The sequence below is a fragment of the Diabrotica undecimpunctata genome, chromosome 1 (assembly GCF_040954645.1).
Source record: "Diabrotica undecimpunctata isolate CICGRU chromosome 1, icDiaUnde3, whole genome shotgun sequence".
Taxonomy (NCBI): Eukaryota; Metazoa; Arthropoda; class Insecta; order Coleoptera; family Chrysomelidae; genus Diabrotica; species Diabrotica undecimpunctata.
In genome coordinates, this window is record NC_092803.1 from 68,360,869 (window position 1) to 68,645,405 (window position 284,537).

Here is a 284,537-nt window from a genome sequence, read left to right on the forward strand (position 1 = left end):
TAAGCATATCGTACTAATCTGGCAATATCTACCTCATATTCTTGAAGAGCCTCATCTTTCTTCTGTCTACGATTTTTAAGCTGTGACTGATATACATGCTCCAAATGTTCGTGGCCATATCGCATATTTAACCTCTTCTTCAGTTGTTCGAAATCATCGGTCTCCTCTACGGCTATGGTCTGAAGCACATCTAAGGCATCTCCTCGAAGAGCGATAGTCAGGTTTACAGCCTTTTCTTTTTCAGACCATCCATTTGCTCTTGCGGCTGATTCGAACTGTTTCATGTAGTTGTTCCATGATGATTTTCCGTCGAAAGTTGGGACTTTAACATGAATAGAACCTCCACTTCCTTCAAATTTCGGCCGTGTCTCCAACTTACATTTCGTCTCGTCTTCTTTTATCTCCACTGTAATTGGATTGTTTCCTCTCTCTGCTGTCCCGGTTTCCTCCATCTTCTTTTCCATCTCTTTCCATATCTTTTCTTCGAAGGCCAACATATCGGCAGCAACTTGGTTTTTTAACGAAGATATTCTATCGTCCAGGGCAGACATCTCAGAAGTGACTTTAGAGATTTCCGAAGAGATGTTAGCAGAGACTTTGCTTTCCAGAGAAGAAATCTCGTTAGAAACTTTGCTTTCTAAAGAAGCGATGTCGCCGGATACTTTGTTCTCCAATTTCGAAATCGACGAGATGACAGCATCATGTTTGTCTTCAAATATATAAGTCTCTGGGTCTAGTCCTTCTTCTAGCAAAGCGTTCTTTAGTCGTTGGACTAACTCAGCCTTTTTTCCGGTGGAAGATAATTCTCTGTCTTCAAGATGTCTTCTTAAATTAGTCACTGTCAGCTCATAAATCGTAGCCATTTTCACAATTTATTTTATATTCACTTGTATTATTATTATAAGTCTAATTTATGTTCGATCCCACTTCTGACACCATTTGTTGTGAATTTATTAATTGTTAAGTCTTTAATTTATAATGTCTTGTTCTTATCTTAATTCATTAAAAAGCACAATGACTGATATTTATTTATTTTCACTAAACATACATAATTTATTAAAAAGCGAACGTAACATTTTATCGCGAGCGCGTCGTCCGAATTAACTAACTGTTTTCAAAATAAAAGTTCCTCCATATTTATACGAAAACAGCTGCTCTAGAATCCCATGGATTTTGACCTCAATTGACCTGGTTTCGCCTCGAATGGACAGGCCTAATTCCGGAAGATTCGAATGGAACCAGTTTTTTTATTACTTGGAGTTTATGCCAGCTATTCGAAAGGTCTCGTATATTCTAAAACAGAACAGCATTAGTCATAATATAATACGGTTATTTTTAGGCCAGGATTTTTATCGTAACAATATGCTGGTTGTGTCATGTTCTTACTGAAGACCATATACTTGGTTTTTTTGATATTGATACCTATGCCATAATTGTTGCAGACAGTATTTATATTTGTAAGTAATCGTTGTAATTCTTCTACTGTTCTTGCAACTAGTACAGTGTCGTCTGCGTATCGAATATTATTTATAACCTCTCCATTGATTACGATTCCTTCGTTTGCTTGCAAAAGGGTTTCCTGGCAGATGCTTAAACCTAAAATTACGCAAAAGAATGATCAAATGCTATATTTGGACAGTGTTGTGACGTAGCACCGAGATCTGAACTCTGAAAGCTGATACGATTAATCGCCTAAAGTCGGTTTGAGGTGTGATTGTATAGAACAATGCTCCTAATACCCTGGACAGCGATGCAGATCAACGAAGCTGTGTGTTAAATAGAGTAAATACCAAATAAAAATACAACGTGAGTTGTTTAAAACTATTATAATAAGAAAGATTTCATACCTAGGCCATCTTCTTCGATGAGACCGCTACAGAATCCTTTAGCTTGCCGTGAAAGGTAAAATCGAGGGGCGTAGAGAAATTGGAAGGAAGATATCATTTGTTTCAAAAACATTAGGGATTGGATAGTCATACGCAGTACCAAACAACTATTTCAATTAACTGAAAACCGTGAACAATTCGTCAATATAATTTCTAACGTTAGGGGAAGCTAATATGGCACTGAAAGAAGAAGATGCTTACCTCGTGATTTTATTTTTAATCTTTGTTAAGAATACAACTTTTATTTTGAATAAATGTTTTAATTCAGTTAGGTTTCCGTTTCTAATTGTATTGCCGAATGTAGAAATTAATATGTTATTTTATTGTAAGAGTTAATTATTAAAAGAAATTAGAATTGAAGAATGCATGAGAATATTAATAAAAGATGGAATAGTGTAAAAATTGTAAGACTGGTAGAAAGTTTATTATGGCTAGGTAGAAATGCGATTAAAACAATATCAAATTCTACCCACTTTCCAGTACTTTTCGCAACATAATTGTTACTTTTAGGTAAAAATGGTCACTTGGTTGTTACTTATCGTTTAAGTATGAGGAGAAGCGTACAGAAAAATGTTACTGTGCATTATATGGGGGGGGGGATGCAAAAATCTTTAGAAGTTGCGTTTTTAATACTTAAACGCCCCCAATTATGGTGAAGTTTCGTTGCGTGGATTTTAAAAGGACCCATTTTATCGGCAATCGTTAAGTAGATAATGGCAATGAAACAATAGTAGACGCGAGTTGGTTTGAATAGTAGTTATACAACACTAATGAACACGTATCAGAAACTAATATCTCGTAGATATGCCACTGAATGAATGCCGAGATTCCAAAAATAGCACGTAAGTTTTTAAAATCTTTGATATTCAGGCAATCAAATATCTTTACAATTAAAAAAATACAAAATATGAAAATAATACTTTATTATAACAATATATATGTTAGTAGGTAAAATATGTGTTCACTATATTTAGTTTCTTTTAGAATTCTACAGAATAATCAGTAGTAGTAGCCTCAGAACCTGTTGAGCTAGTTTTCGATTGTTTACGTACAGAATATCGTTTCTGAATTTTTTTCACATCTCGTTGTCTTCCAGTAGACCAATATTCGTAAACTTGGGGGTAATACTTGACAGGTTTATCTGCTTCTTGACGATAATTATTTCGGATTAACTCCATCTCAAAAATGAAAGGATTATGTAAATAAGATCATCAGAGTAGTGGCGTAGTTGTAATTCACTATAGTATATTTTCAAAAATTGTAGGCACTAAATTCTAAAAAATGGTGATGACCATTCAGCATTATTTTTGATCTACCAATGATGTACAAGTGTAGTAGTTCTACTACTAACTACTACACATAGTTGAAGACTTCTATCAAGAACTATACACAAGCCAAAGAGAAAACCAAAAGAACGGAAGCCGCCGCATCACGCAAAATTATCAACCATGGTTCAGAGCTCATGCCAGAGATCACACTAAGCGAAATCCAGGACGCAATGAAAAAGATGAAAAACAACAAAGCGCCAGGAGAAGATGGAGTCGTAATAGAAGCTATAAAGATGGGCGGACGTGCCCTTCCCAACCAAAAATAAAAATGTTATTTAACCTTTGTCTAACAGATTGTTTCATACCAAAAACATGGAACAATGCAGTAACAATTTTACTACACAAGAAAGGAGACGAGGCGCACCTAGAAAACTATAGACCAATCAGCTTATTGAACCACGTCTATAAAATGTTTACCCGAATAATTACGACAAGACTAGAGAAAAAGTTAGATTTCTAACAGCCCCGACAACAAGCTGGCTTCCGCTCAAAATTCGGAATAAAAGATCACCTACAAACAGTAAAAACCTTAATAGAAAAGTCGCTAGAATATAACAAACCACTGGTACTTATCTTCGTAGACTTTCACAAAGCCTTCGACACTGTGGAATTAGACAGCATTATAACTGCTCTGAACAATAGTAGAATAGATTACTGGCTCCCAAAGTTAGTACAAACATTATACCAAAACGCCACAATGCGTGTAAAACTACAAGATACCACCAGAGAAATTCATATCAAGCGAGGTATGAGATAGGGCGACACTCTCTCACCTAAATTATTTATAACGCTCCTCGAATACGCCTTTAAAATGCTAAAGTGGGAAAATAGAGGAATAAAAATAGATGGAGAAATGCTCAATCATCTGCGTTTTGCCGACGACATAGTACTTATTACCGAAGATCTGGGTGAAGCACAACAAATGGTACAAGAATTAGAAAACGTATCTTCAACAATAGGTCTAAAAATAGTATCAGTAAGACCAAATTTATGACAAATTTAGTTCCCAGCGAACACCTAGTCATCCAAAATCAAGTGGTAAAATTGACAGAAAAGTACATATTATATCTTGGTCATGAAATCAGAATAGGCAAGAACAACTAGACCTGCGAATTTCAACGACGAATAATACTTGCTTGGGCGGCGTATGGTTCACTAAGAGACATCTTTAAGAGCAACATCCCGATAGCTATGAAACGGAAGATATTTGACCAATGCGTTCTTCCTATTATGACATACGGAGCAGAAACTCTCACGCTCACAAAAACAACAGCACTAAAAATGCGAGTAGCACAAAGGTGCATGGAAAGATCAATTCTCGGCGTGACAAAAAAAGACAAAATAAGAAATCAAGACTTAAGGAAAAGAACAGGTATCAGTGATGTCATCGAACGTATAGCCAAGCTGAAATGGAATTGGACAGGTCACATAGCGAGACTGAAAGACACAAGATGGACCAGAAAACTAATTGACTGGCGACCACGAGAAGACAAACGAAGCAGAGGACGACCACCAACACACTGGATGGACGACATTAGACGATTATCCAAGAAATGGCAACAACAGGCACAGAACCGTGAAAAGTGGCGAAAAATGGGAGAGACCTATGTCCAGCAGTGGACAGAAGAGATTGCATGATGATGATGATGATGATGAATGATGTACAAAAAATGTTTGTAAGCGTTCGACTTAACGCTACTTGTAATGAACAATTTTTACAAATTATATGTTTTACTACTCTCTCCCTAGCTCTAAGAAATTTCTAAACAAATATGTAGAATCGTCCACAAGGCAACTGAATAATTTAAACATCGGAATCATCGGATTAACTGAACTAATAAAAAGGCAAAATATGATACAGTATGTTAAAATTAAATAAATAATCAAATTTATCAAAATGAAAGTTATTAGATGTGTAGAAGGTGAAATTATTGCATCAATTACAAATTATGTTTTCCAAAACCGCCCCTAAGCATTCAAAGAAACTATTAACATTACAAGGAGATCTATAGCAATTTAATATACTGACTTTTTATTTACATATGCTTTAGCTGAAATACTATTTACTTCAATACGCTTTTCAGTACAATATTTGTCAGGATCATATTACTAAAGATGTAAGCATTTTTACCAAAATATGCAAAAAACATATCATTATATGTCAAAAAATTTTTCTAAAATAAAACAATTAAATTTAGTAGTAATAGTACTATATTAAAAAAATACTCCTACACTATCTAATACAAAAGAAGTTATTAAATTTACGAGTGTATCACTGATGTTATTAACTTATGATGTCACTGTTATTGAAAAAACAATAAATAATTAAATGATTTTTCAAATTGTCTACCAAAAACATGTCTTCGATCCGAGTACATATATTTGTAGGGCAGACCAAGAGAATTCCGCGCAGTGGGTAAATCCGCGCAATAAAGTGTCTAGTAAACTGTTACATATTATGATAAACTGTGCAAGCCCACCTCTATTAAGCATCACTTCCCGCTTTCTTTGTGTGGCTCGAGAGACTGCGCACAAAATTATGTATTATTGTATGTATGTTTAGACTGAAGTTATTGGACGTAAGTTACAAATTTTATAGTTAAGTGTAGTACGGTATTTTCTCTAAAATATACATAGTTCTTACATCATTTACATATAATTTCTAATGGTGTATCTTTAATAAACATCAAGTATTTAATTTGGAATGAAAAAAATACGTTTAGGGCAATTCCGCGCAATCGGAGTAGGGTGATTTCACCCAGAGCGGATTAACCCAATATGAAATGTATAGTAGTGTTGTGAAGCTGTGCATTCTAGACGAATAATAAAGCTTGCCGAAAATTTGATATACCAGAGTCGACATTACGGGATAGAATGAAAATAGCAGACTTAAAAATGGAAAGTTGGGCCGAAAGTCTGTATTTTCTGAAAAATAGAAAGCAGAATTGACGGATTTAAAATTATTCAAAATGTATTTTGGTTTATCTCCCGATTTACTTCGGAGACTTGTGTTCACCTGTGCTGAGAAAAATAATATAAAACATGTTTTTAATGCAGAAAAAACGGCAGGAAGAGATTGGTTAGCACTATTCATGAAGCGAAATCCACAAATAAGGTTACGCCAGCCTAAAGCTACAAGTCTGAATAAAATTACCGCCTTCATTTAAAAGAAGTAAAATTGTTTTTTAATAATGTTAAAACTCTAAGGAATACATATAAATTTACTCAAGACGGTATTACCGCCGTGAAAAAGCCAGTAAACATTTTGGAAGAAAAAGGCAAAAAACGAGTAGCTTCAGTAACTTCTTGGAAAAGAGGTAAAACGGTCACTATTCTTTGAGAATTCTGTACTTCAGGGTCTGATGTATCACTAATATTTATTTTCCCAAGGAACAGAATAACTAAAGAACTCCCAAAGAAATGGCCCGGCAGGTGCTTTCTTTGGATGTTCAGATAATGGCTGGATAAACGAAGCGTTATTTAGAGAGTGGCTAAAACATTTTCAACACCATACAAAGCCATCTAAAGAAGAACCGGCACTGTTGATTCTAAACAATCATTCCAGCCATATATCATTGGCATCATAGATTTGTGCAAAAACAATGGCATTGTGTTGGTGTCTATACCTGCCCATACGCTACAGTCCTTAGATTTTATGCTCCCTTACCTAAAGCCCATAATAAACAGTGTGACATATACATGAGAGCATATTTGAAAACGTCTAGAAAATGATTGAAGAATCTTCTAGGAAAAATGATGATAAATTCGAGAACGTTTCCAAAAGATTGGATAAAACGTCTCAAATTATTAAAGAAGTAGGTAGACAAAACGATGAGAAACTTGAAAACGTTTCTAGAAGATTCGACGAGAAATTTGAAGAAGTTTCTAAAACATTCGATAAAGTAGAAGAGAAGATCAAACAGTTAGAGAGCATGATAACTAATACAAAAGTGCTACCACCAGTTAATACAGTAGCCTTAGATCAGGTAGTGAAAGAAGAATCACCGAGAGACGAAACGATACATTATATGAGATTCAAATTGCCACCATTTGATGGAAAGTCTTCCTGGTCCATATACCTTAGATAATTTGAAGCTATAGCGATAGCCAATCATTGGACAGAACAAAAAAGGCTGCATCCTTGACTGCTGCTTTACGAGGTGATGCTGCAGATATCCTAAGATGGATTCCTAAGGGTCAAGAAAAATGTTACCAGACCTTGTTCACTCGACTAGACAAACGTTACGGAGATGCCCATCTACAACAAGTCTACAAGGCACAACTAAGAAGTAGAATTCAACGAGCAAGTGAAAATTTGCAAGAGTTTGAAGCAGATTGCTCGTATAGTGTGTTTGGTTTATCCGGAGGTACCAGATAACATTTTGGAAGAAATTGCTGTAGATACCTTCGTCAATGGGTTAAAAGAAAGTGAATTACAGAAAGCTTTACGACTAGCAAGACCGAATATTCTAGATGAAGCGCTCGTTATTGCCTTGGAACATGAAACAGCTAGTGAAACTTCACGGAGCCATCGAGTAAGAACCATTGGAGAAGGCGACGAACCAAACGATGAACGTCTGGAAGAAATGATACGAAAAGTAGTTCGTACCACGATGCCGAAGAGACGCAAGCCCAGATGTTGGAATTGTGGTGACGTAGGTCACATTCGCCGTAATTGCAAGAAAATGATACAACAGTCGGAAAACTAGAACGGGTCGACACCAAGGGGCAACTACCGACCTCGAGAAACACAGCTCCCATAGTAACTGTGAACATTACGTCCTCCGGTGGAATTCATAGCTTGTACATCTAGGTTCGTATCAATAATAAATGTAGATCGTTTTTGGTAGATACAGGTGCAACAAGAACTATTGCATGGCCAAAAGTAGTACGAGGCCATCTTAAATTATCGCCTGCAACAGTAAAGCTCAGAACAGCAACTGGTGAGATAATTAATACATATGGCGAGGCTAATATGTCAGTATCCATTGGCCAGACCACAGTGAAATATAGAGTATTAATTGCAGAGATCTCTGACTAGTTCATATTGGGGATGGATTTATTAAGAAAAGTTGGGGCTGTATTGAATGTCAAAGATGGAGTTCTCGAGATCAGTGGTGAAGAGTGGCCGTTTCATGAAGACAAAGAAGATGTTATCAGCTTAATAACTACGTGTGACGTAACAATACCCGGTAATAGTGAGAAAATCTTGATGACCAGACCTGATGGTTACTGCCGAGAGGGAAGTTTAAGGATGGTCGAAGATGTGAACAATGCCGAGTTCCTAGCGGCAAAAGCTTTGGTGAGAATTTGAAATGCCGTTCCTGTAAGAGTTATGAATTTAAAGAGAACTGCTATTAACTTAAGTAAAAGAACTTTGATCCGACAGTGTGTTCCAGTGGCTTCGATTTGTTCTATGAATACTAATGAGAAACCATCTAAATCTAAGTATCCAAAGGAGCTTGTTGAGATGGTGATTAAAACGTGCCAAGGTCTTGATGATGAACAAACTAAAAAAGTGAAGTCTATGCTGATAGAATTTCAAGATGTTTTTGCCATTGATAAGAAGGATAAGGGCAAAACAAGTATAGTAAAGCATAAAATTAATACCGGAGACGCTCAGCCAATCAACCTAGACGACTTTTATTTGCGAAAAGAGATGAAGCCGAAGACATCATCAAAAATATGAATAAACAAGGGGTAATTGAACCATCAAACAATCCATGGACATCACCAGTAATGCTAGTAAAGAAGAAAGATGGTTCAACGCATTTTTGTATTGACTACCGACAGCTCAATGCGGTAACAAAAAAAGATAGTTATCCTTTGCCCAGAATAAACGATACTTTGGATACACTTTCTGGTTCTCGTTGGTTCTCCAAGCTCGATCTGAAAAGTGGATATTGGCAAGTAGACATGGAGCCAGCTGATCTTGAAAAAACCGCACTCTCGATAGGATCAGGGCTTTGGCAGTTCACAATTATGCCTTTTGGTTTATGTAATGCCCCGGCCACATTTGAAAGATTAATGGAGGCAGTTTTAAGAGGTCTAACATGGAAAACATGCCTGGTTTATTTGGATGATGTAACTGTAGTTTGAAGATCCTTCGATGAACATGCCAATAATCTGACAGAAGTCTTTCAACGATTGCGGGTAGCGAATTTGAAGTTAAGTCCTAAGAAATGTCACTTCTTTCGACGAGAAGTGAAGTACTTGGGACATATTGTAGCAATTATAACAGCTGATCCTGAAAAACTTCCAGCAATTAAGGATTATCCAGTACCAAGAGATAAACACGAAATTAGAAGTTTTCTATGTACATATTACCGACGTTTTGTCAAAGGATATGCCAACATCTCCAAGCCGTTAACAAAGTTGACAGAAGAAGGCAAAGAATATACATGGAGCGAAGAGTGTCAAAAGAGCTTTCGAACACTTACAAATGGCTCTCATCAGCGCACCAATTTTAAGCTAACCTAGACAGGCAGGAGACACCGTAATCCGGAGAGCCAGATGGCAAGATGGTTAGAACGATTACAAGAATATGACTACGAGATCGAACACAGGGCTGGAAGAGTTCATTTAAATGCTGATGCCCTTTCGAGACGGCGAGATGCACCGTGCAGTGCAAATTGTAATCACTGTCTTAAATTAGAAGAACGACTTTGCCCCGTGAGACGAACCACCGTCATTAATGATCAATGGCAGCCTCAACAGCTGCAAGACGCTCAAACAGAATATCCATGTATAAAAAGAGTATTGGATTGGATGCGTCGAAGTGAAAGACCTTCTAGGCAAGACATTAGTGCATGTAGTCCAGAAGTCAAGTGTTACTGGAGCCAATGGAATTGCCTAGTGCTAAAAGATGATCTTCTATATAGAACCTTTGAGAACGATGATGGTACAGAATCTAAGCTTCAGTTGATTGTACCTAAAAGTAACGTATCAGAATTATTGCGTCAGTTGCATGATGGCGCATCAAGTGGACACTTTGGTATTACGAAGACTCTGCAGAAGGTTTGAGAACGGTTCTCTTGTGGTTCAGCAATGGTCCAATTGGTAACCCAAGAAGGCACCCATGAAACAGTACAATGTTGGTAGTCCTATGGGAAGAGTAGCAATCGACATTGCAGGTCCGCTTCCAGAGACGAATGATGGAAATAAATATATCCTGGTAGCTATGGATTATTTTACGAAATGGACTGAGGCCTATGCGATAAGAAATCAAGAAGCTGCCACCGTTGCAGAGGTACTTGTTAAAGAATTCTTTAGCCGAGTTGGTGTTCCCTTGGAGATCCACTCCGACCAAGGGCGAAATTTCGAGTCAACCCTTTTCCAAAACGTTTGTAAATTGATTGGTGTCAATAAGACCAGAACGACACCCCTGCATCCTCAATCAGATAGAATGGACGAGAAGATGAACCGAACGATGGGGAAACACATCTCTAAAGTTGTATTAGAACATCAAAGAGATTCCGACCAGCAGATTCATTTATTCCTACTGGCCTACCGCTCGGCCGTGAATGAAACTACAGGCCAGACTCCAACCTGCCTGATGTTAGGTCGTGAAGTTCGTTTGCCCTGCGACTTAGAGTTTGGCTACCGACCTTCCGAAGAACATGTTGCAAGCGAAAATTATGTCAACCACCTGAAGTTAAGAATGAACAACATTCATGAACTTGCCCGACAACACATCCAGTTAGCCTGTGACAGAATAAAATATTAATATGATTCTCGAAGCAAGAATGAAAGCTATGAAGTAGATGATATTGTTTACCTTTATAATCCACAACGTCGTCGAGGCTTGTCTCCTAAACTGCAAAGACAATGGGAAGGTTCGTATGAAATTAAAAAGAGAATAAATGACATAATATATCGAATTAAGAAGTTGCCGAAAGGTAAACCAAAAGTAGTTCGCATAAATCGTCTTGCACCATATGCTGGCTCAAATGAAACAGAAGAAGCACGAACCCTTCAATATGAGATCAAAGATGACCGGCGACCAAGTTTTAATGAATTTATGTCAAATTACGCAGAGAGAAAGAGTGCTAGATTCGGCGTGACGACAGAAGTTCAGCAGGATCTTTTTAGTGTTCCGCATAACGTCTCTCTAGCCCACTGTGTTGCCCAAGATCTTGAGATGACTAAAGGCATCTCATCTGTATTCTATAAGAAGTTCAGTCGTTTGAACGAGTTAAAAAACCAGCAGCCTAAATTTGGAAGAGTACTGAGATTAGAAGATGGTCGTCGATCTTTGCTGTATATGGTGACCAGGAAGTCATATACAGACAGGGCAAGCTACGAGGATATATGGCGTGCTCTAACTAATTTAAATAAAATCGTGTGCAATTATTACGAACATGCATTCGGCGTGACCCATGTAACGCTTGCATCTCGAAAGCACCGATAACTTTCCACAGATGTATCGAGCGCGGGAGCAGGTCGATAGAGTTTAGTTGCTAAGATATTTTCGTGCTCTAAACTTATAAATAAATATATTTATATCAATTCGAACTGCTCGTTTTATTTAAAAACGCTACAATATATATATATATATATATATATATATATATATATATATATATATATATATATATGTATATGTATATATATATATACATATATATATATATATATACATATATATATATATATATATATATATATATATATATATATGTATATATATATATATATATATATATATATATATATATATATATATATATTGTTATGATGTGTTTTTTGTTTGAATGATGAGCAATGAGTATTTTTAATAATATAATATATAGGGTTTTTATCGCGGTTCTCAAAGAATTAGCTTGTAAGTACTTTTTTAAATTATCTTTATTATAACTATTATGAAACACACATATATATCTAACCTAGTCAATGTAAATTTAAAATAAACTATCTTTAAACTGATATTCTTATAAAACTAATTAAATTCTATAGACAATCTAAAATTTAAACAAACTATCTTCAAAATTGAAATTGTTATGACACTAACTAAATTATATTAACAAAATTTTGTACCTTTCTTTCACTGAATGCCTAAATGAACTATTTTCCACTAAGTATATAGATTCTAATCACCACTGAATGTCTTCGTACTTCAGTTATCCTTGTTTTTTGTGAAATTACTTTTTTCAATTATCAGCTTCTACCAATTTAAGATATATTTTTCTTCACCAGCATCTATACACCACCAACCAAACCAGCAAACAGCATTTATATTTATTCTTCTTTTCAATATACCAATATCCAATTATTATAAGTTGATTTATACTAATCTCCAACCATAATATAATTTAATTTCTTCCAATATACCTTTTTTTATCTTCAATAATTATTTGTGTATAATTATAAATGTGCATTAAATTATATGCATAATTTTTAATCTTCATTTAACTCACTATATTAAACAATTGGACTATCTCCAACTAACTTTCATATTTCTTATAAAACTGCTTGACTGATTTACTAAAACTGTGAACAATTGACTTCACTAATTAATTGTGTCTATCTTCTACTAACTTTCATAATAAACTGCTTGACTTCTAACTAAAAACTTAAAAACTCTCTGACTTCTAACTAAAAACTTAAAAACTGCTTGACTTCAGACTAAAAACTGCTAAAAACTGCCATCTTGAATCCAAATCACGGGTATTTATATGTTTTTGGATTTCTAGAACCATCTCGTAAGATATCATGTTCTATTTTGTTCTATTAACTACTTGTCTGAATTTTCTGGAACAAACCATCTCGCAAACATGGCCATCTCCGGAGATCCAGAGAATTCCATTCTTTTCTATTAATAATTTTGTTTACATTTAGGCTTTTCAGATCAGAATATATAATTAAATTAGTAACTTAACATTCTAATTTAATAAAATACACATTTCAAACAATATATTATTATAACCCACTTTATATTCGTAAATATTCTTAAACGTCACTTCAGAGTATAAATATCTGTCAATCTCCGAGAGTATTTTTGGTTGCCTAAGCACATGGCTCACTTATATATATTTACAATATTAAAATACAACTTTTTACAATTATTATATGCTAATTTATTAAAAATGCCCTCACATAAATAATTTTTATAAAATTCTCTAGTATATAACTTATTTAAAACAACCAAATATCTAATATTATGTAGTATATAACTTATAAATTATTTTCTATAAACCCTAATCGTATCAATACCCCAAAATAATATTTAAAATAAATAATTTACTTATTATTTTTTTAAATATTAATTTTCTCATACCTTATTAAATTTAATAAATCAATTTTTTTTTATTTAAAATGTGTTAAATACATCCCTGTTCGCTGTCTATGTCAAAACAGAGAACAACGGAGCACAGTTCGGCTATTCTATGGTCAAACTGTCATGTCAAATGGAGCAATGGATGCGATATCAGAGAATAAAATATAACCTTAATTAAAAATATAATAGATATGGTGTTCTGTTTATTTATAGACAAAATCTAGGAATTATTTCCATTCAACAGGCTCATCAATATAAATTGGTAAGTTTTTCCACTTTATTATATTAGAAAGACATTTTTATAGCAATTATAGTATCTAACCCCAAATTATGATTTTTAGGGTACCAAACAATTTCCATATGTACAAAATTCAACAAGTATGATGTCAAATTTATTCACAACAAAGAAATCTACCATCTATCTATGAAATGGATCTATCAGTAAGTTATTAGTGTTATTATATTTGTGTTAAAGGTATAGAAATCATTATTCAATCTCTTCATGATATTGAAAAATGTCGTTGATATGAAATATGCCTCTTAGTCTGTTCTCTGCATCTATTAACACATAACTATTTAGTCATTCTGATTTTCAATTGTATATGGACCTTCAAACATTGGTTGTAATTTCTTACAACGGTTTTCTTTAACATTACTTTTTCTAAGTGAACGAATTAACACTAGGTCTCCTTTTTGAAATGTGATTGGTTTTTTTATATTTCGATTTTGTCTTCTGATATATTTTTCAGCTTTCCTCCTAATTCGGTTATTCACTTTCTGCATTACTTGTTCTAACATATCCTGATTATATTCACTAATCCACTTTCTGTTTCCTATATGGCCAAACATTAAATATTCTGGTACTTCCTCTGTATTCAAATTATGTGTATTATTTAAAAAATACTCTACTTGTGGTATATGTTGCTGCCAAGTTTCGTGTTGATTTTGGCACAGTATCCTTAAATATTTTATAACTTCTTTAATATACCTTTCTGCAGGATTTGCCTGAGGATGTCTGATACTTGTAAAATGAATGTTGATTCCCTTTTTCTCACAAAATGTCCGAAATTTTTGGTTGTTAAAATATGTAGCATTATCTATTATGCAATTTCTAAATGGTCCTATTTCTTCGAAAAATTGATTAATATATAATTTTAATGTTTTAACATTTGTTCTAGAGCAGGGATATAGTTTAATAAATTTTGTATATAAATCAACTATCACTAGTATATGCTTTTTTCCTGTTGGACTGAGAACTAAATTTGAAATAAAATCCATGGAAACTGTATTTAGTTTTTCATATACAACATTAGATTTATATGTGTTCTGGTTTTTGAAATTCTTTTCTTTGTTTAGTTGACATATTGGGCATTGGGTAGTAATTTCTTTTGCTATACTTATGTCATTCTTTGCAAAATAATTGTCCCTAAATAGCATCCATAGCTTTCTTGAACCAATATGCATATAATTGTTATGTAAATTTTTCAATATTTTCTTTGCTAAAGTTCTAGTTATTACATATACTTCTATGCCATTTATTATTTTATAATATACTCCATCTTTCCTAAGGACTTTTTGTTTTTCACTCAAATTGATCTGATCTCTTATAATTTCTTCTTTAGAATATAATCCAGTACTTTCTACTAATTGATTTAATCCAATTTTTATTGTTCGCTGCCCTTTTTGTGATGTATTTTCTAACCTTGATAAAGCATCTGCCACTATATTGGATTTTCCAGAAATGTATTTGATTTCAAAGCAGTATTCACTAAGTATTAGACTCCACCGATGTATTCTACTGTTTCCATATTTGTTATTTAATATAGACGTTAAAGCTTGGTGATCTGTTTCTATTGTAAATTCATTACCCAACAAATAAAATCTTAATTTTGTGACACAGTGTATTATACTTGCTAGTTCTAATTCTGAAACTGAGTAACCCTTTTCATGTGGCTTTGTGATTCTTGAAATGAATTGTATTGGGTATTCGACCCCATCATGTATTTGTAATAATACCCCTGATAATCTCTCTATTGATGCATCTGTTCTTAATATGAATGGCTGTGTGTAGTCAGGATAGTATATTTTCAAATTTGACAGAAAAATGTTTTTAATTTCTTGGAATGCTAGTTCTCTTCTCTGATCCCATCTCCATTTTACACCTTTTCTCAGTAGTTCAAGTAATGGAATTTCTTTTATACTTAGATCTGGTATCATCCTTTTATAATAATTAATTATTCCAATAAATCCTCTTAAAGTTCTTAAATTGTGTGGTGTTTTATATTCCTGAATGACTTGTGTCCGTTCTGGATCCATTTCGATTCCCTTAGTGTTAAGTTTATAGCCTAGATATATGACTTCTTTTTGAAAAAATGTACATTTTTCTTGATTTATTTTTAGTCCAACTTTGTCTAATCTATTTATTATAATTTTTAGGTGTTTCTCGTGATCTTCAGCCGTTTTAGAAAAAATTAATATATCATCAATGTAGTGAATTACAAAATGTTCATATTGATCCAAAATATCATGAAGACATCTACATAGAGCACTGCAAGATGATTGAAGTCCAAATGGTACTACTTTGAATTGATATACTACTCCATCTATCTGAAATCCTGTATACTGTCTACTTTTTCTTTCTAGAGGTATTAACCAGAAACTATGCTGTAAATCGATTTTAGTGAAAAATGACATTCCTGTAATTCTTCCTAATATTCCATCTATACTCATTGGTGCTTCAAATTGCTTTTCAGTAATCTTGTTAATATTCCTTGCATCCAAACATAACCTGATTTCACCTGATCTTTTTCGTACTACTACTATGGGGTTAATAAAACGTGTGTCTGCCTTCTCAATGATCCCATCTTCTAACATATTATTAATTGTTTTGTTTACTTCTTCTCTGTATTTATATGGTATTGGGTATGATTTTGTTTTAAAATCTTTTTCTTCTTTAACTTTTATACTATGGATATAATTCTGTGCAATTCTATTTTCTTTATTGACAAGTCCCTTGTGTTGCTGCAATATGGAAATGACTATTGATTTATATTCTTCAGGGCAATTTAAAACTTTCATCATATCTTCTTCTTTACAAATAACATTATTCTTCATTATGTACTCATTATTCCTTGCTTCCAATTTTACGCACTCCGCCTCGTAGGCATCCATCTGCTTAAAATTTCCATTCCTTAAATATTCACTACAATAATTATTCTTTACATTCTTTTGGGACATTTCCCTATCATCAAAATACATTTCTTCTTCATAAACATCATTATTTTCTTTTAATAATATCCTATCAACTCTTATTCCTTCTTCTACCTCATCTTTTTGCATAAATTTAATTATTTGCCCTTCCAAAGTTACCATTCTTTCTTCAAAATCTATCTTTACTTTCTTCTTTTCCAATTCATCATTTCCCATTAATATATCAACACATAAATCCTTGACAATAAATCCTTGCATATTAATTTCTTTATTAAGAATATTAATTTTAAAATTGGCTAGTTTATCAATTTCACCCAACTTCTTATTATTTGCACCAATAATTTTAATTTTTGGAATCTTTATTATATCTGATAGTTTTAATGTATTAAAAATAAAATTTTCCGAGACTAAAGTACTTTCTGAACCAGTATCTATCATAATCTTAATCATTTTATTTTTGGCCAAAGCATTTATATAAATTAAATTAATAGATTCAATAATTTTATCTTCATCTAAAGAAATAAATTCAGAAGGTTTTTCATAATAGCAATGGCCTAACTTGTAATTCAGAAAGTTTACTGCACAAAATTTTGATTATTAGAATTGTCAGATTGTATCTGACCACTTGGATCTAATGTACTATGTCTTTCCCTACTATGACTTCTACTCACATTTTCTTGCCTTGTACGATTTCGTTCCCTGTCTTCGCAGCTCCTATTCCTTCGAACACAATTTACCTGTCTGTTATAGTTAGGTCGCTCTGTATTTCTTCTATTATTAAAATCTTGTCTATTATTATTAGTACTGTTATTAAAATGTTGTCTATTATAATTACTAGTGTTATTACAATTCTGTCTAATTTGATTACTGTTATTATTATTAAAATTTTGTAAATTATTACCATACCTAGTATTATTGTTATATGATTGTCTATATTGTTGATTATCATTTTTATTATATTGAAAGTTATTATTGTTTTTTCTGTTGTTATTATTACTTGTCATATTGCCTCTTTGTATTCTTTGAATAAAATTAATAAAACTATCTATTGTTTGAATATTTTGTACAGTTACGGTTTGCACAACATCAGCATCAAAATGTCTAGATACATTTAAGACTGTTTCATCCTCTCTAAGTGGTGGTTCTAAATATTTTGCAACTGTTATCAATTTCAATGCATAATCTACCATATTTGATTTTAAATTTTGATTATACTTTCCAAAATATAGAATTTCTCTAAACTTGGCTTGCTCTAGTTCACCCCAATAATAATTTAAAAATTTATTTTCAAATGTTTGAAAATTATCTAAATCATTCTCAATACTAGCAAACCAAGTTGCTGCATTGTCATTTAATGTCACTCTAATATAATCTTTAATATCATTAATATTATTCACAAATCTTAATTTATGTTTTAAACTATTTATGTATATTCTAGGATGCAAATTTTTTATATTACCAGAGAATTTAATCCCAGTCTCATTTGTTAAATTTAAGTAAGGTCTACCTATGTCTCTCATTTGTGAAATATCATCTATTCTCTGTTCCACATTTCTTATTTGATTATTATTTATTTGGATATTTTGTTGTATATCATCTAATTTTTCTTGTGTGTTTCTCCTGTCTTCGTTAATTTTTACTTCTAAGTTACATTTCTGTAACTCTATTTTCTGTTCTATATCTATCTTATTATCTTGAATAATCCTCTTTACTTCTGTCCTCTCATTTTCTATCCTTTTCTTGTAGTCCTTCCGTATAATTTTTATTTCATTTGCTACTTTTTTCTCTGCAGCTTCAAGTTTTTTATCCATTTGTTTTTCCATTTGTTTTACAATTTTATTATTATTATCTTCTATTTTCTTTTCTAATTTTCTATAATTCTCTTCCAATTTTTGTTCCATTTTTTTCATGTCTTCTTTGACTTCTTTTGAATTCTCTTCCAATTTTTTTATGTCTTCTTTGATTTCTTTTGAATTCTCTTCTATTGTCTTGTTCATCTGCATCATTAATGACATCAAAGCTGCCATATTGACATTTTCCTCTCTTTCTGGATTCATTTCTGCAGTATCTTGTGGAACTTGAACTAAACTCTCCTCTTGTATAGGTTGTGTTTCTACTGTTACGTTCCAAATTTAAAGTAGAAAGTCCCACCTCTATTTTATCAAAATTTAAATAATTCAGGACGTGTAAGAGCGGTTGCCTATAATATATTATAAGCAAGGTGGCGAAAATAAAATTAGTAATTTTCAAATAGGGGTAATGTCTGGCAAATTGTGCTGAAGTTAAGGGAACACGTCCTCTTTTTTGTGAAGAAACTAATTTAGATCGTTCTTTCTAGAGTTATCTTGGAAGAATTGGGATCATAAAATTGAAATTTTTGAATCTCGGTACTATTCGGTGACCTCCGTGTGTCAAGTTGTCAAGTGTTCGGAAAGACGACGGAAAGAAAGTGATTCCAGGTTTGAGAGTGTTACTGAAAGGTTGGGCTAGATTAAAAACGGCATTTTTGTTTTTTTGCTTTTGCTGCTGTTCCATGTGGGATCTGGACTAGTCCGAACCGTGTGGATATTCAAGGGGATTTGCTGCCTTCGTGGAAGGGTTTTTTTTGGAATATCCACAATTTCGCTAAAAAAAGCGGATCTACAGTACACGTGAATACCGGGAGTCGTATTTAGATCAAGAAATTAGCCTTAATCACGAGTCCAAATAGCCGGCTACGCTTCGGTCCAATTTGGGATATTTCAAACCCCTAATCTGGCTAAGAAGGGTGAGTGTTAGAACATTTCGTTTTTAATTAATTAAAAAGTTGTAGTTATTTTTTTATCCCATCTCTAAAAAGCTATTCACATTTTTATCAGTTTTCATACATTCAAGTTCGGAGACAAGTTTTTTTTTGTATTGCTCCATTATCGCCAAAAGGCAGATAAACAAAGTGTTAAAATCAATATATTTATTTCCAAATAATTATTTTAGACACAGATGGTAATTAATGTTTTCTTGCTTCAGGGTTGGTTGGTTGGTTTGTTTGTTTTTTTCTGCTTCTTCTTCTTCGTATTTTTCCATCTGGCTGTAATTTTCAACTTTTCAACATTGTCACACAAGTCTATGTACATCGGCAATCGTATGGGATTTTGGATTGAAGACACGCTGAACTATAACTGGAATTCCACGCGGTGAAGTATATGAAAATTCGAGGTATGGATCGATAATTAATTTTCAACGGAAGATTTAAGCGCCGTCTAATTTGGTTTGCGGAATACAATAGTTTTTTTTTAAAGATTATTTGCTGTTAGTTTTTATTTTCATATTTACAAATACTTTACAGATTTTTTTTAAAGATAATTTGCGGTTTATTTTATTAATTAAATATTTACACATACCTATTTTAATTTTGTAAACTGTGTCTAAGGGGGGGTTATATATTTGAGATTTATTTTTTTATATTATTTTCTGCGCACGCACTTGAGCTCACGTGGTGTCCTATTTGCGATTAATTATTTTTTTTTTGGTTGGTATTGAACCGCACACCCCTTAGCGTCCGGTACTTTTGATACGTCTTACCTTTCATTTTGTTCTGTTAAATAGAAATAACTTATGAATTTTTGTTAGGCAAGTAGAAGCCGCATTTTTATATTATTTTTTTATTAAGCCTATGGTAAAGTTAAATAATATTGTAATATGTAGTATGTATGTATTTATTTTCAACTATTTTGGGAATCTATTTATTAAAATTGACTAAATTCTAATCTGACAATTTCATTTATTTTTTTTTTATTTATTCAGGTTGTATACTGTTACTTAGTATTTTAGTAGTAAACCTATTGGTAAGTTGGTGGTTTATTGAATAGTAACGTAGGGAAGGCTGTGGGCCAATTTACCTGGCGCCCCTGATATAACTTCGGATTTTTTTTGTTTTGTGGACCGCACGACCATCTCCACTGTTTTGTCTAGCCGCGAGCCATTCCCAGACTGTCACCGTATAGTACTTTTCTTTCCGGGTGTACGTCTGATTTATATTTGGTACAATTTGTAATTTTTTTATATAGATTCGGTTTTGTACGCCACATATTTTGGCGCCCAACGTGGGGCCCTTAATTAATTAACCTTTTTTTGTCAACCCCTTGTGTAGATTCCTTTTAATTAGTTAACCTAACGTGTTTGGGCTTTAATTGACTAACTTTGATTTATTTACTTTACCACTGGTTTTGCACTTAGTAGTAGTCTTAGAACTTCGTGTTTAGTGGAAGTGTATGCCAAGAAGTGCTTACTAGTTTTTTTTTGTGTGACGTGAAGTTGGAAGAAGCCAAAAATGGAACTTAAAAGAAGATACTTTGAAGTGGTGTTGTGGAACTTAGAAGAATTATGGATATATTAGGACTTTGAAATATTTCTATTTCAGTTGGAGTTCAAATTTATTTTTTTGAGAAGTTGGACTTCGAAATTCTACATTGTGGTTTAACTTACTTATGTTAGGGAATGTAAAATCTTTTTTTGAGATTATGTTGTGACTTGTAATTTGTTCTGAAACAATGAAATTTTGAAAATCTTTTGTGAAATTTTATAGATTGAATAAAGCGACTATTACTTTTATTTTGCTTTTGGTTTGCTCCCATTAATAAAGTAAACTGTACCTGTGTGTTAATATTTTTACTTATATCTTGATTTTGTTTGAATATTTGCTCCTTTCGGTGGATACATTTTTTTAAATTTTGAACTTTGGCAAGATGGTGCGAAAACTTGTACCCAACTACTTAAGGAAAGAGGAACTGGAATATGAACTCAAAATTCGTGGAGTGTCTACTGGCACTGTTGAGTCTATGAGGTCTAGTCTGTCTGATGCACTTAGTCGTGAGGCAGCAAATGAAAGCTTTAGATATCCTGAGCACCCATTCACCTTTTCACAGGATAAAACTGCAATCGAGACTAAACTTGCGGAGCTGAATACGGCTGTTGGAAAGTTTGCCGGAACTCCTACTTGTGCTGAGTCCTTGAGATTGCGGACACAGATTAACCATGTCTTGGGGAGAATTGATCTTATGGTATTGCCAACAGGTGATGATGCAGACGCAGCCCAGGTTGTTAAGTCAGACTTTCTTGCTGAGATTTTGAAGTTGTCACAGGATTTACATGATAAGCAGCATCCAATCGGATCTGGTTCGGTACCAGTAGCGCTCGATGTGATTTCGGTTTTAAATCAGTCTTTTCAGGCAGGGGTAGGACAAGTTCATGCTTCTTCTCCTGGAGCGATGTCACAAGCTGGTAATAATGTTTTTTCAGGGTCTGTCTCTAGTTTTTCTTCTGGGATGATACTTCCTCATAAATGGGGAATAGAAAAGTTTTCAGGTTCTGCTAGGGGTATGTCTATTTCTGCATTTTTTGAGATGGTGAATGAATTGAGTCTCGCTCGTCATGTACCAGATAGTATACTTTTGGAATCAGGTATAGATTTATTTTCGGATAAAGCCTATCAGTTTTATAAAGATGTTCGTCTACGTGTAGGGAGTTGGGCTGAATTAGTTGAAGAGTTTCGTAGGGAGTACCTGTCAGCTCACCATGGGGAAGCGCTTTTTGAAGAGCTTCGGAGGAGAACTCAGCATTCGTCTGAGACTATTGGAGTTTACTTGGCAATAATGAATAGTTACTTTAATCGCTTGCGTTGTCATGTTCCAGAGGAAGTTAAATTGTCTATAGTTATTAGGAATTTGCATCCGTTCTATCAAGATAGATTACGTGATCCTTTGCCAGCTACCTTGGAGGAACTTCGTGTTCTATGTCGCAGTATGGAGGAAAGACGTGATTGTATTAGGAACTATGTTGAACCGAATAGTAGGAAAATGAATACTTTGGAAAAGGACCTAGCTTATATCAGTGTGGATGCTGAAAGTTGTAGTAGTGTTAGTGAGGGTCCTGTTGTTTCATCCGAATCGGAGTCCGCTAGAGGAAAGTTTAGGACTTTAATCTGTTATCGTTGTAATCAGTCAGGCCATAAGGCAGTAGGGTGTCTAATGAAGAAGGAGGCTGTTCACTGTTTTAAGTGTAAGAAAGAAGGGTTTACAGTCAGAACTTGTCCTTCGTGTAATTCGGGAAACGGAAGGAAGCGCACCTAACTGGTCGAAGAGGTGTTGCCGACGTTGACTCGACCAACCTACGTCCTATTTTAGACTTTATTTTACATCATTCCGAAGGAGATGAACGTCCATATTTGAAAGTTAAAGTCTTAGGAAAGGAAATTTTGGGATTATTGGATTCTGGTGCTTCAAAGACCATTGTAGGAAGAACTGGTTGGAAATTTTTACAAAACTTGGGTTTAGAGTTGGATACTTCGAAGAAGACCGTTTGTAGAGTGGCGAATGGTCAGATGTGTGAATCGTTGGGGGAATGTTTAGTACCTTTCATGGTTAGGGATCGCTTGCGTGTCTTGCCAGTATTAGTTATTTTGGACGTACCGCACATTCTGATTTTAGGATCTGATTTTTGGCGTGTTATGGGTATCGTTCCAGATTTGAGGCATAACGAATGGTATTTTTCGGACGCTCCAGCAATGGTAGGTTCAGTGGATCATCTCCGAGGTCAAACTATTTTGACCGATGCAGAGAAGTCGCAATTGGAGGAAGTTATTAATAGAAGTCGTGAACTAATGGGCACTTCTCTTGGTTGTACTGATGTCACTGAGCATGTGATTGTTTGTAAATCTGCACCCATAAAACAACGTTACTATCCTGTATCCCCAGTAATCCAAAGCCATATTGATAAAGAGCTAGAAGATATGTTGGCGAAAGGAGTAGTGGAGCGATCGAATAGTGCTTGGTCGTCCCCGATTCTCTTGGTGAAAAAAAAGGTTCCAGAAGGTGAAGAACCAAAATGGAGGTTCTGCGTAGACTATCGAAAGCTTAATGCCGTAACAGAGAGGGATGGCTACCCATTACCGTACATCTCTAATATTTTAAATAAATTGAAGAACGCGCATTATCTTTCCACCATAGACATTAAGTCGGCGTATTGGCAGGTACCTGTTGCTAAGGCTTCCAGACCTTATACTGCTTTTACGGTTCCTGGTCGAGGTCTTTTTCAGTTTTGCAGAATGCCTTTTGGATTACATAATGCCCCGGCTACATGGCAGAGGTTGATAGATCGTGTTCTCGGTCCGGAGTTGGAACCCTATGTTTTTACTTACTTGGATGACGTGGTCATCGTGACAAAGTCTATTGAAGAACATGTAAGGATCTTAGAGGAAGTCTTTAGACGCTTGAGAGAAGCTAAGTTAACCGTTAGCTGGGATAAATGTCAATTTTGTAGACCGGAACTAAAGTATTTGGGTCATGTGGTTGATAGGAATGGACTACATGTTGATGGTGATAAGGTCAAGGCTATGCTACGTATCCCAACACCCACATCCGTCAAGGAAGTTCGTAGCATCATAGGCACATTTTCCTGGTATCGAAGATTTATTCCTTCCTTTGCGACACTACTAGCTCCAATTACAGCGATATTGAAGAAAGGAAGAAAATTCAATTGGACCCCGAGTTGTGAAGAATCTTTTCAGAAAATAAAAGAATGTCTAGTTTCTGCTCCGATACTTAATTGTCCTGACTACAATTTGCCTTTTGTTGTCCAATGTGATGCCTCAGGATATGGAGTGGGCGCCGTGTTATTGCAGCCAGGCCCGGATGGTGACGAAGTAATTAGTTTCCTGAGCAGATCACTAACGCGTCAAGAAAGGAATTTTTCCACGACGGAACGGGAATGTTTAGCTGTGTTATGGGCAGTCGAAAAACTGCGTCCTTATTTGGAGGGTGTTCCGTTTACGGTCGTGACTGATCACGCATCCCTCGTATGGCTTCAAAATTTGAAGGATCCTACTGGAAGATTAGCTCGATGGGCGGTAAGATTGCAACAATATGACTTTAAGATTGTGCATCGGAAAGGAAAAGAACATGTTGTCCCCGATTTGTTATCTCGGTCAGTTCCCGTGCTTGATATGGTTGAAGAGGTTGTACCGCTTCCTAGTGGTGATAGTTGGTATGATAAACTTTGTAGAAAAATCGAGTCTAATCCCTTGAAGTATCCTCAGTGGAGAATGTCTGGTGGCAAACTTTATAAATACATCCGTCCCAGTCATGGATTTTTGGTCGAGGAAGTGGACAATTGGAAGGAAGTCGTTCCTAAGGGTCAACGATTGGAAGTGCTGAAGTTGTGTCATGATAGTCCTTTAGCAGGTCATATGGGGATCCTGAAAACTTATAAGCGTATTAACGAGAAGTATTTTTGGCCGAAACTGCGGAGTGATGTGTCTCGTTACGTTGGACGTTGCTCACTGTGTGCCATGCATAAGGTGGAACAAGGTAAGCCCAAAGGCTTTATGACTCCTCAACCTAAAGCTACTCAACCATGGGAGATAGTAGCAACCGATCTTATGGGACCTTTCCCAAGATCAACTCAAGGCTATAAGTTTATCTTAGTGGTAATGGATGTGTTTAGTAAATTTTCTTTGGTATTTCCGTTGCGATCCTCAAAAGCCGTGCATGTCGTTAAGAAAATAGAAGAAGAAGTTTTCCTCGTATTTGGAGTTCCACGTCTGTTACTATGTGATAATGGTGTCCAGTATACTTCGGGTATTTTCAAGAAAATGATGGAAACCTATGGTGTCTCAGTTCGTTATAATGCGTTGTATCATCCACAGTGCAATCCATCTGAACGCTATAACCGAACCCTTAAAACAATGATGGCAACTTATATAGCTGACAACCATAAGAAGTGGGATGAAAATTTGGCCAAACTAGCATGTGCTACGCGCACTGCATACCACGAGTCGACTGGTCAAGATCCCTACTTCATAAATTTCGGTCGGAAGATGGTAGTGGATGGACGAGATTTTTCCCGAAAGGACAAACTCGGAGACCCGGAGGACGAAGTAGCTAAAATGGGATATAATCGATCGCGTGGACTCCAGGAATTATTTGTTGATGTTAGAAAACGTTTAGATAAAGCTTCGGCTAAGTGTGAGAAGACCTATAATCTACGGAGACGTCCAGAGGAATTTCAGCCCCATCAGTCAGTATGGCGGAGAAATTTTGTGTTGTCAGATGCCGCTAAATATTTCACGAAAAAGTTAGCTCCTAGATGGATAGGACCCTACTTCGTGAAGAAGAAAGTTTCCCCCTGGACATATAGTTTAGAGGATGAAAATGGCAAGGATCAAGGTATTTGGAATATTAAGGATTTAAGGATTAGTAACCCGACTGGTGATCCCGATAGGATTTAGGTCGGAGTAGAACGGACTAGCAAAAGTTTTGTCTAGTCTAAGTAAATTTAGTTAGTCTTTTGAAATTGGTTGTATTTATTTTTTTTGTTGTGTCCGTGAAGGATGACTGAGTGTTGGCTATGATCTGTTCTTAGGATGTATTTGGATGGTCAACCGATTCGTTTTTTTTTGTGTTAGGTAGCCAATACGAAGTCGTAGGGTTGCGGTAGCCTTAATTTCTTTTGATTTATGGAATTGAATGTCACTTAGGTTTGGTCAGAAATATGTTGTCTTCGATGATATGGCGTTGGGATTTGTTTTGATGTTAGTAAGCCATTCTATTTAATTGGGATTTTTTCGAAGCCACATAATTATGTTTTGGTGAATCTTGTTGGATAATAGCTTAGTTTTGGATGATTCACTAAATTTCGTTGTATACGGATTTAAATTCTGAAAGACCTATCTCATTTTTATTTTAATGAACAATTGGAATTACACTACTGTTTCGGTAGATGTTCCTCGCAGTATCAGTAAGAGTGGAATGGTGGAGAGTTTCTTATGGACTCATGTTATGCGAGGTATAGTGAAGTACTAGCGATGCCCCAGAGCTGGGAGGTCGCGAATAAGGGCAACATCCAGTAACCGACCTAATCAGTGTTGTCAGATTGACGTTGGAATTTGAAACTATTCTACTTGATCTCATACGATGAGAGATGACTGTTGTGTGGAAGTGGAGTAAGTGTTGTAAGTAAGTTGTTGCTTTGTGCGTGTGGTTTGAGATTGGTATGTCTTTCGTTGTCCAAGTACTTGCGCACGGTGAAGACGGTGTGGATGATGATTGTGTTGTGGACTTCGCTCGGAGTTTAGGTAGTGCGTCGCTAGCGCGAGGGAAAATTTTCTTCGTCTAGTTTTTCCTCGTAAATTTTCCTCTGGGAAAGGGAGGTGTTGTTACGTTCCAAATTTAAAGTAGAAAGTCCCACCTCTATTTTATCAAAATTTAAATAATTCAGGACGTGTAAGAGCGGTTGCCTATAATATATTATAAGCAAGGTGGCGAAAATAAAATTAGTAATTTTCAAATAGGGGTAATGTCTGGCAAATTGTGCTGAAGTTAAGGGAACACGTCCTCTTTTTTGTGAAGAAACTAATTTAGATCGTTCTTTCTAGAGTTATCTTGGAAGAATTGGGATCATAAAATTGAAATTTTTGAATCTCGGTACTATTCGGTGACCTCCGTGTGTCAAGTTGTCAAGTGTTCGGAAAGACGACGGAAAGAAAGTGATTCCAGGTTTGAGAGTGTTACTGAAAGGTTGGGCTAGATTAAAAACGGCATTTTTGTTTTTTTGCTTTTGCTGCTGTTCCATGTGGGATCTGGACTAGTCCGAACCGTGTGGATATTCAAGGGGATTTGCTGCCTTCGTGGAAGGGTTTTTTTTGGAATATCCACAATTTCGCTAAAAAAAGCGGATCTACAGTACACGTGAATACCGGGAGTCGTATTTAGATCAAGAAATTAGCCTTAATCACGAGTCCAAATAGCCGGCTACGCTTCGGTCCAATTTGGGATATTTCAAACCCCTAATCTGGCTAAGAAGGGTGAGTGTTAGAACATTTCGTTTTTAATTAATTAAAAAGTTGTAGTTATTTTTTTATCCCATCTCTAAAAAGCTATTCACATTTTTATCAGTTTTCATACATTCAAGTTCGGAGACAAGTTTTTTTTTGTATTGCTCCATTATCGCCAAAAGGCAGATAAACAAAGTGTTAAAATCAATATATTTATTTCCAAATAATTATTTTAGACACAGATGGTAATTAATGTTTTCTTGCTTCAGGGTTGGTTGGTTGGTTTGTTTGTTTTTTTCTGCTTCTTCTTCTTCGTATTTTTCCATCTGGCTGTAATTTTCAACTTTTCAACATTGTCACACAAGTCTATGTACATCGGCAATCGTATGGGATTTTGGATTGAAGACACGCTGAACTATAACTGGAATTCCACGCGGTGAAGTATATGAAAATTCGAGGTATGGATCGATAATTAATTTTCAACGGAAGATTTAAGCGCCGTCTAATTTGGTTTGCGGAATACAATAGTTTTTTTTTAAAGATTATTTGCTGTTAGTTTTTATTTTCATATTTACAAATACTTTACAGATTTTTTTTAAAGATAATTTGCGGTTTATTTTATTAATTAAATATTTACACATACCTATTTTAATTTTGTAAACTGTGTCTAAGGGGGGGTTATATATTTGAGATTTATTTTTTTATATTATTTTCTGCGCACGCACTTGAGCTCACGTGGTGTCCTATTTGCGATTAATTATTTTTTTTTTGGTTGGTATTGAACCGCACACCCCTTAGCGTCCGGTACTTTTGATACGTCTTACCTTTCATTTTGTTCTGTTAAATAGAAATAACTTATGAATTTTTGTTAGGCAAGTAGAAGCCGCATTTTTATATTATTTTTTTATTAAGCCTATGGTAAAGTTAAATAATATTGTAATATGTAGTATGTATGTATTTATTTTCAACTATTTTGGGAATCTATTTATTAAAATTGACTAAATTCTAATCTGACAATTTCATTTATTTTTTTTTTATTTATTCAGGTTGTATACTGTTACTTAGTATTTTAGTAGTAAACCTATTGGTAAGTTGGTGGTTTATTGAATAGTAACGTAGGGAAGGCTGTGGGCCAATTTACCTGGCGCCCCTGATATAACTTCGGATTTTTTTTGTTTTGTGGACCGCACGACCATCTCCACTGTTTTGTCTAGCCGCGAGCCATTCCCAGACTGTCACCGTATAGTACTTTTCTTTCCGGGTGTACGTCTGATTTATATTTGGTACAATTTGTAATTTTTTTATATAGATTCGGTTTTGTACGCCACACTACTTCCACATCTTCTTCATTCTTTTTGCTTCTTGTACCTTTCTTTCCTTGAGACATTTTGAGACTTTACTTGTTCAAATATAATTAAAAATAAATTCTATAATTTTTCCTTTCTACTGATAATTAATTTAATTATATGAGAGCACTTATCTTCCCAAACTAATTCTTTTAAATAGAGAGCCACCGCGTTGGGTGCCAAAATGTTATGATGTGTTTTTTGTTTGAATGATGAGCAATGAGTATTTTTAATAATATAATATATAGGGTTTTTATCGCGGTTCTCAAAGAATTAGCTTGTAAGTACTTTTTTAAATTATCTTTATTATAACTATTATGAAACACACATATATATCTAACCTAGTCAATGTAAATTTAAAATAAACTATCTTTAAACTGATATTCTTATAAAACTAATTAAATTCTATAGACAATCTAAAATTTAAACAAACTATCTTCAAAATTGAAATTGTTATGACACTAACTAAATTATATTAACAAAATTTTGTACCTTTCTTTCACTGAATGCCTAAATGAACTATTTTCCACTAAGTATATAGATTCTAATCACCACTGAATGTCTTCGTACTTCAGTTATCCTTGTTTTTTGTGAAATTACTTTTTTCAATTATCAGCTTCTACCAATTTAAGATATATTTTTCTTCACCAGCATCTATACACCACCAACCAAACCAGCAAACAGCATTTATATTTATTCTTCTTTTCAATATACCAATATCCAATTATTATAAGTTGATTTATACTAATCTCCAACCATAATATAATTTAATTTCTTCCAATATACCTTTTTTTATCTTCAATAATTATTTGTGTATAATTATAAATGTGCATTAAATTATATGCATAATTTTTAATCTTCATTTAACTCACTATATTAAACAATTGGACTATCTCCAACTAACTTTCATATTTCTTATAAAACTGCTTGACTGATTTACTAAAACTGTGAACAATTGACTTCACTAATTAATTGTGTCTATCTTCTACTAACTTTCATAATAAACTGCTTGACTTCTAACTAAAAACTTAAAAACTCTCTGACTTCTAACTAAAAACTTAAAAACTGCTTGACTTCAGACTAAAAACTGCTAAAAACTGCCATCTTGAATCCAAATCACGGGTATTTATATGTTTTTGGATTTCTAGAACCATCTCGTAAGATATCATGTTCTATTTTGTTCTATTAACTACTTGTCTGAATTTTCTGGAACAAACCATCTCGCAAACATGGCCATCTCCGGAGATCCAGAGAATTCCATTCTTTTCTATTAATAATTTTGTTTACATTTAGGCTTTTCAGATCAGAATATATAATTAAATTAGTAACTTAACATTCTAATTTAATAAAATACACATTTCAAACAATATATTATTATAACCCACTTTATATTCGTAAATATTCTTAAACGTCACTTCAGAGTATAAATATCTGTCAATCTCCGAGAGTATTTTTGGTTGCCTAAGCACATGGCTCACTTATATATATTTACAATATTAAAATACAACTTTTTACAATTATTATATGCTAATTTATTAAAAATGCCCTCACATAAATAATTTTTATAAAATTCTCTAGTATATAACTTATTTAAAACAACCAAATATCTAATATTATGTAGTATATAACTTATAAATTATTTTCTATAAACCCTAATCGTATCAATATATATATATATATATATATATATATATATATATATATATATATATATATGTAACGTTGTTGTTGTTACCTCATGTGCGTCAACTATTCTTCGCATTTTATGATCTTTAGAATAGATAATTTTCATTTTATCGTCGTAATACCCATCGTCTCCAGTTTCAAAAGTATCTGGTGGTATTTTGGTAACGATTTTCTTATTTGATACTAATTCAGTACCTGGTGGTCGAAAACCGCAGTTGATTTCTTCCATATAAGCTCTATCTGGCATTCTTAGGTAATTCCAGTCTTTCTGATATTGCAATCCATCATGGTATATGTAGGTACTGTCCTTTAACCTGCAATGAAATCCTCAAAAGTTATTTACTTTCAAGTTTACAAGTCATTGTCAAATTAACACTATAATTTCCATTACAAAAAATGTTCATAGTATACAACAAGATTTCTTAAAATGAGTGTCTACTGGAATTAAGCTGCTAATGGGTAAATAGCTATGATTTAGGATGTAAGATTTTTAAGACAAAATTGTTTATTTTTAAAATTTAATCGAACTATGCATTATTGTGCAGTTTGCATTAATACACTTCAAATACAGTCAAATCAAAAATAGCTAAGAAAAAATTAATTTTATAGCGGTTCAATAACTTCGTGAAAATACTAATCAAACAGAGTTTGAAATTCTTGTAGAAATAGTATTATCCAGAAATTTACGTCGCAAAAAAGACAGCAGATCTTAAAAATACATGATAAACAGATATTGCTAACACAAAAATTCGAATATGGACTCTTCCAACTGTTTACCCTGAATGCGAACCATGAACCGCTATTTCGTGGCGCTACTGGTGGTTCTTCTGTTTGGTGGTCTCCAATTGGAATATTCTTATAGGCATATTCGTCAGGCATTATTAATAAATTTACTAACCAGTTCAAGGACCGTTTTTCTATTTGGTTCACCACTGTTTCTTCTGTTTTCATTGAAATTCTTACTTCTTCATATTTTTTATTACTTTCATTTGAGATAGTTTTATTTTTGAGATATTTTTATTTTAGATATCAAAATATGCTGCGAGGTATATAAATGTCTTCATTAATTTATATTTACTTCTTCGGTTTTATATTCATCATATAGATTTTTGATTAGAATTCTAAATCATATAAATCATGGGCTAACACAAATTGATCGTCTTCACATCTGAATGAAAAAATCATATTGTTATTTTTAGGTATTCTCATTCTACCATATAGCGTTTTGCATCTTTTAATAGCAGTTACTTCAGACTGATAGGAGAGAAGACATGGTGTAATTCTGTATTAATCCTTTTATGACATTAATATACTTTGAGAGTGTCAATCCTTTTTTACTTGTACTGTGTCTCTATATATTTCTATAACAATCTGCGATATGTCTTCATCAATTTTTACAGGCTGTTTTTTGCTTCGATTTGATGCCTCAATGCCTTTTCTATCAGCATCATGCAGTATTATTTTTCCACCACTTTTGCAGCTTAGACCTCTGAAATTTACTTTAAGAATATTGTATAAATCTAAATACAAAACAATCAGTAAAACAATTACACATACTTTCCATTTCTCCAAACACCTTCTACACGTTGACCATTAGGGTATATAAGAGTGCCATTCCCATGAAATTGCCCATCCTTAAAAGTTCCTTTGTATATGACCCCATGAGGGTAGTAATAGGTTCCTATTCCGGAAAAATTTATTTGGTTATGAGTACCTATGTAGGAGCTGCCAGTTATGTATTCTTCCAACGGTTTCTCTACTAGATGATCTAAGAAAAAAATATATAGATTTCTTTATTGTATACAGAAAGGTATACGCGAAAAGAGTGATAAAAGTATAAATGCCATAAAACTGTTTAATTTCATCTATAAAATGTTACCTATCATGAATTTATATATATATATATATATATATATATATGTATAATTCAGAATAATGATAATAAATAATAATAAGAAGAGAACAACGCAACTATATAAGAACTTAATGTACAGTAGATGATACAACGCCGCTTAAACTAAGGAAACAAGAAATGCGCATAAATACCTGACTAAGCAAGAAAATCAGATCAGCCAAGAATATGTCGACAATACAGCCTCGAACTATTGGTTGACATCAGGAAGATGTTTCTCGAGACTGAGGGTTTTCTCTTTGCCATTCAGGATCAGGTTATTCCAACTAAACATTACCGGAAATATATTGTTAAAGACTTAAGTTCAAAATGACAAATGCCGATATGGATACCAAGCCGAAGAAACTGGGATCGCAATATATCCATAGTGCGATCCATATCCATAGGGCCATACCTAAGACCAATAATTTGCGTGTTAAATACAACGAAAATATCGCCAGGTACAGAGATCTATAAATACAAATCATGAGACAATGAAGAATGAAAAGTACCCAGACAGTTCCTATTATTCTATATATTACTGGTGGGATTCCCAAAAACCTCCTACAGAACATAAAACAGCTGGGCTAAATGAACATCTCTATAAGGCCATGCAGAAAGCTGTATTCCTCGCGGTGTCCAGATGTGTACGAAAATTTTTGAGAGATACTCCAGCATACCAAGTCACCTAGAGCTCGATACCACGGAAAGAATCCCACCAGAACTCAATCTTTTTGATACCGTAGATACCTGGAATAGTGAATTTTCCCCTTAGAGCCATATGGCTAAATCTGGATAATCCTTTCGTGGTGTTCGTAGCACCGACACCCAGAGTAAAGCAGGGATACTTGCCGTAGAACAAAAACTGACACGTGGCAGTAGGTATAAAATGCAAACCCATAAAAATGGTAAATAATGATTTATGTTTAGGGTCGCTACCTGGGGATAGCCAGGGCACGCCTGGAGTCAGCCCTGGACGTGACAGCATGAGGGACGTCAATGGCAGGGTATTGAGGAGGCGGGCCCCTGTCATACAATCAGCTACAGCCCAACAACAGGAAGAACCACAAGTGAGCCAAACAACAGCAGGAGCTCCACTCGCTGAAATGGACTGTGTCTATAAGCAAAAACATTTTGCGCTTCTATTACAAGGTGACGAACCTCGGTCGAGAAACGATCGGATATGGACAATATCTATATGCCGAATTTTGCAGGGAGTACCCAGAGATTCAAGTATCTGAATAGAGAAAAGCAGATCAATACTGGGTAATTAAAAGAAATAATCTTATCCCAGAGACTAGTCGCGATACCATCAGAAGCGAAGTCGACCGGAAGGTTCATAAACCATAGTTGGTTAGTTGAGTTGCACGATAGCCTGGTAAGTGAAATAGCACGTGCCGTACAAGAGTTTAATGGGACAAAACCACTTAGCCGACCACCGCTACCAAAAATAAACTCTTGTAAGAAACTAGGTGAGCTGTTACAAATTGTGAATACTGAAGTCCTGCCCAATTATATTGTGGAAGCCCATACATTAGAATGTTTGCATATGCTGATTTACTGTGCAGCAACAGCAATTGCTAATGTCATGGACATTAAGATCAGAACACGACGGGGTACTAATATAGGAAGGGTTGAAAACAGAATTGCATCCTGAAAAAAACGACTGCTGAGGAAAATTGAATTATTGCGTAGGGATATTGGACAGATTACGAAATACATCCGAGAAGTAAGAAGTCGAAAAGTAATTAAAAGAGCTAAAGAAATAATTCTGAACACTCTAAGACACTTATAACATGATCCAGAAAACAACACAGCTCAAATCTGCCTGGACACATGAAAACAAAAACTCTCCATTTACTCAGGTCGCCAAAGGAGATACAAAGTTAGTAACAACCGTAAATGCGACAATATACTTTTTGAGCATGCAGAGAAAGCATAGGAAAGTGAATTTCAGTGTAAAAAACAAAAATAACTCCTACCCAAGCTAAGAAGAAATTCATGAGTTTTGTGGAAACCAACTTTAGACGCCAGCTCCTCATAGCAACAATTCTGGATGGATTGAAGATACGAAAAACAACTGTCAATACTACAGTAATATTCCTTATGAATCTTTCACCACTGAAGAAGTCTCGAACATTATCAAGTTCGAGACGGAGTTCAAAACTTCTGGCTAAAGAAGTTTTGTAGTGTCCATGAACTTTTAACAGTATTAAATAATCATGTTATTTTTAATCCGCAGGAAATACCACCATTTCCTACTCAGGGAGCCACTTATCTAATACCGAAGCATCAAAATAACACCCAAGATCCAGCCAAGTACCGCCTAATTACTTGTCTTCCAACTTTGCACAAATTGGTCACATCCTGTGTAGCTAGCCACCGTATCTACCAACACTGTTCTCTAAATAATATCATAGTATCCTAACAGAGAGGATGCGCTAAGGGTTATATGGGCTGCAAAGAACAACTTATAATCGACTTAGTCATTTCTACTAACAAACTGGGACTTCTCTAAAACGAGCATCTCCCTTATTATCAATATGTCCCTGATAGAATGCTTGAAAACGACAACTATAAACTTTACTGGGACCGCACTGTGCTCACAGACCAACCAGTGGTATACAATATACCGGATCCCATACTAGTTAATAAACTTTCTAGGCAAACAACACTAATTGATGTGGCAATACCTAACAACAACAACTTACGTGTTAAATACAACGAAAAAATCACAAAGTACGGAGATCTGGAAAGTACTCAGACGATACCTATTACTCTCTCTACTACTAAACTTATTCCGAAGAGAATCTTAGAGAACATAAAACAGCTGGGTCTTAATGAACATCTGTATAAGACCATGCAGAAAGCAGTACTGCTCTTAACATCTAGATGCGTAAGAAAATTTTTGGGAGATACTCCAACGTACCAAGTCATCTAGAGCTCGATAACACGGAAAGGGTACCACCAGAATTGAATCCTTTTGATACTGTAGGAATCTGGAATGAGTGTATTTGTCCCTTAGAAGGAGTGTGAGCCGTATGGTTAAATCTGGGTGATTAACATAAAATTTGTTATTTTAAATAGAACACCCTGTATTTTGTGTATATATATATATATATATATATATATATATATATATATATATATGTATATATATATATATATATATATATATATATAATATATATATATATATATATATATATATATATATATATATATATATATATATATATATATTATATATATTATGTGAAATCCACACTATAAAAATGTCACACAGAGGGTTACAATGGCACTTGGCAGATGAAGATGACCGTCTGGGAAGAAATGGAAAGAAAAAGTCCAAAAATGAACCTTTGGTCATATACAAGGGTTATGATGCCCATGATGACTTACGGTTCAGTGGCACACAAGTGGCTTGCTTGCTTGAGTGTCACGGGAGCCATGAGAACCGCCCTTTCAGATGCTTATATACAGAGGTGTTGGTGATGTATACAGAGGTGTTGTTAAACTTAGGTACCACCGTTGCATATATTTATATAAGGAGAGGCCAGGTGAACAATATACAGGCTAATACAAAGTGAAGCTCTTGTAAACATAACGCAAGGAGCGGATCAAACAAAGCTATATCAGAAGATAAAGACGGACTCCGTTCTGGACATGCCTGTAGACCGAAGGTATAGCTTTGATAAACATTTTAATATTATGGTACCAAAGAGGAAATACTGGGAAATAACGAGTGCACCAGTAATGGTAAACTCAAGTTGGTGTACGGATGAAGATACAGGAACTGGTATATACAGCACAAGACTAAGGACAGAAATCCGGTTAAGCTTGGGAACATATGTGTGCTATAAAACTAATATGCCAAGTGGAGAATAACTCAATAGTAACCTACTTCGATAGTCAAGCAGGTCTAAAAGCTGTCAGTTCTATGCAGGTTGATTGAAAACTTGTGTGGAACTGTTTTAGTACCCTCTCCAAGATCGGAATAGACTGATACTATTCTGAGTCCAAGGGCAGAAAGGCTACGTAGACAATGAGAAGGCTGATAAACTGTCCTGAGAAGGCGCTTGCGTGCCATTAATTGGCCCATAGCTTTATTTTGGAGTTACGCACACAAAATAGCAGCCATGGATAAATGGGCGCAAGAAATGTTTTTGTATTGATGGAGAAATGCACCATAGCAAAGACAGGCTAAAGAGTTCATTTAGGGATATTCAGTCAAACTCACAGCTGACTTACTGAGCCATAATCGAAAGACATGAGGGTGATAGTGGGGCTGCTAAGTACACTCTAGGATATATGGATAGGCTCAATAAGCATTTGAGTTGTATGGCCTTGACGGAAGAGGATACTTGTCGGTTCTGTCTAAAAGAACAGGAAATAGCAATGCACATCTTGTGACAGTGTGAAGGTCTCACAAGGCTGCGGTATCTTGAACCCGGAGAGGAAAAACCGAAAGCATCAGTCCATATGATAGGATACCTCTCAAGGCTATGGGAATTTAAATTTATTAAGAGAATCGAGCTGGATGAAGAGCTTTAAGTGAAAAAGAGAAGCACAATAGATATGTAAAGGTCGCAGTGTGTCAAGTCGAGAGCCGCCGTAAGTTGTAATAGTTAATTAACTGAGGAAGTACATTTGACTATACATTAAAATGTTCCCTTGCATCCCATTGACTAGTTCTAGCCTAAATCAATGACCACATTGGTCTCTATAGCAGTTAACTTCCTTATACAATTCCTACTATACGATTCAGGAACAAACTAAACATTCGAGAATGCATACCTTTGAAATTATCATAAAAATACACAAAATTTTTATGAAAAATATTTTTTCATATTTATTATAATTTTTATTTGAATGGTAGCTATATCCTTAACTTTTAACGAGCAGTTAATTGATGAACTCACCTGTACCGGATACGTCAAATGTAACGAGATACTTGGGAGCTTTACTCGTATCCTGTGGAAGTTCTTTCTCCCAGTCTATAGTCAATTTATGGTGAATTGGTCCAGAAGAAATATAACTCACTTCTCTCCAATCATATCTTGTATAACGTGGCGTGCTGGTTTTGTAACTTCTTCTACTGTGGCACTGAGACATTTCATTGAAATAAATACACTTCCACACTATTTCTTGGTTATCGATAAAGAAAAAAATTAAATATCCGTTTACTATTTTGCAATGTGACACATAAATTAATGCATATGATTGTTATCAATGTCACCATGGGTTACAGACCATTCAAAACTCTCTTTTGGTTCTCTACATAAAAGAGACAACTTTAAAAATTAAACAAGTGTATTTTAAAAATTGATAGATCATCTCTTTAACGATGGATTCAGCGTCGTTTGATAACATTAATTTGAGGATGCGAAACTGGATAATACTAGAAAAATATAACCATTGGATACGAGACTGGAAAATATGAGAAAACTGTATACGAAAAGTAATATGTGAGTTGTAAGTTTACCAATTTGTATAATGTAGAATTTTTCACCGTATTTATTTTGTTTTTAACATAATATTGTGAATTTAAAATTAATCAATTTTATTACTTTTTTTTATTATCAGATATAAGAATAATAACAATCAAAGTCAAATATGATAAGGCAAATGAAACCATAGGTTTCGCAGTCAATATCCCAACTACACACACGCATGCCATTTATTTATCATAAGTTTTTTCCCTTATATTTTACATAAACAATACCTATTTATATCATTTTTTATATCAAGAATATCTTTATTTTTCCATTTTTTGCATTAAAATTGATAAATAATTTACGGAGATATTTGCAAAAAAAGCAGTTTTTTTGCAATAATTTATAAATTTTATTAATTTTTTTTATTAACCAAATAAAATGTTATTAATACATTTGAACATCAAGGAATTACCGTCTTTTAAATTTGTGCGAAATTTCCCCCCGATCGGTCAAATAGTTTAAAAGTTATGTAATTTATTTAACCTTGAGGGTAAATATTTAAACTATTGAACTTGCTCTATTAATGATGCTAGACACATTTAGCAAATTTCATAGGATTCTTTGAGACTTAAACTATCTCAGAAGTTAAATGCATATTGCGTTTTTATCGAAATTATTTACAAAATAAACGTTTGAAAAAGGGGCATGTTTTTTACTTATAAACAATTGTAATAACTTCTATATTTTTCAAGCTACAGACTTGTACGTACAACCACTGGATAGTTGGTAAAAAAACTTTTATTTAAAAAAAACCAGTCAAGAAAACAGCCTTTTTTAGACAATTTTAGACATCAAATGGTGGCAATTTGAATCTCATATGAAGTGTCGTTTCATCTCTCGGTGATTCTTCTTTCACTACCAGATCTAAGGCTACTGCATTAACTGGTGGTAGCACTTTTGTATTAGTTATCATGCTCTCTAACTGTTTGATCTTCTCTTCTACGTCTTCTATCTTGTCGTTTACATTTTTCTGTATCTTATCGAATGTTCTACAAACTTCTTCAAATTTCTCATTGTTCAGACTACATACTTCGTCGAATCTTCTAGAAACATTTTCGAATTTCTCGTCGTTTTGTCCAGCTGCTTCTTTAATAATTTGAGACGTTTCACCGAATCTTTCATCATTCTTTCTCGAACTCTTTTCGATCATTTGCGAGACATTTTCAAATTTTCCATCAATTATTTTCGTTAAAACTGTTTCTTCTGCCGTTTGAAACTGGAATGTTTTAGAGTCGTCTCCATTCTTGTTGAGAACAGTCTTCAGTCGTTCTTGGACAGTCTTCATCGCGCTCGTCTAGTTGCTCACGCAACTGTTTTACTGAAAGTTCTACTAGCAGCATCTTTGGTCAGGTACACACGTACTTTTTTAAATGTTCTTTCGTACAAAGATCACTACCGAACTACGCGGATGTTGTCGACGAACGATACTTTTCAAAAGTTCAAAAATCTTTTTCAAAAGTCACTGCTGAATTTATTTTTAAATAAATCAATTATCCTCACACCGTGACACCAACTGTATCATTTTTACTTTGAAATCAACGGGAGCGGTGGAGGGGAAAGAAGCTGTTAACTATATCTCTGGTTCTTGTATATGGATTTTGACATTTCTTTTTTTAATCTGTATGTACTTTTTGCGTACATTCCGAATATGCATTATTTAAATAAATAAATTGTTAAATAAACCGTCTAATTTGGTTAAATAATTCTTTTTCAGTTTTTTATATTTTTAGTAATATTTGAGGCGATTTTTATTATAAAACATAAATATTTATGATTCATATATATTTCTTTAATAAACTTCGCAAATAATTTATTTATAATAAATTTTATGAAAAAATTATCCCATTCAATTATTTCTAAAAATAGTATTGGTTTATGTATTGTTTTGGAAATTAAAAATCTCAAATAAACTAGATTTTATTTCTTGTTAAACATGCTGGGCTGGTAGCGTTTGTCAAAAAAGTTAGATTTCATACCCACCTGCTGAAACTCGTTTTGATTGATATATTATGACGCCAAGATGATGGTTGAAAAGTTTACCTAAAATTATCCATGGCAACTTTGTGTATACCAATTATAAAATTATAATTGTTGTATATAATATTAACCAAATTATAAAAATTGCTTTTTTAGCTTCGAAACCAGTTTTTTAAGGTGTTTTTTTTTTTAAATTTGGGTTATTTTTAAAGTTGTCATTTTTATTAATAAAGCAATACGTAATTGAATAGCAGAAAACCCGATAATATGCATAGGTGACGATCGCATAAAACGCGTGAAAACTTTTAAATACCTTGGCACCACAATCAATGACCAATCGGATCCACAACAAGAGATAAAAACCCGAATACAAATGGCAAGACAAGCTTTTGTGAAATTCAGACCGCTCCAATGTAATCAAAACCTAAATTTCAAAATACGCTACAGAATTGTCAAGTGCTACATATGGTCCATCTTGGACTTTATGGCATGGAAACGTGGACTTTGAAAAAAACATCTATCAACAAACTTGAAGCATTTGAAATGTGGTCATTGAGAAGAATGGTGCGCATATCTTGGGTGGGACAGGAATACACAATAGAGGCGAGCTGTGTCACGCCGCTAAGAACAGAATTCTAGTAATGAGATAGTCTCCTACGCACTTTGGTGTATGGCATGTTAAGAAGAAGATGGAAGAAATATATTAATTATAAATATTTATGTTTTACAATAAAAATTATATACTTGATGAAAAATAAAAAAAATGTTTATTCGGTCCAAATTGTCCTAGGACACTTTTTTCTTTTTTAAATTTGAAGAAAAATGCAAGAAAAACTTCATCATTTTCTGACATGGGACATTTTTAGCTCTTCATTTGACCCCATCAATACTACAATATGTAATAACAACTTTAGAAACTATGCCGCTAATTCTTATTGGTACTCAAAGGAAGGAGGTTTAAATTAATGGTTGTGCATTAGATTTCTCACTCCTGTTCTAGTCGAAATGTACGGCGTTGTAATAAAAATTAATCTATAAACCAATCCGAAACTTTGTGTATGCATGCCATACTGTGTCAAATTGCCGAAAATGAAGGAAAAGTTTTCCAAGAATAAAAAATTTTCCCTGCTCCTGGTACCAATATTTTTGTACGGCATTAGGTCGCAGGTCATTATTTTTGTATTGCCTACTTAAGTTATAAATGTCGTACAAATATTTTTGGCAAAAAACTTACCCCCTTGAGTGGTAAGTTACCTGTGACTCACGTATACCGATAAGAATGACGGTATAGTTTCTAAAGTGGTTATTACATATTGTAGTATTGTGTTATCTATAATTAATGCTGGGACAAATGACCGTTAAAAAGCTCCCATGGGCTTGTAGTCTAATAGGTTCTAAATTTATTTTAAAAAAGTTATTAACATTTATAAAAACCGAAATTTCTGAAATATTTTGTAACTTTCTAGGCAACAATTAAGCAAAAAACATTAAAAAAAACGCTATTTTGAAGGTTTTTATATGACATAAGTTTATTACTTTTAAATTTGTTTCAAATACTTCACTTTTTCTTGATAGACAAAAAAGTGAAAATTTACCAGTTTAGGGCTACTACACAGTCGCTCTGATAACTCCTGCTAGGATTGAAATAAGTATAAGCGAAGTAGAGGCACTATACGTGAAATCAAATCTTAACTGTCTTTGCTATACCTTGATTTACTCGTATTTCGACTATAAGAAACAAGTTCACGAACAAACAAACCAAGTCGCTGCTCAACTCCTTATGAATGGATACTACGAACCGATATAAGGGCCCAAACACTAGAAGAATGTGTGTGGATGATATATGCAGTGAACAAATAAAGCATCTAGGCCAAGGAGCAAAAAACTGGATCTTGCAATTTTATAACACGTGCTACAAAACCTGCGAAATTCCAAAATCATGGAGGAAATCTAAAGTAATAGCCTTGTTAAACCCAAGAAAGGACCCAGAAAACCCCAGTAACTACAGACCTATGTCGCTGTTGTCACTTTTATAACTAAACGAGAGGCTCATACTCGCCAGAATAGAAAAAAAATGTCGACAAGCACCTCATCTCACAACGAGGAGGATTCAGACTCGGCAAATCTTGCACCGGTCAAGTCCTCGCACTAACAGAACACATTGAAGAGGGCTTTGAAGAAAAACTTATTAAAGAGGCTGCTTTCGTAGATTTGACAGCAGCCTATGACACAGTAAGGCACAAAACATTGCTCCGTAAATTATAAGACACTCTCAATGACCACCGTCTGAGTAAGGTTGTATATTCCTTACTGCAAACCAGACGCTTTTTCGTTATGCTAGAGGGTAAAGTAAGTAGGTGGAGAGTTCAAAAAAATGGCCTCCCACAGGGAAGTGTTTCTGGTGCTAACCAATGCTCTTTAATCTTTTAAGCACTTCCTCTATGCTGACGATCTTGCAATATGTACTCAAGGAAATAGTTTTGAAGAAGTGGAGAAGAAACTCAAAACTGCCTTTTAAACAATGACAGCGTACTACCTGCGGAATTCCCTGAGACCCAATCCCTCTAAAACCCAAATCTTCCCTTTCCACCTTGGCGCAAAGGAAGCCAAGCGAAAACTCCAAATTGCGTGGAATGGTACATTAGAACACACAAACCAACCAATATATCTTGGAGTAACTCTGGACCGCTCCCTCACCATCAGACAACATTGCATAAAAACGAGAGGGAAAGTAACAACTAGGAACAGCATACTCAGAAAGCTAACGGGAAGTAAATGGGTCGCACGTCCTGGCGTTTTAAGAACAACGGCACAGGCACTGTGTTTCTCAACTGCTGAATATGCGTGCCCCGTTTGGGGCAGATCTGCCCACACCAAACAAGTTAATACTGCGCTAAATAAGACTTGCAGGATAGTAACGGGGTGCATGAAACCAACGCCACTCTCAAATCTATATAAAGCAGTGGGTTTTGTAGAACCCTCAACACGTAGAGGCGTTGCAGAGCACATAGAGAAAATTAAACAGATCGCAGACGAGCGGCATGCCCTATACAAAGCTCGAACACCACGAAAGCGACTAAAATCTAGGAAAAGCTTCCTTGGAACAGTGTAGGATGAACCGCCTGAGTATTTTCCTCTTCCCCAGGTTCAATGGACCGGCCAGTCCCTAGACTTTAAAACGTGGAAAACTATGAATAGGATAAGAACGGGGGTCGCTCCAGTAAAATCAAACATGGCAAAATGGGGAAAAATCGACCAAGATGATGTGAACTGTGACTGTGGAAAAACATAATATGGACCATCTTCTTATATGCAGAAACTGTCCTCATCGATGTACCCTCGAAGATTTCTAGCTTGCCAATCAAGATTGAACCGACGTAGCCCGATACTGGGCCGAAATTTTATGAATGAGATGTGCGGACAAGATAAAGTAAAGTAAGTAAGTTCACGAAAGGTTCTTGTCTAGATAAATCCCATGTCGATCCATTCATCGTCTGTTTTGCTTTGAAAATTGTATAATACACAGATTTAAGCAACAATCTGAATTTTGGTTCCGAAAACTCAGAAATCTTCGGATTTCTACGTTTTGTTTTTATTCTCAGACGGCGCCGTAAAGTGTGTATAAAATTATTTTATTAATACTTCTTTTGACGGAAAATATTTGATTTCACGTACAAGGCTTCTGAACAGTGGCTCTGATGAGTTCTGCTAAGACGAAATACGTATAAGCGAATAGTAGAGACACAAAACGTGAAATCAAATCTTAACTGCCTTTTCTGTTACCGTTCTGAAAATTTACAGTTTTTGACCTTAATTTTTTAATAACAATAATTAAGTCCAAAAAATCTACTGCAGAAACATAGGTTATTGTTATAGAGGTCCATACTACTCAAAATAACTGTCATTTGATTGACCGGGCCAGTGTCACGAAAAATCTTATTTACCTGATCTATAAAGTAGCTACCTGGATAAAGGATAGTTCTCGTGCAAGTAAATTGTACGAATACATAAACTAAACGAACGATGATTTAGAATGCCCTAAGAATATAGGTATGTACCATCTGTTAATCGATTTTAAAGCGGCATATGACAGCGTCATACCATTGTCTTTACAGCGCTATGAATGAGTTCAAAATAAAAAAATATATATGCATGACAAAAGTGACAATGGCAAAGATGCGGTCAGCAATAAAAAATCAGAACGCCTCGTCAAACCCATTTGAAATACATTGGGGATTAAGGCAGGGAGACGCGCTGGCGTGTCAGCTTTTTAACGTAGCGTTAGAACAAGTCGTATGAGACGATAATTTAGATAGCAGGGAAACTATATTTAATAGATCATTCCAAATTCTAGCATATGCTGACGACGTGGACAGAGATAGTATGCAGACTAACACAAACGCAAGAGGTGGAAATGTCTACGCAGATCTAGTTGTCAATGACCAAAACTTCGAAGCGGTCAAAGAGTTCATATATCTAGGGACATCTGTTAATTCCAATAACAACACATCACGGGAAATACAAAGGCGAATCATAATTGCCAACAGATGTTATCGTGGTCCATCAGAGTACTTAGCTAACAAACGTCTGTCTCAAAAAACTCGTATAAGACTGTATAGAACACTGATAGTCCCAGTTCCCACATATGGATCAGAGGCACTGACCTTAACCAAACCAAATTTCTACAAGCATGTTTTGTGGAAAAGGTATTACCACTATAATCAAGTGAAACCGTCTGAATTGGGCAAGACATGTAGCCAGTGCCCCGGAATCGAACATGATAAAAAAAATTCTAACAGCGCAACCGGTGGGAATGAAAACACGGGATAGACCAAAGCTGAGGTGGATAGACGGAGTAATATATGATACAGAGCAGATCGGTGTTAGTACAGTGAATGAAGGTAAAAATCAACTATTACCTCTGATTTCGGTAAACCTCCATCGATTTGCAAGAAAATTTGGGATTGAGTATACTTTACCCTCAACTTCTAAAGTGGCATATGCTAAACTTGCGCTTTTTGCATTTTAGGGGTGAAATCCACCCCTTTTGGTAAAAATGCAGATTTAAGCATTCTGACATAAGTAATCTCGATTAATTAATTAAAATAAATATTTTGCAACATTTACAAGCATGATTTATGATTTAATTAATTTTTCAACCCTTTTAGCAACTATCCCTTAAATCTAAAATCATGAAAAAATCATTTTTTATATTTCTGAAATATCAAATCGCATATTAATATTACCCAAATAGTTTCTTTAAGGTTTATAATATAATTTTTGATTTACTGCGAAATTTCAATCCTTAAAAACCACCCCAGAATCATTAAAAAAATTAATTTAAAGAAACTTTAATTATTTGAATAATACATTACTGAATTGAAATCTCATTTACTGAGTATTAAAGTATTTATTTATTTATTGCGTAATTTTGCACCCTTAAAAACTACCCCTTGTCATAAAAATAATGGAAAAGGTTTTTTTATTAGCTTTAATCATTTAAAAACTTTTTTATTGATTATCATAAACTTTATCAACATATTCCAAACTTTATTAATATTATTCTTTCCACATTTCCTGAACAATTTTTTCAGTGCTTATGTGACTTATAAAAATTTAATTTGTTAGTTAAGAGGAAAACGTATTAAAATAAATATTAAAATATATGAAAAGTTTTCATTTTTTATTTAAGTAATGTTTCATAAATTAATCAAATATTAATAGTACTTTAATTGTTAATTTTTCACTCTTCATCAGAGCTCTCTTCACCAATTTCTCCTTTTTCATTAATTAGAGGGCTATTTTGGCAATTGTCCCCACTGCATGATCCGCAGACTGCATTGCAAATTAACCCTACCCTTCGACACCCGCCAGAAGCGCCGCACCCTTTTCTGCAGTTGCAAAAAATCATTTTTAACAATTCTTCTGGAGCAGGTGGATTGGGATTTTTAGTTAGAAACAAAGACTCTTCAATTTTGCACCATCCCCAGTCAACTGGACAAATGTCTTTGTTTCCAAGCCATATCCGGGTTCATAAAAAAAACTCTTTTGATGTGTTCATCCAATGCAGCAACCGTTGGGACCAGAGATGAAAACTTTACTTCACTATTTTTAGTGGTAGCCTAGGACTCGTTACGCATCTGTTCCAGATAAGCTGATAGGTCTTCGATGCGTTGTAGTTTACTTATATTCACATCTTTTGCACTTCCGTACAATAATATTGTGCAGTACCTGCCAGCTTTTAAAATATCGACACGTCTACTTCTTATTACCTATCTTTTTTCCTATATATACATACAAAATCTCTACTCCAAAAAATTTTTCTAAAAAAATGTTATTGATTTTTGAAGTTATACTTCTATACGCACGCTCCACGTTGGAAATTTTTATGGGAGTGAATCTGTGAAATCATTACATATGTAAGATAATGAGTAAGAGAGAGACAGAAGATATATTTTCTCTCTCTTCCTCTCTCGAATATAAAAATGTTCCTTTTGTATATATAATTTATTATTATATAAAGATATATATACATATAATATATATATATATATATATATATATATATATATATATATAAAATAAAATATTTATTAATATTATTATTTATGTGATATGTTTTGTATTATTTATTAAATGTTCATAATTATATTAGTCTTTTGTATTTCAAAATAATAATCTCAATAAATCACTGTATGATCAAGAACTGTCAATTTTGAAATACGTTCGTGTCATGCCCTCGGTAGTGTAGTAGTCAGTATCCCCGCCTGTCACGCGGGAGACCGGGGTTCGATTCCAAGTCGGGGAGGACTTTTTTAATAATATTATTACATGGTAAATTAAACATATATGCGTAAGTAGAAAAGTTATGTATATTATTGTCATTTTTAAATACTTATGAATATTGCATTTTAATTTGTATTGTATTATTATATTGAATTATGTTGCACTGTATTGTAGTGTATTTTTTTTATGTATATTATTGTCATTTTTAAATACTTATGAATATTGCATTTTAATTTGTATTGTATTATTATATTTAATTATGTTGCACTGTACTGTAGTGTATTTTTTTATGTATATTATTGTCATTTTTAAATACTTATGAATATTGCATTTTAATTTGGATTGTATTATTATATTAATAACAAAATAAACAATGAATTTTACTGCAGAGTATGTGTAAAGATTTTTTTGCATTCAACTCCTTTCATACATATATGAAAATAAAAATATACATTTTCATCAAAATATTGATTCAATCCTTCATTTACTATACTCCTATTACAGGTCAAAAGTTGTTTATTGATTGTTAGTAAGTTGTTATTAATTCTGTTTCTCTTTCTGCTATGTCTTACCTATAGCATTACATATGTAATGATTGTGCAGATTGACTCCCAAATAAATTTGTAACGGCGAATGCGTGTATAGAAGTGTAACTTCCACCGGCAGTCCCACTGGACTGCCACACCCGTTTTTTTTACAATAACTCCGTTAATATTTATATCAAATTCATTTAAATAACATTTGAAAGGTAATTTCAAGGGCTATAAAGTCGTATTAAATTTAATCTTTTAAATCCCTTATTTTTAAAAGATAAAAGGTTAAAGGCCCCGGTTACATGGTTCTCGCAGTCAAATTTAGGTTTTAAACGTTTTTATCTCAGTTATTTTTTATCCTACAAAAATATAAAAAAAAGGAAATCTTTGTTAAAAAAAACCTCAAATTTTGTTCTGTATCATTTTTTAAGTATATTGAGTATATATGAAGTTATTCTCTAAAGAAAATGAAATTTATGAAAATTTGAAATATTCTGATTTTTTTAAATCAATTTTTTTTTTTCAAAAATATGCATTCTAAACCAGTCAAAATTGTTGAGGTCATTACTTATGCTAAAATAAAGAAAGTCTTATAGGGATTACTACAAATTTTAATTTTTGTGGAAATGGCGTATGTTTTATTTTTCACTTTTTCCAAAAAAATTCGAAAGAGTCCTCTTATTTTCATCATAACTTGCTTAATTTTGATGCTATCATTTTCTTCTAGAGCTCATTTTATAGGTATTTTTCAGGACTTTGAAAATTGGTCAATAAGTATATTTTATGAAATGCTTTGTTTTCCCGTTATTTAAGCTTGAATATTTAGATTTGAGTAGTCGCCGAAAAAAAAAAAATACATTTAATTACATATAACTCACTTTGAATTAATATTGAAAGGTTTTTCAAGCAAGAAATTTATTCAATTTTTTATTAGCTTCAATTTTGGTAATAACAACTTTTTTATAAAAACTTATAGTTTTTGAGTTATTTATGAAAAACCGCTTTAAAACATGCATTTTTTCACGAAAAATAAAAATCTTTGATTTTCAATAACTCAAAAAGTACTAATTTATTTTAATAACTTTATAAGATAAATTTTGTTTAGATTTGGTCCCTCTATCGATTCCTTGGGTTATTTTTAATAAAATAATTTCCGCATCCACTCCCAGGGTAAAAGCGCAAGTTGACACCATGTTACTTTTGTTTCTTAAAGTATTCTCTAACTACTCACCAATTTTCATGAAAATCGATGGAGGTTCAACGAAATCGGAGTGAAAACCTTCAGTGACTGTACTATGTTGCCAACTGGAAAATCCAAGCAAGGGACAGAGCAAAATGGCGCAAAAAGCTTAAGCAGGCCGAGGCTCTTTAACTACGGGCGCCCAACCAGAATCTCAAATACGGGCGCGGTGTACTCTATACACCAGTTAAAAATAGTTACAGAAACAAAATTTCTTTAATAAGTAGAACTGTATTAAATTGCACAACTTGTGTTTGATCAATAATTAGTTATTATATAATAAAAAATAAAACTAAAAAATAATTGAAAATGGTAAACCAGTGAGAAAAAACGAAAACAGTAATTTATTACATATTGAAACACTAACCTAAAAAAATATGCGAAAATTTTTAAATTTTTTACTAGGTAGAAAAATAAACACATACGAGTCTTTCGTCTTCTTCCTGGTTATTTGAGTTAATACACTCAGGACAAATAATGGTGGAATGTTCTTTGCAAACCATATTCCTGCATGTGACACGTAATGGTTGTCATTCTTTTTTGAAGCCTTCCGCAGCAATAGCACCTTCCTCGTATTTTTGCTGGTGGTTCTTCTTCTTCTTGTTCCACTACAGTAGCTTTATAGTTCTTCAGGAATAGTTTTAAATCTAAGGGCAAACTCTGTATTTCAGCTCGTTCTGAAAGGTGCGGTCTCAAAGATAAAGATAATTCCTTTAAAAATATCCTATATTTTTGAGGATTGTTTATATTTGCAGCATTATACAGGATTTGGCTGTTAATTCCTGCGATGTTTAGGAGCTAAAAAAATATAACCATCGGCCACCTTTGCGTTCTCCTTGATACCGAGTATGTATCTACTGTGTCGACACCTCCTTTGTGAGAATTATAATCTAAAATTATATTTGGCTTTTTTTTTCTCCGGATCTACTGCAGAATCATTATGCATGGTTGATACCAAAGGAACAGCTTTATTTTTTGCGGGGACATATGACACTATAGTTACATCTTTTTGAAATCCGAAAAGGGACGATCCAACTTCTCTTTCTTTATGTGGTAGGAACTCCAACGGCAGCTCCCGTTTATTTTTCTTTAGTGTGCCAACCATTGTTACTTTATCTTTCAAAAGATCATTGGCCAATGAGTAACTTGTGTACCAATTATCACATGTCAAGTTCCGGTTTTTCCCTTTCCAGTCTTGAAGTAAACGATGTACAATATCAGCAGGTTTATTTGATTTGTTGTAAGGTCCTTGTGGCTGATTACCACAATACACCTCTAAATTTGTAACATAAAATGTCTGGGCATCACACAATACAAATACTTTTAACCCATACTTTGCAGGCTTGGACGGGATATATTGAATAAAACTGCATCTACCTCTGAAAGGTATTAACATTTCGTCAATTGTTACTTCTTCTCCTAAACAATAGTTATTGTTGCAGTTCTCCACAAAACCATCCAGTGTAACTCGAATAGCAGCAAGCAAAAATTAAAATCGATCAGCACTCATGCACGCTCTAAATATATCTGAGCCGGTTCCGTCTTTAGTCCACAATTCAAGAAAATGTGTATGGTTTTGCTTTTTAGTTCCTGCAAAAAGTAGTAGTCCGATAAATGCCATAATTTCTGTTTTTGTTGTGTCTTTAGCCCATCTCGGCCGGTTATACTTTATTCGCATATTTGCAATTTTCAAGTTTGTACACTCAACTATATTTTCAATAATGTCATCACTAAAAATTTTTTCGAAAGCACTTCTCTCATTGGTAATATCTCTAGCACTCAGCTTTGGCCCAGGAAGTATTTTTACAATATTTTTGCTGGAAGTTTTGCTACATTTGCTCACCACTGAATATTTATACCACTTTTGTTTATCTTTCGCTATAAAATACTCATCTTCATCGCTTTCTAAACTCTCACCATCGCTCTCGTTATCTGAATCAGAAGACTCTTTATCATTTAGTTCTATCTCCGACTCAGTGTTATAATCGTTGTCTTCCGTAATTTCTTCCTCTTCTTCTAACGAACTAGCATCCTTCCTGTTCTCCCCTAACTTCTTCCTCAGGTTCTTCTTCGAACAATGCTTCAGCCATAGCTCTAAGCTCATCTTGTGTGAGACTTTTAGTTACGGTTTCTAACACGCACTCGATCCCTATAAAAATATTTCTCCTAAGTTTCCATTTCACATTTTTGTATAAAAAGTACAATGTAACATTTACTACACAGAAAATAACTCGTTTGCAGGTAATTTAAAGTTTAACATTCGTTAAATTTACTTACATAACTATGTGCGTGGTGTACTGAAGGCACCGTTCGGGAACTCACTTTGATATTTTTTATCACAACTCAACTATTCGATCAAAAATCACGTATCGACTGTAACAGACAATGGTTGATACTATACTGATAGGTTACGTCGAGCGCCGTAAACGCAGAAAATAGTTTTAAGAAACGGCAATCAACTTAACACGCATGGTGTACTGTGTACACCGTAGCCGTAGTTAAAGGTTAAGGACTGTAGCACCATGATGATGATGATGATGATGATGATGATGATGAATATTTAACTCTTTGTTCTGTATAACAATATTTTCTAAACAACACTTTGGAACAACACTTTTAATGTTGCGAAAAATATTAACAATATTCGTTTCTTTAATTAAACAATTGATTCAATAAAATAATGCTTAAATATTTAACAAAATGTAAAATTGAGTATACAAAAGACATGGCAGACTAATTACAATCATATATATTTCTTAAAATATACTCAAATATAATATTTTAAAAACCAAACACAAATTTGGATTTTAAAAGCACACAATATTTTATAGAGCCGCAAAAAGGTATTTGTAATATTTTCTCTTGATTTTTTTTGTAAATGAATCACATGTTTGGTTTTCACAGATGGACAGGTTTTATAAAAAAGTAAAAGTGAAATCTTTTTGTAAAAAGTAAAAGTGAATTCACAGTTCCTGCAGCCCTTCAGCAATGTGTATATAATCAAAAAGAAGCTAAAATGACATATATATTTGTATATCTAAATTTATTAATCGAAATAAAACTAAAAACGAAACTGAGTGGCAAAATTGTAAATAAAAGTACCATATAATAATAAATCATTAAAGTCTTTTTGAACGTTTGTGTGTTTGCACTAATCACACCCCGACCAGTTCTGACTAATGATTTTTCAGAAAAAATTGTCTGTATCTCATTTGATCACTCATCACGCAAATTTTTTCTAGGAAACGTTGTGGTGAGGTTCAGATCTTTTGGATCTTTTCACTTAAGACGACAGGATTGTTGCGTTTAATTTCTTGGGCACCCATTTCTCTGTAGTTGAAACTACAATCATGTTTGTCACTGTATCGATGTGTGGCACAAAACAATTCTCCGCAACGGCATTCAAAACCTGAAACAACAAATCTTCATAAGTCAAAATGAAATCTTTCAAAACATATTTAAAACTTCTATCTAACAGTGTAAAACAGCGCTTTGTATATAAATAACTAAGGAACTGTTTAAGTATTACGTAAGCACTGTTCTGAAGCTATTTTCTTGTGGCATCTTAACGCAATTACTATTTTTTGGGAATAAGCCACAATTCAAGTTTAAAATAAGTTTAGTTTTGACGTTTCAATTTCCACTTCGGAAATCGTTCTCAAAATACAAACATTAATAAATTAAACAAATTTTGTTTCTCGTTACTTGGTGAAAAATTCTTCTAATTTAATTTTATCTGACTCATTTATATTGGCAATTCAGACATATATTATAAATTGTATTGTACGCGACTTAAAAATGACATTGCCAATATTGTTGAGTTGCGTTCTTGAGGCGACTTTATTGTAAGATAGTTCATTCGATTACATGAAATCAACTTTGTGATTTGTCTTTAAAAAGACAACTACATGCAAATTATGACTGTAAAATTCTCCTGTTAGTAAGTTCATAGTAAATTATGACGAAAAAACTAGGAAAAAAAATCTCCTGATACTATCCCAACATGGTAAGTATTTGGTCTTACATTTAGTTTACTCTCAATAAACACCAAACTCTGATTTTATATGTATGATGTATGTTATTTAAAAACATAAATGATGTATCCTCAATATGACTAAATAATAGTAATATTTTCTTTTTATTGATTTAGCATAATTAGAGTGGCATCTTCGATTTGTTTTCTTTTTACGATCTGTTTCTTTCAGGAGTACACTTGAATCTTTCCATTGAATCCTACGTTCATTTTCCCATGAGTGTCTACATATTTGGGATCTATCAAATTCTCTGCAGGATTTAGAAAACTTAGTCGAATACTTAAGAACCGCAAAATACCCCAATACTCGAGGAGCAAAGTGTTCAACCAATGCATCCTTCCTATCATGACATTATGGATGTCAAACCTGGACCCTAACCAAGGCAAACATGAATAACCTAGCCACAACAGAAAGAACAATGGAAAGAGCAATGTTAGGTATACGACTGTCAGACAAAAAAGAGGAACGACTGGGTAAGATCCAAACAAGAGTCGAGGACGTAGCAACAAAAATTGCCAAACTTAAATGGAGCTTCGAGGGCCACACTGTTAGGCAAAAAGACCAACGTTGGAATACTACAATACAACATTGGAGACCTTACGAAAGTAAACGACCAAGAGGAAGACCACAGATGAGATTTGTTGATGACATTAAAATAGCCGGAACAAATTGGAAATATGTTGCTCAGGATAGAGACCGATGGAAGGAGTTGGGAGAGACCTATGTCCAAACATGGACGACAGAAGGCTAAGAACAAGAAGAAGATCAAATTCTCTATTTTTAATACAAGATTGATGTTCACTTATTCTAACATTTAATGGTCTTAATATTTCACCTCAATAAAAATGATCGCATTCACGAGGTATTTTATAAATACAATTATTTGCTCTCTCTTGTTCATTTTTAGGTTTAGTTTTAGATAAAATAGATCTCAATGTGTTTGTTGTTTTGAATGTCGTTGAAATGTTGAATTTACTTCCTATCGTTTTAAGTTTTTCGATAATGCTTTTGTGTATGTTATTGTTATTTTCCTCGTATTATTCCTTGTGAATGTTGTAGGATCGCGTTCCAAGTTGTTCTGTTTCATTCGGTCTAGTCTTAAAAATTCTTTATTTATAAATGATAAAGGATAATCATTTTTTTTTAATAAAACATGTTAACAAATGTTTCTCCTCTAAGAACGAATTTTCGTTAGAACAAGTAATTTTGGCTCTTACGTATAAGGATTTAATGATTCCCTTTTTAATATTAATGTGATTTGATTTCTAATTTAGATATCTGTTGGTATGTGTTAATTTTCTATCAAGGAAGGATACTGGATATGAGACACGGTGTATATTCCATGAAAAAGAATATGTATACCAAAAATTTAAAAGAATTTTGTTTAAAGTTTGTTTAATTAAATATTATGTGCGTTGAAGTCCTCTATTTACTGCTAGCGTTATAACTGCTGCTAATGAATCAATAAAATAACAAAATACATTACAAGAAAAATGCATACATACAACAATGTCTACGTAACATATGAGTAGGGGGATAAGAACTTTGTTTTCTTTTGCTGACAAGGGGGATAGGAAATAAATAATTGGAGAGTTTATTTTAAAAACGACACTTGTCCAAAAATTTAAATTTTGGCAAGTCAAGAAAAACTGCCCAGCTTCAATTTATTTCAAATCTTACTTTTACTAAGATATTAACTGGATGAAATGTGGATATCAAAATAATTGGTAAAGTTGATTTCATATTTTTATTGATATTTTAAACAAAAATTGGTAGAAACCTTAGATTAAACTTAATCTAAAGTAGAAACTTAGCAAAATATATTGGAAAATGAACTTATATAATATCCTCATAAAAATATCAAAAAATTAAATGATGTCTATTCGCCACCACTGCTATTATCATCGCTAAATAGTTCTACAACTGGCGTATGGTCCTTGGTTTCCCCGTATTCTGGTTCTAGATTAAAATAAAACACTTTATTAAGAAGATTCTTGAGATATTTAGTTAACTTCATTAGTTCACGAAACTTTGGTTGACTTATTTTATTTTTCGCTTTTTTTGGTATCTGAATTATTTGTTTTGGTGTTGTTTTTGCAGTAATGGTGTGGAACGTCCATGGGCCGTAATAACTTTAACATATTAAAACTTGTCCAGGATACTTCTCAGATATTCGATACATTTTTGCTGGTTTCAATTAAATGTTTGGTTTTGGATTCTTTAAAAATAAATCCTTAAAACTTTTGTCCATAAGAAATCAGTAGGTTTCTTTCTCAGCATTAACCTCTTTAAATGGAGAATGTTTAGACCTTGACTGCCGAATATGATCATCCCATTCTTCTGGAACATCAACAACTACTTTTGTTGCACTAGAAATGAGACTAAAGTCACTATCGCAAGGTTGGTATGAATGTCCTCGTATTGAGTATACGTGGACAGTAGTAAGATGTAGTTTTTGTTCTGACGCGGGCAACCATCAGAGAAAAACCATATTCCATCCATTTTACTGGGTATATGATTTTTTAGATAATGAAATATCATGAAAGTTACTTCATTTTGACCGCGTTTAGCTATTCCTTCGTGATATCTATACCTATGGACATTATTGCCTCCGATGTCGTGTACACCAAATACCAATACATAGTACCAAAGTTGTCTGCTGTAGAAAAGTTTATTTGTAGTCAAATTGGGTAGCGGAAAATTTTGCATACATAAAGTCAAAGGCTATTGCAGATACATTATTACTATGCTGACATTTATGCTTAATTTTTCGTTTTATACCATAAAATGCCTTTGCTTTAGCGCGATGAAGGTTTTTCATTTAAAGCAGTTCCTTTTTTTCCGATTCATCGATATTTGGTAGTTTGAGTGGGGTTTCAGTTTCATCACATAATGTACAAGTGTCACATCTGGCGTAAGGAAAAGATATGTTAAATTGAGTTTGAAGTAGGTTATAATAAACACAGTAAGAAACTTTGGACTGCGGGTGAAGTTCTTTAAAGGCCCTGTACATATTTGTTACATTTATTGTCGAATTTTAGAGTCATATAGATGTTGTTAAACATTTTATTGCTTGTGCATCCAAAGTTTTAAGAAATTTGCATAAAACGTTTTCCAATTATTTTTTATATTCCTTTTTTTTTTGATAAAAAGTCGAGTCAAATTTTATTGGTTGCATTAAAAATTGTAATCAATTGCAAGTACTGGACATACCGTCCATTATTTTTACATAAAACGTCAAAATAATAACTCACCTGTTAGGCCAACCTTCTTGCGACAATTGGCGCATCGATTCTTCTTTTTCTTTACATCTTTATCGCCGTCCTTGTCTTCGCTACCGGTGACGGCGTTCATTTCGCCAGAGGATGTGGAGGCGGTTGCCACAGCCTCCGTTTCAGCGGTTGCAGCGTTGCTTGCCGCAGCTGAGGCTGTATTTGAACATTCTTCAGAAGCCTGAAAACAAACATGATGGATAATTTGGTATGGGAGTAAGAACTAATTTGTTTGAAGCGGTTATAACGGAACTATTTTATGTGTGAACCTAAATATAAAGAAGACAGATGATTACACTAGCTAGACTATTACAACTATTACTATTTACTATTTATTACTATTATAAGCATGGAAAGAGGATGAGACATCAATAATAACCAAAAGGTACCCTCCGTTAAGATAGGCAAAATGCCCTCACTCCCAGAATTCATTTTTTACGTTTTGTGATTAAAAAATTAAGACTCGCGCAATTTTAAGCCAACATTTTTTTAAAAAGCGTATAATTTTTATGTGGAAATGGCTACAGTTCTAGTTCTTTTTATATTTATTTAGTTTATTTTATCATTATCATTATTTTATTTATTTAATCAAAAAACAATATTTATAATTTTTCAGATTTTTCCATCAGGTGATTGATTTTTGAAAAAATTAATTTCTTTAGGTTTTTTTTTGGGGATTTTGACTACTTTATAGATTTCAAAATACACCAAATCGAGTTTTTATGGGTTATATATAATTTGAAGTAACTGAGTCTTCTAGGACAATCAAAAATTGCGCGAAACACCTTTTAACCTCCAAAAAAAACATGTTTTTTCAGGGATTTTTGCACGGTTAATTATATTTTTTAAGATCGATACAACCTCAATCGGTTTTTTTAAATTTTTAGGTTTTATGTGAATAGAAAATAAGACAGCGCAATTTTAACCTGCCACCCCCTCCCACTACCACAAAAAAGTCATTTTTCGTTTTTATTTTTTTTTCAGTGGGTTGCAATTAATTTAAAAATTTCAAAAAATTTACAAACATTGCTGAGGCTTTTATAAATTTTGTCCATTTTTATAGACCCGTATGTTGAGTATACATAACCTAAAAATGCATTTTTTCTCAAAAAATGCGTATAACTTTTGTTTGGCAATGACTGCAGGTCTAGTTTTTTTCTATTTTGTGTTTTTTTTTCTAATTTAAACAAAAACTATATTTACGATTTTCTTTTCAGATTTTTCTGTACGTACGCCACCTTCAAAAATCCAAAAAAACTGTTTATAAGTTTTTTTTGGGATAGTTTATAGACATCAAAATCAGGGTTTCTTATAGCTTATCTATAAGTTGGAGTAACTAAGACCTTTAGGACATTGAAAAATTGGGCGAAACACCTGTAAACTTCCAAAAGCCATATTTTTCAGTGTTTTTAAAAGGTTAATCATATTCTTTGAGATCGATAACTCAGTTCAATTTTTTCATTTTTTACGTTTTATGTGAATAAAAAATAAGACTGCACCATTTTAGTCCGCCAGCCCTACCCCTAATCCCCAAAGATGTCAGATTTTTCTGTCAATAATCCAAAAAAACTGGCTTTTAGAGGTTTTTGGGCATTTTTAGGGTTTTTTTTGGGGAATTCGTTTTTTTTATCATATATATAATTTAAAGAAACTATGTTTTTTTCAGAGGTTTTGAAAGTTTTTGCAGTGTTAATTATCTTTTTTGAGATCGATATAACCTTCAATTCATATTCAAAAAATATATGAAAGATAGTTTTCACACCTTAAAGAACCAAGCACAAGCATCGTTCATGCGAACAACCAGGTTTTCAAGGGGATTTTACAATCTAGTGTTTTCAAGTGTTTTTCAAAATACTTAAAAACACTTGCCAAAAATTGGTTTTTTGCACGTTTCGAGAAATTTCTAGCTTTTCTGAATATGGAAAATACATCGTTTCGTCTTATTTTATAAAAATTTTGACATGCTGCTTGAATGATGAAGAAAAATAAAAAAAATTAGACAAATCCAGTAAAAACTCCCCGAATAACGCTTAAAACCTTGGGTTTTCTCATGAATTATGGTTATATTTACTTCTTTGAGGAATGAAAATATTATTTTTCATATATTTTTTGAATATGAATTGAAGACGTATTGAATCGGGTTGTATCTACCTCAAATAATATGATTAAAGGATTATGATGGAGAAAATCCCCAAAACCCCTAAATAGCTAAATACACAAAATAAAAATAGATCTTCAGCCATCTCCAAAAAAAATTATGCGCTTTTTCAAAAAAAAAAAAAACACCAATAAAAAGCTAATAAACGCGTCAAAAATGTATAGAATGCATTTGAATGATACGCAAAAAGAGCAATTGTCAAACTTAAAGTAGGTTGGTCACTAAGGCAAGTTGCTGCAGATTGGAACGTGTGGACCGACTGTGGAGTGCAAGGGGGGCAATTGCGCCTCCTGTGCAGTAAGAAAGTATATAGCTGTACATTTATAGTTCTATATTTTATATTGGCTAATAGTATGTGTAGATGCAAATGCACCCCTCTGAAAAGCGGATGCACTACCCTGAAAATAACCCTTCATCAAATAATATTAAATGTGTGTGGATAGTTTTTGTACTCATTTTGTAATTTGTTTCTTATTATGAGGTAACACATCTGATTAAATCCAGATAAGACAATTTGAAGTATTCCATTTGTTATTGACACAACCAAAATGGATACAGCAGATGATATAAGTAGCCCCGATTCCATGGAAAAGAAACAAATAATCTGGAAGGTATATGATGGACTAAACAAACACTCCTTTCAATAGAAGCTGCTTTGCACTGTTAGGGTAGCATGATTATAAGCGACAACAGCTGAATGAATTATGTGCAGAAAATCTTACAAATACTACAAGCCTCCAGATACAAACTAGTTTAGAAAAAATGTATCAAATATGATGAGGCCAAACAGATATATAATAATAGCTTACAACTATCGACATGAGTGTTACATAAAATAAGTTTGATCCATGCTCTTCCAAAATGAGCTGTGAAACATTATATGGGATTACTTTCTTAACATAAAACAATGTCAGAATTCAATTTTAATAGACAATATAGAAATAGTTCTGTAATGATCTCATTCAGTTAATGTAATAATCTTTTCCCAATAAGAGAATATTATCTGAAAAAAAAAAGAAAAAGTATTACTTTGGCGAGACTTTGGTTATACTTGATGAAATAAAAAAATGGTTAAAAAAAAAGGAGAATTCAAAACTCTGCAGAAACTCAGTATACTTATTTCATAATTCCCAATCTATTTAATCTCCTATTATACAGATTCAAAATAAACTCTTACATTGCGTTAATTAAATCATTCCAGTGCCATAGCTTGATATCAAATTTGATACAAAACTAAATTTCAATTTACAAATAAAAGCAGTGAAGAAATGGGTAACTCCCAAAAACAAAAAAAAAACTCCTGGACCTTAACATACAAAAATTTAGAAATATCAAAACCCTACAGCTAAAAAATTAACAAAAGCAAAAACTCCTACTGGAATATGATCACCAAACACTTATTGACCAATGTTTATAGAAGGTTTCACTCAAAGTCACAAGATGACAGCACAATTTCAACTTACTATTTTTATTGAGAATAAGCCACAATTTTATTTTAAAATAAGTTTATTTTGACGTTTCGATTTCCACTTTGGAAATTGTTCTCTAAAGTGGAAATCGAAATGTCAAAATAAACTTATTTTAAAGTAAAATTTTGGCACATTTCCAATAAAAATAGTAGTGAATTGTAATAAGATACCACAAAAATAGCTTCACAACTTCAACATCCTGAATCTGTTGATTCAGACCTCCAGGCCATGTATCCAAATTTTGTCATCTAGAGGATACTGTATGGGAATGTTTAAACCTAATGTTGGAGGTGGAAGGACAAAGTTTACTCTACACTTTTAGTTTTTCCCTTATTTGTCCAATTAAATCACTACTGTTCACGCCTCTATCCAATTCGAGTTTATTTATGCATTTTACAATCCGGCAACATAGTGGCGTAGGGAGATATATTATGCCATATGTGAAGATAAGGCGAGTCCCTTAAGGCACCCCAAAGACGACAGACAGCACTCAAATACGAGACGCGATCGGTGATACAACATTAGAGCGAGCGGACATAATACTTAATAAGCGTTATATATATTCATGTATTGTGTAATTCAAAATAAAATCAGTTTTGTTTTCGCACGGAGTTTGATTATTCACCAGCGGCACAAGCGAAGTGCATATCAAGCAAATCCATGGTCTATTCGAGCCGAATCATCAAATTTTTGTGTTGAAACAGTGTAAATTCACCGAATTCCGAACTCATATTTGTGTCATCAAATTAGCGGGCGAAATAGTGCATTCATAGTGGCCCGAGCGCGTTATAGACTGTCGAACGTTGGTCTTAAGACAGTTACATAATTGGACAACTGTGGGTTTAAAATCTGTGAATACGAGTTGAGGCAGATCCTTGGCGCCAGGAGGCTAGAGCTGTTAGAATAAACATACAATATTTTGGTGAGCATTATCCATTTCACATTCCCTTATTTATCAGTCTTTGTACCTTTATTCTGCACATGTGATAATTCTGAGAACGTTAGGGTCGAATATCAAGCGATTTATAATCTGTTTCTGTTTACTGTATAATTCATTATAAAATTATGGAGAATTTAAAGAGAAAAAGGGGCGGTTTTAAATGCAAACTCACAATATTTTCGAAATTTATATTAGCGTTAAATGATAAAATATCTAAGGGTGAAACGATTTCAGATTTAGAAGTATTACAGGCTATTGAAATGGTAAATAATATAGAACATTTACAGGGCGAATTCGATGAAGTTCAGGGGCAAATAGAAAATACGGTTCAATTTGAACTATTAGAGGATGAATATACGGAACGCGAAGAATTCTATAACAAATATTATTCACAATTAGCGGTAGCGCGAAAAATCATTCGCGATAATCAACAAGTAGCTTGTATAGAAAGCGATAAAGCAAGTGAGCGCTCTAAGAATTCATATACAGGGCATTGTATTGAGCTTAAACCTATCGAGTTACCAAAATTTGATGGTAATTATAATAATTGGTTAGATTTTGCAGATCTTTTTGAATCTTTAGTTAACAGAAATGAGTACTTAGACAATATAAGGCGTTTTCATTATTTACGAAGTTCATTACAGGGCGGTGCGGCGCAGGTCATACGAACATTAGAGTTTACCGCCGAAAATTATGCAGTTGCGTGGAAATTAATTAGGGAAAGGTACGATAATAAGAGATTATTAATTTCCAATCATATTAATGCCTTATTTAATATAGAGCCAATACATAAAGAGTCATCTAATAGATTGCGGCAATTAGTTGACATTTTTTCGAAGCATTTATACGCGTTAAAGCAGCTAGGGCTACCTACTGATTCGTGGGACATACTCCTTATTCATATTATTTCTTGTAAGTTCGATACATCGACTTTACGCGCATGGGAGAATAGCAAGACACATAATGAAATTCCTAGTTTTGATGATTTTAAAACGTTTTTAAAATCAAGGGCGGACCTCTTAGAATCTCTTGAGGTAAATCAAGCTGAAAAACAAAATACACGGAATATTTCTCAGGCGGGCGCATATTCACGGAATACGAAATATTCACATAACATTCGCGGTCTATATTCATCACAGGGAACTTTAAATAAATCGGATAATACACAGTGTTGCCCTATTTGCAAAAGGGAACACACCATTTATCAATGCGGCGAATTTTCAAAACTTTCATCTAGGGACAGGTTTGATAAAGTAAGACAGGTCAATCTTTGCACGAATTGTCTTAAACCTGGACATTTCTATAAGCGGTGTAGACAATCAACATGCAAGAAATGCGCGTCAAAACACCATACGTTATTGCATCCAGATAGGTCAAGCGAACAGAACGCAGCTTTAGTTCATCAACCGGTAGAAAACGCGAGCGATATACGATCTGCAGATAATATACAAGGTAGTTTAAACACTACCAATTTGTCAGTTTCGGCAGTTAGCGCTGCAGATCAAACTATACTGTCCACAGTATTAGTTAATATTTTTGACAGCCAAGGTAAGGCATACATAGTGCGAGCTTTGTTAGATTGCGGTTCACAAAGCTCATTCATAACCGAAAATTTATGCGATAAACTTAGATTAAAAACGACAAGCGCGAACATATCAGTCATGGGCATAAATAATACTGCATCTCCCGTTCGATTCAAATGCGAAATAAATATACAGTCGCGTAGCGATATAACTTTTCATAAAACTTTAAATTGTTTCGTAATACCAGAAATTACGGGGTGCGTGCCGGCATCTGAAATAAACATTAGCGATTTGCAGATACCTAAACATTTAAAATTAGCGGATAATCATTTTCATAAACCACAAAAGGTCGAATTGTTGATAGGAAGTGATCTATTTTGGCAAATACTGGGCGCAAACAGAATTAGTTTAGGTAAAAATAATCCATTCATGCAAGAAACAATGTTTGGCTGGATCATAGCAGGGCCGTATATCAGCCAAAACAAAGCATCAGAAAAGCGAATAACTAAGTGTAATTTCACAAACACAATCGAAGTTACAGAACAGCTAAGTAAGTTCTGGGAACTTGAAGAGGTTTTCAATGGAAAACCTGCACTCTCGGGCGAAGAAATTGCATGCGAAAAACATTTCGAAGATACGGTGAAACGCGACGCGACAGGCAAATTCATGGTATCATTGCCATTCAAAGAACCGATAAGTTCACTCGGTGATTCATTTCGTCAAGCAAAAAATAGATTTTTAAATCTCGAGCGTAAGTTGAATAAAGATGCCAATCTTAAAACTCTTTATAGCGAATTCATCCAGGAATATAAAGAGTTAGGACATATGAAAGGTTTATGCAGAATTACGGAAGCGGCAACAGACTTTAGGGTAAATAATACATTTTATTTTATGCCACATCATCCAGTATTAAAAGAAAATTCTTTGACGACACGTTTGCGCGTTGTGTTCGATTGTAGTGCGCCAACTACAAACGGCATTTCATTAAATAGTATTCAAATGGCCGGACCAACCTTACAAAATGATTTACTCTCCATTTTATTGCGTTTTAGAACACACTTATATGTAGTTAGTGCGGATATAGAAAAAATGTACCGTCAGGTATTGGTTGCAGATGATCAAAAATCCTTACAATGTATCTTATGGCGAAATAATCCGGAAGAACCGATTGAAATATTTCAGTTACAAACAGTTACGTACGGTATGAAATGCTCTTCTTACTTAGCGATTAAATGTCTAATGACATTGGCAGAGGAGCAAGAAGCTAAAAATCCTAACATTGCTAGCATTATTAAATCCGATTTTTATGTGGACGACCTTTTGACAGGTTTTGATTCAAAACAGAAAGCGCGCGAAGCATGTAAACAACTTTTTGAGGTCCTCAAAGGCGGAGGATTTACATTGCGTAAATTCTATTCAAATGATCCTGAAATATTAAGAGATATACCGGATAATTCAACTACGGGTTCCGTTATTCAATTCGGTGAAAACGAGAAGGCGAAAACTTTGGGATTATTGTACTCACCGCAATCAGATACTATGTTTTATAGCATAAGTTCATCTCTAGGCCATATAATCACAAAGCGAACTTTATTATCGGACATAGCTCAAATTTTTGATCCCTTGGGTCTATTAAGTGCGTGTACCATCATAGCGAAAATTATGTTACAACAACTATGGCTCGAGCGTCTTTCATGGGATGATCCCATACCGGAGCATTTAGCAAATAATTATTTACAGTTTAGGAATAAATTAGGAAGCTTAAACAATTTAAAAATACCTCGGCATGTTATATGTTCTAGTAAGGTCAAACTAGAACTTCATGGATTTTGCGACTCCTCAGAAAAGGCATACGGTGCTTGCATATTCATTAAATCTACCGATTCGTTAGGCAGGTCGTATTCATTCTTATTATGTGCAAAGAGCAAGGTTGCGCCCTTAAAGCCAGTTACCTTGCCGCGTTTAGAGCTCTGTGGAGCAGTAATTTTATCGCGTTTGACCAATAAGGTCAAAAATTCATTAAATGTGCAATTCGATACGTGTTACCTCTGGACAGATTCATCGATAGTACTTAGTTGGTTGAAAACAGCAGCCAATGCATTGAAGACGTTTGTTAGTAACCGCGTAGCAGAGATCCAGGAAACCACTTCGTTTGCGCAGTGGCGTCATGTGCCAGGCAAGGATAATCCTGCAGATCTAGTGTCCAGAGGCGTGGAACCAGATAAAATAATGGAGTGCAACTTATGGTGGCATGGACCGGAGTGGATCGTGCAAGATTCAGATAAATGGCCAAATTTACAAGTTGTCCCTACTGAAACAAGCGAAACAAGGAAAAACATAAAGGTTTTTACGAATAAACTTGATGAAACACAGAATACGGAAGTATTTTCATTTGAGCGCTTCTCTAATATTTTACGTTTAAAAAGAACCGCTGCATATGTGTTCAGATTCATCCGCATGTGCAAAAATAAGGAAAGAACTTCTGAACCCCTTTCTTTGGATGAAATACATTCTGCATTTAATCGTATTCTAAAACTGTGTCAATCACAGTCATTTTCTAATGAAATAAAGCATTTGAACCAAAAGGGATCTTTAGATAAAAACAGCAAACTCATAAATTTATCTCCATTTCTTGATGATCAGGGCATCATGAGAGTAGGCGGGCGTTTAAAGCATTCCGAGTTTACGTATGACAAAAAACATCCCATCATTTTAGCGGCAGATCATATAGTTACATCGTTAATATTTAATCATTTTCATAAGGATCTTATGCATGCTGGTCCTCAGCTTTTACTTGCAACTATAAGAGAAACTTTCTGGCCGTTATCAGGAAGAAATTTAGCGCGAAATACCGTACACAAATGTGTAAAATGTTTTAGATTAAAATCTAAATCCATTCAGCCAATAATGGGTGACCTACCTGCCCAGCGTCTCGCAGGTGGCCCACCATTTATTGTAACAGGTGTAGATTATGCGGGCCCTTTCTTAATTCGCGATAGAAAGGGTCGAGGTTGTAAACTAATAAAGAGTTACATGTGTCTTTTTATTTGTTTTTGTACGAAGGCCATACATTTAGAATTAGTTACAGAACTGTCTAAGGAATCATTTCTGTTGGCCTTTAAAAGATTTATTGCGCGAAGAGGCAAGCCTCAAAAGATAGTCTCCGACAATGGAACAAATTTTATAGCAGCTAGTTCGGAGTTAAAATTGTTAAGAAAATTTTTAGAGCAGCACACTCCCGCGATAAGAGAATCCTTGCTAAAGGATAATATTTCGTGGTCCTTCATACCTCCCTATTCTCCACATTTTGGCGGACTGTGGGAAAGCGGAGTAAGAACAGTTAAGCATCATTTGCATAGGGTTTTGGGAAACGCGCACTTAACGTTCGAGGAATTTTATTCGTTGCTTGTGCAGATTGAAGCTATAATAAATTCCCGACCGATTCATCCTTTATCCTGTGATCCAAATGATCTCTCCCCATTAACTCCTGCACATTTTCTCATCGGAAGACCACTTATTACCAATCCAGATCCAGATTTGCGTCATGTTCCAGTTAATCGGCTCTCAAAATTCCAGCATATTCAGCAGCTTTCTCAGCATATATGGGAACGATGGAACAAGGAATACATCTCCGAACTACAAAAACGCACGAAATGGACTACTACTAACGGTGAAGTTGCGGAAAACACGTTAGTGCTCATAAAAGAGGACAATTTACCTCCATTAAGGTGGAAGTTAGGTCGCGTGATCGAACTTTTACGCGGCAGTGATGGTGTAGCCAGAGTTTTTAGAATAAAGACAGACAATGGTATCATAACTCGTTCTTTTTCCAAGGTGTGTCCGCTACCCGTTTCGGACTAAGTGTAGTTTAAACATTTGAACATTTAGCATTAGCAGACGATTTTGTTGGCAGTGTTTGCCAAGGCGGGGGCCATGTTCACGCCTCTATCCAATTCGAGTTTATTTATGCATTTTACAATCCGGCAACATAGTGGCGTAGGGAGATATATTATGCCATATGTGAAGATAAGGCGAGTCCCTTAAGGCACCCCAAAGACGACAGACAGCACTCAAATACGAGACGCGATCGGTGATACAACATTAGAGCGAGCGGACATAATACTTAATAAGCGTTATATATATTCATGTATTGTGTAATTCAAAATAAAATCAGTTTTGTTTTCGCACGGAGTTTGATTATTCACCAGCGGCACAAGCGAAGTGCATATCAAGCAAATCCAACTACAAATATTTTTTTATTATAAGATTTTTATAATACATGCAAATTTGTATATAACTGACAAGTTAGACTTATTGTAATAAGCTGAAATACTAGGGCCAATGGCCTTTTGAGTGTTTGCTACATAAAGAACACTATTTATGTATATATTTATTTTTTTATGTATCAGTAATCCATGTTATTGATACTATTGAGATGTATTCAAATCACTCACTTAGGATTCTAGCATCTATTTACAATTATTATATCTAATAGAAAAAACATTAGAAATTTCAAAGTTAAAAACAATAATATTACAGGCTAAAAACTCTACTTTGGTGATAAACAACTATAATGCATTGCCCTTTCTTTGGAAAATGAAGGAAGTATCACTAAAATTTGTTATGTCTGAAATTTTTAGAATTATTTTTGGGAAAAATGCTGCTAGATATTGTAAACTCCAACTGACACGTTTAATATACAATAAATAATAAGACTTGAGTGATGGATTCAACCGTTATTTGGTGGAAATTCATTTTATCTAACAATAAAACTTTTGTTTTTAACACTTCCACAAAATTTATTTTAAATTATTATCACTAAAGCTGATTCGGCTGAGTGCCTTTCTCAAGTGATCTATTTTTGGTATGTGTTTGCACTTTATAGTCTTTAACTGAATGGGTTGAGGAGGGAAGAACTGTTTGTCTCAAATTAGTCATTCAGAATTATGATTGTATTTTTTAATCTATTAATTTCCATAGATTCTAATAAAGACAGCTTCAGGCCTTTATTTTGAATGTGAAGAATTTGAAATTTGTCATTAAAAGAATGATTATGGTCTATGCACACATAGAATCTGTTTATCTATTATTGAAAACCCTTTTATGTTCTGCTATACGTTTGTTAAAAGTTCTACCAGTTTGACCAATGTAAGTTTTTGGGCAGTCGCCACATTTAAGTTTGTAGACACCACTGTGTAAGTGCTTTTTCTTTTGGGTCTTGTTGTTCTTAATTTTTTTGTCCAAGTCATGGTTTGTTCTAAAAGCTGGTGTTATTCCTTTATTATTTACATGTTTGACTATTTTTGTTAATATCTTTTTCTCTGGTGGAGGAAATACTAATTTCAGGGTTTTCCTATGTAGTTTTTTATTTAAAATTTTATTTATTGTTTTTTTGTTGTACCCATTATTTACTGCTATTTGCTTAATGATATTCAATTCCTTCTCAAAGTTGTTTTTTGGCATGGGAATTTCTATTAATCTATGTAACGTGCTATGGTAGGCTGCCAGACAAAACTGCCAACAATATCGAAAAAGGGCGAAATTTTTAAATAATCAAAATATTGAAACAATAAATAAAGATGCGAAGGAAAAGTATCAAAAACAAATTAAATTGGCTTTAGATAATTCAAAATCAATATTAAGTTCAATAGATCAGAAATACCTCAATATCATAAACTCGCAGCTTCCTGAATTATACTCTTTCATTAAACTACTTAAACCTGATTACCCAATAAGACCTCTAGTTTCTTTTTATACAGCTCCATCATATAAACCTTCAAAAAAACTGTGTAGATTATTTTATAACACACTATATATTTACTTCAATTTACTGTAAAAAAAATACAATGGAACTAGTTAATAAAATACAAGATTTTCAATTACCTAACAATTCCAAATTAATTTCATTTGTAGTAAGAAATCTTTTTCCTAGTATTCCTCCTACAGAAACTTTTGTTCTAGTAAAAAACCTTTTAGACCATATTACAAATTCAATCATTACATCTGAAGTTTATATCTTCTTGAAACTTTCAAAAACCAGGACTACTTTCAATTTAATTCAAGCCTAATGCTATCAGATATTTTATGGATCATTTAGAAACAAATATTTCAAAACATCCTGTATTCAAACAGTTTTTATATTGATGGAGATACATACACAATGTACTGGTATGTTTTACAGGAACTAACAGACAACTTGACCAATTCTTATAGTATATTAATTCACTCCATAGTCATATTAAATTCACAATAGAAACAGAACAGAATCAATCCATAAATTTTTTAGATTTAAAAATTATCAGACTTAAAAACAAACATGAGTACACAACATAAATTAGCAGCCTATCATGGCATGTTACATAGATTAATAGAAATTCTTATGTCAAAAAACAACTTCGAGATAGAATTGAATATGGTTAAGCAAATAGCAGTAAACAATGAGTACAACAAAAAAACACTAAATAAAATTTTAAATCAAAAACTTTATGAGAAAGCCCTGAAATTGGTATTTCCATCACCTGAGAAAAAACCCAGTACCTTCTGCTACATATACGGGCAAGATATCAATAAAAATAGCCAATCACATAAAAAAGAAAGGAATAACACCAGCTCTTAAAATAAACAACAACTTAGACAAATATATTAAGAACAACAAGAGCCAAAACAAAAATCACTTACACAACTTAAATGTGGTGACTACCCAAAAGCTTACATTAGTCAAACTGGTTGAACTTTTCACAAACATATAGTAGAACATAAAAGGGCTTCAATCATAGAAAAACAGATTCTACATACACACTTCACCTTCTAGACCATAATCATTCTTTTATTGATGAATTTCAAATTCTTCACATTCAAAATAAAGGCCTTAAACTATCTTTATTAGATATACAGAAAATAATTAATTAAAAAATACCAACATAATAATTATCAATGACCAACTTGAGACAAACAGTTCTCCCCTCCTCAACCTATTTAGTGAAAATCTATAAAGTTCAAACACCTACCAAAAATAGATCACTTAAGAAAGGCACTCTGCCGAAACATCTGTAGTAATAATAATTTATAACAAATTTTGTGGAGATGTATAAAGCAAAATTTTTCAGTGTTTTATTGTTAAATAAGACTTGAGTTACAAAAATGTGCTAGACAATGTATATTATTAAATTCAGTCAAATCATAGCTTTAATATACCGGCCATAACATATCACAAAGTTGGAACAGTTAAAAGGAAAACAAGACAAGACAATGAATAACTAGCATGCTTTGCTCATGTGATTTTCATAAATGAGTGATATACACAATGATAAAAGTAACCATTGCTCTACATCACTGTTACATCATCTTTGTACTTAACCTAAAACATATCTTAAATCTTATGCAAATTAACATTTTTACAAACTAAAAAGTATCAGTTGGGTATTTCATTGAGACATAGCTCAACAAAGACAACAAAATAGAATAAAAGTATCATTTTTACTTACATCTGTGGGAAGATCTGTGACTACTGGTGATGAAATATGACTAATGGTAGGCTGTGCTGTTGTTGTATCTTTTAGGGCACTCAGACTTGTGGGGGTGTTGGGTAACTGTTGTTTCTTTTTTAGATTTTCCTAAAACACAAATAACACCAACATAGTAAAACCTTGTACCTCTGATTATGCTAAGTGCTTTTTTCAATAACTGAAATAATAGCAAGCAATATGTCAATTCTTAGTTTTATATGTCACAGAAATTTTAATATTTTTACAGGTTTTGCTTTTTTATTCACTTTAGTCATGAAATAATTTTGGATCTTTTACTCAAAGTTGAGTACAATAGTTATTAGCAATTTGAATCAAAGAGAATAAATAAATTTTAAGTATGTTTAAGTAATACAGCTTTTACAACTTTGCTAGTACAATTTATGAAAATTATATGGTAAATTACCTTGAAACATAATGAACATAGTCCTTCAGTGGCAGGATTGCCATAAAATCCACATCCAGATCCGCACAAAGCTTGCATGGGGTTAAATTCACGCTCCATTGTAAAGGAAAAACTTCTAACACCTCACCAAGATGACTATTACCTATTGGCTCCCCAAGTCCAAAGCTCACCAAATCTAAAAGAGGGCTTATCTTTGGTAATCACTTGAGTTTAAACAATTGAACCCTATTAGGACAAAATCATCTATAAGAGGGCCCTGAAACAAATACAATTTATTTTAGTAGCCTTAGAAAATACTCCATGGGTCTGCTTGTACTTGTAGAGTACTTTCTCAGTATTCAAGATATCTAAATTAATATTTATGGATGTCACAATATTGATAGCACTGTTTCACACGAATTTAAACTATTTTACGGGTAGCTCGAGGATAGATAAATTTCAACAGTTATCAAAAAGCAATGAAATCCTTAGCACACAACAAACAACGCAGAAAGCTCTATCCGTATTATATGTTAAATAAAATATAATATAAAATATTTCTTTATATTACCTGTCAGGAATTAATTATTTGAGATATTAATTTATTTGAAAAGTCATTGCCAAATGATCTTAATTTCTCTTTATAAAAATTTAAAATGACACATGAATTTCTTTTCGTGACATATGTTTTGACATTTTGACAGTTTGTATGTGGCTGCATGATTATACTTCATAAAATCATTTTTGTGGAAAATCACAAGTCGAATGTAATAGTTTCTTAATTATAGTTTATTATTCAGACTGTAAATTTTATCTTAACTTATGGCATTTTACCTGAAATAGTTTTTCCAAACTTGGACACTCAATTTTTCCCTAATATTAACTGCTTAACGGTTGCGTATACATATCAAAGAATTTAGACATTCTTCATGTGTTATCTGTTAAGTCAACTGTCAATTTTGTCTTAAAAACTAAACACCGGAGGTCTTAGTGTCAGATTTCACAAATTATTTGGATCGTGGTTTATTTTTGAAATATTTCGAACGGGGAACATTTCGCTAACGATTTAATATAATAATTACATATTTTATTGAAAACATTTAATAGTGACTTATAAAGTAGTGGGTAATTTAATATATCTGTAAATAAACATGGATTATGCAGAACTTCAACAACAAGCTGATAAAATTGGAAGAAAGTGGTACAGAAACGCCAAACAGAGGTGAGTAATTCAATATGTTGCTTAAATAAGTATCCCCATGAAAAGTATTCAAATAATAGCCATTTTAATTTATATTTCCCTTAAACAAAGAGTTTTTTATCATTATTTACAAGTCTTATTGTATGTTACATACACATTTACCAGATCAAATAAAAGATAAAATGACACAAATATTAATTAGTCTGGCAACTAGATAGGGCTTTTATCTCCAAATAAAATATAGTTTGATAATGAATAACCCAAGGGCAAACTTGTTCATGTTCCAATAGTGTGACTCTATCTACCAATAATCATTGAAATGTTATTGCCTACAAATATCTGTTTCAGTTATTAATTTACCAAAATTATTTAAAATATTTATATTATGTACTTAAGCATTTTAGTTTTACAATTTCTTATAGAATTAATAGCACATAATTTGGGAAAAGAAAACTTTTTTCACATAAAAGTCTCCTCATTCTTTGTTTCAGTTTTGTTGACACTGTTGGTTATTGTTAAATTATCATATTCCATTTCAATAATTGTAATCATGTTATATTTACTTAATACTACATCTATATAGTGGAAAATTTACCAGTACCATCAAATATGTGTTTTAACCCATTATTGTTCTACTGTCATGTCTTATTTATGTTTTAGTCACCTTCATAAATCACCAGGAATATCTCACACATGATAAACCCAAAAGTGAGTTCCACTAGTCATGTCCTACATGACAACTACAAACTTGTAGATGTTAATAAAATTGAAAAAAGTTTGCACATATAACGGACTTCCCTCGTCGAATAAGTAGACTCTTCCAACTATTTCGTGTCGATAATTTCGTGACGATCGTCTCAGCATTTTACTGTAGAGAAAAATTAATACAACTGTAGTATAGAAGCTTCGCTTCAAAAAGGAGAACAGGAATACTCAAAAATACTGTAATACTTGATAAAAAATTTATAAAACGGGTTGAACTAATTGTTACCTAACCTGTTGTTAAGTTATTAAGGCTGTGTGATAAATATATTACCGTTCAATGTTCAACCGCAAATTATACCATAAAAATTATATGTTCGAGGATTTCGAATTTTTCGCGTAATATTCGACCGTCGCGTCGCTCGCTCGCTATTTCGAGAAAATTTGTTTTCATTATATAAGCCATCGAGATGACTTCTGGCAATTGCTTTGTAAGTGATATTATGAATTGTAAGCGATAATTATTAATGTAATTAGAATTTGTGATATTTGAAATTGAGTGAAGTTTTGGAAAAAAGAAGTTTTTTTCGAGAATTTTTATGGTCAAAATAAGAAGCGAGGTCAAGATGTAGGAAATTCGAAATATTATTGCCGCAATGGAACAATGTTGAAGAGAACAAAAATTGTGCTGAATATAGATGCCGTCAGGAAAAAAAGTGAGCTAAAGAGATAGACGTTGCCAGAAAGAAAAGGAATCTGAAGAAAGAAGTCATTAAAAAAAATTTTGGGGGTCTTGGTTAAATGAAGCCGACTTTAGACAATGGGTAACTGATATCCTACCAATATTTATAAAGCTAAGTGCAAAGTCTGCTCTGCCTCATTAACAGCTCAAATCAGTTGTGATTAGAAAATAGGTATAACCTTTAATACCTCTAAACTCCTAAGTTTATATACTATGATTAATTTTTTATCAATTCAATATATTCATAAAAACAATTAATAACCATTATCCATTATTTAATGCGATAAAATTTAATTTGACGATTATTTTTTCTCATCTATAAGTATAAGTACTATAATTTTTCAAGTTTACTATAATTTTATGACCCTATCACAATAATCCCACTCTTCAGGGTTGTGAATACTGGTGGGATGGTGAATTTTATGAAGAGACTTATAGAGTAGTAATGAGAAATGTGGTACTTTTTGTTAAATGCAAAATTTGTGCTGAGTTTACTGAAGTCTAGTGAAAACCCATACAGACTGTTACTCGAACAGTTTGAATTAACAATATAAACAAAAGGAAAATCGAAAGACCTTTAGGGTGACATGGAGCGACTAAAGCGATATACAAAACAGACTTACTAGATATTAAAATCAGACTGAAGTAGATATTAAGTCATATTTTAACATCATTTGAATTTATGTTCTGACATTATTGAATGATTAGTTAAAGGGAAACTTCAATGGAAGTTATCTCCCAATGAGCATGATGTATTAGGCATGCATTTGATTCATTATTCTAATGTTAACAGATTGTTCAAATAGTCCAGTCGTAAGAAATTTGACCTCTAAAAATCTTACAAACAAGCTGTCAACAACAAGATGTCAGTTATGCCCGCGAAATCAATTTTAAATAAAATTTGTATCAACTCAACGGTAAAAATTCTATATCTTTTGGTCAGAGTGTCCTATCGACAAAAATTAAAATGCGTTTTAAAGGTGAAGAGTACAGCTTTCGTATGCAACTTTTACATCTTGCCGCAAACGGATCATTAAAATTTATCACTTTCATTGACTGGTCGTAGTGGAGTTTCCATTGTTAGAGCCTAATCTTCAAAACCTATAACGTGTTATTTTAAATTTGAGTTTTGGCAACAAATATTAGGGATTTAAAATATGCCTAAAAACTCAGAATTCATACGTTTACCAAACAGTTGTAGCTGAAATTATGTAGTTTCGAAAAACGTACTTGTGCAATCGAAAAGAAGCAATTTTACACGTTTAAGATCGTTTGTAATACGAAATTTTAAATTCAGAGTTTGTAGGCATATCTTAACTGCCTCACATTTGTTGCCAAAACTTAAAACCGAAATTTCATGCCATAGATTTTAAAGATTAGGCTATAATAATGGAAATTCCACAGAGACTGGTCAATGAAAGTATACATTTTATTGATCTCATAACAATCATAAAAAAAGGCAAAAATCTGCGGTGTCTAAACCGCTACCCAAATAAAACAACGCTTTATATAGCGACATATAACTGCCGCTCGCTATTAAATCAATCCAGATTTGTGCTACTGGAAAAATAAACTGACAATATAAAATGGGGACGTCATAGGAATCAGCGAGATAAGACGGAACGATGAAGAGCTATTTGAATTATCGCCAGGAAAGACATTCTATTATCGAGAGTAGCAGAAATGGAAACGAAGAGTAGCAGAAATAACTAGTATCTGAGATAGAGTAGCTAGCTTAATCTTATAACTATCAAAGATACAATGTACAAATTATACAAATATACGCCCCAACGATTAATCACACTGACGAAGAAATAGAGGAACTCTACAGTAACATAACTGAAGCATTACATAACAATAAAGGAGTATTTAATTGGTGACTTTAATGTCAAAGTAGGAAAGAGAAACGGTCAGGAACAACTCATGCGAAAGCATGGAGTCAGCGAGAGAAATGAAAGGGGAGAAAGACTTATTCAGTTTATGCACTATCAAAACATGCCTATTGCAAATATATTCTTTAAGACAAAAACTAACAGTAAATGGACTTGGGTAGCACCAAATGGAACCACTAAGAACGAAATTGACTTAACAACAAGATTGTTACAATAGAACATGTCAGTGTAATAAATAAATTTCAAACAGGCAGCGACCATAGACTAATCAGAGAAACTAGAAAGAATAAAATTAATTACAAAAGCAAAAGCAACCGGTATAAATATTAACAATCTAAAAGAAACTCAGATCACTTTTTCTTATTGTGTCATCTTCTAACGAAGGTTGGCGATCACTTCTTTAAACGCTTCCCTATTTTTTGTAACGTGAAATATATGTTCAACACCGAGGTTAGTCCAATCTCTGATATTCCTCAGCCAAGATTTCTTCTTTCATCGCAAGCTTTTATTTCCCTCTACTTATCCTTTCATGATGACGTGTATATGAAAATATTTATAGTTTCGAAGTATATGGCCCAGATACGAAGTTTTCCTTAATTTAATTGTGTTCATATCACTTCGGATCACTACCAAAGAATAATTGATGAAAGATTACTTGACCAAGTCGACAGCTCTCAGTTAATGGAAATCATCCTTGATAGTGCCAAAGAAATCGGAGGCACGCAACAACAAAATGAACATAGTAAACTGTCTAATAAAACAAAAATAATGTTAAAACAAAGAGAGGAAATGAAAGTAAGTAGCAACATAGAGAGAATACAATACACAGAACTTTGTAAGACAATAAAGAAAAGTATTAAGGAAGACTTAAGAAAATACAATGAAGGACTGATAGAAAATGCAATCAAAAACAGAAAAAGCTATAAAAAATTAGAAGGAAGCAGATCGTTGCACTAACAAACGTAAACACCAGAATTACAGACAGAAATGAAATAATACAACTCGTGAATAAATTCTACAGCCAACTATACAAAGCCTTTGAAACACTTAAAGAATTAATCAGTAACCAAGAAAATGTACCAGAAGTCCTTCCGGAAGAAATAGAATCGACAATTACAAAAATGAAAAGTGGTAAAATAGCTGCAATAGAGGGAGTAACAGTGGAACTGCGTAAATACGCTGGCAGAAAATTCCTGTAAAATCTTAGCAGGCATATTTACGAACTGCCTAAGATCAAGATGCATACCAGGCCACTGGAATACAGCAAACATAATTGTCATTCATAAGAAAGATAGCAAAGAGGATATCAAAAACTACAGACTTATAAGTCTACTACCAATCATATACAAGATATTCACAAAGATCATCAACAACATATTAACAAATGCATTAGGTGCTGCACAGTCAAGAGAGTAAGCTGGCTTCAGAAGTGGATTCAGTACCCTGGATCATATCCATACGCTTCCAGAACTAATGAGTAAAGCTAAAGAATATGAAATACCGCTAGCATTAACCTTCATAGATTTCGAGAAGTCTTTCGATTCTATATATACCGAGGCAGTAATAGAAGCTTTGACCAACCAAGGTATTGAAAACCATAGAGACTTTAGCAAATATATACAGGCAAGCAAAATCTTAGGTAAAAATGTATGAAAACACTCCAGAATTTTTCACTACCAGAGGCGTCCGACAAGGAGACGCAAATATCACCAAATCTCTTCACTGCAACTCTTCAAAATATATACAGGAACTTGGTTTCCTAGTGGATCTTCAAAATATATTCAGCAAAATTAACTGGCACAACAAAGGCCTATTCATTGATGGAGAATATCTCAGCCATCTAAGATTTGTAGACGACATCCTTCTGATTGCTAATAATCCTGCAGAACTACAAGAACTTATAATTGACCTAAATGCAACTAGTAATGAAGTTGGCCTAAAAATGAACTTGACAAAAACAAAAACCATGCACAACGAGCTAGTGGATGTCCAATATGTACTAATAAACAATACTGTACTTAAGGCAGTAGACTAGTATGTATACCTGGGACAATTAATACATAAATCTGGCTCTTTACTCCCAGAAATCAACATAATAATGAAACTGGCTCGGGCGTTTTTTGGTAGAAATGCAGTTATATTCAAAACGAAGATGCCACTCCACCTGAAGAAAAAAGCATTCTATCAGTATATACTACCAATCATGACATCTTCTTCTTAAAGTGCCTATCCGTTCCGGACGTTGGCGATCATCACGGCTATCTTCACTTTGCTTATTGCATCGTGGAACAGTTCAGTGGTAGTCGTGTTATACCACTTTCGCAAATTTTGAAGCCAGGAAATGCGTCTTCTTCCCGGTCCTCTCTTACCATTTACTTTCCCTTGGAGAATCAGCTGGAGAAGGCCGTAACGTTCTTGATTTCTCATTACATGACCTAGATATTCCAACTTTTTAGTTTTGACGGTCATGAGAATTTCACATTCTTTTCCCATTCTACGCAGGACCTCCACATTAGTAACTCTGTCAACCCAGGATATACGTAAGATGCGCCTATAACACCACATTTCGAAAGCTTCGAGCCGATTCATAGATGCAACAGTCAGTGTCCATGCTTCCATTCCGTAGAGCAGAACTGTGAATATGTAGCAGTTCAATAGACGGCATTTTGTTTTTAATGATATGTCTCGACTGTTGAAAATAGTTCTCATTCTAACGACATAGTTCTCATGACATACGGCTGTCAAACTTGGACACTAAAGAAAACGAAATAGCGAAACTCAATGTCACTTAAAGGTCAATGGAGCGATGCATGCTAGGTATAAGAAAGAGAGATCGAAAAATAATAGAATGGGTCATACAGAAAACCAAGGAAAAACATTTAAAATGGCAGTGGGCGGGACATTTAGCGAGAAGAACTGACAATAGGCAATGGTCCGCTAGAGTTACACTATGGTATCAAAGAGGCGTCAAGAGACCAAGAAGACGTCCAAATTAAGATGGGATTATGACATACGGAAACAAGCCGGTACAACATGGCACAGAAAAACGAGTATTAGACAATCGTGGGCAGAAATGGATAACTACTATGTAAAGGAGGCTGCACCATAATCGGTAGAATACGCTGAGAATGATGATGATGACGATTGATGAAGTACTTACCAGCGGAGTGGAATAGCTGTATTATGGTATCATTACATACAAAATGGAGACTAGTGGAAATTACCGTGGAATCACGCAACATTCAAAATAATGTCCAACGTCTTTTGTGAAAGGCTTAGATCATACGCTAAAAAAACAGGTGGCAAATACCAATGCGGCTTCTGTAGGCAGAAGTCAACAATAGACCAGATCTTCTTCTACGACAGGTATTCGAAAAAACAAGTGAATATAACATCGACACACATTTCATAGACTTCGAAAGCGTATATGACAATATAAACTGAGAACGCTAAATACAAACAATGGAAGAATTTAATATACCAACACAACTAATAGTATTTTTAAAAGAAACTCTTAAAGTAGAAAGTAAAATCCAAATACAAAAAGAATTAACTATGTTGAGGAAGATATTACGTAAGATTGCGAAAAAGGGACTTTGTTGTGGAGACGTCCTATCATGCATCTTGTTCAACATCATACTGTAAAAAATAATAGACGTAACAGTCTATACTCGAGGAATAATAATTAATAAAAGGGTGCATATATTAGCGATTACAGATAATGCTGTCGTAATCGCAAGGTGCAAAAGAGAAATGATATGAGGCATTTAATCAAATAGAACGAACTACACAAAATAGAATCCTGGAACAGGCCAAGACCCAGAATGGGTTTTCCGTCAGTGCTGATAATGAAACAACGGGGATAAATCACAATATAATTAAATATACTTTATATTTTTTGACGTTTCCATTTCAGTCTCCGAAATTCTTCTCCGTGTAAGAAGTATATTGGTATGTACAACACTTCAAGTTGTGTTAAATTAATCCATGCAAATATAGGTTTTTATTGATGTAGTAAGAATTTACAGTGTTTACTTAAAAACCAAAGAAAATAAAAGACAAATTCCATGCATTAAATATGATTGAAATAGAAAACAGTTTTCAACAGGCTGCTCAAATATGCAGGTTAGAAAATTAGTGTCAGCTTAAAAATATACAATGTGGGTAGACTTGAAATTTTAACTTGTTACATATTTTTTAACTAGTCATAACATAAAAGGCATGTGTAAAATTGCAAAGCGTGCTTTTTGCTGTTCCATATTTGTAATTAAACGTACATACTTAAACATAATAAATAAGATCTTAAATTTATTTCAAAAGAAATTTAAATGAAACAAAATTATTATTTTTGTGAACAGAAGTAGATTTTTTAATACATTTAAAACATCACAATTAATGCTTAATGTAGGATATAGTTCAGGAAATGAAGCTCGAAAAAAGTTAAAACCTCGCAATTTTTTCGTCCTGCATGGATTGAGTTGAAATTTTAACAGAAGGTAGGTGATAGCCCAAGGATCAAAATCTATATCGAACCGAAGTGCGCTGAAGGGTTTTAGGGGTGAAAACTACCCCTAATTGTCAAAAATTATAAAATAACATATTAAACCTGAATATGGGTAAGATTTGGTTTGAATTAGTTAAATAATGATTATTTTATACTTTTGAATAGAGTTCCATCATATTTCAACCCTTAAAAAGCAACCCTTGTTAGAGATTAATGTAAAAAATTACTAATTCTAAAAAAATGATTTCGCCTTGGATCGATTTGGATAAAAATTTGGATTTAAGCTCAACTCACCCTCTGCTTTATAGTTTATGTCATGCCGATGAACCCTGATTGTTTTTAGGGGTGAAAACTACCCCTAATTTTTAAAAATTGTAAAATAACATTACAAATCTTAAGACGAGTGAAATTTGGTTTGGATTAGTTAAATAGTGATTTTTTTATACTTTAAAATACAATTTCATAAATTTTCAACCCATAAATCAATTGTTATGAGTGCTATAGGTAAAAACAATTTTTTGCCAAAATTTTGCAACTTTTCAACTTTTGAAAATCACCCTTTACAACATTGCAGTTTTTATAAACTAATTTAATAGATATAAATTGAAAAAAGTAGAATTAAATACAAAAAAATTTATCAACATAAAAAGGCACCATATATTCTTATACATTTACATAAATAGTTGAAAATATTTACATTTATAGGTAAAACAATTATAATATTAATTTTATTCGATCAATTACATCTTCATCGTGATCTATGTCATCCTCATCTTATTCAATTATTGGTGGACTATTATTGCACCCTTCACCTGAGCACCCAGAACAAGTAGAGTTACAGTATAAACCAACTTTTCTGCACCCACATGAAACGCCGCATCCTTTTTTGCATTGGCAAAAAATAATTTTCAAAAGTTCATCGGGTGCAGGTTGTTTGTTCATGCATACGGGTAATAACAAACCATCTTTGGAATACCATCCCCAATCTGTTGGTAATAGCATCTTTTTGAATGCTCATCTAAGGTATCAACAGTGGGCAGAAGGGATGATAGCTTAACCGCACAGTTTTTCGTTGTAGCTTTGATGAACTGTTCGTACCGCATCTGCTCGAGAAAAGCTTCCAAATCTTTTATTTTTTTTAACTTGGTAAGCTGCGTGTCTTTAACAGTTCCGTACAATATTATTGCACAGTATCTGCCAGCATCTAAAATATCTTCAAGCTTAGCAGTACTACTGTAAAAAATTTCGGCATGTTCCCTCATGTCCGGTCTTTTTTGAACAATATCAAAAATTTTTTTTTACCTTTATTGTAAAAAGCAGATACAGTATCACAGCCAGTAAAAGCATGGAAAAAAAACTATTAATTTTGAACTATCTGGGTACCCTATTTCAAAACTTTTAGATGAATATAATGTAGAAGAATTTTAATGGGAAGAATTTGTATGGGATTTCAAAATAAGAACGCTTAAAATTTCGAATGTATAACGCCCCACTACCTAATAAACCGGTTTTGTAGATTATTATGCTCCGAAATGTACTGTACTATTCTAATGGAATTTTCCGGAAAAAAAATTAATTGGTTTTTTTAACGTATTTCCTTCATTTTTACCGATAGAGTGTTTCTTTAAAAACGATTTTGTAGAGGTTTTTAAGAGCTACAAGGATCTGTGAATTAAATCTTTTTGGAACCCTTGGTTTTTAAATAGGGTGAGTTTAAAGGGCTCGAAAAAGATGGGGATATTTAAAAAAAGAAGGGTAAAAAATATGAAATTGTAAATCGTTTCTCGCTTTAAGCTGTACTTTTTCTAAAACTAAGCATTTTAAATGGGTCAAACTTCTTGGACGTATTAACAATACATGTACAAAGAGAATTGCAGAAGGGTGAAGATCGATTTTAATTATGGGAGTAGTTAGGGGGTTGTTTTCATCGATTTTTTCGTAAAAAAATGAGGTATTGACCTTATTTTCATCATAACTCACTCAATTTTTGAACTAGAGTCTTTTTTTATGATAGGTCTATTTATGCTCTTTAAAAAAGGTTTTATGAGTTTTCTTCCAAAATTGCATCATTTTCCCGATATTTGACTTTGAATCTTTCAAATTTGGCATTTCAAGAAAACCGCTGAACATTGATAGGCCGTATTTCGGTTCCTATTATATCGCAAAAACATTTTAAAAAATGAATTGTATTTTTCTTTTTAAAAGCTACAAATTTGTTCTCTACAATTTTTTTGATAAAATGCACCATTTTCGAGTTATTCGCGAAAAATCGATTAAAAACGTCGATTTTTTCGTCTAAAAGTTGTTACGTTCAATCGCGAATAACTTGAAAAATATCAGTTTTACAAAAAAAAATGTATAGAACATTTTTTGTTTAGAATCACTATTTTAATCGAAACCTTAGTTAAAACGTAAAAAAAATTTTTCACCCCCGAGATGGGGTGGTAACCACCCCCAAGGCTTTGTCGCACTTTGGTTCGATATAGATTTTGATCCTTAGGCTATTACCTACCTTCTGTTAAAATTTCAAGTCAATCCACGCAGGACGAAAAAATTGCGAGGTGAAATGCTTCATTTCCTGGACTAATAGGCAAACTAGGATCATGAACAAAAATAATAAACTAAAATTGACATATAGGAAAGGAAAATTCAGTAATGAACATACAATAAGAAATTTTAATTTTTGGTTGTAACAGGGTTATTTTTACATAATTGCTTAAAAAAGTTCTTGTTCTTCAAAGTGTATTGAAAGTAATGAAAATGAACAATTTCACTTTGAACAATTGTACTCTAGATAATAGATCATTTTAGATGTTTTTTAATGTTCTGTTTATCACTTATTCTTAACTTTTGTTTTATTTTAATATAAGTTGGCTTAGAAACTGTTTTCATCATTACTTATCGCTTTAGTTAGTGATGTAACAATTATTTAATTAAGGAAATATTCTTTTGATAGGAAAGAAGGAAATATATTTGAAACCAATAAATAAAAAATAAAATTATATCCGCGATAATATCTACACAATTTAAATGTCAATCCTACGACGACGGCATCGACGTACGGCTCGATGGCCCACTGTTTAATACCTGCGAAAAATAAAATATAATTAATGTCATAAAATTGAAACGACAACTACAGTGTGTTAATACACACACGTTGAAGAAAAGGAAGGACGGGTTAGAGGTGGACGGATCGATCAACACTCGGTCCGGCAAGGAGTGGGAAGTGACTAATCGACACTTAGCCCTGTAACAGGTCTGTCTCAGATAACCCTCTAAGACTGATAAGGAACTGCCACTAGATCAACACTCTAGCAGAAGCGGCTGGCCTTTAGTCAACACCCAAAGGCCCGGTGAAGTTCCTACCAGATCAGCATTCTGGAGGAACTCGATTCTCTTGCGGTGTACTGTCGTCTCGGGGGAGAAAAGACTGCTAGCTAACATTGTCTTATGCTTAACAAGTATCCCCGCTTATGTCCATCTCAGGTAGGACTATGGGTGTTTTAAAGAGCAAGTCTTGACAAAGACTAGCTAATTTCTTACAATAAAATAAAAATAACCGCTGCAGTAGAGAAAAAAGCAGCCGTAGAGTCTTGAGGAACTTGGCTATGACAGAGCCCCGACATGCGGTACTCTAGGAGAGGCCGTGAAGGACTGTCTCTTAGCTTGAACTTAACTAATATTTATACATATTATTCTGAGAGTTTTTAAACCAATTGACCAATGGAAAAGGCATGCAACATGGGGCGATGCGCCCCGACGTGGCAAATTGGTCCATTGAAGACTCTTAAAAAAAGTTTAAGACTCTGGCTGGAAAAAGTTTATTAAAAATATTAGTGAAATACAAGTAGAAAGGTAGAAAAATATGATTGAAAAATAATTACGAAATTAATAAAGTCTAAAATATTCGAGTTCACAGCATAAACACTTTCAGGATTCCAGGAGGGGGCTATGGTGGCAACAGCATCTCCTTCTCCTGCAGGTTCCATCGTCGGTCGATGTACCATCTCACTTCAGCGACTCTCAGATATCCGGTTGCCATCTGCATAACTCCAACAAAAGAAGAATACAACAGATACATGCATCTTGCAAAACAAATCTCGTGTTTTCAGAATGTCGCTGTTGATTTCAAAACTTTCAAACTCGTGGGAACAAATGGCCAGCGGGATTAACAGAAAAAGAGATCTTTCAAAAATGAGTAATTCTCCTGAGTTTATGAAGAGAAACAAAACGGCAACGATCAGAGAGGCGACTCCAGTCGCAGATTCTGTCTCCGCCCCAAATACTCAGCCAGGAGGTGTTATGAGAGGAACAGACTCATGAGTCAGTCTTCAAGAAACGCCTATCTAGAACTCAACAGAAGAGTTTAAGGAAAGAGGTGAAAATGACTGCTGGCACATAAACCAGAGCAAAACCACATAAACACAACAAAAAGAGTTGCTAAAAACCAAGAAAATCCAACGAATAGACTAGGTCTTATAGCAAGTAAAGTATCACACGTTAATGGTAGCCAAACTCACTCATGGAAAAAAGTTCAAAACCAGACGTGTCAGTACATTGTATGTATCATTGCTATGGTGGCCAAACAAGCAGCAAAAAGGGCCATCTTCAAACTAACCAAGGTGCAAAGACTCGCTTGCCTTGAAATCACGGGGGTTAAGATGGGCACATCAGCTGTTGAGGCTCTACTGGACCTTCCTGGTTTACACATAGTTATAAGAAGGGAGGCGAGAATGAGATATAATAGGCTGCCACAAAACCTGAGCAATTTACAGGTTAGATCAGAACAATAGTAACATTAAATGAAATTAGGTCTTAAGTATGTAGGCCTAAAGTACCTTTCCAAGTAAACATTTGTCCACGAAAAGGATGGAGCAGAGGAAACACTCGACGCAGACTACAAGGTTTTACCTGGTACACAGACGCGTCTAAAACTGCAGAAGGGTCGGGTGCAGGAGTATTTAGAGCCGGCCGGGGAGTGCCAAAAAGCATCGTCTGCGACAGGAAAAAAGCCTGAATCCGAAGGCAACGTAACTCTAGCTGTGAAAACGTACCTGGTTAAACACATGGCAAAATGTATATTGGACGGGCATGTGCTAAGAGGGCTGAAGTACTGTAGGTAATAAGTAGGAATAAGCTCAGAGTTAAAACAGGCTTTGTTACTGGATATGCGCCGGCCGGTCAAGGGACACTTGCATACAAAGCGGCTGTTGCGTGGAGACTTAAGCTGCAGACTCTAGTAGACAACCTTAAACAGTCCAACCAGATCTTGCATGACGCTGGCATTAGATCACAGACGGCAAACACTTTTTGGAGACTACCAAGTGACTCCAAAACATATGGTACTTATCTACTAGATCTGTATAAGTTAGTACAGGGTTCTAGAATCCTGGAATGAGTATCATGAAGGAATGGAAGATGTACAATAAGCTAGTTGACCACACAGTGCGACCGGTTTATAACAGACGGCTCCCATGAAAAAAAAAACGTATGTCTCAATCTAAGTAGGTCTCAATGAACCCAATTAGGGCCCTACAGACGGACGTACAGCACAAAAATACAGCTTCCGCAGAACTTCTTGTTGCTGTGAGTAGATTCGATGTCACGTCAAATAAAAGGTGTATCGGGTGTTGGCGGAGAGCTTATATATAAAAGATCTGCCTAAGTCACGAGGACTTGTATATGTAGAGCGTTGATTATTTGAACTGATTGGGGGACATGGGTGTTCGGAAAATCGGGTTTTTCGGATAATCGAACTGTATTGATTTAGCAGTACATATTTATCCACGGGTGAACGAAAGCCATATTTTTTAAGCGATAATTACTAACGCTTAAAAAAATCTTCAGTTCTTGTCTGCCGAAGCAAGTCTAGCCGTTTGCGTGCGGCTAGGTCACGTAGTTTTTTAAGGACATGTCTTTTTCATTCCAACATTGATGAGTTGGGGCGTTATCAAGAAGCAATAATGTTTTCTCTATTTTGTTATTTTTTAATTGATGTACTTTAACATAAGATATAACAGTTTCTACAAACCCTTCATGAAAATTGTATTATCCATCCAAGCATTATTTTGCGAAGTGTAAACGATAGGCATCGCAGACATTAATGTGTTTAAAACAACGTGGTTTCTTGCTTTTATCAATGACAAGCATGGACAATCAGCGGCTGCCAGTCGCATTAGCATAAACTAAGGCAGTGATACGATCCTTGCTTATTTTAAATCTAGGTGCTACTAATTCACGACGGGACGCAAGAGTTTTTCGTGGCAAAGCTTTCCAATTGAGCGCAGTTTCGTCTGCAATGTAAACGTTTTGGAGGACGTAATTCTCTTCCTTCAGTAAATCCCTTAATTTAATTTAGATTTAATCTGCTGCTGATGAATCAGCACAGTTTTTATCCTTACATTTGAAGCTCATGAATGCCATGTCTCGACTATCATTTTAACCAGCCTGTGCTTGGTTGAAAATTTGACAAGTCTCCAGATTTTTCGTTGAAATGAACGGCTTTTTTTACCCAGAATCAGATCAGAAATAGGTTCTCCCTGGGATCTTTTTCGAGTAAACCACTTATATACAACAATATCTAAATCCGTGTTTGACGCAAGTTTCATCGTTTTACGACTTGTGGATCCATGAGAAGAATCAAGCTGGGGTATAAAGTTACTTATGCTCGTCTTTTGGCGGGAGTTCGGATAAGCGGTAGTTCGGTTGATCGGCGTTCGGATAATCGACGCTCTACTGTACTTAATGGAATATGTACAATAAGCCAATTGGCTGCAGTACGACCGGTGTATAACGGCATTGAATTGTTTTCTTTGTCGATATTATTCTCCGATGAATGGTTTCATCTTTCATCACTATAAGTCGTAAAAATGATTTTTCTTTTAGTGAATGTCGTATTTATGATCAAATATCAAGATTTACTCCCAAATTCATGTATTTCTTCGCAATATAATTTTTCAAAATGCAAAATAGACTTACTATAATTATGTGGCTCAGTGACACATTTGTTTATATGGAAATTAAATCCGTACAAGAATACTTTAATGTTTATTCTTCTTTTAACAACATACTATGTTCTTTGTATTCTGCTTGGCATCGAAGAAAAATATTTTTACGTTTGCTAAATAAAAATTTGAATCAACAATACGTTGTCTTTAGTCTCTTGGTAGAACACTTTAGAACCACTGTTGAAGTAGTTCTTGCTCATTCGTTATGCGACTACTGGAATATAGTTGATTCATTTTAGCAGTTGCACAAATCGCTATATCCCGTTCTAAATGATTCTCAGGCAACAATTATTACCACATCCTTATTAGCACAACCCAGAAATTTTTCGAAATATGTTATTATTTGTCTAATATTAGCACGAGTGGGAATGGGTCAATTTTTCAACGAAAAGGTAGGGATACCGAGTATTCCGTCGATCGAAAAACAGAAATAAGAATAAAAAGTTTTGATGATAAACATCGTTTCCTCAATAGATAATACCATTTTTTTACTCAAATACGTTAACTTCCTTAATGGAACGGCGAAACTCTGCGGAATTGACAAGTATCTTGTTGTATCTGCTTGTACTTCGTTGATGTAGCATGACGCTGTTGCTATAATAAAATATCTCTAATGTCAGTTTATTTGCAATTTGGTAAACTTCGATTTAAATTTGGAACTTGAAACGTTAGTAGTTTATTTTTCAATATGATGGATTTTTATCAGTTGGTTAAAAAAAAATTAAAGTTTACCATATCGTAAAACTTTAATCAATTGACATACTTGTACTATTATACACTTGTATTTCCTTTCCCAACCAGTTTCAGCTACACATTGTGTGATCTTTAAGGTTTCCTGTTTTTTTGATAACAAGTAATAACAATGCTAATTGGTTTATATTTATTTTATATTCTACTGTTTACATACATTAGAACAATATAAATTTTTGATACGTCTAACAAAGCCACTTTTATTTTTATATCATTGTAAAATATTGGTTTTAGATTAATGCTAATATTTAGTACAAACAAATTTTTCTATATTTAGGGAAATAGTGACTTGATAAGTACACAGTACACTCTATAGTTAATAATATATACCTAATTTTGTTTTTAAATGGAATACAATAAATATACAAACAGATCGATTGGAATATTTGTTATATTAGATTTGCTGAACTGCGTATTAGATTACTTAGATACTTAGATTATTTACTATATTAGATTTACTTTTCTTAAACTTTTTCTTGGAGTTAGGAATTAAATATGAACCAGTATCATAAAAGAATAACTATGATATATTTGCCTGTTAGGTTTAAAGAAGGGGTTTGATAGAGTAAGAATTGAAGACACAATACACACATCAAAATAATCTAGGGGACACCTATATTAATTGCTTTAAATCAATGTTAGCTACAAATACAAAAATAAATTTATGTTTTTAATCTTTTTTGTTGTTTTGTCGAATATTGTACCAACTTGGCAGTAATGCTGATACGAATGGCTAGAAAAAAGTTAACAAAACTTCAATAAGCTTTTTTTGTCTATAAGATAAAAAATATTTCTATATTGGTAGTTGATTTTCGATGTCTATGTGGATTTTTATTTAGTTTTGCAATTGCCAATATTGAAGAGACATCATTTAAATCGCGAAACGCAGTGGCGTGCTGTCGGGATGCTTCAAGCTGGCAAAAGTCAAAGAGACGTTGCTGAGGTCCTCCACACGAACAGAAGTTTCATTAATCGTTTGTTGTTAAAGTTTCAACAAACTGGTGATATTGCTGAACGTCATACAGACCGTACAAGGTCTGTCACACACAGATCACAATTACAAATGAGGCTGCAAAAGAACCATCTGATGTTCGTAAGTGGCCAAACCATTAGAAATAGACTAGAGATTACATGCTCGAAGACTTGTGAGAGTGCCTGTGTTACCCAGCGAAAATCGTGCTCATAAACTTCAGTGGGCACAAGAACTCGCAAATTGGGTTAGACGTGAGTGGGCCTCTACTTTGTTCACAGATGAGTCCCGATTTGGATTTGCACCAGATACAAGACGGAAAAGAATTTGGAGATGATCTGGCAATATTTTCACAATTAATGCTTCTCTTGCCCACCAGGCTCTCCAGTTCCAGTTCCTTTGGTGACTTCTTTTAAATGAGTGTTCATGATGTATAGTCTATGTTGCAGAAGAAATTCTATATGAGTTTGACCCGCCATATCTGTGAGGTCGAAGTACAAATTCCGAATCATCCTGCTTGTGGCCTATTTTTGAGTTTATCGGCCGGTTTCCGAAACGTTATTCAAATCTCCAATCATGTAATCAAGTATCAAATTTGATCAATTGTTAACAAGCGACAGGTTTCCGAAACGAAAATTATGGTAAAATTACGTGATCACCGATTATAGATTATTTGACATACGATTTTACATGGAAACAGTAGAATCGATTGTAATCGTTTATTATTTCTGTACGAATTGTTCTTTATCTTGCTCTTAATTAAGAAAGTAATGTTGCTGTTTCACTTTACCATCATTCCTGTTTATGTGTAATCTGCATTCTGAAAATGAAAATCAACAAACAAACATAACCTAACTAACTCATAATTTTGTGTCGTTCGTTAATGTTTACCAATTTGTCATTTATCATCTTTAATTCTTAAAATGAACCTTTGTAACAATATTTTTGGGTTCTTTCTAAACAACAGCTTTTTATAAAACACCTTAGGTTTATGTATCTTACAACGTAACCAAAGATTTTATTTTATTTACTTACAACCATTGGTACATAACCAAAGATTATAAGATTAATCGTCCAAAAATCTCAGATTACCTGACAAGCTAGTATGACAGAAGTTTGACATAAATAAAACGATAATTAGCGTTTCGGAAACCCAAAATACTTCTGACAGGCTGTTAATCATCGATTATTTGCTTGTTAGATTAGTTAATGTGTGTTATGTGATTGAAGTTTGATCGATGTTTCTGCAACTCAAAATGCATTTAATCGACTGTTAACAGTAGATTACCTAATTTTGATAATGATCAGCCTTTCGGAAACCGGCTGTATGTCTCCCATCAGTATAGTATAGGTGGTGGTTACGTCTTGTATCGCAGTGTTACCGTCATCGTAGAACCATTCAATAATTTCGTCCGTGTACATGGATGATCTTTAATTGAATTGTTTCGTTTACCACGTCGCAAGTTTTTGAAAAAACTTGCCCACAAAACTACAGAGGAATAACCCTCTTAAATACAACGATGAAACTTTTCACGAGTATTCTTAAGGACAAATTGGAAAGGCAAATCACTAATACTGAAGAACAATAAGGTTTTACCAGAGGGCGGTCTATAACAGATGCAGTATTCATAATAAAAAAAAAATAAAAGAAAAAGCTATAGAGTTCGGCATGCCAGCGTATATTTGCTTCATTGATCTGATGAAGGCGTTTGACAGGGATGGCTGGGAGACATTCTAAATATATTAATAGAAAATAAAACACCGACCAACATAACAAAGATAGTCCATAACCTAAATAACAACAATGTAACCAAAGGAGGAATTAGACAAGGCGACAGTTTAAGCCCCTTCTTGTTTAACCTACTCATGGGTAAAATTATAAACAAAGTAACATCTCTCAATCTCGGATACAGAATAAGCAACAAAAGAATTGGTATGGTGTGTTACGCAGATGATGCAGCAATTATTGCCCAATCAGAAGATGATCTTTAGAGACAGCTCTTTCAGTTCTTTCAAATAAGCCGCCAACTAAATATGACCATTTCTACCAATAAAACTAAATGTATGACAATAGCAAAAGATCTGCTCAGATGTAAGTTAGTGGTTGTGAACAACCCCATAGAACAGGTGATTCAATTCAGATATCTGGGCATAGAGATATCAATCACACACCACCCAGTAAAGGACCTAAAGAGTCAGATCAACAAAGCATCCGCATTGTCGGGATGTCTGCGGCAGATAGTCTGGTCAAATCGGTATATGCGCACAGATAGTAAAATTAGAATCTACAAGACTTGCATACGACCGATCATGACATATGGCATAGAAGTGTGCGAAGATACCAACAAAACGAAACAGATGCTAAGTGTTGGCGAAATGAAAACCCTAAGAATAATAGTGGGCAAAACAAGAAGAGGCAGGGTGAGAAATAGAAACGTCAGAGAGCAGTGCGCAATTCAATATATTGTTAGATGGGGTCGGCAGCGTAAGAGGATCTGCTACAGTCATGTAAGACAAATGGATGAGAAAAGACTCCCAAAAATTGCACTAGAAAACAACCCGCCTGGTTCAAGACCTCCCGGAAGACCACCTAAAAGATGGAGGGATAGTTGGCAATCTATCTCCCAGGAAATTAACCAGAGGCAGCTTCAGAATTAAACAATCTCCAAGAAGTAGAAGAAGAAATCCTCTTAAAAAAAACTCATCATCATCACCCTCTTGAATCAGTTGTAACAATTCTGCTTCAATAAATTTCTTTTTTTCGCGAAACATACTTTTCTAACAATTAAATACGATTACAACCAAACAAAAATCAAACTCAAAAGGGTAAAATTATATCTAGAAGCTCTCCCATTTTAAAATTTCATTGGTTGAACCCAATTTGTTATAGGTGAGGCCTATCATCTCATAAACCTACTACATAGCACTAGAAAATAAGTAGTTACTAGTAGTTAGCACTAAGTAACTAATACTTTTCCATAAAATTTGTATACAAGTTAATTGTACTGATGGCTCATACTGGTTTATCTTTATTAAAATGTAGATACTATATTAGCTGGTGTGAATGGCAGGCTTTTCCTATAATTTCTGTTATATTATACAATGTTATCGAGACTGTCGAATAATTAACATCCATTTATTCATAGCTTTATGGTAACATCTTTTAGACCTTCTCAATCACATAAAATCAAGAAGTTGTAGTATATGACTGCAATGTGGGAGCAGTGTTACTACCTTAACATCGGTATGACTTTCAGGGCTATCAGTAATTAATAAAATTTTGTTTTCATCGCTGCCATCCATGTAAAGCATCAGTAATGTGCTACAGATATTTTAAAAAGTAGGTTCCAGTCATCCAATCAGTGCATGCTACTCCATTAAACCCGGTGGCGCATCATTAGTCATATGTAGGACGGCGAGAAAAGGTGATATATAAGTCCATATATAGTGAATTTGTTATAAGCATTTTTACTTTTACTGGGTCATTACATATTTTTATTTACCTAGTACTATTTCATTGACTGCATAATATCACCAAACCACACTACTGCCAAAGAAACATTTGATCCCCAAAGACGTTTACAAACTAAAAAAGCCGGTAACCACCAGCTAACAACTTCGCCAACCGGTGTCTTCGTTGACCAGATGAAAAGTAACTCTCAAAAAAATTCGTTCTCAACAATTCCATGCTAAAAATTTAACACTTATTGTTCTTAGTTGTGAGACGCAGTTCTAAAAGCATTATTTGTTATACGTAGATAAAAATCTTATACAAAATAGAATTTTAAATACGTGAATTAAAACTTTATATATAACGGAATTTAAAAATACTACAGCGCTACAACTAATAAATATACCTACTCGTCATCAGTATGCAAAAATTTACTTTTTAATAGAGGGACAGTCTCACGATGCATTCCGAAAGTTGTCTCACTATGCAATAGTATACACATTTTAGGTTATGATTTAATATTTTTAACGTGAAAATAAATAGTATATCCATAATCTTACACTCAGAATATTCTCAATGTATGTCCAAAAGAAAGCATAACAGTGGAAATAAATGGTTTAGTTTGACGAAGTAAAAATAAATATCCACGCCCCAAAAAAATGTGTATGATAGTTTCGGTTATACTGAATTCTAGGTATATGCAAACTGCACAATTTATTCAACATTTTGTTTAAAATAGTTCGTCCGAACTTCGAATTATTCCAATATAGAACGTGGCTAAATTGAGAAAACAACGTTACCACTAAAACCTCTGCTGTGAATTCACAAATAAATTCTTTCCACATTAGTTTTATTTCTGATACACCCTGTAGATGTTATTTTTACATCGACCTGATAACAGTGTTGAAGCTACTGTTAGTTGGATCTCGTGTTGCAATCCTTACATCTGATTAATCTACTTTTAAGATTGAAAAACAAACTTATTATTATTCATTATATCTTATCAGCAGTTCTGACCCCCCTCTAGGTTACCAAACGCTAATGGTCAAATTGTCGACGGTTCTTTAGTTTAGTTAGTTAGTGACACAGTGAAAGTGGCGAAGAAAACCTTTGTTTGTTTCGAGAAAAATTACAGCGAAGATGCCGGACGTTTCACAAGATCATTTTGAAGTCGATCATCCACTGGAGCCTCTTTTGACTCCGGAAATTATGCGGGCGAGAGCCAATACGTTGACGATGGAAAATCCCTTCTTCACTCAAAGAAACAGGTCCGAGAGTGAATCTGAAGAAATCGAGACTAAATATCGATCACCCTCGCGTATTGCCTTATTCAAGAGGAAGATAGGACACAGGTAACTTTATATAAATTTTTAGACAAAATTATTGGATCACTATTCTCGAGATCAACAAAATGTAGGGATTCATTCGCGTCCATTTTATTAGACCTCTTTCAATAAAAGATCATCTATTCATTTTAATGCACAAAAACAGGTCATCTGCCGTAAATAATTTATAGTTAAATACTTTATAATGTAATTAAACCACTATTTTAATCTTTTTGCTTGATTAATTGCCACAGTAAAGTAATCCTACAAAAATTACAAATTACTAGAATATGTTTGGAACATTTTCTGGCGAAAATGTTTGAATCAAAGTTGGCGAAAAACACTAAAACGGTTGAATTTTTGTTTGGATGTGAGTAATAAGGGCATTCAATACTTCGTCAGTGGTTAACATTCTGTCATTTTTTTACTCATATGTTTATTTATTTTTATTATATTATTCTTTATTATTTAGCATTATACTAAATAATAAGGAGGTAATTCCAATATTAAAAAGTACTAGTAGGCAGTTACCAAAATAAATGTTTAAACAAATTCTAAAAAAATCAATCGTTATCTATAGGCGCATGTAAAAAGTTTTGACAGGACACTGTTTGCTCCTGTAGATTTTGTGTACAAAATTATTACAGGAATGACATGTAACTTCAGTTTGATCGGCGCGGCTGGTGGATTTTGTCAAAAAAAGTCCATTTCATACCCACAAGCTGAAACTTGTTTTAAGTGATAGATTATGACGCCAATTTGCTATGTTTACAAGTCTCTTTTCAATGACAACCTATTTATTTATTACCTTTTTTAAACAAAATATAAAAAATTCCATTTTTGCTTCTAAACCATTTGTTTGTTCTAAACAATCTGTGTTATTCTAAGACGAAAGTTATTCTTGGGATTTTTTCCTAAAATTCTTACTTTCAGCGTAAAATACAAATACACAATTAAAAATGCCGAAAAAAGCCAATTTTAGGAAATGTTAATACATTAACACAGTTGCAACAATGTCGTACAACGACTACATTCCAAAACACTTCGGTGACACAAATTTAGGAAACAAACTGAATGTATTAGTGGATAAGGACTACCTAACAGTCCTGACCTCAAATTGAGAATTCATCAAATAATATCAAAAGAAAGATGTGAATATGCGATTCATAATGATGGACGCAGTAAATGAAGAATGGGACAATAATTATTTCCTATAAAGAATACATTTAAATACTTGTTGAAGGTGACGGTCTTTGAAATTAATACGAAAAATTATGAGCAACGGTGGATCTACAAAATACTAATATCGTCAAATTGGATCCATTAACAATATTGCTTTAAAACACATATACCTATTGAATATTACGTTGCAGTAACAAATATCTTGTCGTTGAATAGTTAAAGTTTCTACAAATCTGTAAAGTGATTGCGTAATTTCTCTGAATGCCGTGATTTGCTTGCTAGCACTAATCGATGATAAATAAAACTTCATAATCGCGTTTCGCATCCAACCATCGGCTTATTTTTAGATCCATGTTTCACCATTTGCCGCAGAATTTCACACGCGAAGGCTTTGATGGAGTGCGACACTCTGATACTGCACTGTGAGCATATCGAGATTTAATTTTTTAATTTTAACAAAAGCGATGGATTTAGTGAAGTGTTATTGTATACTTTATCCGTTTCGCCAGGTTTTATAATTTAATCATTGTAAAATTTTATTAATACAATCCGTTCTACATGTAAAAAAGCCACTTAAATGATTGTTTTAATGTAAAATGGACTTAGTCAGCGAAATGTTGCTAGAAGACTTGCTATAACAAATGAAGCGGTTCGAAGAATGGGCAGACGATATAGGTAAACTCGATCCTATCATCGTCGACCAGGAACAGGCACAAATCGTTATACAACAGAATGTGACAACCGCTTGATCAAGGTCATTAAGGAACTCACCTTAATACATTTCAAATTCAACAACAGTTCCGTGTTCCGTGAGGTCAGAGAAGTCAATGTTAGTGAATTGACAGTGTTCACCCAGAAAAAGAAACCTGACTTCAAAAAGGAATGCAACTGGTCCAAAATTTACTACAGTCCACCATCAAGTACGCCTAAATTTTGCATGAAATCATTGGAGGCATTGCAATTGAAATTGTCCTCCATTGGAGGACAATGGAGCTCTTTTGTGTTCTCTAATGACACCAAAATATCTTTAGGCAGTGGCCGAAGGAAAAAAAGTATATAGGAAGGGAAGGTGACAGGCTTGCAGAGTACTGCATCGAGAAGCGAATTAGTATGACGTCGGCTCATACATGATCTGGGGTGGCACTTCAATAAACTTACGAATGTACCTTGCTGTCGTTACTAGGAATGACCGTGGTCGCGGAAGGAAGGAAGAAAGGTAGGAAGTAATAAATGTTCAGTATATTGAGGAAATTTTGGCAATCAATGTGGTACCTTACATAGGTTAGATTGGAGAAAACATGTTTATGCATGGTTATATAAAGCCCCACACTGTTAGAACTGTCGAGGGCTACATTACAAATGTAGGAAGGAAGTTTGAGAATAAAGAAACCTTGTGATCAAGGAGAAAAAAAAATCTTTAAATGTAGTGTATAAATGAATGGACACAAAATAGAAAAAAAGAATGGAATAACCACATAAGCAGAATGGAGGAGACCAAAATAGCAAGTCACTAATCGGCAGACGTATCGGACCTTCCGTAGAGGTATTAATCCGGCAGTGAATAAGCAGAATATATTAATGCTTATAAAGAGGAGGAGGAAGAAGAAGAAGATATATAATACCTAAATATAGAACAAAGAAAGTAAAAGATTTTGATTAGATTAGATGTAATTCACGAAGAGGATGTTAAAAAAGCTATGGAAAAATACTTTGACCAGTACTTTTACACATTAACAATAATGGTCACCAAAATAACAATCAAGGAAGTTGTTCAAGCACAATAAAGACAGGTAAAGCAGTGGGACTAGATGGTATTCCAGGGGAAGTGTGGAAGGCATTAGAAGAAACATGAACAAGTTGGGTAACATGTTTATTTAATAGAATTTTGGAAGTTGGACAACTTCCAGACGAATGAAATAGCAGTGTATGAGTACCTGTTTGCAAAAACATAGGAGATATACAACAATGCACAAACTACAAGACAGATACTTAGACAAATACTTAGTTTACTTCGTTAAACGCATGGCAGATCAGCAACAGATGCAATTTTCATTATAAGGCAGCTGATGGAAAAATACAGGAATAAATAAACAAATGCTCATATGGTATTCATTGATCTTGAGAAAGTATATGATAGAGTTCCTCGAGAGACTCTGTGGTGGGCGCTCCCCAGTGCTTAACGTGTGTTGATGATGTACTATTAGTAGGAAATACTGAAAAGGATATAGAACAAAAAACACTGGAGCCAAGCTCTTGAGGAAAAAGGTTTAAGACTTAGTAGGACAAAAACAGAGTATTTGGAATTCGTTTAAAGATGGAGTTAATATTTTGTACTTTTTAATTTATTAAAATGTTCGTTATCACGAATCACGTCATTTTATAACACAATATAAAGCTCAATATTTTTCAATACTAATCTAAAAAGATCAAATTATTAAATTTGCGGATTTTATACAATGGCAAAATAATTGATAAGACAAGAATTTACTTGGGGAATTTTCTAGGGAATAATTTTTATCTACATTATCTTGTCATTACGAAATTAGAAATATGTGATATATAATTTAGTTTCGTGGAATTTGTTAGATTGTTATATTTATATTATAGTCTATCTATATAAAAGGCTAGGATGGCAAGTCACACTGTTTATCCAGTAAGGTAACAACGCCACCTAGGAAAGAAATCTGATCTACCAACATCTGATTTGTTCTTGAAAAGATATGGTTGATTTATTGCTAATTATTGCTAAAAATTGATGATTTAAATATTCATAATCGGAAATTTTACTTCTTCACAGTAATTAATTTTTTCACAAAACTAAAAATATAGTTCACTGTAATTGTAAGGTAAGATCAATGACGAATAATATATATTTATTATACATCATTGGGTAAAATACACATATACCCGTACTATAAAAATAAAATGACAAAACAAATGTTAATGTTTTACCAAAATAAAATTAAATTAAATTAAAACCAAATAAAATTAAATAAAGGTAAAAAGAATTAAATAAAATTAAATAAAATAAATAAGTTACACAGAATTACGTAAAATTAAATAACAATTAAATAAAATTAAGTAAAATTAAATATAATTAAGTAAAAACTATATCTGTAAAAGGCTGCTATAACGTTTCTGCTTCATTTCCCATGTAAAATCCCATAAAAAATGCTAAGGTTCATTGTGCTCATTTTTTGAGCATTTTGTGGTGGGAGTAGAATAGTTCCTCGAATCGTGACGTATAATACGTCATTAAAAGGGGTAGCAAATATGTTGAGATAGAAAAAACAAACATTGCGGCATTACCAAAAGGGCATTACATCATATCTCCTTTGTTATTTGTCCAATTGGAGCGTGTGATGCATTAAATGAAAGGGAAGGATGTAACGAATATATTAAGTAAGAAGAAACAAACAAAGCGACTACCAAAAGGGCACTACACAGTATTTTCAATATTAATGAACGTGTAGCGACATTTGAGATATCTTAGGGCACTATGGATAAAAAATAGATTTATCATAAGACAAATTTTGATTTATTGACTTAGGCCTTAGGTTAAGTACAAAATAAACAACTGATCGAATCCTAACATCCGGCATAGCAATTGAAAGGGGAAGATATAACGAATATATTTAGATAGAAAAAATAAACACAACCAAAAAGGCACTACACAGTATCTTTGTTATTAATGAACGTAAAGCGGCATACCACATGATACTATGGATTATTGTAGACATATGTGCTTTATATAAAGCAGCAATGAAGAAAGCCTCTGACTGATTAGAAAATAAACAACTAGCCTAATATAATATGACACCTCAAATCAAACGACGTGATACATATAGTACATATAATGTATATATCGTGCCATTAATATATATATATATATATATATATATATATATATATATATAAATACGTCAAATTATCGGGTAAAGTGGTCTGTAATAAAAATCTTTCTTTTTTCTTAATTACTCAATATTTCGCCATTTATTTAACAGCTTCTTCAGGAGTAAACTAAAACAATGTGAACATTACAAAAAATGGCGTACAAATACATTTTAAAACACTTACAGAATTTAAAAGATTTCACAAATAAAAAATGACATTGAAGTATTTGAAAAACTGAATGTCAAGATTAAATTGTCTTAAGCACGTTCGTTACAGCTATGCGATAAAAAATTAAAATTATTTCAAATGTAAAAATAAAAATAACAATAAAAGAAAAGTAAGAAGAATAATATTTCTTTGATGAATTATTAAGGTTAGTTGTTATTAAGATGAATGTTGGCTATTTTGAATGTTTATAAATTTTGTTCAATATGTTACAATATATGTTACTTAACTGTCCAGTGTCCGTTTTATAATTTAAAGTGTTTTTATTTTTGTTAATGTAATACATCTCAAGAAATAATCTACTTTTGTAGTTATCAGTCTGTGCCAAAATTTGAGCTTTGTTATAGTCTAGCATATGACCAGTGTTTTCATAGTGCTCATATGAAATACCGTGTTTAGGATGTCAAAATAGCTATATTGGTCAAACATCACAATGGCTAAAACAACGCATCACACAACATAAAAGTGATTGCCGCTTGAGAAAAAATACTTGCGCAGTGGTTGAGCACTATGAAAACACTGGTCATATGCTAGACTATAACAAAGCTCAAATTTTGGCACAGACTGATAACTACAAAAGTAGATTATTTCTTGAGATGTATTACATTAACAAAAATAAAAACACTTTAAATTATAAAACGGACACTGGACAGTTAAGTAACATATATTGTAACATATTGAACAAAATTTATAAACATTCAAAATAGCCAACATTCATCTTAATAACAACTAACCTTAATAATTCATCAAAGAAATATTATTCTTCTTACTTTTCTTTTATTGTTATTTTTATTTTTACATTTGAAATAATTTTAATTTTTTATCGCATAGCTGTAACGAACGTGCTTAAGACAATTTAATCTTGACATTCAGTTTTTCAAATACTTCAATGTCATTTTTTATTTGTGAAATCTTTTAAATTCTGTAAGTGTTTTAAAATGTATTTGTACGCCATTTTTTGTAATGTTCACATTGTTTTAGTTTACTCCTGAAGAAGCTGTTAAATAAATGGCGAAATATTGAGTAATTAAGAAAAAAGAAAGATTTTTATTACAGACCACTTTACCCGATAATTTGACGTATTTATAAATTATTTTTTGGTCGAAATAATCATTTCTAATATATATATATATATATATATATATATATATATATATATATATATATATATATATATATATATATATATATATATATATATACAGGGTATAGTAAAAAACAAGATGTCAGGTCTGAAGTGCACCATATCATACTTTATATTTACTTGGTTTATATGCAAAAGTTTATTATTTTAAAAATTTAATTACTGTATATCACTGTAGATCACAACAATAAATTGATTAGATCCCCCGTCGCATTCGACGGGCAAGTAATTGTAATATGGTTTTCCAGTTTAGATACATGCGTATTTGTTTTGTATATAACTGTGTTTCCAAAAATATTTACAGAGAAAAGTCGATAAGGTCAGCATACGTAAAGAATATGACGTTAATGACATATAATTTATTAAATTTATGAAATTGGCAAAAATAGAATAAAAATTCGCTAAGAAAAGCTATTGCTAAACAAGTGTATAAGCATTCTTTCCAATCATGTCATTATCGTTAGTTCTGCATTATTACTTGTATTAATATTTTACAAATAAATACTACTACTAAATACTAATAAATATTTTATTTAACAAAAAAGTTTGGGAACCCCTGCTGTAGATAATAATTCTTCTGACCTTTCCGCAGAAACATCAAAAGTACCACAGGGAGTAGTATTAGTGACTTTGTTATATTTAATTTGCGTTTCCGATGTTGAAAAACACTCAAATTTATTTATTTTTATCCTAGATCTTTTTGAATTTGGTATATGTATAATCAATCATAAAACTGAATGACGTACATCAGATGTAAATGTGAAAATTAGAAACTGTGTCATCAATCTACATTATTAAAAAAATGTATCGTTAGCTTCTACCTACGTGACGAAACGTCTAACCAGCTGCATATAAAGAAATCATTTTTGAATTAATTAAATTAAAAATACACGTATGTGTAGGCGAATGATCCATAATTTCATTAATAATTTCATGTACTGATAGCAAAATTGATTTATCTGTTAAAATGAAATCATCAGGTTATCCATCTTAGTCTCAAAATATGATTTGATAAGATTCTGAGAATTTAAAAAAAATTACCATTTTCAAGTGTATCTATTTTTGTTTTAAGAAAAAATTGATTCTGTATTTTAAATGAAGACTATCATTTTTTTATTAAATAATCATCTAAATTTATCGTGAATTTTTGTGCCCGGGAGTTCTTCTGAGAATTTTCGTTTTGAGAAGTTTATTTTTTATATTTTAGTCGTTTTTACGTTCTTCTTATCCTTCTATCGTCCATTTTTGGAAATAGGCCTCTCCCAACTCCTTCCATCGATTTCTGTCCTGAGCAAAATAATAATTCCAATTTGTTCCGACTATTTTTTTTTTGATGCCATCTACCTATCTCATTTGTGGTCTACTTTGTAAGGTCTCCAATATTGTATTGTGGCGTTCCAACTTGAGTCTTTTTGTCTAACAGTGTGGCCTGCGAAGCTCCATTTGAATTTGGCAATTTCGGTCGTGATATCCTCGAGTTTTGTCTTTGATCTTGCCCAGTCGTTCCGCTTTCTATCTGACAGTCGTAGATTTCTATCTAACAATATCAGAAAAACTAAAATTTAAGTCGAGACTGAACTATCATTGGAAGTAAATATCAGCTCGGGAATTTGACGGGGAGATATATAAGTCCATTATTCTTCAACTAACTGAGTAATGAAAAATATCATACAAAACATTAAAAAAGCAGGGATAGAAACATTGTACAAGGATATAAGCTAGGTAGAAAATAAAAAAAATTATTGTTATGAGGACAACGCAATTTAGATCTCAATATAACGAAGATAACTTCTAGCGATTGGTGCAAACATTTAAAACAGCAGCTGAGACATACAATACGAAAATATCTACATCAAAGACGTAGAAATCTTTAGTTGCTGAATTGCTCAACCGCTCTTAATTTGGGGCATGCTACCGGCTTATTAGATCATAAACGACTTTCATGTAGGACTGTTCTTATTACAGTCCGTGCAGTAATATGAATTTCTCGAGATTTTAACAAACGACTAACGAGAACATTTGACGTTAAAATGCGGACACGCTGGTTTCTGCATCTTTTTCTGCCTGATCCTAGTCTTCTATTGTATTCTCTAAACTGGCTATACTTCGTAAGAGCATCGTGGACGGTATTTTTGGCAATATTTAAATCATTTTCAATATAACGTATACAGCGACAATTTTTATGTAATGCTAGAACTTTTGCATTATTTTCGGGAGTCATACTAACACACTTTGAAAAGACTAATAAACAGTGATTTGAATTTATGAGAATAAACTTGTAAATGCAATAAATAATGCAAAAAATCCATTGCTAATACACAAAATAAAGTATCATTTTTTGCCAAATGTAAAAATTTTGTTTCTATGGTGACGCGATCATTTAAAAATATTAAAGAACCGTTTTTATTATTACGAATGAATGTTTGTTATTAGATATTAATGTTTACTTCCTCCCCAATAAAACCACTATACACTAACAAAATTAAAAGAAACATACAAAATGCAAGTGTCCGGATTTTTTTGACCTGTAGTATATTACACATATACATAATATGTATTAAAATATATTATTTTAGAAAAACGCGTATATACCTGTCTTGATTTAGCTATTAACAATTTTTTTTTTGAAAACTTGAGAGATAATATTATCAATATCATTACAAATATCTTTAATTTTTTGGTATATATTTGAAGTCTCACCAGATGGCGCAACAACTTAACCAATCCCAAATGGACAAAAAGTTTCCATATAACGAATGCTGTATAATTTTAATTCGTTTATCTCTCCCTTTGTATAAAACGATCGCATTTAGCGATTATTATTCGCCACACTTTGCGAGACGCACGATCCGACTCACACATACACATTCACTTCGTTTTCATTTATCTGCTTTGTGTATGTTCAGTATTAAAATTACTAGAGTGGAGGTCGATTGCGTTTGATTTTCTCTCGCTGGGTATACAATTTTTTCAACATAGTTGTTGTTTTATCATAATCTTCGTGGGCAGGCGAACTACGTTTAGTGTTGGGTGTATTTGGAGTCATTGGTTTATGTGGTTTTTATGTTTAACATGAAGATCAATGGATATCACAATTATGGACTCGACGATGCCAGAAATAAGTGAGTATATTATCAGTTGGTTAGTACCGATGAAGAAAATTTTTTTTTCTACTGGGTATATTCGGAAGTCATTTAGCTAGTTTCCTATTATATTTACCAATTATATAAATGAAGTTTGGATACGAGTAAATAAGAAACATAATTGTTTTGAACTAAATTTATAGGAAGAATAATTATTTTTTATATGTTAATATCTTGTTTTTATTATTTCCCAAGTGTTATACCCTTTTATATCTCATAAGTACAATGTGTAACTTTAATTTTTTGAAACAATTTGAAACGGCTGTAGTTTTTACGTGTTTAATTGTTGTTATTGTTTCTATATAGGTTTTATTATTCTCAAACAAGGAGTACGTATTCTTATTCAAAATTACTTTTTGAACGTAAATATAAATAATCAAATAATATAGAACGGTAACCTAACCTAAATGTCTATATTTGTTTATATAAATCTATCTTTTCTTACTAATATCTAAAGGATATATCCAGGAAAGTATCGAAAGGAAGAACACCAAAATGCATAACACTAGGTTACTTCCCTGAACAATGAAAAGTAGTACCTATAGATACACGCAACCCTAATAAGGCCCGTCTTATTTAATTATTTTTAAATATTCTACTTAATTACTCAAAGCAGTGGAAAACAAATGGAAGGTTTATGCTCTTTTTTTTACTTTGATAAAGTTTATCAAATTTTAATACTTTTAGGGTTTTAACGGTTTTTTCAAAATCAATATTGTGATTTGTGTTATTGCGTACAGTGATTGCAAAAAAGGCCCACCTATTTTTTTAATTGTTGTTTTATTTTGTTCCTTCATTTGATTACTGATTTTAGATTTCAATAAAATTATTGTCAGCTGTTTTGGGGTATTTTATTGCAAGATATCCATGAAATAAAGGCATTTATTAAGACAGAAACATTATGTTTAAGAGATTTAAAAAATTTCACACAGTTTTGTAATAATCTACAGTCTACATATCACACTTTGGACAAAAAAATTTAGCTGTTGCTATTATGCCCAAAAACAAAGAAATTTCATTAATAACCTACTAGTAAAAAACAAAAATAACAAATAAAAGAAATAAAATTACAATTTTTGGTTTAAAAGAAAAACAATATTTTAACTATAATGTAAAACGGTCAAGTCTGTTTTTGAACGAGTTGGTAGAGGGAGCAGAGTCAATGTTATCGTTAAGGTTATTACAGCATTCAAAAACTCTATTTGGTAAAAAGTTCTCCCTTGATCTTGTAGAAACATTTTCTTTCTTCAGTTTGAACTGATGACCTCTGAGGCGTTCATCTTGATTAATGGTAAACATTTCATCGAGATTTCCAAAATTTAATTTTAGTATTTTAAAAGTTGTAATTAAGTCTCCACGTTGTCGGCGAAGTTCAAAAGAAGTTAGGTTAGCCATACTAAGTCTTTCTGCATAAGAAGGTCTTATCGGTCCCAAAGAAATTCGAGTGACTTTTCTTTGGACGTTTTCCAACATAGTCTTGTCTCGAACCAGATCAGGATACTACGTTGGTCCAGCGTATTCAAGTATGGGTCTTACGTACAGAGTGTAAAGTTTAAAGAATGATTGCATTGAAACTCTCGAAAAACACCTCCGAATAAAATACAGTCTGGAGTTCGTACGTTTACAAATAGAGGTAATATGGTCGGACCAAGTTAGGCTGCTGTTTATGATAACACCAAGATCGTTGTACGAAAACACAGAATCTAATGGCTGCCCGTTAACAAAGTACGGCACAAGTGGGTTATTTTTACCAATTCGAAGCACTTCACATTTTTCCGCGTTTAAGGGTAGTAACCACTGGGAACACCAAGTTAAAATAGAGTCCAAGTCCATTTGGAGGGTTAGGTGGTTTGTGATTGGATTGGCATATATTTTTGTGCCATCAGCGTAGAACGATATTTTACTTGAGACATAATAAGGAACATCGCTGGTGTAAACCGTAAACAGCAGAGGTCCAAGGACGGAACCCTGAGGCACTCCACTTTCCACTAACCTGTCCTGTGAGAAAGATTCGCCAACTCTAACTTTGTAATAAGTAAAGTACCGCGAACTCCGAAATGTTCTAGCTTATGTAGAAGTCTGCGCTTAGGTACACGGTCAAAGGCTTGAGAGAAATCTAGATAAACAACGTCAACCGGCTGCGAACTGTTAAGGAATGACGTCCAGTCGTTAACACAATATAAGAGATTGGTTAGAGTAGAGCGACCAGAGACAAATCCATGTTGTTGTGTTGGAATAACATGTTCCTGGAGAAGGAATTTGGTCATCTCCTCGGAGATAATGGCTTCCATAACTTTGGCTACTACTGGCAGCAAGCTAATCGGACGATAATTGTTGGGGTCGAGTTTGTTGCCTTTTTTAAAAATATGGGTAACGGAAGCTAATTTCCAACTAGGGGGTAAGGAGTTCTGGATGAAAGAAGTTTGCATAATTAGTCCTACACATTCTTTGTGTACATATTTAAGGCAATTGGTGTATATCCTCGTATCTGCTGTTCGATGCTCTTTACATAAGTAGCAAAATCAGCTCTCTTCCTTTTTTCCCGAGTTTGAAACACGAGACTGCGATCCACTTGGACCTGCTTAAAGAGTATCTGTTAATGAAGGTTGGATTTTTCCTTTATTTTTCTTGTCATTGAGCAATTCTTTATCGTCTTTAGTAGAGTTCTTAATTTCATTTTCAGTAAATAGAGCTTTAGTTACTGTAACAACTGTATAATTAAGAGATTTTGTTCGTGGATTGACAATTTTCTTTTTCACTTCGGGGGTTCGAAGAATTTCCTGAAAGGAACATCTTCATCGCTACTGGACTCTTCCGTTGGAAACTGAAGTTGTGCTTGAGTCTGAAGCATAAATCTTTCTTTTGTCACCCTTTTTCTTAGGAGACTTTTTTTCTTGATTTCGTTATGTATCATTAGTGCCTGGGTACTGTCATTGGTCTTCGATTGTGATGAAGTTTTCGTTCGTTATCATCATTTTCGTTATCTCGCCTGGAAAGTTCAGCTGGACCAAATGCTTGTACCGGGATAACTTTGGGGTCAAACGAAACGTGGCACGAAACCCAGCTGAAACATTATTGGGTGTAGCAGCTTTTGGCCAGACTTTGGAAAATATTTTTCCAAAAATTCTTTTATTAATCGTATGTCCGTCGGTAGGTTTTGTCCTGGTCTAGTACAACAAACTTCTTGGTCTCAATAATCTTCAAAAGGCGCACTGTAGCTCATGACTAGTGAAGCTAGGAATACAAAAAGTCAGCCGCATCAACAACACATGCGCCTAAATAAGACTTAGCTCCATTGTATTCCATTGTCCTCCATGTACGCAATGTGGTATACCCATTTTATAAAGGGTGATGTTGTCATTGATATTTTTTCTGTCATTTCAATGGTCGAACCAACTGGAAGATTATCTTGCCATTCTGGCTGCATTCTTTTTCCTTTGAAGAGAATCGTTGGAGGTACGACTTGGCCCAGTGCGTTCCAACATGAAACTATGATCATATTTTCACCATGTTCAGGGGCAACTATATGTACCCTTTTTGATCCTTTTTTAGCATAGACTGATTTTTGTTTATGAAGAGAAAGTGAACATCCTTTCTCATCCATATTGAAAATCAAATTCGGTTTATCACAAATGTCCAATTTAGGCATCACCTATTTAACTTATTGAAACAGTCGTTTACTATAAACTTATTAAGTTTGGCTGCTCTTTCAGGGTTCATGCTTTGTGTTTTTCTTTTTGCAACCTCTGGATGGTGTTTTAAAAACAGACTTGACCATTTGTGACCAGCCGTTTCTTTGAAATAATTAAATGGAGTTTCGATACGGTTTTAGATACAGAAGGAATACACTGATTGTCGAATTAATTTGCCATTCACAGGCATATTAACATCTGCTAGCCTAAAAATTCTTCTACAAAGTTTATTTTGAACAGGAGATAAATATCTCTTTCCAATTTTTTTGCAGTGTTCTCACTACTTACGTGGTTACGAAGCCTTCTACGGAGAATTTTGTATCTCACTGCAGTAGTCCTTACCGATATACCACAATTTACAGCTGCCAGTGCTTCTTTCAACAGTTGTTCACTTCAAAGAGCGCGCTTTTTCTTTACTGGATTCATCTACAACAAAATTATGTACTTATATTAAAAAAAATTCGATTAAAAAAGTTATCAAAACTAATTTAAAAAGAGTATATAAAATGTATACAGGGTGAGTCATGAGGAACTTTACATACTTCTACCATATGTAGAGTCCCTCAGGGAGCATATCATGTGGCCACTAAAAAATGTCAACTCCTCTTCTTTATTAATTAACAGGGTGATTTGTGTAATTGACCATTTATTTCATTTTACTGTAGTGTTTATACGGCCCATTTGATTTTTTTAATTTTTTCATGATACAGTACACTACTATCAAGCATTCGACTGGTATTAGCTAAACTAAAAAATTCCAGGACTGGCTTTGGAAAAATTAATTTAGGGATTCGTATTAAATATTACACCCTGTATATATTTTTTTTAAAATGCAATAAGTGATTTTCAAACTACATAAATAGCCAATGAAAATGACATATGCGACAATGTTGTCGCACTTTTATTAAATTTTTAGTGAACGATCAAATCTTACCAAAAATAGAACAACCATAATGAAGTATCAAATTATAAGGTAATTAATTTAAACAAATGTTATAAATTTCAAACATTTTAATTGAAATGATAAACTGAGTCACTGCACAACAAAAACAGTAACCACTAACAATAACGAAGAACAATTTAAAAAAAAACTAAAAATATGTACATAGTTATGATAAACCCATAAATTAGAACTGGAAAAGATACAATAATGGTAACAAAATAAAAATAATTCAAAATAGATTTTCGAAATGGAACCCTGCAGCCTGTACACATTTTTGTTGCCGAATTGTTGATTGACGTATTAAATGACGGATACTCTGGGGATCGTTTCTAATAGTATTACAACAATGTATAATTCTATCAATTAATTGTTGTCGGTTATTAATATTCACTGCGTAAACTAGTTGCTTCAATCGTCCCCAAATATGGTAATCAACGGGATTGAAATCAGGGGATCTTGAAGGCCACGAAATAGGACCTGCACGTCCTATCCACCTGTTGCCATAAACATTATTGAGATGTTGTCTCACTGCCAGTAAAAAGTGTGGGGGTGCCCCATCATGCTGAAAATACATCCCTCGGATAGCAACGTTCGCGTTGGCAAGCAAATTCGGCAAAATATTTTGTAGAAAGTTCAAATAGACCTGCCCTGTTAAAGGACCATCAAAAAAGTGAGGACCTACTAATTGGTTATTTATGACACCAATCCACACGTTAACCGAAAACCTTAACTGAGAACGACGTTCTCGAATAGCATGGGGATTTTCTTCTGCCCACACATGTGAATTTCGTGAATTATTTATCCCGTCTCTGGTAAATTGGGCTTCATCTGTAAATAGTGTCCTGTATAGCGTTGGTCGATTATTGTTAATCCATCTACAAAATTCCAACCTATCGATCTCATCTCCAGCATGTAGTCGCTGAACCATTTGAATGTGATATGGGTATAGATTATTTTTTTGTAAGACTCTACTTACTTTTGATTGAGTAACATTGAGTTCTCGACTTACTTGTCTAATGCTTATTGTAGGGTTCATAGTAACGGCGTCCATAATGTCATCTTCCTGCGCTTCATCTACATGTCGCTCTGTTGTTCCACTAGGAAAAGTGCCATTTTCTCGCAAATAATTAAAAACTGACCCAAATGTTGGATGACTGGGAGTTCGACGATTAGGAAATCTCCTGCGATATTCTCTACTAGCAGCCCTACCATTCCCATTACAGAATCCATCAACAAATATTATGTCTGCATATTCTGTGGTCGAAAACTGATGTGGCATTTTTAACGAAAGTAACAAAAGCTCTACCAAAACTAACACAATGTACTTAACGTAGATATGACAGAAGAAATATGTATTCTTGTACACATAAATAACAATTGATAATGACAATAATGACAATGGGTATAAAATATCAAGAAACGTCAAACGGTCAACGCCAACCTTCATTTTAAACTTTTTTAGATTTATTTTTATTTAGTACAGTTGATGCAATGTATTATTATTTGACATAAAATTTTAATCATTTACAATCAACAAAAACTAACACATACAAGAGGTTTGACTTTTTAATCAATTTAATTTATTATTTATCGAAAATAATGCCCCAATACGATCTATGAGTAAAAATTTAAAATTGAAAAACAATTGATTCTATCGTAGAGATAATACAAAGTGACAGTAAAGATGTTAATTTTCTACGTATTAGATTATGTTGTAGGAACCCATTTTAATTAAAATGTTTGAAATTTATAACATTTGTTTAAATTAATACCTTATAATTTGATACTTCATTATGGTTGTTCTATTTTTGGTAAGATTTGATCGTTCACTAAAAATTTAATAAAAGTGCGACAACATTGTCGCATGTCGTTTTCATTGGCTATTTATGTAGTTTGGAAATCACTTATTGCATTTTAAAAAAAAATTATACAGGGTGTAATATTTAATACGAATCCCTAAATTAATTTTTCCAAAGCCAGTCCTGGAATTTTTTAGTTTAGCTAATACCAGTCGAATGCTTGATAGTAGTGTACTGTATCATGCAAAAATTAAAAAAATCAAATGAGCCGTATAAACACTACAGTAAAATGAAATAAATGGTCAATTACACAAATCACCCTGTTAATTAATAAAGAAGAGGAGTTGACATTTTTTAGTGGCCACATGATATGCTCCCTGAGGGACTCTACATATGGTAGAAGTATGTAAAGTTCCTCATGACTCACCCTGTATACCTAGTCATCAAAATTGACTTAAAATAAATAAGTATTGCTGAAAATCTGCAGGCTCCAAATAAGGCCCGTGGCCCGTGGGCCTTGTATAAAAACTTTACCGGTGATAGAAACAGCTTCTTTGCCCATGTCATGTTCTGTATTTTTATGAAAAACTATACCTTACAGTCCCTATATTATTTTTCATGTCGTATCATTTTCCATTTGCAGCTCTACAACTTTATAATTTGTTAGTAATCACTTGTATAATTTTCGACACAAAGCCGACAAAGCAATAATTTTTTGCGACATCGAATGACTTTTTTGGCCTTTATTTGCTTTGGAGCATCCAATCATTCCAAACCGTTGATCGTTCTTTGGTTTCGGGACTGTATGCATATGCATAATCCAACTTTAAACGCGAGTGACATGTCATATACCGAATTTGATGTTTTTAAGTTAATCGTTTAAGTGTTTCGTTGAACCATGTAACAAAAGCTTGTTTTTGATATTCAGTTACATTGTGGGATCCATAAAATCGTTGCTCGATGAAGGTCACTACTTAAATCCATGTTTTATCGATTATTTTTTTGAAGTATAATGATACTGTAAATTGAACAACTCAATATTAATATATTTTGTTACTTTTCGACAGCACAAATGTCAAACTTCATGAATGTTTAATGTTATATTATCTGACAACTACAATGGTTACAGTATACTTTGTACATTGGTGAAAATCATTGTTTTTGTACGCATTCCACCAGTTGTCCATAATCCACAATGAATATTAACTACTTTGATTCAACTGCTTTCTTTTTTTCGTGAATGTGCCTATCCGTTCCGGAAGTTTGCGACAACTTGAAAATTGTTATGTTATGTAAATTATTAAAAATAATAAACCGAGCATACCTGAATTACTTTTTGTATTGCGTACGTTGAGTTATTAACTAACACTACCACTTCATTACCTTCCAGTACTAATTTAAATACTTCTGAATAAATAATTAATAAGAGTGGGGACAAGGTGCATCCCTGTTATACTTCACGCTGTGTGTGATTTTTTTGTCTGAATTTCTTCCATCGTTTTCGTGATTTTCCTACTGATCGTCTTCCTATTGGGGAACCCTCTCTTGCCGTCTTCCCTGCTCTATTTTTTGTCATTCGGTTTATATGATCGTTCCATTTTACTCTTCTATTTCTTACAAAGAGTTTGATGTTCTCCACTTTGCATCTACGTCGTATATCTGTACTTTTAGCTCTGTCCCATAGTGTCTTACCATCAATTTTTTTAAGTATTTTCATCTCTGTTTCTGCCGCCTATGTCATTGTTGGTCTGATGTTTGCTTTGTAAATTCCGCATTTCATTTCTTTCCCGAAATTTTTATTTCTCCATATTGTTTCATTCAGGCAACCTGCGTCTCTGTTTACTCTATTCACTTAATCTTCCACTTCTGTTTCGAGCTTTCTGTAGCTAGGTAATGTGATGCCTAGATATTTAAACTTTATCACTTGTTATATTATCTGACCTTCCAGCTCCAATTTACACCTTAGTAAATTTGCTGTTACCACCATGTATTTGGTCTTTTTTGGGGAAATGAACATGTTGGTTGGAACTGGCGGTTGTATTAAAATGGTGCAGAATATGTTGCAAATCATCTTCACTGTGAGAGAGTAGTATTGCGTCGTCTGCATAGCAGATTATTTTGTTAGTTTTCTCCCATTCGGTACCCATTTTTAGTTTTACTTACTTTTTTTTATTGTTTTTTCATAATAAGGTTGAATAATAGATGACTCAGGGAATCTCCTTGTTTTATCCTATTGCTTGCTTCAATAGGGTCAGTTAGTTTTTCTTCTACTTTTACTTTTATTTATTGTGCTGTTTTGATTGTTGCTGGTTTGGTATTTTCGTTCGTTTTGATTATTCCTAGAGGTATCTCTCTTGGGTACAATAAATGGATAGTCTTTTAATTTTGACCCTGTTAAATGCTTTCTTAAGGTCCACGAAACATAGATATCCTGGTTTGTTGTATTCTTATGAATTATCTTGCACTTGCCTCATTATAAAATAGCATCGGTGTATGGTCTTCCCGACCTAAAACTTGTTGTTCTTCTGCTAGTAGGTATAATTTATTTCAGTTTATTTGTTACCACTTTGGTTGTTAGATCTAGTCCTCGGTACTTTGGGAGTTCGTTCGGTATTCTGTCATCTCCTGGTGATTTTCTATTTTTTAATTTCCTTCCTTCTTTACCACCTCAATATTTATTTCTTCGTTTGTCGTCACCTCTGGTGATGGTGGTTCATTATCGTCACATTTAGCAAATAAGGATCGAAAGTAGGCTGCCCATGATTCCTTCTGAATGTGTTTCGGTTTTATTAGTTCGTTCATCTCTTTCGTTTGTCCTTTGGTCATTCTCCATATTTCTTTTTCTGTTCCGTAGAAGTCGTATTCCATCTGTTTTGAGAAGCTCTTTTCTTTTTATTTGTCTAACTAAAGTATTCGTTTCATTTCTGATTTGTTTATAGTGGTTGTATGCCTGTTGTGTTTGTTGTTTACTGTGTTCTGAATTTCTACTGGTATATTGGCTTTTTGGTCGTAACTGTCTATCTTGATTTTATTAGTGCCTATAAAACGCAGGAACTAACAGAAGAACTAAAAACAACAAATACACAAAAATGTGCAAAATAAGTGTATGAAAATGTATTAAAAAGTAGAAGTTATTGCGACGCACAAACAGAAGAACCAGTTATAGAAAATAATAGAAAAAGATGAAGCAGAATTAAAATTGATATTAATATAATACAAAATGGAGACAATTTGTGTACCTAAACCATTCATTAGGATTAAATTGCATTCCTTGTATTAGTTAAGGATAATTTTCTCCGCCGGCGTCGGTTGCATTAGCAAAGCCTATCGATACCATAATATTATTTTTCAGTTTAAATAAATTATCACGAAGCAGGAAATACTAAACTGATATACAAAAGACTACCTGTTAACACTGTCTATTATTAAACAGCAAATGCATTGACCGCTTTGTCACAAATACAGAAATACGTTGCTAGTATTTCGAGAAACAAAACATACAAGGTCGAGCGCATAAATTGTGTGTGAAATGTTATCAACAAAAAGTATTCACAGGATTGTTAAAATTAAATTTATAGTGTTTTTTAATTTCTTGGCAAATTATTTCTTGGCAATGTACAAAGTAATTGAAAGATCATGCATCAAATCACCAGGAGTGGTATCTTTCATACATAATGAATGACCATATTTTTACAATTATAATTTCAAAAATTAACATACCTACCTATTGTATACGGGAGAATTGTTTGTGATCTCTACGAAACCTAGCAGGCCACACATTATTGCGGAACGAAAGTTTTAATCCGGCAGTAGACGGGTGCTCTGAAAATCTCACCAGTGGACGGGTGGGGTCTATCAGGATCAAAATTTAAATGACTCACAAATTTCAGAAACATTCACACAGTTTTTTAAGTGTTTTGTCGGTTTACCTGTCTCTTACTTAATGTCCTTGTGGCACTGTATTTTCGTTTTGTTTTATTTTTCAAAAAATATAGCGATTAATCTAAAACCTTGCATTTTTTGCTTTGTTTAACTTTTATTAGTAATTAAGTAGTATTAGATTAGTAAATAAATGTTTTCCATAATTCCTACATGTTTTATTAAAATACAAATATTAAGCTACATAAATTTGGTTATAACGAAAAATAGAAAAATTCTCTGTACAAAATACAATACAAAAGTTTGAATTTTACACAAAATTGTTCTCTCTGCACTCAGAGCCACATGCTACAATATGCTCCATACACAATCAGGACAGACAAAATGTGCAAAAATATCGCGTTTTCCGTCTTTTACAGTATTTGCAATTTCCTCTTTTATTGGTGGTCACTTCTAATGGGCCTGGCATATGAGTATTTGCTGAATCTTTCATAAATAATCTTCTGCAATTTTTAAATTCTTCTTCTGGATTGTTCCTTTTGTATATTACGAAAACATTGACGGCAGCAACGTTCATGAGGCCATAGAATACTACCATAGGCCAACGTTTAGTGTTTCTAGCAACATTATAGGAAGATATTTTTCGGTCAACAACGTCTACTCCTCCCTTTGTCAGGTTGTAAAATGTAATAATTTCTGGTTTTGTTTCTTCTCCAGTTGCTTCATCAATTTTATTGTCGAGAATCGTAGATGACAAAAGCAATACATTTTTTGATTTTTTTGGTACATACGACACTGCAGTAATCTCGGTACCAAATGCAAAAACGGATGAACGTCGAGATTGGTTTTTGATGTTTTGTTATTTAATGCAAACAAAAGACATGAGAGCAGAATTCAGGCAGCAGAGATGAAATACCTCAGAAGAACGATAGGAGTAAAAAGAACTGATAGAATCAGAAATGAAGAAATAAGAGAAAGACTCAAAATCAAACCGATACTCGAGTCAATCAAGGAGAAAAAATTGGCATGGTTCGGACATCTAACCCGGATGGACAATAATAGACAAGTAAAAAGAGTGTGGGACGCCAAACCAATAGGGAAGAACAGAAGAGGAAAACCCATTAAAGAATGGAACAGTGACATCTCGCAGATACTGCAGAGTAAGGGTAAGACTTGGCAGGAAGCAACACAAATGGCATCCAATAGGAAGGAATGGAGAAAGTTCGTTAAGAGCTAGGACACTTCAGAAGACTGTCAAATATTGTAATTTAATGAATTGTATTTAAAACGACCCAACACCGAAAGGTACAACTGGGTCTACTGACTAAGTAAGTATTTAATGCGGCAATTCTCTTATGTTGGACTGAATGATACCGACGACTGTAAGTTGGTGAACTTCTAACAAACGTTTTACAGTCTGATATCCAGTAAACCATCGATCCATTGTAATATTTCTTTGTGTTCCCGATAAGTGTAAACACATTCTTTCGGTTACAGCAACTGTAGAGTTTTCAATCTTGAAAGGTACGTCAGTCTGAGTTCCTGCATAAATTTCTAAATGTGTTGTGTAAAAGCTCCTAGTACCTATCTACGGTTGAACATACTTTCAAACTGTATTTGTCGGGTTTGTTAGGAATATACATTTTAAAACTGCACTTTCCTCGAAATACCAGTAACATTTCATCGAGTGTTATACATTGTCCAGAAGAATAATTAGGTTCTTAGAATAAAAACCTAACTCTTCTGAAAGCCATTGTAGCAGGAAATATCTCTGCTCCCAATCTATCAGTACCATAGAACTCCAACAAATTTTTACGACCATCATGTTGATCCAGCCAAATATAGTAAACCCAATAATTAGCATACTTGTGTGCGTTAGCTCGAATGAATATGTTAGTATTTTCTATGATGATGGGAAGAATATCAATAAAAAACAGCATAAAACATTCAACAGGTGTAGAAGCATTTCTACCCATTCCTGTAACTCCTGGCAAATGTGTAATTATATTCCTTTCCAGAGTACGAACATTTAGGGGTGAAGCTTCTTTTCTCCATTTCGTCCCATCCTTACCATAATAATAAGCTGATCTACTCTGTTCTGAAACAGATTCTTCTTCTTCTGATTCTTCGTCTGTAGCTTCTTGTTCTGCATCTGTGGCATGATCGCTTTCTAAAACAAAATTTTCGTCAGCAATCGAATCGTCGTTGCTTTCTGCCATATTTTCCACTTCTTCATTATCAGTTTCTACTTACTTGTTTTATTTCTTGATTTTTGATAAATCCAAATAAATACCACCACAAACTTTACACAGCACACACCAGCTAACGAATTTGGAATGAATCATTGTTGTCCTTTTATATAAAAGACGAAAGTAAAGTACTCGATTCAAAAATTCGGAATTTCACCGAGGGGTGTTTGCATCGGTATTTACATCCGGGAAGTCCTTGAAAGTCGTATTGTATCGGGAAGAACTTATTTTTCTAAGTAGTTGAAATGTTTAATAAAATGGGGGTTTTACAAAAACATGTGAACAATACTAGTAAAATGTACATATACAGAGTAGACAAAAATTTAAATCCGTTAAAAGCCACAAACAAATTATATTTTAGATCAAAATTAAAAACTGCATTACAAGTATATGAATTTTAATTTCCAAAAATAACACGAGTAGACGGGAAGGTCTGTCATGACATATTTTCAAATATCTCAAAACCGAAGAATAAATTTGTTCCAAAAATTCCGCCATTAGTTGGAGTGAGCAATTATTATTGAAAGATATTATTTGTGTAATACAAATAACAGTTAAAATACAATAATTTTTCATTCTTGCATGAACCAATAGACCACACCAGTCCACTCCCAGGTTAAAAAGCATGTTAAATAAGCATAGTCCGCATACTATCGTAGATCAGAATTTCATTTCGTTTCGATTTGCAATTAAGTGAGTTACGGTTGATACAGAGCAATTAAAAAAAATTTAACGAAAGAATATTATAATTTTTTTACTGATTCCATCGCCTATTAATATCCTGGAAAATCAAACAGTAGATGGTGCTGCCAAGTCTTCAATTCGTAATGTAGATCTAGTAGGAGACACTTAAAACAGATACTTACATCTCTGGACTAATTCCAAAGTACAATAACTGTGACAACCAAAGTGGAATCAGTCCCAACAAAAACTTACAAATACATTTAAGCATATTAAAAACATTTTAGGGTTAGGACAACACGCTTAAACTCACACAAAAGTTGTACCAGTATGCGTTAAGTGTTCCAGTAGTTTAAGTGTAGAACATAGCATAATCGGAGGCCCAGCACACTCTCAAGAAGGAAAAAAGGTGTAATTTATTCTTAACGTTAGGTGAATGTCTAAAAGAGAACTGTGACTATATTCACTAGTTTCTTTAAATCAGCATGACTGTACCATAAAAACTAAAATACCATGTAACTAACATGATGTAGATGTTAGATCGAGACGCCTTGAAAATGAATAAAAATAATTGCTCTAATCGGTCGTAGAGATCCTCATTTGGACACAGGATTAACCTTCCTTTTTTCCGCTTCTCTTCTACATCTTCAAAAACTTGCATCCACGTTGATCAAACTAGTCTACCTTATTTCATTCATATGTGTTGTTTCTGTTACTGTAGATTTGAAATCGTTTAATTTGTTTTAAATTTGATTTCAGGTAAGGTTTAATGCTTTTAATCCTTACTGGTTTACTTTTCAAGTAATTCAACCATTTCTTTTAATTCCTCTTTCAGATGAATACAATATCGTCCGAAAAATGTATGATTATTGTTCGATAACTACGTAGTGTAACGCAGAACTAGTGCTAACCTGTAGCCGAGTTCCATCATTATACTCCCGAAATTAAAGAGCAGTCCAAACAAAGAATAATCTGTAACTAAAGATGGCAATTAGATTTTGTCAACATAAAAAGTTATGGCAACTGTGTTATAGGATTAGTAAAATATAAAATGTTTTTCCATCAGGATAACGGATCTACCCACAAATATGCGAATGAGATGGTCAAAACTTATGAATTGGGTTTTTTATTAGTGCGTCATTCGCAAAATCCCTATATTTTGCTCTAAGTGATTATCATCGGTTTTCCTACCTGAAAAGCTGCTCGGAAAAAATTATGGACTTGCAGGCTATTGATTATGTTCAAAAAAATATTATTAAAAAGAAACTACAACTTTAAAGGGGTTTTATTGTTTCAATGGACCCCCAAATATGAAAAACCTCAGAGTGCTACCATTTAAGGGGGTGCGTTTTTGAGGAAGGAGCGAATTTGTCCCTATGCACTACCCTGTCCATTTGTATTACAAAAATATATTCAACAAACGAAGCAAAAAACAAATGGGAACATACGTGATTTTTCTTTTTTGCGCCATAACTTTTTTCCACGGGTATATACAGGATGTCACAAAAAAAGGTAACCCCGTCTCTAGGGTAGGTAAAAAACTGAAAAATAATTGGGGTTTGCTTAGTAAAAAATTTTTGTAACGCCATCCGTTTTCAAGATAGAGGGCGTTGAAGAAAAAAAATTTTACGCATTTTTTACGATTTTGCTGAAACTACTGGCAACATTGTAATGAAATTTTATACGAATATGTTTTGGAAGCTGATACATCCCATGAATTTGTTTTTATATCTGATTCTCATAGAGGGCGCTAGTTACACGGATCGTACTAAGTATTAGTCAATATAACTTTTTTAAGAGTATAATTATTAATCAAAATTTCAAGTAAACTTAAACATCATTCAATTTTACACGAAAAAGGTACTCTTGGTAAAACTCGATACTGTGTACCGTTTTCGGAATATTTTGATTTGAAAATTATGAAGTAATAATTGATGCTCGGATGTATAACGGATAATATCCGTTATACTGTAGTAAGAAAAATGGTGCGAGTGGCGAACTTTCAAAAATCGTATCTCGGATACTGTGAGTCCTGAGGACTTCTACTAAACGTCATTTTGAATAGGAAGGATAAAAGTTTTTTTTCTGTAAAGCAATGCCTATATATACCCTGTGGAAAAAAGTTATGAAAGAAAAAAGAAAAATAGCGTGTTCCTGTTTTTTTGCTTCGTATTTTGAATAGTTTTTTGTCAAAAAAAATTATTTTTAACTTTAAAAAGCGACATTTCGATAGGAAATTTAATTTTGAACATCTTTTCTGTAGATGTATATGTACGAGAGCTGCATAGAATTCACCTAAATAAATGTCTCCTAATGCATAGGAACAAATTCACCACTTTCTCAAAAACGCACCCCTTTAAATAGTAACACTCTGCGGTTTTCATTTTTGAGGTTCTATTGATCATATGAGACAATAAAACCCCTTTAACGTTATAGTTATTTTCTAATTTACCTAATCAATAGCCTGTTGCAAGCACGCATTACTATATCGAATACATAGTGACTAATAATAAAAACTATTTTATTAAAATATCGGGTTCGCAGAAAATTTATTTTTATATATTGTAGCTGCAATTTTCCAAACGCGTGTTTTTTTCGATTTATTTTTGTTTACATAACCCAATGACTGCGTAAATATAATTTTCTTAGTTTAAATATATATTTTTATCGATCTCGCGATAAACTTGAATTTATTTTCGTGTCAAAACTTCTTTTTATAAACTTCAGATCTGTATGCAGATGTAAGTATAGCGTTTACAAACAGAACGGATGTTTGGAACGATTCCAGAGAAATTTTAAAGCGCCAATGTTGTTGCGAAGAAATCATTTTCGTTATGATCTTGTCACGTTTTGGAAACAAGGGATTAAAATATACTTGTTTATAAGCACTTTTCTTAAATACGGCATTGCAGAAAAATCAATGAAAATTTTTCTTTCGCGTGTTATTTCTATTTGATTGGTGTTTTTAGTGACCTATTTTAATAGATGTGCCGATATAGTATCATTGAAATACAGATTTCACTGCGCTTTGCGTAGGCGCAACTAACAATAGATTTTTGGTGTTTCAATACGATTAAACTTATTTATTATCATTATGTCAGGGTAGATCGTTTTTCACTGTATTAAGAAACTGATATAGATCAAAGAGAGAATCATCATCATCATCCAGCCTTCATTTATCACGTTAACTGCTGGACCACATAAACCTCCCTTAAACTCTTCCATTCTTTGCAATTTTGTGCTCTTTGTTGCCAATTTTTTGGTGATACGCCTGATGTCGTCAGCCCAACGTATAGGTGGTCTTCCTCTACTACATTTGTCTGTAATTACTATTTAAATGGAAATAAGCCACAATTAAAGGTTAAAGTTAGTTTATTGACGTTTCATGTTTATAGATTGTTTAATGTTTGTATTTTGAGAACGATTTCCGAAGTGGAAATTGAAACATCAATAAACTTACTTTAACCTTTAACTGTCGCTTATTCCCATTTAAATAGTAATTACTTTAAAATGCCACAAGAAAATAGCTTCAGAACAATATTTGTCTGTAGTCTTTAGTTCCGCCATGCGTTCCACATCATCAGCAATACTCGTCCTTCTTCGCAGATCTTCGTTTCTTATTCGATCCCGCATCGTTACTCTCAGCATAGATCGTTCCATTCGTCTCTGTGCCATCCTCAATTTCGAAGCCGTAGTCTTGGTTAGAGTCATAATTTCCGCCCCCTAGGTCATGACCGGTAATACGCATTGGTCAAATACTTTTCTTTTGAGGCTAATTGGTATATTGGCCCTATATATGATATTGGACACCGTATTTGTCATAAACTTAGTTTTGGTCAAGTTCATTCTGAATCCCAGCTTCGAACATGCAAAGTGTAATTCATTTAACATATCTGTGGCTTCTCTTAAATTATATGTGATAAGGACAATGTCATCTGTGAAACAGAGATGGTTAAGCTTTTCACCGTCTATTGTTACTCCTCTTTGGTCCCAATTGACCTTCTTAAAGGCATACTCCAATGCCGTTATGAATAATTTTGGCGACAATGTATCTCCTTGCCTTATCCCACGTTTTATTTTTATTGGTCGGGTTTTATTGTGTATCTTAAGAGTCATAGTGGCATTTTCGAAGAGCCTAGTGAAGAGCTTGTACATGTGGTTCAACAGGCTAATAGGTCTATAATTTTCTAGGTCCGTTCTATCACCTTTTTTATGCAAAAGGATGGTTATAGCATTGTTTCATTCTTTGAGCACCTCTCTTTGCTGCAAACATAAATTGAACAGTTTCCTTAAGTTATTTAATAGCATATCTCCTCCTCTCCTGGGACTTTGATATTTTTCATTTTTCTTAACACTTGTCGAATCTCATTTGCTTACATTGTTTTTTGGGTCCCAAAATTGATATTCTTATCAAAATCTAGCTTGTTCTTCTCGCATTTAGAGATAAAATCTCTGACAACTGGACTATAATTAGAACATTGTATGAACCATCTTAATTATAATTTATTTTTAAAACATTGAAATTGACGCAAATTTAATATTTATAAGAAATTATCGACGCTACGCAATTTAAATAAATATCTTTTTGTTTACAAATAACATTAAAAGTTACTTCATCCATCAAAACAGTAGTGAACTGCAACAAAACAACTACCATTTAAAGTAAATTGTACCTAATTATCTGGGGATATTTATTTTAATATTACAATTTTAAAATGCGCACATCTTTTTTATGTACCCTATTCTATGAGATTTGTTGTGCTCCACAATTCCGATATGTAACACTATAGTTCTCAGAGGATTGATAGCACAGGGAGAAAAGTGTTGCCTAAGTATTTTGCCCCAAGTCGTGGGAATAAAATTAATACCAGACAAAATGAGATGTACTAGAAGAGGACTCATAAATGAGTAACTATTCTGAATTCATAGAATAAATATAACAATAAAAATAGAAAGCGAACAAGCAGAAAGGCGGCCCGACAGCCGGACTGTTTTTATTACGTATAGCTCACAGTGATCCTAATGAGGCTCCAAAAGGCGAACCTTTAGCATAGTAATGTAGCTTACTGTTGCTAATAGAAGCTTCAATGTCCCCTAGAACCAGACAACTATATATATATATATATATATATATATATATATATATATATATATATATATATATTGATTGTATTATTAATTATTCAAGGAAAGACTGAGGGCAAAAGATGAATAGGTCTCAAACAAATGTGGTGGCTACGAAATATAAAGAACTGAACAGTCATAAATAGCACTAGCAAGCTTTTGCATGCCGCAAAAGACAGATAATTCGTCAACCCACTATAGGTGCACGCTTCGATCGTTGTTTGTTTGTTGTTTCTCTTTGCGGATGATTTTGTTGTTCTGATTTAGGTGGGACACCTCTTCAGGAAGCGGTTTGTTTTTGTTGGTGTAGGCATGTGTCGCTGCATTGTGCTCACTGGTGGTACACTTCGGTGGCTGTAGTCCTGCGGGGGAGGTGGTATCCAGGATGGTCAGAGGTGAAAGGGGTGTTAAGCTAAAACGGTCCTTTTAGGTTAGGTCCTAGTCGAGATGTTGTTACGAGAGCAGTGCCGTCTGCGTAGATTAAAGTGAGTGTGCGAGAGTCCGTGAGTTAGGGAAGTCGCTGTTGTATATTGTGTAGAGTATATGTGCCAACACGGAACCTTGTGGAACTACTGCTGTGTGAGTAAAAGAGGCTAAGAAATTACCTCGTAGCTTTACCGTGAGTTTACGTTGAGTGACATATGAACAGATAAGTCTAACGAATGGAAATGGCAGGCCGATGTTCAGTAGTTTTCTGACCAGTCCAGCACGCCAGATTTGGTCGAAGGCTTTTTAAACATCGAGAAAAATGCCTGTGAGATGTGTGACGATTTCTATCATTGCCGTTGTGGTGGAGTGACCTTCTCTAAAGCCGAATTGGAATGTAGGGATGATATTATGTTCTGTGGTAAAGTATACGAGCCTCTCCTTAAGGATCCTCTCGAAGACTTTAGCCAACACGTTTAGTAATGAAATTGGCTTATAAGAGTGTAGATTGGTCCTGGGTTTGCCCTTTATTTGGAGCATAATTGTGTTTTCTTCTTTCCATAGGGATCGAAGGTAGCAGAGTCTGAGAATGGCATTGACAATGTTCGTCAGGTAGAGTGTGACGCTCGGTGGAAGGTGTTTCACGCAGTACCTGGCAATGTTGTCAGGTCCCGGTGAATTTGAACTGCAAATTTGGCAGAATTGTTCGAGTCTGTTGATCCACAGGTGCCATGATCGGATGTTCATGCGGTTCCTGTGGATCGAAGGGGGTGGTGACTCGTCTTATGTCTCCCTCGGTTCTTACACGGAAACCGTGGTCAAGTCTAGGATCATCGTGGGTGATTAAGGTGTTTTGTAGATGTATTTTGAAGGCGTCGGCCTCCTGTTGATCTGAGTTGATGATTTGATTGTTCACCACAAGGTGAGAAGGGTTGTTGGTGTTCTGTTTGTTTTGATCATATTTTTCTCTTGTTCTTGTGTGATATTCCATAAACTCCATTTATAGTGATATACGATACAATATGTGATATTTAAGTTACTAGTTTGTCAAAACCAGTATGTATCAGTATACAATGTAATCACTGACTCGTTTCTAAATTTAAATAATTTTTATGGAATATTTTATATTTTACACAACTACTTACACTTTCGCAATGTGTAATATGTGTAAATAGTGTATATATCGCATGACCTACCGACCGTGAACGTGAACGACTAACTTTATGACATGATAACTGAATGAAAAGCATTATACTTAATTGTTTCTGAATCACTAGAGGGGACATTAACTCGTATAATAAATATTAAGAGTTTTTTTTTTTTGGAAAAATACTGCAAACATTTCCAAATTATAAAAAAAACTCCATTATAGGCGTCAGAAAACATGCCAGGAGATACTGAAGAGTATTTATGTAATTTACATACAAATCAAATATAATATTGTAATTGTAAATACTAACCATCTCGAGATTATAAAAAAGCAGTATTAAACGTTAAACTGTGTAAAAACAATATCTTTATCAAAGTCAAAAGAACACTAATATTTTAAATTATATGTGAATCCTAAAACAAAACTGTAAATAGTCCAGTGTACCACGGTGAAAATATGGTGTAACTCCGATTTCCATCAACATGCACCGATTTTGATAAAATTTCGGAATTAAACTCTATTACCTTCAGAATTTACCCTATGCCGATATGTGCTTATTATTCTGAGCGGTGAAAAATACCCCTTATTGCAAAAACTCAATAAAATTATAACTTGAAGCATTTAATTAGTTGAAAAACATTTATATAATTTAAATTAAACTTTTATGATAATGTAAGATACCACTTATGATTGACAGTCTTTTTTGATTTATTTTAACTCCTATAAAGCTACCCTTGTTAATTTCAACATTGAAAAAAACAATTTACCCAATTTTTCGTAGTATTTATATTGAAATGGGAATTTCTTATTTTGTTTAACTGACATATTTTTACACTCTAAATTTTCAACTCTTAAAAATCGTCCGTTATTACGAAAAAATAATTTACGGGCATATTTATACATTTTGATATATCATTTATATTAACCCACTATATTTTTAACGAGTTAAATTTATAAAAAATTTACACATTTTCATCCCTTAAAACATAACTCTGTAGGTAAAAAATGTACAAAATTTGAAATTGGAAAATTAGAAAGAAATATGATGTTATTTCATGCTATGTCACATATAAATGAATAAAAAACAAAATCAATTAATACATAAAATAAATTAATAGTAATCATCACTAAGGGTATTTTCGGCTTTTTCCTCATCTAACCAGCTTATCCACCAAAGGTTGAGTTATAAAAAAGGCCAAATTTTTGGGAAGCCACATGTTGCACTGCATCGTTTTTGGCAGTTGCAAAATTTTATTTGCAAGAGTACTTGTGGTGTCTGACTGTGTTGCAGTCTGATGGGTTGCAATACCCTTTCACGTGTAGCAGTTGGATCAATGTTTTTGTTCCCAAGACAAACTTAGTCTTGGGAACAAAGATCTGATAGTAGCACCTTTTAATATGATCATTCAGAGCATTCACTGTAAGAAAAAGGGATGATAATTTATCGGCTTTCTTTTTAGTGATTGTCTTAATCTATGACTCATATCGCATTTGTTCAAAAAATACTTTTACTTGTATATCTTTCGCAACTGCGTATAAAATGATTGGACAGTACCTACCGGCTTCCAGAATTTTCTTTGTTTCGGAGTAACTATTGTAATATATATATATATATATATATATATATATATATATATATATATATATATATATATATATATATATATATATATACCTGCTCTCTTAAATCCGACCTTTTTCCATAAGTTCAAAAGATTAGTTTTTACCCTTATTATAAAATGTTGAACAGACAGAGAAGGAATGTGTTGTGAATGTCTCTTGTCCTCAACATAAAACGAGAACCTTAAGTGGTTGATTATAAACACTCTGATTAATAAATCTTAGTGGCCCCTACAGGCACCGATGTTAAAAGTAATTTTAGATTGTGAATTATAATAATTTTATTTTATTTGAGTCCAGTTACAAACACTTTTATTTGACAATTTGTGTTAAAACTCTATCTATCTATCTATACAGCCCTTGCTGTCCAATGTTGGACATAGACCTCCTCTTCTTTCTTCCACGTCTCTCTATTGTGGGCAGTTTGTACCCACTTCGGGCCTGCGTATTTCTTCAAGTCATCTGACCATCTCATTTGTGGCCTTCCTCTTTTTCGTTTGTAACTATGTGGTCTCCAGTGTATAATCATGTTATTCCATCTGTCGTCTTTCTGTCTTATGGTATGTTCAGCGAACTTCCACTTAAAGTTTTGCTATCTGCGTTAATATATCGGTCACTTTTGTTTTGTTGCGGATCCAAGTATTTCTTTTCTTGTCTGATAGCCTGATGTTCAGCATTTGCCCTTCCATGGCTCTTTGGGCCTTTGCTATTTTTTCCATGTTTTCCTTTGTAAACGTCCAAGTTTGAGAACCGTAGGTGAGGACAGGAAGTATACATTGGTTGAAGACTCTTGTTTTTAAATATTGGGGGTATTTTCTATTTTTTAGTATATAGGAAAGTTTTCCGAAGGATACCCAAGCCAACCGTATCCTTCTCTTTATTTCTCTGGTCTGATTTTCTTTATTTAATTTAACTAGTTGTCCCAAATCTACATATTCTTTTCATCACTAGCTCGACAACCCTTTTTGGGTCTTGGCCTGTTCCAGGATTCTTCTCCATTCTGATCTGTTTCGTGCTTTTTTTCTCCAGTTTTTTATTTTTAAGGTTGTTATATCATTTTCTATTTGTTCTAAGTATCTCAGCTTCGGTCTTCCTCTTGTTCTTTTTCCTACTGGCATTTGTTTGAATATTTTGTTTGGTATTTCGCCTTCTTCCATTCGTTCTACATGTCCTATCCAACGCAGCCGTCCTATTTTAATGAATGTTATAATATCCGGATCCTGGTATATTTTGTATAGTTCAGAGTTGTATCTTCTTCGCCATATTCCGTTTTCTATACATATTCTTTTACTTGTTCTATAGTTGTTCGTGCAATTGTAATTATTAATTCTTCTGGTTGGTTGGTCATAATTTTCGTTTTATTATAATTCATTTGTAGACCTATTTTTGTTAGACCTGTTATTATTACAATGTCGTCTGCATATCTCAAGTGATTCAAGTATTGGCCATTTATGTTAATACCCCGTTTTTCCATTGTAATGTCCTCATAACGTCTTCCAAAGCTTGATTGAATAGTTTGGATGATACAGTGTCACACTGTCTGACTCCTCGCCGTATCTTAATGGGCTCCGTTTGTTCAACTATTGTAATGGATGTTGTTGCTTGATCATATATATATATATATATATATATATATATATATACATATATATATATATATACATATATATATATATATATATACATATATATATATATATATATATATATATATATATATATATATATATATATATATATATATATATAGGGCCTGCGTAACGCAAGCGGTAGGATGCTTGACTCGCAAGCCGGTGGTCCGGGGTTCGAATCCCACCGCCGGCAAGAACATCTAGACATTTTAAAAATGTCTATAGGCCCCAGGTCGACTCAGCCTGAATAAAAATGAGTACCTTGGGTAAAACCAGGGGTAATAATAGACGGTTGAAGCGTAGCACTGGCCATGTTACCTTCCTTGTATACCGTAGGCCCTAGATATAGCAGACTACCCTGCTATACTCCCAAAGCCGCGACAGCGGTATAAAAGGGAGACTATTATAATATATATATATATATATATATATATATATATATATATTGGATATATATTGGATATATATTGGATATATATATATATATATATATATATATATATATATATATTGGATATATATTGGATATATATATATATATATATATATATATATATATATATATATATATATATATGTATATATTGGAAATTAAGCCCGCGTGTCTATAGTCTATTCTCCCATTTTGTAAAGACTTCTTTACTGCTCAATGTTCCACCTTATCGAATGCTCTTTCAAAGTCTACAAATGCCATATACATTGGGATTTGATATTCGTGTTAAAACTACTAAGTTTAAACTTAACCACTTTGCTATGTCTTGTACGATAATGCGTGGTGAAAGCGTTATGATTTTACGTAGCGCGATGAGCTGTCCGAACTGAGGACTCTTTAGAGAGTGACACGTTACAGCTAAGAGGCGACAATTTATAGGGAATTGTAGGAACGGTATTTACGGATCTTTTTAACGGTCCTTTTTCATGGCTTTCTAGTTTAACTAAACAATAAAACGTTTTTTATAACCGACTATTAAGAAACCTTTTAGTAACAATAGAATGATAAAAAATACCGCTGTGTGATTTATGTTCTACCGTTACGAATTCAAAATCAATAAAGATATTTTACGACTGGCTATTAAAACCTATTAACGATAAATAGAAACTTGTAGGTGCCGGATCAGAATACCACTTCGGGTATTATGTAAATAAAAAACTGGTGTGCAGATGTAGATTAAAAACAATTGTATTAATTACATTTGGCAATGTATTATAAAACAATTGGCGAGATATTACGAAGACTGTAACAGAATGCGACAAAGCTATACATTTTACACTTTTAAAAGTTTACTCCGATGCTTTGAGATGAATATACCAAAGACGGAACATTTTATTTTTCTAATTTTAGGAAAAAAAATCATGCTAGGCTTTAACTCTGGCAGTCAACATAACTTATACGAATACATCTACTACAATTTTTTTTATATATTCGACTTACCTTCCATGGCGCTTTGCTCAACTATTTCACTGGCATCACCTCTTCGTTGATAGTAGTTGATTAATTTTTCCTTTAGCTTCCTCTCACCTTTTGAATGTACATACGTATATAACATATACAATATATACATTCTCCTGTACCTGTACCAAAAATTACCTACTCCGAAGTTGAAAAAGAAGTAGAAAAGACAGTTAAGATTTGACTTCACGTATAGTGCTTCTACAATTCGCTTATAGTCACAGCTTTTAGTGAGAATCTGAGTTTTGTTTTCGAACAAGTAGATTTTTACTTTTTGCTTTGAAAAAGAAGTATTTCGTTTTTTGGCTATATCTCACTTAATTTTCGAGCTAGATAATTGATATCAAAACACAATTCTAAAGATTATTAATTTTATAATCTACAGACTTATAAAAGAATTTCTTAAGCCCTGTACATTTAAAAGGGCAAATATAAAGTGTTCTAAAACAGTACCAGTCACACTCTAATGCGAAGTTTAAAAGACAATATTTCAGTAAATTTTCAAGCTAATTTAAAAAAAAAACAAATTTTCTGTAAAGTAAAAAAGTCATAACTTTTTATTCTTTAGCAAATTTTACGTATCTTTGATAGTTTTGTTCTTATTTTGGAAAAAAGGTGGTATGGTTTCAGTAAAAAAAATATTTTTTTCACTGTAACCATAAATTTTTTCAAAATCATTCATTTGCATTTCAAAATGGTTCAAAGTTTTGAATTCTTTCACTGATCCTTAAATAAACTGAATTTTAAATAAATAACGTTATAATTAGGCTACAAATAACAAGGGTAGTATTAAAAAAAAGGAATCGACCTTATTTTCGTTCATACGCTGAAGCGTTCTACAAAATACATTAATTTAAAAAGAGTTAATATTAATTTTTCTCGTAAAATTGACGGGTTTCCCGTTGTTCTATGTTGATTTTTTAAAATTTTTCGTTACATATGCAAATTTCAAATTCAATGAGTTATAACTTAGGCTTACAGAAAAAAAATACCTGTATTCTTTTATATGCTATTTTTTATCCCTTTACAGTTTTTTCGAAAGTCTAAAAGTATTGATTTTTGGAATAAACTATAGAACATTTTTTGCTTAGAATATATTTTTTCATCGATTCTGAGGTTATTTTCAATGTAAATCTGTCTATCTTCAGTTGAAGTGAATTCATCTCGAGTAAAAGCACACTTTGGCATATGGTAGATTTTGCTTGTTAAGATATTCCCTTTTTACGTTTAAAATTTCAAGTAAATCGATGCATTTTGATGAAATTAGGAGTTCAAAACCGTGGTACACTGGACATAAATAAAAAACATTTTTAGTTGTGTATATCTATATCTGAAACAAGTTTTATAGGAGGATAAGATGTAGTTCGACAACTACATTGTAGCCTGACATTTTATTAGACAAAAATATTTTATTTCTCAATATAGTCCTATCCTCCCCCTACAGAGAATGTCATTCGATAAAAAAGTTCTTTCTTCTTTACCAAGTGGGCCCTTTCCTTTTTGATTTTTTAAACGTTCAGAAATACTACGTTGGTCAATTTTTGATTGTGTTTGATTTTTTTGCGTTCAATGCCAAATATTGAAAATTGATAATTAAATTTTCATCTTCTATGTTACTGTATATTTTGCGTCATTGCAGAACACAAGAATTAATAATTCGATGTAAATAATGTTTTTTTATTCCATAATAAATGTGATATATCAGAAAGGAGTAAAACAGAAGAATTGTTATTTTTATCTGGTATATGATAGAAAGATATATTATGGAAATTTTCATTAGGAATGCCAAAAGGCACAGCCTGTTGGTTATGTGCCAAAAGATGTATTGATTTTTAACTCTATACAGGGTTGAATTTATTTTGAAACCATTATTTTATTTATTTTGTGTGTAATATTTTTCTTTTATTATATTGTATATATATATATATATATATATATATATATATATATATATATATATATATATATATATCATCTTATTCCCCTCCTTTACTCTCTCGGTCCTCATGTAGCATAAGGCCATTTCGCGTTTCTTTCGGAGAATTTTAAGCGAATATGCTGGATCGTCCGAGTACAAACAACTGCTATAAACTACCCAACCGACTTTTTAATTCCAATCATTTGAAAAATTATTTAATTTCTTAACGTGAATACGTAAAATGAAATGAATACAATATTTATACACTGCGCGCCAAAATGAACGCATAATTTTAAAATTATAATTTCAGTCATAATGAAAAAAACTTTTATTTGTTCTTTTCTTCTTTAAGGATGCCTTTAGAACATATCAAATAAAAAAAACTTAATTTGTACGAAAAATGTATTGCAATAAAACTACCTGACATAAATAAATGACAAAATTGAACATTTTTCAAAAAATTGAAAAGTTCCAGAAAATTAAATTAGTAGCGAGCATTGTTATTCTTTTCCGCATTTCCTCCTCCTCGATGCCACCCTCACTTATCTGTACGCCCAGGTATATAAACTATTTGCGTCGCCTATTGTCAAATTTTGCAAATTTCTTCGTTTCTTTAATTGTATTAGGGCTTTAGTTTTATCTACGTTAACGGCTAGCCCTATTTCTTTCGCATTTTCTTTAAGGGACCATTTCTGCCTTCGTCGTCAGCCCTGACCCTACCTTACCAGGCTATGAATGCAAATACTACAACTTGAAAAGAATGAAGCGTCCTTCAACAGACAAAGCAAGAATCCAGAAAGGATAGTTTGTGGATTGGAAGTCTAACACAAATAGCCGATACTATAATATAATAACCGATATCTATATCACGTATAACAACGATAAGTTAATTACTGAGATTGCAAAAACTGTTCGCAAGTTTTAAATAACATTTTCGCTGATTGACCATTTACCTACTATGTACCTACTATACTATACCTACTATAACAGTGTATTTTTTTAATAATAATATGTTCCTGTAAAGGCATAACTTTGATTATTTGACAAACCGACATTATACGCCACAAGAAATTAAACAAAAATCATTTAAACATGTTTGTTAATAAATTAACTGTATGAATACGATATATTATATTCTGTAGGTCCTTTTGCAATAAAATAATAAATCGAAAACTTGCTATAAAAGATATCTTCGCTTACTTCATCCACTAGTAATAAAATTATCAGCATTCAATGGTAAAGCGGTCTTTGTACCTGGTTTTGACTTGCAATATACTGGAGTGATTTCCACAGACTGGTTCAAATCTATCTTTGTGGCAATAATTAAAAAACACAAGGCTAGGAAATGCTCAGAATATCGATTAATTAGTCTAATGAGCCACACTCATTAGATTTTCCTAAAAATACTTCACAAAAGAATTAGACATAAATATGAAGAATATCTCGAAGAAACCCAATTTGGTTTGAGAAATGCTAATGGAAATAAGGAGTAAATTTTTGCGTTAAATAACCTATTGTAAAAATGCCTTGATCAAAGAAAATATGTTTTTGCATGCTTCGTGGTTTTAGAAAAGGCATTTGATAAAGTACCACTCAAAGAAGAGTCAGACAAGGTTGAATTTTGTCCACAACATTGTTCAATGTTTACTCAGACCATTTATTTAAAAAGCACTTAACAGACAGCCATATGGAACAAAAATCAGCGGGGAATTACTGCAATGAGATATGCAGACGAAACAGTAATTCTCTCAGAAAACATTAAATGCCTCCAAATTTTGCTTGATCGTATTCACGAATTAGGAGAGAAAATGGGTATTAAAATAAATTTAATCAAAACTAAACTTAGCCTTTTGGGCGTAACCCACATCCATATGCAGAGCTCCAATTAAAATGGAGTCCAAGTTGAAAAAGTTCACATAATTTCATATTTAGGAATTGTCATAACGAACCAACTAGATCCAGATATATAAATAAAACGCAAAATAGCAGCTACCAGAATCTTTTGTCTGAAAATGAAGACATTTCTTTGCGATAATTATCTCATTTTAGAACTAAGACAAATAATGGTTAAGTGCTATGTTTAGTCTGTACTCTTGTATGGAGCAAAAGTGTGGACCCTAAAAGTATCAAGCATGAACGGAATAGAAGCATTAGAAATGTATATTCATAGGTGGATGTTTAAGATACCTTGCACAGTAAAAAAAAACTAACAACATACAATATTTTATCTGGACATATATTAAAGGGAAACGATATAAAATACTACAACTAATTTTTAAAGGCAAAATATGAAGTCGGAAAGGTGAAGGAAGAAAACAAAACTGGCTACTAAACATTCGTGAATGGACTCAGATACCAAATGCAGGACAATTATACATGTGGCAGAAGATCGAGAAGCCTTCGCAAAGGTGATTGCCAACGTCGGATAGTTCTGATACGGTACATGAAGAAGAAAACGTTTTATTAAATTTTTCTAATATTACGTATATTCCTGATTTTCCCAACCCCTCTAATTCTTTTCATATTTTGTTTTCTCGTTCTAAATATTTCTATATACACCTACATGTGCTTTATGGTCTATCCATTCCTCTTTTTGTGATATGTTAACTTTTATGGTTTGTCTCTTAATAGTGCTGTTCGAATTTTGGAGTATCTCTCATCCAAATCCATTTTTGTTTTTGAAGTTATACCTACTTCTATACGCGCGCTCCACGTTGGAAATTTGTATGGGAGTGAATCTGTGAAATCATTACATATGTAAGATAATGAGTAAGAGAGAGCCAGAAGATATATTTTCTCTCTCTTCCTCTCTCGAATATAAAAATGTTCATTTTGTATATATATTTAATATTATATATATTATATAATATATACATATAATATTATATATATTATATAATATATACATATAATATTATATATATATATATATATATATATATATATATATATATATATATATATATATATAATAAAATATTTATTAATATTATTATTTTTGTGATGTTTTGTATTATTTATTTAATGTTTATAATTATATTAGTCTTTTGTATTTCAAAATAATAATCTCAATAAATCACTGTATGACCCAGAACTGTCAATTTTGAAAACTCCTTTCATACATATATGAAAATAAAAATATACATTTTCATCAAAATATTGATTCAATCCTTCATTTACTATACTCCTATTACAGGTCAAATGTTATTTATTAATTGTTAGTAAGTTGTTATTCATTCTGTTTCTCTTTCTGCTATGTCTTACCTATAGCATTACATATGTAATGATTGTGCAAATTAACTCCCAAATAAATTTGTAACGGCGAATGCGTGTATAGAAGTGTAACTGCTACCGGCAGTCCCACTGGACTGCCCCACCCGTTTTTTGTAGTTTATTTATGATTTTCTACTTGTAAAATGTTTTTATAAAATTTGTTTCCGCTCCTTATAAGAGCCTTATTTAATATTTAATCGAAGTTATTTTTGTCGTGATTGTATTTGACACTGCAACCAATAACTTGTTCATAACATTACATGTTTTCCTTTTTTACCAATGCTTATTAGTATATTCTCTTCAGTATCTTCTGTTCTAATCACTATGCTTCCCATGTAGCGTTCGTTCAGTTTTTTTTTTCCATCTAAAGTTTTGAATACGAATTTGTGTTTAGTACTGCTTAGGCTTAGAAGATAAAATTATATCGTCTGTGATCTCAAATTCTCCAGCACTGCTAAAATAATCCAATTTATTCCAATACGTTTGTCCGGTATTATTTTCATCATCCAGTCAGTCAAAATTTATATAGAAACATATTATATAAACAAACCTGACAACTAAACAGCTTTCTTTCAAGTGTCTCGCTCGTGAAAGGCATTATTCATGTGGTAAAACTTTATTTCCAGCTTGTTTGGACTTAGATTATACTTTATCGACATAGATACGATTAAATAAAATTATCATGTCCACTTAAACATTACACATCATTGTTTTTCATTGTAACAATTGTTACCCTAGGTAATTCTTAGAAGTAATTGATAAATTATATTTTAGTAGCAACATTTTGAGGTGATAACAATTCGCCAGAGTTCACAGAATCATAACTCACTTCTCGAAACTTCTAACGCATAATTATATAATTATAGCTGAGAAGAAACAACAGGAAATTACTACAATTACGCTGTTAGTCGGCACAACAGACAGTTCGTTACGATGTATGCGGTTTTCTTCTCGAAATACCACTGGATAATAAGTCTGTGGTGAAGGAGGAATTATTTCTACATTATTATTATAAATTTTTCGGTCGTAGAACTACAATATTGGCTACATTAACAAATTGGTGGTTCTAATTTAACAGCAAGGTCTTAAGAACTATGGTCTTTTTAGACACTGTTAAAATTTAGTTAAATACTAAGTAGCATTAATTAACAATATATACAGTAGTCATTTAATTATTTAGTTTAATTTATTAATGTTTTGAATTTTGAGAACGATTTCCAAAATGGAAATCGAAACTTCAAAAATAAACTTATTTTAAACTTAAATTGTGGCTTATTCCCAATAAAAATAGTAATCTCATCTTGTCTGAAATGATACGAAATGTTCGAGATTGCGAGTGTTTCGAAATTACAAACACCGTGGCTACTGCTCCGATCAGTAACTATTTTGACAATCAAATATATCATGTGTAACGTTTATTTTTTTTTCAAGTGCAACACGACGTTTCAAATATAATTTGATTTAACGGAATAAATAATAAATAAACTAGAGATTAGAAAATATATTTAAATCCAGTTTATATTTCAGTATTGATGTATCGTATTCCGTCAAATTTGGTTCTATTTAAAAATCAATTTAGGTATTTTTGTATTTAGTCACACTTTGGCTGAGATTTTTAACCGTCTACAAACTTCTACTATTTAATTTCATGCGATGTAAATCTTTACATTTAACAAGCCATTCCAGAATTCTTGAATCCTGCACCAGCTTGTACAGATCTAGTGGATGAGTAGTATATGTTTTTGGAGCCAACTGGTAAACTCCAAAAAAGTGTTTGTCGCCTGCGATCTATTTCATCGCAATTATGCAATATATGGTTGACTGTTTCAGTATCTGAGTTACAGAGTCTACAGCTTAATTCTTTATGAGACAGTCCCATTGTATGCAGGTGTCCCTTGACTGGCGCTTGGCTGGTAAGGAAGCCTGCTTTGACTCTGAGCTGATTCTTGCTTGTTTTCTGTCAGCCCTATTAGCACACGTCTGTAGAATATGTACACAGAATACACGTCTGTAAATGACCGTTTTGGAGTAGAATTTTCCTCGTCACGACGTTGGGGTTTGTTTTTGTAAAAACAAAAGGGTTGTTTTTACATGGGGGTGACAGCCACCCTCGAGGGTGAAAAAAATATTCTTTCAAAATAAGTCCGGAAATGGATAAATTAACTAATTAATTCTAAACAACTTTTAAAAAATCACAATTTTAGACGGGTTTTTACAAATAACTCATAAAGTAAGTATTTATTGAAAAAAATATTGTTAGCAAAATGTAGCTTAGATTTTAGAGAGCAATTTCTTGTAAAATAAGAAATTTATGCAAAATATGCCAGATATTAAAAAAATGCATTTTGCATATATTCCGGTCTCCGATCATACCCAATCATGACACGAAACTTTCTTAGTAGTAATTTCATTATTTTTACTTCTTTTGTTAGGGCAAAAATGTGATAACTATGAAATACATTATGGTTTTTATTTCAGAATATTCGTCAACAGAAGTCTTCATCTCGAAAACATCAAGTTCTATGGTTTTGATATGGATTATACGTTAGCAGGTATGTATTTTTATATTTGTTTCGATAAAAATAGATATTTCATGTCACTGCTTTAGAACAGAACTAGTCTATGTCCAAAATTGGCTTTTTGCTGGTTTTTAATCAAAATGTTCCTTGTTATATTCGGTACTTATTGCATAAATATTATAAGTCCAGTTTTACAATTATTTAAGCATCTCAAATAATACAGAAGTAGCCTATGTCCACCATCTTAATTTTGTTAATGCGGAAGTAGTGTATATGTATTTATCAGTTCTCTTCTCATCAGGGGTGATTTAAATCAAATATACTTAGTGCAAAACTAGCCTATCTGGAGATAGACTAGTAGAATTATTATTATGTAGAATGAACCGTTCTCTCAGAAACAACGCTTGAATCGACTGGAGATTTTGAATGTCAGTTACGAGCGCGAACTCAATTTTAAATAAAATTTGTATCAACTCGACGGTAAAAATTCGAGATATTTTAACAGGTTAAGCGCCACGGCGGACACGAGTATCCCATTTGAATTTCGCCGCCTTGGCCACGGCGGACACCGGTGTCTTCTTGACTTTAAATTTTTCATCATCCTTTCCCGACTGCGAGGACACGATTTTATGCGGTTTTTGCATAGGAATGTGTCCGCTATAGCCCTGCTATATAGAATGTTGAACCAGGTTCTGTGTAGCAATTTCGATTAGAAAAATCTGGTGTAAAAACTAACTTGAGCTCTTTTATTAAGTATAGAAATAAGAATACCTACAATTGATAAAAAAATGTATTAAACAAATAAGCTATAGAAATACCTATCTATTATAGATTTGTACATACATTTATTAAAAAAAAAAATAATGAGTTTTGAGAAATAAATTGAAACATTCCAGACAAAACCTGGAAAAAGGACTATTTTCGCACTGGGCACAGTACATTATTACTTTCTTTACTTTATTTTTATCTATCAGTCCATCCTGTTTTCTCTTGTAATATCCCTTGCAGTACCGTCTATTTTCCCGTGCCTTACAGTCTAATTTTGTAAATACGTGAGCATTGAGGTTTATTGTTTCACGACGTGTACGTTCATAAAACTGTCCGCTTTCAAATTTTAACAATTCTTCAATAACTGCATATCGAAAATCATTTATGGATATGTTGGTCTGTTCAGCTTAGTTGTAGATGAAATGGGCATTAACAATTGAAGTACCAGTTAAAATTTCTATAGTTATTTATTTGTACCAACGGACAGTTCGTCGCAGCGCCGTACTGTAACTCGACATCCGATCAGATAAATCAATGGAGCTTTTACCTAAATTGTAATCAATTACCGCTTTCGATTTTTGAATATTATTTCCCCGGCGTTGAAGTTGGGCGATTTCAGTGTTGTGGCAGGTGAATAAAACCAAAACATCTTTTTTGTCATGCCACTTGAGGACACATATTCCTCTTTCAAATTCTCTGGCAATTACTTCACCATTTTTAAGTTTTTTATTTATTACTTCGGCTGGATTACTCTTGCGATTATTTTGCAAAGTTCCGAGACAATGGGTGTTGTTATCCAAAAGTATGTGCGCTAATTAAAGGTTTGTATACCAGTTATCAGTTCTACAGACAAATTCTACCAGACCCTAAAATTCCTCGCGACAATTTTAACACTAGGTAGAGGCTGCTAATTCACCTTGCTTCTCTTTTCCTGCATATACACTTAGGTTTCACGTATAACCACTATGAGTACATAATTTAAATAGTTTAATGCCATATTTACGGCACTATTGTGGATTATACTGCTTGAAGAGTAAACGTCCCTGAAACGGTACCATGATTTCATCGATGCAAAATGTTTTCCTGGTGTAAATATTTTTTGATAGTTGCTTATGATTTGGTCTAGAAGTGGTTGCACTTTATACATACGGTTTCCTTCTGGGCACTTAGAGTTATCTGAGAAGTGCTATATTTTCAGAAGTAACTCATATCGGTTGCGGCTCATAATATTAGTAGCAACATTATTTTTGAACATCCACTTCGTTGGCGAATAATCCCGAATGGAATTCATTCGCAATATTCCCATGTAGCACAGTAAACCTAAAAATTGTGAATATGGTGTCCGATCGATTTGAACGTCTCTGGTGGGCCAAAGCGGACACCAGTGACCGCTCTATTTTTTTTTAACTGTTTGTAAAAAATGGTTCGAATCGTTTGGATTCGATTTGAATGCGGATTAAATGTTAAAGTTTTGTTTAATATTGGTTTGGTGCAGGAGAACATTTTGGTGAAAAATCCTTGGGGCTTAACGCTGTTAATCAGAGTGTCCTATCGACAAAAATTAAAATGTGTTTTAAATTGCGTAAATGACATTCAAAATCGTCGGTCGCTTCAAGCGGTGTTTCTGAGAGAACGGTTCATTCTACAAAAAAAGTGCTAATAAACATTTTTGTTGAAAATTATCCCAGCTACATTTTTTATTTGAAAAATTTTTTTCTACGGCTTACAGATTCTTGGTAAATAAATGGGTTTTTTTCCGTTTTTTCACCCCTACGAAGGGGCGTTTTAGGGGGAACGACTAGGAAACTTTTTGTATCTTTTTTATGATCCCAAAGTTGACATTTTCAACAAAAAGAGAAATATGACTGGAGTCGCCAACAATAATAAAATGAAAAATAAATATGACAGGGGAAATTTAGAGGTGGTACTGAACAACAAACCATGAGAGAGAATGTGTTAATATGATTAGGACAAGTTCAACACAAACATGATAATCACCAAGATGAAGAATCGCTAAGTGTTGAGTTCCTGGAAGGAGTTGGACAGCAAAGCAAAGAAATTCTAGTAGACGGTAAACAGGGTAAAGTGATTAAAAATAACAAATATAGAGATAAAATCAATGATGCCGATAATGGCTTCAAATACGCACAAAAACGTTACATTCAAACAAAATAGTTGAGAAAATTTATAAAAACTTACAACAAATAATTTTTAATTTCTGAGAAAACTCAAAAAATATTTTTCATAAAAATTCGTCAAGAAACTGTTTTAAAACTTTCAGAAGGCCCTTCAATAAATTACCCTGTATTCACTACCTACTTAAGCGTCGACAGAGGAACAAAATACTGGCCACGGAGAGGAAAATTCTTCGTAGACTCTGCAGTAAAGTGAATTTATACCCATAGCCCTTATTCATAACCTCGCTGACATACAACCTATCACTTCCCCCGAATCTGATCGATCGATAAGAAATACGTTTTGAGGACATCCCAGACATCCTAGAGGACATCTAATTTTCAGACACCCAAAACGAAATTACCATTCTTACCTTCATTACGCTGACTTCTATCGTCCTCGTCCCTGACCTGGGGGTAGAGCATTATGATGCCCTCTAAAACCCTCCTTGTTGATATCGAATAATTCAGTAAATTAAAGACAGGGGGAGACTGGTTTTCTATGGTTCCCAATCTCATTACACAACGATAATTGTCTTTAGTGAAGTAATAGCCACAGCTCCTACAGCTTTCCTCCACGTGTTTCCAAAATAGACCAAACAATCTGAAAAGGTCCAATCACACCCGAAAAATAAAAAAAAACTATAAATAATATCTCCTATCAAATCCCATCCTGGATTCCATTCCTTGTGGAAAAGGCTTGTAATAAGCTTTAACCAAGGATCTCCCACTTCTTTGCCTTATCATCCCTTTTACACCCTTATTCATAGTAAATTGTCAGAGTGTCATAAAAATCCTGTTATTACTGTATAATTGTCTTCCTAATTTTCCTTTTTTTAGAGTACAAATCTCCCGAATATGAAAAATTAGGTTTCGATTTAGTTAAGGAGCATATGGTGTCGATAGGATACCCACAAGAAATTTTACAATTTGAGTATGATCCAACATTTGCAGTAAGGTAAGTCTTTTTATGTAACGTTCTCACAATAAATTGCTACTTAATTTTAGACATATGGCAACACAATATATATACATTATAAACTGACAATTTAATTATGTATATACCACAGGAATGTTTTTTAATTGTACATCGTTTTCGAGATTTATAGATTAAACATGATTTCTTCCTGTCGGTTTAACTGCGGGTAGACTGAACAAAATTCTTAAATTTGATGAATTCCCTAAACTCCAATAGAATAACAAAATTAACTGAAACTATCGGAGTATATGGAAATCCGACGCACACTAACCGGTACTTGAGAAAAAATGTGTTATATCCGAATATGTGAGCCTGAATATTTGGGGAGGAATTGAAATATTTGGAAACATTATTTGAGGCACAATGTCCCAAGGGAACCGTTGTCAACTACAGGAATTTATCACATTCCTGTTGGTTCAACGAACATTGGAACAACACGTCGTGTGAATACTCGTTGGGTTGAATATAAGAGGAATTCTTATTCAAATTTATTCATTTATTAAATTTATTTATTTATTATTCAAAGAAATTCTTCTTGTGTTACTGCGAAAGATCAACCGCTGCAAAACACATCACACAATAAAACCATCAAATTATATTCAACGCAATAAGAGTAATTAGTGGAATATCACACTGCTACCTAATCGATCTCCAGAGAAAAGGAAGAAATAGTCTGAATGTGGATGTGGATTTGAGCCCTACGAAACACCAAATGTCTACCCATATGCGTCAAGTTATAAATAGTACGAATTTAGTTTAGATTATCCACAATTGACCATCATATTGGTTACACATAGATACTTCAATTCTGATCTGTCCAAAACCAAACATTTGTCAGAATTGTTCAGAGAATTATCGACCAAATTATGGTTACGAAAATTTCAGAATAATTAATCGGACGGATATTTTGGCAACGATCGAAATAAGGTTAATAACATTGGTTTATTCATATTGCGCTCTAGAGTGCAGGGAAGCTAAGAAGCATTATCAAAAACAATGCATGAATACGCAGTGAACATCTATCTCTTCAGGAAGTCAGATGGGTAGACAGCAAGAAAATATGTATATTCTCTATTACAGCGGTGATAAAATCGATCACTTATTTGGCATGGGATTCTTACCTAATAAACCATTGAAATCTACAATTATAGCTTCATTTCTACACCCAAGTCCAAGGATAGCAAATAATTAGACTAAAGTATAGGTTCTTCAATTACAGTATTTTTTTTATAGTGTTTCCTTTTTTTCATCTACTGGAAAAGTTTGTTCGTGAGTTCCAGATTAATAGGAGTGGTACACTATTTATTTTATTTAACAAATCTGTATGAGAGGTTGGATATGCAAACGATCGTCAGATCGACAAAGTCTCCGCTTAAAACTTTTTGGCCGTAAAGGGCGTCTGCACTGAAAATGGGACTAAAAATAAATGGCAAAAAACGAAATATACGTTCATCTCCAAGTCTGGTAATTAGACATCTAGACTATAATTGACGATATGGAGTAAAGGCAACGTCATTGAAGAAATCAAAAGAAGAATAGTCCTTGTCAATAAGTGTTTCTATGGCTTGGGAAGACAAATGGCATCAAAACTTCAAAAAATAATTAAACTGACTGTGTATAGAAAGATTCTAAGAGGAATATACGGAGGACTAAAAGAACAGGGTTTGTGGCGTAGACGCTACCTACAACTTGTGAGTTATATAGAAGCTTCGGGGAAGCTGACGTGAAGTTTATTAAGGTAACACGCCTGAGCACGCGGATTGGGCATTGGCTTTGGCTTTGGCTCCTAAAGGGGTGTAGTGACAATGATGATGAATATTTACACATGACAGATCCTTCTTATTCTGATTTGTTCACGATCAATTATTTACCGGAATTGTTCAAAGAACGATCGACAACTTTCATTAATTCTTTTTTCGAGGTCAATCCTCTAGATAAATAAAAATCTTTTTCTTGGAAATATATATGGCTGTGCTATCATTTGGTGTTATCACACTCCAACGTAGTACGTTCCCAACTTGGAAGTAAACGTAGTACGTTCCCAACTTCTCCCAAATACAAAAAAACCATTAAAGCTAGAAAACTTAAAATGTTGAAGCTCTGAGGACTGTAGATACAAATTAATGTGATATTGTGCCGTGCTTATTATACTGTTAAATATTTAACAATAAGCAATTATATTCTCAATTTCTGATATTTTCATACATTTGTTATTTTTTAATTGTATTTTTTAGAGGATTGTGGTTCGACTCATTGTATGGAAATCTTTTAAAAGTAGACGCATATGGAAATATTTTAGTATGTGTACATGGATTCGAATTTATAAAGCAGTAAGTACTTTTTAAAGAACTATTTATTTTCCTAAAATATAAGTATTCAAAAAAGGTACTTTTATTCATTTTGTTATACGCAGAAATTGCAGGTATTTCATTTTTTAGTGGTTTCGACAGTGATGAACAAAAATAATTCCGCTTCATACGAAATTCATTAATTTTAAATTGTATTTGAAAAACTCTTTAAATTTTTAGTACCTACTTACAAATTGAAATACATGTGGGATGTTTGGATTCTTATAATAGTAGTTTCTAAAAGACTGGAACTAATTAAATTTACTGTACGTTTGTAATTCTATGTGCGATATATCTATAGTTCGTTATATCATGTCCACTTATTACTTGTTGTAAAGAATAGTTAGTATTATTTCTTGCGTTTTTCGCTTGACTTCCGTGCATATCAATTTAATAGGGTTTAGTTTACAGTGATACGGTGGAAGTATCTATACTGTGGTAGTAACTTCTGCTTCTTTTGCCCTTTAATTCGATTCCAATTTTGATTCTGTAAATTCGATTAGATTCGCAACTAAGCAGCCTTTTATTACAAAAACCTACAATATTTCTTCAATTATAAGCCTTTGTGCATTAACCTTACATCTAGTTTCAGTAGAAACTCCTTTTAAGAATCTTGTCATGTTTTATGAACATTGTTATTCTACCACATATTTTCTACTGTGTAACCTTGGTTAATCTAAGTCTGATCTAAGTAAAAAATACCTAATCTTTCGATCAGCAAAAGTCTATATTATTAAAGTTGTATCTGTCTTAGAATTTAAAATCTCCCAAAATACACAAAGAAAACGTACCTCGTCGCCACAACCAATAATTTACTTGCATACAAACTCGCAAAATACTTATTAAATAAATTTTAGTCTTATACTAGCTTCGTCCTATATTCGCATTCTACACATGTGATGAGCTTGATTTCGTCTCTAAGTTATTCTGTGAACTTTGATGTGGTTTCTATTTACCAAAAATCCATTTAAGATGGGATCGTTGTTTTGCGGAATCATCTGGTCAATGAAAAATTTTTGCTACTGGCTAATTTTCTATTTATTTTCCTTTTAAAGGCAATTTCTTTTCATTCGTTCTTCATTTCTGATGAAAAACTTCGAGTCATCACTTCTCGAATCATCTCTTCTAAAACCAAAAGTATGGCTCCGCTACATTCATGGTACATTTATCATGGCCTCACGATCAAACACCATCCTCTATTTCTAAGCATCAGCAAAAGCATTAAAGATGCATTATATCTGAATAAGAATTCTAGGCAAATAAAAAAGCCCCAAAATATGTTTCTATTGTAGCTAAAACATGTTATAGAAGTTTCAAAAATAACGATGTTAGGTGAGCCTGAAGGTTCACTTTTTGAACAGTCACCTTACTACTTCTCGGACACTTTGGGAGATATTAGTGCAAGGTAAGCGTTATCACCAAGACGTTAAATTGGTGGAAAAACGCTACCAGGGCTCCTGGTAGGGGGCTAATTTTAAGTGGCATAATGTAAATACAAACCATGTTAATGATGTAACATAGCGTATGGTTTTTACATTATGTAATAAAATCAGATTTCTCAAAAATTATGGGTGATAAAGAAAACTAAGGCCAGATTTGGATTCGGCAAATAAGAATCTACAAAATTCAGCTATTTAAGCAAAGTTTAAAAAAAGTGTTGTCCTGTGTTAATAATGCATGCTTCAAATTCAAATACAGACAAATTTCACTAATCGACACACTAAGAAAAATCTTTGATAGTATCCTAAGGGAGAGACTCGCCGATTTTCTAGATTCACACATTCACCCCATTGTCAACATAAATTCCAACCTGGTAGATCAACCCCACATGCATTACTCGACCTCACCATAAATTTCACGAATTGTATTAACGATAATAATATCGCCATAGCCACAGTCCTGGATGTACAAAAGGCATTTGATTAAGTCTGCCACAATGGACATCTGGTTTCCTTAACAACACAGTTACACAACTGTAGGAGTTAAAATACACGATTGCTTTTTTACTCGATTCATTCCTCAAACAGGAGTCCCTCAAAATTCCACTTTAGCTTCTTTATTGTATAAAATATAAAACAACGACAGTTATAACAGATACATCAACAGATACCCATATACCTCTACGTAGATGTGACAGCTCTTATAACTACAACAATCAGGCACAACCTTGCGAGCATATTTATCAGTGCCGAAAACATTAAAACTTTGCTCAAAAACTGGTGCAATAATTGGAGTAACTTGATAGACCCATACGTAGTCAGGGTCTCGAGTAAGGGCCAATATGTTCTCTTTCGGTTAAATCGGAAAACATTGACAATATATCGTTTTAATTTTAATCATCACTTCCTTTAAAATGTAATTTCAATATTTTTATACCGTATCGTGAGAGGATTTTAATGCAAGTACTCATGTTTTCACTGATGATGGTCAGATAGGGTCTAAAACGTCTTGAAAATTGTAATCCGTTTTGATGTTTTCTTTATTTTAATATTTCAACTTTATACCAATTACACTAGAAGTATTTTACTTCATTGTAAAAGTATATTTTATTATATCTCTTTCATTTACATAATATATTTTTTTATGTTTCAGTTCCCGTGTTTATGAACTATATCCCAATAAATTTTTAACGCTGGACGAATCTCGAGTGTACGTACTGAATACACTATTTAATTTACCTGAGACTTATTTGTTAGCTTGTTTAGTAGACTTTTTCACCAATTGTAAGGAATACTCTAAAACAGACTCGGGAGTAAAATGTGGAGAACTTCTGATGTCGTACAAATCTATTTTTCAGGTAAGTTAACTTTACTTTTTTTAGTTGTTTGAGTTGTTTAGTAGTATCTCATTTGAAAGTCCGTTTAAACTTCCTTTGAATAGTACATAAGCAATAATTAGCTTCATCCCAAGAACATCAAAATATGCATTTCAATTATGATCATTTACTCCAGTTGTCAGAAACGAAAATGCCACTGAATTTTTAAAATTGTACGAACACGATGAATTTTGCTGATAGTGTCAATTTTGGAACCCCAAAAAGTTGCAAAAAAGTTTGCCACTGTTACCCACGGGCTTCCCCCTGCACCCTCTCATAGGGGGAAAACGGAAAACATTAATTTACCAAGAATCTGTACGTCCCAGAAAAAAATGTTTTTTAACAAAAAATGTAGCTGTTAATTTTGAAAAAAAAAAATAAATGTTTATATTAGCACTTTTTCTGTAGAATAATCCGTTCTCTCAGAAAAAAGCGCTTGAATCGACCAGCGATTCGGTAGAAATGTGTTTTTAAGGTGAAGATTGCAGCTTTCGTACGCAATTTTTGGGTTTTGTCGCAAATGAAGTCAGTTTCTATAAAGCTGTTAAATAAGTAACCTTTGCGCGATTTTTGCCAATTTTTAGGATTCTCGTGGAATCAATAAAATTCATCACTTTCGTTGACCGGTCACTATCGGATTTTGATTGCTAGAGCCTAATCTTTAAAACCTATAGCATGAAATTTCAATTTTTAGTTTTGGCAACATATGAGCCATTTAAAATATGCCTAAAAAACGCTGAATTTAAACTTTCACATTTGTACACGTACGTTTTTCGAAACTACACGTCAGGTACAAATTGGCTGGCTGGAAGACATGACGTCTTCGTAGGAACATTTCCCGTGACGTGAGATCATTTGTAATGTGAAAGTTAAAATTCAGCGTTTTTAGACATATTTCAAATCCCTCATATTTGTTGCCAAAACAAAATTAAAATTTATGTTATAGGTTTTGAAGATTAAGCTCTTACAATGGAAATTCTACAGGAACAAGCGTAGGTGGCGATAGGAAATATTAATGTTGGAAATAGGTGTAGTTTTGTGTTTTTTTATAATGTCAGTGTTTGGCTGTTGCCGATCTGCCCAATGTTATGCGTTAACAGATCTCGTTTTCGCAACGTCCACTGTGATGAAGGAGCCTAAGTAATTAAATTGTCTGACCACATCGTACCCTGCCATGTTTCTTATCTCTGTTTGGTTACTTCCGCTTCTATCGATGATCACTACTTTGGATTTTTATATATTTATTTTCAACCCATATTTCGTACTCACCGTGCCCAATTTATTCATAATTTGTTCTAGTTTCGCTAAAGATGCCAATATAATCGTATTATGAGCATATTGTAGGTTTTTGATTTCATTGTTGCTCAACCTTGCCATTCCTTAAATGTTTAACGCATAATTACACTTCCCTGCCGAACTCCAGATTTCAATTTCAAGTTTTTCAAATGCACATTATTAACCAATAATGACGTATGTATGAGAAACACTACCCAACACAGCCACAACAAAAAAGCTATTAAGATGAAAATATGTAGGATAATTATAGAAAATATGCTGAGAGACCGAAAGGGGAATGAAGACATAGGAAGAACATGTAATGTACAGGGTATAAACGAGTGGATACTAAACAGAAGAAAGAATGAAATAATCACATAAGTAGAATAGAGTAGACAAGAGTTGTCAAAATAGTAAGAAATAAATTTTACCAAACGGTAGAAGTATCGGCCGATAGCGCAGAAGATGGAGTGACAACCTTCCATAGAGGGTTCAATCCGCCAATAAATAAGCAGAATTGCTTGTAGAGAATAAGAAGTTCAGTTGACAACTAGTAACCTAAGACAGAGTGAATTTTATTTTTCATTCTGTCAGGTGTTAATATGATAGTAAAGAGCAATTTATCAATAAGTCTGATTTTGGCAGTACGCCAAAATGAACACGTGATTTTCCAAACACTAAAAAAACAATACTAGATTCAACATTATTGAATTACCAGCTTTTTAGTTTTTAATGGTTTAGATTTTAATAGTTTTTAATGGTAAAAACTGGATTGCCCATACAGGCGTAGTCGTATGAGCTCAAATGAACTCCGCAGTGGACGTGCAAAAACTACTATTTCCGATTTGGTTAAAATCATTTACCGTATAATATTGGAAAATACTCAAGTCAAAAATCAGTCAGATAACAGACATTTTGCTGGTTTTAATGACGAGCTGAAACGAGGATCCATCATTACTAAGAAAAAGGGAAAACATCGAATATTTATTTTGTCAATATGTTCAAATAATTTTGCCAAAAAAAAAGAGGAATGGCCTTATTTTTGATAAAGAAGTACGTGTTTTCCATCCTGATAACGAATTTGTCCCCAAATTAGAGAATACAACGACCGAAATTAATGAACTGGATTTTGTATTAGGGCCCATGCATCTTATTTCCCAGATTTGGCTACTAGTGATTATCTTCTGTTTTCAAACTTCAGTTCAAACTCTAGTTCCGAGGTATCGTTGTTTTTAATCCATCGACCCAAAATTGAAGGATTGCGAATTTGGAATATTTGTCGAAGAAAAATAAAGTATTATTTGTTAGGCCACGTAGGTATAGAATAATCTTTGCGATGGTTTTATTTTTACTACGTGTTTTAATTCCCTGAATCCTTTATTAATTGTTTGACGTAGTCACTAGCCATAAAACAAAACAAAAAACGGCAATAAATGTAGATACCACGCCTGATTAACACGTCAGAAAAAATAACCTTGATTATATGTAGGTTGAATTTTTGTAAAAAATATTAACTTGTTTTGTTTTCAGGATGTTAGAAACGCAGTAGACTATGTCCATCTACAAGGAGACCTCAAAAATAGGACAATCGAAAATTTAGAAAAATATGTCAAAAAAGATGAACGTCTTCCAATGTTTTTGAGTAGGTTAAGAGAGAGTGGAGCCAAGACTTTTCTATTAACGAACAGCGATTATACGTATACCGATAAAATAATGACGTACCTTTTCGATTTCTCACATGGACCTAGGGTAATTTTTTTATATAAATTTTATCAAATATTGCTAAATTGTCGTGAATGGATAAGAAATTTTGTTATCATCTAGTATGTATTCGCTCCGTGCGTAATCATGGTAGGAGTACCTTGAAACGATGCCAGCGTGCGTAGCGGTGAAATATGACAAAATTGGACCTATCTTTTTACACATAAATTTTATCAAAAATGGGTGAAAATACATGTTGCGTATTTATCTGTGCTAATAATAGCAAAAATAGTGAGTGTAGTTTTTATAGTTTTGCAAAGAGTACATATAAATTAGAGAAAAGAAAAAGATGCATTCGTGCTATTTAATATGAAAAAGTAAAAATATCAAATAATTCACTTTTATGCAATTGAAATAGGAAAAATTTAAATAATTTACCTATAATGATATTTCATAAGGCTATAAGCTAACTGCAACCTGCCTGATGACTTTAGCTTTTATATCATAACTTTTACTATTATTGTTTTTAATTACATGCTTTTTCACATGAAAAACTTGATTTGCCAGTACTAGATTTTCCCTTTCTTTTCCGTTTGGGGTTGAAAAGATAAATTCTGATGAATTTTTAGAAACCCAGTTTTTAATACTACACTTATTTTGTATATAAACTGAAAAAATATAATTAAAAAACTAATTATTAATAACTGTCAATTTCGTATGTAAACATATGTTTAACCTCAAATTGGGAGGTCCAAAACTGTCAGATGAAGGCGGTAGGTGTCGCGTCACTCACGCACGGAGCGAAAAAGATAAGCGTTAAAAAGACTAGAAAAAATGCCAACGTAATCATGCAATATGCACCATAAATAAACAGTACCACTGTTTATGTACCAAAATATGCACCATAGTTTGAAAAGTAAATGTTCGACATTATGATGTCTTTAATATTTTGATGAACTTGACGACACGAGACTTGACAGGCCCCTTTGACAAGTGTCAACAATTCTACCAACGTTAAAATGACATGACGTATACAAGGGTGATACGCAAAGTAAGGGGGAATTAATTGAATTGATTTAGTAGAAAATTAAAATAAAAAAAATAATTAATCAGGATATTTAGTTATAACAAATTTTGTGCGTCAACTATTTTTAGGAAAACAAAAGAGAAAGTTAACAAAAAAACGAAATCTAAAATTTAACGTTTATAACGATACACGGTTCAATTATTACCATTAAAAATCTTAGTAAAAACACCTTTTTTCCAGCCCGAAGATCCTCATCGAAACTGGAAAACCTACTTTGATATAGTCGTCTGCGACGCTCGTAAACCACTCTTCTTCGGCGAAGGAACTATCCTCCGCCAAGTGGACACTTCCACCGGAGGTCTTCGAGTGGGCGTCCATACAGGTCCTCTGCTGTCCGACCACGTCTATTCTGGAGGCTCTTGTGACGTCTTTACGAAATTCATCGGGGCCAAAGGAAAAGACGTGCTCTATGTTGGGGATCACATTTTCGGTGATATTTTGAAGAGTAAGAAGATCAGAGGATGGCGTACCTTCTTGATCGTGCCCGAATTAGTTAGAGAGTTGCACGTGTGGACTGATAAGTGTCAGCTGTTTGAGGAATTACAGGGATTGGATATTAAATTAGGAGAAATGTACAAGTAAGTAGCCGGGTCTGAGAAAGTCAATTCTTAATAGTCTTTTAATTCAATTAATTTTTATTTTAAGCCTGCAAAATACCGAAGTTTTTTTAACTTACCCATAATTAAAGGTTTCAGTTTTCTGTGCCCGTAGAATTTCCACAAAGCAGAAGCGTATGCTGTGTTTTCCTCCATGACATTTTTCATTTTTGAATGTTAATGTTTTGTTGGGAAGACATTTGAAAAATAGACTCATTTCGTCAGCATTAAAAACATCATTGGGATCATAATTATTCACTAAATTATGCAATTCATTTGCTTACGCTCGCACTTTCGTCGCATATTTTTTTGAAGTCTAAGTCATGCCGTTTCTTGAAATTCTCGAATCAGCCATTGTTGACTTTAAAATCATCGATTTTTAGTGAATTAGCGAACTCTATAGCTTTTTCTTTGACACTGATGTTTTTGTTTCGACACTGTTTTAACCACGTAAACAAATACTCTTCCAAATTAGTTCGGAAATTTTCGTTTTTTACATTGAAGATTGTCTCCTGATTCTTGTTTTTTTAATAAATAGTTCAGATTCTTTTTTAATGATGATTGATAATGTACTCTCGTGTATTCCAAACTGAGCCGCAACTTCTTTTTTTTTTTTAGTCACTTTTTCACTGCTTCTATAGCTTTTAATTTATTGTTGTGAATTTATTAAAAGGTTCAATATTTATAACACTTACGGATTTAATTTATTTCTTTATTTATATTAACTTTATCTGACAATAATTTATATATATATCCGTACGTAACAAATTCGCGAGCGCGGGTTCAGAATTAACTGTTCCTTCCAAATAAAATGTCCTTTATATATGCCATTGCCTTTACGCTAGAATCATCGAACAGCCTTCTCGATTAGCGGCGAAATTATAACGGTAAGGCAAACGGGTATTTTTACATCGGCTCGACCGTTTCTGGAAGGTCCCTTCAGGTAAATTTCTGCCGGCTAATCGCATACTCTCGTAAACTCTAAAACAGAACAGCATTAGTCATAATATTTACGGTTATTTTAGGCCAGGATAATTATCGTAACATTGCCCCCCTCTTAAAAGATGGTTCCTCCTGGAACCTTGTCGGGACTGGAACCGGAACTGTATGCTGGTATCGGCAACTGGACCCTCTTTTACAACTTCCAGTTGTATAAAAATGACAAGGGACGGTTTTCTCTCCGCACCAGTAACTATGCGGATTGCAACAGACTAACACCTGGACTTCGGTGTCTTTAAAGATCTCCTCCACCATATTTCGGATAACCCTCCAATCTAATTGGCGGCACTCCAACTTTGGCATGGCTAACTTTTGCACGTCGGACTCTAGTACGTGCTCTCTCAATTGAAGTAAGGCTTCCCACACATCTCGGTAGGTAGGTTGGTCACGGGCAGTGTCTTTTGTTACCAGGTAGAAAAGGTAACGTGATGCATCTTGGAGTTTCAAGGTTTTACCGGGAGCTGGCACCTGGCATTGAAGTTCTGCAACTCGACCAAACTTCCTTCGAAAGACGGATGCCAACCCTGGTGCGTCTTTGATACTGGCCGGGATGGTAAGGGCCAGCGAGTAGTCATCGGGGTGCGCGAGTAGATCTTGCTTTTCTTCAGTGGTAACACCATGTCTTGCTTTACCGGTACCTCCATAGGCACCCATGAATTCCTCAAACGTGAGGTCAGACACGTCTTGGACTTGGTTTACTTCCACTTCTTCATCTACGTCGTGGTCACCTTCGAAAGACGCCAGCCGGTTATGGTGTACTATCATTGGCTTTCCCCTCGGAATCTTGCTTATTCGGTAGATGACATCGTTGATCTTCTCCATGATGAGGTATGGACCTTCCCAAAACTGCTGCAATTTGGGAGAACAACCTTTTCGCTTCTTGGGATTATACAGCCATACTTTGTCGTTCTTCTTAAAGCAACCCTTTTCGGCTTGTGTATCGTACCGTTTCTTCATTCGGTCGCTAGCGATCTGAAGGTGGGAACGGAACAACTCATGTACATCGTCCATTCTTCTTCGTAATTCGATCACATAATCTTCACCTGCTACATCTTCTCCAGGTCGACACCCAAATTCTAGATCACAAGGTAGTCGCATTTCGCGTCCGAATAGGACTCTGGCTGGTGTCTGGCCCGTTGATTCGTTAACAGCAGATCTGTAGGCCATTGTGAAGAACGGAAGGTATTGGTCCCAGTCTCGCTGATGATCGGACACCATCTTTGTCAAATACTTGCCAACTGTCCTATTCATTCGTTCTACCATACCATCCGATTGCGGATGATACGCGGTAGTTCTTGTTTTCTTCATGCCTAGTCTATCACATATTCCTTGGAATAGATCACTTTCAAAGTTCCTGCCTTGGTCACTATGGATCTCCAAAGGCACTCCAAATCGGCTGATATATTCTTGGATCAACTTATCTGCAACGGTGGCGGCCTTCTGGTCTGGAAGTGCGTAAATCTCGACCCACTTAGTGAAGTAATCCATTACTACCAACATGTACTTGCCCCCATTTTCAGTTTCTGGAAATGGCCCTGCAATGTCCAAAGCTATTCTTTCAAACGGGCTTCCAACATTATATTGTCTCATAGGAGCTCTCCTTTTCCGGTGAGGCCCGTTACTCGTAGCACAAATAGTACATTTCTTACACCAGTCTTTTACGTCGTCGGAACTGTTCATCCAATAAAACCGTTCCCGAATTCGCTGAAGGGTTTTCCTTACACCAAAATGCCCTCCCGATGGACTGTCGTGTAACTGACGAAGTACTTCGGCTATTCTGCTCTTTGGGATCACCAACTGTCTTCTTTTCTCTGAACCGTCATCATTTTCCAGGACTCGTTTGAGCAAGCCATCTTCGATGATAAATGAGTCCCACTGGGCCCAATACGTCTTAACTACTGAGCATAGGTTTGATATTTCCTGCCAAGGTGGTCGACGGTTTTCCTCTTTCCATTTTCGGATTTTCTGTATAACTGGATCTCTCTCTTGTTCTTCCCTTATCTTAGTAGGCGTCCAATCGTCGTTGACAATCGTCGTTCTTAGCACTGCTGCTTCCTTGGATTCCGTTTTGTTGCAGTGGGGACACTCTGCTGGGCATGGCCGTCTGGAAAGAGAATCAGCGTTTCTGTGGCTAACTCCGGCTCGGTGCTCAATCTTAAAATCGTATTCTTGGAGTCGTTCGATCCACCTGGCTATCTGACCCTCTGGATTCTTAAACTGCATCAACCACTTAAGGGCGGCATGGTCGGTTCGGATTAAAAACTTCCTTCCATAGAGGTATTGATAGAAGTGCTCTACTGATTTCACTACTGCCAGAAGTTCTCTTCTCGTGACGCAATAATTCCGCTCAGGTTTTGAAAGAACTTTACTAAAATATCCGAGGACTCGTTCCTGTCCTCCTTGAATCTGAGACAGCACTCCTCCAATTCCCACATTACTTGCATCTGTATCTAAGATGAACTCTCCTTCTGGCAGTGGATACCCTAAAATTGGTGCTGTTATTAAATGCTTTTTCAAGGTCTCAAGGTCTAAACCTCCGGTAGTAAGTACATAGTCCAAGAAAACTTCTCACTTGATGTTTGTCAGTTGGTTTTGGCCATTCCTTAATGGAATCGATTTTTCCCTTATCCACGGCCACTCCTTCTTTACTGACTATATGACCCAGATAATTGACTTTACCTTGAAATAGCTGGCACTTCTTGGGGTTTAGCATCAATTGGGCAGCTTTAAGTCGATTAAAAACGTTTTCTAAATTCCTCAAATGATCTTCGAATGTCTCCCCCAAGACGATTATGTCATCTAAATAAACCAGGCATGTTTTCCAAGATAACCCTCTCAACACATTTTCCATAAGCCTCTCAAATGTCGCAGGAGCATTACAAAGTCCAAATGGCATAACGTTGAATTGCCACAATCCAGATCCTGTGGTGAAGGCTGTCTTTTCTTTATCGACTGGGTCCATTTCTACCTGCCAGTATCCAGACTTCAAATCTAAAGTAGAAAACAATTTACTTCCAGCCAATGTGTCCAATGTGTCATCGATCCGAGGCAGAGGATAACTATCTTTCTTGGTAACGTTGTTCAGCAAACGGTAATCCACACAGAACCTCGTCGTTCCGTCTTTCTTCTTAACCAGGACCACTGGAGAGACCCATGGACTCGTAGAAGGTTCTATCACCCCGTCTTTCTTCATTTCCTGAACAATCGTTTCAGCTTCCTCTCTCTTCGCCTGTGGTAATCGTCGAGCTGTTTGACGAATTGGCTTAGCATTACCAGTATCAATTTTATGCTTAACAACGGTAGTTCTTCCCGTCTTTCCTCCTTTCGGTACGAAAATATCACGATACTGCCGAAGAAATTCCCTTAATTTCCTTTTCTCCATCTGATTTAGAGACTGTCCTGCAACTGCAACCATTTGGTCGAATTTGTCGTTGGAATTATCAGATGTTGTCGCCTGACGGATTATGGATGTCACAGGTACACAAGTTCCTACTTTTGTCTCTTTCTTTATGGTCACTGGGTAGTCGTTGACATTGATAAGTCTCACAGGAATTTCTTTAGCCGAAGTCACCAATTCCTTTCCAATTATGATTCCACGGCCAACCTCATCGTCGTGGTTCCAAGGCTCCATCATAACAGGTCTCCCTTCGTCCACAATTCCCCGTAGCCGCGCTACTATGATCGTTTCGCTTCTCGCAGGCACGACTGTATCTTCTGTAATGGCTGCTTGCACAGTGTTGTCATTATGTGGATGGAGAAATACCTCCTCGTTGCCAACTTTGATTACCTTATTCTTAAAATCCAATTGGAATCCATGCATATTCATTACGTCCATTCCTAATATAACATCCTCTTCGATGTCAGCAACTATAACAGTATGGACGAACTTTTCTGCTCCAATTCCCAATTGTACCTGGATTTCTCCATGAATGTTGGCATTTTCACCTGTAGCGGTCCGAAGTCGCAACCTCGTTGGTAACAGTTTCTTACGGCTGTTTATAACTGTTGGACGTATAATGGTTCTGGTCGCTCCGGTATCCACCAACAACGTATGTCTTTTACCATTTATTTCTCCATCTACATATACACTATCTTCACGACATTTCAAAGAAGCTATTAGTATGAGAGGGTCTTTGGAAAAGTTCCGGGTCGAAGCTGCTCCCCTAAAGCCGACTCGTTCTGGTTTTCCTGATGGTGAGTTTCTTGATTTTATGGTCTTCGTTTTCTTGCATGTAATAATTTTCATCATATTAACGAGCTGGTCAAGTTTATCTTCATCTCCTTCCTCTTTTACAGTCCTAACTTTACTGTACCCGCCAGAGGCCTGCGTAGCTGACTCGTATTCGAGGGCGGCGGATAGGACATCAACCAGCGTCTTGTGACGAGCTAATCGTAGTGTTCTCTGCATTTCATGATCACGAAGACCATCAATAAACGTTTGAACGGCCAACTTTTCCATCATGTCTTCGGGAGCTGTTGGATAAGCATATCGTACTAATCTGGCAATATCTACTTCATATTCTTGAAGAGCCTCATCTTTCTTCTGTCTACGATTTTTAAGCTGCGACTGATATACATGCTCCAAATGTTCGTGGCCATATCGCATATTTAACCTCTTCTTCAGTTGTTCGAAATCATCGGTCTCCTCTACGGCTATGGTCTGAAGCACATCTAAGGCATCTCCTCGAAGAGCGATAGTCAGGTTTACAGCCTTTTCTTTTTCAGACCATCCATTCGCTCTTGCGGCTGATTCGAACTGTTTCATGTAGTTGTTCCGTGATGATTTTCCGTCGAAAGTTGAGACTTTAACATGAATAGAACCTCCACTTCCTTCAAATTTCGGCCGTGTCTCCAACTTACATTTCGTCTCGTCTTCTTTTATCTCCACTGTAATCGGATTGTTACCTCTCTCTGCTGTCCCTGTTTCCTCCATCTTCTTTTCCATCTCTTTCCATATCTTTTCTTCGAAGGCTAACATATCGGCAGCAACTTGGTTTTTTAATGAAGATATTCTATCGTCCAGGGCAGACATCTCAGAAGTGACTTTAGAGATTTCCGAAGAGATGTTAGCAGAGACTTTGCTTTCCAGCGAAGAAATCTCGTTAGAAACTTTGTCTTCCAACGAAGCGATGTCGCCGGAAACTTTGGCTACATCAGAAGAAACTTTCGAAATATCGTCAGAAACTTTGTTCTCTAATGATGCGATGTCACCAGAAATTTTGGCTACATCACCAGAAACTTTCGAAATCGACGAGAGGACAGCATCATGTTTGTCTTCAAATATATAAGTCTCTGGATCTAGTCCTTCTTCTAGCAAAGCGTTCTTTAGCCGTTGGACTAACTCAGCCTTTTTTCCGGTAGAAGCTAATTCTCTGTCTTCTAGATGTCTTCTTAAATTAGTCACTGTCAGCTCATAAATCGTCGTCATTTTCACAATTTATTTTATATTCACTTGTATTATTATTATAAGTCTAATTTATGTTCGATCTCACTTCTGGCACCATTTGTTGTGAATTTATTAAAAGGTTCAATATTTATAACACTTACGGATTTAATTTATTTCTTTATTTATATTAACTTATCTGACAATAATTTATATATATATCCGTACGTAACAAATTCGCGAGCGCGGGTTCAGAATTAACTGTTCCTTCCAAATAAAATGTCCTTTATATATGCCATTGCCTTTACGCTAGAATCATCGAACAGCCTTCTCGATTAGCGGCGAAATTATAACGGTAAGGCAAACGGGTATTTTTACATCGGCTCGACCGTTTCTGGAAGGTCCCTTCAGGTAAATTTCTGCCGGCTAATCGCATACTCTCGTAAACTCTAAAACAGAACAGCATTAGTCATAATATTTACGGTTATTTTAGGCCAGGATAATTATCGTAACATTATCAACATTTATGTTAGCGTTGTTATTTTTTTTTTGAACTCATTTTAAGCAAGTTATCACAAGTACGTAAACGATGTTTCCAGGACAGTGATCAAAAACTGATGATACAGTAAGCTGTTGACCTAATCCTGACCGTCGCAAATACAGCTTTTAAGAGATTCCAAAAAGAAAACAATAGGCCATTATGTAGTTTACATTAAGTGAACACGTGCAAGCAATAAATATGACCGAAAGCACGTTCTTACACGTGCACGTTTCTTGAAAGCACTCATTGGCAAACAAATTTTATGTTATATAAGTTTTGGAAACATTTCTTTAAGTTACTGAGGGCCAATACATACTGAGATTATTTATTTAATTTATAGAGGTTGTGTATTTTAATGGGGTTTTGGGCTCCGATGGGAAGGAAACATATAATTTTTTGAAGTTATAGAGGTTTTTAAGTTATTGAGGTTTGAGTTATCGAGGTTCTACTGTATATACCAAATTATTTTTTATATCTAACGTTTGTCATATCTAAACTTTTGCTATTTCACATTGTATTGTTTTTCCAGAAACTTGGACAGTAGTGCGAAAGAAAAACCAGATATTTCAAAACTTAGGACATCTATAAGGGACGTTACACACAAAATGGACATGTCGTACGGTATGATGGGCAGTTTGTTTAGATCTGGATCAAGGCAGACGTTCTTTTCTTCTCAGGTAATTTTTTAAGCCTACAAAGGGTATACCCGTTAAGATAGGCAGCATGCCCTCACTCACAGAATTCAATTTTTTTCGTTTTTTTACGTTTTACGTTATTATAAAATAAGACTCGGCGCAATTTTAAGCGGCCACCTAATCACCCTGCCCTCAAAAACATCATTTTTCATTATTATTTTTTTTTCGGTGGGTTGCAATCAATTTAGAAATTTCAAAAAATTTACACGCATAGCTGAGGCTTTAACAGAACTTGTGTATTTTTATAGACCCGTATGTTGAGTGAAGATAATCTGCTGCAGTTATTTTGTGTATTTAATAAAAAACTATATTTCTGATTTTTTTCCAGATCTTTCCGTCAGGTGCGCCACCTTCAAAAACCCAAAAAACTTTTTTAGGGTGGTTTTGGGGATTTTTTCCTTTTATAGACTTCAACATAGATCAAATCAAGGTTTTCTTTTAGGTTATATATAATTTTGAAGTAACTGAGTCTTTTAGGACATTCAAAAATTGGGCGAAACACCTTTAAACCCCCAATAAAACATGTTTTTTCAAGGTTTTTAAGGGTTTTTGCGGGTTTAATCGCACTATTTAAGATCGATACAACCTTCATATTAATGAATACGTCTCCAATGCATATTCAAAATATATATGAAAAATAGTATTTTCAGGCCCGTACATGCAGAAAGGTAAAAAAAAAGTGTAAATTCAGTAAAAACCCCTAAATAACTAGCCCTAAATTTGATTTTTCATATATAAATTTCATATTTTAAATATAAATTTTAGACGTAATGATTTAGTTTGTATTGATCTCAAAAATGTGGTTAACCCCGAAAAACCATAAAAAAGTTTTTTTTGGGGTTTAAAGTTGTTTTGCCCGATTTTTGAATGTCCTAAATGATACAGTTGCTTCAAAATAAATCAAAAATATATTTTTTGATAAAATACACAAAATAAAAAAAATAGACCCAAAAACTTTGAAAAACATGTTTTTTGGGAGTTTAAAGGGGCTCCGCTCAATTTTTGAATGTTCTAAAAAACCCAGTTCCTTCAAATTATATATAACCTATAAACAACCTTGTTTTTATTTATTTTTGTCTATAAAATGGTGAAAATCCCAAAAAAATAAAAAAAAGGTTATCCCCTAAAAAAGTTATTCCCCACAACTATCTAACCAAAAAAATAAATAAATAAAAATGAAAAAATAACGTTTTTGGGTTAGAGGGAGGGGGTAGTGGCTTAAAATTGCGCTGAGTCTTATTTTTTAATCACATAGACCGTAAAAAAAATTTAATTCTGGGTGTGAGGTCATTTTGTCTATCTTACCGGGAAGTACCCTTTATATTTATCCTAAACTAAAAACTTTTAATTATGTTCGATATTTTTTCCATTGTAGGTTGTAAGGTATGCAGATCTGTATGCAGCTACTCACCTTAATCTGTTGTACTACCCCTTCTCGTATATGTTCAGGGCGCCAGCAATGCTGTTACCTCACGAATCTACAGTAGCTCATGAGCAACATTTCGTTATGGAGATGCACAAGGAGTACAGTATGGTTACCCCACAATCATCAATCGAAACCAGAGACAAGAAGGTAAGTAATGGGAAATTAGCAGACAGTCTAAGTTGTAGGAAGAAAAGGAACCCGAATATAGGATGGATAGGAACATATATCCTGACGTTCTATTTTTTAGCCTATATTTACAGCAGAGTACCAAAATTGTACTAAGTGACTCATATTTTCAGTGTAGACTTTTGCGGGTTTGAGGGGAAAGGAAATCAACGAGAGGATTTTAGAACGAATTGATTGTCATAAAAATTATTTTCTTATTTTATAGATGCCTTAGATAAAAGAAAAACTAATCGTTGTTAAATATATTTTTTTGGGAACAACCCTTTATCCGTTTAAATTAACAAACTTATGACTGGTTCAGGATTACAGTTAATTCCTATTGTCAAATAAGATTTAATGACTCGGTTTTAGAAAAATGGTCGTCTAGTAACTTTTAGTACAGGTAAAACTTAATTACCTAAACAATTCTTGGTACGAAACAGTACTAGTGGTGTACTTAATTAATGAATATTTATTTCCATGAAATATAAAAAAATATGTTCAAATAAAAACTAACATTATATATATTCTAATCTGAGTCATTTATGTCATCTTCAGATTCATCAGTAGTATCTTCGCCTAGATGCGCAACTACTGGTTCCATGGTAATTTCAATAAAGTTATCAAGGTTCAACATATTCTTCTCTTCTTTCACTACATGCTCGATATATTTTATTTAAGCAGTTTTTTACATCATTGAATTTGAAAGTAATATTGTTCCCCGCTACTTCATTATTATTTGAGCCCACATAAGTTATAATTATCGGGTTTAACTCACAATGATTTGTCTGGCTGCTCGGCCAAGGCCATCAAACTAAAATAAAAAAATACTCACAATGGTATGGCGGCAATAATTACGCCTTATTCTCGCGCTATTTCATCTACTACATGTTTAATATATTTATCTTTATGACACCGTGCTTTGTTTTACAAAGCACGGTGTCTCAACTACAAGTTTAGTAACTCGATTTTCAAAATGGGTTCATTGCATTTAATATTTTTTTTATTAAGCCAATCCTCAATCTCTGCTTCTCTCCATTTAGTGGTTGCTGTGGTGCTATGAAGCGGCGTTATCCATAGCAATAACAGATCCTGCTTCGATTTTTAACAGAATATCTGAAAACCATTTTTCATAATGACCTGTCTCTCGTAATCTCCAGTATTTTTAGAAACAAATGTATTTAAACCTCCTTCAACAAATCCTGAGTAGCTACCAATATGGATAATAATAAGGCTTTTCCCTTTCCAGATGGGGCTTTTAAACCTATGGACAAACCATCTTGTCGTTTGTTTACGACGCATTAACATTTAAATCCTGCCAAATTTTTGTCACAGTATGTTCTTCATTTAACCATGTTTCATGTGTATGTTTTTTTTCCGTCTCTTCGAAATTCTGCTATTTGTTTCAGATACTTTCTGCGCCATAAAATGATTGATTCTTTTTCATTAAGGGTGCCATTCCTCTTTCTCTTTAAATACCTAATAAATTTCACGTAAAATTCGTAACAAAACATGTCTTGATATTTTTGGAATATTTTCATTAGATTGAAAAAAAGAAGCATTTTTTATAGTTGGTAATTCCTTTTTAAATAAAATTTATGTACTGCACGACGAATGACTTGTTTGGTTGTATCATCCAATTTTATTTGTTTCCTTCCTGTTATCTCAACCTTCAAAGAATTATTGTCGTTGGTTTCATCGTCTGATTTTATTACGTTGTACACACTAGCTTCGGAAACTTTTGTCAAAATACTACATAATGCAACTACATCGCTTATATATTTATATTTTGTTCTCTGGCTCGAAGTCCTTCAAACACATTGCCGATCATAGTTTTTTCTTCGGGTGTTAAATTGTGACGTTTCATTTTGATATACGGTTGACTATTACTACTGTATGTCATATTTATTATTTGTAATCAAATTGAATTACTCACTAAATTACTTACTAAATACTAAATTACTCACAATTCAAAAAAAGTAAACATAAAAGCTCCTTCCACTACAGTGATATATAATAATATAACAAATATAATATGTATTATAATAAAACTACAAACAATTCTGTTCTCTGCTTTATGAAACTCCTGTCAGTACGCTTATGAAACCGACTTACAGATAACAGACAATAAAAATCTTTGCCAAAACATTTGAACAGTTTAAAAATCGACCTGTCAAATTATTGAAATGTATTTCATATAAAATGAGATTTCTTCTATCTGAACGTATATTCTTTGAACAGTCAGAAGAAGAAGGTTTTTGCCAATTTTTAAGAGATTAAACGTATTCTGCAATTTGCTCCACTAATTTGTTTATTAAATAATTTTAACTTTTCTCGTTTTGTCGGAACAAAAATATTTTTCCTAAAAGGTAAACGTTCAATTTTACTAGCCTGTAAAAAAATCATTAAAACATGAGTCACTACAATTGTCATACTTTACTGTATACATATCTTATTTCACTCGTTTCTTGAAAATCAATGAATTATCTATGTCTGTCTGTTCGTCCGTAAACACAACTCCTCCGTTATTAGAATAGATAAGATGGCAAATGATATGTCTAATACAAGCTTAGAGCCCAAAGATGGGATTAAAGATGAACAATTTCAGAGTTTCAACCGAAAATACTGTTTTAAAGTCGCCGAAATAGTACAAGCCATATATTAATCGATTTAGCTCGAATTCGAAGTATCTGCCGTAACAAGACGAGAACAAATATAAACTTCCGATTTTATGCCAGTCTCTTCGTCTGTCTGTCCGTCCGTAAACACAACTCCTCCGTTTTTAGAACAGATATAATGCCAGATTAAGTGTCGAATGAAAGCTTATAAACCAAAGATAATATTAAAGGTGAGAAATTTGACCTCGGACTTTGGGTTCCAAAGTTACAACCGAAAGTACTGTTTTAAAGTGGCCGAAAGAGTACAAGCGATAAATTATTCGACGCACATTATCAAGACAAGAACACATACATACTTTAACAAAAGTACTAATACTAATAATAATCCGTTCGGTTAAAAAGTTGTAGCCGGAAGTGCCTCATCATGGTCACAGAAATCGTACATGTGACATATCAATTGACGTAAAAGTCGAACTCGAATATTTAGTTCCGGTTTTGATGTAAATTCCGGTTAAAAAGTTTGACCGGAAGTTTGTCAAAAATGACTCAAAATTAGTGAAATCGTATATCAATGCAAACGTTACACGAAGACTTCAAATATCGGCTTCCGTTTCTACTTCCGGTGACTTTGGGTGAAAATCTAGAACGTACGATGTCAAATGGCTTGTTTATTTTCTAAACTTAATTTATTCCTAAATATTTGTGGTTGCAAGTTCCGTCAAAATAAATGATAACTTGGGCATGTTAAACTTACTTTTTCATAATTTTCACGTATGATTTGGGTTTCGACTAACCCTTTGTCTTCCAGTGTATAGGTACGGGAAACGACACCTATTTGTTGATATTCACGAAGTTGACAGTTTTGGATCTCTTATAATTTAAACAGGAATCAGTTTAGACAAGCGAATAGATTTTGTAGTTATTCAGGGTAACCTTGACTGAAAATTGATGTTATGGGTTGGACAGCGTTGAGTCCTGATCTGATCTTTTGATCATTAAATATTTCGAGAATATGTTTGATTAAGGTATTTTGATCATCCATTTGCACTACAAATCATTTTTGTTAAGTTACAAGTGATAAGTTAAATCACTTTTATCGTCGCTCTACGGTTTCTCTTTGTAAATATTTCTGTCAGATGACAGTTTTACACTTTTTCATTTTTATAAGCTTGTGTGACTATTTTTGAGATTGTCTTTACATACATCAAGCTGATGAACACCATTAGAACGAAACCAATCGTTGAGTATTCCATTTATGGATCAATAATGGTACATTTATGGATAGAAAATGTATGACATTAGGAGAACCATTTTACTTGTAATATAGTATACACACGACCAAACTTATATATATATTTAGTGAAGTTTCAATATATTCTGTTTATTTTTGTTTGTATTAGAGATTATGAAAATCAATACACGATTTTAGTTGAAAATACTTTTATTTTAACTAACGATTTATAAGTTTCCGAAATCGGAACCTCAAAATATCCTCATGATTTAACTAAAATTGTGGATAATTCAAATTTAAGATAGTAACTAATATTAAAATGCCACAATAAAATAGCTTCCGAACAATTGCTAATAATTATTTCGTTTTAGCCCTTGGAGCGAACCCAGAGTCAAATTCCTCACGTACGTCCAGCCACGCCTCAGTCGGTCACGCATACCCACGACGAAGACTTCTCTGATGACGATAGCGAAGAAAAATTATCGAGAAGTGAAAATAACAACCTACCAACAACCAATTCGCTACACAATTCAGAAAACAAGGTCAAGGTTGATAGCCCCGCACAATAGGTTTTCCCCGTTTTCATAGAAAGATAGATAGATACCTTCACTAGCTGTTAACAACCGAAATATTTTTAAAAACACGCGCCTTATAGATAGGTATTTTGTTATGTCAATTGCCCCTTGTCATATTGTTACAGATATGATGAAATATGGTTGTAAGTTTAATAGAAGTTTTAAAAATAAAAAAAGAATTAAAACAACTGTGAATACGCACCTTTAAGTTGTCACAAAATCTTATCATGTACTATATAATTATCGTTTTGTGACATTTTAATATTTAACAAATAGCCCCAAAAATGTATTTTTTATAGCATGCAATATATTTTGCATATACCACAATACAGAAAAGTTAAATGCTCTCATAACTACTGTTATATGTTGACTTTGTGGTAATGCGAGTAGCCTAGATTTTGGGTCTATACCGTTTTTTTGGCTTCTAGTATTTTTTATAAAAATAATGTGACATACGGCAAAATCCAATTACGGTAAAATTTCGTCACGTAGGTTTTAAAGGACGTATTTTAACGGTATTCTTTGAGGAAATCGTGACAATGAACAGAGGTGGGCGAAATACTTTTTGAATAGTAGATAACACTTACTTTGTAGTAACTAACTTGGAAAATATTTCACAGAATGAATGTCCTGTTAAATGTTTCACTGGACACTCGAAGTCAAAACACATCATTCGTGAAATCGGCTGCAAATTGATGGTAATTGGCGTTTGCTGTATTTCATTTGAGAGCAATATACATTTCTGTAATAAAGAAAATCCAATTTTATTATTTCTGTATCCTTTTGTCAATCAAGTTACTGCTAACCACTTGTTTGATGAAAAAAAAAAATAGTTTTTTTAGACTAAAATACAAAGAATACAAGGAACAGCCAACTTGCACAATAATTAAAACGTATTTAGAGAGTTTTATACTAATTTTTTTAATAATTGCTCATAAGAATTTAAAAAATTCCCATGTGATGTTTTTTAATTAGTAACTTTTGTGTAGTCATAAGTTTTTGTAGCATTAACGTTAGATTGGTTGTTTAGTATATTTATTTTTCTTGTATTTTTTAATATTGAAATGTTTATATATTGTAAATATCAAAGAAATAAATAAAGTTGTTAAACGAATTTTTTTAGTTTGAATATTCTAATAACAGCCTAGGTAGCTCAGTGGTGAGTTTATCCGCCTTTCTTGCTGAATTATGTGGGATCGATATAATCTGCAAAAATCAAAAAGTATTGCTTAGATCGTCGCTTCGAAGGCCTGACAAACAACGAAGTCGTACTGGGTCAGTACAGCTCCTCTAATCCAGTCGTTCGGATTCGATGCTAAACTGTATTTCTCCCATATATCTGTGTACGCTGAATGATACACAACACAGATCTATAGAGAGGAGTTGTCTACGCTTAAATTTGGATATGACAAATTAAGAACAAAAAATAGATCTCGGAATGGATTTCAAAGACAATGACAAATACAGCTTAGATCATAATAAAATACAAATCGTCGCCTTAAAGTGTTAATCTGCTAAATCCATTTTACAGGAGAGGCAAAAAACGATTTCGCAGCATTTCTTTTTATAAAAATGAATGGCTAACAATAAAATCGTGCTTAAAATTAGTATAATAATTGTTGTGCCATTGAAATTATAAAAAATTATACTGATAATTTTCGTTTTTAGTATTTTTTGGGAGAGCTGGTTACCAGTTTTTCAAATTGCGCTAATAATGGACTTGACAGTTTAATGCAATCAAACACGCGTATTCTATACGCAACGAAACTTTATTATTCTAAGCACAAAAAGGATATAATAACGCTACTCATAGGGAAGATCTTCAAAAAATTTGTGGTAGTCTACCGACAATGTCTTCTTGATTGCTTGAAGGTCTTCATAGTTTTTGGCGGTTGTTTTACGTCTTTCTAGGTATAGTCACTTCAATTGGTCCCAAGAATGTGAATTAATTTTGTTGTTCTTACGTCGAGGAATTGGTTTCCATTGATCATCAAAGCTGGCTTTACAATAAATTTCACCTTCGGGTATACCTCAAAGCACGAATATCTGTAACTTTTAAATCACCTTTACCTCTTCCTCGTCTAATTGTTTTATAGCGCTGAATTGAATCAAGATTTTTGAAAAAATCATGTGTTAAATATTTTACTTGGTAGGGAGCAGGCTTTTTTCTTGTTTTTAGACATATAGGTACGTAATCCGCTGGTAGGTTAATGACTTTATCTTTGAGTTTTTGTTCGATGGTTGCATGAACCGAATCAACTTTCATCTGCGTATGGCCAGGTTTAAGATATTTTTGCTTTATTATTACATTATGAGTAATTGCTAGATTCAACAGAACATTGGCCATAACAGCGTTTCTATTTTGGTACCCACAACCATCCAAATACATTATAATGGTGCTTCTTTCATCAGTCCTTTCTACACAATGAGGGACACTGGGTAAAATTCTCTGTTCTATGAAATATATCACATTCTTTCAAATCGCTCAAATAATTATAAACAGTAGGAAAAACTAACACCGGTGTAAAGCGTGTACTTGTCACGTCAAGTTTTACTATGCAAATACATGGCTGTCAAGGACTTAGCTGTGTTTACACAGGAAAATCAGAGCAATCGGAGTTAGCTGGTATTCACATCATACAATATTTTAGGTTTTAGATAAAAATGTGACAAGACTGTTTAACTAATCGATAGACTAAATTAATACTATTATGAAGATGGTAAAAACTCATTTTGCCTAAAATGTGGACTTTAAGGCGACGAAATGATATTTGTATTTTTCTCTTTGTTTTGTGAATACCCCATTTCTGTTTTATTGTGATTCAAACATTTTGAATATTGAATACTGAAAAGTTGTTATATATTATAGTGGCGCTCTTTAGTAGTGCTCTTTTTTTTCTTTTGTATTTATTTCTTGTGCTTTTCACCTCTATGAACGACCGCGCCCATAATCTACTAGGACTGAGCAACGGTGCCTTCGATCATAGTGTATCCGTGTTCCAAGTTTGATTCTTTATGATTTAGTTCGATTTTATGGTCCATCTTTATTTGCTCACTGCGCAGCTATTAGAGCTATAATTATTTTCTCTCGTACATTTTCTATCCGTACATTTTCGAAAGTTTTGTACACAACCAAACGATTCAAATTTTTTAATAATACGACTAATAGTTGATTGTGTTGGTATTTTCCTATCTTCATAGGCACAAGTAAATAAATTTATAATGTCACGGTACGAGTTGCCCCCAAAATACCATTTTAAAATTTGTACTTTCTCTACGTTTGTATACATGGTTAGAAACACAACTTTAATTTCAGCTTATAGCGTTATAATGAGAAGCAAAGGTATTTGATTTGCTAGGCCAGTGATGTTCCTTGGGACTGTTGCCAAATCGGTAGATAACTTCGGTAAAAATCGGTAGATTTCGATATATCATATACATCCTTTTAAATTTTAAATTATCAACAATATTTGGAATAATAAATGTATTAAAGTATACATTAACCAATTCAAATAATATCTAATGAACACAAACAAAATTGTTAATAATAAACATTATTATTATCTGCACAAAAATACAGAATTACGAATATTCCAAACGTCGGTAGACAGAACAACACTGTCGATGTACGCGTGCCAAATACGCTGCTACAAATCGTGAGAGCAGCAATTGAGGGCCGGTTGTTCGAACGCTAATCAAAACTTGATTGTAATCAAATATTTAATTACAAGCAAATACGTCACAGCAGCTGTCAAAATTATTAAAAATTGCTTATTATTATTGATTTGTAATTAAAAACATGAAATTAACATCAGAAAGTGTTTAATTATGGTTTATTTTAAATTAAAACGCAAAATAATAAAATTGAATAAAATAAATCAGTCAACATAACCTCAAAATGTGACGTATTTGATTTTGATTAAATATTTGATTACAATCAAGTTTTTATTAGCATTCGAACAACCGGCCCTCAGTGGAACAAACATATTAATTATAAAACATCGCGACGTTGTATTCAAATTTACACTGGGTAATTGCAAATCAGGGAATCTCAGTAATTGTATTAAAAATCCTATGTTCCGTTGAAAAATTTCCAAATGTGTATAGATAATGAGTTACTATGCTAGTTCCACTAAGTAGTTCAACTGCCTCCTTCCTGTACCATTTATTGCTCCGTCTAATAGAGATAGAATACAACGACAATGGTCAGATACATCAATGGAATTTTTTGGAACAATTTTACCTAGAACATCAATAACATTCAGTTTATGTTTGGTGGTAAGCATCAGGACATTGCGCTTATCTTTCCATTTAAAAATCACAATGCCGTTTCCTTCTTTTTCTACGATTTCACCCTTCAGTTTGCTTACCAGTACTTCTTTGGGAATACCTAAACTTTCTGTTTCGTAGTCAGGATCTTCTTCAGACTCATTTTCAAATGGATCATCATTATCATTACTCATATCTGATATTTCAACCTATAATGCCTGAAGCCGGGCCTGTTCTCTATCAAATGATGACATTTTATACACTTATACAAGACACAGGAATAAATAAACTGCACGATGCAACGTTTAAGTGGGTGATCGACGTGCGAGCCATAATACCGCGGTTTTAAGAACGACGGTTTTACTCGCGGCTCGTTGGTGCTGATTGACTAGCGAGCAAAACAGTCATTGTTCACCGTCCACAGCTAACATGTCGTGTTCAACTGAAAGTGAAGTTTTATGTTACATCGCTATAGCATACTACGAAATTAAAAAAAAAGCAGAGACGCCCTAGATGTTGGGTATTTAAAAGTTTAACATATGCGGTAAGTCGAGTTGTTTTGGTTTTGTATTCTGGCGATGTACATTTCCATAAACAAACACAGTCTCGTAAACAATATATAAATTCCAATAAAAAGTCGTGGCTGAGAGTTCGCATATCCATGATTAAAAACTGATTTTTTCACTTCAACGGTCGCTGAAAACTGCCGGTTTTGCTCGCCAGTAGTGATACACGCGCGATTTTAAATGACGAGCCAAGTAAAAAATAAAACAAACTGACGAGCCACAAGCCAGGCTCGTCGGTATATAAAACAGCGGTATTGCAGTGATACACAGGCGAGCTTTACCGACGAGCCACAAAACCGCAGTTTTACTCGCCTGTCGATCAGGACCTTTACAGTGAAAGTAACAAATACACGCCAACGTTACGCTACCGTTTTAGACAAGATACGAAAGTCTAGACTTCTAGACCGTGTATCCATACGTATACACGCAGCGTAGAATAAAAAATGCTTTTCCAGGCCACGTGTATATTTTTCGTACACTAGTCAAACTACAAAAATATAATTAAATTATTTAAACAATGTATCTGAGGTATGTTGATTAACAATTTTAAATACATTTTCATAAAACAATTTAGTGTGGCGCACACGACCCTTCTGGTGAATTTGGTGAGGCAGTCAAAGTGTGTGCGATTGTTAAGACCGACTTCATACCAGGGGCGGCTTTAACACGAATAGGAGTTAGTTGTAACACTCAAAAATAATTCCTAAATCACTCATAAAATTAGTTTTATTAATCAAAAATACTAAAATGTACTTAAAAGAAATTAATAATACTTTCAACATTCAAATTTTTTTTTAGATCATTATTCGAACTAAATTAAAATCAACAAAAATAACATTTCTTCTTTAGAGTGTTCTCGAGCACTTTTAAAATCAAACTAGCCAACAAAAATAATCTCTAAGTAGCGATTAAATAAAACGAGTGAACAAAAGTTTATACTTATATTTAATCAGACTCATTGGCCGCAGGGCCGTAATGTCTCATGCGAGAACACAGACTAGTTGCTTGTAAACGGAAGAGGTTCTGATTGCTGTCGCAAAACAGGGAGCGGTGTCTGATTCTAGATTCAGTTTAACATTGCAATTTTTGGCCAAATTCTAGAGGCGTTTGTGTAGTGTTTGCTTGTGTGTAGCTCTTTAACGGTCAATAAATGTTTAGTTTTTAGGATTCTTCTTTTTCTTTTCTTTAGGTACCGTCTCCTCTAAGAAGGTTGGTAATCATCACAGCTATTTTCACTTTTGAGATTGCAGCTCTGAACAAGTCGACGGAACTGCAATTATACCACTTTCTCAGATTGTTGAGCCAGGAGATGCGTCTTCTTCCAATACTTCGTTTTTTCTGTATTTTCCCTGCATTATGGTTTGTAGCAACACATATTTATCCCCTCTCATAACGTGGCCGAGATACTGTAACTTTCTTATCTTAATCGTATTCATGATTTCCATTTCCTTTTTCATCTTTCTGAGGGCCTCAACATTTGTTATTCGGTCTACCCAACTTATTTTTAATATTCTTCGGTAGGTCCACATCTCGAATACTTCAAATCGATCGCTCACCTCTTTCTTTAAGGTCCAGGCCTCCATCCCATACAGCAGCACCGAAAACATATGAACGTAATATTCTTATTTTGAGTTGCAAACTAAGGTCTCTACTGCATAATACTTTTCTCATCTTATTAAATGTTGCTCTAGCTTGTCCAATTCTCATTTTTATTTCTTCTGTATACTCGTTATATTCATTAATAATTGTACCAAGATATCTGTTTTTTTTTTACTTTTTCTATTAGAATCCCTCTTATGTTTAAAATGTCTTGTTGTTGTGTTTTGGAAATTGTCATAAATTTTGTTTTATTAGCATTAAGCGTTAGTCCGCTTTCCTCACTACCATTTACTACATTATCTAAAAGTGTCTGTAGATCCTGTATATTCTCTGCAATTAGTATAGTATCATTGGCATGTCTGATATTGTTGATGGGTCTGCCGTTGACTTTTATTCCAATTGTTACATTTTCGAGTGATTTTTTAATTATTTCTTCCGAATATAGATTGAACAATAAGGGGGAAAGTATGCAACCTTGCCTTACGCCTCTTTTTATCTCTACTTCCTCCGAAAGTTCTTTGCCTACTCTGACTTTTGCTGTTTGGTTAGAGTAGAGATAAGTTACTATTCTTAAGTCTTTTTTGTTAATGTGTTTATCTTTAAGTAACTGTATAAGACGGTTGTGTCGGACCGTATCGAACGCCTTATTGTAATCAATAAAACAAACATAGAGTGGTTGGTTTACATCCATACATCTTTGCATGACGACGTTAAATCCAAATAATGCATTCCTAAATCCAAATTGGGTTTCAGTGATGTCTTCTTCCACTTTTCTGAAAATTCTTAAATGGATAATTTTTAAGAATATTTTTAGTGTGTGACTCATTAGACTAATTATACGGTGGTCATTACATTCCCTTGCATTAGGTTTTTTTGGTAATGTAATAAATGTTGATTTGAGCCAATCTCTCGGAATAATACCCGTATTATATAGTATTATATAAGTCTACTAATACATTGATCTGATATTAATTTAATTATTTCAGTTGGAATTGTGTCAGGCCCCGCAGTTTTATTAGATTTTGCCAGATTTATTGCATGTATTATTTCATCCTTAGTTATATTTGGACCTATATAATGTTCCCCGCAATCGTTCATGCTATCTTGTTGTGTCCTGTTGTCCTGAAACAATTCTTGGACGTTTTCTCTCCATCTGTTTAGTTTGCCTTTGATATCAGATATTATTTTACCATTCGTATCAACCAGGGCGTTACTATTGTTGGACCGTCTTATACCTGCTAATTCTTTAATTTTTTTGTGCAATTCAAAACTGTCATGATTTCTCTGGAGTTCTTCTATCTCTAAACATTTGTCGTTGCACCACTTCTCTTTAGGTGACATTGTGTGTGGCTTTGTATTCGTTTACATTTTTGTTTTTGTATGATCTTCTTTTGTTCATTAGTCTTCTCATTCTTTTAGGATTGGCTGGGCATAATATGATGTTTGAATCTTTGTTAGTAAATGGCTACGATGCAGTTTGTTTAGTTAGTACTCTATTTTCAGACTCAGTTGGATTTATTGTGCTGAATGAAGGGGGATCCTCATTCAATAACGAAGGTAATAGCTGTGGGGTTTCGTCATCAGATGCAAGTTTATTGTTATGTTGATTAGAAGTGCGCACCTCTTCAGTAGCATTTGGATTGGGTCTGTCAGTGGCGAACGATGGTGCAAAATCAATTTCTTGAAACAACTCGCGGTTGAATGGGAAGATCCCTGTGTTTCGAAACCCGGCCTGGATATTCGCCTGAGTAAGAGAAAGGACATTGAGATAGTTATAATACTTTGTATATTGTAAAAAGTCATGGTTTTGTCTAGATGATTTCACATTCGGGCATCGCAGGCAGGATTTGTGAAAGGCCCACAAATGGATCTGTCAAAGGGCTGTAGTTTGTGAGAGCAGTGTAGCGGAAATAACAATAATACTATTCCACTATCTTTGCAAAAATCTAAGGAGTTGATGTGTATATGGGACGAATGATTGTCTAGCAACAATAATGCGACAAAGGGGCATTTGTATGTTTTTGAAAATGTTTAAGAAATATAATAAATGTCTCCATCCTGCGTCCACCCTGATGGATTACCGACATTATATCACTGGCCCGTCTTTAATAAAATGCTCTTGATATCTAATTCGAGAAATTACGAACATAGGTGGAATGGAGTTGCCTAATGCTTTAGCTGCAAGCCAGTGTGACCAAAGTGCCTCGTTCAGCAGAGGAAGTACATCCACATGTCTTGTGCCACGTCTTGCATCAACTCTGTCAGGCTTCTGCACTGTGATAATGCAGGTAAGTTTTTAATTTTCATTTTTTTTAATAACATCCAATATTAAGATCATTTTTGAATATAAAAAATTTATTTAAAAATTTCTTTAAAAAAGGTATTATATAATATTAATATTATACCTACCTTTTATAAAGGAATTTTTAAATTTTTTGTGATATATGGTATACAGCCAGCTACAGGAATTTAGTTTCCTTGTGGATTTTTAAATATGTTTACCAGGCCATCGAGAGAAATTTATATTAAACTTTTTCTAAAGATGTAAGACGGCATTAAATTGTAAGATGTAAATCTAAATTACTGTTTGTAAGATCTAAATATGTTCAATTAAATCTATGTTTTGGCTAATAATAAATATGGCTTGTACGTAACGAGTTTGTGTTGTTTTATTTCTCTAATAATCTTCTTTTCTCTTGTGGCACAAATAGATAAATAATAAACAGGTTTACTGAAGGAGCATTTGAGGTAGGTGTTATTGTTTCTGTTTATTTGTCTATACTATACATATATGTACATTGCTTATTGTTATTTTTATTTATATATGTATTTTGGTTTTGAGTTTTCCTTGTCCCTCACAAAAAAGACAAGGTGGCGCCCTTTTTGACAAATTTTTTATAGCTTGTTTTCTGTCCTTTTTGACAAATTATTTATGATTTTTTTTATATTGTTTATCCCATATTTATGGCTTAGCTCTGGTAGCTATCACCTCCTAATGTTTCCTCTGTTTTATTTTTCCTACCAGAATATTGTGATCTGTTGGTACACTTGCAATTTATTCCATATTTCTGTCTTAGCTCTAGTAGCTGTCATCTCCTAATGTTTCTTCTTTTCAATTTTTCTATGGTTTATGTGTTAGTATCTAAGAATGATCCACAGAACCATGCCAACATCTATTTCGATTCTGAGCAACGTGGCCTCGTTTATTTTGTATGCCTCAAATATTCTTCATCGTCTGATGTTCTACAAAGTTTCTAACATAAAGAAATTCGCCAAAAATACTTACTTCTGGTTGGCAAAACACAATAGGCTCCGCTTGCTCGTTCCCATGTTCCTCTTACCTACCGCACAGAGTTTCGATAATAATCGAGTTGTTTAGACCGTATTCTGTTAACAATAAAACAACATTAAAAAAAAAGTCAATTTTTTAATATTATTTACTTTCTAGCCTGTAAAGCACCATCTCAGCACCAACTGCTAACACACAAAAACGGAAAAACACACAGAAAAATAGGTATCTATATAATGTTGCCAAAACAAAACAGTGAAGTCTTAACGTCAGGCACTGAAAAGGATCAAGAAATCCTAAACGGGGACTATAAATCATGTTCATTCCTTTATTTAATAGAGAACAATCCTACCTTTTTCCTAGCATTAACATTGATTCAGGAGTCCCTGTCCAAAATACTCCCTAAGGAAAGGAACCTGCTCTTTAAAAACGGTTTCCACCTTAAAACATTCAGTATTCATTCTGTCTATATTTTATCTGTGACAATATCACAATGGAAATAGGTAGAAACATCATGTCTAATTAAATTTTATAATTTTTACTAATTTTCTGACGATATTTTTTCGATTTCGACGATTTCTAAAAAAGTTGAGTAAAAAAAGTACCAAAAAAGGCGAGGTGTGCGTACGGAGTGCAAAATATGATATTCAGTAATATATATTCTTTATCTATGATATGATATAAGGATAATATATAATATACATGTGAGGACATTTGTAGTTCCTTCATTTCTTCAATCACAGTTTGCGCCTCAGTGGACTACGCTCGTTTAACTTTTATCATATAGATGGCGTCAGGAGTCTGGTTAAAAATGTTTACAAAAAATATAATATAATATTGTTAACGAATATAGACGCCTATGAGATTATATTGAAACAATTAGTAATTTTTATGATTTATTATGATTCTTTATCAAGCATTCTGGCATCTTGTTTAGCTGTGCGACTTGCAAAATATTTGTAAAATCAAATAATTTTGGAACAGAAAGAAGGAACTAAATCAATTCAATTAGGACATGAGTAAGACAATACTTCCAAAGTCGTCGGAGAATGCTATCAAAAAACTACACTGGAAGGAATTAGGAATGTTAAAAGTAAGGATGTATTTGTAAAAAATTATTTTAGCGATTCGCATATTATCTTTAACACTTTAACAACCAAATAAGATCTGTTCAAGCTAAGTTCTGAACAAAAATTCTCGAATGCGGTAGGTTATACGAAGCAGAACATATTCAACAATACTTCGGGTATCGAAAAGTTCTAGAAAGTATCTATAATAAGCATGCTCTGCCTACTACTTATAACGTGTATGTATTCTATTTTTGAACCCATTATTAACGTAGACTACATGTTCATTCGGTTGTTTCTCAAAAACATAGTTTCGTATCATTGTAAACAGAGCACTACTGAACATCATGTTGTTCATCATTGACAGCATCATCACCATCATCTGGATTTTGGGCATGATCCATGGCATCATGCCGGACATGAAGAATGCAGGTACAAGAGCGTATTGGAGCAAATTGGATGTGGATTGCTTCATTTTTCTTCCGGCTCGACTGGAGTCGTTCTTAAAGGAGATGTTAAGGGTGTTGTTAGATATTTTGAAATTTAAGTTGGAAATACTGAAGGTAGTTTCGTTGGTTTTTGGAACAGTGAATTTTTTATCTGAAACAAAAAAATACATAAATGATACTACATAAGGTAAAATAATACAATTATGGTATTTATTATAGAGTTATAAGCTACTTTTTAAAAGTAATTTTAAAAATCCATAACAGAACAAATAATGCCAAGGACAGCTTACTCACATTCCCTGTCGCCTTAGGTAAGTATGAACCACCTTAGCACCCCACCAAGTTCTATTAAAAACTGTGATAAGAGTCTTATATTAATTAATAATCTCTACTAGAACCAAACAGTTAACTTAGAAGGAGAAGATATGTAGAAGTCTCAATTCTCCGCTCTTCACTGCCTACTCTGAATATATTTTCAAAGAAGATCTATAAGATCATGATTTATTAATAAATGAAAAATGTCTTAATATAAGGTACGCATACGATATAATTATTTTTATCAATAAGATAATTAATAACTGCACGTTAGAAATCAGTATGGATTGGAACTGAGTGTATGTACATGTTTGTCAGCTTGAAATTACTACGTGTTTCCAAAAATGTTAGGGAAACGAGCGTGAAATAAATTCAATTATTGCTGGGGCATTGATAAAAAGCAGCTTTCCACAAGTTGTTGGAAGTTGACTTTTTTTTTCGCTGTGTAACGGTGTATAAATGTACCTACATACGTTATTTGGTATCGAATTTATTTTAATATTCTCACAAATATGTAAAATAAACTTTATTTAGTACAATTTAAGTATTTCATAACATTAATAAAATACCCAAATACGTTTCTATTGGAAAAACAAATTAATTGAAACTGTCTTAATATTTTTTCCAGAAATTACCCACTATTTAACCATTTTTTATCCATAGACAAATACAATTACAGTTTTTCATAAAAGCCCGAGAAACGGATAGAGCTAACATTTCTACGATCCTAATATCAAAGTTTCTAGTCGGTCCAATTTTGATTGTAACAAAAATGCCTTTTTGGCAAATTCTCTTGGATAACAATGAAACCCATAATATAAATATAAAGCCATAATATACAGCCTCATCTATACAAATATAGAAGACACCAAAAGACGTAGAAGGGATATGTAAATCGTTAAAAAATAATAAGGCATCTGGTTCAGGAAACATCCCCGCTGAACTAATAAAATAGGATACAGTTAAATTACATGTAAGCCTAGCCCAACTTTTCCAAAGTTACATTAACGGAGCAAAAATCCCAGAAGAATAAAAGACATCATTTATATCTACCATTCACAAGAAAGGCAGAAGGGACGACAATGACAACTATAGAGGTATCGCTGTGACAAATTCAGTCAGTAGAATATACGGAAAAGTGATTAACGGATAAACTATTTGCAGATATAAATAATCAAAGGCAGTGGCGAAAAAGATATAATTTCGAGTTTTAAGTCTTTAATGAACCAGATATCGTAACGTTCATTAAAATATAGCGACTTAGATGGGCTGGACACATAATACGAATGCCTGAAAATATGATCGCTTAAAAGCTAACGAGTTAGCTTTTTGTTGAGAGAGTTGAGACCGACTTAGGGATATTAAAGATCAGAAGATGTCAACACGTCGTCGCCAGAAAGCAGAGAGAATGGCGACGAATCTAAAAGCAGGCCAGGATCCACAGTGAATTATCGAGTCAAATATGATACTGATTAAAGGTAGAATAGAAAATGAATACAAAGATGTAGAAGCTGAAGAACAAGCAGGATTTAGGGCAGGTAGATCAACTATTGTTAACCAGGAAGTATATTTACTATTCGTAGACTTCAGAAAGGCATATGACTGTATCCCATAAAATAAACTAGGGGAAGCATTAGAGATAACTCATATAAACGCGAGTTTAATACGAGCAGTGAAAAAAATATTGCTAGTTCTAAGGCGAGAACAAAAATTTGAAACAGCCTATCCAAGGAATTTAAAACTAGCAAGGGTCTTAAACAAGGCTGTGGTCTCTCACGACATTATTTAAGATTTACCTCAAACAAACTCTTAAACTGTGGAAACGCTAATGCAAAAATATGGGATTGCCGTTAAATAGCAATCCTATATACACATTATTATTTGCAGATGCCCTACTAGTAATAGCACAGGAGTATGAAGATATTGAATACATGTCAAGAAAATTAATCGAGGAATATAAAAAATGAGGACATTGAAATAAACATAAAAAAAGTCAGAATATATGTTTATCAGTGGGATACAGCAGGACCAGTCGGAAGATGGAGAAATTAAGACATGGTGACACATTGTATAAGTAGCTGGTTATAATCATTACAAAAGAAGGAAATGTAAATGACCTGATAGAAGAAATAAACAACCAGGGAAGAAAACCAATATTCCTTCTAAATAATATACTTTGGGACCAATCAATAACAAATAGTAACAAACGTAGGATATATTACACAATTATTAAAAGTATAATCACCTACAGCAGTGAAGTATATCAGATAAAGGAACGATACAAGAGAAAACTTGAGGCAACAGAAATGGATTTCTGGAGACACTCGGCAGAGAAATCGAGATTGGAGTTACAAACAATAAAATAAGAAAAATCTTGAAAGTAAATCATACAATAGTAGCAGATATTGGTACTCAACAACTAAGATGGTATCCATAGCATCCATGCCACCCATGTTCAAACACTGCCCGAAAATTGACTTACAAAATAAATCCTAACATGGTAACCTCATGGTATAAGGAAAAGAGGAAGACCTCACCTCAGTTGGAGAGAAGGCATAAATCGGGAAATAAGAGATAGAGAAATAGAGGAAAACCTATCTACAGACCGAGAAAAACGGCGATTAGGTATCTGAAGACGTAGGAACACGTTTATATAAATATATGCAGTAGTGTTATGTATTTTCAGCCCTCTTTTACAGAATGGAAATTTGACACCTTTCTCAATGAGCGACAAAAACAAAAACTAGAGCCATTTTAAATGTGCCGTATTCTGAGAAGTTCTTGTATTGATTTCATCACTGATATGAAAGACCTTAGATCCACAAAGGTATTTAAAAAGGAATCTACAAAGAAGACTTCTGGACGAAAAACCTAGGAGCTTAATAAGTTTAATACAACAACTATAGGGCAATTCTGTTTAGGCAGTAATCTATAAACTAATTTACAAATACTGCACTTAAGATAATATAAACGTAATCGTAATATAGGCAAGCGGTTTACCCCCTATAAGTAGGGCATAAACCGACAAATTTTTTTTGCATTTCTATCTCACCAAACCCTTTTTATTCGATTTTACACATTTTTCAAGTTCAAATGTATTTTTTTTGTGTTTCCAAGTGGGCCGGAAGTTGTTATTAACAAATAACTTATGACAAAAAAAACAATTTCCCGAATCGTTTCGAGTCAATTTTTTTAGGCGTATCTCATCGAAATAAATACTTTTTCTCTCCTAGTAATTTTTCGAAGAATGCTTCTTTTTCCAGTTATTTGCAATTTTTTGTTAAATAAATGCCTTAATTGCAATTTTATAGTTTTATAAACTTTTAACCTTCAAGTACAAGTAAGAATATTTTGACAAGAATAAATTGATTCTATCTTGCTCAAAACATGGAACCAAATATTTCGAATATGCATTTCGAGCAATATATCGCTGTATACGAGCATTATGATAAATAAGCGTGTACGGTCGCGGCCATACAGGCGCGCGGCGCTTAGAAATTTTTGTTTAAATTTAAAACTATGTTTTTAGCAAGACAGAAACCACTTATTCTTGTCAAAATATTTTTACTCATACGTGAAGGTTTAAAGATTATAAAGTTTTTTTGTAGAATTGTAATTCATTCAGTAGTTTTTTAGTCTTAAAAAATTTTACCCGAAGCGATTCGGAAAATTGTTTTTTGATATAAGTTATTTGTTAGTAATAATTTACTGCCCCCTTGAAAAATTAAAAAAAAACACATTTAAAGTTAAAAAAATATATCGCACCCTCAGTGCAAGACTGCAGTAACTCAAAATTTTATGAAAATGAAGTAATCATGGAATTCGATTGTAAACATGCATATCTATCCATTGTAAAACTTTAGTAACTTTCAAATGCTTAACCGGCTAAATATTACAACAACAACAGTTTAACTATTTTGCGTTTTTGTACATAAGTTCCGTGCAAAACTGTTGTAACTCTAATGTAACAGAGTTACAACAGTTTTGCACGGAACATTGCAATGGTTTCGATAACAAGCAATGAAAAGCACAAAAAAAGTGAGATATTTGTCATATTTGTTATTTTAATATGTATATCTGTGGTGTTTAATATTAATATACAGTGTGTCAACGTAATCCATTAACGGTCGAGACAATAAACAAAGATTAACGAGACCAATCTATTCATGTAAGTTTTATGTCCTTTGTGTGTCATTATATTTTCCATAAAATGTTTGCGATATCGTTTGACCATTTATTTATTAGATTGAATTAAAAACACATAAATTAAGACAGGTTAAAAATATCTATTCTCAGAAAACTTGTTCTAGAAAAACTAAATCCCAAACTATATTAAATCTTCACGTAACCTTCCGGGGCGATTGTCATCATATTATTGTCCCCACGTAATTCCCAACTTTTACTAAGGTAGTGAATTCCAATCCTTTTGTTAATCACTTTACACAAGGTAGCCTGATTTGCATATTTTTATTATAGTCCTTTTGTTTTGAATTTAAATAAAAATATTCAAAGTTTCACAAATAATGTTTCTACCTTGTTATGGCATTGTCATTACAAAGCGAAGGATTTGTGGCTATCAGAAACATGTGCAGAAATAAAAATATTAAATTGCCGCTAACAATAAGCCGTTTTATTAGGTATAATACCTATTTATTTTAGGTAGCTATCTGATTTCTTGGACTCTATTAAATGTAAAGTTTATTACCATACTAAACCACGATTGCTGTTGGGGATTATTTTTTCTTTACTTACCAGATGATTTATTGGAATTTATTAAACGTATATACTAAACCCCGGGAATTACTTTCCCTTTATCTACCAGGTGATTTCTGTGAATACATTAAATGTAAGGTTTAGTACTATTCCTATCGTTGTTGAAGATTACTTTCTCTTTACGTACCCTATTAACTCATTAGAAACGAGTTCTCAGGGAAGAAGTACGAGTAGGTACATTTTAGTAGTGTAGTTTTTAATATAATCTGTTATTAGCCCTTGCAAGTGATAAATGCAGAATTATCGATTTCGAAAATGTCAAAATTTAATAGTTCCAGAACATTGAGGATTTTATCCCTGTGTACGCAGACAAGTGAGGATAGCAACGACATGTAGAGTAAGTTGAATTTAAATTAATCGTTGTATTATAATCTATTTATCTACTCTTGTTTTCAAATGCAATGGTGAGAATTTCTACGACTACTGTAAACTGAACGAAATAGGGGCGTTCAAAAAAATACTTCTGATTTAAGCGAAATGATTAAAAGTAGATAGACACAATGTATTAGAGAAACAATAATACTAAAGTTTATTTATCAAAATAATTTTATATTCGAAACCGCACGATAACAATATTACTACTTATTTACAGAGATTGTTTCAACTTCTTCTTTTTCTTCTTCTTTCGGTGTAGCCATGTCTACCTGTTTTTTCAATGCGTGGTCATTATATTATATTCTTCTGTTTCTTACTCAATTATTGTTTTTTTTTAACTTTAAAATCATTATTATTTTCACATGCTTCAGATTCAGATCAATGGTACTTCATTAACTGCTATCGGTGATCAAGTTCAAATTTTAACGAACGTTGAAATACCGAGAGAGGACTTAGAGAGAGATCTCCCAGAACCAATTCCAACTTATGACGCTACATTAATGGAAACAAAAAACGAAGCTACTGAAGATATGGAAGAGGACATTTTGACCAGTGAAATAGGGATTCAACAGAGATACAATGGTGCTGACAACGTTGTAGACGGGGAACAGGTTGATGCAGAAAACGACTTTTCCAATGATGATTCTATGCCAGATCTCCCATATCTCCCAGAACAAATTCCAACCTATGACGCTGCATTAATGGAAACACCAATCGAAGCTACTGCAGATAGTGACCGTGAAAATGACAGTTATAGTGTATCTCGTGCGAGAAAACGAAGTGAAAATCCTGAAGAGTGGAGACGAAATAAGATCAAGAAACTTCGCAACTCTGGTAAGTCCTACAAGTCAAATAAATGTACAATCATGCACGCTCGACAGATGAAAGAAGCTTGTTCTCAAACTTGTCGTTTAAAATGTTTTGAAAATTCTGTGGATATAAGAACGCATATTCATCGAAAATTTTGGGACCTGGGTAACATAAATTTACAAAGAGACTTTATATCACGACACACCAATGAAGTTAGACCTAAGTATCAAAATAAAACACCTGGAAGCAATCGCAAACATAACTTGCAATATAAATTTAGGATTAGTGACAAGGACACTCAAGTATGCAAGACGTTTTTTCTCAATACTGTGGGAGTGAGTGATCGATACATTTACACCACATGGAAGAAAACTGATGATGCTGGTATCCTCAAAGATGATCGAAGAGGGAAGCATGCGGCTCATAAAAAATCTGATAAAGTTGCCTTGGAAAAATATGTCAGCACATAAAGATGTTCCCGACCATCGAAAATCACTATTTAAGGGCTCAAACTAGTAGAGTTTTTATTGATGGTAGCTTAACCATATCCGAAATGTATAGACTATACAAAGCTAAGTGTATTTCAGACGGCGATATTTGTCTTAAGAAACATCACTATGAACGCATATTTAATTATGAATTTAACATTGGATTCTTTTCTCCTAAAAAAGATCAATGTTCAGAGTGTGAAGTGTATAAAAACTCTAATGAAGAGCAGAGAAAATCATTGCAGGACAACTACGACTTGCATATTAAAAACAAAAATCAAGCACGCGAATGCAAGAAACAAGATCTAGAATTAGCTAATGATGTAAATCAATATTCCGTTTGCGATTACGATCTTCAAGCTGTATTACAGACGCCATGCGGAGATGTATCAATGTTTTATTATAAGCGACGTTTAAATGTGTATAATTTCACATTATTTGATAACGTATCCAAACAAGGATACTGCTTTATGTGGAATGAGTCTGTAGCGAAACGAGGAAGTAATGAAATTGCAAGTTGTGTCTATTACATGACAAATCATGCAATAAGCAAAAATTTAATTTTTTTTAGCGACAACTGTGCCGGGCAGAACAAAAATAAATTTATCACCTCTATGTATTTGTATGTTGTTACTAATGTGAGTCATATAGAATCGATTACCCACAAGTTTTTAATAACAGGTCACACACAAAACGCTGGTGACAACATGCACTCATTAATAGAGCGACAAAAGAAAAGAGTGCTGAAGAGCGCTCCAATTTATGTTCCTACTGAATGGGCAACTGTAGTGAAATGTAGCAAAAAAAGTGGTTCACCCTACATAGTTCGAGAAATGGAAACAAAGGACTTTATTGATTTTAAACATGTTTCCTTTCTGTTAGGAAACAATTATAAAATTGATCAAAATAAAGAAAATGTGAAGTGGACAGATATAAAAATTCTGCAATGTAGAAAAGATAGTCCGCACATAATTTTCTTTAAATACAACTATGATGACGAACTATGGAATTCTTTTAATCTAAAAAAATCATCGCGGACTACACATAATATACGAGAAGTGCTACTTAAACCTGCCTACAAAGAACAGCCAAAAATTCAAATGGCCAAAAAGAAAGATTTGGTATACTTATGATATTCGAGTATGATACCAGAAGCTTACCATAGTTTTTATGAAAATATTTTGGCCCAAGATGATCAAGAAGAGGACAACAACTAACAGAAAGTGTGTCTACACTTTTTACAATGTTTTCCGTGCAAAAGTGTTGTAACTTTAAAATTCCAATACTAAATGTGTAGTGATTAACAATTTTCTCCGTGCAAAAGTGTTGTAACTTTGAAATTCCGAATTTTTTTAGCATTAATATTATTTTGTTTAAATTTTTATTTTTCGTTAATGTAATATAGGCTAAAAAGCATGCAAAATAATAATTAAATGTTAATTTTTCTTCAAACTTGTGTCTTATTTCACCGATATTAGCACGAAAATAAACAAAATCGTCTTTATCTCGAAACTTACTTATTCTGACTTACTGAAGTCTTGCACTGAGGGTGCAATAAAAAAGGTTTGGTGCCGTAGAAATGCAAAAAAATGAGTCGGTATGTACCCCTGGACTTAAAATAAAAATAAATTAAAAACAAAACAAATATTTAATAATTTTTTATATTGTATACTAGTTATTTTATATGCATCTTAGATTTCAAAATTCATACATTTAGGTACTAAATAGAGTGCAATAAAATCTTGTGAGAAAAATCAAACTTTTCAAAATAATTTTAGCACTTTTACTATAAAATTATTAGATGTATCAACAAACGATTTGTGAAAGGAAAACTAAATAACATATAAACGGAAAATCGTAGTACTTAAGTTCTACTGAATAAGCTATGGATGGTATCTTATTCAAGATCCTCTCTTACAGTTCTTATACTGATTATAATTACTCAATATATTTTGTACTACAATAAATAAATATAAAAACGAAAAAGATAAAAACCATTATTTCAAACACTTACCATTAACATCTCCAACTTTTGTCTGTAAACAATTCCTAATATTCTCTTTATTAACTGATTCATAAATTCTGCATGGCGTCCTTGCAGATACGAACGTAGAAACGAAGAATAAAACTACTAACTTAATAAACATTCTTCGTCAAGCGATGTCGTCGAAATGGCCACTGATTTTCTAGTTACTAACCTACATTTCGACACACTGATTGAGATGGTGTGGTAGAATGATCTAAAGTAGTGTGATGATATATGATAGTAAAGAAAATCTTTGCAGATGGGGCGAAAAGATGGAGTGTGCTTTTAATTAGTTTTGTTTCTAAATCTAATAAAAATTTAAATTTTTTCATATATTATTTTTAATGTTTAATAAGTAAGTAAATGTGTAAAGTTTCTAGTACTGAATTTTAGAACCAGACTAACAAAACATTATGTCATAAACGTTTTAAGAACGATTGTAAATTGTCAATGTAAAATTTATAAAAATTGTCCTAGGATCTATATGACATTATGTATAAAATGGCAAGTTGTTATTGACTATTTCTAGCTCAACGAACTTACAGTACAATACCGTTTTCCACTATCACAAATTTTACAACTATTGGATCAACTAGGAAAATGCCAATATTTCACAACGCTAGATTTAGCGTCTGGATTTCACCACAGATTGAAATTGACCCAAAAGACATCCAGGAAACAGCCTTTTCCGTTGAAAATGAATATTACGAATTTGTTCCCATACCATTCAGGCTAATGAATGCCTCATCTACTTTTCAACGTTTAATGGACAACATCCTCTTAGGAATCCAAAACGAAAGATGCCTAGTATATATCGATGACATAATAATCTATTCACCCAATATTCATGACCATATGTCACGACTGCCAGAAGTATTTAAAAGGAACGAAAAGCAAATTTAAAAATCTACCCATATAAATGTGAATTTTTGAGGAAAGAAGTAGCATATTTGGGCCACCTTATAACAGAACATGGAGTAAAAACAAATCTTGCTAAAATATCATGTATAAAGAACTTCCCGGAACCAAAAAACAATAAAGAAATAAAATCATCCTTGGGCTTAGCCGGTTACTACCGAAGACTCACTCCAAATTTTGCCAAAATTTCGAAACCTCTTACCAAACTACTTCAAAAAGACGTAAGTACCTTTTATTTTTAATTCTGAATGCAAAGAAGCCTTTAATGGCTTGAAAAATATTTTAATATCAGACCCAATTGGTTATATGTAATATAATTGGATATGGAAATAGTGTATTCGCAATTGAAGCCGTTCTATCGCAAGGACCTATAGGAAAAGATTTACAAATCACATACAAACACTTTAGACTGTATCTTTTTGGCCGTAAATTCATTCTTATTACCGATCATCGAATACTTACATGGCTTTTCTCGATAAAAGATTCCAGAAGCCGCTTAGCTCGTTGACACGTAAAACTCGATGAATATATTTATTATAAAATAGTAAATCGCCCAGGAAAAATAAACAGAAATGCAGATGCCCTCTCAAGAATAAAGATTAACCATTTCAAGGATTGTGCAAACTTTCAATCAAAAATATCGTTACATGCATCATATAGAGATTAAACGGATACAGAAGAAACCGAATAAGACTATAATGAAAAAAATATAAAAAATATATCCGAAAAACTTGACAAGTTTATCGAATTGTATAGAACCAAATCGATAATTATTCTAAAATTAAAACGTCGAATACAGAATTACTAGATAAATCTCATAAAAATATTGTTACCTTTTTCTGGCAAAATAAACCTGAGGAACTTCACGAGAAAATAATGAATGGTATATTTAAAGAAAATATAGAATATTGTAACCGAAGAATTCTCTCATACATTTCAGTCTAAAAATGTCCACCGAAATACAAAGATGGGAATCTATAAACCCTTAATTCGACCAATCGCATGCTATGGCAGTGAAGCATGGATCCTGAAAGAAACATCCAAAAGCAAACTCGATATATTCGAAAGGAAAGTACTGAGGAGAATACTAGGACCTGTAAGGGAAAACGGAATCTTTAGAAGTCGATAAAACAACGAGGTTTATCAACTTTAAAAGGAAGCACCACTGTCAGACTTCATTAGAATACAAAGATTGCAATGGGCCAAACATGTGGGAGAGGAGGAACATGTGGAACATTTTTTTTTTAAATTTGTTTAATTTACTAATGTTTGTATTTTGAGAACGATTTCCGAAGTAATTTAACCTTTAATTGTTTCTTATTCCCATTTAAATAGTAATCAAAAGTATGTATGGTATCATGATTAAAATAGAGTCAAACGAAACAAAACCAACAAAAACAAACGACGGAATACAGACAGATGTACACATTAATAAACATATACCAATAGAAACAATACTTTCTCCTGTCAATTACTCACTTGTACATATTTATAGAAAAAGTATACATAATACTAAAAAAAGTAGATACAATAAAATGTAAATATAAAAATATTTTAGCTAATTGGTAACACTCTATATCTCCCAATAGTTCTTAATTGCTATTTCAATATATTTTATTCTATCAAGCAAGAATCTTGATTAAAAAGTATGTAGGTTAGAAATACATAGGAACATAATTTTTTTTTTGAAAAATTATATCAATTTGTAGCCCCGCGAATGAGGTCAACAAGATCGTTATATTTCTATAAATTATATGAGAAGATTAGTTTATTTATCGCCGATAAAAAATATCGTTTTAGTTATTCAAGACATTGCGATAAAAATGAAAGAAGAGACCGATATGTTAATGATAATTTTATTTCTTCCATTTCATTTAACTTTGATAAATTCTCGTTAGTTTTTTGGATACATATTTAATCCTATAAATATGTAAACTGTTACTAAAACTAAAAAATCCACGCTGATGACCTTTCACTTAATAACTAATGTTAATAATGAGTTTCTTTAAAGTAAGCGTGTCACTAACCTATATTTATACTGTAAAATTTCTGTTATTAAAAATGTAGATCAGATAATTTTTTCCTATCTTCCTACACTAAACCGCTAAATTAACCGGATATTTGCGTCTTTCTCAAATATTCGATATTTAATTCACTGGAAATTCTTACTAATGCTTATAAACTTATTAATTTATTAATAAGAAATGTAAAAACAAAAATGTTCTTCCAAATCAACAAAAGAAAAACTTAAAATTGAAGCAAAATTTGAGCGTTTTAAAGCGTAATTTAAATATTACTTAAAATCTGCTCGAGTTTGTACTGAATTTTTTTTGAGCTTGTGTAAAATGATCTGCAAGTCAGGATAAGTAGCTGGCAAATGGGATGTCAAATGTTATAGCAAAAAGTGTCAATTCAGATAAACCTTGGGACAGAAGAAAATTATTATTAATGTAGTTAGTTGATTATGGTCTTTCCTGTTCAGAAAACCTCGAGCAGGAGTTTATCTGGGATGTCTAAGTTCATCAGACATTATACTTCGAGTCCTGGCTATCAGACCAGGTAACTAACGATTTTCCCATGACTGCATTTGATAACAACTGCATTTAATAAATTTCGTGCTAACGACATGTGTAATAAACAAAGTATGCAAAAGATTGAAAGTCATGAGACACAACACCCCACTTGCTTCTTTTCACTTCATCCATCCAACCCTAATTTTTCTGCATGCATCTCCATTGACCTGTCCATTACTTTGTAATACCGATCCAAGGTATTTAAAACTATCAGCTTTCACAATCATTTCACCAGTCAAAGTTATCATTTTATTTAGAGTAACTCCATCATTAAGATCCAGAAATTCCATCATCATACCGTCCAATCTCGTTAATATCATGTGTCACCAAAACATTCGAAAGATTAATTAAGTTTAGATTAGAACATTTTGTTGAATATAGATCCCTATTACCAAGCATTCAATATGGTTTTCGTAGAGGACGAGGAACAATCGATGCTGTGAGTCATTTAGTTTCAGAAATAAAAATAAGTTTTTCCAGAAACCTATATATATATATATATATATATATATATATATATATATATATATATATATATTATGTTTATTTATAGATCTATCAGGGGTCTATGATGTAGTTAAATTAAATATTTTAGTAAAAAAAATGGAAACAATTGGAATTAATAAAACCGTATGTGCCAATATCATAAGTCTCTTTCATAATAGAAAAATATTTATTCGGGATCATAATAACGTATTACATGGTCCACACACAGTATGTAACGGTTTACTTCAGGGGTCCGTATTGAGCCCTATTTTATTTAATATTTACACTGGAGATCTGCATAAGTTAGTAGGTGACAAGTTCAACATGATGGATGATTCAACATGACGCGGATGATTTATGTTTTTACTTCAGCCATGGTTCATATGAGAAATGTTTATATGACTTAAAAGAATGTATTCATTTACTAATAGAGTGGTTTAGTGACATGAGATAGAACTGCTAGAGCTGCTTGTCTAGATGGGTTCACGATTCCATACGTCGACGAATATAAGTACCTAGGTATAGTATTAGATAAAAAATTGCTTTCGACTAACCACATAAAATATATTAAAAAAAGATGCGAAAAAGCCATAAATCTGCTAAAAGTAGTTTCCAAGAAAATCGTATCGTATACATTTTGCAAAGCCTATATTTGTTCCATATTGGACTATGGCTGTACATTATATGGGACAACATCTAAAACGAATCTAATAACTATAGATCGTATACAATACAAAGCTTTAAAAATTTGTATGGGTCCAATGATGTCATCGCCTAACCAAGCAGTCCTTGCAGAAATACAAGAACCTCCGTTAAATATACATCGACAGTATTTAGCTGATAAACAAATAATTAAATACAGGGAATTTAATACGAATATGATCCAGAAAATAGCTTTTATTCATACTTACAACAACTTATTGGAGAATAAAAAACTCACCTCCCTTGTCAGATGGCTTTATTTGAATGCTTTTGGAAAAAAATGTTACTAAAATATTTACAGATGGGTCCAAATGTGAGAATGGAACAGGTGCAGCATTTTTTGTTTCAGACATCAACCATGGCGAAAAATTTAGACTAGCAGATATATTATCTATTTACAGTGCTGAGTCTATCGCGATAAAAAATGCCTACTATGGTGCACACTAAATCCAGTTCAAACGGTTTCTATTATGCCAGATTCGAAGTCCGCTTTGCAAGCAATTGAAGGATTTCCAATAAATAATAATTAAGAGTTAATTTGTGAAATAAAAAACTTATTATACCAAGTAAATTAACAAAATAAAATTTTTTTTCTCATATGGGTAAAAGGTCACAACGGTATTGAACGGTAACGGTAATGAAAGGGTGGATTGTGAAGCAAAAGAAGTAAATCAGACAAATATGTAGAATTTTTTTCTTATACCGACTTAACTACTAAACGAAAAAAGCTATTAAAGTCCGTTGGTCAGAATCTTACACTAATTTTAGCAAGACATCGAAAAATCTTTATTTCCAGCTTTACCCACAGCTTCCAAATAGAATACCGGACATAACTTTTGATTATATAAAAAGATATACTTTAACAGTAACACGCTTAAAATTGAATCATGGTCGTTTTCCGGCGCACCTTCATAAATTAGGAATATTAACTCCCCAAAAAGAGGGGGAGTTAATCTTTGTAAATGGGTATATTTTATAAAAAAAAATTCCCCGATATGTGACTGTGACAACATGTTCATAGGTGATATTAACCACATATTTCTGGAGTGTAAAAAAATGATACGGCTATCTCTAGACTATATAATTCTGTAATAGAATACAACACTCCTCTCCCTCTCAACATTGGTTCTCTATTATCAAGCCACAATAAACGCGTTTTAGATGCAATAATAAATTACGTTAGAAAAGCTAAAATCGATATTTAACCTTAATGCACCTATAAGCACCTAATATGTACCTATATGTGTATGAATAAAGATAAATCCTCTGGCTAATAGACTATGTCTAAGGCCATCCCTTTCCTCTACACACACACACACACACACACACACACACACACACACACACACACAGATCCACTAGATAGATACATTCAATGAGGTGGCTTTTGACCTATTCCACTGCAACATAATGTAAATAACCCCACATTGGCCATGCTGTCGCACTGACACAAAATGTGCTCTGTTGTTACTTCATCTAGGTGACAGAATCTGTATAGATCATCATCGGCCAATCCAATCAGCTTCAACTGCCTGTTTAGCCCTGTTAACCTGTTTAGACCTACTATGGTTTTGACTGTTTTCCTGTATTTGCTTACTAGTTCTGCTATAAATTTTGGCGAATGTTCTATAATGAACTATTTTGCCTGTCTTAGTCTTGCTGAATTCCTCCACCATTCCAGAGATTTATGTGTCTACCAGTTTCTTGTAGCCTTTGAAATGCCATAGAAGGGTTCTTTTTGACACTTTAAATTTTAAACCTTTTTTTCTCAACAGCTCGTCTGCATTGTCACAGATTTTGTTTTAAATCGTTTTCTCTGTTTCGCACTAATACTACATCAGCATACATTAAGCACCTAGGAATATTATCTTGGAGTTTCGCTGTTATGTGATCCAACACAACTGAGAATAAATAAGGACTACGCACCAAGCCTTGGTGTAATCCTACGTTCACATGAAATTTATTATTCTCTCTATCACACGTGTCCTAACACTGTTGTTACTCCCTTATACACGTCTCTCACAATTTTTACACATTCACCGGAAACACCCACCATAGAATTTGAGCGTTTGTTTCTTTATTCCCGCATTTTTCTATCAACGGCCCTGTAATGAAAATTGTATTTGTTGTTTATCTGGCTTGCTAAAACTAAACACATCAAAAATATCCAAGAAACACAAAGTTTTTTTCTCATATATTAATCAATTTTGATTGGATGGTAAAAAGTGACATACTGTTATAATGCCTGATTAGTCAGCAATAAATTCATCGCAATTTTAGTGTACTGTGATTTCTTTATGACGAAATAATAAAAAAAAGGTAAGAAGTAAACTAATTTATTTAAAATTTTTAATATAAAAGTCAGTATAAAACATAAAAATATAATAAAAAATGTATTTAATAATCTGTGCTTTCTTCAACAGCATTAATTACAGCTTGACACCTTCTTGGCGTGCTTAAAATTAAATTATCAATTTCGTTTTTGTTTAAGAAGAATTTGAAGACCTTGTCTAGTAGCAATAAAATTGTGCAAATGGGGAGCAATCTGTATTTGAAGCATATCACATACATGCTCGATGGGATATCCTCATTATGAAACTAATCTCTTGCATTGTTGTATATCTCCCTTGTTTTTGCAGATAAATCAAATAAAGTACTGGACCGAATTTAACAATTAAAAAAAAAGTATAGGGAATTTCAAGAGCTATATTATTTGACCCCCATTGCCAATAAAAGGGGTGATTCTTACCCTGGCTTAGAGGTCAAATTAAAATAATCTGAAATATCGGAAAAATGTGTCCCATTTAATCAAAAATCTACGTGTCGGTGGGTTTTTCAAAAATGTCGATAATGCCTCGGTTTCGTTTATGTTTGGCCAATCGGCACGAATCTGTGCAAGAATACGGATTGGAAGTAGAAAAGATGGCACGACTCGCTTGGCCCGAAGCTCAATGAAGAGTTCCTACACCAATTCACCATCCAATGTTTCCTTGATAGCCTGCACGATGTATATCTCCAGCAGGCATTACAACTAAGAAGAGGACGCTACCAAATAGTAAAGGACGCTATTGTCGCAGCATTGGAGTATGAAACAGTGTAGAATGTGTTCCGCCATCAACGCAAAGTCCATCAAGTAAGAGGTGTTGCCGAAGTGGAAGAAGGTGATCTAAATACGTTGCTCAAGATTCTGGCTGCCCAATTAGAGAAATATCTCGGCCCAACAGCTAAGAGACTTCTAAACAAAATCATCAGGGACACCCAAAAGTGTTACAATTGTGGATTAGTAGGCCACCTTCAACATGATTGCAGACAACATATAAGATCAGAGAACAGAAAAGCGACCAGAGCAATCTCCACAACGCAATGTAATTCGGAAAACTAAAAGAAGTCAACGTCAAGTGGCGCATGTTGGCTAATCTGCTCCAAGCCCCCAGAATATCAATGTCCCAATGTTACAGCTGCCCTGGGACCGTACCGTTTATTACTAAGAAAATAAAAGACCTTGTATGACGCAACGTAGTAAGCCAAAGTTCGTCCACCTGGACAGACTGTATTCTTATGAAGGCAGAATCCATAGACCTGGTCCACTTAGGTATTGATCGGGGCAAACAGCTTGAAACAAGGGAACGATGTTATAAGTAACAATGCGGCCCTGGCGTAGCAGTCATTCTACAAGTCGAATTAACCACTTTGTCAGCTTGAGTTCTCGAATTCCTTTCGAACTCTAGAACAGATGTTCGTGTATATAAACTGCTCGGCTTCTTTGAATAGACAGTTGACTTGATTAGACAAGTGTTTTTGTAAGTGATACCCATATATTGTCGGCGATAATATTAGTGTATTTGTAATTATTAATTAGATATTTGTTAGTTGGTGAGTTTATTTTGTAGCTGAATGAATTAAATAAAATTAGTTTAACTACGTGTACTTAATCCCCAAACCCACAGAAAAACGTAACAATACTTATGAATCATATTATTTGTAGTTGATACTCACATAAGAGCATGCTACACAAATCTGTCTAGCATGCTCTTATGTGGAAGCCTATGAGATACTTTTTTGTTAATACAAAGATTACAGCTCCCCACGAGCAGCTGTACTATTTTGATATCTCCGCACGATAAAAGAAATAATTCTGAAGCATGGATGTGTTCACAAAGCTGGGTTTCAGTTATGCCTATTACGTCGTACTCCTCTAGTAGAAGTTTTTCATAGAAATTGTCTGCTTTTGCTCTTAGACTTCTTACATGTAAATAAATACAAAAAATGCGACTTGTTTCAGCTTATATTATAAGGTATGATCGAAAATACGTGTAGACAAGGACAAAGACAGTATTGCTGGCTTAGGAACATACGAGATTGAATATACTTAGGCTCTAATGACCTGCTGAGGAAGACCCAAAGTGAAAAAAAATTGCCAACATTGTTGCCGATCTAAGATAGAACAAGGCCCTCGAAATTCAAACAGATATATTCCAATGAGCTGCTATTTTAGATTTAAGTAAGTCATATATATTCCGGATGAAGTTTGTTCACGCCTCTATCCAATTCGAGTTTATTTTATGCATTTTTACAATCCAGCAACATAGTGGCGTAGGGAGATATATTATGCCATATGTGAAGATAAGGCGAGTCCCTTAAGGCACCCCAAAGACGACAGACAGCACTCAAGTACGAGACGGGATCGGTGATGCAGCATTAGAGCGAGCGGACATAATACTTAATAAGCGTTATATATATTCATGTATTGTGTAATTCAAAATAAAATCAGTTTTGTTTTCGCACGGAGTTTGATTATTAACCAGCGGCACAAGCGAAGTGCATATCAAGCAAATCCAAAGTTATTTCAACAAAAAAATTAATGTACATTATGAATGGTAATGAGTTGAAAAATTAATAAGAGATAGACATAAGTTTCAAGCTGGAACATGCTTTTTTAAAAGAAATGAAAAATTATTTAAATTTTACAAATTTTTTGCTTAAATTCGTAATTTTACATATCTCAGAATTACATTCAGACCATTTTTGTGTTATTTTTTATAATTAAATCAATTTATTTTAACAGCGTTCGCTTCATAAAAAGTGAACGAAATTGATGCTCGTTTACTTTATATTGTCACTGTAAGTCAATTGAATTTTTCATGCAACAAAGTGTTACGGACTGTAATGAAGTTCTTTTACTGGATTATAAATGTCGGTTTCAGTGGTCTCGGAATAATAAATTAAATTAAATTAAATTAAATTAAAGCTATACAATTATTTTTATTGTATATACTTTTAATAGTTTTTTTTTATAATTGGGCAAAGTTCTAGTTTCATCTAAAATATTTACACTTCATTATACACTATACGGGTATTTGGATTTTAAGCAATTAAAAATTACTGTAAACGATAATTTCATTATTTAATTGAGTATACATCTTTACATTAAAACATTGTAAAAAATAAGATGCTACTATTTTTAAACCATTGCAAAATGTATATTAGTTTTAAATGAATATTCTTACTTTAATTTTGTCTATATAAACTAAGAAGAAATAATTACCAATTTCTTGCACGTACTACCGTATTTATATTTACAATGATCTAAAATGTGATGTTACATTTAAAAGTAGTTTTTATAGTAACCTTTATCAACATTATTATCATTATCAAACTAATTATTATCATCATCATTCTCTTTGCCATTGTCCCTAAGCCGGATCGGCTTGTTTATTACATATCCCCATAAATTGCTATTTTTTACCATGAAAATATAAATCTCCTTCATAGAGACATTTTCCCTAAGTACTCCCTTCAGATCTTCTTTTATTTTTCTTCTCTGCTAATTATATATGCTTTGTAAATTCTACCATTTTTTCTTATCCGCCCACTTCACCTTTTTTACTGTTACCCATTTCATCCATCCTGTTCTAACTCTACTGTATGCATTCCCATCTATTTTAAAAATGTTAGTATCTTCCACACTTATATTAACACTACCTATTACTCTGTCATAAATATATCTCACAATCTTATCATACTCATCGAGGAACGAAAACTTCTTTCCTTTTGAGTGACCACCACAGAAACTCTAGATATATCCTATCCTACATTTCTTAGGATTAGTCAATATCATTTTCGCATCTGTTTTTTTATTCGTTTATTTTGTTATCAGCAGCTGCCTCGTTAACTTAAAAACTGCATCTGTTTTTGATCTGCTTTGTCTGCCTTTACCAATATTTTGTTTTCCTCACATATCCGTTCTTTTCTAAACCTTTTGTTTTTTTTTCACTATGTTTGGGTATTGAATTTATTTGGTATCAACATGCATTTCACCCAGAGGAATATATCAAAATGAAATAGATTATATTCTTCTCACTAAACTATGAAGGGGCTCAGTAGTCAACGTGAAAGAAAAAATTAATTCTGACATAGAAAAATACAAAACTATGGATTATCGAAGCTGCTAACATCGCAAACCGTAAAGAAAATCCAGAAAGAAAATATCGTTGGATGACTAATAAGACCCTAAACCATATAGGAGAAAGAGGAAGACTTAGAATGGGTGAGACAAATTCAGCAAAGAAAAATACAGAGATAGGCAATATAAATAAAGTATGTAAAAGATATAAAAACAATCATGTCAAAAAAATGTGTACCTACTACTGAAAGAACATGCAGACCGACTAGATTGTAGAGAATTTCTGTATGGAAACAATATTGCCTAAAACAATATCCCAAACTGGTAAGTATTTGGTCTTACATTTAGTTTACTCTTAATATTAACACAAAAGTCTAATTTTTTATGTACATATGTTATTATAAATCATAAATGATGTATCCTCCATGTGTTATTGTCTTGCTAAAAGTGGTATTTTTTGCTACCTACGGCATTTTGCTGAGGAATTGGCGACGCAATTAGTTTCATTTACATAATTAGAGCCGCTTCTTGGATTCATCTCTTTTTACCATCTCTTTCTTTCAGGAAACGTCAAATGAACTTATTTTAAAGTAAAGTTGTGGCGGATTCCCAATACAAATCTATATATTAATAATAATATATTTGAACTGTTTACGAAGTGCATATTTTGTTCAAATAAATGCACTTTCATGCATATTTGACACAAATAATAAGCATATGTATATGGGCATATATATTACTTTGTAGCCCGCATATTTGCCTGACTTTGCTAATTAATATAATACCTATAGAATATATTTTTCTGAAAATTTTAAATACTATGTTAGGAGAACTATACATTATAGTTATAATGTATTGTATTACATTTTCTCTATTGTACTAAAATTATGACCTTTATTACAAAGATAGGAAATTATTTGTGTCAAGCGTATATAATTTCTTTCATGCATCAACTAATGGCAACCTATACATGTTTATTATTGTATATGAGAAAAAATCCCAACATATACATTTTATGGTGGTAAAGTTGGTCGTTTTACACGAAATTTTCTCATTTTAAATGATGTGTACTTATTATAAGAAAGTTTAAGAATTGGAAATGTTTATTTTAAATATTAAGGTCTACGATTTGTCGATTTGATTTTAATTTAAAATGATCTAATATGATCGATCCAACAAACTATTTAATAACTATGTATAGTTGTCCTCTGGTGATTCTATAACAATAGTCCGTAGATGGGGAACACTTCATCGAGACCCAAACTCAAATTTAAAAACCAAGCAGAATGCGCATCACTGCGCGCGAACAAGCTTCATATCGGTTTTGCAGATTATCCAACATATTTATAAAGAGTGGTTGCTACAGCTGCTACTAGCATTTGCAGATGATGTTGACATAATCGCAAGATCAAGAAAAGAAATGATAGAGGCATACAACCAAATAGAACGAGCTGCACAAAATAGTGGTCTTAAAATCAATCAGACCAAAACAAAATATATGCAGGTAAGTAAAAACGCAGAAATAAGGCAGCCACAAAATATAACAATAGGAGAATACAACATAGAGGGGGTAAAAAACTTTATATACTTGGGATCCCTAGTCACGTCTGATAATAACGTTACGGAGGAAGCGAAGAGGCGAATATTTATTGCAAATAAATGTTACCATGGCTTAATTAGACACCTAAGATCAGATAACGTCGCAAGAAAGACAAAATGCCAAATAAATAAAACCCTAATAAGACCGGTACTCAGAAACCTGGACACTCACTAAAAGAGAGGAAACGTTGTTAGCCACCTTCGAAAGAAAAATCTTGCGACACATATATAAGGGCACAAAAGAAAACGGAATATGGCGAAGACGATACAACTCTGAACTATACAAAATATACCAGGATCCGGATATTATAACATTCATTAAAATAGGACGGCTGCGTTGGATAGGACATGTAGAAAGAATGGAAGAAGGCGAAATACCAAACAAAATATTCAAACAGATGCCAGTAGGAAAAAGAACAAGAGGAAGACCGAAACTGAGATACTTAGAACAAATAGAAAATGATATAACAACCTTAAAAATAAAAAACTGGAGAAAAAAAGCACGAAACAGATCAGAATGGAGAAGAATCCTGGAACAGGCCAAGACCCAAAAAGGGTTGTCGAGCCAGTGATGATGATGATGGTTGCTACAGTTGTTGAAAACAGCTTATTATCTTTTGTCTTAGTTCTCCAATATCTATTTAGACCAGGGAAATAAGCAAAAAGTACCCTGTTTGTGACACTAAACCGGCCAGGCAAACGACAGTTGTTTTGAGTAGTATGGACCTCTATTAAAAGAACCTATATGTTTCCTGCAGCCGATTTTTTGGACTTAATTATCAACAAATTATGGTCAAAAAACAGTAAATTTTCGCTTTTTTCGTGTATCGGCAAAAAGTAAAGCATTTGAAAGAAATTGGACAATAATAAACTAAGTCATATAAAAACCTTTAAAATTGCCCTTTCTAAATGTTCCGATCCTTATTTTTTTTTAATGTCCGTATTGCCAGATTCCAGTAAGAGCCTAAAAAGGTATTCATTGAATTCTGACAGGCAACGGTGGGGGAAATCTTTTTTGGACATCTACGTCACGGAACAAGACATAGATGTATAATATATAACAAGACATAATCCTTAGTTTTTACTTAGAAAGTTGCAAAATAGGTCAAAAATTTTGTTTTTTTATAAATGTTAATAACAATTTTTAAAATAAACTCATAACGTTTATATTAGATACAACGTTGGGTTTTGTAGTGGTTAAACTATTATCAAAATTTCAAGTCGATCGGTCAAATAGTTTAAAAGTTATTTAATTTGTTTATGAAATATTTATTTTTTTTGCAACAATATAAGTCAAAAAATTATATAGGTACATTATTTATACGAGTAGCTTCTAAAAGAAAAAGATTTATTCTATTATTATTATTTTAAAAAAATGAGGAAAAATAATTTTAAATATTGCAAAATAATTTGCAATATTTAATGACTTTAAGAGAGTTTTTATGGTCTTATATTTATTATTATTTATATCAGATTGAAATATATTTTATTTAAGTTCTGTGTATCTTTTTTGTCACTGATTGCGTTGGTATTTCTTTTTTATTTCTATTGATTCGTATATCTCCCTCTTCTTTTTGTTTTGTTCGGTTTTTAAAGTTTTTTTTTGGGAGGTTATATGGGGTGGAATAGCGTTGTGTAGCTTAAGTGATTTTGCTGTATTTGGTGATATATAACTATTTTTGTCCCATCTGTAGGAGTATTTCTAAGTTCATAATATATGGTTTCGTCTTTTAAAAGATTTTATTCTCGTAATCATTAGATTCCATATCGGTTTTGTTGGTTTTATCAGGCTTCAGTACAACTACATTAAGATTTTCCCTCAAAAAGGCTTTTTTCTTTTGAATTTTTTTATGTAATGCTTTATTTCTAATGAATATTTATTTTTATTTTTAAAATTGGTTAAAATATTACAGCACTTTGTTCTTATTTGATGTTGTGAATTTGCATTTAAATTAGAAATATAATTTTTAATCGAACATATAATATCAGATACAGGAATTTCGTTTTTATTATGAATAGGAACTGCAAAGTTGTCTCCCAAAGACACAGTTTCTGGTAATATACATTATTAAAAAGCAAAGTTTATTGTGACATTTCCAAAGTTTCTGCTGGTGTTTCCAAAGTTTCTACAGACATTGTTTCTTTACAAAATAAAGTTTCTAAAAAGCTTTATTCTCTGAAAAGCAGAATAACGGCCCCTTGAGGAGAATTTAAGGTCCCTTCTGAGATTTCTTCTCCTGCCGATAAAATGTCTTCATTGGAAAACAAAGAAAAGATACAAGAGATTGAAAAGAATTCCTCTTTTGAACAGAAATTGGAAGACGAAAAAAGAGATGGAGGAAACAGGCAAAGCAGACAGAGGAATTCGATCAATTACAGTAGAGACAAAGGACGACGAGATAAATTGTAATTTAGAGCCACGAACGATATTTAAAGGGGGTGGAGGTTCTGTTCGCGTTGAAGTCCTAACTTTCGATGGAAAATCGGCATGGAATAACCAAATTAAACAGTTGGAGTTAGATACAAGATCGAATAAATAGCCTCAAAAAGAAAAGACTATAAACGTGACTATTGATCTTCAAGGAGATCCATTGGATGTGCTTCAAACCATAGCCGCAGAGAAGACAGATGATTTCAAACAACTTAAGAAGAGACTAAACATGCGATATGGTCACGAACATTTGGAGTAAGTCTACCAGTCACAGCTCAAAAATCGACAAAAGCGGGATGATGATCCTTAAGAATACGAAGTAGATATTGCCCGGCTAGTGCGATATGCTTATCCAACAGCCCCTGAAGACATAATGAAAAAGTTGGCTGTTCAAAGAATTATTGATAATCTTCATGATCATGAAATCTAGAGAACACTGGAACACAGAAAAGTTGGGCGTTGTAAAAGTGGATCCAGTTGCCGCTACCAGCATTCAGTTCCAGTACCGGCAAGGTTTTATGAGGAACCGCCTTTTAAGCAGGGAGCAATGTTCCGCCAGCATCCATGATATGCCCCTGATCAAACATATCTCGCTGGCCTGATGTCGAGAGCTTCCACAAACAAATTAAACTAATTAAACTATGTTCTTCACATTTCCTAGCGTTGGCTTTTTGGGGAAGTGGAATGAATATTGATAGTAGCCAGTCTTTTGGTAAGTGACCAGTCTCATATATAATGTTGAATAGCTTCGTAAGAAGTGTAATTTGGTGCTCTTCTAATAGCTTTCAAATTTCACCAGGTCCTGGTGTTTTCCCATTTTTAATTCTCTTATGGGCCATAGTTACTTTTTCGTTTGTTTCTGGGCCGTAGAGATTGTCTATTTCAGTCTGGGATCAATTTTGCGTTACGTGGATAAATTTAGGTGTTTGTTTTTTTCTACCTGTTCTTGTCGGAGATAAATTTATGTATGTTACTTCAAGTAGAAAATTAGTCCAGTGGGTAGTTTCAATCCAGCGGACGAATTTATATACAACCAGTATACCCTATATTTTGGAATTTTGATACAATTCTTGTCTGTTAGGTAAGTTTCTTATACAAGCATAATATATCAATAATTTTTTTCTTCTTCTTCTTCTTATGTAGACATGACTCTGCCTGTTTTTTAATGGGCCTCCAGTAAGTTGTCATTCCATCGTTTACGTGGTCTTACTCTTTTATTTCTTACCCAGTCCTTACGTTCTCCACCTTGCATCTGCGTCGTATGGCTGAACTTTTAGCTCTGTTGCATAGTGTTTTACTATCAATTTTTTGTTTTCATCTCTGCTGTTTCTAACATCCTTTTTGTCTTATCTGTGTTAGTTCGTATTTCTACCACGTATGTCCTGATTTTTTGGTTAGGCAAAATTTGTATATGAATCATATTATTATAATTTATAAATCATATTATTATAATTTATAATTAATAAACTTTTTACCATTTACTTCTTTCTATTAGTAATGTATCTAATTTAATTTCATAATAAATCACCCCTTTTAATTCTCATACACCTTCTATATCCATCTTCTTTTTCGTACTTTAGCTAAGACACTACTTGTCTTTGACACTTGGTTGTATGACCTTTGTACTAAAGCTGTCGTTTCAGTAAATTCCAGAGCGAAGTCATGTGCTATATATAAAAGCCAACAACCTTCTCATAAGGAGTGTAAGAGTTTTTCCTATTTACACATTGTTAGATCTACAAAAGTTATAGGTGCCAATTTTATAGGTTTCCTCAAGTAATTTGTCTATTATTATTTACTCACTCCCAAATTTTCCATGGTTTGGCTAAATAGTTTAAGGAGCTACATAAATATTGTTTTACATATCTGGTGTTTTTGTTCATAGGCATTAAAATACTGTTGTTTAATTTCTTCTGTACTTCTATAATTCTAATAAATAAATATGTTAGTCAACTTGATTTGTTTCTCTTAATGCTCTCTAAACTTCTTCACGGATATCATTTGGTCCAACTAATGCATTTTTCATTATTTTTTAAACAGACCAAGTCGAAACTGCTTAAGGATTCTATCCGTGTTTTATTTTGAACCATCCAATTTAACACGTTCAGCTCCGTCTCTTTTTTTAAGGGAAAACAGTGGGCCACTGAGATGTATTTGTGTCAACTAATTAATTTTTAAGGTACACTTTAAAAAGTCATTTATAATAAATATGGGTACAAAAAAAAATTAATTTGGTCACAAAAAAAAAACTCACCGCGTGATTCGCGTTGGTGCCCACAGGGCAGAAAATGTGTCGGTTGAACTAAAAAAAAATAATAATCTGATTGAGAAAAGATATAATTATGAACCTGGATAACTAACATAGTAATTAATTATTAAATGGCAACAACATCAAGAAAACAAATTAATTATCTAATTTTTAATTTCTTCATGAAAACTAAAACAATTTTCTAAGCACAATTTAGGGCACTCCGCACAATAAAACAATGAGTCCTTTCTTTCTTTTTTAATTTGCCAGCAATATTTACACCGTCGTCGTTTTGTAATACCATTAGCTGATTTAGCTGAAACGTCAAATTTTTCTTGACTTAAGGGATTTTTGGGTTTGGTCCCAAAAGACTATCAATCACCGACAATCGAAAGTCGTACAATGACATTTTTGTATTAGAATTATTATAGAAATAGTATGCGTTGATTAGCATAATTTGAAAAATATGTATGCCTATTTTTTTGTACCACCTCATAGTTTTGTGTTCGCAACTATAATAATTTAACATCTGGTCGCCTAAGTCAATACCACCTTTATTTTGTTATATTCAGCGACTAAACGGGGCTTTTCTTTATCAATTCCTTTCCTAGATATTGTTGGAACCATTTCATGGCCAAATTCGGAAGAGATCATTAAAATATCTCGCTGATCTTTCCATTTACACACACATATCCCTTTATTATTGTAAGCACTCACCAGTTCATTGTTTTAATTTTCGAGAAACAACTTCGTGTGGATTTTCCGCTCTTCCTGTTCTCAATGTTCATATAAGATAAGTTTTAACCGAAAGTAGTTTTTTACACAATGAAACACTATTATAAAAATTATCCATATATAAGGAGTGCCCAACATTTAGTTTCGAATCCATCAAATTTAGCACTACTTTTTCCGTATGATTACGTCCTCCAACTACGGGGTCACTAGCTCCACTATAAACTAATATGCGTTGAATCATCCCAGTACATTCTGCCAAAGTATACAGTGTGACACCATATTTGTGTCGTTTGCCCTTGAGAATTTGACGAAAACTAAGTCTTCCTCTCCATAAAATCATAGATTCGTCCTTCTGGATAATAAAGATTCTCCATTTTATTATTAAAAAAATCTAACAATGGACATATCTTGGTAAGTCTGGACTGGTTATTGTCACTATTAATGTTAAAATGTAAGGCACGCAAAATTAACATAAAGCGATTTCGGCTCATGTATTGTCCAAACACGGGAATACCAAATAAATGATTTTTCTTCCAATAATCATTCATACGATTAATTTTTATGGTTCCCATGTGAAACAACAAACCAAGAAAAAATTTAAATTCTTCTACAGTTATATCCTTCCAAGCTGCAATTCTACTTTTCTCAGATTTACTTAGAGAAAGAATATCAACGGCATATAAATTGCTATTTTGAATAATCAGATCATAGAATAATTCACATGCCAATAAATTGAAGTAATCAATATGATTGCTGCCACCGACATTAATTGTCAATCCTGGTATTGCTGTAAATGGTAGCACTGTAGGATGTTGAACCTCTGAAGACCATTGAATAATATTTTGAGACTCATCATCACCATCATCATCTTCAGATTCTTCTTGTAAATCTAGATCGTCTGTCCGATCATCTTCATCACAATATAAATCTTCATCACTTGCGTTACTATCGTCATGTGAATCTTCTAATAGGTGTAATAATTCATCATCTGAGATTGGCTGAGAAGTTTCCCACCTACCTCGTTTAGAAGTCGAAGGTTGGCAATATTCATCACTCATTTTACTGAACACCAAAGGCGTAGAAAATATTACTGAATGCATAGCAAAATAAACCGACGGGATTGGATTATGATTATACAACAAATTATTGGAAATGCAATATAATCTAAATACATCTGGTGATTCTTTCAAAGCTTACCGATGCTTTTACTTTTATTACTTTACAACCTTTTATTACAGCTAATTTTGTCGTTTTCGAGCACGTCTTGCTTGAATATTTGAAAAGTAAGCAATGAAATTGAGGGTTTCATATTTTATCATCCAATTTATCAATGGGACAGAAGATATTTGTTATAATTTGTGAAAAATCCGCCAAGATAACATTTATACATTGTCATATACTCAGAATACAGTTTAACATCAAAATTCGAAAACCAAACACAAACTCCAGTATATGCCAGTGTTTCCAAGCGGCCAGCAGATATTTGTTGTAATTCGTGAAAAATCCGCTGAGATAACGTTCATATATTGTCATATAGTCAAAGACCGCGCGACTCGCGTTGGTGGCCTCTGAGGCTATATTCACTGAACGCGACAGTTGCGTTGTCGGACTTGAACGTGGAACGTGGAACGTAGATAAAGACGAAAATTTGTATGAATATGGAACATCTTTTAAAGGCGAAATGCGAGATTTTAGATAAGAGTATATTAAAATATTCCTTTCGTTTTTCTGGACTCATAGTTTAATCTTTACTTCATAAAAAGTGTTAGACAAAGTCTAAGATGTAGTTTACATATAAATAGAAATTAACGGTTACATTTTATTGCTATTGATTTTATTGCCGCGTATGTCTTAAATATGCATAAAGTAGGAAACCCAACTACACACCTAACTTATATCATTATCGATTCAGGCAGTACAACTATCCAAAAATTGTTCGTACTCCAATTATTAAGCATAACACCTAAGTCATGCTTTTTCCATCCTACTTTTGCAAACAACATCAAAAAGTCGCCGAAAAATGCATGCTAGGAAGTCATAGTCGGCGGTATATATTATTTTTCAATAATTTATTTCTGAAATGAATACTTCTTATTGCACGGTATGATGTTTTTGCATGGACCCGAAATAATACTTATCGTGACGAGCAATATCGAGATGCGTGCCGTAACCTTGCCGTATACAGTAATATTGGTATATCATATATATACATACATACATACTTTATTTTTTTATAACTTTTTTATAATAACTCGAGAACTACTGGATCGATTTTACCAATTTCAATTTTGAATATTTGTAGAAGTTCAAGGAAGGCTTAAAAGGTGAGAAAATATAATGAAATTGTAAGAAGAATAATAAAGACAAATTTTTTTATTGGTAACCATCCAAAGTTGGGATAACTTCCTATTTAAATGAAATTATAGAGATTTTGTTTTGGTTCTACCCTATATTAGACTGTTTTAAAAGCCTATACTATTCTCTACGTATCTGTCTATCAATTACTCTCTCCCAAACGTGATTACTATTGCTTGGTAGTTTTATGATCGTATAATTTGTTGGAGTTACAGCGATGCTCTTTTAATATTCATCAGATATTTATTCTAGTTTCATAATTCCGGTAAACAAACCTGTTTTAGAACTTATTCTTAATTTTTGAAGTACTGTCCATGGTTTGTGTCATTATCGTCCATTATTTATAGTCCAAAGTCTACTCTATGCCTAAAAATATAGTAAAATATACTTTTTATTCTTCAAGCTCATCTTCTAACATTGCCTGGGGTAATTGTAGGGTGGATTAAATAGTTCTGCGGTTACCACAGCCGGTTCTAAGCCCAGATAAAATATGGCAAGGTTAGCAACCTACCAATCATAAAAACGAATGTGGCTCATAGAAACAGTATACAGCCTTGTAACAGGATTAATACTATAAAGATGATCACGGCAGAAAAGACAAGCGAAAAATACCCAAAAACCAGATGAGAACTACTAAGTCGCTCAACTCAAGAGATCAAGAAAAACCCCAAGTGCTGAGAGGGAAACAAATAGACAGTAGCGCTCTACAAGAAACAAAAAAGAAAGAAAACGGACAATCAAAATTAGGTGAATACATACTAATCTACAGTGCAGTAGCAAATGAAAGCAGGGCCAAAGAAGGTCTAGCCTTACTAATACACCAAAGGTAACAAAATCACATTAAAGAGTGTCCAGAAAATAACAAGCTTTAAATTACAAGGGAAGCGTTTTACGATGAATTGCAACAGCTAGTAGATCAAGTCAGAAGGAAGATGATAATATCGGAGGATTGTTACGCTCGAATAGGCTAATGAAAAATTTTACACGAATAACGAACTTAAATAGACATAACATTTTTTGACCACAAAGACTAACACAAATATACATTTAATAATATACGTAGATAAAGATTTATAATCCACAAGGAAACTAAGTTCCTGTAGTTGGCTGTATACCATATATTAAAAAAAATTTTCAATAAAATCCTTTATAAAAAGGTATATAAAAAACCCATTTGGGCTATGTTAAATTGACAAAACGTTTTTGGAATAAGTATTCCATCATCAGTGTCAGGTTAATACATGGATGTAGCCACTAAATATGGGGGTAAGAACCCTTTAAAAATTACTAAATGAAATTTAGTTTACATTATGTCTAGTTTAAAATTAAGATCGTAAAGTTGATAGGATGTAGAGATGAAGTTGGTAAGATGGAATCACTTGGAGAGAGGAAAGTAGCAAACACCAACATATCAAAAAAAAAAAAACTCCATGGTCTAGAGAGGAAGTGAAGACAAAATGTGAAGAAAATAAGAAATCCTTCTTATAATACAGAACACAACAAATACAACAATCATACAATCGCTATACAGAAATCAGAAATGAAACGAATACTTTATTTAGACAAATAAAATGGGAAAACTGGCAGAGCTTCTCAAAACAGATGGAACACAACTTCTACGGAACACAGAAAGAAAAATGGAGAATGATCAGAGGACAAAGAAAAGAGATAAACGAACTAATAAAAATGAAACACATTCAGAAAGAAATATGAGCAGACTACTTTCGATCCCTATTTGCTAACGGTGACAATAACGAATCACAAACACCAGAGGTAATGGCAAACGAAGAAATAAATATTGAGGAAGAAGAGGTAAATGAAGCATTAAGGAAATTAACAAACAGAAAATCAGTAGTAGAGGACAGAATACCAAATGAACTCCTAAAGTACGGAGGACCAGATCTGACCAAACAACTAAACTAAAACTAATCCCAAAAATAATAGAACAAAATTGAATCCTCACGAATGGAGATCAAGCATCATAATATCTCTTCAAAAAGGGAGACAAATCGGACTCGGAAAATTACAGAGGCATTATTTTTCCTCTCTCAAAGTGAAGATGATTTACAACGTATGCTGCACCAATTTAATATAACCGCTAGAAAATTTAACACGTTAATGTCCCCAAAAAAGATAAAATGCATGGTTATAACAGCAAATTTACTAAGATGCAAATTGAAGCTGGAAGATCAGATAATAGAACAAGGGATGAAGTTTAAATATCTAGGTGTTCAATCACAAATTAATCCCTTAATTTGTAATTTCACATTATTCTTAACTTCTTAACCTTTTATAGTTTCACCGTGTATAATTAAAACATTGTGAAACACATCGAGTAGTATTTTAATAATTCCATTCAACCTGCAAACCTGCACTTAATACATTGCCAAATAATATACTTTCTAATTGAACTTCCTAAGTGTAGCAATAACGGCCTAGATTCTATTGTATTGTAAGCTCATAGTTCAAAGTTTGTTAGTATGATAGAAGCATTAACCTATGTGCTGAGGTATACATTTTTTGTGAAATTATAAATTGGGGATTTAAGCTCATTGGAGCGCAGTCTATTATAGAAAGTTACCTAACCAACAACTAGAGTGTAATTATCAGTAGCTGTTAACAAAACTATAATTTTTACTCCACACTTCAACCATTTATTTACCAACGTCGATCGAGAAGAATCGGACAAAGAGGCATTAGAAAACAATTCGATCCTGATATTTACATCGAATTGTCCACTAGGCATCACATTATCTAGCTATGGAAAGCTCGAAACAGAAGTGGAATATCAAGTAAAAAGTAGAGCAAACAGAGCCGCAGGTTGCCTGAATAAAACAATATGGAAAAATAAAAATATCGGGACAGAAATGAGAGGCAGAATTTACAAGACAGTCATCAGACCAATAATGACATATGCGGTAGAACCACCGGACAAAAAGAATGTTAAACACAGCAGAGATAAAAACTCTAAAGCACTATGGGACAGAGCTACCGGGTGGAGAACATCAAGGACTAGGTAAAAAATAGAACAGAAGAATTGAACTATCATATAAGCCGAATGACAAAAATAGAGTAGTAAAGACGGTAAGAGACACCAATAGAAAGACTTAAAGGAGGCACATTGAAAAACAGACAGTCATGTCTACATAAAAAGAAGAAGAAGAAGAAGAAGCTCACTTTCTATAATATTTCCAATTATATATGTAAACACTTTTTCGATAATGTATTTTTTTCATTGTTCCTGCATTTATCTAAATAGTAGCTCGTCATTTTCTGTAATTTATATCGTTCCCGATTTTTTAAAATTTTCATTTACCTACTAATGTTTTAATTTTTGAGCGCTACTTCTGAACAGTTCATGCTTATTTTTGCTTTTAAGTTTTTAAGTTATGATTTATATCTAATTTTTATTATATTAAATTTATTATAATTGAAATGTCTTCCAATTTTTTTTCAATGAATACGCCGCCTCTGCGTTCATTAGATTGATTCTGTTGAATATTTTTGTCAATTCGAACCTCTTTTAACACTCCATTGTTTGGATCGTGACAAAAATATTAATTTCCATACCATTTTTTGATACAAATATTTAATGAAAATATTTGATGTCACTAAGCCATTTGCTTCGGCCAAGAAAAGTCGACACGACGCCAAAATGAGGCTGACAAGTATTGTGATGGTTTTTTTCTGTGTCTTTGTGGCATTCTGCAACGCGATCGAAAATAAGACTGATGTTACGACTCCAAAAGATGCTAGAGCATTTGTCGGAAAGATGTTAGAGCAAGGTAATTTTTTATTGAATACAAATAATAAATACTTATTTTTCAAAACATAAATGTGTTAAACGTAAAAAGTTGTAACAAATATCGATAATATTTATTCTAGTTCAATCTCTCATTTATTTCATCTCCAAGTTTATAAGTTTATTACATTGTTTCTTTTACTGATATCATTGATACTGATACTTTTGCCAAAGTATCACGTTTTTCTTCAAGATCAAATTATCAGTATATCGGAATTACGAATATTAAAATTAAATGTATGTTCTGGCAAAATACTCTGGATATTATCACCAACATTTGCGTAAAAAGTACAAACCAAAAATCACTACAGGAGTAACAGAAATATGCGACGGCGGAAATAGTAAAATAATAGTAATTATATAATGTGAGTGAGATTAAAATCTCACTGTAAATGAGGATATCGGTCAAGGAGCGATATTCTTATTTACAGTGAGATTTTAATCTCAGTCACATTGTATATATATATATATATATATATATATATATATATATATATATATATATATATATATATATATATATATTGAAATGATTTCAATATGTTAAAAAGTATACAACTTAAATGGATTTTTATATGAGTTTGTTGTTCATGAATTTCATGAAGCCATCACAATGTGGGTTCGACTCTGAAATAAAAGAGAGAAAAAGATTAGTAAATTGTTAAATAAATTAATTTTGACTTACCTGGTATAGTGTTAATAATTTCTGAATAGTATAGTTGCCTAGTGTATAGGTGAATCGTCTAAACCTTAAAAAGAACAAAAAAAGAAGAATTCTTAAAAAATATTTAAACATAGAAATTTTGAAAACGTCAGAAAATAAACTGTCAAGCAAGTCTATGGGAGCTAAATTAATAGGGGTTTTGTTAAATAAGAAATTACAATGATGTGGAGATGAAAAGAATAAATTGTATTAGCATTGTAATAGAATAAGTTTTATATCTGAACATTTTTTTTTATTCCCAAATTAGATGTGATTAAAGTGAATATGAGAAATTAATGTGGATTGACAAATGTGTCAGAACAGGACAGTTTTATGGTTTAAAAAAAAAAATAGAAGACGAAAAGAAAAAAGAACGTTGGTTGCTGTTAGCAACGAATGATAGATTTTGGGGAGAGGCCGACAAGAATTTTTGAAAGGAGAGTCCTGAAATTGTGGAATAGGTCGGGAGTGTTTTTTTAACTCGTCTAAAGAGAATTTTAGTTTTTCCACAGTTTCCACAGCAGAGATATCCAGAATTTGTTCCAGAGAGTAAGAGAAACAATTTAACTTATAAATTATTATTGGAGTACAGAAATGTCATTTAAATTGAGAAAATTAAAATTCATGAATTAACATAATTGCGATAGGCCTTAAAAAAATTGAAAATATTAATGATCATTAAATTAAAAATAGAATAGTACGTACCTTAACTTCCGAAGAGAGGATTGATATTCCAGTTTCACCAATTATTTTGCGAGTAGTTAGTTTTCTTTAAATAAATCAGAACTGTTTTAAAGTAAGGTTGGATAATAATTTTGGGAATCATTTGAAATTTTGATTATATTTGAATGCAAGTTAAAAATCAGCGGAATAAAGTGTTCATTTTCTTTTCTTTATAGTTCATTTAAACACTTTATAAAGTTGCAATATTTATTTAGTTTTTAGGTACTTGTATAGAGTCTCCACATTTTGTAATAAATTTTTATTGTCACGACTCTAAACCACATTAAGATTTATACGATTCCTATTTTTGTAAATTTTTAAAGGCAACCCAAGTTGCAGACGAATTTTATTATTTATATTAAATTTGTTCAATATTAATAAATAACGTGCTTCATTTGGGTTAATTTATCAAAGGTCTAAAGTAAATTTTGGTTTAATTTCTTTTTGAACTCTACCAGGAGACTACAGAGTCGACGTCACACAGTGACAGATTGCTTAGAACACATAATTGAGCTAGCTGAGGTATATATTAAATTAAACAACGAACCACAGATTTTAAAAATTACAACATTTATTATAAATAAAAATAAAATTAATAAAATACAACATTTTCAATTGACGCTAACAACGTGGGGCCTCTCGAAAAACAGAAATAAGGGTGTTTTTAAGCAGATTTATTAATATTACACAGATTAGAGTAAAAATAAATTGGTGTGATTAGTGTTGCAGAGATTCTGGGGCAGTTAAAGTTAAATTTGAGAATAAATAGATATTAGGATAAAATGGCAGACCGAATGACTTTAAGAAATGGAAAAGAAGTCCTACCGAAAGAGAGTAAAGGAGAACAGGTATTAGAACAGGAACAGGATATACAGGTAGATGAAGAAAGCAGAGGAAGGTCAGGAGAAGTTGTAGTATATTTAGAGCAATGCATACAAGAAGCAGGACAAGGTGATAGAGAGGGAAGTCTAACAGATAGTTTGAGAGAGGAGTTGGATGAGACAGTGAGAGATAGACGTGATGAAAGTGAGGATGAAAGTAGAGTGCAGGAGGAGAGACGCAGGGAAGGAGATGTTGAAGAGTCAGGGATGACACAGATGGATATGAGGCAAATAATGCGGATGCTACAACAGATGGATCATAATATTAGGGGGATATGCACAAAATGGATAGTAATATTAACAATATTAGGGGGGATATGAACAAAATGGAAAATAATATTAAAGAAGAACTTAGGGGAGAGTTAATTAAAATGAGGGAAGAAATCAAAGAAGAAGTGAAGATAGTCAGGGAAGAGATGCTACACATTACCCAAGGTTTAGAAGAGAAAGTAGAACAGGTCAGAGGAGAAAGTGAGGATTTTAAGAGGAATGTACAGGAGGAGATATCCAGAGAAAAGGCCATAATTAGAGCGGAAATAGGACAGGAAATTGGGAGCAGATTTGTAGAGTTGGGAACATCCATTCAAGAGAATTTACCAAGGGAAATAAACAAAGAAGTTAATAAGCAGAATAAAGAGATTGTTAGGGAGGTAGAAAGTGTTAAAAGGCAAACTCAGGATCATGAGGAAAAACTTACCATTATCAAAAACAATATAAAGATGGGATTGCAGAATTTGGAACTGGAAATGGGTAGGCATGCAAATCTGGCGGAAAAGGGAGATAGAGTATTACAGGGACAAGTTGAGGAATTGAGAGAGAAATTTAAAAATGCAAGTGAGGAGATTCAGCGTTTGGAATCAAATCTAGGACAAACAAGGGGAGTGAGTACTGTGATGCCGAGTTATAATGATGGGGGAATTAAGTTTGACGGAAACCTGAATCACTTACATCCTAGAATATTTGTAGATATCATCAAAAATAAGGTAAAGAATGTAAGGGATCCGATAGAAATGAAATTGAATATTCGAAACATGTTAGTGGGCATGCCATTATTATGGTTTTGCAATAATGAAAATTCCATAAATAATGTGCAGGAATTTAAGGCCAAGTTTATTAACTATTTTTGGGGAGAAAACCAACAGGCTAGTTTCAGGGAACGGTTGTATTTTGGGAAATTCAATTATGAAAAAAGTACCAACTACAATCTGTACGCAATGCAGTTATTCCAGACAGCACAATACTTAGAACCGGCTATGCGAGAAGAGGAGATTGTCCTATACATCGCCAGGCAATATAACCATAACATGGCGGAAACAATAGCTCTTCACAATATAAAGACGATGGAAAGTCTGACAGGATATCTTCAGAGGATTGAGAGGAGTGTAGGGACGCAGAATCGAAATGGACAAGAGCAAGGGACATATAGGAATAACACAGCAAATAGACAGGGATATGTGAATCGAGGGAATAATTATAGGGAAAGAGAATTTGAGAGACAAAATAGAAGCAGGGATTTTACAAATAGGGGAGAGAATATGAACAATGCCAGGAGAGATATCGGAAGATATAACTGGGAACGTAGACAAGGGAATCCAAACAATGATAGAGGGAATAACTGGAGACAAGGAAATGACAGAGGCAATAATTGGAGACAGAACCAGGGAAATTATCCACAGGAGACGAGAAATAGGGAAGCTTACAGAGAAGGGAATCCAAGATATAATAGGGGGGAAAATGAGGAGAGAAGACAGGTGAATGTAGTTAGAACAGAGGAGAATAGGGGTCAAGCAAGTATTGATGCAGAAGGGAGAAATTTTGTTTAGACCGCTCCTATGTGCATAATATTGTCTACTTATCAAAGTATGAACATCCAAGAGAGTTTATTAGAGATACTGGGGAATTAAATAAAAATAATAACACTAATACTTTACCCTGGGAAACCAGTAATACAGGGGACATTCAAGAAGTAATGAAGAAGGTGAACCAAAATTTAATAAGAAATGCTAATCGTTATGTAAATAGAATCAATAAGAAGAGAAAGAAAAGAGTTACTTTTGAAAAAGGGGAGAAGGTACTTATCAGGTCACTACAGGTGCCTAAAAGGGATGAAAATCTGTGTGGAAAATTACTTTTGCCATTTGAAGGATCTTATGTCATTAGTACTGAACATGGGGTAAACAGTTATGAACTAAGACATCCAGAAACTAATAAAATTAGAGGGATATTTAATATAGAGGGAATTAATAAGTATTATGAATAAACATACAAGGGTAGGCAATATTATGACACGAATTTGGTATCATAAGATATAAGTTTTGTAAATAGAAGAATATATAATAAATAAGCATATCTTGAGATAAATTTGATAATTAAATAATTTATTAGGAACAGATGTACAGAATAATGATGAATTTATATATAAAAAAAAGTTGATTTATTTTCAAGTATATTTATAGGAGTTACAAGTATAAATAAATGAGCAAAGTACTATGGACAAATCGATATTTTGTAGAAATTGGGAAATAGGGAATATTATAATGATAAATAGTATATGCGGAAATAAGATGAAAAATAAAATTATATGAAATCTTGAAAGATGAAATATAGAGAGTTATATGTAGAGAGGATGAAATGAATATTATATGCGGATATAAAAAGAATAAATAATAATACGGCAATGAATAAAGATACTGAAATAGTATATGAAATAGTATATAGAGGAACAATTATAAGAATTTCTACGAAAATAGTACAAGAAATAAATAGTACAGGAAAAGAAGTAAAGAAATTGGGAAAGTACTTGGAAATTTGATTCTGAAGTTGATATAATTAGTGAAAGATTTGTAGATTTTGTTTGGAGAATTCTGTATTTGTCATAGAGTAAATTATAAAAAAAAAATATTCAAGAGAAATGCTTATTAATAAAAGTTAGTTTATTGTTATGTTAATATTAATAAAATATTTAAGTTTACCGGTAAGAATTTAGATTTAGTAAGTGCTGATAGTTAGCACTGAACAAAATCCAAATTGGGGGGAAGTTGAAAAAATTTCAATATGTTAAAAAGTATACAACTTAAATGGATTTTTATATGAGTTTGTTGTTCATGAATTTCATGAAGCCATCACAATGTGGGTTCGACTCTGAAATAAAAGAGAGAAAAAGATTAGTAAATTGTTAAATAAATTAATTTTGACTTACCTGGTATAGTGTTAATAATTTCTGAATAGTATAGTTGCCTAGTGTATAGGTGAATCGTCTAAACCTTAAAAAGAACAAAAAAAGAAGAATTCTTAAAAAATATTTAAACATAGAAATTTTGAAAACGTCAGAAAATAAACTGTCAAGCAAGTCTATGGGAGCTAAATTAATAGGGGTTTTGTTAAATAAGAAATTACAATGATGTGGAGATGAAAAGAATAAATTGTATTAGCATTGTAATAGAATAAGTTTTATATCTGAACATTTTTTTTTATTCCCAAATTAGATGTGATTAAAGTGATTATGAGAAATTAATGTGGATTGACAAATGTGTCAGAACAGGACAGTTTTATGGTTTAAAAAAAAAATAGAAGACGAAAAGAAAAAAGAACGTTGGTTGCTGTTAGCAACGAATGATAGATTTTGGGGAGAGGCCGACAAGAATTTTTGAAAGGAGAGTCCTGAAATTGTGGAATAGGTCGGGAGTGTTTTTTTAACTCGTCTAAAGAGAATTTTAGTTTTTCCACAGTTTCCACAGCAGAGATATCCAGAATTTGTTCCAGAGAGTAAGAGAAACAATTTAACTTATAAATTATTATTGGAGTACAGAAATGTCATTTAAATTGAGAAAATTAAAATTCATGAATTAACATAATTGCGATAGGCCTTAAAAAAATTGAAAATATTAATGATCATTAAATTAAAAATAGAATAGTACGTACCTTAACTTCCGAAGAGAGGATTGATATTCCAGTTTCACCAATTATTTTGCGAGTAGTTAGTTTTCTTTAAATAAATCAGAACTGTTTTAAAGTAAGGTTGGATAATAATTTTGGGAATCATTTGAAATTTTGATTATATTTGAATGCAAGTTAAAAGTCAGCGGAATAAAGTGTTCATTTTCTTTTCTTTATAGTTCATTTAAACACTTTATAAAGTTGCAATATTTATTTAGTTTTTAGGTACTTGTATAGAGTCTCCACATTTTGTAATAAATTTTTATTGTCACGACTCTAAACCACATTAAGATTTATACGATTCCTATTTTTGTAAATTTTTAAAGGCAACCCAAGTTGCAGACGAATTTTATTATTTATATTAAATTTGTTCAATATTAATAAATAACGTGCTTCATTTGGGTTAATTTATCAAAGGTCTAAAGTAAATTTTGGTTTAATTTCTTTTTGAACTCTACCAGGAGACTACAGAGTCGACGTCACACAGTGACAGATTGCTTAGAACACATAATTGAGCTAGCTGAGGTATATATTAAATTAAACAACGAACCACAGATTTTAAAAATTACAACATTTATTATAAATAAAAATAAAATTAATAAAATACAACTTTTTCAATATATATATATATATATATATATATATATATATATATATATATATATATATATATATATATATACACTGTGTCCGTAAAGTATGGAACAAATTCTTTTTTAGCTAAACAGAGCATTTTAAGAAATAATCCTGAAACACGTCGATTTTTGATTTTAATTTACCGTATTTGAAAATAATATTCTAATATACGGGGTGAATTACTTTCGAGTAATGACGTCACCGTCATTTTTTTTAAATGGAACACCCCCATTTTGTCTCAATTTTCGGATTACTCTAGCTGAGCTGATTCCAAAAATGTATCACATGTTGATTCAAATCGGTACAGGGTGGACAAAAATACAATAGTTTTGTGTGTGTTCATAAAGTAACGCGTTAGTTAAATTAACAATATTATCAAAAATACTTATTGTCTAGCGGATAGAATATGATGAAATACATGACTTTATAAATGTTCGAACTTCAGCTCTTGCTGTATTTGACAGTAACCCGAACGTTGTACAAATTCTTGTTGAACCTTGTTTATTGTGACTTGAGAAATATTGTTTATTGCTGTCCGAATTCTCTGTTAATTCTTGAATATTCGCTGTAATTCTTGTATATTTGCTGGTTTCGTTTGATACACAACATTCTTCAGATGGCCCCACATAAAATAATCCAAAGGATTAAAATCTGGTGACCTCGCTGGGCATTCAATAGGTCCACGTCTACCAATCCACCTGTTCGGAAAAATTTCATCTTCTTCTTCTTGATATGCCTATCCGTTACGAATGTTGGCGATCATAATGGCAATCTTTATCTTATCTGCAGCAGCGCGTAAAAGCTGCACAGATGTTGTATTAAACCAGATTCTGGTTTTGCTGGACCTCGTTTTCCAAATATTTTTCCTTGCAGGATGGCTTGAAGGAAAGCATATCTGGATTCATTTCGCATAATATGTCCGAAGAATTCTTATTCATCAATTCTTCTCGATTCTTATTCATTCTTCTGAGGACCTCCTCATTTGTGATTCGGTCAGTCCACGGGATCTTAAGCATTTCCCGATATAGCCACATCTCAAATGCTTCCAGTTTTCTGCACATATCTTCGTTCAAGGTCCACGATTCAACACCATAAAAAAGGACAGAGAAGACATCGCAGCATTTTAACTTTTGTATCAAGAGAGAGGTTGTGACTCTTGAAGAAGGCCCCCATCCGATTGAAGGTGGATCTAGCTTTTCTGATGCGTGCTCTAATCTCCTGGTTGTTGGTATATTCTTCATTTATTAAAATTTCATCTAGGAACCTTCTAACATCTACATCATAATGTGGAGGTGCACCATTCTATTGAAACCATAAACTTTCATTAAAACCTCCAGGATTATGTCTGCTGGGAAACAAATCACGTAAAGTAGGTACGAGATACCCCCTTAAAAACTCAAGGTACGTTGCCCCATTTAAATTACCTTCAATAAAGTAATGTCCAATGATTCGATTTCTTACAATTGCAGACCAAACATTTACCTTTTGCGAGTATTGTGTATGATGCTCACGAATTCAGTGGGGGTTTTCTTTTGCCCAGTATCTACAATTCTGAAGGTTAACCTCGCCATTTAACGTGAAAGTGGCTTTATCAGAAAAAATAATGTTTTGTACCAAGAGAGGGTCTCGGTGGCAGTTATCCATCATTGCTTCGCAAAATTGCAATCTTCTATCGGGATCATCTTCGTTTAATTCCTGCACAAGTTTGATTTTATAACGATGCCATTTTTCAAGCTTTAATAGTTTGTGTACCGTTGTTTTGCTAACCCCGATATCGCGACTAACTTTACGTACAGAAGTGTGTGCATTTTCTTCAAAACTGAGTAAAATATCTAATGCTGTATCAGCATTTGCAGAGGGACGACCTGATTTCCGTGCATTTTCAACCGTACCAGTTTCTCGAAATTTCTTTTCAATCTTACTGACTGTTGAACGCGTTATAGGTCTTTCTGGATATTTATCATTAAACAAATTGCACACTTCCATCTGAGTTCGCGATCTGTCTCCACATCCAATCATCATAAGTATTTCAATTCTTTGCTTTACACTTACCTCCATTTCTACTTCAAATTAAATCTAAGCAATAATTAAAACATTCACAAATACCAAAAATATTTTAGTAATAAACTGTCACTAAACATCTATAAATTACTAAAAAAATAATAGGGAGTTTTTGTAACTACCTAACGTAACGTATCTCCCTATACGTAAAGAACTAACGTATCGAAGAAGGTGAACGTTAAATTGAGAGTTTTTGTTCTGCACGTAACGTAACGATGGTGTTGCCCTCACCAAATTAGTGATTAACTAATAAATTGTCAGTGCCAGTCTTGTCCTTGTCATTTAACCCTATTTTTGATATTCAAAATAAATAACAAATATTGTTTTGAACAATTTTTAATTTTTGATATGAACGCGATATTAAATGTAGGTGCCTTTATTGATGATGAAGAAGACGAAGACATAGAAGATGCCCTTCTTCTCCACATCTTGCACGACTATACGGCCGCTTTAATTTTGATACCATTAAAAATATTTTTCGCTTTTGAATTAAGTGAAGTCGTTTTCTACTGCTTTCCATATATATATATATATATATATATATATATATATATATATATATATATATATATATATATATATATATATATATATCGGTTTCAAAACGTCTTGCGTCGTTGTCCGATGCCTAATTTCCACGAATTTCTATCATTCCATTGTTCTTCGGTCAAGTCTCGGGAGCTCATTGCCTTTGTTATTCCCTCCTTCCATGTTCTTTTTGGTCTTCCTCGTTTCTTACGATTTGGTGGTATCCATTTCATGGCGATTTTTGGTAGTCTTGTTTCTGGCATTCTTTGAACATGGCCATACCATATAAGTTGTTTCCTTTCTATGTCTGTTGCCAGTGATCCATCTACCCCCATCCGATTTCTTATTTCATCGTTTCTAATTCTGTCTGCTCTAGATATTCGAAGTGATCGTCTAAATACATCCATTTCTGTTGCTTCGAGTTTTCTTTTATTGCTTTCTGTTAGTCTCCATGTCTTTGTACCATAGGTTAAGCTGGTTTTTATGAGAGATTCATATATATTGTATTTTCGTCTTTTACCAATTTCTGAGCTCCAAAGAACTCCGTTAAGGCATCCAATTGTTCTACGGGCCTGGGTTATTCGTTTTCTAATTTCCCTATTGTCTGTGCCTGTGGTGTCGAAATCAATTCCTAGGTAGGTATATTCAGTGCAGAATGCAATTTCGGTTGTGTCCATCTGAATGTTGGATAGTTCTGCGCCTATTGGGAGATATTTTGTTTTTTGTGTATTGAGTTCTAAACCCCACTTCTTGTATTCTTCCTGTAGTTTTCTGGCCATATATGTCAGGTCTTCTTTATCGTTGGCTATAAGGACTTGATCGTCTGCAAACTGTAGGGTATATAGGCAAGTTTCTCCCAGGTCAATGCCCATTCCTCTGCACTTTCTTTTCCACTGATACAGTGCTTTCGCCACGTAGATTTTAAACAATGTGGGGGATATGCAACACCCCTGCCGGAGTCCCTTGTTTACAGGAAATTTTTTTGAAAGTCTATTTCCAATTTTTATTCCCGACGTTGATCCTTCATACAGCTGTTTAAGGGCGTTAATTACTGTGTGGTTAATGTTTGTTTCCTGCAAAACTTTCCATAGCTTTTTAGCGGGTACAGTATCATAGGCCTTCTGAAGGTCTATAAACATAAGGTGGGTTTCTTGATTGGTACTTGATCTTTTTTCTATTATTTGTTTCAAAACAAACACATTATCGGTGCAGCTCCTTCCCGCTCTAAAGCCAGATTGTTCCTCTTCTTCTTGTTCCTTATATTCTTGTTCGATAATGTCTCGAAGTATCCTTCCATATAGGCGACTTAAGGTACTGGTTACTGATATACCTCGATAGTTTGAGCAGTCCAGTTTACTTCCCTTCTTATGTATAGATGATATGAAGGATACTTTCCACTCATGCGGGACTGGTGCACCGTTTAGATATTGGTTTATACACCAGGTTAATCGTTCAAACAGTTTGTTAGTACCGCATTTGATTAGTTCTGCTGGAATTCCCTCCGGACCTGCAGCTCGACCATTTTTTAGTAGTTGTATCGTTTTTATGACAGTCCTCTCATCGATGTTTATCGTTTCTCCCTGTATGTGTATTTCAGTTGGAGACATTTCTCTATATTCCTCTCTGTTTTCTGTTAATAGATTTTCGTAATGTCGGATCCAGTTCTCTGTTGTTATTAATTGTATGTTTGTTTCTCTTTTTTCATTTGATTTAACTTTTGTCAGGAATTTCCACGTCTCTGAGCATTTTCTACCTCCCATATATGTGTCTATCTCTTTGCATTTTTTGTCCCACATTTCTCGTTTAGCTGTGTTTACTAGTTGTCGTGTTCTTTTTTTAATATCTTTGTATTCTTCTCTATCCAACTCCTGTTTTGTATTTAGCCATTTGTGGTATGCTTTTTTCTTCCGAAGTACTAGTTCTTCAATTTCTTGATTCCACCAAAGTTTTTTACTAGCGGAATTAGTTTTTAGTCCAATGGCCTCCTCTGCTGCTTCTTTGATGCTACTCGTTATGTTTTCGTAAATTTGTTCTACTGACTGGTCTTCTATATTATGTAGCAACTTTTCGTCTAATCTGTGTTGGTATAGGTTTCTTGTGCTTTCGTTGATAAGGCTGTTTAAGTTATATCGTTTGTTCGTTATCACTTCTGTTTGTTGAGGTTCCTCATTAACGTTATTGTCCTTGTTAGATTTAAAAGGAAATACCATTTTTGTCCTAACTATATAGTGGTCGGAACCACACGTCGGTCCTCTAAGTACTCTTACATCATTCACTTTTAAGGTAGTGCTTTGTTTGACTATTACATAGTCAATGATCGATTTTAGATTCCTTGTATGTTGTACCCATGTGTATTTGTGAATATCCTTGTGTTTATAGAAGCCGTTCATTATTCTCAGAGTATGACTCTGACACACTTGGATCAGCCTTTCTCCATTGTCATTCAGGTTTATTTCACCGTAGGGACCGATCACCTCACTGTTTATTCTTTGCTTTCCATTATTTATAAAAATCAAAACAAATATACGTAACCACAAATGTAAAAATACACATACCAGTGTGCTTATGAAATGTGGATGTTGGAATTTTGGTAATCGTGTAAGATTCCCTTGTGCATTCGGTTACCTTCGGCTCGATAGGGATGCGTATGAACGTAACGTACCAGCCCGTTACGTTAGGTAATACGTATCTAGATACGTTAGTTCAACCATTAATGCGCATGCTTATATGTCAAAAAGATACGTTAAGTATACGTATTTGCTTGCACAAAAACTCTCTAATGACATTTAACAAAAACATAGCCTACTATGTTTCTTTTAAATTGATAAGAAATAATTTCTTTCATATTCTGTCCGCAAGACAATAAGTATTTTTTATATTGTTAATTTAACTAACGCGTTACTTTATGAGCACACACAAAACTATTGTATTTTTGTCCACCCTGTACCAATTTGAATCAACATGTGATATATTTTTGGAATCAGCTCAGCTAGACTAATCCGAAAATTGAGACAAAATGGGGGTGTTCCATTTAAAAAAAATGCCGGTGACGTCATTGTCGAAAGTAATTCAGCCTATATATTAGAATATTATTTTAAAATCCGGTAATTAAACTCAAAAATAGGATTATTTCTTAAAATGGTATGTTTAGCTAAAAAAGAATTTGTTCCATACTTTACGGACACAGTATATATATATATATATATATATATATATATATATATATATATATTTATATATATATATATATATATATATATATATATATATATAAATACATATATATATATATATATATATATATATTTATATATATATATATATATATATATATATATATATATATATATATATATAAATATATATATTTATATATACAAACAACACAGTTTATTGCGGCTGCAGTCAGAAAGTTTGGCCGGGCTGTTACAGAAGCACTCTTTTGACTTTTGGTCTAGCTTTCGGAATTGTTTTATTCCTTCTTCAAGACACTGTAATTAGAAGAATGTGTAAATGTTTACAATATATCACAAATTGTCAGTGCAACTTACTAGTCGTTGAGATTATTTATATAAAGCTATGACACTCAACATTAATAACATACATATAAAATATAACATATAAAACAATGAACAAAATACATTATAAAATTTAGTTAATGATAGTAAAACTTCGTTTGTGACATCTTTTAATGGTGTGTTTTGACTGATCCATAGAGAACAGAAAGTAAAAACAAAACTAGTATGATTAAAAAGTAATAGGTGTTCTTCATGTTTTATTAATGGAAGTAGTATATTCAACCTGTCTTGATGGTATGCAACATGTTTTGCATGCAGATGTATTATGGTGTGTATATGTAAAAATAAATCTTTATTTTATTTTTGATGTTTTGTCAATAAGTAACAATAAATGTTGCTCAGTTTATCTATGTCAGTCTTTTTATTTATACAAGACGTATTGATTTTATGAAACACATTTCCAAAAAAACACGTTTTAAATGTTTTTTTTCCTTTGCCAAAATAAAGGAATCCTCGATATTAATTTCATGTTTTAACGTTAATGCATGATCTGTCAGCGCACATGCATTTATTTTTTTGGTTTATATGTCGCTGCGATGTGAGATCACTCTACTGTGAAAATTACGAGATGATTCTCCGATATACACGTTTTTACAATTGGCACACGGTATAGAATAAACAACTTTCGATATTAATTTCATGTTTTAACGTTAATGCATGATCTGTCAGCGCACATGCATTTATTTTTTTGGTTTATATGTCGCTGCGATGTGAGATCACTCTACTGTGAAAATTACGAGATGATTCTCCGATATACACGTTTTTACAATTGGCACACGGTATAGAATAAACAACATTCGATGACTCCTGTATTGTGAAAGGATCCTTTGTCTTTGTGTACAACTTTGATACCGTTTTCACATTCTTAGTTGCAATTTTTAAGCCACTAACATTTTTGAAACTGTTCATTAGCTTTGGTGTCAGAACTGGAATATAGGGTAGGCAACCATACGTTATTTTAGATTGTAGTAGCTCTGATGTGTTTTGTGTCAATGTCAGTGTCAGTTGTCGGACCTCATTATTATGAAAATTTTGGCCGTCAGAAAATTGCAAGGGAAAAGTAGAACCAAAAATGAGTTTATTCAAAAGCCCTGTGGGATAGGAGTTCTCTTGTAGTATAGATCTCAACTTTTTTAGTCCTTTGTCCCTGAAATCGATGTGTGATAAGTTAATAACCCTAGTTTTAAGGGCCAAAACCAAACTTGTTTTCATCTTAGATGGATGTTGAGAATAAAAGTTTATGAAACGGTTACTAAAACAAGGTTTACGATACCACTCCGTCCTTAGCATGCCATCTCCGCCACGATGTATAAGCATGTCTAAAAAAGGAATCATATTATCAACCTCTCTCTTAACCGTAAACTTTAAGTGTTGACACTTGGCGTTAAATGTGTTTATAAAACATCAGTTACTTTGTTTTCAGGGAGCGATAAGATCAAATCATCTACATATTGTTTGATAAAAAGTATGTGAAAAGGTATCTTTTCTTTACACGTTCTTATAAGTTCATCCAAAACAAAGTAATATAGTATGGGGGATATTTTACTGCCCATTGGAGTGCCAAAGATTTGTTTAAAAAATCTTTTTTTGTTCTTGTTTCATTTGTTTTCTAACTTTCAAAAAAAACTTAAAACATTTATATAGTTTTCCAGTAAAATCCAGTCGTTAAAATACCCATATTTTTCCAAATTTGATATTTTTCGGTATAATAGGATGACTAAACTAAAAAAATCATTATTACACATTATTAGTCTCGAGTTAGTAATAGACAGTTTGTTAAACAATGAACATGGTATTCCCTTCAAATTGCCCCGTTTATCAAACAATATCATATTTGAAAAAAATCCAACACATACCACTGAATTTTACGTAAAAACTGTATAACAAGAAGATTTTAAATAAATGCCCATTAAAAATCTAGAAACGACTTACTGTGGCGTAGCAAATTGTATTTGGCGCCAAATCATAATATCCCCTTGCTATATTTATCACCAATCCCAGGGCTGTATTTACTTCCCATTCTGTACGTAGCGGGATCGGCGAATATGTATACGGGACAGGACGCATGACAGGACTGCGAAATTCGCTGCGGGACGGGACCCGGGACGGAAGAGATGGAAAAGTGCGGGATACGAGACGGGACGAGAGCCTATCATGGGTCTCGCTTTACCGCGTAAAACCATAGTAAAAAGAATGGATATCAATATCAATGTAATTTCAATAAAATTGGTACACTTTTTAACACTTTGTTTTACTATTTCGGCAAAAGAAAATTAATACTATGCACATAGGTGAAAATTCAGACGTTATAACTGTATGCGATATTTCAAAATCCAATATCTTTATGAGGAAACAAATTTGTGTTAATTTTTCTTTCCTTTTTGTTTATAAGTAGCATTTCTTAATTAAAGTAATATTTATTATTCATCTTATATTTATGCCTAATAAAGTGTACCTATATTATTTATATTTCAAATTTTTAGGAAGAACTTTGGTACATAACACCTTCAAACGATTCATGATCCTTCTACCGGTCATCTTCTTTAAACTGGGAATCGCCTTCACTATGCTAGTCCTAGTAACTATGGTTTCAGTAAACAACGGCTTCATAGGCTTCCTTCTTCTTGTAGTAGGTCTGAGCAGCGTTCTTGCCAGGCTTCAAGAGGCCAGGAAGCCACCAGTAGTACCGTACGTTAATCCTTTACCTCTGTATCAGGCCAAGTACATACAAGACTGGGATAGAAAAGATAGAGGGATAAGGGAAAAGGAAACCACACAGGTATATGGACACAGTTATGGACAACAGTATATCTATCCACAAATGAGTGGATATTTTCGGCAGAATGGTATAACTGCTTAGTGGAAGCTTCAGATCTAACTTGTTGAGTCACTTTAATGTTTTAAATCTTCTGGACGACTCGTATTAATTTTTCTCAAATAACTTAAACTAAACTATGTTAGTCCAGTCGCCAGGGATTTGATCTCTAAAAACGAGACGAATATGCTGAATTTTTGCTGATAATGTCAATTTCCGGACCTCAAAAAGATACAAAAAAGTTTACCTGTCCTATCTCCAGACTCTCCCCTTATACTCCTTCTGTAGGGGGGAAATGCAAAACATCGATTTCTCAAGAATCTGTACGCCGTAAAAAAATGTTTCCAACAAGAAATGTAGCTGAGATAATTTTGAACAAAAATATTTGTTAGCACTTTTTGTGTAGAATGAACTATTCTCTCAAAAACAACGCTTGAATCGACCCACGATTTTGAAGTGCGCGAAATCAATTTTTTAAAAATACAATATGTATCAACTTGACAGTAAAAATTTGATATCTTTTGATCAGAGTGTCCCAATGGACAAACATCCAAATGCCATTTGTTACGATTCTCATGAGATCAATCAAATGTATCACTTCCATTGACCGATCGTTGTGGAATTTCCATTCTTAGAGCCAAATCGTCAAAACATATTACATGAAACTTCGATTTTGTGTTTTGGCAACAAATATGAGGCAAGTATATGGGGAATAAGTCAATACTCATAATCTTAAGTCTTCTTCTTCAAGTGCCATCTCCGCGGCGGAGGTCGGCATTCATCATAGCTATTCGGACTTTTGAGACAGCTGCTCTGAAAAGTTCATTTGATGTATATCCGTACCACTCTCTCAGGTTGCGCAGCGATGATATTCTAAGCCTCCCTATGCTTCCCCTTCCTTGGATATTTCCCTGCATAATCAGTTGGAGCAAGGTGTATTTTTCTCCACGTGTAATATATCCGAGATATTCCAATTTTCTTAATTGTATTTAAAATTTCTATTTCTTTATTTATCCTTCTCAGAACCTCTTTGTTTGTGACCGGTTTCAAGGCTTACAATATTTGCCCCATTATCAGGCCCCAGTACGTTATTTTTATATTTACTAAAAACTAAAAGATGTCAGATACAGGAAAGCTCTATAATTTAACATACTTCTGAGAATCACCTTCTACCTTAAGAAATACATTCACTCGTACTTATGAATTTCAATCTTCAAATCAAAATGTATATCAAGATGGTATTATTATTTTTTCTATTCATACTGTATATTTTGTCTTCAGCTGTTGTGTCAAGATGTATAATTTAATTTAATTAAATAAACATTTTCTTTATCGGCACAACATTAAAACATAAACACAATATATGAAAATTGTAACAGTTTTTGTGGTGTCTTGGAAATATGAGGCATTTGAAATATGCCTAAAAAACGCTGAATTTAAACTGAAAGTTTACTACATTAGACAACATTAGGTATTTGTAGCTAGTTGAAGATGTAGTTTTTAAGTTTGAGTTTAAGTTTTTAAACATGTACTGTGCAATCGAAAAAGAGTAGATTTAAACGTTTTATTTGAAGTATAAAACCAAATATAACGATTTCCTCATTTTTTCACAAAAACATATATAACTTCCGATTTACATGCATATTTTAGGACAATCAAAACAAAAAATTTAAACTGAATGTTCCTACTATTGACTGCATATAGTTACTTTATGTAGACGAGTTTTGGAATTGCAAGGGAGAACTTCGAAAATAGGTAACAATGCGCTCCGTGCGAATACTGCCGGCATATTACAATTCTCGCAGTGGCCTTATACTTCAAATAAAATATTTAAAAGTAATTCTTTTAGATTGCACAAGGACGTGTTTAAAAAAAAAACGTACAACTTTAGCTATAAAATCCACTCAATGGCGTCTTCGTGAAAGCATTTCGCTTGACGCGAAATTGTTTGTAATTGTCTCCTATTTGTTGCCAAAGCTGACAATCGAAATTGTATTTTATGCGTTTTGAGGATTAGGCTTTAAAGGTGAAAATTTCACAGCAATCGATCAATGGAAGTAATAAATTTTATTGATCTCATGAGAATCGAACAAATTTATTTATTTTAATTTAGTTTATTTAATTTATAGAAACTACCTTCATTTGTGGCAAAATGCAAAAATTTTATACAAAAGTTGCACTCTCCATCTTTAAAAGGCATTTTGAATTTTGTCTATAGGATACTCTGATCAAAAGATATCTATCGAATTTTTACTGTCTAGTTGATACAAGTTTTATTTAAAAAATTGATTTTGGGTGCATCACTGACATTCCAAATCGCTAGTCGCTTGGAGCGTTGTTTTTGAGAAAACGGTGTAAAGATCCAAATCGATGTTTTTCGTTTTCCCCCCTACAGGAGGGGTTTTAGGAGGAAGTCTGGGGTAAGGACAGACAAACTTTTTGAGATTCCAAAATTGACAAGTTTAGTTATAATTTCCATGCAATAGTTTATTATTCACTTAAAAAAATGTTGGTAATCCTGTGAGACAAATGCTAAAACTTGACATTTCTTTCTACGGTTTGTACCAACTCATCCCTACTGTCATTTTAGTGCCTCAACTGAAGTTTTATGATAGAATAAATGTAAATTTATTTATTTGTATATCTATTTATAATATCTTTTCATATAATTCATAAATATAATGCCTATTTTTAATTGTACGGTATGTGGAAATAAAACTTATTTTTTTAAAGTATTGTTAATTTAAATAAGTTCTGTAAAAATTGTACGCTGTTCCTAATCATAGTAGACTGGATAATAAAAAACGTAATTCTTAATGGTGGATACATTGGATAAAGCCTGAGTAATTAATTACAAGACCTCCAATTTGCGGACAACATCAACTTTCTAAAAAGCAATTAACATGAAAATAACATAATAAAGATAGTTTGATAAAGATGTGTAAAAATAAAGTGTAATGAATTTTTGAGAAATATCCTGAAGATATACCAAAGATGTATGATAGAACTTTATTGACGTTTTTACAGAAAGATTTCCGTGGAAATTGTCAATAAACTTATTTTAACTTTTAATTATAGCTTATTCCCATTTAAATAGTAATTACTTTAAAATACAACAAGAAAATGCTATAATTATGAAAACAAAGTTGACAATGAAGTGACCACAAATGGAGGAAAGATCAGAATAACAACGATACATCATCATCATTCTGGCCTTAAAACACTGCGTGGGTCCTAGCCTCCCCAAGAATTTCTCTACAGTCATCCATATCCACCGTTTTTCCCCACGAAGCACGCATTCCCATATTTCTCATGTCTTCATCGATGTTATAATCAAGGAACATTGTTCTGGGTCTTCCTCTTCTTCTCTGACCAATGGGTTTATCAAGGAGCGTTTTTCTAGCTGGGTCATTTTGTTCCATCCGCATTACATGTCCTATCCACCTCAGACGTCCTATCTTAATATGTTTTATGATATCAGGTTCCTGGTATATTCTATAAAGTTCGAAGTTGTATCGTCTTCTCCACACTCCATTGTCATTCACTGCTCCATAGATTCACCTTAGTACTTTTCTTTTGAAACATCCTAACATGTCTTCATTATTTTTTGTTAGAGTCCAGGTCTTTGAACCATATGTTAGGACTGGTCGTATTATTGTTTTGTAGAGTTTTTTTTTTGTATTTCGCGATATACTTGTGGATTTAAGGAGGAGATTGAGCCCAAAATAGCATCTGTTGGCCGTGCAAGTTCTGCAATTTATCTCTGCGGTAGTATTATTTTCAGTGTTAAGGAGGGTCCCAGGTATACAACTTCGTTCACTGCTTCGATGACGTCGTTTTCTATAACGAGTGGTCGTAGGATTTCTGGTTGCGTGCTTACTTTCATACACTTCGTTTTGTTGGTGTTTATTATGAAACCCATTTTTGTAGCCGATTCTTTTAATGGTACATACGCCTCTCGTACAGCGTTTTCCGTTCTCCCAACAATACTGATATCATCCGCATAGGCCGGGATTTGCACTGATTTATTATATATTGAACCAGTGGTTGTGATTTGAACAGTATACAGGCTCCCTGGCGCAGCCCATTATTTGTTTTAAAAGGTTCAGACAGTTCCCCCTGAATTCGTACTCTACATTCAACTTCTGTTAAATTCACCAACTGATTTGGTATTCCTAGCTGTTTCATTGCTTTGAACATTTCTCTTCTATTCACAGAGTCGTAGGCTGCTTTGTAGCTTATAAATATGTGATGAGTATCAATGCCATATTCCAGTGTTTTTCCAAAATTTGTTTCAGGGTTGCAATCTGATGAATTGTCGATTTATCACCTCTGAAACCAGCCTGGTATTTTCCTACTATCCGTTCTGCATATGGTGCCATATGGTGACATAGTACTGCAAAGCTGTGTAAAGCTAGTTCGCGTCCGTAGTAAAATACTACACGTGCACCCTGAGTAACGCTAAATGAACTAGCAACAATAGAACCGCCAGACCTGTCTTTCGTAGATCTCCTGGCGAACACATTGCAATGAACAACAGCACACAACAAACAAATGACGGCTTTTGTCAGAGCCAGTTGATAATCGGACCAACAATTTGAGTATGCCAAATAAATATTGAAGGCATCAGCCGAAGCAAGAGCGAATATCTTAGCAAGCTACTGGTAAAAAACAAAATTGACGTGGTTACTGGTCAAGAAACACATACTGCAGACGACCTACAATTAAAAAACCGTAGCCAAATCCCTGGATACACACTAATAGCTTCAATTAACCAAGCTCAGTACGGTATCGCGACTTATTGTAGAGCAGACATCAAACATTACAGCACATGTCACTCTTACTCGACACAAGAGATTTTTATACTTGCTGTGAAAGTAGACGAAATAACTATAGTCAATATATACAAACCACCGAATGCTAAATTGCCACAAAATGTACTTCCTACATTTTCTCACCCGACAATATACACTGTAGACTTTAACAGCTACCATACTACATGGGGATATAACCAATGTAACCAACAGGGAGAACAAATCGCCGAATCAGCTATGTTTCACTATCTCAGACTTTTATACGATGCAAAACAGAAACCTACCTTCCATTCTGCAAGATGGCAAAAGGGCTACAAAACGCCACAAGGAAAGTTCTCGATAACTTTCCTAGATCCCAACATAGAGCAATAATTACAACATTGGGCACCACCATCCCTATTATAAATTCAATCACTTTGCCAAGATGGAATTTCCGGAAGGCAAGGTGGGAAGAGTTTAAATTCCAACTTGAAAGTGATATAAGTTATATCAAACCAGAGGTCCAAAATTATGAAAGATTTACATCACTAATGATTAGATGTGCAAAAAAGCACATCCCACGTGGAGTTACCAAATCCTACATCCCATGCTGGAACGACGAGTGTAAACAACTACTTGATCAGTATGAGAAATTTGGAGATCCTAAAGTTGGTGAACAACTCTTAGAAACCCTAAATTCCGCAAGAACCACAAGATGGAGAAACACTTTAAAAAATCTCAATTTCACACACAGTAGCCGCACCGCATGGAACCTTCTAAGGAAATTAGACTCTGGCACAAACAACGCTACAGCAATAAAACCGGAAGACATAGGCAAACGCATTTCACGCATTTCAGTTGAGAGAAGCCAAAATTGCTCAACAACAAAGCCTACCAATAATGAAACCTATCGAGCCAGAAGAACTTGAAGAAGCTCTAAAATTAATTAAATGCCGCAAAGCCGCAGGAGTTGACAACATTTATCCTAAATTTATGAAACACATTGGTCCAAATACCAGTAAGTGGCTTCTTGAATTTTACAATCAAATATTGACTGAGCAGAAGTTTACAAAATCCTTCAAAAAAAGTAAGATCATCGCAATATCTAAACCTGGGAAAGACCCTGCACTACCTGAGAGCTACAGACCAATCGCTCTTTTAAGCGTCTGCTATAAGATATTTGAGAGGATAATACAGAGAGAATAACAGCACTGGATGGGTGAATGGAATCCAGATATCAGAAATGCTAATCCCATAGAAAACTCTACAATTAAACCAGACGGCTTTTATATAACTATATAAAAGATAACAGATAACTATATCTAGAGAACACGGAATAATTGGATTAAAAAGAGGGAAATTAAAAACAGCAAGAAACATACAAGAATGAAAATAAATTACATACATTATCTAGAAAATATACCATAAAGATAAAATAATGAGCTTTATCATCATCATTCTCCTTTATCGCAATTATTCCTTTATCCCTATGCGGGATCGGCATTCCTGATTACATTTCTCCATAAAGTTCTATCTTGGACCATACCAATATCAATTTCCTTTACCAACATATCCTGCTTCAGCGGCACACCCGGGATCTTTTTTATTTTTCTCTCTTCCTTCCAGGAACTTGCAAGTCAGCAATTCTTCATATATACCTTCAATTTTAAATTCCTCTGTGTAAAATTGGCAATCTCACATGTTTTAAAGTTCAAGGAAATACACTTGTCTGTAATTGCCTTTTGAAGGCACACAATTCTTAAAATCTTAAATTTTCTTGAATCATTTATCTAAATTATTGCCCTAATAACAGCTTGAATTTATGGTGGCACGCCCGTTACTTCGACGTGCCACGGACTAGATTATGGACCACAGGTAAGAGTTTTTGGTTCATATATACGAGGCAGTAGATAAACGGAAGTCGAGATGATAACATCTACAAGTCCACAGTGACTGCTGACCATGAGTCTATGTCAGTATCGGCAGCACATACTGATCAAGAGTTTTTGCCTTTGTGTTAATACAAACATTAATATATTTTGAGAACGATTTTCGAAGTGGAAATTGAAACGTCAACAAACTAATTTTAACCTTAATTGGGGCTTATTCCTGTTGAAATAATAATTATTTCTTTCTTTTAAAAAAGTGTGTTAAAAATCGTCATATTTATAAGTGTTGCTAACTCCAGCATATCATCTTCAGCTTCATTTCTATTTCCAAAGGTTAGGTCTCTATGTCTCTATAATCTCTTGAATTGACCCATATTTATGTACATTAAAAACGCCTTCTATTATGACCCTATCCTTTGATAAAATATCACACAGTGTGTCTCTTAAGTGATGATAGATACACAGAGTGATATTTCATGAGAAGAGAGAGTCATAATAAAAGGGGATTTTAATGCACATGTGGTCCAATCCAAATGAACTACGAGTCATAGTCAAATAATTATATTAATTTTATAGACTTTTCCACTATATTTCTACGGATATCATAGATCTTAGGTATAGGTTTAATTTTACAAGAAAAAATAAAATAAACTCATAAATTTAATTTATCTATTTGTGTTAATAAATAATAAATTAATAATAAAATTATTTATTTAAAAATCCTAAAATAATTTTTGGCTATTTTTCATCGATGATTTTACCATCTCAAAAAATATAACTGTCACTTGTCAATTACTGTTCTAAATTAATGTACGTCTACATTAATTAGTAACACAGTTTGTACCATCAGCAGTATTAAATTATCAAAGATAATTTTTAATCACTATCATCGTTTTCTATTGACGTAAGCCCCATATTCTTCATCTCCGTGCCATCCATAATGTGCCATGGCCACTTGGTTATTTGGATGGTTCATATTTAGATTGTGAGTGCTAACCGCGCCTGGATTTCTCCTACTTGTAAACATATTGATTAGCATTAATATTAATCCAATTTTTCCTAAAAACGCACTCTTTATCATCGTAAAAAACATAGAAACCAACATCATGGGTACCATTGAGGAAGAGATCAAGAAAGGAGTTACCATCATGGGAAGCATCTTCTCCATAAATCCTTTTTCTTCTTTAACATTTTTATTGCAGTTTTTGCGACGTTTTCTTTTTCTTTTACTTCCATGACCACCGGAGCTGTTATCACCACTAATAGTCCCAATATTACCTTTAACAATTTGCTGCGCCGATTTAATAGGTTTTCTCGTTACTTTTTGAATCCGGACCGATAAGGTCTTTTTAGAGGGAATTGCACTGATTGGTTTAGCAGCTACGTTTGTTTTTTTAAATTTCTGGACTATCTGTTTCTTAGAAGCCAAAATTTTAGATACGTTATTTGGTTTATTGGCTTTCTTAATCACTTCTAGTTTGTGTATTGCTGCTTTATGTACCAGCTTCGGCTGTATTTGAATTAGATTAGAAGACTTTGGTGCAACTGTTGATATATCTGAAAAAAAAATACCAAGTTTTAATGTTTATATCCAAAATAATGTGATAATTACAGACCAGATTATAAGCATAAATCGGTCAAAATAAGCTCTTATATAAGCACAAAATTTTGCAAAAAGAAGCAATAAGAAATAAGCATGATTCAAGCAAAAAATTGCTATGGCATATAAATTAATCGGATAAATATTTTGGAAGATGCAAAATAACAAAGCGATCACCACCTTCTAGCAGTGACACGGAGAAAAAGAAGAGAAGCAGCATGTTATGATTAAAATGATGCAAAAATTAATGGACAAAACTAAAGAAATGATGATTGAAATAAAACAAGTAAGGAAAGAACAAATAGAAAATAATAAGCAATTAAAGAATATAAAGGAAGAAAACAAAAAATTAAAAAACGCAGTAACACAATTACAAGACAGAATGGGACATTTGTGGAAAAAAATAAAAGTTTGACCATATCAGGGATAAAAATAGATAAAGCTGATAGGATACTAAATAAAAGCATTGAAGCATTCATTTCCCAAGTACTGCAGGGTCAAATAAAACTGAGGAATGTATCCAGTAACAGAATGATCTGACATTAAAAGAAAAGGAAATACAGAAAGAAATATTTTTAATAGCAAAAGAAGAAAATAGTAAAGTAAAACAGACAAAAATAAGACACAAGAAGTTGATTATAAACAAGAAAGAACAGATGTGGGATGAAGAGAAAGAACAATTAAAAACAAATATATTTTTTTGACTAATAGAAGAAATGTAACAGGAGAAATACGATATCTGGATATTCAAAAAAAAAAAAACGGAAAAATAAGCACAAAAAGGCAGCCAAGAATATCTAAATACATGGTAAAAGTTGTGACATGGAATGTAAAGAGTGCTCATGAGCAGAGTTAAGAAACTTAGATCAAATAATGAAAAAATATAGAATAAATATTATTGTCCTGCAAGAAAGAAGCAACTGGGAAATTAAATAATAAAAATAGGAAAGAGCTTCCTGTTTAAGAGTGGAGGTATAAAGAGATATTTTGAAATGGGATTGGGGTGTCCGAGAAAGTAAACAAAGCAGTTTGTAATACTTAACAGTAAGGGAAAAGTATCGAAAAATAATTTTATTAACGGACATGCGCCCACTGAAGATAAAGATTTCGAAACCAAAACAGAATTCTACGAAAAGATGAGAACCCTAATAGGAGAATATACAGAAATATGAGACAAAAATAATCAGTGAAGACATGAATACGAAAGTTGGAAAAAAAGATATATAATGAAGTATAATAAGAGGATAAAGTTTGCATAAAGAATCTAGTGAATATAGTAAAAACAGAGAACAAAATGAAAATAATTAGCATAAGTTTTGATCATAAAGACAGTCACAAAGTAACATATAAAATTTGAAACCCCAATACTCTGGGGTATTGTCATTTAGGAATAAGAATTTAAAAGAAGGAGAATTTGGAGTGAAGTTATTGAATGTACTAATAAAGAATGGCTTAGCTCAGAGAAATCAATTTAAAGGGTCAGAGAGACACCAAATCTCAAGGGAGAATTCGGGCTACCTTTCTACAGTTAGGATTGCCTTTGGGATAAAAGACCAATACATAGGATATTAAAATTATCTAAATAAGGGAGAAAATGAGACCTTGTAATACAAACACTATACGTAAATATACGAAGTTGCCTAAGGTACTGAATATGTGACTCTGCCTGGGGGTTATGAGCACGAGGACTAGGTAGATTGATTAGCTCAGAAGCCGCGTTCATGCCCACAGTCAATCCCAAGCCAGGATAAAAGAGGACGGTTGATGGGCCAGGTTAGCATCCTACCCATTGTAAAAGCAAACAAGGCTCAAAAAACCAATATAAAGCCTCGGAATGAGACGGAACCTAAGATGACGAACCATGCAAAGAAAAAGAAAACGAGAAGAAAAAATAAGCCACAATCAGATTAGCAACATGAAACATTACTTATTTCAACAACAAAGACCAAGAAATAATAGAAGAACTGATATAAAGCAGCAAGCAAGGATTAGATATCTGGGAATAGATATAACTAGTTACGGATATGTTGAAGAAGAAGTACGACAACAAAGCTTAAAAGCAAGTAAAGTGGCGGGATCTCTTAATAACACAATCTGGAAGAAAAAACACCTAAGACAAGACACAAAAACAAGAATATATAAAGCAGCAATTAGACCTATATTAACATACACGGCGGAGATAAGACCTGACACATCTAAAACGAAACGGCTACAAGAAACAACCGAGATGAAAATAAGAACACTAGGATAAAGTCTGTAGGATAGGGAGAGAAGCAAAAACGTAAGAAGAGCATGCAATATAGAAGACATAAATGGATAGGCAACAAAACGGAAATAGGAGTGGAACGAACACATTAGTAGAATGGCAGAGGATAGAATAGTACAAATAGCACGAGGTAAGTCACCAAGTGGACAAAGAAGTATTGACAGATCAATAAAAAGTTGGTGCCATAATTTAAACAATTTAGGAGGCTAATATTGAAGAAGCAAGAAGAAGAAGACAAAGTAACACGAACCTCCCTGATGGTAATGTAAAACATCAGTGAGACCATGACCTAATAGGACGCAAACATAATAAGGCATATAATCGACTGCAGGAATTACAGAGGTGCAGGTACCAACGGTAACCATACACTAGTAATAGCTAAATTAAAACAAGAACTGCCAATAATTTTAAAACCTGTTGGAGATAGATTAAATTACCAATTAAAGCACCTTGAAGAGAAATAAGTAGTAAACAAACTAGAGAAATCTAGAAAAGACTAGAGCCAAACAGGAAATAAAAAAAGAATGGCAGACCATACAGGAAGAGTGTATATAAAGTGGCGTCAATACTGGTTCGGTGAAGAATGTAGGACAGCTTTGACAAGAAGAAACAAGGCAAAAGTAGAAAGAAAAAGAAAAAATACCCAAAATATGATAAAAAACTGTGTGGCTAAAAAGAAAGTTAAAAGAATTTGCAAAAGGAAAAAAAGAGAAACATAAAAAGAGGTAAAGGATGCACCAAGAAGTTAAGAGATATGAAAAAAACCAAAAAGAAAAATACAAAGTATTGCAAATACTACAGGAAAATTAAATATATGGGCTTCGAACTAATAGCAGTACTTCAAAGATTTTTTAAATACAGACTAAAAAGAGGACCTGGAAGGAAATGAGAATTGGTAAGCATATGATAAGAGGACGTGCGAGAAACCAACTCTGAATGAAGTTAAAGAAGCAATAGATATCTAAAATTAACAAGAGGGTGGGAGAAAATGGTATTTTAGATGATATTTTTAAGGATCGTGGCAAAAGACTGCAAAAAAGAATCTTCAGCTTAATATTAGCCGTCCTTAATTCTCTTTATGATGCAGCAGAATCAAAGCAACTGGATCAAAGCAATGCTATAAAATAGGCCGATTCTAACAGACCTGCAAAGAGAGGAGATATTGGCCGAAGCAGCTAGTGGGTGCTCACAAGAAGGTGTGCTTTCTCCTCTTCTGTAGTTACTCCTGGTGGATGACTACTTGATCTCACTCCTTGACGCACAGAAAGTAGAAGTGCATACCTATGCGGATGATCTAGTAATTATGGTAAGAGTAAAGTATGGTAATGTTCTATCCAGCAAACTCCAAAGAACATTAAATATCTTTACTAGGTGGTGCGACAGGAAAACACTCTGGCAATCCCAGTAAAACAACAGTGGTCAGTTTTACAAGGAGATGGAACCTAAATAATATCTGGATGTCTGCTCTGTATGGAGAAAATGTAAACGAGGCAAATGAGATAAATATCTAGCAGTTATCTCTAGATAAGAGGTTTACATGTAACGAACATTTGGAAAGAATAACCAATAAAGCAAAGCTTTCCCTTTGGGAATGTCGAGGATATGTGGGAAAACATGGGGTACGAAAGCCGCATAGATGTACTGGCTATGTATGTAGTTCGACCTATGATTACGTATAGCGCACTAATACGGTGTTCTAAACGCCAAAAGACCGCCACAGAGATAACGCCACGAAGCAAGGCGAAAGGATAGTGGGATCAAATCTGGAGAGATAATTAAAAATCATCCAGAGTTGGAAATGATATCAGGTGCAAACCAACTTAAATATACTTTCGAAAAGTCGTTAATCGTCCCCTTTCTAGGAAGGGACGAATTAAAGTTAAGTAAAACGAATCTCATAAAGACAGATTAATGCTGGTATACATGCTAAAACCGATGAAGGAATTCCAGAATATGTGGAGAGAACCTAAAGTTAAGCCTTAGTAAAAGCTTAGGCAAATCTCTTTACTATCTTTCAAGCAGAACTTTATGCCCTAAAGATGTGCCTGCAGAAACTAATAAGGATGAACTGCAGCGAGAGATCTATAAAAATTATATTTTAATAGCAAGGTAGAATTAAATACACTCATATTGAGTCCAAGTTTGGAACTGGAATCTGATATGGATCGAAAAAGTAACAAAGTAAGTTTTTATTTGGGTGTCCGGACATACTAGTATTGAAGGGAATGACAAATCGGACCTACTTGCCAGGGGAGGGACCAAAGAAACATTTATATTCTCACAACCTTTCGTTGGCATAGTAAGAAGCCCAGCCAAAAGAATAATGTTGGACTGGGCGGAACGGATGAAAAGTAACCAGTGGTACGAACAAACAGGTAGGTCTCTCATCTCAAGGGACATATGAACAAAATCGGATCAGACTGAGAGAAAGTGCAAATTGCAGATTCTGTCAAGCTGTGCAACTTTCCAGGGTTAGATAGGATAAGGCTTAATACATTTTAAGAAATTATCAACCCCCGAGCCTTACAACTTCGTAAAAGTGTCATCTAAGGCCACAGTAAGCTTTGTTGAAAAGAATGGGATAAAAGGACTACTATAACTTAGGGATGAACCACAATAGACCTCTTAGGTCGAATGGAAGGGTGGTTAAGCGCCCACTTATATTGAATCTAACCTAACCTAACCTAAACTTACAAGAAATTATTTACTCAGTAAATTCTAAAAACTTCCATTGCCTTCTTGATCTTTTAAACCGATTTCGTTGCCATCCTGCATTACGAAATCATGAGAAACTAATTAAGATTAGGCTTAAACATTTATTCAAAGATTTTGCCAACATTGTTAATTTTTAAGTGAGTAGGATAGTCTGGATCTTTGATTATAAACCTATCTAAAAGAATTGCTATATACATAGTTTGATAAAAATATTGGTTAATCAAATTGAGATTTTTTATAATTCCATAAAAATAAGTGGCTTTCTGTTTCATACAGCCTATATTAGGTTTATCCGATAATTTTTCATCGGTGCCTATTTGTTTAATATCAAAATATTAACCAGATATTTGTAAAGGATCTCGTGTCTTTAGTGGTATATTTGTTTATAATAATATATTGTTTGTCCATGTTTGGCCTACTATAAGAGACGAGAATTACGTAGATATTAGCGTTGCAATACATATTAACGCATGGAGGAAGACCTCCAAAGGAAATACATAAAATTATTAGCGGAATGTTGAAAAAGACAGTTAAATCATGTACTAGTAACTACTTTGAACGTATTATAGTCCGGGTAGTATCAATATTATGGTCTTTGGTATGTGGTGAGTTTTACTAAACAAACAATACGTAGCAACCCTTGAAGGTACGTCAATTAGACGATTGAGCCTGCAGTTAACTTCAATTAACTTTATAAAAGAAATAAATATACAGTCTACGAGCTATCGAAGAAGCAACAGATCCAAGGGATGAAACTATTCATGATCCTAAGCAAAACGACACTGCCCAATCTTAAGTATACACTATTGTTCATCTATAGTTGATTATTATAAATATTGTGCTGGACAGAAAAAAGAATGGTCTAAACCTCATTCGTTCATCTTCATACTCTAATGTATGTACTCTTCATATGTAAATAATATACGGGGTGTCCCATAATTAATAAAACATTAGCTAATGGGTGATAGCTGACATCAAAATAAAGCGTTTGAGCTCGAATTGTTTAGGCAAAACGTTGCTAGTTTTCGTTCTAGAGGGTGATTCATTAATATTGTTTATATTATTTTTAGGGATATATTGAAAACTATTCAAGTTTGGTAAAACTAATATCATTTTCATATTAAGCATACTAAATAATAGCAAGATAATAAATTTTACTTGAATCGGTTAAATAATTTTCAATATATCCCCAAAAATAATATAAAAAAATAATAATAAATCACCCTGTAGAACGAAAACCAGCAACATTTTGCCTAAACAATTTGAGCTCAAATGCTTTATTTTGATGTCAGCTATCACCCAGTAGCTAATGTCCAATTAATTATGGGATACCCTGTAGAACGCTCAAATTTATAAAAATATGTCTGCATGCGTGACGTGTGAAGTCATTATAGATAGATATCAATATTGAAAAGTAAACCATTCCCTTAAGTTGGCTGATACTTTCATTTATACCAATAAAACTATTCTGCATAGAAAATAATGTAACAAATATTCATACTATTAGTAATAGTAAGAAGATAAGTCACATATTTTTTTAAATGTTTCAGTTCCTCCTCTTTAAATAACGCAATTATAAAAGTCCTCTTAAAGGAAAGCATTTAAAACAAATGGTTCTAGAAGGAAAAAACTATGGGCATTGCGTTTACAAGTAATTTAAAATTAGATACAAATTAATATTGCAAACACTAACATGATCTCTCCGTAAAAACATTAAAAACGAAGATAATATTAAAAATTAGACACAGACTGAGGCCTTTAATTCAGATAAAAAAAAAGATGTGATGTTTGTTTAGGTTAAGGCCAGGTTCCTCCAAATAATTTCCAAAAAATCCAATTTTTTTAAATTGCTAGAAAATACTCTTGGGAATAATATATAGAATGAATCCCAAAGGTCAGTGTGATCTTGAAGTAGGTAGAGTAGAGGGAGAGCGAAGCGCTCAAAGAGGTTAATCCGGCCCTTGAAACCACGTTATTTAAAACTGGGTGTCACTCGTATTTCGAAACTATTGCACTATCAAAATAAAACAAACGGCATTTTTCTCTTTAGATGTTTGTCTACGCTTGGTACAACAACAAAAAATATTGATAGTTATTTAAAAAAGTTAAAAACAATTAAAAGAACAAAAATGATCAAAAAATTCAAAAGTCCGCCATTTTGTTTCTTTTTGGCGAAAGTGTTCCAATGTAGTTCCGACTATGACCAATCTGGTATAGAATATGAAACCATTTTGTTTTTTGCTGTTGGATGATTGATTTCTAAGAAAAGATGACACCCACCAACAAATTGAACAAATTTGGGCAGCCATTTTCAGATCCGCCATTTTGAAAAAAAGAAAAAAAAAATCTAGTAGTTTATTTAAGTTTGATTTTTAAATATCTTTTGTACTATAAATAAAATTTATTTAAAAAAAAACACAGTTTTTGTAGGAACCTGGCCATAAGAGCCATACTGATAGTACTGGAAATAAAAAAGTATAATTAGTACCATAAGTTCTCATTGCCCCAAGACTCACAAATCAATTGTTTCAGAGTTACAGAGGTTGATCATCATGACCATAGCCTCTCTAAAAAGTTTCAGTCAATTTAACTGAAGCACTTTTCCATACGTAAATAAGACATGAACCAGGAATATTTGCACGAATACGACAAACAATGAAGCTAAGAGTTGAATCTTTCGTCACTTTTCAGGGAGTCGTTTTCTTTTGTAGCTTTGCAGCTATTTAAAATTTTATTAGTGGTACTTTTTGTTTTGGTTTTGTTATTGTATAAGATAGTTCTTGAGAATGTATTAATTAAGTATTTTATTTGCATAAAAACGGCGCCTCATATGGGAAAAAAGAAGAAACAGTTTTTGTCAAAAATTAAACGAAGACTTTAAAAACGTTTTTTAATTTAAAATATCTCAGTGGCGTACCATTTTTTTCTTAAAAAAATTGAGACCATTACCCGTATGAGCGCCAATGAAGAATATAAAATTTTTATTTATATAGAAAAAATGCCCAATAACTCCTTCTTAAACCTCACCAAATTTCATTTGCATATCTCAACCAATTTCAGAGCAATAAACAAATCGTCTGTTTGTAAGAAAAATGTGTACACCCTGTATCTCGGAAAACGAAGTAAGTATATAGCAAAATGTCATTATTTAGTCATGCACCACCTGAAGTTTGTTACACTTATTTAGTAATACCCTGTATATTATATAAATATTTATTATTCAAATGAACTAAAAACCGCTATTTTGAACCTCCGTTTCTTCATAAGAAAAGTCAGTCACTCTTTTACATTTTTTTAGGAAAATAAAAATTTATAAGGTTAATTTTTGTATTTTAATAATGTACCATTATATTCCAGTAAGGTATTTAAATTCCAATATTTTTGGAAACAGAGTAATTATTTATTCAAAGAGATGCTGCATAGTTCCCTGTATCATTTTTCTAATTTTACTAAGGGTTTAGCTACGATACTGTCGTCATTATTACGATCTACGATTAATGGATCAAGTCCAAATCCAAACTTACATACATCAGTTATATGTGAGCTCCTTAAAGCACAAGTGGTGTAACTCCATTTTCCATTAATTTTAATTAAGGTCTAAATCATTTTCCGCATTAAGTATTTTATATTAGCACAAATGATGTAAGTTATAAGTCATATAGTAACCATGCTGATAGATAACACATTTTGTGTTGTCAGTGAAGTCACTTATCTGTTGACAGCCAAAATGAAGTACGACGGATATACACCTATGTTCCTGCAACTGTTTTTGTTTTCACACGTGTCTCTGGATGTTAGTTTTTGATACATTAAGTTTCATTTGCATATTTAATTGGATTTAGTGTAGTTGAAAATTAGTTTTTTGATGAAGATCTCTTAGAGCCTGGCATAGTCTATAATTTAGGTTGCCATAAGCTTTCAACAAAAAAGAGATTCATGTATTGTTGAGAGGAAGTGACTGGATCTAGAGATGCCCAAGAAATTGGCGTTTGTTAATAAATGCAGTTGATAAATGCAGTAGATTCGATAGAGAACTCCATTCACAATATTCTTTAAGGAGAATCTTTCGGATGAAATGCCATTCTTTAGCTAGACCTAAAGCCGAGATCTAAAAAAAGACGACCAGTATCTTTAGCTAATATAGATCAACCAAAACTATACAGTGGACCTTAACCTGTGACCAAAGAGAAAAAAAATGACATGAAAGACTTCCTTTTGTTCCACCCATCCAGCATCCCTATTTTGAGAACTGTTTACTTCAGAAGATGCTCATGACATAGGGTCACTACAGTTAGATTTCAATATTGAAGATATGTAAATAAAGCGTTGTTAACTACAATATTAAATGAATTTTTAGTAAACCTTTCCTAACACGTTTACGAATATATTGCTGAATTTTTTTAAACAATATTAAATGTACGTATGTTAAACAAAATGGTTATATTTTTATTAATAATAACTAAAACAATCCTTTGTTAATACATTTTCGAAAATAAAACTTAGAATATTATATTGCTGATTTTTTTTATAACAATTCCAATAAAACATTACATAACTCAAAATATGGTTAATGTGAGTTATACCACTTGTGCTTTAAGGAGCTCATATCTGTTTCCACTTATGTTTCACAACACTAGACAACTTTAAAAGTAAATATGGATACAATAACTAATAACATGTAACTTAAAATTGCATATAAAACTAAATATAGAAAAAAAATTAGATAAGCGATATTAATGGGGGATACTGAATTAAAAGTGACGTTAATGCCGGTGAAAATAACAGTGGAAATTTATAGGTGTAAGATTTTTCATTTTTAAGACTTTAAGACCGATTAATGTTCTCCGAATACTACAAAATCTCTATTTCTAAGTAATATATGCAAAATATTTTGTACTTTGCTAATATTGTTTTGTCCCATTTATTATTGTTTATAACTTTAGGGGTTGATACATATGACTATAATAAAGAAATATTAAATACCTTCTTTAATCTGCGTACTGGATACTAATGCCTCGCTATCATCAGTTATATTAAAAGTATTAGTGACGTTTCCACTTAGACTGGCACCAATAGTACTTAGAAAATACGAGAAAAACGCAATCAAAACAACTAACCGCGACTTCGGACCCATCGTGGCTTTCCCAAAAAGTAGTATCGCATGACTGTGGACCGAGCACGTTGTGGCCGAACCTCCTCTTCTACGAGCGCGTGGTTACGAGGAAAGTCAAGAATGGTATCGCGGATGACCGACAAGAAATCAGAAATCGCTCTTGAGAACGTGCGGTTTCGATTCGATAATTCGTTCTAATTTATGATATGCAGGCTATTTGTTGCAGTTGTTTTATGTTCTGCTGTAATTATTAGTCTACATTGTTATTCGTAACAATAAGTAGTTTTGTGGGAATTTTATGTTACATTTAACAATATGTGGTCTAGGCATATTTTATTCTACAGAAGTAAAGTCATTATTATATTAAATAGTGTGTTTCTCCTAAAGAACTAAAAGCTTTGTTCGTGTCTTATTCTATTCTAACTTGAGGTTTTGTTTATTTGATTTTATCAAAATCGTTTTAAAATTCAAATTTTATTTTGTTTTCTTGTTTTTACATCGCTTTTTGATATTCTTTTCGTGTAGTACTAGTATTTTATTGGATGCATCTAATCTGATTTAAGATTTTTGTTTTCTTTGATCTGTGTTTGGGTATTTTACATATTATATCCTTGACCCACTCTCTGTGATATCAAGTTGATTGTATAGATTTATATACGATTTTTTTAGCTTTTACTGCCACTTCTTTTTTGACGACACCCTTGTCTTCTTATTCTCAAACTTTTTTTTGATAATTTTCTACGTATTTTAATAGCGGTAATAATAATGATTATATTCATCCAAATTGCATAAGACTTCCTTTTATGTTTCAGCTTCCAGCACATTTTTTCTATTACTTTTCCCGAAATTGACCTTTTTTCATCTTTTAACATTCACCGCTTGATTGTTTGTGATTCTCTTCGATATTTTGATTTCGTTTTGCTTTTTATTTCGATGTCCAGCACACGCAACTTACGTTGTTGGCTTAAAGTCTCACTGACTATTACCTTTAGTCCTTACATTCAAATGTATCTTTTTTTCTTGTTATGAAATAATCTGATATTGACCTTGACACTTGTGTATGTGAAAATTTGACTTCCTCTCTTAAAAGAATCTATTTTTCCAAACAATCGCCATATTTATTAGTATTGCTAACTCCAGCATATCATCTCTAGCTTTATTTCTACTTCCAAAGGTTAGTTCTCTATGTATTGCTTCATATACTCTTTTGAATTGACCCATATGTACATTAAAAACCCCTTTCTAATATGGCCTTCTCCTCTGAAAGAATATCACTCAATGTGTCTTCTAAGTGATTATAGATACACTGAGTGATATTTTATCATTGGAGAAAGTAATAATAAAAGGTGATTTTAATATACATATGGGCCAATCTAAATGAACTACTGAGTTAATGATTCATAGTCAGATTGATCATTTTTATATGCTTTTCCACTATTTTTTTAAGAATGTCAGAGATCTTGGTATATGTTTAATTTTACATAAAAAAATAAAATAAACTCATAAATTTAATTCATTTATTTGTGTTAAAATAGAGAAATAAATAATAAATTAATAATAAAATTAACTATTTAAAAATCTTTAAATAATTTTTGGCTGTTTCTAAGCGATGTTTTTACCATCTCAAAAAATATAATTGTCACTTGTTTTTGTCACAATTATTATTTGTCTAAATTAACGTACTTTTACGTTAGAAGGATAATTTTTATCACTATCATCGTTTCCTATTGACGTAAGCCCCATATTTTTGGATGTGCTTACCGCACCTGGATTTCTCCTACTCGTTAATATATTATTGATTAGCGTCAATATCAATCCAATTTTTCCTAAAAACGCACTCTTTATCATCGTAAAAAACATAGAAACCAACATCATAGGTATACTTGAGGAATATATGAAGAAAGGAGACACCATCATAGAAAGTATCTTCTCCATGAATCCTTTTTCTTCTTTAAAATTTTTATTGCAGTTTTTGCGACGTCTTCTTTTTCTTTTACTTCCATGATCATCGGAGCTGTTATAACTACTAATAGTCCTAATATTATTACACCGATTTGATAGGTTTTCTCGTTACTTTTTGAATACGAACCGATAAGGATAAAAAATAACAATCTTTAATGTTTATATTCAAAATAATGTGATAATTACAGACCAGATTAAAAGAATAAATTGGTCAAGATAAGCTCTTATATAAGCACACAATTTTGCAAAAATAAGGAATAAGAAATAAGCATGATTAAGCATATAAATAAACCAGGATGAATTTTTTTAAGAAGGAAAATGACAAAGTGACTCGGAGAAAAAGGAAGAGAAGCAGGATGTCATGATTAAAACGATGCAAAAATTAATGGAAAAAGCTGAAGAAATAATGACTGAAATAAAACAAATAAGAAAAGAACAAATAGAAAGTAATAAACAATTAAAGATAATGAAGGAAAAAAAAATTAAAAAACGCAGTAAAACAATCACATCTCAAGAACTGCAGACACAAATAAAACTGAGGAATGCATCAAAAATGGGAGAAACAGTCTATGTCCAGAAGCAGAATGATCTGACATTACAAGAAAAGGAAATATAGAAAGAAATAATTTTGATAGCAAAAGAAGAAAAAGCTAAGTAAAACAGACAAAAACAAGCTATAAGAATTTGATTATAAACGAGAAGGAATGAATATGAAACGAAGAAAAAGAACATTCATAAAAAATTTATTTTTTTGACATAGAAGATATGTAACTGAGGAAATATGATTCCTGTATACTTTGAAAAACGAAAAAAAGCGCAAAGTGGCGCCAAGGATATCCAAAGACAGGAAAAATTGCGATATGGAATGTAAGAAGTACTTATGCCCAAGAGATACTTTGGAATAGATTCATACCTAGAAAGTAAACAAAGCAGTTGTAGATATCCAAGCAATATCAGATCGAATTTGTAATACTTAAGACTAAGGGGAAAGTACCGAAAGATAAGTTTTATTAACGTACATGTGCCCACTGAAGATAAAGATTTGGAAACCAAAACAGAATTCTACGAAAAGATAAGAACCCCAATAGGAAATATTCAGAAATATGAAATAAAAATAATCATTGAAGACATGAACACTAAAGTCGGAAAAGAGGAAATATATTGAAGTAAAATAAGAGGAAGAAGTTTACATAAAGAATCTAATAAATATAAAAAAAACTAATCGAATTTGCTACAGAGAACACAATGGAAAAAATTAGCATAAGTTTTGATTATACAGACAGTCACAAAGTAACATGAGATCATGTTCTAATAGAACGCAAACGTAATAAGGCATATAGTGGATTGCAGGAGTGACAGAGGTGCAGATACCAACGGTACGATACCATACGGGCCTCTTAAGTAGAATATCCCCACAGTGATCCTCCTGCTTGTCGTAAAAGCCGACTAAACGGAGAGGCGGGCATTTTCTTGTCCTGTCGCGGTCGCTAAATTTTGTAAAGCGGGCGCGAGGGGGCAGGCTTATGACTGCTAAGGGAGGTGGGCGTGGTTGGGGACCGGAGTTGGTACGCCCTGCCCCCACCTACGGTCACCTCCCCAAGATGAGAGCAGCCAATTCCAGCTGCTCTGCCATATACCGTCATAGGAGAGGCGGCTGTGTCGGTCATCTAGTTACACTCATTCGTGCTGGTCTTACTGGCATGCATGCGTGCGACTACCGCTGGGAGGAGTAAACCTCATGAAAAAATCCGCAATCTTAAGGTGTTAAGCGACCCGTGCCTATGGGATGAATGGCCTAGCGTCAGATGGTCTCGAACGGAGCCCTCGGGGAGAATGGCATCTTCTCGTTGTATGGTAGCCTTAGCGAGGTAAGGGCGCACTGCCTCGCTGGACGGATATTTCGGCCCTATTCGTGGGAATTAGATGGAATTAGACAAAACAAAAAACAAAACAAAAGATGTTGAAGGAGCGAAAGGTGAGGGCTCGGGAGTGTTCGCTCGGTCTGAGAAGATCGGGCGAACGCCCCCGCGGCCCAAGCGCGTATGCGGTGGGGGTGCTGCGGGTGAGACCTGCAAAACTCCCGTTGGCATGGTAGGGGTCAGAGTGGAGACGGTAAGAGGGGAGATAAGACCGAGTTCTGGGTCCGAAAGTTCTCCAGAGCCGGTCGATTTAGACGACGCAGGCAATAGTTCGGACTGGTCCCAGGTGAGGGGAAAGAGAAAGAGGAGAGCGGAGTCGCCAAAATCGCCGGAGCATCCTCCTGTCAATCTCAATAGGGTTGAGAGGGAGATGTCCCGGTTGAAGGTAGAGTTGGAAAAGGTGTTGAGGTTGACGCAAGTCAACGTCAACACCAAGGTGGAAATCAAGTCCGGTGTGAAAAAGATGAACACCCTGTTCTGCGGGTTGGAGAGGGAGATATCCCGTGCCGGGAATCTCATCTCTTTGGCCAGAGAACAAGGGCATAGTGAAAGAGAGGTAGCAAGGAAGTGTGTGAGTTCGACGGGGACGCAGACGGACGCGTCTCTTGTCGGATGTGCTAAAAGGAATGCAGGTGTGCAGGCTACAATATCTGATGACCTGCAGATGAATGAGAATAGAGCGAACGAAATTCGAAAGAGTTGGGATGAGTGTAAGGGGACTGATGAGATCATGGATCTAGTCAGTCAAGAATGGCCGGAGGGAATCTTTGAGAGAACAAGTATGTGTGAGGGTAGTCTCCTTGAATCCGCTGGTGATGTGGCCGTTGTAATAACCGCGGACACGGCAGATGCCGCCATGATCGGCAAGCTTCGGGAGAGATACCCGCAACTGCCGGGAGTGCCGGTAATTGGCGACGCCAGCGGAGGAGTAGGAACAATGTTCTCGAGGGTGGGAGTATTGAAAGAGGATGGGCAAGAGGTGTGCACGGAAAAGTGCATATACAAGCTCATTGTTGGAAAGGGAGAGGAGCCTATGGCAGTGAAGTTCCTGTCGGTATGTAAGTTGCTGGGGGAGAAAATGGAAAAGTGTGGTAGAACGAGTGTTGGACTTGCCGCTCCGGCAGCTCTGGGAACTGAGGTGTCCAGAAAGCTTGCGGAGTGGGCGTTCAAAGACAGGAATTTCAAGGTCGTAGTGTTTGGAAAGAGTGGTAAAGAGGCGAGAGTGATGAAGCCCAAGGTGAGAAATGGAGTGGTAATTGTAGAGAAGACGAAGGACAGAACGTATGCCGAACTTCTACAGGGGCTCAGGACGGGCCTGTGTGAAAGGAGTGATATTGTTATCAAGAGAGTGCGTAAAACAAAAGAGCAAGGGGTAGTCCTTGAGCTGGAGGGTGGTAGTGAGGCGGTAGAAAGAGTCAGAGAGGTCGTCGGCTCGATGCCCTCCTGCGTTGCGAAAGTAACGACTAGGGGTGGTACAGCGAGGAGAAAACTTCTCTTGATAGGTATGGATGCGGTAACGACAGCCAAGGACGTCGCTGACGCAATCCAGAGTGGTGCTGGCAGCAATGCGTCATGCGAAGTTCTAGGGATTAGGCCTTCACGAAATGGCTTAAACGCCACTGTGGAGGTCGATGAAAATGTTGCCAATGTGTTGTTGAAAAAGGATCGATTGAAGGTTGGCTTTGTAGCATGCCTTGTAAGGGAGAAAGTGCCTATCCTGCGATGCTATAGGTGTCAAGCCTATGGGCATACCAGGAACGAATGTAAGGAAGAAGAGCGCAAGGGATGCTGGGGATGTGGCCAAGAAGGGCACATTCTCAGGGAATGCACGGCTAAGATAAAGTGTTGCATGAACTGCAATGTAAAGGGTCACTTGAGTGGGTCGAGAGACTGCCCTAAGTTCAGATATCTGGTCGACGAAGCCAGACGTTGCTCCGGGAGTGGGGCCTAAAGAGGCGCGTATCCTCCTCTCGACATGGCAACTAACTGCAGTGCTGAGCTGAGGATTCTCCAGACCAATGTGGGCAGGGCGAGACTATCACACGATCTCGCCCTGGCTTCCGCCGCTGAGGGGAGATATGATCTGCTCGTGGCGGCGGAACCGAACCCCACGTTGGTCAGGAATCGGGGCTGGTTTGTGGATGATGCTGGTGTCGTCGGTGTGCATATCTGTAATCGCAAATTAAGGGTGTATGGGATTGACGCTCATATGGGCTATATATCAGTGAGAATGGAGAGATTGAATCTGGTCTGCTGCTATATTTCACCGAATATAGTGGTAGGTGAGTATGAAAATAGGTTAAATGCAATTATGGAAGAGGTGAGGCGACTGGGTAACGAGTGCGTGGTGCTCGGCGACTTCAACGCAAAATCTGCTGAATGGGGCTCGCCGATCACTGACACTCGGGGTCAAATGTTAATGGAATGGATCGGGGCACTAGATCTAGTGGTTTTAAACACAGGTTTGGAGCCAACTTTTGTAAGAGGCGATTCCAGATCGTACATCGACGTCACCCTCGCTACGCAGGGAACCGCCCGATGTGTCAAGGACTGGGCAGTACTGACGGAGTATACCGGCACGGATCACCAATTCATCGGCTTTTCGATTGGCAAGACGGGGGACGTTGGGGGTAGACCCAAACCTTGCCTGCCGAGATGCCGGAGATATCAGGTGGACTGGGGTGTATATGATGAGAGTATTAGATGGGAGGTACATGGGGCTCGACGTCTTACACCTTCGGTGGAAGGCCTCGAGCAGGTTATGAAAGCCGCGATGCATATGAGTGAAATTAGGACTGAGCGTACGGGTAGAATGCCTTACTGGTGGAGTGTCGAGATAGAGCAACTGAGAAAAGAGTGCGTGGCCCTTCGCCGGCACTTGACAAGGGCGAGAATACGTCGGAGCGCGGAAGAGGTGGAACGTGTGGATACGTCGTACCGTGCGAGGAAGAAGGAGTTGAATAGGAGGATCCGAGCCGAGAAGAAAAGGCACTGGAGGGTACTGTGTGACAAGCTGGACGAGGACATCTGGGGTGAAGGGTATAAGATCGCAATGAAGCATCTCGACGCCTGTGCTCCGTATGACATGCCATTGGACCGGAAGCTGGAAATAGTCACCGAACTGTTTCCACAAGGACGGTGGCATGGTGTGCGGAGAGACGTCGAGGCTGAGTGTGGGATTCCCTTTACTTTGGATGAACTAGCTGTGGCGGTGAGTTCCCTTAAGTCTGGTAGGGCTCCCGGTCTAGATAGTGTCCCACCTGAGGCGGTTATACGTCTGGGGCGTTTGGAGCCCACGTGGCTTCTGGAGCACATGAATGCTCTTCTTGCCGCGCAGTCTTTTCCGGATCCCTGGAAAATCTCGAGGCTCGTGCTCCTGCCTAAATTCAAGGCAGGAAAATATCGTCCTATTTGCCTTCTTCCTTGTATCGGAAAGCTGTATGAGAGAATGCTACGTTCGCGTATCGAAGAGGTGATTGTGATGTCTGGAGGCCTGTCTCCGAGACAATATGGTTTCTGCCAGGGTAAAAGTACAGTGGATGCGGTGACCGATGTGCTCCGGGCGGCACGGGGAGTTGGGGCTGATCATCGATGGGTCGTCCTGATTCTCTTTGACGTCCGAAATGCGTTTAATACATTGCAGTGGGGTCACGTAATGGGCTCTTTGGAAGCAAGGAACTGTCCTGGGTATCTGAGGAATGTGGTCGCTGATTACCTTTCCGAGAGAAAGATTGTGGTGGAAAATGGTGTGATGGTGGATGTAACGGCTGGGGTCCCGCAGGGCTCCGTCCTGGGTCCGACGTTGTGGAACCTAGCATACGACGGGGTCTTAAACTGCGAATATGGGGAGGGTGTGACCCCCTTCGCATTCGCGGACGACCTTGCTATGCTGGTAGCGGCACGGGACAGGGAGGAACTCTTGCTTCGGATTACGCGTGCGTGTGTACTAGTTGAGGATTGGATGAGTGAGCATGGTCTTTCTCTCGCGGAGGATAAGACGGAGGCTGTAGTACTCAGAGGCTATAGAAAGAGAGATAGGGTGGAATTCGAGTGCGCAGGAGCGAGAGTGGCGCCCAAAAAGTACGTTAAGTATTTGGGAGTTACTCTCCACCAGTGTGGGAGTTGGGGGGAACATCTGAGGGGGGTGACCCGCAGAGCTATGCAGAGAATGGCTGCGCTGGGGAGGATAATGCCTAATATCGGTGGTCCCAAATCCGAAAGGAGAAGGGCGCTCCACGGTGTTGTGCAGTCCGTCGTCCTCTACGCGGCCCCAGTTTGGAGTGAGGCGGTAGAAATACCAACTTACAAGAGGCTCATGGTACGCGTGGACAGAACTAGTCTGCTTCGGGTAGCATGTGCCTACAGAACTGTGTCAGCTGCCGCTCTGTGGGTTATCACCGGCTGTGTTCCTCTACATGTACTAGTAGGTGAAAGGGCAAGGATTCACAGCCGTAGGGGGCGGAACATTGGAGAGCGAGAAATGAATGAGATAAGACTGGCCGAGAGATTAGTCTCAATTGGTCAGTGGCAACTGGAGTGGGAGGCAACACGTGATGTGGCGGAGTGGACGAAGTCACTAATCCCGAACCTTCGAAGCTGGGTGGACTGTGGGCATAGGCATCTGGATTATTATCTAACGCAAATGCTCACAGGCCACGGCTGCTTCCGCAGCTACCTTTTCAGGTTTAGGAGGGCTCAGTCCGATCAGTGCCTTTACTGTGGTTTTTCGGATACTGTGACACACACGATGTTGGAATGTGAGCGTTGGGCGGATGAAAGAGATAAGTTTGTAAGAGAGTGTAACTGCAGAATGTTTGATTCCGTGAGAGAAATGGTGGAGAAAATGATGACGGATGAGTGGTGGTGGACACGGATCCACAAATTTATCAGGGAGCTGCTCTCCTCAAAAGAACGAGAGGAGAGGGAACTCGCAACAGACTTCTAAACCAAGCGAGTAGCAACTTGGTGGGGTTCGGACTGTCGCAGGCCGAAATAAGAGTATATGGGAGACAGACGACGCGAGAGAGATGGCAGCCTCGCTAAGGCAGGGGTTGAAAGTCCTTGGTGGTTCGTGTGAATGTAGTTTCCTCAATGAATGTGTCGGAGAGAGAATGGGAATCGGGCGATAGCAGGGCATCAGGAGAGATGTATGCCTTAACCGGCCCTTCCATCCTGATGTCTGGCGTGACAGAGGAGAGGTTTTTAGTTGGACGCCGACCGTCTCGGGGTGGTGACGGGGCAAGATGTCAAAGGTCTAAATTCCTGGGGCATCTCGCCCTGGCACGGCTTCGCTAGGGTATTAGGAACCCAACACTACCTGTGTGAGGCACAGGTGTCTGTATGCAGATTTTTCCTTCTTCTCTTTAAAGATGTAAAAAAAAAAAAAAAAAGATACCAACGGTAACCACACACTAGTAACAGCTAAATAAAACAAGAACTGCCAATAAATCCAAAATCTGTTAGAGACAGATTACATGAGAAATTACAGCACCTTGAAGAGAAACAGGTAGTAAACAGACTAGAGAAAGAGATAAATAACAGGCTAGAGTCAAGCACGAAATGGAAGAAGAATGGCAGACCATACAGACAACCATGTCAAAAGCAACGGAAAAGTGTATAGAAAGAAGCTATATCAAGTGGCGTCAATTCTGGTTCGATGAAGAATGTAGTCTCCTTGCACAAGAAAAAGTAAGGTAAAAGGAGAAAGAATATATCCAAACTCATAGTAAGTTAATTTCAGTAATTAGAGGATCTATAAAAAAATTATTTATGAGAAAAATAAAAACGATTAAAAACCTTAAACAATAACGAATGGGACCCTATATAGTATAATTACTTTTTATTAGTTTGTTTTCAATATAAATAAAATATTCACCTTAAAAATTAAAAAAAAAATTGTTAAAAGTCTTTTGGTAAATGTATAGAGTTTTGTTAACTGTTAGTCGTTTCTCAAAACTTAATCCATCTCCATCAATATTTTCTTCGAGCAAAATTTTGTATCGCCTTATTTATTACAAAAGTTTTATTTTAGTTTAACATCTCGTTTATTTAATATTACTCAAAATGTTCACTGATTAGTTGTTTCTAGAAGTGAACGATCCCAAATTTTGCGCCCCTCGAAAGTTAGTGTAGGTGTCACGGCACCCGCCGAACCCGCTGTGGCCACGCATATAAACCAGCAACTGAAACAGCATAAACAGCAACTGAAATAAACGTGAAGTTGTATGTTTTCCATATTTTCTAAGGAGCAGGCCAGTTTTGCTGCATGATCAGCGTTCTCATTTCCATTGATACCAACATGGGATGGTATCCAGATGATAGTTACTGAAACACCATTCTTTGACTGCTCTTGGCAGATACTGTGGATGCACTGTACAATGGGATGTATGGAGTATATATTTCTGATTGAGTCAATGGCGGAGAGAAAATCGGTGCATATTGCTAATAATTTCTCATTAGCAATGGGCGAGTCTAATGCCTTGAGTATTCCATACAGTTCGGCTGTGTGTATACTGCATCTGGGAGAAAGCCGATATGATGCTACTGTTGTATTTGAGGTACTGACAGCACAACCGACGGCCTGCTTTTCTTTGGAGGCATCTGTGTAGAGAATTTTGTCATAACGCTGTGTCTGTATAAGTTCCTTAAATGCTTGCACCAAGAGAGTTCTGGCGTTTCTTCTTTTTTGTATCGGTTCAAGCTGGTAAGGACAGTAGGTAGCTTTTTGGTCCACGGGGGAATTCTGGACGTAGTAAACGGAGTTGTGAGTTTTAGATCTGTGTCTTTTAGCAAACTTTTTAAAATTTGTGATAGAAAATGTGCTCGAGGGTGACTATTATCTGGGACAGAGTGGGGAGTATTAATTAGTTTAATTACTGGTTTTTTTGGATTAGCAGAAATTCTAGAGAAGTAAGACAGAAATAAACGTTGCCGTCTTATAAAAAGTGGAGGTTCTGAGGATTCGATATAAAGACTTTCAAAAGGACTTGATTTAAAGGCGCCGAGGCTAATGCGTAAAGAAGTGTTGTGACTTGTATTCAGACTTTTAAGGTGAGTATCGGAAGCAGATATGTAAAGAATACTTCCGTAATCCAACCTAGAGCGGATCAATGTTCTGTAAATTCTTAAGAGGACTTTCTCTTCTGCTTCCCATTGATGATGAGCTAGAGTTTTTAAGATGTTGATTCTATTTAGGCAGTTTGTTTTTGTATTCTATATCTGATCTCTCCATGTGAGTCTTTTATCGAATATTACTCCTAAGAATTTGTGTTTATCAACAACTTGAAGAGGAGAGCCATTTAGGTGAAGTAGAGGAGGGTGAGTGTGATGTCTTCTAGAGAAGTTTATGACTTTAGATTTTCCAGAGGAAAAATTTAACTCCAATTTTAGTAGACCAGTTATGAAGATTGTTAAGAGTGTTTTGGAGTAAAGAGCATGTGCTCCTTGTAACTTTACCTTGGCAATAGAGAACAAGATCATCTGCATATATTGAGTATTTTATTGGAGGGAGAACAAGAGAGTTTATATCGTTGATGCTAAGAAGAAATAGTGTGGGGCTGAGAACTGAGCCTTGGGGTACTCCATTTTGTGAGATATGTGATGTAGATGTTTTCCCGTTTGTAACTACTTTGAAAGATCTCTCTTGTAGGAAATTGTTTATAAAGGTGATAATATTACCCGTTAAATTGAGTTGCTCAAGTTTTCTAATAATAACAGCTCTGTTTATTGTGTCAAAGGCACTTTCTAAGTCTAAGGCAACTGTGATGACTTCATTCTTATTTGATATAGCTTGGGTTATTTCTGTATGGAGAAGTACCAGGTTATCCATCGTACTTCGATTGGGTCTGAATCCTGACTGTGCTGCATCTATAAGATTATTTTCTTCAAGAAACCAAAGCAAACGTTTATCTATCATCTTTTCTAGTAGTTTGCACATTGTGCATGTTAATGAGATTGGCCTGTAGGCACTGGCAAAGTTAGAAGATGAGTCATTTTTCTTGATCGGTATGATAAGCGACTGTCGCCAAAGACTCGGAAAGCTTTGGCTGAACCATATCTTATAGTAGAGCGCAAGTAGCTTCAGGAGGGTTCCTGCCTGTAGATGTTTGAGAAAGATAGACGGGATGTCATCAGGACCTGCAGATGAGTTTTTTATTGATGAGATTGCCAACTTTAACTCTACTTCTGTGAAGGCGAGGTTTATTGGATTGGTTTGGATAGGGTTAGGTGGTGAGTGGTTTGTGGGGTACGAAATGGAGAGTTCAGACTTAGTTTTGTTTTGAAAGTATTTGGCTAGCGTTTCGGTTATTTGGTTATCATTTGTAATGATATTATCTCCATCTGTTATTGCGGATATTTTACGATATGTTTTTAAACCTCTCATTTGTTTAATTTTTGTCCACACTTGAGCGGGAGGGGTATCTGAAGTTATGCTGTTAACGAATTTTTTCCAGGATTCTTTTTTGCTTTCCTTCAGAATTCGTTTGGATTTTGCACGCATTTTCTTAAAATGAATAAGATCTTCGATGCTACGAGTTTTATCTTATCGAGTCGAAAGTGTTTTCGACAAAGGCTATCAAGTTTTCTAGAGGAATAACAAGTGATTCTGAGGTTTGCTTAAAGGATTCTTTGATAGCGTCTTTTCTTTTTTTTCTTCTTTTGTTAAATCGGAAAGGTAACGCTCTGATGGTGAACTTGTTCTGGGTTTCTTTTTTGGTTTCTTAATGTCTCTACTAGGGGGAGGCATGATGTTGTCCTCGGACGGATTTGCGACCGAGATGTTATCGGGAATATCAGTCTGCTCACTTGTACTCTCGATTTCAGAGTGGCTACGTTTATGTGTGGTCGTTTTAGTCATTATGGAATTGTTTGGTTCTGAAGCAGACATATGTGGTGATGTTGCGGGTTGTATAGAAGACTGTGGTGGTAAGGGATCTATTATCTGGGTTGATATTAACGGCTGAGGCTGGGATGTTATATAATTAGGTGGAGGATTGGGACAATTTGAGGCAATATGCTCTGACTTCTTGCATATGTAGCATTCCATTTTGTCTGTGGACAAAAATATTCTGTTTTCATTACCTTCGAATGGGATAACTAATGAAGTTTGCAGATTGAAATTGTCATCAGAGGTAAAAACATATACTTGCCTTCTAAAGCTCATGATGTGCGAATATTCATCGCCGGGGATATCTGCTCTTAAAAATGAGACGGGGCAGGCCAGTTGGAGCCCAAGTTCTTTTATAGCATTTTCTGCAAGGTCGTGTGGTATACATGGAGATATATTGGATATTATTATTCTTTTTGTGGGAGAGACTAGCCTGCGAACATTCATCACAGAGTTTCCTACTGTCAAAGTCGGATGGGATTTTAGAAGTTTGTCGACGAGTTCTGAATTAGTTAAATATATACAAATTCTGTTATTAGATATTCTGGATGCGAATAGGATTTGTTTGGGACCAATAGCGTCACCTACTGCCTTGACGTAATCGAACAGTTTTAGATTTTCATCAGCATGCAGTACTATGGCTTGATCCCTCTTTGGAAAAGTTGATCTGGGAGTTGATTTGGTTGCAGTTGCATATGAGGAAGTTGAAGTAGAATTATGCTGAATATTTTGTGACATCTTGACAAGTTGTGAACTGTAAGGATCTGATGTGAGAACTGTATTTGTTATCGGTACCCTTGTAGTCAAAGGTAGACGAGAAATTTATTTATATGTTTAATTTAGTTAGGTTTTATGTATTTTCTTCCAAAAATACATATTAGGTAGGCCTACGCCACTGGTAGCTGACCCAGTTATTGAAGAAATTACTAATTTGCTAATTAACTAATCGTTCCAAAAAAAACATGCAATTAGGCTTATCGATACATACGGTAAAGTCTAGTCTTACTACTATTTAAAAGTAGTTGTTTGGTTTCACAAAAACACTAAAACTCGGAGCAAAACACTGATACGATGTTACCTCGTTCAAGTACACACTCGGAATCCAATATATTTTTTTATTCATATTATTTGAAGTCAATTTATCATTTTCTTAATATTATTCCTGTTATTATTAATTTATTATCGACCCTTTACGCCACCGCAAATTATTGTTAATTATCCCAAGATAAATTTATGAGTAAAAAAAGAACAAAACAAACTTAAAAGGCCTTCTCAAAACTGCTCTATGAGTAGGTTTTAGTGTTGACTGGGCTAAATCTGATACAGATACAGTCATCATCCGTTCTGCGCTTGCTGCATTTTTTTTGATTCTGTGAGGACATCGACATTCTTGTCTTGCTCACGGCATTAAGAAGGAAGCAGTCCAATGTTGTGTATCCAAATTGTCCAATTTTTTTAAACCTTCAAAAGGGTTTAAGTTGCATCCATTATACTGTTCTTTAAGTTTTATATATGGCGACGTCATTGCAGAGAATTTGCTGTTTCTCCATGCTTTTTCAGGATGTGACACATCAGCAGCTTACAAGATCGGCAAACTTAACTTTATCAAAGTTTTACAGAAACATCTTGAGTTAGCTAGCAAAACAGCTTTATTTCTCAGTAAGAAAATCAAGCCCTCTTTGCTTACTGTCGTTTCTTGATTCTTGATAACATGAGACTTCTCTGTCAACATGAGATACACACGATTCGCCAAGACAGTGACCAAAAATACGCTTATCATCGCTTCCTATAACACCAAATGCAGCTCGTTTCTACAGTCTTGGAGTTTATCACCAGGAAACACTGCGATCCTAAGGATTAGAATCTTCAAAACTGCAACTTCAGCACTCGCCGAACTTGCAGATTCAAGGGAAATTGTGGAAGTATATGTGGTTGCCGAAAAGCAGGCCTCAAATGCATAATTCTTGGATCTTAAGAAGGCATTTGGCAGGGTCAAATTAAAGAACGTTAAAAATAGAAGAAGAACTAACAGACCCAATTGAAGCTGGCAATGGTATAAGACAGCGAGATTCCCTGAGTTCTCTATTGTTCAACCTGAATATGGATAAAATAATAAAAACAAAAAAGGATACCAAATGGGAGAAAAACTTAAAATAATCTGCTACGCAGACGATACAATACTACTCTTACAAAGTGAAGATGATTTACAACATAGACTGTAACAATTTAATAAAACCCCCAGAAAATTTAATATGTTAATTTCCCCAAAAAAGACAAAATGCATGGTTATAACAGCAAATTTATTAAGAAGTAAATTAGAGCTGGAAGGTGAATACTGAATAGAACAAGTGATGAAGTTTAAATGTCTAGGCATCACACGATCTAGTTACGGAAATCTCAAAACAGAAGTGGAAGATCAAGTAAATGGAGCAAACAGAGCAGATTACCTGAATGCAACAATATGAAGAAATAAAAATATCGAAAAGAAATGAAAGGCGGAGTTTATAAAACAGTCATCAGAATCATAACGATATAAGCAGCAGAAACCAGAACTAGCACAGACAAGATCAAAAAATGTTAGAAACAGACGAGATGAAAACTCTCAGAACTATAGATCACATAACTACAGATACAACTACCAGCTAGAAGTACAGATATACGACATAGATGTAAGGTGGAACATATCAAGGAGTGGATAAGAAATAGAAAGTAGAATCGAACATTCATATAAGCCGAATGACAACAAAGAGAGTAGTAAAGACGGCGATGAGAGACGGTTCCCCAATAGGAAGACGATCAGCAGGAAGACCACGAAAACCATGGAACGACAACTTACTGGAGTTACATTGAAAAATAGATAAAGTTATGTCTACATAAAAAGAAGAAGAAAAATTAGTTAATTCTAGTGTATGTAGATTAATGCAGATATCCGGTACTATCTTATAATAGCTGCGATGGTAATTTATTAGTATTGCGATCATAACGTTATTTACTTTATTAGAATATTAACAGCATAGTAACAAAATATTTGATATAAAAAAGATTGTGTCCTTAAAAAAATGTCCTGTTACTAAAAAACACTGTAATATATCAGTTATAAATTCTGCACTCCAAATACTGCAACTTTTCTTTTCACTGACCTCCTTTTGCCAACTGATCGGTAGCAGGTTAATAGGTAGCAGTTTTGTGGATATTAATCAAGATACGGTACGTAGGAAGTGATTTGAAATAAAATATGCTAAAATTTATACAAATAACAGTTATATGCTTAGTAGGTTCATAGCTATATCAACGAAATTATAAGAACATTTCATAAATTATAACTATTAAGCAGTTTATAACCTTTGCATGGTCAAAGTTCAGATATCTACAGTATTAAAAACACAATCAATAAAATCTTCATTATGTAGGGGAGAGTGTTGTACCTTTGGGCAGATTTCATGTCGTTTGGCTCAAAATGTTTAAAAATTGCTCTAGAGCAACCATTGAAGTATACATAACTAGATATTGAAGCATACAGAAGTAGATACAACCTTTATCTATAAATGACAAAGTATAGGTCTACGGATTCGTTTCAGTTACCTTTTAAAAAAAATTTTGAAATTTTTTTGACAGGTCATCCAAGGTACGACACTGTGTTGTACCTTTGTCCACATTATGTTGTACCTGTGGTGAGAGAACAAATTACCTTCGATTAAGAAGAAATAACACAAACGAACGAAATCTAATTTATTACATGAATTATAAGATGACAAACGTGATTACTTTACATTGTATGTATCAAATTTAACATTAAAGGACATCATATTTTGTTGGCGTTGTGATGTTCCAACCAAATCTGGTGAAGGCAGTTTTTTTATTATGTCGCCTTCGGAGACACAAGATACCCTCATCTGAATAGACAAATTTATTGTTTCCAATAACTGTTTTTAAATATTTGACCATGTATTCGTCATCTAAAACCTCAACTATCTTCGCAACATAGTGTGCAATATTCTTTTTAGTGGCCAATTTTACGAGAACAATATCACCTTCTTTTAACTTAGAAGAGCTCAGTATTTCTTCACTTTCCTGTTGCTCTAATGAATAATTTTCATTTTCCTTTGCCAGAAAAGTTTCTAAATCCACGTCACTTAAATCCTTTGTTATATTTTTCATCTCTTCATCAGATTCATCTGAACTGTCGCAGAGAACCTTCCTTTTGACTGACTTTGGTTTTTTCACCTTACTTTGCAATAGTTCCTCTTTCTTCGGGGTGTCTGTCAAAATTCTTGTTTTACCACGCTTTCGTCCCTTTTGAGAAGTCTTTCGAGCTACGGCTTTGGGGAATGGGCACACTACAAACGGGCTTTTGAAGTCAGCGTTATTTGTCTTGTTGTCATTAGACTGCAGTGGAAGTGCCGGTGTCAAGTTTGATGTTGATCGATTTGCGGATAGTTGAAGGCTTGATGAGCAAGATGCCGTATTAGGATTCTCTTCTGATTCTGCATTTAGGCGATCTGTTACATAGGACGACAGATATTCGTGGTCGCCAAATATATTTTCATTAACAGGCTATATCCCTGTTTTTTAAATCCTTTGACAATGTTTTGCAGGGGTAAATGCTTTTTTAAATGCCTTGCCTATGATTTCGGCTACATCATACAAGCTTATAAGACGTCCAGGATGCGTCATCATCCACTCATTAGCTATGGTGTTGTAGTAGGTCTTATATGGTCCAAAAACAGTCCTGTCAACAGGTTGAGTTCTGTGCGAGGTATGTGGCGGCAACGTTAATAGCACAATAGTATTTTCCTTCGCCAAATCAATCACGGAAACTACAATATGGGGCTCGTGATTATCGAGTATTAGTAGCACTTTTTCTTACTCTCTCGGCTTAACGTGGGCTATAAAATGCTGCAAGTAGTGTAAAAAAAGCTTCTCGTTTGACCATCCTGATGAATTTGCGCCTCCAATTTAACCCGGTGGTGCACTATGTAACTTGTGGTCCTTCAAAAACGAGCGAGGGAATATTAACATGGGCGGTACACGGTTACCGATAGCATTAACCGCAGCAATCAAAGTTATATTGATCCCCCTTTCTCCGAATATCATACTACCCAGTTGCTTTACAGCTTTTAAGGCTATTATCTTAGGTGGGGCATGTACTGAAGAATTCCCGGTTTCATCTAAATTATAGATATTGGCAGGGGAAAACTTATAGCGTGACATTATTGTTTTAAGATTGTTGTAAAAAGCTTGGATATTTTCTTTGTTAAAACTGGTTGACCTTGCCAGGCTTGTAGCCTCGGGTTTCCTTAACGACAATGATGGATGCCGATTCATGAAGTGTCTTAGCCATTCTTTGCCTGCAGTTGCATTTGAAGTTCAATTGTCTGGTGATTTTATCTTGTTTTCACGTGCGTATTGAAATGCTAAGATTCTTGCATATTTTTTGTGGGTCCATAATAAAGCGAAGCTGCCTATGTCAAGTACTGCTCCAATTGTGACTCTTGTTCAAGTGAAAACACTTTTAACATCGTTGTTCGCGTTGTATTCGAATGTAGAACGTTACATGAATTCGATGATTAGATAAGGTTGATCGACAAATATCATATTTTTTGGCAGAACCGGAATCTTATTTTCTAGGACGTCTTCGACAGCTTTCTGCAAATCACCTACATCCACTTTGTCTCTTTTTATTCCACTTTTGCTTCGTGGCATTTTTTATGTAAAGAAGTTTGGTGTCACTTTACTTGTTATTTAAGTAAAAAAGCATTAAAGTTCAATTTTGTAGAGTTTATTAGCCAAGTGCAGTGAGGTTAATAAATCACAATTAATGCCGCGGTGCATATTAAAGCAAAGATACCACTTAGCTTCCTCTGATTTGAAAATTATTTATTGCCTATGCATTAAAACACACGTTAGTGCCAATTTTGCATTACTTTAGTGTCTACTTCCAGTGAAATTACAGATAAATTAGAAAAAGTAAATGTTTTGTCTTGTTGCCAGTTGTACCTCTGGCCAGGATAAGGTACAACAATGTTTACGACTATGACAAAACTTTATGGATTGCTGAACACAAGTTTTAAATAGCAAACATAGTATATTTCTTACCTGGGAAATTATAGATTAAACCAGCCACAACTTTGTAACACATCGACTCTTTATGTTCTCGCTAATTATTTACTTTTAACACGAAAAATTCACAAGTCTGACTAAATTCCAAAGTCTTTATATTTATGAAGAGAAACTATTGTACCGACCTCAAGTGGTCATTAGTAGAACGTAAAAGCAAAAATTCGTTCCAACACGGAGAAAACAACAATTTTAACGACAGTGTCCAGAGGTACAAACGCCCAAAGGTACAGCACTCTCCCCTACATAAAATTCCTATTTCAAGACAATGTACATAAAACTGTTGCATCTGAGATTAACAAAAATGTGTTAATTTGTTTTTGTCTAATGATTTTAACTCATTCTCCGAAGCAAAAGAATACGCGCAGGAGAGAGATAATTGGATAGTCTACAGGCCCATGGGACATTTTTAAGGGGTCATTTTATCCAGCAAAAAATCACATATAGATGAATACTACAATATGTAATAACAACTTTAGAAACGATGCTGTCAATTTTTATCGGTACAGGTCAGTACCTACTCAGGTAAGGTAAACTCACCACTCAAGGGGGGCGGGGCGGGCGAAGGAAGGTATTTTGTTAAACATTTTTGTACGGCATTTATAATTTGATAGGTAATACAAAAATAATGACTTACGACCTAATGCCGTGCAAAAAAATTGGTACCAGGAGCAAGGAAAACTTTTTATTTCCGGAAAATTTCCGGAAAATGAGTAAAAAAAGAACAAAACAAACTTAAAAGGCCTTCTCAAAACTGCTCTATGAGTAGGTTTTAGTGTTGACTGGGCTAAATCTGATACAGATACAGTCATCATCCGTTCTGCGCTTGCTGCATTTTTTTTGATTCTGTGAGGACATCGACATTCTTGTCTTGCTCACGGCATTAAGAAGGAAGCAGTCCAATGTTGTGTATCCAAATTGTCCAATTTTTTTAAACCTTCAAAAGGGTTTAAGTTGCATCCATTATACTGTTCTTTAAGTTTTATATATGGCGACGTCATTGCAGAGAATTTGCTGTTTCTCCATGCTTTTTCAGGATGTGACACATCAGCAGCTTACAAGATCGGCAAACTTAACTTTATCAAAGTTTTACAGCAACATCTTGAGTTAGCTAGCAAAACAGCTTTATTTCTCAGTAAGAAAATCAAGCCCTCTTTGCTTACTGTCGTTTCTTGATTCTTGATAACATGAGACTTCTCTGTCAACATGAGATACACACGATTCGCCAAGACAGTGACCAAAAATACGCTTATCATCGCTTCCTATAACACCAAATGCAGCTCGTTTCTACAGTCTTGGAGTTTATCACCAGGAAACACTGCGATCCTAAGGATTAGAATCTTCAAAACTGCAACTTCAGCACTCGCCGAACTTGCAGATTCAAGGGAAATTGTGGAAGTATATGTGGTTGCCGAAAAGCAGGCCTCAAATGCATAATTCTTGGATCTTAAGAAGGCATTTGGCAGGGTCAAATTAAAGAACGTTAAAAATAGAAGAAGAACTAACAGACCCAATTGAAGCTGGCAATGGTATAAGACAGCGAGATTCCCTGAGTTCTCTATTGTTCAACCTGAATATGGATAAAATAATAAAAACAAAAAAGGATACCAAATGGGAGAAAAACTTAAAATAATCTGCTACGCAGACGATACAATACTACTCTTACAAAGTGAAGATGATTTACAACATAGACTGTAACAATTTAATAAAACCCCCAGAAAATTTAATATGTTAATTTCCCCAAAAAAGACAAAATGCATGGTTATAACAGCAAATTTATTAAGAAGTAAATTAGAGCTGGAAGGTGAATACTGAATAGAACAAGTGATGAAGTTTAAATGTCTAGGCATCACACGATCTAGTTACGGAAATCTCAAAACAGAAGTGGAAGATCAAGTAAATGGAGCAAACAGAGCAGATTACCTGAATGCAACAATATGAAGAAATAAAAATATCGAAAAGAAATGAAAGGCGGAGTTTATAAAACAGTCATCAGAATCATAACGATATAAGCAGCAGAAACCAGAACTAGCACAGACAAGATCAAAAAATGTTAGAAACAGACGAGATGAAAACTCTCAGAACTATAGATCAAATAACTACAGATACAACTACCAGCTAGAAGTACAGATATACGACATAGATGTAAGGTGGAACATATCAAGGAGTGGATAAGAAATAGAAAGTAGAATCGAACATTCATATAAGCCGAATGACAACAAAGAGAGTAGTAAAGACGGCGATGAGAGACGGTTCCCCAATAGGAAGACGATCAGCAGGAAGACCACGAAAACCATGGAACGACAACTTACTGGAGTTACATTGAAAAATAGATAAAGTTATGTCTACATAAAAAGAAGAAGAAAAATTAGTTAATTCTAGTGTATGTAGATTAATGCAGATATCCGGTACTATCTTATAATAGCTGCGATGGTAATTTATTAGTATTGCGATCATAACGTTATTTACTTTATTAGAATATTAACAGCATAGTAACAAAATATTTGATATAAAAAAGATTGTGTCCTTAAAAAAATGTCCTGTTACTAAAAAACACTGTAATATATCAGTTATAAATTCTGCACTCCAAATACTGCAACTTTTCTTTTCACTGACCTCCTTTTGCCAACTGATCGGTAGCAGGTTAATAGGTAGCAGTTTTGTGGATATTAATCAAGATACGGTACGTAGGAAGTGATTTGAAATAAAATATGCTAAAATTTATACAAATAACAGTTATATGCTTAGTAGGTTCATAGCTATATCAACGAAATTATAAGAACATTTCATAAATTATAACTATTAAGCAGTTTATAACCTTTGCATGGTCAAAGTTCAGATATCTACAGTATTAAAAACACAATCAATAAAATCTTCATTATGTAGGGGAGAGTGTTGTACCTTTGGGCAGATTTCATGTCGTTTGGCTCAAAATGTTTAAAAATTGCTCTAGAGCAACCATTGAAGTATACATAACTAGATATTGAAGCATACAGAAGTAGATACAACCTTTATCTATAAATGACAAAGTATAGGTCTACGGATTCGTTTCAGTTACCTTTTAAAAAAAATTTTGAAATTTTTTTGACAGGTCATCCAAGGTACGACACTGTGTTGTACCTTTGTCCACATTATGTTGTACCTGTGGTGAGAGAACAAATTACCTTCGATTAAGAAGAAATAACACAAACGAACGAAATCTAATTTATTACATGAATTATAAGATGACAAACGTGATTACTTTACATTGTATGTATCAAATTTAACATTAAAGGACATCATATTTTGTTGGCGTTGTGATGTTCCAACCAAATCTGGTGAAGGCAGTTTTTTTATTATGTCGCCTTCGGAGACACAAGATACCCTCATCTGAATAGACAAATTTATTGTTTCCAATAACTGTTTTTAAATATTTGACCATGTATTCGTCATCTAAAACCTCAACTATCTTCGCAACATAGTGTGCAATATTCTTTTTAGTGGCCAATTTTACGAGAACAATATCACCTTCTTTTAACTTAGAAGAGCTCAGTATTTCTTCACTTTCCTGTTGCTCTAATGAATAATTTTCATTTTCCTTTGCCAGAAAAGTTTCTAAATCCACGTCACTTAAATCCTTTGTTATATTTTTCATCTCTTCATCAGATTCATCTGAACTGTCGCAGAGAACCTTCCTTTTGACTGACTTTGGTTTTTTCACCTTACTTTGCAATAGTTCCTCTTTCTTCGGGGTGTCTGTCAAAATTCTTGTTTTACCACGCTTTCGTCCCTTTTGAGAAGTCTTTCGAGCTACGGCTTTGGGGAATGGGCACACTACAAACGGGCTTTTGAAGTCAGCGTTATTTGTCTTGTTGTCATTAGACTGCAGTGGAAGTGCCGGTGTCAAGTTTGATGTTGATCGATTTGCGGATAGTTGAAGGCTTGATGAGCAAGATGCCGTATTAGGATTCTCTTCTGATTCTGCATTTAGGCGATCTGTTACATAGGACGACAGATATTCGTGGTCGCCAAATATATTTTCATTAACAGGCTATATCCCTGTTTTTTAAATCCTTTGACAATGTTTTGCAGGGGTAAATGCTTTTTTAAATGCCTTGCCTATGATTTCGGCTACATCATACAAGCTTATAAGACGTCCAGGATGCGTCATCATCCACTCATTAGCTATGGTGTTGTAGTAGGTCTTATATGGTCCAAAAACAGTCCTGTCAACAGGTTGAGTTCTGTGCGAGGTATGTGGCGGCAACGTTAATAGCACAATAGTATTTTCCTTCGCCAAATCAATCACGGAAACTACAATATGGGGCTCGTGATTATCGAGTATTAGTAGCACTTTTTCTTACTCTCTCGGCTTAACGTGGGCTATAAAATGCTGCAAGTAGTGTAAAAAAAGCTTCTCGTTTGACCATCCTGATGAATTTGCGCCTCCAATTTAACCCGGTGGTGCACTATGTAACTTGTGGTCCTTCAAAAACGAGCGAGGGAATATTAACATGGGCGGTACACGGTTACCGATAGCATTAACCGCAGCAATCAAAGTTATATTGATCCCCCTTTCTCCGAATATCATACTACCCAGTTGCTTTACAGCTTTTAAGGCTATTATCTTAGGTGGGGCATGTACTGAAGAATTCCCGGTTTCATCTAAATTATAGATATTGGCAGGGGAAAACTTATAGCGTGACATTACTGTTTTAAGATTGTTGTAAAAAGCTTGGATATTTTCTTTGTTAAAACTGGTTGACCTTGCCAGGCTTGTAGCCTCGGGTTTCCTTAACGACAATGATGGATGCCGATTCATGAAGTGTCTTAGCCATTCTTTGCCTGCAGTTGCATTTGAAGTTCAATTGTCTGGTGATTTTATCTTGTTTTCACGTGCGTATTGAAATGCTAAGATTCTTGCATATTTTTTGTGGGTCCATAATAAAGCGAAGCTGCCTATGTCAAGTACTGCTCCAATTGTGACTCTTGTTCAAGTGAAAACACTTTTAACATCGTTGTTCGCGTTGTATTCGAATGTAGAACGTTACATGAATTCGATGATTAGATAAGGTTGATCGACAAATATCATATTTTTTGGCAGAACCGGAATCTTATTTTCTAGGACGTCTTCGACAGCTTTCTGCAAATCACCTACATCCACTTTGTCTCTTTTTATTCCACTTTTGCTTCGTGGCATTTTTTATGTAAAGAAGTTTGGTGTCACTTTACTTGTTATTTAAGTAAAAAAGCATTAAAGTTCAATTTTGTAGAGTTTATTAGCCAAGTGCAGTGAGGTTAATAAATCACAATTAATGCCGCGGTGCATATTAAAGCAAAGATACCACTTAGCTTCCTCTGATTTGAAAATTATTTATTGCCTATGCATTAAAACACACGTTAGTGCCAATTTTGCATTACTTTAGTGTCTACTTCCAGTGAAATTGCAGATAAATTAGAAAAAGTAAATGTTTTGTCTTGTTGCCAGTTGTACCTCTGGCCAGGATAAGGTACAACAATGTTTACGACTATGACAAAACTTTATGGATTGCTGAACACAAGTTTTAAATAGCAAACATAGTATATTTCTTACCTGGGAAATTATAGATTAAACCAGCCACAACTTTGTAACACATCGACTCTTTATGTTCTCGCTAATTATTTACTTTTAACACGAAAAATTCACAAGCCTGACTAAATTCCAAAGTCTTTATATTTATGAAGAGAAACTATTGTACCGACCTCAAGTGGTCATTAGTAGAACGTAAAAGCAAAAATTCGTTCCAACACGGAGAAAACAACAATTTTAACGACAGTGTCCAGAGGTACAAACGCCCAAAGGTACAGCACTCTCCCCTACATAAAATTCCTATTTCAAGACAATGTACATAAAACTGTTGCATCTGAGATTAACAAAAATGTGTTAATTTGTTTTTGTCTAATGATTTTAACTCATTCTCCGAAGCAAAAGAATACGCGCAGGAGAGAGATAATTGGATAGTCTACAGGCCCATGGGACATTTTTAAGGGGTCATTTTATCCAGCAAAAAATCACATATAGATGAATACTACAATATGTAATAACAACTTTAGAAACGATGCTGTCAATTTTTATCGGTACAGGTCAGTACCTACTCAGGTAAGGTAAACTCACCACTCAAGGGGGGCGGGGCGGGCGAAGGAAGGTATTTTGTTAAACATTTTTGTACGGCATTTATAATTTGATAGGTAATACAAAAATAATGACTTACGACCTAATGCCGTGCAAAAAAATTGGTACCAGGAGCAAGGAAAACTTTTTATTTCCGGAAAATTTTGACTCCATTTTTGGCGATTTAATACAGTACGGCATTCATCCACATAATTTTAGATCGTTATTTAGATTAATTTTTTTGCAATGCCGTACATATCGGCTGGTACAGGGGTGAGAAATCTAGGGCGCACGCCTCGAATTTTAAGTATTACAAGGAAGTCATTTGAATCAATATATGAAACCAATAGACATACCGTACAATTTTCACTATACATGTGCTTATGAGAGGAAAATTAATTTCCCTCTAATAAGTGGGATCTACTGCGGAAGCAAGAGTTTTCCAGAGAACTAAAGGAAGAAAATGTAATTTTACTCCTAAAGCCTGGGAAACTCCCTGATTCAGCATCCTCTTATAGGCCAATATGCCTTCTGGACTGCCTTGGCAAGTTCTATGAGAATCTTGTCAACAAGAGGCTGGAGCGTGTTGGCAAATAAAAGAGCTCTATCTAGCCAACAATATGGATTCAGAAAAGGTCGATCAGCAGTCGACGCCGCGATCAGACCAAGAGACGAGGTGAAAACAAGCAGAAAGAGATGGGTGGTTCTTGTTTTATTGGACATCAAAATCGCCTTCAATTTAGCGAACTGGAGTCTCATCGTAGACAAGATTGTCGAACTTGGGACCCCGGAATATGTGTCCAATATAATAAAGGACTACCTATCGCAAAGAAGTGTATGGATATCGAAGAAAAATAAGATGAACATTACTGCTGGAGTACCCCAAGGGTCAGTCCTGCGGCCCCACACTATAGTGTGTGTAAAGTAAATCTCATTAGAATGAGATTTGTAATTGAGAAGACCAATGTTGCTGTTTTAAAAATACCTCTTGAAAATTGTAATAATGGTGTAATTAATGTTCTTTTACTTCTAGAAGAATTAAATGTAAAAATTAATGAAGGAAAATGTAATTTTTTTTAAACAAATGTTGAATTTTTAGGTTAGGTTAGGTTACAATGGTATGGTCACGTGATGAGAATGGAGGAGGAGCGGTGGCCAAAGAAAGCCTTAATGTATGTTCCGCCAGAAAGAAGGAAAAGGGGAAGACCACCAAATTCCTGGAGAAGAAAAATTACAAAAACAATGCAATCTAGAGGCTTAGAAGAGGGAGATTGGAGAGATAGGAAAATATGGAGGCTGAAATGCGGGAAGCGGCAATCGCCGTAGGACCCCCGTTATATGATGATGATGATGAATTTTTAGGCCATAGAATTGATAAGTCGAGGGTCACCTTACAGAAGAAAAAGTCGAATGTATTAAGAAGGATAAACCCCTACAAAACTTAACGGAACTTAAATCATATTTAGCTCTTCTTAACTATTTTTTGCCTAAGCTGTCATGTGAACTAGGTCCTTTGTACAAATTATATAGATCAAATGTTTCTTTTGTATAGTCAACGGATTATCAGAAGTTTTTAACAGCAGTAAGGAACTGCTTTTGTCAATCCGAGTACTTATGTTATATTTATAACCCTTTACTTCCAATATATGTCACTTGTGACAGTAGTGGACTTGGAGTAGAAGCTGTACTGAGTCACAAAGTTAATAAGGAGAATATGCCTGTTTGTTTTGCCTCTGGAACCTTATCATCGGCGGAACAAAAGTATTCAAATATAGAGAGGGAAGCGTTAGCTATATTGTTTGCTTTTCGTAAGCTTCATAAATTTTTATATGGTCGAAAGTTCACTCTTGTCAGTGATCATCAACCTTTGCAGTAGATTTTCTGGGCTAAGAGAGACATTCTAGTAACGGTTGAAAAAAAAGCAAAAGCAAAATTTTTTATTTTGGTGGATAGTAAGTCTAAATGGATAGAAGTCAGGTTAATCAAAAATGGTACATGGCTAGAGAAGTCACAACAGTACTAAAAGATGTTTTCGCCATTTTTGGATTACCTGTAGAACTAGTTTCTGATACTGGGCCTCCTTTCAATTCAGCAGAGTTTGTTTCCTTCTGTCAGAGTAATGGTATAAAACCAATTAAATTCCCACCATATCATCCACAATCAAATGGACTAGCAGAGAGAGGGGTCCAAGTAGTGAAGAAAGCGTTAGAGCGCAATTTGTTTTCATGTTCAGAAAATATAATATTAACCGTTGTGAAAATTAAGTATTTCTTCTACTGGTTTAATAGTTTAAAATTAGACCTCGAACCAGATATGATTTATTGATACCATTTGAAAGTGGTAATTTTGTAAACTCTAAACAACCAATTCGAAATGTCAAATTGTATAATACAAATGACTAAGTGAATGTCAAAAATAATCATACACATGCATGGGACTTGCATGGGGAAAATGTAGTTAAAGTCTTAAGTTATTGTCCTTAACTTGTGAATGTTAATAATATTATCAAATTTGTGCATGCCGACAGCATACGGTGAATTGATTGTCCAAAGCTAAGGACAATTAAGTCATTGCGACTTGAGAATTAACACGTTCACGCCGCTACCAGATACATGGGTCTGGTATAAACTTTACGTTCAACCGGCACTGAAATTTGGAGATCTTGCGCTAGCGCCGACAACGATAAAATGGCTAATTATGAACTAAATATTATGATATAGGTACCTACGGAATCGTCATGATGTGCTTTATATTTTAGTTCTGTTTTAAGTTACCAGATGCCAGCACCTGGTAACGTCCCACAAAGAAATTTTTTACGCTATGGGATTTACCAGAACTCCGTATCTGGTTATTAGTGTTATAGTAGACATTGTACAAGTCTGTTGTTTTGTATTAAAATCCATAAAAATGTCGTCTAGAGGCGAAAAAATGGTTAAAATGGTGCTAAACAAGCACCAAAATGCTTGGATACAAACTGAAAGTGAATCTGATAGTGATCCATTTGAAAACTTGTCTGATGAAGATCCTGAATACATTCCTAGTAAAGATAGCGACAATTCTGATGGGGACGAATCCATATATTTGAACGAAGAAGTATCCAGCGATATAGAAACTGATAATTATGAATCGGAAAAAGAAATTGGTAAGAATAAAAATGAATCTTATAATTTGATTCTCATTATCTTTATTTTTAGGTGATGCTGAGGAAGATGTATGGACTGACATTCAGGAAACAGATAAATTAGATTTTGATGAATATCTACAGATTCTAAAATAAATATTCAATGTGAAAATTTGAGCCCGTTGGATATTTTTTTGTCTATTTGTCACAGATGAAATTTTGGAATTAATTGTTCAAGAAACCAATAGATATGCAGAACAAGAAATTGGTGTACATAATATGAAACAAAAATCTAACAGTAAGTGGGTTCCGACTAATAAAGAAGAAATTAAAAAATTCTTTGGTATCGTGATCTGCATGGGATTCGTGAAGGTCCCTAATATTCGATTATATTGGTCCAAAAATGACCTTTATAACGATAAGTTTATCTCCTCAGTTATGAGTAGGGACAGATTTTTGTTAATTCTACGGTATCTACATTTTCAAAATAACGACGGTATACTAGAAAGCAACGATAAATTATACAAAATCAGACATGTTTTAGACTTACTTAATGACAGGTTTATGAAAATCATGACTCCAGGACGGAATGTAGTCATAGACGAAAGTATGGTACCATGGCGTGGTCGTTTGAGTATGCGGCAATATATAAAAAACAAACGCCATAAATATGGCGTTAAATTATATAAACTATGTACCGTCAGTGGATATACATATAAAGTGATGGTTTACTGTGGAAAAGAAAACAATATGATAAACAAAAGCCATTCTCAGAAAGTTGTGCTGACCTTAATGAATAGCTTGTTAGATGCCCGACGAACTTTATATGCTGATAACTTTTATTCGGGCATTCCTCTTGCAAAAGATCTATTAGATCGCCAAACTTTTTATTGTGGGACTCTTAGAAGCAATCGGAAAGGTATTCCAAAGGGAATAGTTCAAAAGAAACTAAAGAAAAATGAAATAATTGTCATCAAAAATAAGGACAATATAAAGGTAATCCGTTGGCAAGACAAGAGATCGGTATTAATGTTATCCAGTAAACCTGAGCATACCCTAAATTTCTGCACTACGGGCAAGAAAAAGAGATCAAAACCAAGGGAGGAACCAGTGGAATATATTTTTAAACCGCAAGTTATTAAATACTACAACAAAGCTAAAAAAGGTGTAGATTACAGTGACCAAATGGCAGCTTATTATTCTTCCTTACGAAAAGGTCTTAAGTGGTATCGTAAGGTAGTCTTCGAACTAATCTTTGGTGCTACAATAATCAACAGCTGGATTATCTATAATAAAACAAACATCGAAAAAAAGATACCAATGCTAACATTTCGTGAACAGTTAGCATTACAACTTTCAAATCAAAATGAGTGTATTTCTGAAACCAACTTATCAAAACGAAAAACATTGTCTGCAACGAGAAGAAGGTCCTGGTAGAAAATGTAGACGAAATTGCGTTGATTGTTACAAGAAGTTGAGACAGACTATGAAAAGTAAGGAAGCTGACAAGAAGGTGACCAAAGTAAACACTTTTTGTGAAAATTGCGAAAAGAAACCGGCTTTGTGCTTAACTTGTTTTAATGATAGACATATCTAATTAATAATTACTATTTTAATTATTATATATTTTTGTACACTTTAATATTACTTCAAATAAAAATTGATCATTTTATTTATTTTTTAAAAGTAAAATATTTCAAATTGCCACATAAGTATCAGTATATTTTTTATATACCGTAAATACTTTACCGGACATCGGAATCTGGTGCTATGTCTGCCAGAAATGGATTAGAGTATTTACTATGAGATGGCAGTGTTAGATTCAAGGTAATTTCAAATACAAAGTCACAGAAACTATTTATTTATAGATATGTTTACCAGACCCATAGGTCTGGTATCGTCCGAACAGTAGACAGTGTTACCAGATACAGGGATCTGGTAACGTCAATAAATTGTACTGACAAATTTAATGCCGTTGTGAACGTGTTAAGTGAGTGATAGTGCAGTAATTCAGAGAGCGCCTTTAAATGTCGATCAGAACAAACATATTGCACCCACCCGCCTGCCTAATATTGGTCTACGTGACAACATGGACCTTAAGGTGGAGGAAAATAGTACTGCAATTCCAAATTCCAATAATAATAGCAACCGTTATTAGTAATTTACCTAGGCATAGTCAAACTGATACAACATCTAGAAGCCCTATTTCTGTGAAACCACCCAACAAGCTTTCTTTATAGAAGGGGAGAAAGAAATGTTGTGAATAACGGAACTTACCTTGTGAGACGGACATAGGACGGATGTCGAAGCTGGTCGGGTGTGCCTAGTTTTTAGGTTGAGTAACAATATGCTTTCTTTGATATTAATAAAAGTCCATTTTATGAATAAAGCTCTATGATTCCATACATATCACACACAACATATATGCACATATATAACACATAATACACACAAAACAACAAATCTATTTTTGTTCAATTTACGTAAATTGAACAAAACTTCTTAAGTTAAGAAGACTTAACTAGGATACAATTATTTTACACAAACATATAACACAGAATACACAAAATAGTCAGAATTTGATATTCCCAGGGCAAAAACACCAGCCTCAGAACTTGTTGCAGTCACTATGTGCAAGATCTAGGTCAAGCATGTCAATTTTTGGAAATGACCTAACCAATAACAAAAACTTTGGATATACATTTTTCAGAATTTGAATAAAAAACCTTTTCTGAGAACGATTTTCGAAGTTGAAATTGAAACGTCAAACATTAGTTATTTAAATAATTGTTGCTTACTCCCATAAAAAACATAATATTTAACTTATTATTATATTTAACTTACATATGCCACAAGAAAGTAGTTTCAGAACCTTGATATACATCCTGATTTACATCTAAACAACTCTGCGTTAGCATGTTAAAAGCAAACAGTGCTTCTCTTGTTTCTAAGCCATTTCTAAATCCAAACTGGGTATTGCTGACGCCATCTTCTATCGTCCTATATATTCTATTGTGAATGATCTTTTTTTATTAACTCCACTCTTATTACAATCTATCTATATTACGGCTTTTTGTTCATAGCATAATTTATTTATTGTTTTATTCTCTCTTGAGTCAATATTTCTGTTTTAAGAGTCTGTATTAACCATTGGAAGTCACTGGAAGACTAAGGACGGTAGGATTGTACATTTTCTGGTTTTTCTCCTGTCTTTAGTATCATTGTTATCTGTGCTAATTTCCATTGTGATGAGAAATGACCTAATCTCGTTAGAGTTAAATAACTGTGTCAGAAATTGGAAGCCTTCTCTGGGAGTTGCTGAAGAGTTTTTCCAGTAATTCGTAAAGGTCGTATTCTGGGGTCTTTTTTATATCGATGTTGTTTTGTATAATATTTTTAACTTCATTTTTTGTGAATTTCTTTTCAGGAAGTTCTAGTTGATCAGGTTTTGCAAGTACTGAAATAATTTTGTCTTCAGGATATACTGAGTATATACCGTTATTTGGAGTAAAAGCTTTTTTAAGGTGTGTCGCAAGTGTTTTGGCTTTTTGTAGTGGACTTTTTACCCATTTCCCTGTCTCTGTTCTTACTAGTGGGATTGTACAGTTCTGCCTTCGTATGATCCTTGTAGCCTTCCAAAACGAGTGGTCAGTGGCTTGCATCGCTTCTACTTTTTGTAAGTATTCCTGCAAAATTGCAGTTTTTTGCCATTATCATTTTTTTAGTTCTTTTTGTGCTTTATTGAATTTGCACATTGCTTCCTGTACAACTATGTTAAAATGCTCTATTGCATGTTAAATCTGTTTATTATCCGTCTTTAGTGAGATGTGTAAATTGATTTGATTATTTACTTGATATCTAAAATCTCTCTTATTTGTTTTATTGTTGTGTAATACACCAGTCCCTTCTGTTGTTTATATGGTTTTACTTCGCCTATGATAAGCGGTGAATTGTCAGAATGATTTTTAAAAATATATTGAACGCATGACACATCAGATTCATGGTGCGTTGTATACAACGTTGTCTCGCTTTGTTGTGTGCGTTGTTCTTCTTTGGTATAGTTATGAATATTGATAGTATATAGTGATTTGCATGTATACCATGCGGTCCATATGTAAAAATAAATTCATTTTTAGCGTTATTATGTACTATGTGAAAAAAACCTGATTCAGATTGATTTTTATTTTTAAATTCACAATTTACAGTATGAAAATATTATACCTCTCCAGCATCCCCTTTGAATTATAGGCACCCCCTCGAAAATTTTAAAAAACAAAGGCGGTCGTATGGCACCTTGTTAGAAAGGGATTTTCCAAGGGAACAAGGTGTCACACGGACACCTTTATTATTTAAAATTTTCGAGGGGGTCCTTATAATTCAAATGGGGTGCTGTAGGGGGATAATATTTTCATACTGTAAATTGTCAACTTAAGAACAAAAATCGACCTGTTTCAGGTTTTTTTCACATAGTGCATAATAACGCTAAAAATGAATTTATTCCATACATATGGACCGCATGGTATAGACGTGTATTAGGCAGTTTAAAAAATGTATTTGTAAATGCCATACTATTAGTTTGACAGAACTGTATGTATTTTTAATATCTCTCTCGTTTGTGTCACCTAATCCGAAATTTCCCACTGAGTTATTCGTTTTTCCATTTACGGCAATGGCATTTAAGTTCCCCATTATTTTAATCAGTTTGTAAAATCGCTTTATTTTTTATTTTCCATACCACTAATGCATATGTAGTTATTGGTTTTAAGGAAATGAGTATGCTTGGCTGTCATTAATGTAGTCACCTCTCTCTTAGTTATCTCCTTTTGGAGCGGGGGTCTACTTATCTGAGAGTCCTTGGAGAGAATTTTATGGAGCCTCACATTGATTCAGCTTGACCTTTCAATACGCATCGATTGATAAATCACAAATGTACTATTTCTGCGACTTTAAAACAGTACTTCTGGTTGCAACTCTGGAACCAGAAGTCCGAGGTCAAATTATTTACTCACTTTTAATAAGATTTTTGGACTATAAGCTCTCATTTTACACCTCATTTGCCATTCTATCTGTTCTTATAGCGAAGAAGTTGTGTTCACGGACAGACAGACGGACGGGTAGACAGACATGAATAATTCAAGGTTTTCACCAGTTTTTTATGCTGTAAAAAGGATGGAAATAATATTAATACAAAATTTCTGAAAGTAGAACAACAAGAAGATAAAATAAGACATGGTGAATCGTTAAAGGCTTTGGTAACGAAGGATAAATGACAAAATCAACTAATAGTTTATATATTTTATTATTTTTTTTTATTAAATTCCCCGTTTAATTTTACTCGTAGGCGTCCCTTGCTGATCATCTTAGCTTTTAAAATACACTTTTTTCTTCTTTTCTTAGCTTTATTGCTCTACTTTATGTAACAATTTTAAGCAACATTAACAGCTATGTATACTCTTAAAAAAATGTTCAAATTACTAGAGCGTTACGCAAATTACATGCAGGTATAAACAAATACAAATTTAAAACTATTCATTTGACTCGTATAATCGGTATAAACATTATGTATATGTAATGTAGTTTACTTTATACTTAATTACTCTTTTCTAATGAGTGTGGCTAACACGCCATGTAAATAATTGTACTTCCTACATACGGAAATGTCACTTAAAAAAACAGAAACTACTTAAATTAATATATGGGTACATTGTGAAATAACTGTCAAATAAGTGTGGCTACAGATTTTAAAGTTTCTCTACATTTTAACACGTTAAGTGCCATGTGGTATAATGCGCGTGCCACACCCAACTTTGTTGTTCTGACCGTGTGGCACATATGTTGTGTCTAAATGCAGTCTGGTACTTTGGGGATCGTGGCTTACACGGTGTGCCGCACTTGTGTAATATTTATATGGAAGTTGAAAATATGTGACACGGAAAGCCAAGTAGTGATTTTGGTCCGAAAAAATATTACAGCTATATAGTATATTTTTCTCACTTAAAAAAATACAAATTGTTGATATATTCCTGTTTGTAATATTTATTCAAAAAATATAAAATAAGGTTACTTGAAATATGTTTGAATACCTAAAGACTAAAACAAAAGAAAACGGAAAACATACTTCTAAACATAAGTAGTAGTTCGTACATTAACATTTACATTATACCCACGCAAATACAAAAAAAAAAATTGAAGATAAAACTTCATGTTTTATACAGCTTTTGCTCGACGTTTACTTCGCGCACTTTTATTTGTTGCAACTTTTCGGCCATCAGAATTTTTCAAATTTTCGTAGCAAACAACACATCTCAATCTTAAATTAGTTTGTTCCAAAGCATGATTTTCGGTGTTACCTTCGGGCTTATGTTCATCTATATCTTCTATTCCAATGCGTAACAATAAATAACACTGTTTTCTTAGAAATCGGTTATGGACAATTGTTCTTGTCAACTGCAGACCTCAATAATAATTCGATGGCAAGCTTTCTGTATCATTTTGTTCCTCTGCGTAGACAGTGAGAATATGCTTTTATTTGGTCAGAGAGGTCAATATAAGATTTAGCTCCGTTATAATTGATTATTGCTTCGGGTTTTTCTACTGCACCACCTCTTTGCAATACTTCGTTTGTATTATCTCTATGAAGGTGCTGAGCATCAGCAGATTCCTCTTGTTTCGCCATTTCATGACCATAATTCCGGAATCACTTTGGCATATATTTCTTTTGGTTTTAATTTTTTTTGGACCACCTCTTAAGGATTATATTTTCGGTTGCTACGGAGATGTTTGAGCTTAAAGTGCACTACATTCGAAGATGTTTGACCGCCATTTTCGGTACCCTCTCCACAATAAACCCGAAGATTGATTATAAGTGTACCCTCCTTCCGTACACAACTTGTACAATTTTATACCGAACTTGTGCCTTAAATTATACTTGATGGAAATTTGTATGGGAGTGAATCGGCAAAATCATTACATATGTAAGATAAAGGTAAGAGAGAGACATAACATATATTTTCTCTCTTTTTCTCTCTCGAGAATGTATGACCGAGAACTGTCAAATTTGAAATACAAAACTGTTATGTCTAATTGGCAAATTGTTTGCGTGTTTTGTTCATACGCTGGTATATGTGAGTTCGAATCCCAATATAAATTTCCTTTTTTATTTTGAAATATTTAAAAACCCCATGTTAATCTTATTAAATGTATGTAACATACGCAAAAATGCGAAATTTTAAAATGAAATGAAAATTTATAACATCCGAGTTGTTGGTTTTTTATTTTTATCTTTCATAAACATTTTTTGAAGTTATACTTCTAAACGCGCGTTTGATGTTGGAAATTTGTACGGGAGTGAATCGGCAAAATCATTACATATGTAAGATATAGGTAAGAGAGAGAAGATATATTTTCTCTTTCGAGAATAAAAATGTTCCTTTTGTAAATATATTTAATATTTATTAATATTATTATTATTTTTTTTATTAATATAATTATAATGGTAAATTAAATATATGCGTAAGTAAGTTATGTATATTGTCATTTTTAAATACTTATGAATATTGCATTTTAATTCGTATTGTATTATTATATTGTGTATTGTACTGTATTTTTACAGTGTATTGTACTGTATTTTTATATTAATAACAAAATAAACAATAATTACTATTTAAATGGGAATAAGCCACAATTAAAGGTTAAAGTACGTTTATTAACGTTCCAATTTCCACTTCGGAAATCGTTCTCAAAATACAAACATTAGTTAATTGTATACATTCATACAATAATCATACATTTATTCAATTCATTGTATTCAATACAATATATCACTTACAATCTTAAAACACTGGAACCTTCTTGCTATTAAACGCCCATCACCGAACATCGAGGTATTCTTAACTATGAATATATTAATATAAACAATATTTTTTATAAAAATAGGTAAAAATACTAAATTGTTTATACTAAAATTCTTTTATACTCAATAATCAATATTTAGGATCAACTATTATAAAAAAAAGAAGAACGAAATGAAGCACAAGTGACTATTAAGCATCTTCTGACAAGACTTCATAACAAGCGATAGAAAGAAGCTCCTCATTATTGTTACTGACCTCTACAAGCCTATTAATTGAATTCAATAGACGTGAATGAAGTACTTTTACTTTGGAGAAAATTTCAGTCATTGATATTTCGAATGTAGATCTCCGCAACTGGTCTTTAAAAAAACTACTTCTAATTTCGACCATAGACAATGAAACCGGAACAAATGATAGCACCTTCCTTTTCGGAATGATTTAACATTTATATTTCAATTATTTTGAGTTTGGATTTTTTATGCTCTAGTGGTTTGATATAAAAGTAAAGTAGATCAGTTCGTGGTATTTAGTCTAATGGAATTATGTAGGAATCACAAAAATAATTTCAGGTGTCGGTAATTTTCTTCTTCTGAATTTTTTACTGATAATCCCGTTATCGTACAATCTGCCTTTAAATAACGACATGTAAGTAATATTATAGTCCAAAGAAATAAAGTCTTCCCATAACTTTGATCCGGCCAGCATTTTGATAATTTTTTTGAGTTTTATGGTCAAAAATCTCTATGTTTGCTGCAGTGGATTCGGTGGATTTTTTTAATTATTAAAAATTTAATTCCAAAAATGCACCATTTTAAAAACTTTGATGTACCATTAAAAAGTAAAGCATTTTAAACGAATTTGGAGGAAATTATTTGATAAAACATTTTTATGGCGGAAACATGAATGGTTTATGAATGTGGATTTACTAATTTATTGCTTAGAAAACTATAAAAAACCTGATAATTCTTATCTTGATAATAAATATTAATAATGATTGCAAAAATGAACGTACAACAAAGTAGTGTCTTATACTGTTAAAAATGTGGTTAAAATTCATTAATTAGTTTAAAAAAATGTTTCTTAAAAATTTGTTTATCTCAAATAACATTTTTTGAAATAACAAAAAATTAGAAAAAAATGAACAATAATTCTGGGGATAACATAAGCAACGAGAGAGTTCAGCTCCTAATTCGTTACCTTATTTCTCTGGACTATTATCCCAGTCTAGAAAAACAAATGAAAGAAATATTACACGTATTTACATTACACAAATTTTCAGGCAAATGCAAATTAGTTGTCAATATTCCGTCGAATTGCCCCGGATTTAAAAAAATTAACGTTTCTTTGAAACATATTAACGAATTAGATAAAGATGTAATTATTAGCGCTGCTGGTTTTATAGTTTTTTAGTTATCGCAGGACTTGCATAAAAAAAAGAAAGAAGAAAGTGTATTGCTCAAATTTTTTTGACTTTTTTGACACATTTTGATTTAATGAGTGACAATTTAGGTCAAGTTACAAATCTCTGTAGAATGACTATGGATGATTTTGAAATGAAATTTAAAAGCAAACCATGTAGAATTATAAATTGTATCATTTCCACTACCTAACTTTTTTGAAGAGCCTTTGAAGGTCTTTTTGTCTTTCTCGTCTAAATAATACCAGAAGCGAAGTAATTTTTTTTACTTCAGAGATCACAATTCATATCAGTAGAAATTTTGTTTCAAACATCAGTTTTTTGTTTATTATTTTATAAAATTTCGACTTCGGATTCCATAGATATTCTTCGTTTCTATATATCGATTAACTGAAGTGTCTTTTCATTCGTTCATTCCATATTGCAAAATTATTTACGCATTTACGTTCTCAGTACTACACAACAAAGAGACCTCTCAAACTAATTTGTAAATAAATTAGTATTAAAAATACTAATTTATTTACAAATTCGTTCGCTACGTTTCATGTATTATTCACGCTGAACGTCGATTTCATTTGATAATTCGCTGATTTAACGACATCGGCATCGGTTGGAACTCAAACGACTTTGTTCGGTCTTGTTTGATTCGCTGTTTAAATACAATAATTTTAACGAACGAATTCGTTCGTTCGTTTGTGTTCGCTTTGATTTAAATGCACCTTTTTATGACTGACCATCTCGCTGGGTATTCCATCCCTCTTATTGAATTACATATTTAATCAGTCAATTTTGTCACAAGCCTGCTTAAAGTCGACAAATATTGTATAGAGTATATTTTGTCTTTAACAACTATTAATAATAACAATATGAGACAGGAAACACTTTTTACTTTTCTAGTCTATTGCTTTTTCTCGACACTGGTACGAATTTATTTCCTCACTAACGACTAACTTTACCGGACTAAGTTCTTATTGCATTTTTGCAGGAATTAATTGTAGCAGCAACGGATTCGTTAGTTTTGCACTCGGTAACAGTACTGAAAGGTGTTGCTACTGTATCGCTCAGGATGAATACGCGAATTATTTATAAATATATAAATAATGTACTTCTCATAGTTTATACGACATTTTTACTGATGTGCGTGACAGTGGTTTGTGAGAGCATTAAAAATGAAGAACTATTGCGTGACTACAATGTGGAAGGTAATTTGTTAGATTTTTTAATTGCGAAACAAAGATAATTAAATAAAAGTATAATAATCTAGGATAATTAGATGAAATGTGTTAATGACAAGGGTTATTAACATTTTTAAGTAAACGATAAAATTAACTAGATAATGATATCTCCTTTTAGCTTAAACTTAAACTTATCTTTCTCTTTTGCTTAGTTTTATCTATACTTTGCCATGGTTTTTTCATTTTACTCTTTCCATGTTCTTTTTGTTTAATGTTGATACATGTACTAATCAATAATCTCTTTTGTTTTTAAATGCTCGTATGCTTCTGGTTTATATATTATTTTATTAAATCCATCTTTTTTTTATAACTAACTTATTAATAAAAGTTAATTACTGCTTTTATTTAACCAGAACCATTAGAAAGTATACTAAAAATTGCATATTAAATAACGTATGAAAATGGAAGAATATTGTGTAGCCTACTGAAAAAAAATCACTGGTCAAACTGAAGAGTACAATAAAAGAGAATAGTTGGTCTCGCGGTATTTTTAAGTTATCTTAACTTTAAAAATGTTAAAATTAATGCTTCAGTATTCGCATTATCCAGATACATCCACAAGTTAAAGAAAATCCATACATAATATACAAATATACGTATATTTATATAAAAAAATATAATTATTTATTTATTAACGGGTTCCACATAATTATATTTAAAATGTTACAAAATATTACAACAGAAAGATAGCAAAATACAAATTGAAAAAATTACAATAGTCATTATAACATATCGACGTGTGGTCAAAAGTATATTATTTCCATGCCAAAGATAGAGATCAAATTTAAATTTGCTATTACACTAATTTGGGACAGCTTATTTTGAAGCGGACAAATTTTGTCACATTATTAACTAACTATATACCAATAGAATTTCAACTGAATTATTTGATATCAAAAAGTTTGTTAGTTGAAAATATCAAATTAGTTTTAATGAACCAAACTAATATTTTTCCAGGAGCACCTTCATCTGATTTTGGGAAAAGTTAATAAAGATATCAGTCAAATCTAATGGATATAATTCTAACAAATCTCAGGAATATTTCTGTATTTTAAAATCTCAAGCCAAACTAATAAAGTTTGAACTTAACTGTAATTGTTTTTAAAAATTTATTTAAATTATTTGAAATTTATAGATCAACATTTTTTGAATTAATCTTTTTATCAAAATTTAAAATGCTTTTGATCACTTCATTTATATTCTGAAGGCTTCTATACATATGTTTAATTTTAGGTAATAAAAATAAATGTAAATTAACTATTAACTATAGTCTGATTTTTACAAAATTAATGTTAATCTTTTTCTTTATCGTTGTCGTTTGTAAAATACTTTGTCTCAAAAAAATGCATTGTTTCGACAAAAAAACTTCAAGATCCTCTTACCTGAAGATTATCATTATAATTTTCAGGTTGAAATAAAAATCAATAATGGGTAAAACACAAACTTTATTTACACTGAAAAAAATAACATAAAAACGAAAATAATCCTTGAACGTCATAAATAACATAGAGACAAATCTTCATAAAAAAGTCATAGTATTTCCGAATTAAATCCAAAACATTTTCTTTTATAGAGCTGAAATGGCACACATTCTATAAATATAATATTGTATAGTATAATATTACATTAAAAATATATTCTCCTTTTAATTTTCGTACTTTAAAAAAGCTTATTAACTTCGTTAACTTCCTTTTTTAATGTTTTATCGAAACGATAACCCGGTATTCATCCCGGTACTAAGCAAGTTCTGGTGGTGTGGGCTTTCTTGGCACTTATATTTAAATACTAATTACAACCAAAACCAGTAATCTTATATTCTTCTTATTGCGCCGTCTCCTTTCGAAGGTTGGCGATCCAAATGGCAATTGTAGCTTTGGAAACTGCTGCACGAAATATTTCTGTGGATGAGCGGTGAAACCATCTTCTCAGGTTTTTCAGCCACGAGTTCTGGCGTCTTTCAACTGATATTTTGCCCTGCACTTTACCTTTCAATATGATTTTCAGTAATTCATATCTTTCACCTCTCAACACATAACCCAAGTATTGTATGTTATATTAACTACGAATAATTAATTATTTTCGAAATTTTCACATTCACTCTAATGCAATACTAGCACCCTCTCTACACTAGCTCAGCCCAGCGACAAACCAAGCAAACAGGTTTTGAAGGTCACCAAATCTCGACCCTCCTCCTGTTTTATAGGTATCCATAGGCCATAGAAAGGCATAACATACGCATTTAGTTGGTGGAGCGATATTGTGACTTAACTTGCTAATAGCAAGAATGAATAAGGACGTGCAAAATGTTTTAAATACAATAAAAACAATATTTTTTTCATTTACAGAAAAGTTACATTTAGTTGAACATTTAACTGGAATTAATCCCGAAAGGCTTTATGTGTTTAACACTACAAATAGACATTTATAGACTTTTATTTATTTACTATGACACGAATTAGTTTTTTTTTCAGTGTTGAGAAAAACTAGACTGTGTTAGAAAATGTACTCCGGATATATAAAAATTTAAAAGCAATGAATAAAAATTGAAAATTGAAAACCGTATTACTGTTTACTTATAACGTAATTATTAAAAATTGTGTTACTGTTATATTGTATTTTAATCTTATCTGGATTTGTTGTGAATAAAGGACCTGTTTTCCAAAAATAATTTTAGAAAATGAATAATAATTAAATAATTGGATATCAAATGAGGTAATAGCCAAACTATTAATGACTCTGTCCTACGTTTTAAACGTGTATTTAGAAGACACTTGGAACATTTAGAAGACATTGTTTCACTACAATATTATTAAAAATATACCTGGAAAATACAACAAAAACATGAAAAAACTAATTTTTAAGGAATAAGAATACGAGTGATAAGAGAATACGTATAAGAATTATGCTTTGCAGAATATTAAGTGATGATCTCAAGATCTGCTTTAATTTCGTAAAGATAAAATATCACGTAGCAAAAGAAGATGGCAAAGAAAAGTTATAAGATGGACGACAACGTACTAATTAAAAAACAAAAACAAGTATAGACAAAGAGAAGAGACGAATATATGGAAAAGAGAAAACGAAACCACTTAAATAAGGAACTTAAATGTATAGAAAACCTTAACAGGGAGAAAGAATTCAGAGCATTTTATAAGAAAGTTAACATCAACAGAAAATAGCTCAAGGCAATCTGGTGACCTATTAACAACTAGGAAATATGTATTGAGTAGATGGGTGGAATACTTTAGCCAGGTACTTAATCTAGGTAGCCTGAAAAAATTTTATGAAAATTTTATTAAAAATCACCTAGCAGAAAAACAGAAGTATATCTGACAAACAGTATGGATTCAGGAAATCTAGATCTTTCATCGACGAGGTAAAAGAAATAAGGGACACTGTAAAAAGAAGGATGAAGAAATGGGCCGTCCTCGTGATGTTTGATGTGAGAAACGCATTCAACTCTGCCAACTGGAGTGCAAAAGCAAATGTGTTAGATTTTTTTATCAATATAATTAATAACTACGACAATGAAAGGTATGCCCAAGTGGCAAAACCTAAACAACTGAAAATATCAGCAGGTGTACCGCATATATCCGTTCTACGACCAACGTTTTGGAATGCTCTATACATTGAAATACTAGAAATCGACTATGGTGCAGAGACCAAAGTAATTGCATACACAAACGATCTAGCTCTACTCATTCAATGTAAAAAAAAACTTTGAGTTAGAAATGCTCGTGAACACAAGCTGTAAAAATGTCAACAGATGAATGGTAAAACAAGATCTAGACTTAGCAAAAGAAAAAACAGAAATTCTGATCTTAAAATGCCCTAGAGCCCGTTCAAACCCAACTTTTGTAATAGATAGTACAAGGATAGAGCCCATGTACTGTGCTAAATATTTGAACATCTAACTAGACACAGGTTTAAGATTTACAAAAGCATCTGATGAAAGTAGTCCATAGAGCAGAAGAGCGAACCGCGGCATTAATAAAAAATGCAAAACATCGGCGGTCCAAGTACCCACAAAAGAAGAATGTACCTTCAGGTTATACATCCTACCCTCTTATACAGCGCTCTCATATGGTACGAAGCCTTGAGAATGGCTAAATATAAAGAACTGCTTACAAAGGCACAAAGAAAGCCTCTACTAAAGGTATGGGTATGCCCCATATCGGGTATGCTCCCCATTCATCTCCTAGCTAAAAAAAAAAAAGAGAAACTAAATAACAGAGAAAACGGTCATCTAACAAATAAAATCCGAAATAAATGGCAAAATGAATTAGAGGAACAAACGGCGAAGGGTTAATGAACCAAAATGTTAATCTCTGATGTGGTTACATAGTCCAAATAAAGATTATGAAGGTTCAGAAAGTTAAATTATTATTTTACACAATTTCTTACCGGCCACGGTCCCTTTAGGCCATACACGTATATAATAAAGAACACCACAAATGATTTGTGCATAGATTGTGGCGTCATAGACGACGCAGAACACTACATTTTTGTTTGAACTATTTTCCAAGCACCCACGCAGGGTTGTAAAGCCAGAATGATAATGATAAATAAAAATATAAGTACCTTACTTTTTACAACAATAGAAAAAGCATCAATAAATGAAGATATTAAACAAAAGCTAGGAAAAACAAGAAAGGCAATTAGACAACTGTATCCCATTCGATGGACAAAAAAAAAACAAAAACACAAATTTATAAAACAAAAGTGCAAAGTTTTATGAAATAAATTGAGATAAATAAGAGAAACAGAAGTAACATATTTGCAACAGAGATGGAATGTCTCTGAACATGCTGTCAAGTAAAAAGACCGGACAGAAAACGAAATGGAAAAACAAGACAGAGCATTGCTAGAAAAATAAATATTAGCATCTATAGAAGAGAAAAGATGAATGTGGTAATAGTATGTAAGGCAAGCTAGCGACACCTGTTAAGATAATGCGGCCTCTGAGGGAAAAGAAAGATATGTCGGGCTAGAATATTCTGAAGAAATGAAGCAGGCAGGCGAAACCAAGCTAAATAGGAATATGGGCAATGAGAGATGAAAGATAGTACTCAATTAATTTCATATCAGAAACGTATTTAGAAATAAATTTTAAGTTGCTCAAAATTGATTTTAAAATTAATTTAAATATTATTTAGCCATTTCGCTTCTAATGAGTAATATTTATCCCATCGTTAATTTAAAAAAATATAGAGGGAAAAGCAGTCATCAGAAGGACATGCAGATTTGCCCCTCTCGAACAATACATCCTACTGCTTGGCTTACTGCCACAATTTACACCTGCAAACATTCAGTTGCTTCTCACAATTAAAACGAAAAGTTTGACTGTATAGGAGAAGTGTGTTTTGTTATTATTTTATTTGTAGGATTATATTATAATAGATATGCAAGTAAATACAACACTTTATTATTTAGTTTTACACATAATTTATTGTAGGTACTAATTATTGTTATTATTGAAAAATGTACGTTGGAACTTATGAGTCCCACTAGAATTTTAATATGGGACGTATTTATCCTTCTTGATTCATACTCTGTATTTAATTAGAGAAAAAGAAAATTTAATGAACATGAGTTACAATATTTGGCTGATAATTTATAGAATGAGTCGGTTAATGAAGAAGAGCCCTTTCAGGTTAGCGGTTCAGAATACGCGCCAACCGCTGGCAATTCTTCTAATTTGAATGATAAATGTTTATCTGATAACGATGCAAAAAGTGAGACTAATTTTGC

At 33.7% G+C, this 284,537-nt stretch overlaps 5 protein-coding genes across 8 annotated transcripts; 2 read left to right on the top strand and 3 right to left on the bottom strand.

The window, feature by feature from the left end:
• Nucleotides 1-2,794: 2,794 nt before the first annotated feature.
• Nucleotides 2,795-37,665, bottom strand: LOC140439084 (uncharacterized). Its single transcript, XM_072528755.1, has 4 exons — nucleotides 37,353-37,665; nucleotides 32,097-32,307; nucleotides 30,589-30,853; nucleotides 2,795-3,064 (listed from the first exon to the last, which is right to left on the bottom strand). The coding sequence occupies exons 1-4, from the start codon at nucleotides 37,543-37,545 to the stop codon at nucleotides 2,867-2,869; spliced, it is 867 nt and encodes a 288-aa protein (XP_072384856.1). The 5' UTR covers nucleotides 37,546-37,665; the 3' UTR covers nucleotides 2,795-2,866.
• A 13,811-nt stretch (nucleotides 37,666-51,476) lies between these two features.
• LOC140450512 (AN1-type zinc finger protein 5-like) lies at nucleotides 51,477-70,719 on the bottom strand. 2 transcript variants are annotated; one of them, XM_072544174.1, is made up of 5 exons: nucleotides 70,603-70,719; nucleotides 69,790-70,045; nucleotides 69,345-69,473; nucleotides 55,753-55,951; nucleotides 51,477-51,873 (listed from the first exon to the last, which is right to left on the bottom strand). In XM_072544174.1, exons 2-5 carry the CDS (start codon nucleotides 69,886-69,888, stop codon nucleotides 51,725-51,727), a joined length of 576 nt encoding a protein of 191 aa, XP_072400275.1. In that variant the 5' UTR covers nucleotides 69,889-70,045; nucleotides 70,603-70,719; the 3' UTR covers nucleotides 51,477-51,724. The 2 variants fall into 2 exon arrangements, with proteins under 2 accessions (XP_072400275.1, XP_072400272.1); XM_072544171.1 differs by lacking the exon at nucleotides 70,603-70,719 and adding an exon at nucleotides 70,340-70,494.
• Nucleotides 70,720-70,769: 50 nt separating this feature from the next.
• Nucleotides 70,770-162,744, top strand: Nt5b (5' nucleotidase B). 3 transcript variants are annotated; one of them, XM_072544158.1, is made up of 10 exons: nucleotides 70,770-70,990; nucleotides 134,214-134,287; nucleotides 138,037-138,154; nucleotides 140,410-140,505; nucleotides 143,116-143,320; nucleotides 146,144-146,362; nucleotides 147,582-147,979; nucleotides 155,450-155,597; nucleotides 156,991-157,188; nucleotides 161,427-162,744. In XM_072544158.1, the coding sequence occupies exons 1-10, from the start codon at nucleotides 70,920-70,922 to the stop codon at nucleotides 161,622-161,624; spliced, it is 1,725 nt and encodes a 574-aa protein (XP_072400259.1). In that variant the 5' UTR covers nucleotides 70,770-70,919; the 3' UTR covers nucleotides 161,625-162,744. The 3 variants fall into 3 exon arrangements, with proteins under 3 accessions (XP_072400259.1, XP_072400254.1, XP_072400265.1); XM_072544153.1 differs by lacking the exon at nucleotides 70,770-70,990 and adding an exon at nucleotides 92,040-92,339; XM_072544164.1 differs by lacking the exon at nucleotides 70,770-70,990 and adding an exon at nucleotides 101,594-101,879.
• Nucleotides 162,745-205,729: 42,985 nt separating this feature from the next.
• Nucleotides 205,730-224,504, top strand: LOC140450519 (uncharacterized). The gene is made up of 2 exons (XM_072544177.1): nucleotides 205,730-205,891; nucleotides 221,438-224,504. The coding sequence occupies exons 1-2, from the start codon at nucleotides 205,762-205,764 to the stop codon at nucleotides 221,812-221,814; spliced, it is 507 nt and encodes a 168-aa protein (XP_072400278.1). The 5' UTR covers nucleotides 205,730-205,761; the 3' UTR covers nucleotides 221,815-224,504.
• A 4,621-nt stretch (nucleotides 224,505-229,125) lies between these two features.
• Osi22 (Osiris 22) lies at nucleotides 229,126-240,270 on the bottom strand. Its single transcript, XM_072528768.1, has 2 exons — nucleotides 240,016-240,270; nucleotides 229,126-230,008 (listed from the first exon to the last, which is right to left on the bottom strand). Exons 1-2 carry the CDS (start codon nucleotides 240,164-240,166, stop codon nucleotides 229,338-229,340), a joined length of 822 nt encoding a protein of 273 aa, XP_072384869.1. The 5' UTR covers nucleotides 240,167-240,270; the 3' UTR covers nucleotides 229,126-229,337.
• Between the last annotated feature and the right edge of the window lie 44,267 nt (nucleotides 240,271-284,537).

Coding starts and splice junctions, on each gene's coding strand:
- LOC140439084 (XM_072528755.1), bottom strand. CDS start 37,545: ATGTCTCAGTGCCACAGTAGAAGAAGTTACAAAACCAGCACGCCACGT. Junction 32,308..37,352: donor ATTTGACGTATCCGGTACAG/GTGAGTTCATCA, acceptor TTTTTTTCTTAG/ATCATCTAGTAGAGAAACCG. Junction 3,065..30,588: donor GAATAGTTGACGCACATGAG/GTAACAACAACA, acceptor TTCATTTTTGAG/ATGGAGTTAATCCGAAATAA.
- LOC140450512 (XM_072544174.1), bottom strand. CDS start 69,888: ATGGAGCGTGAATTTAACCCCATGCAAGCTTTGTGCGGATCTGGATGT. Junction 69,474..69,789: donor TATGTTCATTATGTTTCAAG/GTAATTTACCAT, acceptor TTTGTGTTTTAG/GAAAATCTAAAAAAGAAACA. Junction 51,874..55,752: donor CAAGAAGGTTGGCCTAACAG/GTGAGTTATTAT, acceptor TTGTTGTTTCAG/GTTTTGAATGCCGTTGCGGA.
- Nt5b (XM_072544153.1), top strand. CDS start 92,128: ATGCCGGACGTTTCACAAGATCATTTTGAAGTCGATCATCCACTGGAG. Junction 140,506..143,115: donor GGATTCGAATTTATAAAGCA/GTAAGTACTTTT, acceptor TTTATGTTTCAG/TTCCCGTGTTTATGAACTAT. Junction 157,189..161,426: donor TCGAAACCAGAGACAAGAAG/GTAAGTAATGGG, acceptor ATTTCGTTTTAG/CCCTTGGAGCGAACCCAGAG.
- LOC140450519 (XM_072544177.1), top strand. CDS start 205,762: ATGAGGCTGACAAGTATTGTGATGGTTTTTTTCTGTGTCTTTGTGGCA. Junction 205,892..221,437: donor CGGAAAGATGTTAGAGCAAG/GTAATTTTTTAT, acceptor TCAAATTTTTAG/GAAGAACTTTGGTACATAAC.
- Osi22 (XM_072528768.1), bottom strand. CDS start 240,166: ATGGGTCCGAAGTCGCGGTTAGTTGTTTTGATTGCGTTTTTCTCGTAT. Junction 230,009..240,015: donor CAGTACGCAGATTAAAGAAG/GTATTTAATATT, acceptor TTTTTTTTTCAG/ATATATCAACAGTTGCACCA.